Source organism: Myodes glareolus, chromosome 20 (assembly GCF_982192425.1).
Source record: "Myodes glareolus chromosome 20, mMyoGla1.1, whole genome shotgun sequence".
Taxonomy (NCBI): Eukaryota; Metazoa; Chordata; class Mammalia; order Rodentia; family Cricetidae; genus Myodes; species Myodes glareolus.
Genome location: NC_142045.1, coordinates 63,058,547 through 63,322,167, shown reverse-complemented (window position 1 = coordinate 63,322,167; position 263,621 = coordinate 63,058,547). Strand labels below are relative to the sequence as shown.

Sequence of the window (263,621 nt, the reverse complement as noted above, 5' to 3'; positions counted from 1 at the left end):
TTCTGATTTTGTGAATTTGGATATTCTCTCTCTGCCTTTTAGATAGTTTAAATAAAGAATTGTCTATTTTGTTGATTTTCTCAAAGAACCAACTCTTTGTCTCATTGATTCTTTGCATTGTTTTCTTTGTTTCTATTTTGTTGATTTCAGCTCTCAATTTGATTATTTCCTGCTGTCTGTTACTCTTGGACAAGTTTGCTTCTTTTTGTTCTAAAGTTTTCAATTATTCTGTTAATTCACTAGTGTGAGATTTTTCCAGCTTCTTTATGTAGGCGTTTAGTGCTATCAACTTTTCCCTTAACACTGTTTTCATTGTATCCCATAAATTTGGGACTGTTGTGTGGTCATTTTCATTGAATTTTAGGAAGTCTTTAATTTCTCCCTTTATTTCTTCCTCGACCCATTGATGTTTCAGGTGAGCACTGCTCAGTTTTCATGTGTTTGTGGGTTTTCTGGAATTAGATTAGTATTACTGTAGAATTATAGTCTTAAGCCATGGCGATCTGATAAGACACATAGGGTTATTCCAATTTTTTTGTATCTGTTGAGGTTTGTTTTGTTACTGAGTACATGGTCAATTTTTGAGAAGGTTCTATGAGATGCTGAGAGGAAAGTATATTCTTTTCTGTTTGGATGGAATATTCTATAGATGTCTATTAAGTCCGTTTAAGTCATAACATCCATTAGTTCCCTTATTTCTGTTAATATTTTGTCTGACTGACGTGTCCAGCAGTGAGAGTGGATTGTTGAAATCTCCCACTATTAGTGTGTGGGGTTTAATGTATGATATAAGCTTTAGAAGTCTATCTTTTACATATGATGGTGCCCTTGTATTTGGGGCATAGATGTTCAGTATTGAGATTTCCTCTTGATGGATTTTTTCCAGTGACTAATATGAAACTTTTTTTGTCTCTTTTGATTTATTTTAGTTTGAAGTCTATTTTGTTAGCTATTATGATAGCTCCACCAGCTTGTTTCTTATGTGCATTTGATTGGAAATATTTTTTCCCAACCCTTTACTCTGAGGCAATGTCTGTCTTTGAGGTTGAGGTGTCTTTCTTGTATGCAGAAGAAGGATGGTTTCTCTTTTCATATCCAACCTATTAGCCTGTGTTTTTTTACAGGTGAGTTGAATTATTAATATAAAAATATATTAATGACCAGTGATTGCTATCTTCTGTTAATTTACGTCTCATTGTTGGTGATGTTCATTTGTGTGTTTTTCCTTTCTTTTGTATTTGCTCCTGTGAGATCATCCATTGTTTGTGGGTTTTTTATTTGTTTGTTTGTTTGTTTTGTTTTGATACAAACAAAACTCCTTGGGTTGGAGTTTTGCTTCTAGTACTTCATGTGGGGCTGTGTTTGTGGCTAGGTATTGGTTAAATCTGTTTTTTTTCCCCCATGGATTATCATATTTTGTCCTTCTATGGTGATTGAAAGTTTTGCTGGGTATAGTAGTCTGGGCTGGCATTCATGGTTTTTTAATGTCTTCATAAAACTTGAACATGACCTTCTGGCTTTCATTGCCTCCCATGAGACGTCAGGTGTAATTCTGATAGGTCTGCCTTTATATGTTACGTGGACTTTTTTCTTTTGCAATTGTTAATATTTTTTCTTTATTCTGTGTGTTTAGTGTTTTGAATATTATGTTGTGAGGAGACTTTTTTTGATCCAGTATTTTTGTTGTTGTTCTTTATGCTTTTTGAATCTTCATAGGCATATCTTTCCTTAGGTAGGGAAAGGTTTCTTCTATGATCTTGTTAAATATATTTTCTGTGCTTTTGAGTTGAAAATTTTCTCCTTCTTCTATACCTATTATTCTTATGTTTAGTCTTTTCATGGTGTCCCATATTTCCTGGATATTTTGTGTTGAACTTTTGTTAGATTTAATGTTTTATTTGTCTGATGAGTCTATTTCTTCTATTGTATCTTCAGTGCTTGAGATTCTCTCTTCAATCTTTTGTATTCTGCTACTTATGTTTGCATTTGTGGTTCCTTATTGCTTTTTCATGATTTCTGTTTCTATAATTCCCCTGGCTTGTGTTTTCTTTATTGTCTCTATTTCAGTTTTCAAGTCTTGTATAGTTTCTTTCAAAAGTTTCATTGCTTTTTCTTGGTTTTTTTTAAAGGGATTTGTTGTTGTCTTCCAATTTTTTTCTTGTCTTTTCCTCCATTTCTTTGAGGAAATTTCTCATTTCCTCTCTAAGAGTCTTAAACATTCTCCTGAAGTTATTTTTTAGGTCATTTTCTTCTGCTTCATCTATATTTGGTTGTTCAAGTCTTGCTGTTGTAGGGTCTCTAGATTTTACTGGTGTCATGTTGCTCTTTGTGGTGTTGTATGTGTTCTTTGTCTAGTCATTTTTTCCTCTAATTGGTGTGGTTGGGGCTGCCTGTGACTCTAGTGATTAATCTTCTAGGTGCTCAGATAGTTTTTCCTTGTAGTACCGTCAGTGCCATGGTTCTAGTTACCCGATTGGTCATCCTGTGTTCTTTGAGGTCATTCAACACTCCCAGGCTTTGCTCCACTCCCTTGGAGTTTGCTGTCTCAGGCCTGCTTTAGCCTAGGTTGCTGGCTCAGACCTGTTTCTGTAAATGTCCCTGGTCTGAATCTTCTCTTTCACACAGAGGAAGTGAAGCATTTCTTTAATACATTTTTGAGATATCTGTTTTAATAACTGTGCTTCCAGTAACTTGTGAAGGGTAAAATTTTTATTTTCCCCTTCTTTCATTCACCCAAGAAAAAGTCTTTCCATTATTAATTTCAAGGAATCCTGGTGTATTATTTATTATTCATGGCCAAGCATATGTGAATCTGAAACATTATTGTAATGAGCATAGTAAATAAAAAGAATGTCTTTTACACATGCAAAATGACTTAGTCAGGAACTTCACTACATCCACAACTGCACCTAATAACTAGAATTCAGTGACAGCAATCACTCAAGATAACCAGACAGTCCTAAAACCCCATGATGCCCAATGGACAGTGTAAAAGCAGAGACCAAGAGTAATGCTCAACTCTGTGCATTTGAAGATATGTGACCTTGATCTGCATTGTGTTCAGAGTGTCTCCACAGGATCCTGACCCTCCAGAGAATTCTCTTCTAGATTGGACCTGACGTCAGCTAAAATACATTGTACAGATGATTTGCTTTAGGGAAACAGGCTTAGGACTACAGTTAGGTACAAACCTTGTGCAATGACCAACAGGATAATAAAGTGTAACATTGGTTATACTAGCAATGCATAACTACCTTGTCTCTCACAATTTTTTTCTTTACCACCACTTCATCTCTAGCACTTGTTGCCAGTTGTTTAGTGGGTCTTTGCCATTCTATCTGCAATTACTATAGTCCTTACTAAGCGACCCAAACCCTTTCCTTAGAAACATGAAAATTTTATAATATAAAATATATAACATAACTTCCATAATTGTAATGATAGACAATACAATTAGTTTTTTAAATACAAAATAGCATATACCTCAGAACAACAGTTAAAAGTGTGTCTTCCTCATAACATTTCCAGTTTTACTGAGGAGATCACCTATGAGGTTTTGCCAGACTGCCCAAGGAAAATTCAACACTTTAGCAACTTCTTAAATTTTTGAATGTGAACCTAGTCTTTAATGGCTCAGCAATCTTTTATGCCTGACTCCAGCAATTCCTAATGGCTCACAAGGCAGTAGTGGTCCTATGGAATGCTTTGTAAAGCAGCTGGGAACCAGAAAGAATTTAGAAGGTAGTTGGGCTCAAAGAAGGATCTAGAAAGTGACTTACAGATTAAGGAATAAGAAGGCAATCTAATGGTGACAAGTTCCTTTAAAAAGGCAGGTATCCACCTTCCTCACTTTCCCTGCATCAGAGGTCACCTCTAACTCTATGGCCAGTTGTTCCTGGGTCCTTCCAGGCATCTCCCAACTCCTGACAGCTACAGCAGCAGGAGTATGACTTCCACCTATGGGTTTCATCATCAGACTTGGTTGATTCCTTGCTCAGGAAGACTCACTGCCAGGGACCTCCAGGGACTAGTTCCATGAATGTAAGTATGAGAGAGGAGTATGCTCTGAAAAATGTCCTTCCGCTCCACTGGTATTCACAGACAGACAAGATAAGAGCTGAGTTGGTGAGCAGGACCTGTGATCTTGTGCAACCATGCCTTCCTGCGTTGCTCAGTAAAGCCTGTCAATTTCTTATTAGGCACACCTTCTCCCTGGGGAAATACAAGCAAAAATTCCTCCACTCATCTCCTCAAGCACAGCAAACTTCAGCTTCACCCCAGGCAAGTCCCTCATGAATATAACCACACAACATGCTCACAGACACAATCCCTCCTCCCAGGAAATGCCCTTCTAGACATTATTTTAGCCTGATTCAGAGACCCTGATAATCCTATGGTGACCTCAGCCTTGAGGAAATAGAAATAATGGGGAGTGGTTTTCAGCTAAACTGGAGAGCTGTTCTATAATCAAGATTATTGGAGACAGTAGGATAGTCATCAACTGTAACCACAAAGTCCTGGAAGAGGAGACCTGGCCCTCAAAGGAAATTATCATACAAGAGCTGGGAACCCAAATTAACAGCTGACAGGGTAGAGAGACCCTGAGCCCTGCAAGTTGTGTCAGTTTTCAAGTGAAGGAGAAAACATGGCCAGCACACACACTAACGTAAGTTAGGGGAGGGGTCTAATGAGAATCTATCCCTAGACAAAGTACTACATGAAACTATTAACTGTTGAGCGAGGGAGTGTTATTCCTTCCCAGGTGTGGGCCTCCTAATTGGATATCCAAAATGAAGTGGTCTGCCCTGGAATAATATTTATATATTAAATACCATATCAACTCAGCAGATTATATTTAAATATTTATGGGCATATATAAATATATATGTATATATGCAATAATGTTAACAAAAAATAAAGATAACCAATTTAAGACAGAGTAAGTAAGTGGAAATGAAGTGATAGGAAAGAGAAAGAAGAGCATTGTTATGTGTTTATATTTTAAATATCAATCATGGGACACAGAACTAAGTAGTTAATTATCAAAAAATAAAATAAAAATGGTTGGCACACATACTTAACTATTGAAGAAATGCAAATTACAACTTCTGTCTAATTTCATCTCACCGCAGTTAAACTGCTAAGGATTAGAAAACAAAACACAACAAAAAATGACACATGTTTTCATTGATATTCAGAAAAGGGAACTTCATTTTAATATTTGAGGAAATGAAAATGGGTACAACCATTTTGTAAACCAGTTCAGAGGTTACTCAAAAGGTAACTCTGGATATATCGAATGACCCAGCAGTACCACTTCTATATATGGATGGGAGTTCATATCTCCATAGCCTTGTCTAGAGACATCTGCTAACCCATGTTTATTGTGATCATATTTACAATAGCCAGAATTTGAAGCACCCTAGATTTGCATCAACTGATTAATGAATAATAAAAATTGTTATACTTATGCAGGGTAATGCTATTAAGATACTGAGGAAAAGAATAAAACTATGTAAATTTCAACTAAGCCGATGGGGTTGGAAATAGTTCTTTTTTACAAATTTAACCCAGAAGAAGGAAGATAAACATCACACATTTTCTGTCCCTGTAATTGTTGGTGTTAAATCTTCATACATGTGCTTCAATTGTGAGACTCATAATGTTTATGAAATTAATACAGTGCCATGGGAATGGCTATGAATAGAGCAGAGACAGAATGCACAGCTAGCAAAGGAAAACTGGACCAAGTGGGTTTAAACTGGGATGAAGCAGTGGAGGTAGGCTATCAGAGGGAGAAGTGAAAGAAAGAAATAAAAAGTAAAAGATCTTCTAAAAAAGACATGTAAATTTACTTTCATATCAGTAACATACACGCATACACAGAGAGATACAAACACATACATGGAAATAAAACTAGAGAGTATGGAAAGAGAGAAGCAGAATTAAAAAGGAGTTATTTTTAAACAGAGGAACAATGGCCCTAATAGACACCAAAGGTAACAAATAAAAACTCTGTGGCATGTGTAAGTTAACTTCTTTTGGAGTTCTTGCCAATTAAGTCCAACATAACACTAAAGCATTATATGGTACTGCTGCTGCTCTTGGCTATTCTCAAGAATTTGACAATGAAACCCTACTGCTAAAGATACCATATGCTTGAGTCATTTAGCATTGAAAAAATCAAAGTGATAAAGAAGCAGAAGTTTTATCCGTACTGACTTGCTTTCATAGTACTGAAAGGTGCTATGCAACCTTCTTGAAGAAACAAGCAATCATCAGCCATACTCAGCTACAAACCTTTCTGCCTACAGTAATGACAGACCTAGTGCAGTAGTAGCACAAATATTATGGGAGTAAGCAAACACTACCTGACTGTGTCTAAGTCCCTCTCCACAGGATGAAACACATGCTTGACACAATTATTAGATTAATAACCTAAGGATAGGTCATGAGCCATAGGGAAGAATGTATTGCTATTAGGTTGCAATGGACAGTGAATTAATATGACATAAAAAAAAATTTACCGTCAGATACAAAGATCAATGGATCTTTCATATCTCCACTTTGATGCCTCCAATTGAAGCCAATTGTGGTTAACATGGTTGTACATAACTGGGCAAGATGCATTGACTGGGGAATGTTCAGTAAACAACATATACGGCTCAATCGCCTCCTAAGTCTCAGGGACCAATGTGATAGATATAGCAGAAAGAGCATGAATGTTAGAGGTAGACTCTGTTTCCCTAGACCCAATCCTCTGAGGTCTGTCCCTAGTGTTGTATCAGATAACAAGCTGAAGCCCTCCTTCCCCCTGCCCACATCTTCTGTGGATCCCACAAACTGTTCTCTCTAAATCTCCTTCCTCAGACTTGTTAACATACCAGTTACACACAGAGAAACATAAACATGCACATATAAAGTGAAATAGGAAGGGACGAGAGATAGAATTAAAATGGATTTACTCTGAAACAGAGCAATAATGCACCTACTGAATAACAGAATGTAGCTCATAAAGGCTCTGTATGAGTTTCTTCTGTTGTAGTTCTTACTAATTAGGTCTCAAAGATCCCTCAAACATTGCATTGTATTGGGTACCTTCAAGAACTTGATAGTAAGACCCTAATTGTTGAATCATGGCAAAACCCAAGTGGTAAAATATGACAGATTTATTTCTACTTTCTTGCTCTCATAGTGCTGGACGGGGATACGAAATCTGCTGGAGGAGAAAAGTCATCATCCGTCTTCCTCAACTACAAACACCTCAGGCTACAATAAAGACTGATCTGACAAGATCTTCCTGCTTGTGCAACAGAACCACAAATATTGTCGGATTAAGCAACTTTTTCCTTACTGTATCTAAATCATTCTCCAGAGGATGAACCACACGCCTGGTACCATTATTAGACTAAGAACCTAAGGATAGACTAATCAGGGACATTAGGATAGAATGTATTGCTATAATGCTGCTAAGAGGACAATGATATAAATGGTCTTAATTTATCATTGTACCTACATATCATTATACCTTCCATCCCTCAACTTGAAGGCTTCTAATTAAAGGAGGTTGTGAATTACAGGGTGTTTTCCTATCTGGCTCTGGTGTGGGTGCATACATATTATTGATGAATACTCAGCCGTAAGGCAACATGTATAGGTCAATCCACTCCTAAACCTCAGAGTTCCATGTGAAAGATGTGACAGCAAAAATATAAAGCCTCCCATTTCTCTGTCCACATCTCCTGTATATCCTCTAAACTTCTCTCCCCCACACTCTTTTCTGCATCCCAGTTACCAAAACCAGCAGGCATTTCCTGTGAACACAGCAGCAGACCAGACTGTTTTAAGAGTCTGCTTGTTTTTTCCTAGCTGATCAGCCCCACAATAACCACACAGAAACTGTATTAATTAAATCACTGCTTGGCCTATTAGTTCTAGCTTCTTATTGGTCAGCTCTTACATTGTAATTTAATCCATTGCTATTATTCTGTGTATTGCCATATGGCTATGGCTTACTGGCAAAGTTCCTTTTGGCAAAGGTCTCTCTGGTGAGGCGACAAGGCCTCTCTAACTCCACCTTCTTTCTCCCAGCATTTAGTTTAGTGTTATCACCCTCCCCCCCGCCGCAGCCTAGCTCTTTTCTGCCCTATCACAGGCCCCAAACAGCTACTTTATTAACCAATGGTATTCTCCGCATACAAAGGGGAACCCCACATCACCAGACCACTAAATCAGGTAACACACAACCATCACATTTTAGAAAAACTCTGAGAGAAAACAAAGAAAACAAAGAACATAACATTCACCCAATTAAAATGAACCAAGAAATCAACACAAAGACCTATTATCATTCCAAATCCAGATGCCTAGAAGCAAGTGTAAGAACATAATAACAATCATCTCAATATGTTTCCACTAGAACACAGCTATACTAGCAAAGCAAGTCTTAAATATTCCAACATAGATGAAGCACAAGAAAAAGAGATTAAAACCACCTCTGTGACGATGACAGAGTACCTTATTGAAGAAATGAATAAATCCCTTATGGAATGGCAAAAAAACATAAATAATTGGAGGAATTGAATAAAGTCTTTACATAAAGCCAACAAAAAGGAAACACATTTGAAGAAAATGGATAAAACTGTTTAAGACCTGAAAAAGGAAATAAAAGCAACAACAAAAATAAAATCTGAAGGAATTCTGGAAAATAAAAGATTAGGAATGCAAACATATTACAGACAAGTTTCAGCAGCATAGAACAAGAGAGGGAAGTAAAAAATCTCAGGAACTGATGATAAGATGAAGAAATTGAAACTGGCAAATAAGTTTTTAATCTAAAGGAAATTCCTGACACAAAGCATCCAAGAAATCTGGGATATTACAGAAGACTAAATATAAAAATAATAAATACAGAGTAAAAAGTTGGGAAAAGGTTTTCCAATCAAATGGACCATAGAAACAAGCGGATGTGGCTATACTAATATCTAACAAAATTGATTTCAAACTAAAAGCAATCAGAAGAGATGGAGATGGACACTTTATACTCATAACAGGAACAATTTATCAGGAGGAAGTCTCAATCCTGAATATCTAGGGCCCTAATATAAAAGCACCCACATATGTAAAAAAAAAAAACATTACTAGAACTCAAAGCATATATCAAATGCCACATGATAATAGCGGGTGAATTCAACACTCCTCTCTCACCAATGGACAGGTCAACCAGACAGAAACTTAACAGAGAAATAGGAGAACTAACAGATGTAATGAACCAAATGGACTTTTAACAGACATCTATTGAACATTCCACCCAAACAGAAAAGAATATACCTTCTTCTCAGCATCTCATGGAACCTTCTCAAAAATTGATCACATAATTGGTAATAAAGCAACCATCCATCGATATAAAGAAATTGTAGTAATCACCTGTGTACTATCGAATCACCATGGAATAAAGTTAAAATTCAACAACAATTTCAACCCCAGAAAGCCTAAAAACTCATGGAAGCTGAACAGTCAACTACTGAACCACCCCTGGGTGAAGGAAGAAATAAAGAAAGGAATTAAAGTCTTCCTTGAATTCAGTGAAAATAAAGACACATCATACCCAAACCTATGGGGCACTATGAAAACAGGGCTAAGAGGGAAGTTCATAACACTAAGTCTCCACATTAAAAAAAAATGAGATAACACACATTAGAGACTTAACAGCACACTTGAAAGCTATAGAAAAAAAAGAAGAAGATTCACCCAGGGGGAGTACAAGACTGGAAATAATCATACTGAGGGCTAAAATCAACAAAATAGAAACACAGAAAACAATCCAGAGAATCGATGAAACAAAAAGCTGGTTCCTGGACAAAAACAACAAGATTGACAAACCCCTATCCAAACTAATCAAACATTAGAGAGAGAACACGCAATTAACAAGATCAGAAATGAAAAGGGGGACATAACCACAGACACAGAGGAAATTCAGAGAATCATTAGATCTTACTACAAAAGCCTGTATGCCACAAAATAGGAAAATGTGAAAGGAATGGACACATTTTCAGATAAGTACCATATACCAAAATTAAACCAAGACCAGGTGAGCAGCTTAAACAGACCTGTAAGTTGCAAGGAATTAGAAGCTGTCATCAAAAAGCTCCCTCCCAAAAAAAGCTCAGGACCAGATGATTTCAAGACTGAATTCTACCAGAACTTCCTTAATGTGTTTCACAAAATAGAAACAGAAGAGTCATTGCCAAACTCCTTTTATGAACCTACAGTCACCCTGATAACAAAACCACACAAAGACTTAACCAAGAAAGAGAATTACAGACCAATCTCACTCATAAACATTGATGCACAAATTCTCAATAAAATACTGGCAAACTGAATCCAAAAACGCATCCAAAAAATTAAACATTATGATCAAGTAGGCTTAGTCCCAGAGAGGCAGAGCTGGTTCAACATATGAAAACCTGTTATTCCTTTTCTATGGTCCCTTTAAGGGCTAACCACGCCCACTTCCAGCCACTTCTGACCTCGTCTCCATCTTGGCTTTCCCCTTTTTCTGTCCGTCTCTTGCCGTGTGCACACGTGTTTTCTGTCTTTCTCTATGTTTGTCTCCATGTCTTTATGTCTCCCTTTCTTTAAGTAATAAATGTTTACCTTTATGTATAGCCTTATGTCCATTAACTCTGCCGTCCACCTCATCAAGCCGCCTGACTCTGCCGCTTGCCCGGGGAACCTGCACTGCTCTGGTGGCAGCCTCTGCCTGGCTCCTAGGCCGCTCGGGGCATCCCAACATCATATTATTTTTAAAGAACAATAAAACCTATCAATGTAATCCATCATATAAATAAACTGAAGGAAAAAAAACATATGATCATTTAATTAGATGCTGAAAAAGCATTTGATAAAATTCAACACTCCTTTATGATAAAGGTCTTGAAGAGATTAGGGATACAAGGTTTATTCCTAAATATAATAAAAGAGATATATAGCAAGCCGACAGCTAACATTAAATTAAATAGAGAGAAACTCAAAGCCTTCCTACTAAAATCAGAAACAAGACAAGGCTGTCCACTCTCTCCATACTTCTTCAGTATAGTGCTTTAAGTTCTAGCAATAGCAATAAGATAATATAAGGAGATTAAAGGGATTCTAATTGGAAAGGAAAAAGTCAAACTTTTGTTATTTGAAGATGATATGATAGTGTACATAAGCAACCCCAAAAGCTCTACCAAAGATCTCCTACAGCTGATAAACACCTTTAGTAATGTGGCAGGATCAACTCCAAAAAATCAGTTGCCCTCTTATACACAAAGAACAAAGAAACAGAGAGGGAAATCAGAGAAACATCACCCTTCACGATAGCCACAGATAGCATAAAGTATCTTGGGGTAACTCTAACAAAGGAAGTGAAAGATCTATTTGACAAGAACTTTAAGTCTTTGAAGAAAGAAATTAAAATGGAAGGATCTCCCAAGCTCTTGGATTGGGAGGATCAACAAGTAAAAATGGCAATTCTACCAAAAGCAATCTATAGATTCAATGCAATCCCCGTCAAAATTCCAACAAAATTCTTCACAGACCTTGAGAGACCAATAATCAAGTTTATATGGCAAAAAAAAAACCCAGGATAGCCAAAACAATCCTATACAATTAAAGTACTTCTGAAAGCATTACCATCCCTGACTTTAAACTCTATTACAGAGTTACAGTAATGAAAATGGCTTAGTATTGGCAGAAAAACAGAGATGTTGACCAAGGGAATTGAATCAAAGATCCAGATACTAATCCACAAACCTATGAACACCTGATTTTCAACAAAGGAGCTAAAATTATACAATAGAAGAAAGAAAGAATCTTTAACAAATGGTGCTGGCATGACTGGATGTCAACCTGTAGAAGAATGAAAGTAGATCCATATTTATCACCATGCACAAAACTCAAGTCCAAATGGATTAAAGACCTTAATATTAATCTGACAACACTGAACCTGATAGAAGAGAAAGCGGGAAGTAGTCTACAACACATGGGCACAGGAGACCACTTCCTACGTAGAACCACAGTAGCACAGACAATAAGAGCAACAATGAATAAATGGGACCTCCTGAAACTGAGAAACTTCTGTAAAGCAAAGGACACTGTTAGTAAGACAATAAGGCAACCTACTGATTGGGAGAAGATCTTTACCAACCCCGCATCAGACAAAAATCTGATCTCCAAAATATATAAAGAACTCAAGAAACTAGACATTAAAACTCTTATTAACCCAATTAAAAAATGGGGTACTGAACTGAACAGAGAATTCTCAACAGAAGAAGTTCAAATTGCCAAAAGACACTTAAGGTCATACTCAACCTCCTTTGCGATCAGGGAAATGCAAACCAAAACAACTTTGAGATACCAGTTTACACCTGCCAGAATAGCTAAAATCAAAAACACCAATGATAGCCTATGCTGGAGAGGATGTGGAGTAAGAGGAACACTAATCCATTGTTGGTGGGAATGCAAACTTGTGCAACCACTTTGATAATCAGTTTGGTAGTTTCTCAGGAAAATAGGAGTCAACCTACCTCAGGACCCAGCAATTCCACTCTTGGGAATATACCCAAGAAAGGCCCAATCATATTATAAAAGCATTTGTTCAACTATGTTCATAGCAGTGTTATTTGTAATAGCCAGGTGCCCCTCAATAGAAGAATGGTTAAGGAAGGTGTGGAACATATACACTTTAGAGTTTTATTCAGCAGTAAAAAACAATGACATTTTGAATTTTGCAAGCAAATGGATGGAAATGGAAAACACTTTACTGAGTGAGGTAACCCAGACCCAGAAAGATTAATATGGTATGTACTCACTCATAAGTGGATACTAGCCATAAATAAAGGACATTGAGCCTATAATTCGTGATTCTAGAGAAGCTAACTAAGAAAGTGAACCCAAAGAAAAACACATAGTTATCCTCCTGGATATTAGAAGTAGACAAGATTACCAGGCAAAAGCTGGGAGCACAGGGATACAGGTGTTGTGGGGATAAGGGGAGATCGGGAGAGAAAAGGGGGAAAGGGAGGATTGGGGAGAGCTTGGAAACATGGGATGGTTGGGATGGAGGATGGGTGGATATGGGAGCAGGGAAGTAAATATCTTAATTAAGGGAGCCATTTTAAGGTTGACAAGAGACTTGACTCTAGAGAGGTTCCCAGGTGCCCAAGTAGATGTCCCTAGCTTGTTCTTTGGGCAGCAGAGGAGAGGGTGCCTGAACTGTCCTCTCCCATAGTCACACTGATCTTGCATATCACCATAGAACCTTCATCTGGTGATGGATGGATATAGAGACAGAGATCCACATTGGAGCACTGGACTGAGCTTCCAATGTCCAAATGAGGATCAGAAGGAGGGAGAGCATGAGCAAGGAAGTCAGGACCGCGAGGGGTGCGTCCACTCACTGAGACAGTGAGACTGGTCTTATGGGAGCTCACCAAGGCCAGATAGACTGGGACTGATGGAGCATGTGATCAAACCAGACTCTCTGAATGTGGCTGACAATGAGGGCTAACTGAGAAGCCAAGTTTTGATTCTACTGCATGAACTGGCTTTGTGGGGGCCTTGTCTGGATGCTCACATTCCTAGGCCTGGATGGAGGGGGGAGGACCTTGGACTTCCCAAGGGGCAGGGAAAGCTGATTGCTATTAGGACTGGAGTGGGAAGGGGAGTGGGGTGAGGGGAGTAGAAGGGAAATGGTAGGAGGGGAGGGCATGGAAATTTTTAATAAATAAATAAATTTTTAAAAAAGAATAAAAAATGAATCAATAAAACTAATACGTAATAAAACAAAGAGAAATTCAGGTTAAAGACCCAGAGAATGTTTTAAAAAGTTATAGAAGAAAATGCCCTAACCCAAAAAGAGAGGCTTATCAAAGTAAAAGAAGCATATAAAGTACAAAATCGATTGGACAAGAAAAGAACTACCCTCAGCACATGATAACTGAAACGTCAAACTCACAGAACAGAAACAGAAGATAAAAACTTCAAAGGAAAAACATCAAGAAACACATAAAGGCAGACCTATTAGAATTGCAGTTTATTTCTTAATGGAGACTTTAAAAACCAGAAGGGCCTAGACACATGTGCTGAAGAATCTAAGAGACCACAGATGCCAATTCAGACTGCAATACCCAACAAAACTTTCAATTACCACAGATGGAGAAAATAAGTTATTTCATGATAAGTCATGAAATAATATTAAAATATTAAAATATTAAAACAATATCTGTCTACACATTCATCCCTAAAGAAGGTGCTTCTTAGAAGGAAAATTCCAATCCACAGAGAGTAACTACACTAATGAAAACACAGGAAATAAATAGGCTCACACCAGCAAAGCATAGGCTTTCTCTCTCTCTCTCTCTCTCTCTCTCTCTCTCTCTCTCTCTCTCTCTCTCTCTCTCATGAAACCCACTCTGAATTTGAACCCAGAGTCAGTGAAAGGAAACATACTCAGGTTCTGAAACCAGAGCCAACTCTGACCCTGAGCAACTGAAACACAAAGCCAACAATCTCTGAACAGAAAATCTAATCAGTTCTTGAACAGAAAAATTTCTCCCTGGGAAAACTGCACCCCTAAGAAGCACTATAAAAGCCATAGTGCCTGGTCAGTTGTGTACTGTCCTTCACTAACCTGGCAGAGGCAGCCACACTCCTGGACTCTTCCTTCCCAAATAAATCTTTCTTAAGAGTCTTCATTAGTCAGTGCAGAATAGAACAGTCTTTCTGTGACATCTCATAGAGTACTGAGCAAAAAATTTACTGAGAAATTTCATTAGGAAGGCTGATCAGAACAGAAGAAGAGAAGAACCTGGCTGGGACTTTCCCTTAGTGGGGCTGAACAAGGCTGAGCTTAAAACTAACAACTTTTACGGAAGGCGCAAGAGGTTACTATACTTCTCTAGGGGCTTCTCCTTTAGCAGAGTGTTAGCAGAGTGTTAATCTACACATTAGAGTATACTCAGCAATAAAAAATAATGACATCTTGAATTTTGCATGCAAATGGATAGAATTAGAAACACTATCCTGAGTGAGGTAACCCAGATCCAAAAAAATATGGTCTGTTCTCACTGATAAGTGGATATTAGCCATAAACAAAGAACATTGAGTCTATAGTTCATGATCCTAGAGAAGATAAGTAATAAGGTGAACCCAAAGAAAAGCATATATAGACCCACCAGGAAATTGGAAACAGACAAAAATTTGGAAGCATGGGGCCAGGGGGTAGAAGGAAAGAAAGAAGGGGGGAGTTAGGAAAACTTGAGGGGATGGAATAGTCGAAATGGAGGAAGGATGGATATGAGATCAAGGAAAAAGGTATCTTGATTGAGGGAGCCATTATGGGGTTAGCAAGAAACCTAGCTCTAGAAAAATGCCCAGGAATCCACAAGGATGACCCCAGCTAAGATCCTAAGCAACAGAGGAGAGGGTGTATGAACTATCCTTACCCTATAGTCAGACTGATGATTATCTTAAATATCATCATAGAACCCTCATCTAACAACATATGGAAACAGAGGCAATCACCCACATCGGAGCACAGGACTGGGGTCCCAAGGTCCAGTTGAAGAGTGGAAGGAATGAGAGTAAGAGCAAGGAAATCAAGACCATGAAGGGTTCATCCACTGAGACAGTTTGCTTGAGCTAATGGTAGTTCACCAACTCCAACTGGACTGGGAGGGAACAAGCATGAAAACAAACAAGTCCCTGTGAAGGCGGTTGACCTTTGGGGCAGACTGAGGGTCCACTGATAGTGACCCTGGGATTTGTCTCTACTGCATGTATTGGCTTCTTGGGATCCTATTCTCTTTGGATGTGTACCTTGCTTAATCTAGATGTAGTAGGGAGGGCTTTCCACAGGGCGGATGCATTGCCCTCTCTTAGGATTGGAGGGGGAGAGTGTGTGGAGGGAGTGGGAGGACGGAAGGGAGTGGGAATTTGGATTGATTTTTTTTAAGTAATATAATAAAAAAGGAGGTTTTTTGTTTTGTTTTGTTTTGTTTTAAAAAGACCTAGGCCTGCATAAGAAATGGACAGCTCTGCTAGGATGTTCCCTTAAGGGAACAGTGAAGAACTCAGCTGGAGCAGCTGTCCTAGAGAAGACAGGAATTGCTATATTCTTCAGGGAGACCATCCCCCACTACTCTCCAGCTTCAGACAGTCTGACTTTCTGACAAGTCAGGACTTGTCTCTCCAGGACTGAGCTGTGCTATTGCACATAAAGCCTCTTCCAGAGCTGTCCTACTGCAGTTCTAAAGAGCATTTCTTCCTGACAAGTTAGGACACATTTCCCAAAAGGACTGAGCTCTGCTATTTGGATTTCAGCTTTCAGAGCTCTGATACAGCAGCTCGGCACTCCACTGTTGTCCTATTGTTCTGAGTATAGCTTAGCTTCCTGATAGGTCAGGATATCCTTACACTCACACTCACTTACGTTCTGGTTCCCAAACCTAGAATAGATTCCCTTCATTCCTTTGCTCTCCCCTTCTGGTCTGAGCTGCACTGGGACCCTATCCCTTATCTCCAGACTATTTGCAATAGACTCATATTCTGGCTCACTGATTCAGCAGTTTATCTCCAACAACAGCAATTAGGTGAGTTCTCGCTTTGGATTGTGTAAACATATCCCTGGGTGTGAAGAAGTGACCAGTGAGTATCCAGCAACCCTGTAGTACTCTTGGAAGCATAGATACTCCCAGACACAGTTTTTAAGGATATGGATGTCCATTTTCATCACTTTCACACTCCCTCACACTTGGAGCTGTGATCAGGCAGGCAGTTTCCTTAGGTCCAATCTAGTTATAGCATTCCTTCCTGTCATCCACAGAAAATGGAGCCATAAAAGCCTCTTTTATCCAACCCTTTCCTGTGAATGAGAACCTTCCCCTAGAATTCAGTTTTCCCTCACCTTCTTGCTTCATGATACCAGGCACCCGAGGTTCTCACTGGTTTAGCCAAGCTGAGCTTTCGACATTTGACAACTGTCGCATTGGGTGACAACCCTCTGAACAACTTGGTCCTCTTTCAGTCCTCTCTGATTCCAGAGAATGCTCATGACTACAAGCTGTAATGATCTTTATCCTATCCTCTATTGTCCATGGGAAATCAGCTTCCCATTTCCTTTCATTCCCTCTTGTGATGCCTCCTAGAAAATCTCAAGTCTTTACACCTGGTACCCAATTTGAAAAGCCCTAAAATTCTTCACCTTTGCAATAAAGTTTGACCTCAGTATCCCTTAGATAGTCGATATAATTGGCTGCTAACTGACACACTAGGTCCCAGTATTATTTGGTACATTTACAACTACTGTGAGTGATCCAGTAAATGGGAAGTGACCCTTCATGCTAATGATTTCTCTTACCTGCACTATAAGCCTTCTTTCTGTGCTGCCTGCTTCCCCACACAGTTCCTGCTAGCTATAAAGTCAGAAAAGGATGAATCTATTAACTATGATCCAGCTAATAAGCCTAACCTTATAGACAATGCTTATAGCTCTTGCTTTTCTGATGCCTGAAGCTTCTCTTCCTTACTCCTCAGGGACAGGACAAATTTCTCTGGCACCCACTCTCAGTCCACCAACAGCCCCTAGTCCTCCACTTACTCATTTCTGATCCACAATGGGACCTCCTGTACAATCAAGATCTAAACCAACCTGATTCCTAACTGGTGTCTTCTGGGCTGGCCTTAAGTCAGTGAATGATAAAAATGCTCATAAGATCATCCAGGAAAGACATGAAGACCTATCTTAGTTACTCAACTGCCTTATAAATGTCCTCTTACAATATACAAGCCTGGATCCTGAGACCCCAGATAGAAAGCAACTCATTATGAATTACTTCTTCAAAAATTTCCCAGATATTAAGACTAAACTTTAGAGAAAGAACCTCTGACTCCACAGGCAGAAGGCTTAGCTACGGCCTTTAAGATAGATCATGGAAAAGATGAAAAGGCTTGTAAACAAAAATATCTGATGGTAACTAAGACCTCTCAGCTGACCCAAACAGAAGCCCAGATTCCTTGGTTTCCAAAAGCCTGAAAACTTTCATGTCCTTGCTAAAAATTCAGCCGGAGGATCTGACCTATCCAAATCCTTGTAAACCACCAAAACAATGTCCAAGTTTCTGTTAAGAAGGACATCGGGGGATCGACTGTTCCTATAACATAAGGGACAGGGGGACATTAAGTCCAGATACCCTTCAGCCAACTTCCTTGGTTTGTCCCTGGACAATCACTGGTGCCCTGGGTCCCTTTGGCCATCTACTGCCATTTCTAACAGGGAGTCTCAGGCAGCCATCACAGCATCAGGGAGATCCATCTCCTTCCTTCTAGAGAGTGGGGCCACTTTTTTCAGTCCTGACAAAATTCAGGGGACCCACCTTGCCCTCTTATTCCTCTAGTGTCAGAATAGGTGGACAACCTTTTCAAGTTCACCAAACCCGCTCCATTAGGCTGTATCTTCAGGGATGTTCTCTTCCCCCATTCGTTCCCATTGGTACCAACCTATCCAGTCCCTTGTGGAGAAGGAATATTCTAATCAAAATGGGAGTCTCTATTTCATTTTCTCCCTCCATCTCCATAAACCTAGCTCACCAGCAGTTCGCCTCCTCCTCCCAACCTCACATTTTGATACTTCTTTTCCTTTATTATTATCTCAAGTAGATCATCAGTCATGTGATACCCAAAATCCTTCTTTAGCCAAACACCCCCCTGTTATCATCCAACTATATAGCATGACCAAATATATAACTACTGTCCAATACCCAGTCTGTCTCCAAAGGCCTCAGGGCACTTACACCTATCCTAGATAGAAGACACTTTATCCGGTCACTCGCAGTTCCCAGCACAAAGGCTGAAATTCTATCTTTCCTAGTAATATCTAGCTTCTTTTAATCTTCAATTCCTTTTTCCTCTCTTCTTGCCCACCCACTATACAAAGCAGCCCTTTGTCCCTCATGCAAAACTCTTCTGACTCCTGCTAGAAAGAGCTTTCATAAGATGGCTTCATCAAATCATCTTAGAAACCCTGCATCTTCCAGATTTCAATCGCCCTTTCTCTATATATGTTACTAAAAAAGTAATAGAACTCTTTCAGGCCACTTTTATAAAGTACACAGATGACAACTCCTTCCAATATGAAGGAGTACATAGAGCAGGATATGATATGGCTTCAGACACCATAGTGGTTGAAGCTCAGGCCTTTCCAGTCCAAACCACAAACCAGTAGACTGAATTAATCACTCTTACCTATGCCTGTCAACTAGCAAAGGAATGATTCCTAAAACTATATAAAGATTACCCATCTACCTCTGATCTCAGAATGAGACCTCACACACCTATAAATACTCAAGCTTCATCCTATTGGTTCATGCACTACCTCTTTTCCTCATACTTCTTCCCTTCACCCCTATTACTAGCAAACTCTATATATTGAGAGTTGAGGTTCAGGAAACATATGCCCAGCAGTTCAACCAGACCAGTTAAGTGGTAGGGTCTAGAGACTGCTGGAAGCTTAATGGATATTCAGGAAGACACTCTGCCTTTAATGAAGAATGGGGAATTCTTTTACATTCTAATTAAGGGCCCCACCCCAGATGGAAAATGATATTCATTAGTTAGCTTTACTATGGCACCAATCACAGCCACCCACCAGACATGGTCAAAATAGTTAGAGTGCACATCCCTCTCCCTCCAAGCCTGGGTATTGACACAGTGGAAGGGGTCCAAAGCTCCTCAATGGTTCTTACATCCTTAATGTCATCTTTTTTCTTAATATTGACCCACTTCCTTGTCAAGCCTTCTCTTTTTTTCAGACCCTAAATACCTCTTATTAACTATTCAATAACACTCGGCATGATCCTCTTTGGAGTATGATGGTTTTGTGTTTTTCCAGGACCAAATTCTCACTAACCCTTTGTGGTTTCACCTATTGTCCTATTAGACTTTCTCATCTTACCACTTGTTAATTGCTCCAAGCCAAATGTCACTACTACCCATTATCTCTCATTCTACACTACAAAGTTCTTTAACTCCTCAGGAACACACTTTGTGGGTGCCATGCATTCTGAAGACTGCAATAATACCATTGCCCTTCATTCAGCCATCTAGCATCTAAGTGCAAGCATTCAAAATACCTCTATTCTCTGTGGTCTTCAACTTTATCACTGCCTATCTGCTAGATGGTCTGGTACTTGTGCCTAGTATTCCTCTTTCCTAAATTAGAGGTGGTACCTGGTGTTGAACCCTTGCCAATTCCCATCTTCAAGTTCATAGCTGCATGGCATGACAAACAAGCAATACAAGTAATACTCTTTCTAGCAGTCCTGAGCAACTCTACAGGGGTAACCACTGGAACAGCAAGACTGACTACTTCTCTATTTTTTTTTACTGTTAGCTTTCCTCGATATTCATCCAGAGTTCCCTGGAGGTAGCTCAGGCTATCCTTAACCGCGAGGGACAAATAGACTCATTGGCCACTGTAGCACTAAAAAGTTAGAGATGATTGGAATTATTCACAACAGAGAACTGTGGGGGAAAAAGATTTTTCTCTGTCAACTGATCAGGTATAGTGAAAGATATGATCCAACAACTCCAAAAAGATCTTCAAAGCCAGAAACAGCTTGATACCTTTAGCCAGTGGACCACTAATACTCAGATATGGAACTGAATGCTACCTTTTTAACCCCTCTACTCTTATTTTTCTTAGTCCTACTAATTGCACTCTGACTCATAAACCTCTTGTATAGATTTCTTCAAAAACAGGTTCTAAAGATTTCTAACCATACTTTTAACCAGTTACTATTAAAGGATTACCAGCCCTTAGATACAGAATCAGAGACTTGCAGTACCTGGGTATATCCTGAGAATGAAGATCAAGATTGTCCTAGGAACCTTTGTGACCGAGTTCAGCAGGAAGTAGTCTAATAAAACGCCTTCTTCCCAAGCACCCAGTTGTTTATTAACAAGCAAGAAGGGGGAGTGTATGGTAAAATGGGCAGCTAAAGACACCCACTCTGGCTTTGAACCCAGAGTTAGTGAAAGAAACATTCTCAGAATCTGAAACCAGGGTCAACTCTGACCCTGACCAACTGAAACATGAAACCAACCAATCCCTGTTGAATGGAGAGAATTATTTGTTACTTCTGGCTGCCCAGAACTGAAATAATTACACAGAAACTATATTAATTAAAACAGTGTTTGGCCCATTAGCTCTAACTTCATATTGGCTAACTCTTATATCTTAGTTTAACCTATTTTTATTAATCTGTGTATCATCATGTGGCAGTGGCTTACTGGCAATGCACATCTATCTCCAACGGCAGATTCATGGAATCTCTCTCCTACTCCACCCTTTCTTCTCCCAGCATTTAGTTCTGTCTTTGCTACCTACCTAAGTTCTCTCCTATCAACAGGCCAAGGCAGTTTCTTTATACATTAACCAAGACATAAGGACCTCCCACATCAATTCCTGAGTAGGAAAATCAACTAATCTCTGAGTACCCTGACTCTGAACCCAGAGCCAGTGAAAGAAACATTCTCTGAATATGAGACCTGAGCCAGTGAAAGAAACATTCTCTGAATCTGAGACCTAAGCCAGTGAAAGAAACACTTTGTTCCTGAACCCAGAACCAAAGAATCACACCTTAACTCTGAAACCAGTGCCAAAGAAACATTCTTTGTCCCTGTTATCAAAACCAGTGAAAGAAATATGCCCTGGCTCTATGACTAAAGCCAAAAGGCTTAAAAGGACCAGTGAAAGAAACTTAGTTTAGCTCTAAAGTCAGAACCATCTCTGCCCTTGACCAACTGAGACATGACGAAAACCAATTCCTGACCAGAAATACTAATCAATTCCTGAGCAGATAAACTTTTACCTGTGAAAACTCCACCACTAAAAAGCCCTATATATAAACCACTCTGCCTGGTCAGTTGTGGGCTGTCCTTCACTATCCTGAGAGAGACAACCACTCTACTGGACACTTTCTTCCCAAATAAATCTCTTTCTCAAAAGAGTCTTGAATGAAGACCTTCATTAGTTGGTGCAGAATAGACGAACCTTGCTGTGAATTCCCTTAGGGGACTGAGCAGAAAACAAACAAACAAACAAAAAACTTTGATGAGATATTTCTTGGGGCGGGCTGAAAAAAAATCTTGGCAGATAATATAACACATTTGCAGGACCAGAGGTGATTGCTCTATTTCTGCAGATGCTTCCTTTTTAGTAGAGTGTTAGCAGAAGAAGTAAGATCTTGGGCTGAAGAAGTGGATAGCTCTGCTAGGATTTTCCCTTAAGGGAATGGTGCAGAGCTCAACTGTAGCAGCTCTCCAGGAGAAGAGTGGGATTGCTGTATTCTGTGAGGAGACCATCCCCCACCACTTCCCAGATTCAGGTAGCCTGGCTTCCTGATAGGTTAGGACACTTCTTTCTCAAGGGCCGAGCTGCCCTATTGCAGCGAAACCCTCTGTCTCATTGTGGCTCCACAATCCCAGCTCTTGGAAGGCAGCAGATTATCACAAGTATGAGGCCAGTGTGGTCCACATAGATGAATCACAGGAAAGCTATCCAGCAAAACTAGCTCCAAGAAATCAATAAATTCATTAATTAAAAAATTAAAAGCAAGGTAAATGCAATTTAGCTAAGGCATTTTTAAGACTTTGTGACAACAGGAAAGCCACTTCATTACACGCAGTCTCAATACCATCCACTAGAAAAGCTTGAGTTTTTATTCAAAGATGGGATTCATGAAATAAAACAATGCTGTAAAAACTTATTTATCTTACTACACAATTATCCTACAATGAGAAAACATAAAGAAGTAAAACTAATACAAAATATTTTTAAAGAAAAGGGCTTGGTCTATTTACTAAAATCATACCAAAGAAAAAAGTGCTTTCAAACAACAAAAAAGTATTTCTAAGGAAGGGAGCAGTTCAGTAGTACAGCAACTGCCTAGCATGACTCCTGTCTGGGTTTCACTCTCAACATGAAAATTATCTAGAATTATGGAGAATCTTAGATATACAAAAACATCATAATTCCAGAAGCAAATAAACATTAAAAGGAAAGCTAAGAAATAGTGATGATTTAGAACTAATTCTTGTAGATATAAGCTAAAAGGACAAAAAGCTAAGAGAAATCATACAGATATGAATGAAAAACAAGATTATTCTTCAACTCTGAGTCAAAAACCTATGCAGTATGAACAAAGGAACATAGATTTTACATTTTTACACGTGTAAATCATAAACTGGTCTGTGGCCTGTGTGTAGGTAAGAGCATCAGACTGTGACTTGTTTATTGAAAACAATCAGAAATTTTATATCTTTATCAAAAATCAAAGATAATGGTTATTTCTAGGATCAATACAGTTACAGAGTTGCCAGGATACAAGGAAATTTGTAACTTGTACAGACTACACAAGATTAATGTCTAAGGTCAATTGTCCTATTCAGGTTCAATACTTCCTTGAAAACTAAAGGACCATACAGAGAAACAAAAAGCAGCCTGAATACTTCACTGTATGAGGGGTTACATCAGTCTCTCAGGAACTGGAAGGCACATTGTGCCCAGTAGCCATCGATTCTAACCTGAAAAATCTTTGACACATCTCTCAAGACAGGTAGGACCGGCCACCTTCATGGTTCCCTGCTTAACCCATTTCCCACTAAAATTCTATGACACCGACCTCCACTGTTGCAGGGGGGAGGGCCTGCTTGTTTGTCCTGGCCACTCGACTAGCTTAGCCCTGAAATAATCACACAGAAATTGTATTCATTAAAACACTGCTTGGCCCATTAGCTCTAGTTTCTTATTGGTTAATTCTTACATCTTACTTTAACCCATTTCTATTAATCTGTGTATCGTCATGTGGCAGTGGCTTACCAGGTAAAATTCTAACCAGTGTCTGTCTTAGGCAGAGGATCCATGGCTTCTCTCTGACTCTGCATCCTTTCTTTCAGTCTTCAGTTCTGTTTTCCATGCCTACATAAGTTCTGCCCTATCAACTAGGCCAAGGCAGTTTCTTTATTTATTAACCAATGAAATTAACACACAAACAGTAGGACCTCCTACACCACTCCACTGTCTGCCATTACTCTCAATATTCCCACCATCCAGACCCTACAATAACAGCTGATTAAGCTCAGTATCCAACTTTCTATGGCTTTTGCCACCTAAAGTTCTAATATCTTCAACATTCTTCCAAAAGTGAACATTCCTAGGTCCTTTGGATAACAAAATCATTTTTTCAGATTTTTTATTGTCTGTTTCTTTGATTATATTCTCTAACCAAAAGCAACAACCAGATTATAATTATTGTAGACCTCTGTGTGTTTCTTTAGGGTTGAACAGCTGTGGGACTGGGCAGAAGAGAAATCTCGGTCAACAAATGGTACCCAATGTGGGGTATGGACCCATGACCCTGAGATTAAGAGTCTCATGCTCTACCAAACAGGTTTATTTGGTTGATAACCCAAGGTCACAGTTCATCATTGTGGAAGCTTTTGATAAAAAATCAAGCTATTAGCCAAAGTCAAAAAGTGTGAAATCATAATTTCCTGGTTTTTGCTCTTGCTTTGTCACTGTATTGAACTCAGTTAGTTCTCTTATCCAACCCAGGCCCACTTGCACAGAGATATTGCCCTTTCAGTTGAATGGTCTTTCCATATTAGTCATTAAAATAATATGATCTCTCTCAGACATAGCAATCAGATATTCTGATTTAGGCATATCCTCAATTGATGCTCCCTCAAGTGACTCTAGGCTATGTCATGTTGACAGATGAGAATAACTAGGAAAAAGAGATAGATATATAAGGTTTAAAAGATCCAAGCTAATGTATTAACCATATCAATCACTTAAGCAAACATAAAGATAGCAATGTAGATATGACAAGAAATGAGAAGAAGCATGCCTACAAAATCAAAAGGGAAAACTAAAACTGTCTCTCCACTGGAGGATTCAAGAACCTGGAAACAACCTAGGTGCCCCTCAATAGAAGAATGGTTAAAGAAGGTGTGGAGCATATACACTTTAGAGTTTTACTCAACGGTAAAAAACAATGACATTTTGAATTTTGCATGCAAATAGATGAAAATAGAAAACGCTTTACTGAGTGAGGTAACCCAGACCCCAAAAGAGGAATATGGTATGTACTCACTCATAAGCGGATTCTAGCCATAATTAAAGGTCTTTGAGCCTATAATTCGTGAACCTAGAGAAGCTAAATAAGAAGGTGAACCTAAAGAAATATCCTCGTGGATATTGGAAGTAGACAAGATTGCCAGGCAAACTTGGGTGCACGGGGGGTGGGGGGTGGGGGTGGATATAAGGGGAGATGGGTAGAGAGAAGGGAGAAGGGGAGGATTCGGGATAGCTTGGGGGAATGGGATGGGTGGGATGGACCAAGGATAGATATGGGAGCAGGGAAGTAAATATCTCAACTAAGGGAGCCATTTTAGGGTTTGCAAGAGACTTGATTCTAGAGGGGTTCCCAGGTCCAAGAAGAGGTCCCCAGATTGTTCCCTGGGCAGCAGAGGAGAGGGTAGCTGAACTGGCCTTGTCCCATAGACACACTGATGAATATTTTGCATATCACCATATAACCTTCATCTGGCGATGGATGGAGATAGAGACAGAGACCCAAATCGGAGCAATGGACTTAGTTCCCTAGGTCCAAATGAGGAGCAGAAGGAGGGAGAACATGAACAAGGAAGTCAGGATCACGAGGGGTGCGTCCACCCACTGAGACGGTGGGACTGATCTAATGGGAGCTCACCAAGGCCAGCTGGACTAGGAGTGATGGAGCATGTGATCAAAATGGACACTCTGAACGTGGCTGCCAATGAAGGCTGACTGAGAAGTCAAGGACAATGGTACTGGGTTTTGATTCTACTGCATGGACTGACTTTGTGGGAGCCTGGTTTGTTTGGATGCTCACCTTTATAGACCTGTATGGAGCGGGAAGGACCTTGGACTTCCCACGGGGCAGGGAACTCTGACTGCTCTTAAGACTAGAGAGAAAAGGGGAGGTGGGTAGGAGTAAGTGAGGAGGCGGAGGTGAGGAGGGGGAGGGAAAAGGGAGGCAGGGAAGAGGTGGAAATTTTTAATAAATAAATAAATTATAAAAAAGGATTCCAAACCAAATACACCTCAAGGAACTTAAAACATAATATAGCAAATTTTCTGAATACAGAAATTGGTGTAGGCCCATCACTTTCCAGAGAAATAATATAATTAGATGATAATTAACAAAATCAACAACATAAATAGCACCATTGACAAAGAAGTCACAGTCACAAAGACAGACTTAAAAATGTATAATCTTGGTCTCTTAACAAGAACTGCAAGATTCTAATCAAAATCATACTTCAAGTAATTAGTGGATAGCACTCAATCTGTACACTCCAATTTTCTTCTCTGACAATAATAGAAAAAGGGTTTAGTGAGGAAGGCTGTTACACCAAAATTGAAGTATTTTGATGTTTTAACTTTGCAGAAAATGGTTTTGATAGTCAAAAGTATCTCATGCTTTTATGATGAAGAAAAGGATGTGTTAGAATGACTTAGACAACATTTTGTTTCTTATGATAGATAATTGCCTGAAATCCTGCATTAGAATGAGGAAATGAAAACTTTTCATACCAAATGCAAGATAAAATATTTTAAAAGAAACAGTGTATGATATAAATTATACAGATAAAGCAATTTGTTTTGCTATAATTGCAATTTAAGTCACAAGAACTTTTGAAAAGTTTATTCCCATTTTCTTTCTGTTTGTTGTGAGATAGAATGTTTCACATGTGTGTACCAGTGACACACCAGAGAAAAAAGTGTCAGATCCTCAGGATCTAGAGCAGTAGGTAGTTATGAGCACTCCAACTTAGGTGTTGGAGTCTGAATTCAGATCATCCCCAAGAAGAGTATTGTTGAACCACCTGCAAAGCCCCATAATATTTTTGTCCAATAAACTAAAACTCTTTCACAATTAACAACAATAAGAACAATAAAACAAAATAAATAAAGAAGTAAATAAAATGATCCTTGGGAACATAGGCAGTATATAGTCAATTTGAAGTATGAATTAAATACAATCCAAAGACAACACCCAACAAGAAAGGTAATTCCAAAGCTACATGAAAGTTGAAATAATCCATGGACTTAGCACAAAAGCTACAATAATCAAGAATTGTACAATATTTGTTAAAGAATAAAGGGAATGGGGCTGGAGAGATGGCTCAGCGGTTAAGAGCACTGATTGCTCTTCCCGAGGACCCAGGTTCAATTTCCAGTACCCACATGGCAACTCACAACTGTCTGAAAATTCAGTTCCAGGGGATCTGACACCTTCACATCAATGCACATAAAAATAAAGTTAAATAAAACCATAAAAAATTTAAAAAAAAGAATAAGGGAAATGGAGAGAAAAAGCCAAGAACAAAAACAGAAAAATATAGTCAACTTTTAATGAAAAGAAAACAAAGGAAACTCTGCTAGGATAAATGTGATCTTGACCAATGTTACCCAACTACCTATGATTCTGTGTGTATCGAAATTAAATAAATACAGATCTTACGACTCCCAAAAAATTAACTCAAAGGACCCTTAAATTGTTATGTTTCTGAATCTCCAGCTACTGATATTTCTTCCAAATAGCAAATTTCCATCCTCTAGAACCCGCTCTCCAAATGGAGGCAATCTCTTGCTATGGCTCGGAAAATTCTCATGTCACCTTTTGGTTTCAACCAAACCCAGACTTCTGATGCCCACACACAAAACATTGTAGAAGAATAATATAATGTCTGCCTAATGAATTTTGGAATAAATTGTAGAATTTGTCTCATCTACCTGCATAACATCATTCATATCTAAGAATCTTCTGCAACTCAGAAACTCCTTTTGACCACTGGAAGTGAGCTTCACTGAATCAGGTCATGGTGGCTGGTGATAGCAGAAAGTTAAAACATTGTAATCATGTATTTCTAAAGGATGTTCCTATCACCTCCTTCTACCACTCTCTAAACTATTTGTAACATTTATAAGACAAATCTAAAAGTAGAATTTAATCTTCAGAACTTCTAGAAACCAGACCTTCAGTTTTCCAGTCTGTCTTCCCATCATACACCGAAAGCAATTTCTGGGTATGCACACTGGGTAGTGATATTACAACTAACAACAGTTTTCCACAGCCAGGGTGTAGATCTCCCCACCTCTCCAGGGAATCCATACCCAGTGAGGCTCAGGGGACAAAGACCACTTTCCAGGTCACTACCTGTTCCAACAGTACCACAGTCTGGCTCATGATCCATCCCACTTCTAGCAGTTCTGCCAGCTCAATAGGCTTGTTCTCCCTGCTGTCCAGTCAGTGACCTCACAAACTGCACGACATGGTTTGTGATCATCTTCATAGCTCCCTAGAGCTGCAGTAGAGGAAATCCTTTAAAAGAACCTACAAGCTACCTTTCACCAGTAGTCCTGATTTCCAAGACTTTCCAAGGTCTCACATTAGCTCTGTCCACCCAGCTGGGCCTCAGAACAATAGAAGCTCCCCTACTATGTAAGCAGAGATAAAATGAATCAGACAGGAAGGGCCTTTCCAGCTCTGCTATTCCAACCCAAGAGACAGTCTAGACAGTTTGTATTTTAGTAGAAATCTTTCCAGTCTCCCAGAGAACTTCTTGTTCCTCGTACATGGCACAAGGTTCATTCTGTGCACATTTTATTACATGCTCAATGTCTGGTGCTGCCAAAGCTTTGTTTCATAGCTGGGAAGTCCTACAGTCAAACATAGGTCACATTCAAACAGAAACTGTTGCTACTGTGTAACTTTTGTTACTGTGTGACAGTTGATAAAGGAAAACAGGCCATGATTTAGAAAACAATGAGGTGTCATGGTAGTGCTTGGAGGCAGGAAAGAGACTGTGTGTATGATGTAGTTACAATTTCAAAGAATTATTTTGAAAGGTTGAAAGAGGCTTTATGACCTGTGCTCCAAAGTATAGGGATTTGCCTGAGAGCACACCAGGATTACTCACACCTTTTCTCTCTGGCTGATTATCTTATACCAGAAAAATAACAGTTAGGTAAGGCCACAACATTTTACTGAGATCTTCTATTTTGGTTGAATTAGTATAGCTACAGTAATTAGTTATCTGATGTGAACGGGTCCATATCAGCTTTCAGCAAATCCAGGGTTTGCAGTCATTTGGAGCAGATTGTAGCCAGCAACTGATGCTTAGGTTTGTCTGCCAACCAAGTGGAAGCCTGTTGAGACAAGTTCAAACTAGGAACAAAAGTTAAAATTTATTTACTTAAAGGAAAGTAATATGTTTGAAACTTTTAGGTCCATATTGATATCCCATAGCATACAAAAAGCAGGTTACAGATATCTGTAAAAGAGCAGAAATAGAATCATACTTTGAGTCCTAGAAAAACCATAGGTTTAGATTAAATGCATGTAAGCCTATATTCAGAAAATAACCAAAAGAAATTTAAAATCTTGAGCTTGTGACCCAAATAGTAAGCAGTTGTTGTTCTATCAGTTTATCACAACTATAACATAGAAAGGAAAAGAAATCTACAATATTTTATGTATTAATTATTTATTTATACTTTTATAACCTACATTTATATTTTAAATCTTTGTTGAGACTATTAAAGCTTATGAGCTTTTATATCCTTAGACCTTTATAAATCTTAGAATATTTTTCTGATGCTGCCAGGTTATTAAAGCTCTAGCTAGCCTAGTCATCAGTACTATCAAAGATCTCAGAATGATAAATAAATTATTCTTAAGTACATATCAAACAGCTTCTGAATTTATTAAAAAGGTGACATTCCCGTTCCATATATCTTAACCAATAATAATTTGTACCCAATTTCCTAAAAAGATGATATGTATTTGTAATTCATTGTATCTAAATAACTAAAGCCCATTTAATTTACCCTATGGAAACAAAAGCATAACTTTCCCCAAACATAATGCATCTTTTAATTTTACTTTAAAATCAATGCTTGCAGATTGGTATAACTGAGCCTTTCTTACAAGTAGTATCAGGACAGAAAGGGGTTAAGATGGGAAACTGCTGGCCAGCAGAAGAGACCTTGAGTGTTATCGCAGGGAAGAAGAACTTGGCTTAGGAAAGAAAAAGGGGTATCAGCACTGGTGAAGCTTGCCCTTGGCTGCCAGTATTCCTGAAAAAAAAAAAGTTTGTTAACTTTTCTCTGGCCACAATCTCAGATTCTGATTTACATTCATCCAGTTTTTTAATTGCAAGCAGTCAATTCCCTGCTGCCCATATGCAGTTGTGCAGGTCCCCCCCCCCTGCATGATGCAATGAAGACCCTCAAGATACGAAATCTGGGACTGCAGGGCGAGAGGGGAAGGTCTCCTGCTGCTGCCTCGTTCCTGCTGCCACCTTCCAGCTTGCAGCACCAACCTCTTCAGCTCCTCGGCCTCCACAGACTCTTCCACCGCCTGCCTTCTGAAGAGTCATCCTGCTGTCTCTCCCTTTTCTCCACATTTAAGCTCTTCCCTTCTAAGAAATAATCTGTTACATAGCACAAACATCACAAAAAACCAAGGACACAGAGCAGAGTTTTCCCCAACAAGATGACAGAAAAAGTTCTAAAAACAACAAGATTGGAATTCTCAGGTGCAGCCACCCTTCTGGCTCAACCATCCCCCAAACAATCCGCACTCAAGGCTCTACTTCCTCAATCAAGCAAACCGAAGAGGATTCCACATCCCCATCCAAAAGGATTTGGATTCCACTACTCTGATGGGGTTAAGAGCATCCTCTGGAGCCCCGTGACCCAGCCTACCAGCACATCTGTCAGCTGTCCCCAGACTGATGAGTCACTTCACAGATTCAGATTCAGTGTGGCACAGAATAAAATCAAAGCAGACAGACAGAATGAAAAATACAGCTGGCAAAACCCTCCAGATTCTGGTGGCCCATGGAATCTTGGGGACAGGCCCCCAAATGTTAATGTCCAAGTTTCTGTTCCCCCAAATGAATTAATGGAACTGGATTTCCAATGAAAATTACATGAGGGTTTCTAATATTCAAACTCAAGTTTGGACCAACACCTTTACAGCATGCCAGCATGGTGGGTCCAGAAAGTGTGGCAGGGACTCTGAGTGTAGAACTTTTAAAAAGGAAACACAGTAATCAAATAAATTCATGTCCTATTGTCTTGGGATTGGGTAAAGAAGGCATAGGATAAGGTAGTTCCTGAAACCACTGGTCAATTTTTGGGTGCAAAAACCTAAAAAGAGCCATTAATAGTTGCCAAGATATTTTCAAGGACAGGATGTCTCCTAAGAACATCTGGACCTCTCTAAATTTTATGGCCCTGCTCTCTATCTGCTTAATTGGCTATTTTTAGGGTATGTTTTTAATTCTGCTATTGTAGTACATTTTTGAAGCTGACATCGGCTCCCTGCTCATTATATGGCTTAAGATGAAGTCCCTTCATTAAAATAGAGTTTGTAAAGTCAGATCCTCATAGACTCACACCATGCCTAGCTCTCTCAAGTATATTCCTGGTTTTATAGAAGGAGCTCTGTTTTATTCTTAATATGTAGGGCTCCTAGGTATAACTTTCAAACACTAGGGCCCGGGCTGTAACTGTCTGTACTGAGAATGCTTTCCCTCTTTGCCTGATGGCCTAAATGAAAGTGTTGACTGATCAGGCCAATCCTTGAAACAAATGTGCTATCATTTTCAAACATTTGTCACCTGGTATCATTTTGCCTGTCTCTCAGGACTATGTTTTTCTCAAGAAGAAAACTGGAACTTTACATCACATCAGACCGTAATAATGGTTGTGAGCCTTAATACCTCCTTAAGTAACTTGTTACTTAATACCTCCTTAAGTAACTTGTTAGGGGCCTATTCTTTGATATAGGAATGGGCTTAGTGACTGTTTCTACATCAGAGGTGTCTCCTTTATAATGGTTTTGAGCCAAATGTTTTGACAATCCTGGTTTAAAACAATATATAGCATAACATTCGAATCTCTAACAGGCCTGGTTAGCATACTACTTATCTTTGGGATATTCTAGAGGCATCCCCTGTCAGTTAAATTCTACTTTGTGTGACTTACTATCTCCTAAGCATTGGTAAATCCTTTATATCACCAAGTCTACTCTTCTACATCATTGTTTAGTGTGAAGTGCTACTCCAACACATGAAATGCCTTTTATAACCTCTACAAAATTAATTCCAAATATATCTTACACATAAATGTCAAATGTGAAGTGCTGAACTTCTAGAAGATATTAGAGAACTTTGGCCTTTCTGCGTTTGGCAACCTGCTTTTCATGGATGCACCAAAAGCTTGCTGATGTTGACTACATTTAGTTTCTACACGTAGCTCCTGTACCCAATCTCTGCACAAATTCAGACCACAGAGTGAGGTTATTCAGAAACAGATTCCTGGGTCCAGGCAGTTTCAAAGACTACATGGTATTCCACAGGACATGAAACATGACCTCAGCATCCTGTGCAGGCACAGGAAGGATGCACAACACTGCATCTTCACCCACTGTTCCTTCTTGTCTGGGGGCTACAGCCCTACACTCTCCATGTTGTGAATTTCCAGCTTGCCCATGGCCCCCTCACAGCTTTCCTACACTAGTACTCATAGTACAGCACACAAAAATGTTGGTGCCAGCTCCTCAGCAAAGCCTTATCAGAAGCTTCCTGCCTGGAAGGATCCTGCACCACTTCTACCTGGTAGACAGACTTGTAGGCTAATTAGGCCTAAGTGACAGGAACACCTTCCTTAGGATTACAGAACACTTAAAGGTGCACCACAATGGTTCCTGGCCCTGTCTTCCACCCCAGATCAGAACATTTTCTGGTCTGCAGAGATTTATATTTTAATAGCACTTGCCCCTGTCTCCAATAGCTGATCCTGCTATCTTCTTACACTCCATAGGCATTTCTTTTTCCTCCTGGATATACAAAATAACTAGCTTTCACAGTCCATTACACAATGTGGAATGGAGGGATTCCCCTGTCCCACAGATGGAAAGGTACCCACAATATTAACAATTAAAGAGAGATTTTAGGACACAAAGTGAAATGTTTATTCTGTGGCTTCATGATGAGGTCAGGTGAACTGAAGGTATTTTTAACCTGGTTGAAATAGGAATTTCACACAACCAGGAGAGAAAAACAGGAACCCAGATCACAAACAAGATGAGAGGTCTTTCTCCCATGTAAAGGATGGATGATGGCTCTGAAAAGTTTCAAGCCCCTGGTAGAGAGTAATGCCAGTGATATAATAAGTCATATCAAGCTAAATTAATAAGTTCAGGTTTAATCTGAGCAGAGTTAAGAAGTTCCTGGGTAACTCTTGGAAAGGTAGGGAGAAATATGGGAGGTCTGGTGACCAGGTCTTAAGTAGCTTGTTGGCATGGTCTTGAGCATCTATGGTGAAAGATCTGACCCTTGGCTAGTTTTCTGAGGGGACTGCTGCTTGATGGGCTTTTTTTGAGGGGCTTGGTCTGGAACAAGAGGAGTGGGAAAAGAGTAGGGAATGGGGCCCCAAGCTGAAGCTACTCAACATCCCAAATTTTGGGGTATATATGAATGTGATAGAGACAAAACTTGTTTTCTCGCTTATAGATTATGTATGAAATATATTTGATAAGTACTTTAATAAATTAGATTAGGATCTCATAACTCTTAAGAGTGTGAGATACATAGATGAAATTTCCATAAAATATTCTAAGAAAAGGATGAATCCATTCCTCTGGGATATGATGATACTACATGAATACCACTCTCTTAGGAAGAAGTGAACAATTATGTTCAGCACTACAATTGTTTTACATAGAAGATCAAAGTGAATTTAGTCAATAATGTGGAAACAAAATGAGTTTTTTAAAATAGTAATTTATAAATGTTATATTATTTTTCTTGAATATTGCAGTGTTCATTCTCATCAGTCTTTACAAATTTGCATTTTGAGGTGGACTGTATTGCTTATTCTTAAGAATAATAATCTTTCATTCATCATTTGTGATTATGACATTTAAGTGATTTACTACTTCAGATTGCATAAGGGAAAATATGATGCTTAGATACTTTAATAAGAACAGTTTGTTTTATTATTTTATATTTTGTATATGGATTTGTAACAACTATTTCTTGATTTGATCTTTTGTAGGATTAATTATGCCAGTTTTTAAAGGGTCCTCTGTTTCCATAAATCACCCCAGGCCTGGAATTCTTCAGAATTTAATTTTTATTTATATGAAACAGGAGTGTATAACACCAACTTTGAATAAGCACTTACATTGTTAGTCTTGGTGACATATTTGAAACAATTGAACTATTCCTTCAAACTTGTGTCTTGTTCAATTCTTAAAGTCTATGTTTTCAATGCATTCAAGGAGTGTCTAAAGCTGAAGTAAATTTTGTTAATGATGTTTTGTTGGATTTTATTTAGCAGTGTCACACATAACTAATAAGGGACTTCCATAAATGAAGGTATTTATTATTATTATTATTATTATTATTATTGTTATTATTATTAGTGGTGGTGGTGGTAGTAGTGGTGGTTTTTAATACAGGGCTTATCTATTTAGCCTTGGTTGTTCTTTAACTTACTTTAGACCAGGTTGGCCTTGAACTCTTGGAGCTCCACCTGGTTCTCCCTCTCAAGTGCTGAGATTAAAGGTATGTACTACTGCTGCCTGGCCCATAAAGGTCTTTTTTTCTTATCTCTTGGAGTTGAACAAATTTCACAGATACCTCCCAAATTAACTTTAGATTGAATCTTGACATAATGATCTTTGGAAAATGCGGAAAAGTTAAACACTATTAATATAAAAACATAAAGTTTAACTTTTAAGATAGATATTTATTCACAAAAGGTATGAAAGAATAAAATAAGTATAGGGAGAAATAGAATTTAGGGGATATAACAAAGCTTTGACAACAAAGTTCCTAGATTTTTTTGTTTTCTTCTGTCCCACATCAGGTGACTCTTCTGATAGGAGAAAGAAACTCTGAATTTTTCTTTAAATAACATGCTTAGATTTAGAGGAGAGAGCCATACTCTAACTCCAGAGCCAGCCTTGATTTCTAATTGTTTAGGAGCACAACTACTCAGAGAAGTAAAGAGATATAGATGTTTGGGTAGTGAGATTTTACCCCGAACAGAATATTGACACTATACATCATATTTTTCCTTGCTTGGTAATTTTTTCTGGATCACTTTCCATTCTTCTTTACATGTCTAGATGGCCAAGGTCTTTTGATTGCTTTATGATGGGCATTTCTATTTTCCTGTGAAGACAAAAACAGAATCCTGCCCAGATCCTTATGAGTTTCTCTTACAAGTGGTAGCATTGTTGCATTGGTGGGTGAGCTATCATTTCTCCTTATCAAGGTTTCTCCTGTTAAAATCAAGTTTTAATTAATTTTTTTGTATCTATAGCTTTTCTTCTACTGTGGAAACAAAAGAGAAACCCTTTCCCCAATGTGTCACATATTCTAATTTTCTTTCTGAAGTCAATGTATCTTTGATATACAAAGACTGATTTAACTCAGAAGTTTTTTTTTTCTCCCTATGGTCCAATGCCTCAACACAGCTGTTGTTCCTTTCTAATTAGCATTAAGAAAATTCAAAATTAATAAAGCAGTACACAATCTATCCCTGTGGTGTTTTGTTTCCCCTACCTGTTTATTAAGCATTTTTTAAGAGGGCAATTATATCTTTCAACAACTGCTTGTCCAGTAGGGTTGTGTGGCATACCTGGTATGTGCTTTATGCTATAATGTGTAAAAAATTATTTTATTTTTTTTACTACTAATATAGGTGGAAGCATTGTTAATCTTAATTTGTGCAGGCATCTACATGATGACCATGACTTCTAATAGGTGTGCAATTACAGAATCAGCCTTTTCAGAACTCAAAGCAGTTGCCCATTGAAAATTGTGAAAATGTGTCTATTATATATATGGTGTACATATTTTAATTTTTATAAATTCTGCAAAATGAAATGTATCCATTTTCAAAATATCATTTGTTTGCATTCCTAGTGGTAAAAATTTTGGTTATAAAAGCAGTAAGTAGAACATATTTTTTTTTGCAGTTTCATTGGCTTGTTGCCAAGTGACAAAAAATCCTCTTTTAAACCTTTGCTATTAGCATGATGTTTTTCTTAAATTATGAGGGTTCCAGTGCATGTCCTATAATAGCCAATCAATTTCATTATTATCTTGTGATAGAGGACCTGGCAGCCCTGTATGGGATCTGATGTGTATTATATATGTGGGATTATTTCTATTCCTGATAATTTCATGTAATTGTATAAATAACAATGGCAACTGCTTTAATACTAATTAATTCTGCAGTTTAAATAATAAAACAATTCTTTCTGCATATTCAGAATCAGTAAATTACTGAGAGGTTTTGTAAAGTTCATTAGCACCATGAGAACTGCATAGAATTCTGACGTTTGCACAGAAATACAAGGGATTTGTACCAATTTACTTAAATTTCCTGATTTTTATTTATTTATTTGCACCAGTATAGAAAATAGGAACTCTGGAGATTGGTGTACTCTTCACAATATGTGGAAGGACCCAAATGATTCCTTTTAATACTTTAATTCTCTCACCTTTGGAATAATAGTTGATAATCTTTCCCAAAAAGTTGCTTCAAGCTATTTGTCAATATTTATTATCTTTCCATACAGGGAAAATATTCTCATTAGTTAAAGGTAATATAATTACTGCTGAGTCTATTCCTGTAAGTTGATGAAGTTTTAATTTTCTTTTAAAATCAAATCAGAAGGCTACACCATCCCAGCTTTCTACCTCGAACCCCTACCCTCCCCCTCTCCCTTTTTCGGGGCTTAAATTCCTCCATCTCAGCCGGGGTGGGCGCCACGGGTCGGGACAGGCGGTGAGTGCAAAGGAAAGGAAGTCCCTTTGTTCTAATAGCCGGCCTGCAGCAAGCTAAGAATGCAGGCAGGGAGACTTCTGACCAGCAAGGGGCTCTGATCCTGTACCAGAAGATACAATGGAGGGATAAGTGTGCTGTTCCTGACCGAAACACAAGTTCGGTTAGGGAACACACAATATTCCCGCCATCCTTATCTCCCTGGCTACTCCAAAGGGGCAGCTTCCCCCAGCTAAACCCTCTCTCCTGCTACGCCATCCCAGCTTTCTGCCTGGAACCTCTCCCCTCCCCTCTCCCTTTTTCGGGGCTTAAATTCCTCCATCTCAGCCGGGGTGGGCACCAGGGGCCGGACAGGTGGTGAGTGCAAAGGGAAGGAAGTCCCTTTGTTCTAATAGCCTGCCTGCAGCAAGCTAAGGCTGCAGGCAAAGTGATTCCTGGATAGCAAGGGGCACTAATCCAGTAGAAGAAGACCCAGCGGAGGGAAGAGCCATTGGAGAGCATCTGAAGGAAGAGATGGGCAGGCGCCAAGGTAAGAATTCCTCCAATAATCTGAAAAACAACAGGAAAACACCAGATCCCAGCGATCTTACGACAGAAGGACTTGAGCACCATATTCTGGAAGAGGTGGAAAACAGTGTCATTATGAAAGCAATAGAGTCTCTTAAACAGGGTATGAATAACTCACTTAAAGAAATAGAAGAGAAATATAACAAAAAGATGGAAGAAATGAGTAAAGAAATGGAAGACAAATATAACAAAAAGTTTGAAGAAATGAGTAATTCGTAAATGATACCCTGGGAAACCAAGAAAAAACAATCAAACAGGTAATGGAATCAGTTCAAGAATTGAAAACTGAAATGGAGGCAGTGAAGAAAACACAAACCGAGGGCCGGCTGGATATGGAAAATCTAGGTAAACAAACAGAGACTTCAGGAACAAGCATAACAATAGAATACAAGAGATAGAAGAACGAATCTCAGATTATGAAGACACCATAGAGAAAATAAACGCCCTGAACAAAGAAAACAGCAAATCCAACAAATTCTCATCACAAAACATTCAGGAAATATGGGACATAATAAAAAAACCAAATCTAAGAATAATAGGAGTAGAAGAAGGAGAAGAATTGCAGATCAAAGGTCCAGAAGATATATTCAACAAAATTATAGAAGAAAACTTTCCCAATCTAAAGAATGATATTCCTATGAAGGTGCAAGAAGCATACAAAACACCGAATAGACTGGATCAGAAAAAAACATCCCCTCGTCATATAATAATCAAAACACAAAGCAGTCAGATTAAAGAAAGGATATTAAGAGCTGCAAAGGAAAAAGGTCAAGTAACCTATAAAGGTAAACCTATCAGACTTACACCAGACTTCTCTATAGAAACCATGAAAGCCAGAAGGTCCTGGATAGAGGAACTGCAGAAATTAAGGGACCATGGATGCAATCCCAGACTACTTTACCCAGCCAAGCTTTCGTTCACTATCAACGGAGAAAACAAAATATTCCAGGATAAAAACAAATTTAAACAATACGTAACTAGTAATCCAGCCTTACAGAGAATACTAGAAGGAAAATTACATCCCAAAGAATCCAACATTGCCAACACTGACTACAATAATTTGGACATCTAGCAACCCTTCACTAGCACAATTCAAAGAAGGAAAACACATACACTCTATGACCCCCCCAAAAAAATGACTGGAGTCAAAAACCAATGGTCATTAATATCTCTTAATATCAATGGACTCAATTCACCTATAAAGAGGCACAGACTTAGAGATTGGATACGAAAACAGGATCCAACATTCTGCTGTTTACAAGAAACACACCTCAACCACAAAGACAGACACCTACTCAGAGTAAAGGGTTGGGAAAAGGTTTTCCAAGCAAATGGACCTAAGAAACAAGCGGGTGTGGCCATTCTAATATCTAACAAAATCGACTTCAAACTAAAATCAATCAGAAGAGATGGAGATGGACATTTCATACTCATAACAGGAACATCTCATCAGGAAGAAGTCTCAATCCTGAATATCTATGCCCCTAATGTAAAGGCACCCACATATGTAAAAGAAACACTTCTAGAACTCAAGGCAGTCATCAAACAACACACGCTAATAGTAGGAGACTTCAACCCTCCTCTCTCACCAATGGACAGGTCAATCAGACAGAAACCAAACAGAGAATTAAGAGATTTATTGGAGGTATTGAATCAAATGGACTTAACAGACATCTATAGAACACTCCACCCAAATAGGAAAGAATATACCTTCTTCTCTGCAGTTCATGGAACCTTCTCGAAGACTGACCACATACTCGGTAACAAAGCAAACTTCCACAGATACAAAAAAATATTAGCTACCACCTGTGTCTTGTCAGATCACCATGGATTAAAATTAGAATTCAACAACAATGCTACCCCCAGGAAGTCAACAAACTCATGGAAGCTGAACAGTCAACTACTAAATCACCCCTGGGTCAAGGAAGAAATTAAGAAAGAAATTAAAGTCTTCCTTGTCTTTAATGAAAACAAAGACACAACATACTCAAACCTATGGGACACTATGAAAGCAGTGCTAAGAGGAAAGTTCATAGCACTAAGTGCCCAAATAAAGAAAACAGAGAAAGCACACATGGGAGACTTAACAGCACACTTGAAAGCTCTCGAAAAAAAAGAAGCTGATTCACCCAGGAGGAGTAGAAGACTGGAAATAATCAAACTGAGGGCTGAAATCAACAAAATAGAAATAGAGAAAACAATCCAAAGAATCAATGAATCAAAAAGCTGGTTCTTGGAGAAAATCAACAAGATTGACGAACCCCTATCCAAACTAATCAAACGGCAGAGAGAGAACATGCAAATTAATAAGATCAGAAATGAAAAGGGGGACATAACCACAGACACAGAGGAAATTCAGAGAATCATTAGATCTTACTATGAAAATTTATATGCCACAAAGTTGGAAAATGTAAAAGAAATGGACATTTTTTAGATAAGTACCATATACCAAAGTTGAACCAAGAACAGGTGAACAATCTAAATAGACCTGTTAGTCGTGAAGAATTAGAAGCTGTTATCAGAAATCTCCCTGCCAAAAACAGCCCAGGACCAGATGGTTTCAATGCAGAATTCTACCATAACTTCCAGGAAGAGCTAAAACCTATACTCCTTAATGTATTCCACAATATAGAAACAGAAGAGTCATTGCCAAACTCCTTTTATGAAGCTACAGTTACCCTGATACCAAAACCACACAAAGACACAACCAAGAAAGAGAATTACAGACCAATCTCACTCATGAACATCGACGCAAAAATCCTCAATAAAATCCTGGAAAACCAAATCCAAGAACACATTAGAAAAATTATCCATTATGATCAAGTAGGCTTCATCCCAGAGATGCAGGGCTGGTTCAACATACGCAAATCTATCAATGTAATCCATCATATAAATAAACTGAAAGAAAAAAACCATATGATCATTTCATTGGATGCTGAAAAAGCATTTGACAAAATTCAACACCCATTTATGATAAAGGTGTTGGAGAGACTAGGGATACAAGGATCATACCTAAATATAATAAAAGCAATATACAGCAAGCCGACAGCTAACATCAAATTGAATGGAGAGAAACTCAAAGCCTTTCCACTAAAATCAGGAACACGACAAGGCTGTCCACTCTCACCATTCCTCTTCAATATAGTGCTTGAAGTTCTAGCAATAGCAATAAGACAACATAAGGGGATCAAGGGGATTTGAATTGGAAAAGATGAAGTTAAACTTTCGTTATTTGCAGACGATATGATAGTGTACATCAGCGACCCCAAAAACTCTACCAAAGAACTCCTACAGCTGATAAACACCTTTAGTAACATGACAGAATACAAGATCAACTCCAAAAAATCAGTGGCCCTCCTATACATAAAGGATAAAGAAGCAGAGAGGGAAATCAAAGAAACATTCACCTTTCTCGAATAGCATAAAATATTTTGGGGTTACTCTAACCAAGGAAGTGAAAGACCTATTTGACAAGAACTTTAAGTCTTTGAAGAATGAAACTGAGAAGGATAACAGAAAATGGAAAGACCTCCCCTGCTCTTGGATTGGGAGAATCAACATAGTAAAAATGGCAATTCTACCAAAAGCAATCTATACATTCAATGCAATCCCCATCAAAATCCCATCAAACTTCTTCACAGACCTTGAGAAAACAATAATCAAGTTTATATGGAAAAACAAAAAACCCAGGATAGCCAAAACAATCTTATACAATAAAGGAACTTCAGGAGGCATTACCATCCCTGACTTCAAACTCTATTACAGAGCTACAGTATTGAAAACAGCTTGGTATTGGCATAAGAACAGAGAAATCAACCATTTGGAATCGAATAGAAGACCCGGATATTAACCCACAAACCTATGAGCACCTAATTTTTGACAAGCGAGCTAAAGGTATACATTGGAAGAAGGAAAGCATCTTTAACAAATGGTGCTAGCATAACTGGATGTCAACCTGTAGAAGGATGAAAGTAGATCCATATCTATCACCATGCACAAAACTCAGGTTCAAATGGATTAAAGACATCAACATTAATCCATCCACTTTGAATCTGATAGAAGAGAAAGTGGGAAGTAATCTACAAGATATAGGCACAGGAGGCCTCTTCCTAAGTAGGACCCCAGGAGCACAGACAATAAGAGAAACAATGAATAAATGCGATCTACTGAAACTGAGAAGCTTCTGTAAAGCAAAGGACACTGTCAGTAAGACAAAAAGGCTAACTTCTGACTGGGAGAAGATCTTTACCAACCCCTCATCAGACAAAGGTCTGATCTCCAAAATATACAAAGAACTCAAGAAACTAGACACTAAAACTCTAATTAACCCAATTAAAAAATGGGGTACTGAACTTAACAGAGAATTCACAACAGATGAACTTCGAATGGCCAGAAGACACTTAAGGTCATGCTCAACCTCCTTAGCGATCAGGGAAATGCAAATCAAAACCACTTTGAGATACCATCTTTCACCTGTCAGAATAGCTAAAGTCAAAAACACCAATGATAGCCTATGCTGGAGAGGATGTGGAGAGAGGGGAACTCTCATCCATTGTTGGTGGGAATGCAAACTTGTGCAGCCACTGTGGAAATCAGTGTGGCGGTTTCTCAGGAAACTGGGAGTCAACCTCCCTCAGGACCCAGCAATTCCACTCTTGGGAATATACCCTAGAGATTCCCTAACATACTACAAAAGCATTTGTTCAACTATGTTCATAGCAGCACTATTTGTAATAGCCAGAACCTGGAAACAGCCTAGGTGCCCCTCAATAGAAGAATGGTTAAAAAAGGTGTGGAACATATACACATTAGAGTTTTACTCAGCGGTAAAAAAGCAATGACATCTTGAATTTTGCATGCAAATGGATGGAAATAGAAAATGCTTTACTGAGTGAGGTAAGCCAGACCCAAAAAGAGGAACACGGTATGTATTCACTCATAAGTGGATTCTAACCATAATTAAAGGTCTTTGAGCCTATTATTCGTGATCCTAGAGAAGCTAAATAAGAAGATGAACCTGATGAAGATTATTTAGCTATCCGCCAGGAGGTAGGAAATAGACAAGAGTCCCAGGTAACCTCGGATGCGTGGAAGGGTGGGAGGGTTGTTGGAAGGGGAGAAGGTTAGAGAGAAGGGAGTAGGGGAGGAATGGGGAAAGCTCGGGGGACCGGGATGGGAGGAGGGAGGAAGGATGAATATGGGATCAGGGAAGAATATATTTCAACTAAGGGAGTCATTTTAGGGTTTACAGGAGACTTGATTATATATGGGATCCCAGGTCCAAGGTGAGATCCCCAGATTGTTCTCTGGACAGAGGAGAGGGTGCCTGAACCGGCCTTGGCCCATAACCATACTGATGAATATTTTGCTTATCACCATAGATCCTTCATTTGGCGATGGATGGCAATACAGACGGAGACCCACATTGGAGCACCGGACTCAGCCAACCAAGGTCCAAATGAGGAGCAGAAGGACGAAGAAAATGAAAATGAAAAAGGAAATAAGGACTGCGAGGGATGCTATCACCCACTGATACAAGATCAGTGAGATCTTGAGATCTAAAGAGATCTAATGAGAGTTTACCAAGGCCAGTTGGACTGCGACTGAATGAGGAAGTGATCCAACCAGATTCTCTGAATGTGGCCGGATTCCCTGAATGTGGCTGGCCCGGAGTCTTTCTGAAAAGCCATTGACAATGACACTGGGACTTCTTTCCTCTGCATATACTGGATTTTGGGGATCCAGTCTGTTTGGATACTCACCTTCCTGGACCTGGAGGGAGGGGGGAGGAACTTGATCTTCCCACAGGGCAGGAAACCCTGACTGCCCTTAAGGACAAAGAGGGAGGAGGAGAGGGAGTGGGGGAGTGGGAGGGTGTTGGGAAGAGGGGCGTAAATGGAAACTTTTATAATTTAATAAAATTACTATAAAAAAATCAAATCAGAAATCTTTTTCAAAGAAGTCTTCAATTTTTTATTTTCGTTCTATGGTAGAAATATCCATTCCAATATATTTTCCACCTGCATCAATATCCATGAAGGGGTTTTCCTAGAGGGTAGTATAACCAGAATGCAGTTAAGCTTTGGATCAACACAATCCACATGTGCATTTTGTTTTCTCTCAGCTTCAGCTATTAATTCTCTTTAACTATTTAAGTCAATGTCCCTTTTAAGGTAATGAACAAATTATTCAGTTCATCAGATTGTACAACAATAATAATCCATAAATTGGAAATGTCTCCTAGCAATCTTTGAAAATCATTTAATGAATTTCCATTCAATTTCTTCTGATCTGTACCTTTCATGGTCTAATTTTTTATATCTCTTTTATATCCTAAGAAATTAATAGAATCTCATCTCTTTATTATTTTTTCAGGAGCAATGTGTAATTCCCAGTGAGGCAAAACTTTTTTTACTTCTTCAAACATTTTTTCATTAAGTGTCTTTTTTGAATCAGTTAGTAAGATATCGTCCATATAATGGTAAATTAGATTGTGGAAACTGTATGCAAATTATCTCCAACCATCTTTGCCCAAAATATTGGCAAAATATGAGGCTATTTAACATTCCCCTGCAAGGATCTTCCATTAGCTGGCTAAGAATTATTAGAAGTAGGTACTATGAAGGTAAATCTTCACTATATTTCCCTTGCAATGGTACAGGGAAGAAACAGTCTTTTAAGTCATTGACTTTAATAGGCCATTTTTTTTAGGTAGCAGAGAAGGCAAACACATTCCAGACTGCAAAGCCATACTTTATTTTTGGTTCTCAGGTATTTCAGCATTCTCCATTTTCAGATTTATTTTTTAATAGCAAATACACGAGAGTTCCAATAACTGGTAGAGTCATCTCTATGTCCAGCACTGAGCTGCTCCTGAGCTAGTTGCTCTAAAGCCTCTAATTTCTCTGATATCATAGGAAATTTTCCAACCCAGACAAGTTTGTCAGTTAACCATTTAATGGGTAGGGATATTGTTACCACTGAGAGTTTTGCAACTGTTTTTGCACAACCTGAATGGTTGGTGAGTGTTTTTATAGTGCCTTAATATTCTTCCCAGAGACAGGAGTTGGTTAATGGTCAACTCCTGATACTGGAGTAGTGCTAATCTAAGTATTTCATTGCTATAACAGATCACAACTCCATAGATGCACTGCTACATTAGCCACATATGGTCTCAGGCTTTACCTCTGTCCTTTTGGCCCTATGATTTGAGCCCATCTCTTGCTTTGTTTTTTTCTGAAATAGAGTTCCAGTACCTCTGGGATTCCATAGTGACTCCATCTTGTAGGTTGATTCTATCATTACTTAGAGTTAGAGAGTTCAAGCTTGTTTTTTCTCCTTCAAGGTCAAACAACAGGATGTTTAGCCTAAGGTTTAGCTACTGAATGATTTGTTCCCCAATGTTTTGAACTCGTTTTTGCTACTTCTATTGTGATAAAATGGTCTTTTGTTCTCCCCTTTGGCATGGGGTGAAAAAGAGCTATGGAAAATAAATGCATGGCTGCAATATTTACTGACAGTTCTCCCCAATCTATTCTATGTCTATTTCTTTTGTGCCTCTGTTATTTCTACTTGTAATTTCTAAATCTACATGACTCCCACCCAGTATAGATGAATTAGTCAGGCAGTAACTGACAAATCCTTATGAACTGAATATCTACCTCCTGAAGAGGCCAATTATGATGCCATTATTATTGAGTAATAATAGTCACATCTGCACCTGCATCTAATAATCCCTCCTTTACAATATTATTTATATGTACCCTTAGCTTTGGTCTTTAATCATTTATAGAAGCCTGCCAAAATATACATCATTTATTGCAGCATAGTTATTTACAATAAGAACTGGATGCTCTAATTATTCTGGGGTAGGAATTTCCTCTACAATGATGGGGAAAGACTGGACCATGTGTAATGTGGGGGCCTGGGTTAGACCCCTAAGTTGTTTTGTAATGGTAAAGGGTTGCCTTGTTTGTCTCTTGTTTATCTCCATGCATTAGTCAAATGTCAGCCTTTACTGCATCTTCTGCATAATTTAGTAGCTTGGGGTAGTCTATTTGGGTCATTTCTGGATGGAATACTATTTCTAGGAATGCTCTACATATAATTTTTTCAGATGACCTATTATACCACAATTAAAACATTTTCCATTTTGATTTCTCTTCAGGCCTTTGGAAATCACCTCTCCAACTGAAGTTTCATCTTTATAGTTAAGAAACTCAACATTGGGCCTCTCTTCCCCCCCCTCCCCTCTGGAGACAGAAGATCTCCCCAGAGCTGCTCCCTTGCACGCTGGGCCTGGACTGTGGGCTCAGTCCAGCAGGGGCAGCTGCGGTGCTTTGAGAGCCTGCCTGAGGACAGGCAAGCCCTGTCTCAGCTCAATCACATTCCTGGCCAGCAAGAGAGAGTGAACTTCTAGCAGACTTCCATTGGAGGAGGGGTGAGTTTTCTCCTGGCCGGAGGGCTTCTGCTAGGAGGAATTCAGCCTTTCCCCGCCCCCCTCGACAATCTGGTCACCAGGCAGAGGCAACTCCTCCCTGCAGAGCTCTCCTGAATCCCGTCCCAGCCTTTATCCAGGTACACCTTCCTCTCTTCCCCCCTTCCCACTGGGACCACAAGATCTCCCCAGAGCAACTCCCTTGCTTGCTGGGCCTGGGTTGTGAGTGCAACCCAGTAGCAGGGAGTGCCTGTGTTTCAATAGACTGCCTGAGGAAAGGTGGGCCTTCTGTCAGTGAATTCCCTGCCCAACAAGGGAAACTGACCTGGTACTAGAAGATCCAGTAGAGAGCATTTGAAGGAAGAGATGGGCAGACGCCAAGGCAAGAACTCCTCCAACAATCTAAAAAACAACATGAAAACACCAGAACCCAATGACCCTACAATAGAAGGACTTGAACCTCTTAATTCAGAAGAAGCGGGAAAAAATGCCATTATAAAAGCAATAGAGTCCCTTAAACAGGATAGGAATAACTCCCTTAAAGAACTGGATGAGAAGTATAACAAAAAGATTGAAGAAATGAGTAAAGAAATGGATGAAAAATATAAAAAAAAATATCGAAGAAATGAGTAAATCCATAAATGATTTACTGGGAAACCAAGAAAAAACAATCAAACAGGTAATGGAAACAGTTCAAGAATTGAAAACTGAAATGGAGGCAATGAAGAAAACACAAAACGAGGGCCGGCTAGATATGGAAAATCTAGGTAAACGAACAGAGACTACAGAATCAAGCACAACCAGTAGGATACAAGAGATGGAAGAACGAATCTCAGAGTCTGAAGATACCATAGAGAAAATAAATGCTCTGATCAAAGAAAACAGCAAATCCAACAAATTCTCATCACAAAACATTCAAGAAATCTGGGACACAATAAAAAAACCAAATCTAAGAATAATAGGGATTGAAGAAGGAGAAGAACTGCAGATCAAAGGCCCAGAAAATATATTCAACAAAATTATAGAAGAAAACTTTCCCAATCTAAAGAATGATATTCCTATGAAGGTTCAAGAAGCATACAGAACACCGAATAGGCTTGATCAAAAAAAAACATCCCCTCGCCATATAATAATCAAAACACAAAACATACAGATTAAAGAAAGAATATTAAGAGCTGCAAAGGAAAAAGGGCAAGTAACTTAAAAAGGTAAACCTATCAGACTTACACCGGACTTCTCTATGGAAACCACGAAAGCCAGAAGGTCCTGGATAGAGGTACTGCAGAAACTAAGAGACCATGGATGCAAGCCCAGACTAATATACCCAGCCAAGCTATCATTCACTATCAATGGAGAAAACAAAATATTCCAGGATAAGAACAAATTTAAACAATTCGCAGCCACAAACCCAGCCTTACAGAAAGTAATAGAAGGAAAATCACAACCCAAGGAGTCCAACATGGCCAGCACTGCTTACAATAACTCAGACATCTAGCGACCCTTCACGAGCTTAACTCAAAGAAGGGACACATACAAACTCTATTAAACAAACAAACAAAAAATAATAATAACCGGAGTCAACAACCACTGGTCATTAATATCACTTAATATTAATGGACTCAATTCACCTATAAAAAGGCACAGACTAAGAGACTGGATATGAAAACAGGATCCAACATTCTGCTGTTTACAAGAAACACACCTCAACCACAAAGACAGACATTTACTCAGAGTAAAGGGTTGGGAAAAGGTTTTTCAAGCAAACGGACCTAAGAAACAAGCAGGTGTGGCCATTCTTATCTCCAACAAAATTGACTTCAAACTAAAATCAATCAGAAGAGATGGAGATGGACATTTTATACTCATAACAGGAACAATTCATCAGGAGGAAGTCTCAATCCTGAATATCTACGCCCCTAATATAAAGCCTCCTACTTATGTAAAAGAAACACTTCTAGAACTCAAGGCAGTCATCAAACCACAAACACTAATAGTAGGAGATTTCAACACTCCTCTCTCACCAATGGACAGGTCAATCAGACAGAAACCTAACAGAGAATTAAGAGAATTATTGGAGGTATTGAATCAAATAGACTTAACAGACATCTATAGAACATTCCACCCAAATAGGAAAGAATATACCTTCTTCCTGCAGCTCATGGAACCTTCTCGAAAATTGACCACATACTGGGTAACAAAGCAAACTTCCACAGATACAAAAAAATATTAGTAACCACCTGTGTCTTGTCAGACCACCATGGATTAAAGTTAGAATTCAAGAACAGTGCTACCCCAGGAAGCCAACAAATTCATGGAAGTTGAACAGTCAACTACTGAATCACCCCTGGGTCAAGGAAGAAATTAAGAAAGAAATTAAAGCCTTCCTTGAATTTAATGAAAATAAAGACACAACATACTCAAACCTATGGGACACTATGAAAGCAGTGCTAAGAGGAAAGTTCATAGCACTAAGTGCCCAATTAAAGAAAATGGAGAAAGCACACATTGGAGACTTAACAGCACACTTGAAAGATCTCGAAAAAAAGAAGCTGATTCACCCAGGAGGAGTAGAAGACTGGAAATAATCAGACTGAGGGCTGAAATCAACAAAATAGAAACACAGAAAACAATCCAAAGAATCAATGAATCAAAAAGCTGGTTCTTGGAGAAAATCAACAAGATTGACAAACCCCTATCCAAATTAATCAAACGGCAGAGAGAGAACATGCAAATTAATAAGATCAGAAATGAAAAGGGGGACATAACCACAGACACAGAGGAAATTCAGAGAATCATTAGATCTTACTACGAAAATTTATATGCCACAAAGTTGGAAAATGTAAAAGAAATGGACATTTTTTTTAGATAAGTACCATATACCAAAGTTGAACCAAGAACAGGTGAACAATCTAAATAGACCTGTCAGTCGTGAAGAATTAGAAGCTGTTATTAAAAATCTCCCTACCAAAAAAAGCCCAGGACCAGATGGTTTCAATGCAGAATTCTACCAGAACTTCCAGGAAGAGCTAATACCTATACTCCTTAATGTATTCCACAATATAGAAACAGAAGAATTACTGCCAAACTCTTTTTATGAAGCTACAGTTACCCTGATACCAAAACCACACAAAGACACAACCAGGAAAGAGAATTACAGACCAATATCACTCATGAACATTGACGCAAAAATACTCAATAAAATACTGGCAAACCGAATCAAAGAATACATTAGAAAAATTATCCATTATGATCAAGTGGGCTTTATCCCAGAGATGCAGGGTTGGTTCAACATACGCAAATCTATCAATGTAATCCATCATATAAATAAACTGAAAGAAAAAAACCATATGATCATTTCATTGGATGCTGAAAAAGCATTTGACAAAATTCAACACCCATTTATGATAAAGGTGTTGGAGAGACTAGGGATACAAGGATCATACCTAAATATAATAAAAGCAATATACAGCAAGCCGACAGCTAACATCAAATTGAATGGAGAGAAACTCAAAGCCTTTCCACTAAAATCAGGAACACGACAAGGCTGTCCACTCTCACCATTCCTCTTCAATATAGTGCTTGAAGTTCTAGCAATAGCAATAAGACAACATAAGGGGATCAAGGGGATTTGAATTGGAAAAGATGAAGTTAAACTTTCGTTATTTGCAGACGATATGATAGTGTACATCAGCGACCCCAAAAACTCTACCAAAGAACTCCTACAGTTGATAAACACCTTTAGTAATGTGGCAGGATACAAGATCAACTCCAAAAAATCGGTAGCCCTCCTATACACAAAGGACAAAGAAGCAGAGAGGGAAATCAGAGAAACATCACCTTTCATGATAGCCACAAATAGCATAAAATATCTTGGGGTAACTCTAACCAAGGAAGTGAAAGACCTATTTGACAAGAACTTTAAGTCTTTGAAGAAAGAAATTGAAGAGGATACCAGAAAATGGAAAGACCTTCCCTGCTCTTGGATTGGGAGAATCAACATAGTAAAAATGGCAATTCTACCAAAAGCAATCTATAGATTCAATGCAATTCCCATCAAAATCCCATCAAACTTCTTCACAGACCTTGAGAGAACAATAATCAAGTTTATATGGCAAAACAAAAAACCCAGGATAGCCAAAACAATCTTATACAATAAAGGAACCTCTGGAGGCATTACCATCCCTGACTTCAAACTCTACTACAGAGCAACAGTATTGAAAACAGCTTGGTATTGGCATAACAACAGAGAAGTCGACCTATGGAATCAAATAGAAGACCCGGATATTAACCCACAAACTTATGAACACCTGATTTTTGACAAGGTAGCTAAAGCTATACAATGGAAGAAGGATAGCATCTTTAACAAATGGTGCTGGCATAACTGGATGTCAACCTGTAGAAGAATGAAAATAGATCCATATCTATCACCATGCACAAAACTCAGGTCCAAATGGATAAAAGACATCAACATTAATCCGACCACTTTGAACCTGATAGAAGAGAAAGTGGGAAGTAGTCTACAAGATATAGGCACAGGAGACCACTTCCTAAGCAGAAACCCAGGAGCGCAGACAATAAGAAAAACAATAAATAAATGGGACCTACTGAAACTGAGAAGCTTCTGTAAAGCAAAGGACACTGTCAGTAAGACAAAAAGGCTACCTTCTGACTGGGAAAAGATCTTCACAAACCCTTCAACAGATAAAGGTCTGATCTCCAAAATATACAAAGAACTCAAGAAACTAGACACTAAAACTCTAATTAACCCAATTAAAAAATGGGGTACTGAACTGAACACAGAATTCAAAACAGATGAACTTCGAATGGCTAAAAAGCACTTAAGGTCCTGCTCAACCTCCTTAGCGATCAGGGAAATGCAAATCAAAACAACTTTGAGATATCATCTTACACCTGTCAGAAGAGCCAAACTCACAAACACCAATGATAGCCTATGCTGGAGAGGATGTGGAATGAGGGGAACACTCATCCATTGTTGGTGGGAATGCAAACTTGTGCAGCCACTGTGGAAATCAGTGTGGCGGTTTCTCAGGAAACTGGGAGTCAACCTCCCTCAGGACCCAGCAATTCCACTCTTGGGAATATACCCTAGAGATTCCCTAACATACTACAAAAGCATTTGTTCTACTATGTTCATAGCAGCACTATTTGTAATAGCCAGAACCTGGAAACAGCCTAGGTGCCCCTCAATAGAAGAATGGTTAAAAAAGGTGTGGAACATATACACATTAGAGTTTACTCAGCGGTAAAAAACAATGACATCTTGAATTTTGCATGCAAATGGATGGAAATAGAAAACGCTTTACTGAGTGAGGTAAGCCAGACCCAAAAAGAGGAACATGGTATGTATTAACTCATAAGTGGATTCTAACCATAATTAAAGGTCTTTGAGCCTATTATTCGTGGTCCTAGAGAAGCTAAATAAGAAAATGAACCTGATGAAGATTATTTAACTATCCGCCAGGAGGTAGGAAATAGACAAGAGTCCCAGGTAACCTCGGGTGCATGGGGGGGTGGGAGGGTTGTCGGAAAGGGAGAGGGTTAGAGAGAAGGGAGTAGGGGAGGATTGGGGAAAGATCGGGGAACTGGGATAGGGGGGAGGGAAGATGGATGGATATGGGGTCAGGCAAGTATATACCTCAACTAAGGGAATCATTTTAGGGTTTACAAGAGACTTGATTATAAAGGGGATCCCCGGTCCAATGAGAGATCCCCAGATGGTTCTCTGGACAGAGGAGAGGGTGCCTGAACCGGCCGTGGCCCACAACCATACTGATGAATATTTTGCATGTCCCCATAGAACCCTCATCTGGTGATGGATGGAGATGGAGGCGGAGAACCACGTTGGAACACTGGACCTAGCTCCCTAGGTCCAAATGAGAAGTAGAAGGAAAGAGAACGTGAGCAAAGAAGGCAAGGGCAGAGGAAACCTTCATCCGACGTTGGATGGCGATACAGATGGAGACCCATATTGGAACACCGAACTGAGCACTCCACGGTCCAAATGAGGAGCAGAAGGATGAAGAAAATACAAAAAGTAATCAGGACTGCGAGGGATGCGAGCACCCACTGATACAAGGGGACTGATAAAATGAGAGTTCACCAAGGCCTGTTGGACTGGGACTGAACGAGGACGTGATCCAACCAGATTCTCTGAATGTGGCTGGCCCGGAGCCTTTTTGAAAAGCCATTGACAATGACACTGGGACTTGCTTCCTCTGCATATACTGGATTTTGGCGCTCCAGTCTGTTTGGACTCTCACCCTCCCTGGACCTGGAGGGAGGGGGGAGGAACTTGAACTTCCCACAGGGCAGGAAACCCTGACTGCTCTAGGGGATGGAGAGGGAGGAGGAGAGGGAGTTGGGGGAGTGGGAGGGTGTTGGGAGGAGGGGCTGAAATGGAAACTTTTATAATTTAATAAAAAAAAAATACCAAAAAAAAAAGAAACTCAACATTGACTATGTGTAAGATCCATTTATTTTTGGGTATTGATGTGACTTTTAAAGTCCCAATTTTCTTCTTGTATTCTAAATTAGCATTTTCAAAAGTCAAAAATTCAATGAGTTCTCATCTAGCTTCTTGATCTGACACCTCCATATGTACAACTTAGTCAATATTTGTAAAAAGTCACTGAAGTGTTCTCTTGGACCTTGTTTAACTTAATATGTGACTTAATTCTAGCTCTTGAGTCCTGTCCCAAGCATTCAACACTGTTATACAGCATAGGAACAATATATATTCATCACATATAACCTGGCTATAACATAATGACCCTCACCAAAAATTTGATTTTTGACAACCAGATATTCTCTAATTGTACCTTGGTGTTCAAGAGCCATATGTACAGCTTTAGTCAATACTTGCAAAAAGTCACTATAGGGTTCTCTTGGGCCTTGTGTAACTTTAGTATATGACTCAATTCTTTTTTTGTAGTTCTTGAATCCTGTCCCAAGCATTCAAGACTGACTATAACATAATGGTCTTCACCAAGAATTTGATCTTGGAAAATCATGTATCCTCTATTGTATCTTGATGTTCCAGGGCCTTAGCTTCCACTCTCTAATAGCTGTTGGCTTGCTGTATATTTCCCTTTTATGCTTAGGTATGTTCCTTGTATCTTTGCTCTCTCCAAGACTTTATCATGAAGGAGTATTGAATTTTGTCAAAAGCTTTTTTGGCATTTAATAAGATGATCATGTGTGTTTTTTCCAGTTTGTTTATAAGGTGGATTATATTGACAGATTTTTATGTGTTGGACCACCCCTGCATCTCTGGGTAGAAGCCTACTGGGTCATGGTGGATGATATTTCTGATGTGTTCTTGGATTTGTTTTGCCATTATTTTATTGAGTGGTTTTGCATCAATGTTTATGCAAACATTATAGAGAATGCTCTATAACTCTCTTTCTTAGTAATGTCTTCCAACCAAACATTCCAGACTCCTTAGATAAAGTGTTCACTGGTTCAAGTCGGGTTATTTTCTGTGGGCATGAGGTAATGTGGGAGAGGAAAGTGCTGGGACTTGGTGGACTCATGGTCAGCAAGAGGTGTGGCTGGAAAAGTATGTTACCTTGGAGTCCTTAGGCAACTGTTTCTTGAGGGAGATGAAAAGGCAGGTGGCTAGTAGAAAAATATATGAATGAAGCAAGCCATGGGAAGGGTCATTAACTGCCAGAAAGAATGGCACAGAGAAGTGCCCTGGTAATATAGGAGAGGTATGGGTAAATAAGTAAAACATGAGAGCAAATATGACCTTTTAGGACCAGATTTTAGTTGGTAGGTGCCCTTTTGAGCCAGGAGAATTAGTACCAATGGTAAAGTCCCAGGAACTGGTGCAGGTGTTAGCATTATTTGTTGGGCCCTTTGTAATTTGGTCTTGGCCCAGACAAGAAGATTGACCTGTAATATATGCTTGAAAATTGGTGTAATTAAAATAGGCTTTGGAAACTGTTAGTTTTATTACCAGACCTAATTTTTTATATAGCAAGAGAACTTTTATTCAGAAACTTGCAGGTATCTGTAAGACAACTGGAACAGGAACATTTTAGAAGACATTTAAAGAGAATTGGAAACTTTGGATCTTGGAAGATACATTTCAAACCTGTTAATCCTGGACTATGAAGTCTGTGAAAAAGACACACCTGTTTGTATTTTTGGTAGGGAACTTAACAAATGAAGTAATGAGCTACCAGCACCTTAATCATCAAATGCCATTAGAGAGACTGGAAGTGATAAATGAGCAGAAATAAGACAGCATTTTTAGCTATGCAGGCATTCCCAAGTCTCTCTGTAGTCTTTAGAAACACCAGCATTAGAAGCAGTGCTTTCCATTAGCTGCTGAGTCCAAGAGGCCCAAAGATTTTCCTGTGAGGGGAAGATTTAAACTACTTGTCTTGGCAGGATGAGATGATTGAGTTCCTGGTGTAGAACCCAGGAAGCTGATGAGATGGTTGGCAGCATTGTGCTGTGTTGGTGGCTTTGACAAACCCAAAAGCAAGCTTCCAGGTTGAAGACCTTCTGTAACCATACATATTCTTGGAGGAGCTCTAGGATTTTGCAGGAGCTGTCATGTCTCTGTGTTAGAAGCTCTTTTGTTAAATGCCATACTTTCAGATTTGTAAAAGCACTTGAGCATTGGTTACCATTACCTGTTAGTTATATTTAAATTAGACATATAAGCTAAATTTAGGCATGTATTTTACACAATTAGTTACAGCATACCAGTGCTATTAAATAAATGAAGATTAAAAGAAATATTTTAGCAAGTTAAAGAATTTTTGAGGCAGAATGTCTCCTTGGTAGTTTCAGTATACATGGGTACTTTTACCTAAGATGGAGCTGAGGTCAAAATAGTAGACACAAATGTATTTGTATCTTTATAGACCTGTTGTAATCTGGAGTTACAAGGCTTTTATTTATTTATTTATTAAAAATTTTCACCTCCCCCCCATTTCCCTCCCACTCTCCTTTCCCTCTCCCCCTCCCTCTAAAGTCCTAAGAGAAGGCAGGGTGCTCTGCCCTGTGGAAAGTCGAAAGCCCTCACCCCTCCATCCAGGTCTAGGAAGCTGTGCATCCAAACATACTAGTCTCCCAAAAAGCCAGTACATGCAGTAGAATCAAAACCCAGTGCCATTTTCACTGGATTCTCAGTCGACCCTCAGTGTCAGCCACACTCAGGGAGTCTGGTTTGATCACATGCTCATTCAGTCCCAGTCCATCTGGCCTTGGTGAGCTCCCATTAGATGAGTCCCACCATCTCCGTGGGTGGATGCACCTTTCGCGGTCCTGACTTCTTTGCTCATGTTCTCCTCACTTCTGTTCTTCATCTGGACCTTGGGAGCTCAGTCCAGTGCTCCAATGTGGGTCTCTGTCTTTATCTCCATTCATCGCCAGATGAAGGTTCTATTGTGATATGGAAGATATTCATCAGTATGGCTATGGAACAAGGCCAATTCAGGCACCTTCTCCTCTGTTGCCCAAGGACCTATGATGTAGGTGGGTCTTCTGGCTATGTGTTACTTTCATTGGTCAAATAAAGAGACTGCCTTGACCTTTGATAGGACAGCAGCTTAGATAAGTAGAGTAGACAGAACAGAATACCGGGAGAAAGAAGCAGAGTCTTGCAGATGCCATGAAGCTCAGAAACGAGATAGACATAGGTTAGAATATTCCTGGTAAGCAACAACCCCTAGGTGATACACAGATTACTAGATATGGGTTAAAGCAAGATGTGAGAGTAAGCCAAGAAGAGGCTAGATATAATGGGCCAGGCAGTGTGTAAAAAGAATACAGTTTCTGTGTAATTATTTTGGGCATAACCTGACCAGGCAGCCGGGATCCGGGCGGGAACACAGCCCACTGCTCCTTCTACAAGTGGCGTTCCAATGCGGTTAACTGATGCCACATAAAACCTGAGAGGGCATACAGTTTCCATGTAATTATTTAGGGAATAACTAGCCAGGCAGCCGGAATCCAGGTGGGAACACAGCCTGCAGCTCCTTATACAGACCTAGCTGAGGACATCTCCTTGGACACCTGGGAATCCCTCTAGGGCCAAGTCTCTTGCCAACCCTAAAATAGCTCCCTTAATTAAGGTATCTTCTTCCCTGCTCCCATATCCACCTTTCCTCTATCTCAACCATCCCATTCCCCCAAGCTCTACCCAATACTCCCCTTCCCCTTCTCCCTTCTCTCTTCCCATCTCCCCTTTCCCCCCACCACATCCCAATCCTGTGCTCCCAACTTTTGCCTGGCCGATCTTGTCTACTTCCAATATCCAGGAAGATTAAATATATGTTTTCTTTGGGTTCATCTTCTTATTTAGCTTCTCTAGGATCACGAATTATAGACTCAATGTTCCTTGTTTATGGCTAGAAAACACTTATTAATGAGTACATAAGATATTCATATTTTGGGAATGGGTTATCTCACTCAGTAAAGTGTTTTCTATTTGCATGCAAAATTCAAGATGTCATTGTTCTTTATTGCTGAGTAAAACTCTAAAGTGTATATGTACCTTTATCCTTTATCTTTATCCTTTAAAGATACCTTCTTTATCCTTTCTTCTATTGAGGGGCACCTAAGTTGTTTTCAGGTTCTGGTTATTACAAATAACACTGCTATGAATATAGTTGGACAAATGCTTTTTGTAGAATGATTGGACATCTCTTGGGTATATTCCCAAGAGTGGAATTGCTGGGTCCTGAGGTAGGTTGACCCCCATTTTCCTGAGAAAAGGTGGATGATTTCCATGTAGTACAAAGATTAAAGAATGGAATAGATCCCTTTCCTATAACTAAAAAAATAAGAGGAAAATAGCTACCCATGTATTACCAAAAAGAGGGAACTGGCTCCGCCTGCTGTACCTGAAATATCCAAGAAAGGGGAATAGATCTGCTTAATGTACAGAGAAAATCCAGAACAATGATAAACCCCCTGGTAGTCTTGCCATTCTCAAAGCCTCCAGAAGAGGTGGATAGTCTTCCTTACATTTATCAAAACACTCAGTATAACTTGATAGATTTTCTCATATTTCCCAAAGCACCCAAAAGAAGAATGATTGTCTATGAAACGCATAAAAATAATCAGAAAAGTTTAACAAAATTATAGTACAAGACCCAAAGAAGCAGAAAGAGGGAGACAGATCCTCATGTAATATGGAAAGATACAATGAAAGACTATATCTTCCTATGAAATATTGTCAATGACCAAATGAGTATGATAGAACCATATGTATTTATTACCCAGAGTACACACAAAGGATGATATCATCCATGCAGTTTCACCATCAGCCAAATAATAGGGATAGATCCCCATAAATACTTTTAGCAACTAGGAGTGACGGCTAGTACTCCATTCAGTAACCAAGGTATTTATAAGGGTCAGTATATCCCCTTGCAATACTCAAATCACTTAGAAGACAGCAATAGTTTTCCATGTACAACCAGCAATGGATAACAGAGGACAATTGCTTCCAGGCAGTATCCAAAGCACCCAGAAGAGGACAGTATAATCCCCATGCAGTACACAAAGTATCCAGAAGAATGTGATAGATCCTCAGGCAGTAATCAAATGTCTTAATCATTTTTCTATTACTGTGAAGATATTACTGGACAACAGCAATTCTTATAAAGATTAATTTAATTGAAGCTTGCATACAGTTTCACAGGTTTAGCTAGTCTGTTTTATAATGTTTAAGAAGTATGGTGGGAGGTCAGTACACCAGGTTCTGGAGAATGAGCTGAGAATTTTACATCTGAATCCAGAGGCAACAGGAAAAGGGAAAAACACTGCACTTTGATTAAGCATTTTATAAACTCAGAGCCTACCCCCAATAAAACCCTTCCTCCAATAAGATCACATCTCCTTATTTTTTCACATATTGTCATTTTCTGGTGACTAACTTTCAAATCTATGAATTATAGAAGACATTCTTCCACATCCCACATCCAAAAGCCCCCATAATAAGGCAAGAGATCCATATTCAGTACCCATAACATCCAGAAGAATGTGATAGCTTCAATTACAGTACCTTCAGTGACAGGATGAGGGAGATAAATTTGCAGAAAATACTCAAAGCACACAGAGGAGGACAATAAATTCATATGCAATAGTAACTTCAGTGACCAGTGGAGGGTAATAGACCACGAACAGTACCCAAAGAATCCTATTAGAGGGTATTAAATTCATTTTCTGTAAACCATAATGAAGAGGGTGATAAATTTCCCTGCAGAATTAACATGCAGTAACCAAAGCATCAGAAGAGGGAAATGGCTTCTATGTGGTACATATAGACACCAGAAGAAAGCAATTGATTCCTGCTTAGCACCAAAAGAATAAAAGTGGGCTCCACATCTAGAAGAAGGTGACAGAAGACAAATGAATCCAATGTACCTATCATTACACTACTCAAAGCACCCACAGAAGTGGATATATCACCATGAGGTAACCACAGAATTTAGATGAGGTGGATAGAACCCCTTGAAGTGCTAAACATACCCAGGAAAAGTTGTTGGAGCTTAGTGCCTATCCCAATGAAATACTCAAAGAATCCACAAAAGGCTGTAGATCCTATCTAAACCAAATAGAATTTAACCAAATTCTATTGGTTAGTATCTAAACCAAATAGAAGAGGGAAATATATCCCAACAAAACAAAAAAGACATTCAGAAGAGGTTGATAAATGTCTTTACAGTACTAAAGCAACCAGAATAGGATGATAGATACCCTTGCAAAGTCTAAAGCATCCAGAAAAGGTGATGAATTCCAATGAAATCCCCAAGTCATCCATAAAAGAGTGATAAAGCTCTTGAATTTACCTAAATCAACAAAGATAGCTCCATATATTGTCCTGCAGTTCTCAATGCACAAATAAGACAACAATGAATTACTCATGCACCAATGGAAATATCCACAGGTGTAAGATAGACATGTTTTACAATACCCAAAGTAGCCAAGAAAAGATTCATAGAATCCTGTGCAGTAAACAAACCACTACGAATATGGCAAAAGAGAGCAATACAGTACCCAAAGCATCTAGAATAGGGTGATAGATCAACATGCAGGACCCAGCGCTTTCAGAATAGGGTGAGAGATCCATAGGCAGATTCCCATACAGTACCCTAATCATTCAGAAAAGGAAAATAGAATCCTATGCTGTATCCAAGTATCAAGAAGAGGGTGATAGTTCTCCTTTTAGTAGACAAAGCTCGAAAAGAATGATAGTCCCCATTCAGATCTGCATGAAATACGCAAGGAATCCAGGTGATATGTAACCATGCTGTACTCAAATTGATCCAGAAGACGGCAATATATCCCCTTATGTAAGGGCCCATACTTACTGAACCCAGATTATCTGATATGTCTAGGAGGAGTTAAAGAAGGCCATTCAGAGGGGCCACAGCACAGTTAAGGCTATGAAAATCTTATTGAAGTGCAATAATAACTTTTAGACATTTGTCAGAAACAGAATATAAAGGCAATTGCCAGAATCAATAGAGATGTAGTTGCCAGAATACAAATAAGTTTGCAAGCTACAGAGAGTCTTATCCAACTATCATGTCAAGGTTCCATGTTTCCCTAACTACTAAGGGAACATAGAGAAAAACACAAGCCTCAATTAAATGCTGTCTTTATAAAAATTGGCTTAGTTCTGGTGCATCTTCACAGTAATAGAAAAATGACTAAGGCATTTGGGATGCCTTACTGCATGGGGATATGCCAATCTCTTCTGAATGTCTTGAGAGGCATGCATCATAGGCTTTCAACTTAGAGTCCATGGCTCCTGGGGCACAATGTGCCTTCCAGTTCCTCAGAGAGCAATGCATTTCCTCAGGCATTGAAGCATTCGGGCACTGTCATAGATTGCCATGTAGCACTCAGCGTATGCAGAACAGTGCAAATAAATCTCTCTGAAGTTACCAAATCACTTAATATAGATATGCTTTCCACAACATCCAGAAGAGGACAAAGTATTTCACGTTCAGTACGCAAAACATCCCATAGGAAGTGATGGATTAATTTTTCAGATTGTGAAAGCAACAAGACAGTGATAGCTTTCCATGTAGTACTGTCAATGATCAAAAAAATACCTTAGAACCATATCCAGTACCAAAGAAACCAAAAGAGGAACATAGAGCATCATGCAGTACTGAAAGTATCCAGAAGAGACTGATAAAGTCGCTTTCAAATCCCATGTACTATGCAAAGCACCAAAAGCGTAAGAGGGCCACACAAAATATCACAAGCTCCAATTAAAGCAGACAGCTGAGAACTCACATCTTCCACCTGCAACATGAAGGTAAAAGTGGGAACCTGAAATGGTGTGTGGATATAAACTCTCATGTTTGTACCCAGGGGCATTTTTTTTAAGCATGGCAAGCATTGCCTAAATCTTCCCAAATGATGATACCAACTGTGAAAGATTGATTTCTCTGACTTCAACGTTCTTTTCTGTTACATGAATCAGTTCATGATTAAGAAAAAATTCTGTAAGTAAACCTTTAGTGGCTTTAAATTCTGGGTTATAGGAATAAATGCTTACAAAAGAAAAATATTCTCGAGCGCAAATAGAATTGTTTAATGATTTAATTTTAGTTATGTGATGTCAGTGTGTCTTTGTGCGGGTATGTACACGTGCATGATAGTTTCCAAGAAGTTTCCAAGAACACCTGGATTTTCTTTTAGCAGAAACTATTGAAAGTTGTCAAAAACCTGACCTTCATCCTGAGAATGAACTTCTCTTAACTGCTGGCCCATGTCTCTAGCCCTGTAAATATTTTAAAGCCTTCATATATCAACTTGATGCCAGGAAATCAGAAATAATTTATACAAGAGAAAATCCCTATTCATGTGAATGATTTGATAAAGACTTTAAATTTCACAGTTTTCTTCATTTTCAAGAAAAAAATTTGTTTCATTTTTTTATTCATCATAGCTTAAAGGCAGTAAGCTATTTACATGCTTACTCAAGATGGATGGTAGAGACTACTGCATTGTGGTTTCTATTTTGGAATATTTGAAGTAGATACTAAAGTATGCTATATGTGTGTCAAATCTGTTTAGTAAAATTTATTTTGTGGTTCATATATTCTTCCTTTTGTTTTATTTTGTTTTGTTTTGGGGTTTTTGTTTTTTGTTTTTTATTTTTATTTTTTTTTGTTGTGCTGTTTCTTTTTTATTATTTATTTATTAAAAGTTTCCACCTCCTCCCCGCTTCCCTTTTCCATCTCCCTCCCTACTTCCCCCTCCCTCTTTAGTTCTAAGAGAAGTCAGGGTTCCCTGCCCCGTGGGAAGTCCAAGGTCCTCCCCACTCCATACAGGTCTATAGAGGTGAGCATCCAAACAAACCAGGCTCCCACAAAGTCAGTCCATGCAGCAGAATCAAAACCCAGTGACATTGTCCTTGGCTTTTCAGTCAGCCTTCATTGGCAGCCCAATTCAGAGTGTCCAGTTTGATCACATGGTCCATCACTCCCAGTCCAGCTGGCCTTAATTAACACCCATTAGATCAGTCCCATAGTCTCAGTGGGTGGACGCACCCCTCGTGATCCTGACTTCCTTGCTTATGTTCTCCCTCCTGTTTCTCATTTGGACCTTGGGAGTTAAGTTCGGTGCTCCAGTGTGGGTCTCTGTCTCTATCTCCATTCATCGCCAGATGAAGGTTCTATGATATTCATCAGTGTGGCTGTGGGGCAAGGCCAGTTCAGGCACCCTCTCCTCTGCTGCCCAAGGAACAATCTGGGGACCTCTCCCTGGACCTGGGAACCCCTCTAGAGTCAAGTCTCTTGCAATTTCTACTTCCTCCCTTCCTCCCATTTTCCTCCCCTCCCCTCTTCCCACTCCCACTCCCCCTCCTTCTCCAGGCCAAAGAGCAGTCAGGGTTCCCTACCCTATGGGAAATCTGAGGTCCTCCCCCAATCCCCCCATGTCCAGGAAGGTGAGCATCCAAACAGACAAGGCTCCCACAAAGCCCGTCCGTACAGTAGAATGGTGATAGAAATGGATCTACTTTCATTATTCTACAGATTGATATCCAGTTATGCCAGAACCATTTGTTAAAGATGCTTTCTTTCTTCCACTGTATAATTTTAGCTCCTTTGTTAAAAATCACGTGTTCATAGGTTTGTGCATTAATATCCAGGTCTTCTATTCAATTCTATTGGTCAATATCCCTGTTTTTGTGCCAATACCAAGCTGTTTTCACTACTGTAGCTCTGTAATATAGTTTGAAGTCTGGAATAGTAATGTCTCCAGAAGGACTTTTATTGTATAGAATTGTTTTGGCTATCCTGGGTTTTTTGTTTTGCCATACAAACTTGGTTATTGTTCTGTCAAGGTCTGTGAAGAATTTTGTTGGGATTTTGATGGGGATTTCATTGATTCTATAGATTGCGTTGGTAGAATTGCCATTTTTAATATATTGATCCTCTCAATCCAAGAGCAAGGGAGATCCTTCCATTTTCTGGTATCCTCTTCAATTTCTCTCTTCAAAGACTTAAAGTTCTTGTCAAATAGATGTTTCGCTTCCTTGGTTAGAGTTACCCCAAGATACTTTATACTATTTGTGACTATCATGAAAGGTGATGTTTCTCTGATTTCCCTCTCTGCTTCTTTGTTCTTTGTGTATTGGATGGCAACTGATTTTTTGGAGTTGATTTTGTATCCTGCCTCATTGCTACAACTGATAAGTTGTAGGAGTTCTTTGGTAGAGTTTTTGGGGTCACTTATGTATACTATCATGTCATCTGCAAATAACGAAAGTTTAACTTCTTCCTTTCCAATTCGAATCCTCTTAATCTCCTTATGCTGTCTTATTGCTATTGCTAGAACTTAAAGCACTATATTGAAGAGGTATGGAGAGAGTGGACAACCTTGTCTTGTTCCTGATTTTAGTTGGATGGCTTTGAGTTTCTCTCCATTTAATTTGATGTTAGCTGAGGGCTTGCTGTAAATATCTTTTATTATATTTAGGAGTGAACTTTGTGTCCCTAATCTCTCCAAGACCTTCTTTACAAAGGGGTGTTGAATTTTGTCAAATGCTTTTTCAGCATCTAATGCAATGATCATATGGTGTTTTTCCTTCATTTTCTTCATATGATGGATTACATTGATTGATGTTTGCTGCCCTGGCCACCCACTCCCTGACCAGGACTGTCACTCATTCTGTTCCACTGCCGCGTCCCTCCTCTCAGCCTGCCCACCGTATGCACTACTATCACGTTAGAGTCAGGCGAGACCATCTGAAAATGCTGTCTCATTTCCCAAAGCCGCTAAAGAGGTGAGGGAGGGCACAGATATCACCCACACTTTAGAAATGAAGATAGTGAAGCTCAAAACAGTGAGTACTGAAAGTCATGTAACCAGAAAGGTGGATCAAAGGGCACAAGACCGTCCCTGGATGGTTTAATGTATGAAAATCTGTCAGTGTATTCCAACATATAAACAAAGTAAAAAAGAAAAAACATAGATCCTCTCAGTAAAAGCTGAAAAAGCCTTTGAAAAAATGCAACATGTCCTTCAACATGTCTTGGAGGGAGCAGGAATACAAGAAACATACGTAAATATAATAAGCCAGCCAACAACCAACATCAAACTAAATGGAGATAAACTCAAAGCAATCCCACTAAAATCAGAAACAAGGTAATTTTGTCCACTCTCTCCATATCTATTCAATAAAGTACTTGAGGTTCTAGCTAGAGCAATAATACAACAAAAGCAGATCAAGGGGATACAAATTGAAAAAGAAAAAAATTAAACTCTCACTATTTGCTGATAATATAATAGTTTATATAAGTGATCCCGAAAATTCTACCAAGAAACTTCAACAACTCATAAACACCTTCAGTAATGTAAGAGAATACAAAGTTACTCAAAAAAATCAGCAATCCACCTTTATACAGATGATAGACAGACTGACAAAAAAAGAGAGAAACATCGTCATTCACAATAGCTAAAAATAACATAAAATATCTTGGAATAACTCTAAACAAGCAAGTAGAAGACCCGTGTGAAAACTTGAAATCTTTGAATCAAGAAATTAAGCAGTACAGTAAAAAATGGGAAAATATCCCATGCTCATGGGTAGGTATAATTAACATAATAAAAATGGCAATCTTACCAAAAACAATCTACAGATTATTCAATACAATACCCATCAAACTCCCAGCAAAATTCTTCACAGACCTTGAAAGCACAATTCTCAATTTCATATAGAAAAACAAAAAACCCAGGCAAGTCAAAACAATCTGTACAATAAAAGAACTTCTGGAGACATCACAATCCCTGACTTCAAACAGAGCTACAGTACCGAAAATAGTCTGCTATTGACATAAAAACAGACATGAGGATCAAGGGAACCGAATTGAAGACCTGGATATTAATCCATGCACCTACAAACAACCAATTTTTGACAAAGTAGCAAAAAATATAAAATAGAAAAAAGAGCACAAATAGTGCTGGCATAACTGGATATCAGCATGTAGAAGAATGAAAATAGACCCATATCAATCACGATGCACAGAACTCAAGTCCAAATGGATCAAAGACCTCAACATAAAGCCAGTCACACTCAACCTCATAGAAAAGAAAGTGGGAAGTACACTTAAACGCCTTGGCACAGGAGACCACTTCCTAAATATAATCCCAGCAGCACAGACTCTGAGAGAAACAATTAATAAATGGGACCTCCTGAAACTGAAAACCTTCTGTAAAGCAAAGGACATGGTCAACAAGACAAAATGACAGCCTACAGAATGGAAAAAGATCTTCACCAACCCCACTTTGTACAGAGGGCTGCTCTCCAAAATATACAAAGAACTCAAGAAATTGGTCATCAAAAACAAATAATCCAATAAAAATATAGTACAGACCTAGACTCTCAAAAGAGAAATCTAAAATGGCTGAAAGGCAGTTAAGGAAATGCTCAACATCCTTTGTCATCAGAAAAATACAAATCAAAACAACTCTGAGATTCCATCTTATACCTGTTAGAATGACCAAGATCAAAAACATTGATGACAATTTATGCTGGAGAGATTGAGGGGAAAAGGGAACACTTCTTCATTGCTGGTGGGAATGAAAGCTGGTACTGCTCCTTTGGATGTCAGTGTGGTGATTTCTCAGAAAATTAGGAAACAACCTTCCTCAAGACCCAATAATACTACTTTTGGGTATATATTCAAAGGATGCTTAATTGTGCCACAAGAACATGTGCTCAACTACGTTCATAGCAGCTTTGTTTGTCATAGCCAGACCTAAATGCCCCTTGGCTGAAGAATGAATAAGGAAAATGTGGTACATTTACACATCAGAAAAAAATAATGACATCTTGAATTTTTTAGGAAAATGGATGGAGTTAGAAAACTGGGTGAGGTAACCCAGACACAAAAAAACAATTATCACATGTCACATGTACTCACTCATCGATGGTTTTTAACCATAAAGCAAAGAAAACCAGCCTACAAACCACAATCCCAGAGAATTTGTATAACAATGAGGACACTAGGAGAGACTTACATAGATCTAACCTTCATGGGAAGTAGAAAAAGACAAGATAGCCTGAGTAAACTGAGAGAATGGGAACCTTGTGGGAGGGTTGTAGTAGGAGGGGAGGAAGAGAGAGGAGCAGAGAAAAATGTAGAGTTCAACAAAAATCAATTTAAAAAAAACCCTTTATTATGTTGAGATATGTATCCATAATCTCTTCAGGACTTTTATCATGAACAGATGTTGATTTGTCAAAGGTGTTTTCTGCATCTAATAAGATGGTCATATGGTTTTTTTTGTCTTTTGATAAATTTGGATTAAATTTATTGATGTATTATTTCTTTAAATATGCCTTCCCTGCATCTCTTAGATAAAATAATAATAGTGGATGATGAGTTTTGTGTGCTCTTGGATTAAGTTTGCAAGTATTTTATTTGGTACACCTGTGTTCATACTGAAAATTAGTCCATAGTTCTATTTCTTCTTTTAGTCTTTACATGGTTTTGGACATCAGGGTAACTATTGCTTTGTAAAGGAGTTGGGCAGTGTTCCTCCTGCTTTTATTTTGTGGAATAACTTGAGAGGTGAGAATCATTGGCATTAGCTGTTTTTTGAAAGTATGGTAGAACTCTGCACTTAAACAATCTGTCCTTGGCTTTTTCTTAGTTGGAAGATCTCAATGACTGTTTTTCTTTCACTATGGGATCTAGATCTGTTTAAATTGTATATCTTATCTTAATTTTAATTTTCACAAATGGTATCTAGTGAGAAAATGATCCATTTCTTTTTAGTTTTCTAATTTGTTGGAAATGAAATATGTCTTGGACTCTCTGGATTTCCTCAGAGTTTTTATGTCCCACTTTGAATTTCTGATTTTGTCCATTTGGATATTATCTCTGCTTTTTACTTAGTTTGGATAAGGGTTTGTCTCATAGATTTTCTTAAAGAACCAACTCATTTTTTTCATTGATTCTTTGTATTGTTCCCTTTGTTTCTATTTTATTGATTTCATCCATGATTTTGATTTTTTTTGCTGTGTAGTCTTCATGAGTGTCATTTCTTCTTCTTTCTAGAACTTTATGTGTGCTGTTTAATTGCTAGTATGGAATCTCCTCAGTTTTATTATGTAAGCATTTAGCACTATGAATTTGCCTCTTAGAACCATTTTCATTGTGCCCAAAATGTTTCAGTAAGTTATGTACAATTTATTTTTAGTCAGTTCTATAAAGTCTTTAATTTCTTTCTTAATTTCTGTGTTGAGTTATTTTTCATTCAGTATAGAGTTGTTCAGTTTCCATGAGTTTGTAAGCTTTCTGTTGTTTCTGTTGTCGTTGATATCTAGATTCAGTCTCTGCTAGTCTGATAGGATGCAGGAAGTTAGTTCAATTTTCTTATGTCTGTTGAGGTTTGCTTTGTATCTGAGAATGTGGTCAGTTTTGGGGCAAGTTCTATGAGGTGCAGAAAAGAAGTTATATTCTTGTTGGGTGTTGGTGGCTTTAATCCCAGCACGTGGGTTTTTCCAGAACTCTGTGAGTTTGAGGCCAGCCTGGTCTACAAGAACTAGTTACAGGAGAGGCTCCAAAACTTCAGAGAAACCCTATCTCAAAAAAAAGAACACAAATAAAAAACAAAAAAGAGAAAAGATGTATTCTTTTGCATTTGGGTAAAATGCTCTGTAGATATGTTAGGTCCATTTTGGTTTATAATATCCATTAGCTCTAGTGTTTCTCTGATTAGATTTTTTTTTTCTGGATGACTTGTCCTTTGGTGAGTGTGGAGTATTGAAATCTCCCACTATTAGCACGAGAGGGCCAATATGTGATTTAAGCTGTAGTTTCATTCACAAACTTGAGTGCTCTTGTGTTTGTGACATAGATGTTAAGAATACAATGCCTAAGCTTGTTGGAACACTGGGAAGATAGAAGGCCTGGACTGACCAACTCAGCAGCTAACCAGTCCCAGATCCAGCAGTTTGAGAAAGTCCACCCCAATATCTACTTCAAGTGTGAGCTGCTGGAATGCGTAATGGGAGCTGGTCCTTCAGAACCAGATGTCATTGTGAATAGGGTACTGCTGGTCTCTGAATGGAGTTGCTGTGGCCGGTACCCCCTTTACTTGCCCTTCTAGGAGAAGGAGAGAATGCAGTAGTGGTGATGCCACTAGTCTGCAAGCACAAAGACCGAACTTGGAAAGCCTCTGAGTATCTGACATTGAATGTAAAAAAATATAAAACAGCCTAGAGTTTGTAACTGGACACCCTGCCTAGCCAAAAAATAATCCTGAATCTGGACCACACCAGGATATCACAGAAGAGGTCCAGTATTTATGGTGCATCAGAATCCAGAAACCTTGAAGCAGACTAGTCGGAACAAACATCTTCATTTAAAGCTATTTAAGCAAATACATATACTGTGTGACACACTGTAGTCACTAATATCACTTCAGTCAATGAATATGTGAGGGAGAGGTAGAAAAAAATGTAAGAATGGAGTAGTGCATGAGAAGTGGAAAGAGGTGGACCTAGAGATCCAACTGCAGTGACAGGTGTAAGAGAAGGCTCATTTGTCAATGGAACATGTTGCTGCCAAGTCAGGTAGGCAGGGTGGTGTGCAGAAACCTGTAGCTTGTTTAGACTCAGTCCCCAAACATGCTGCCCAGCTGTTTTGCCCAGCTGTAAAATTGCTCTGACTGTCAGCAACAATGGGGTATTTTATATGGAGAATGGTCCATTTTCTGGACAGGATGTCCTTGAAAGACCTCCATGGTCCATGATGTCCCTAGAGTCCATGTTGCTATCCATGGTACCTGATATAGCCCCAGACCTTGTTGAAACCCATCATTATGTGGATGTCTGTTGTTTAGGCTGTTGCTAGAGGCCGTGTTTTCCAAGGCCAATGCTACCACTGAAGGCAAAATGGACATCTGTGCTTTGTGCTACTTCAGAAAGCTATGGTCTGAAAGAAAGTTCATGGTCTGGGTTGCCAGCAGAGGCCATGTTGATGTACATTGCCTATACTTCTGTTAGAAGCCAGGCTGAAGCCTGTGGTCTGTGTTGCCACCTAGAGCAATGTTGTTTTCTGTGGTCCTGTAGCAGCTGGCAGCTGTGTCCATTTCCATGACCTGCGTTACTACCCAAGGTCATGTAAAGATCCATGAAATTTGTCACCAACTGTGCTCTATTGTCCTACTGGAGTCAGGAGTGGTGTCATTGCCCATAACCTGTTTTAACACTAAAGGCAGTGTATATGTCCATGATCTGTACTCCCACAAAAGTTATATTGATATTCATCATCTGTGTTACCACAGAAAGCCATGTGTATGTTCATGGTCTTTGCTTCCCCCTGATGTCATGTTTGATATCCATGGGCTACATTACTGCGAGGGAACAGAGTGGTGTCCATGGATCATGCTCCAGAGGCCATGTTGATGCCTTTGCCTGTGTTATAGCAGAGGACCAGGATGCTGTTCACAACCTGTGCTGCAATAGAGGGCTCTTTTGATGCTCATAGACTGCTCTGCCACCAGAGAACACACTGATGTCCATGACACATCCTAATGGGCCATGTGGATGTCCATGGTCTGTACCATAGCCAGAAACCCTGTGGATGTCCGTGACCCATGATCCCATCTAATGAAATGATCATATGGTTTTTTCTTTCAGTTTATTTATATGATGGATTACATTGATAGATTTTTGCATGTTGAACCAGCCCTGCATCTCGAGGATGAACTTACTTGATAATAATAGATAATTTTTTGAATGTGTTCTTGGATTCATTTTGCCAGTATTTTCTTGAGAATTTTTGTGTCAATGTTCATGCGTGAGATTGGTCTATAAGTCTCTTTCTTGGTTGAATCTTTGTGTGGTTTTGGTATCAGAGTAACTGTAGTTTCATAAAAAGAAGTTTGGCAATGATTCTTCTGTTTCTATATTGTGAAACACATTAAGGAGTATAGGTATTAGCTCTTCTTGGAAGTTCTGGTAGAATTCTACATTGAAACCATCTGGTCCTGGGATTTTTTTGTAGGAAGGTTTTTGATGACAGCTTCTAAATTCTCGTGACTTACAGGTCTATTTAAATTGTTCACCTGGTCTTGATTTAATTTTGGTATATGGTAATTATCTAAAAACAATTCCATTTCTTATACATTTTCCAATTTGTGGCACACAAGCTTTTGTAGTAAGATCTAATGGTTCTCTGAATTTCCTGTGTCTGTGGTTATGTCCCCCTTTTCATTTCTGATCTTTTTAATTTGCGTGTTCTCTCTCTGCCATTTGATTAGTTTGGCTAGGGGTTTGTCAATTTTGTTGATTTTTTCCAAGAACCAGTTTTTGGTTTCATTGATTCTTTGGATTGTTTTTTTGTGTTTCTATTTTGTTGATTTCAGTTCTCAGTTTGATTATTTCCAGTCTTCTACTCCTCCTGGGTGAGTCTGCTTCTTTTTTTCTAGAGCTTTCAGGTGTGCTGTTAAGTCTCTGAAGTGTGCTTTCTTTGTTTTCTTTTTGTGAGTACTTAGTGCTAAGGAACTTTCCTCTTAGCACAGCTTTCATAGTGTCCCATAGGTTTGGGTATGTTGTGTCTTTATTTTCATTGAATTCAATGAAGACTTTAATTTCTTTTTTTATTTATTCCTTGACATAGGGGTGGTTCAGTAGTTAACTGTTCAGTTTCCATGAGTTTGTTGGCTTTCTTGGGGGTAAAATTGCTGTTGAATTCTAACTTTACTCCATAGTGATCCAATAGGACACAGGTGGTTACTACAATTTCTTTGTATCTGTGGATGTCTGCTTTGCTACCAATTTATGTGATCAATTTTTGAGAAGTCTCCATTAGATGCTGAGAAGAAGGTATATTCTTTTCTGTTTGGGTGGAATGTTCTACAGATGTCTGCAAAGTCCTTTTGGTTCATTACATCTGTTAGTTCTCCTATTTCTCTGTTAATTTTCTCTCTGGTTGACCTGTCCATTGGTGAGAGAGGAGTGTTGAAATCTCCTACTATTAGAGTGTATGGTTTGATGTATGCTTTGAGTTCTGGTAATGTTTCTTTTACACATGTGGGTGCTTTTATATTAGGGGCATAGATATTCAGGATTGAGACTTCCTCTTGATGAATTGTTCCTGTTATGAGGATAAGGGGTCCTTCTCCATCTCTTCTGATTGATTTTAGTTTGAAATAAGTTTTGCTAGATATTAGTATAGCCACACCCACTTGTTTCTTTGGTCCATTTGATTGGATAACCTTTTCCCCACCCTTTACTCTGAGGTAGTGTCTGTCTTTGAGTTGAGGTGTGTGTCTAGTAAATAGCAGACAGAATGTTGGATCCTGTTTTTGTACCCATTATTTTAATCTGTGCCTTTTTGTAGGTGAATTGAGTCCATTGGTATTAAGTGATACTAATGACAAGTAGTTGTTAACTCTGGTTATTTTTTGGTGCTAGTGTTTGTGTGTTTCCCTTCTTTGAGTTGTGCTGGTGGAGAGTTGTCAGATAACTGTTCTATTGTGGGTCTATTGGCTTCCTTGGGTTGAGGTTTTTCTTCTAGTACTTTCTGTAAGGCTGGATTTATGAATACATATTGTTTTAATCTGGTTTTGTCATGGAATATCTTGTTTTCTCCATCGATGGTGAAAGAAAGTTTTGTTGGATATGGTAGTCTGGGCTTGCATCCATAGTCTCTTAGTTTCTGCAGCACATCTATCCAAGACCTTATGGCTTTCATGGTTTCCATAGAGAAGTCAGGCTGATAGGTTTACGTTTATATGTTACTTGACCTTTTTCCTTTGCAGCTTTTAATATTCTTTCTCTATTCTGTATGTTTTGTGTTTTAATTATTATATGGTGAGGAGATGGTTTTTTTTATCCAGTCTATTTGTTGTTCTGTAAGCTTCTTATACCTTCATAGGAATATTCTTCGTTAGGTTGGAAAAGTGTTCTCCTATAATTTTGTTGAGTATATTTTCTGGCCCTTTGAGCTGGACTTCTCCTTCTTCTACCTCTATTATTCTTAGGTGTGGTCTTTTCATGGTGTCCCAGATTTCCTGGATGTTTTGTGTTAAGAGTTTGTTGGAATTGTTTTTTTTCTTTAATCAATTAGTTTATTTTCTCTATAGTATCTTCAATGTCTGAGAGTCTTTCTTCTATCTCTTGTATTCTGTTGGTTATACTTGTCTCTGTAGTTCCTGTTCGTTTACCCAGATTGTTTACCCTTGGTTGTTTTTTTTCTTCATTACCTCCTTTTCATTTTTCAAGTCTTGAACTGTTTCCATTACGTGTTTGATTGTTTTTTCTTGGTTTTCTTGGATATCTTTGAGAGATTTATTCATTTCTCCTACCTTTTTTTGTCTTTTCTTTTTCTTTAAAGCAGTTTTTCCTCATCCTGTTTAAGGTCCTCTGTTGTTTTCATAATGTTACATTTAAAGTCAATTTCTTCTACTTCTTCTGGAATAGGGTGTTCATGTCTTCTTGTTTCATGATCCCTGGATTCTGGTGTTGTCATGTTGCCTTTTAGGTTGTTGGGGGAATTCTTGCATTGGCACCTGCCCATCTCTTCCTTCAAAAGCAGTCAGGAGAGTCTTGGTATCTTGGTCCAATCAATGCTGTGACTGACTCTCTGGGTGGATCTCCTCAGTGCAGGAGCAGAAAATGTTCCTAGGCCAAGGACCTTGCAGACAATAGGGCAGGCTTGGGGGAGGTGTGTAACAAAGAAGCCCCTGCAACAGGTGCTGGAGAGGCCCTGTGCTTTCTTCCCGGACTGTCTGCCCAGTGATGGCACACACTCACCCATCTGGATGGATCTCCTCAGCACAGGAACAGGGACTCCTGGTAGTCAAAGGACCCCACAGACTAAAGGGTGAACTTGTGGGAGAGGGCAGGATCATGTGGATGAATCCTGTTTTCACAACCATTCTGTTAGTCTATGTCTTTCTGTTGAGGAATTGAGTTCATTTGATATTGAATAATCAATGACTAATGACCGTTAATTTCTGTTATTTTGTTTTTGTTGTTGGAGGTGTTGATAGTAGTGTGTGTGTGTGTGTGTGTGTGTGTGTGTGTGTGTATGTTTTCCTTTTTTTGATTTTGCTGATGTGAGATTATTTACATTCTTTGTGTAGTGAGTCTTTTCTTTGTCCCACCAACCAGCTCCCATATCATGACATGGAGATTTACTATTAATTAAGAATGTTCAGTCAATCACTTAATTAGCTCTTACAATTTAAATTAACCAATTTTTATCAATCTACTTTTTGATTTGCCGCATTATTATCTTTTCTCTTTACTGTCCATGCTCTTTCTCTCCATCTGTCTGGTGACTGACTACTCACAATACTCACAACTCTGTCCTTCTTCCCAGCATTCTTTCTGCCCGAAAATCATGCCTATCTGTTCAAATTTTATCTAATAAATCCAAGTGACAAATCTTCACAATGTAAGAAAAGATTATTCCACAACACATGTGCTTTCATGGGTGTCATTGTCTTTCTTGAGTTAGAGTTCTTTTTCTAGTTTCTTTTATAGAGATGAATTTGTGGATATATATTGTTAAATTTGACTTTAACATGGAATATCTTGTTTTATCCAACTATGGTAAATATAGTAGTCTGGGCTTGAATCTGTGGTCTCTGTAGACCATCTGCCCTGGCCATTCTGTCTCTAAAAGTCTGTGCTGAGAAGTTAGGTTTAGTTCTGCTATGTTTGCCTTTATGTCTCACTTGTTATTTTTTCCTTGCAGATTTTAATATTTTCTTTGTTCTGTGTGTTTAGTGCTTTGATTATTTGTGGCAAGGTGATTTTCTTTTTGAGTTCAATCTAGTTCGTGTTCTATATGCTTCATAGGCATCTCTTTCGGGTTAGGAAATTTTTCTTCTATGAGTTGTTAAAAATATTTCCAGGGACTTTGAGCTGGGATTCTTCTCCTTCATTTCTTAAGTTTGGTCTTTTTATATTTGCCAAAGATTTCCTGTATGTTTTGTAACAGGAATGTTTTGAGTTAGCTTTTTCATTCACTTATGTATCTATTGTTTCTATTATATCTTTAAGCCTATATTTCTTTCTTTCATCTCTTGTATTGTTTGTGAAGACTGTGTCTGAAATTCCTTTTTGAATTCCTAAATTTTTCATTTCCAGAATTCTCTCAACATTTCCTCTGTTTGGGTTTTCTTTATTCATTCTATTTCTGTTTTCATATCTTGAGCAGTTTTTATTAATAAATACATATTTATCTTTCAGAAATTATTTATTTATTTATTTATTATAAATAAAATATACCTTAGTGTTTTGCCTGCATATATGTGTGAGTGTCAGATCCCATGGAGGTGGATTTATAAACAGTTGGAAGCTGCCATGTTGGTGCTGGGAAGTAGATCCAAGTCTTATGAAAGAATAGCCAGTGCTCATAATGGCTGAGCCATCTCTACAGTCCTCAGTCTTGAATAATTTACTTCAAATATTTGTGGGTTTATTTTGTCTTTCTTTAGGGTATTTATTTATTCCCTATGGCTATCTATTATTGTTTTCCTGGATTTATTTAGAGGGGTAGGATCTAAAGGAACATAAGGACAGGGGAACATCTACAGACAATTGAAGACAGAAATTTCTGTCCTGCCCGGTCCTAAAAACATTCAGTCTCAAAGAAACACACAGAGGTTTATATTAATTATAAACTGGTCTATTGCTCAGGCTTATTACTAACTAGGTTTTACAACTTTACTTAACCCATGATTCTTATCTATGTTAAGTCACATGGCTTAGTGTCTTTTCTTAATAAGGCATTCTCATTTTGCTTCTTCTTTGTCTTGCTGCTGATTGCATCTCTGTCTTTCCAGAATTCTCCTTGTCTGGTTGCCTCACCTATACTTCCTGCTTGGCTGCTGAAATATGAGTGACTTAATTAAATTATACCTTTATGGTGTACAAGAGCATTATCCCAAAGCCTTTTCCTTTTTTTCTTTTCCAAACAAAAACCCTGAATGTAATCTCCTTTAGTTAGCTTTTTCCTGACCATTAAACATAATAACTTGAAAAAAACCATGCTAACCAAAGGCAAATGACCATAATCCATTTGGGGGGAATGTAAGCATAGTTTTCTAAGCTACTTCCTGCTGATTGGGGGCACTGATAATCTTTTGAAGATCCAAAGAAAATTTAGGATTATGGTTAAGCCCTATTTGACCATAATCAAAAAATATGTAAGGTTACTATCTGAGATTCTTCAAGGGGCCTTCTTTATTCAAACCTTATTTTTCTTAACCCAGAATGAATCTGTAGTCTCTCATTTCCTGTAGAAACAAAGTCAAAATCTTTCTCCAAAGTAACATATATTTTAACCTAAATTTTGAAGTCCAGGCATTTTCAAAATATATAGATTAGATTAATCCAAAACATATACATTTAAATGTCTTTTAGCAGTTATTGCTCCTTCCTTAGCCAACAATTCAAAGACAACACAATATCATATAGTATTCAGATTCTCTGTATATTTTCTATCTTTTTTTTTTGCTCTATGTTTTTTCCATTTAATTTTTGGTTTTCTCTGTGCATCTTTGGTTGTCCTGGATCTCACTCTGAAGACCAGGTTGGCCTCGAATTCACATAGATCAGTCTACCTCTACCTTTAAAGTGCTGAGATTAAAGATGTGTGTCTCCACACCTGACTACTCTCTATATTTTTTCCAAGGACTTTCTCTATCCTTTTTCTTTTCTCCCCCAAGCCTATGCACATTTCTAAACATACTAAAACTGTTTAGAGGTTTTCTGCTGTCTGAATCTCTATTTACTGTATATCTCTATCCATTTCTGAATAGATGAGCCTTTAATCTGCTAAGCAATAAGTCTAAGATTAAAGTTGTGGTTTCGGTGGCTGGGCCCACACCATTTCTTAGCTTTTAGACTCATTCCTTAGAGTCTAGCTTCATGATGGAGGTATTGATGGGAGTCATATTTATTGTCACTACTCTGTGGAGTTGTTAGGTCCATGACACCACTAAAAAGACTGATATTGGCTGTTCATAAACACCATTTAAGTGTTTGTTGGCATAGAATCTTAAAAGAACTGCAAAGTTTTACCACTAATGCTCAATTAGGAAGCCTCTCTTAAAGCAGCCATGTTTCACTATCAAGTAAAGTCTGAGTTCTTAAATCCTTTTAAATGTTTAATTCTGTAAGTCTTTGAAGTTTTGAAGATTATCTATCCAACTGAAATATGTCTTTGTATATCTAGACATCCTAACAAGACCACAAGCTGGATTATTGAACTAGTTCTAGGACAGGCTCCAAAGCTACAGAGAAACCCTGTCTCGGAAAAGAAAATCTTTTAATCTGCTATTCTACATTATACATTCATTTTTAAATGAGCTGTGTAAGTATAATATCTTAAACAGGAGTAGAAATGAAAGCAAACATTTATAAGCAAATGTTTTTAGGATTTTTGGCACAGTTTTATCCAAAGTGTTTTCTGCTGTTTATTGGACAAAGCATTTCTAGCATTCACAGATACCTTTTGGGGAGTCTTGTTCCATCAAATCACATTAGCGTGGATGAAATCCACAGGTTCCCATCTTCTGTAGAAACAAGAGAACATCTTTTCCAAGGTAATATATGCTTATACTCAGATTTTGAAGTCAAGATATCTTTAAATATATATGTTGCATACTTAGCAGCCCCCAGAATAAAATGTCTCTGTGCAGTGAAAAAATTCAAAGAAAACACAATAATATACATAATCCAAATTATTTATGTATTTTCCATCTTTTCCTGGCCCATTATTATTTTTTTATTCTATTTTCCTTTAAGACCTCAAATTATTTTTTTATTTATGACTCTATCTTTTATCCTCTCTGACTTAAGCCCATGCACATTTATTATACTTACTGTGGCCCATTTAGATATGTTTTGTCTTAATCTATCTTTACAATGTGTCTGTAATCCTTGTCTGATCAGGAGCACTTTCTAAAATGCTAAGCAGGTATGACAAGGACTCATACTGTAGCTTTGCCTGTTGACTTCACCACATCCAACATGGCAGAGGAATGTTTACCACCTCTGAAAGACATGCTAACTGCTTCAGCTCCATGGATGTATGGGTCCATGTCACCATTAACCAACTCATAACATGTTGCTCACAAACCACATTTAAGTGCTCTGTAGAAGGACCTCCTGAAAAATCCAGAGCCATTCATGCTAACAGTATGAACCAGGAAGTTGTCTCTACCTTTTCTCTTCCCAAAATTTCTCTAGTCTCATTGCCCCACCTATACTTCCTGTCTGACTACCGACCATTCAGTATTTTATTAAACCAATATGAGTGACAAATGTTACAGTATACAAGAGCATTATCCCACAGTATACTGTGTTCTTGCTTTCTTGACAGGAGTGGTCTGTGAGTGAAAAGAGAGTCCAGATTTTTGTCCCTTGGGTGACTTTAGATTCCTCTGCACTGACACTCAGTATTAGTCATCACTGTACTCCTCCTAAGCTGTTTAAATACTGAGGATTGAGTCAGTCAGTAGAAAGCCTGACCTCTATAGGAATTGTGTGCACATGGTGTACAGACATATATGCAAAAAAACTACCTAAATAAAATAAAAAAATTTTAATGAAGTCTTTTTTATAAAAAGAAAAAGCCAATTGTCAGAAAAATGGAAATCCTTTGCCTTTTGGACTGGAATAACAAAATAAGAGTGCTTGGGAAAAGCCCAAAGCTTTCCCCAGTTCACCAACCCATTCCAATTCTCAGAAGTACTTTCCCTTTCTTAATAAACTGTTTGTATTTCTATTCCTAAATCATCCTATTCTTTTTCCTGGAACAAACCCTTGAAACTTCAGTTTGTGTCTTGGGACCTAGACTAAGCCTGGTATTTTTTCTTAAATTGAACATAGTTCCAGAGAAGTGACCACCAGACTACAAAAATGGCTTGGAGAAAGAGTTTGTAAATCAAATTTACTTCCAGGATGGGACACTGCATTTTGACAGATGAAGTGTAACATAAAGATACTTGAAGTTCAGCCAGTACCAAAGTGGAAGAGGAGGTGCCCTAGAAGAGAAATTATATATGCTGAGGAACTAGGCTCCAGTTTTGTTTCTGATACCTGTGATGTTTAATATTGATTGTCAATTTGAACAGATCTAGAATCACCTAGGAAATAAACTTTTAAGCATACTTGGATTTGCTTTGTTTAGTTTTGTTATGTGTTTGGCAAGAGGATAGAGGAGTCTCTGAAAACAACATGACAGGCAGAGTGCTGATTCGGAGGAAGCAAGAAATAAGTCTTATCCAACACAACTCAGTAGCCAAGATTGGTTGAAACTTTGAAAGTATGACACTGGGTAGTTTATTTTAGGCATATTTAAGCACAGGAAAATTTGGGGAAACGTTTTCTGGTGATAACTAATACAATCTTGTGTGTACAAGAAAGTTTAAACATGATCACATCAAAACTCTTGTAAAGTACAAACAACAGCTTCCATAAAAACAGATTATATAAATTAACTAAGAAAGCAGGGTCAAGGTAGCAATGTTCATGATAAGGGTCTAGCATACCTTTACTATTTCTTGAAAAATAGCCATATGGGACAAAAGCATACCACTGGTTTTGTGAGACCTTTCACCACTGTGGTATCTCTTTCTACATATTTCAGTCACTTCATAACTTCAGCCTGAAATGCTTCCCCTCACTCCACAGTTCTTTTTCATTAGCACATTTTGAGTGATTCAAAATTTAACCAAGTTATTGTGAGCATTTGAAATTTTATGCTTCTAGGGTTTCAAGTAAGTATAATTTATTTATTTATGAAGCATTTCTTTTTACCTTAATCTTTTATATAAACATTAATGTTTAATCTAGGATCAATTGTAGTCTTTTCCCTGGATGCCTTGGACATTTAATATGAGTACTTGATATTAGTACAGTTTTTCTTTTCTAAAAATGGTAAAAGTTGAAGTAAACTTTTCCTGAATTCTAGATTTGTATTGTTCATTGTATTGGTTATTATAGTAATACATTAAATGAGATAAATTAGATAAACATGAATGATTTAGTTTGTATAAAGCCTCACTGAGTATGCTGCTTTGCTTCCTATCCTTTAACAAACAGATTTCATTCCTTTTAAACTTTGTTTTCTGGCATAAAAGTTTTTCATTATGGAGAATGATATATAATAAGTAGTGATATAATAACATAGTAAACGCTCATTACACCTGACCCAGATTTACCTTTCATTACCTCCTCCACTTCCTTCTCTGCTACTCATAATGATTTGAAGCAAAAGGATAGAAATTTGGATTATTAACATGTTTATAACTTTGTTTAAAGTCATTAAAACAAAGAAAAATATGGTCAAAATCTGGTTATAGTGTATTTGGACTATCACACACTATGTATAGTTCAGTTTAGCAAATACCTCTAATATTGATAAAACAATATTAAGTGCTATATGGAACTTATAGGGAAATGGAATATAGTATTAACAGAACGAGGTACATCCCTTAGTATTTGTAAAGAAAAGCAGCAAAAGATGGACTTCCACAGTGACCCATTGACTCTCCCTCCAGACCTATATTCCAGTGCTTTCCACAGACACCAATTAAGAATAGCCTCCTGTTACCAGCTCTCATTGTAACCAGTCATAACAAACTCACTCCAAGTGATCTCATAGATCTCTCTATCTTGAGGTCTAATTTAACTGTTTCAGGGTGATGGGTTTCTGGACTTTTTTCTCAACATTTCCTGGACAGAGTGGGTCAGTGCTTTGATGCTTCTAACCTGGTTTGGTGTGATTCACAGCTTATTGCCTAAACCCACCTTCTCTCAGTGAGGTAAAGGTCTGTGTACTTACTAAACATTTGCTGGTGTCTTGAAAATTGTTGTCAAACTAAGTAATAAGAAAACAAAAGTTTTCAAAAGAAATGAAACTTAATATGGGAAAGCACAGCATTGCAAAAGAAATAATTATGACAGAAGCATATTTTAAGAGATCAAGGCAAGGGAAAGTTTTCAAAGGAAAGTGGGGATTACAAATGATCTTTTACAATACTATTGGAAAAACTATATCATCATATAGAAGAATGAAAATTGATATTTCAGAATGCTGAAGTTGATCTTCAAATATGGACCTCAAACTCTGCAATATTTTATAGGAAAAAGAGTAGAAAGTACACTTCTGGAGAAGTTTCACATAAGAACTTCCTGACTCCAGCTGTCCAGGAAATAAGACAAACAAAAAGTTGGACTTGCTGAAATCAAAAATTTTCTGTCTTTCAAGAACTTTTAATCAACTGAAGAAGCAGGCTACTAAATAGAGGCAGGAAATTATTGCTGAATTATTGCTAGTTGTATATCTGATATAGGATGAGTATCTGCAATATGCAAAGAACTACAAAATAAACACTGAAAATATACCCCCCCAAAAAACAGCTGTAGTACTGAATAAAGAGTTCTCAGAAGAAAAAAATAACAACTGGCTAAGAAATATTTTAAAAGTTCTCTATCATTCTTTGGCAAACAAATGCTGTCAAAGATATAGGGAATGGAAAACACCCAGAAACTGTTGATGGAATAGAAAATTGCCACTACAGTATGCAGTTCCTCCAAAAACTAGAAATATATCTATTATTCACTTCAACAATATCACTTTTATGTATATATGTTGGAAGCTGTGAACTCCCAGATCCTGAATTGATTGTAAACAACTTGTTTTTCTTTTCTCTGAGACATCTGGCAGCTGCTCTGAGCACGATACCCTCAGGAGTTCCTGATGGCAGGGGAGTGGTTTCTGGTGTTTGGCTGGGGCATGGCTATCAGTTAAGGATCCCTATATAAGCTGCCCCTGGACACAATAAAGGGGGCATTCTGGCATCAAGGATGACCTGTGTCTCTGTCTGTGAGTCTTTGTGAATTTCAAACTCCAGTCCCTTGCCCGGTTCATGAACGCATAGAACGCAGATGGGCGAGGTGCACTACATATATATGATATATACGATGATATGCCGTGTGTGTGTGTGTGTGTGTGTGTGTATGTGTGTGTGTGTGACACGTGACATTAATTAATCTTAAAAATAAAAACCCAGTGTCAGATATTAGGGTGAAAGTTGAAAGATTAAAGAATCAAAGGAACAGCCATAACCACCTCTTACCTCTCTGACGCCTCAGACCGAAAAGGGCTGAGATTCTGTTTAGGGCCCTCCATACCACTTTCTCTCTCTGCAAATCCATATCACTTCCTGTCTCCTGTCTATAGAGACCTCTAGACCTCTAGGTTTTTTTACTGGAGACTGCATTTTGTGTCCTGGCTGCCCAGACCCAAATAATCACACAGAAACTATATTAATTACAATAATGTTTGGCCTATTAACTCATGCCTATTTATTATTAAATAACTCTTAAATCTTAAATTAAATAATTTCTATTAATCTATGTATTGCCACAAGGCTGTGACTTATTGGTAAGATTCTGTCATCTTTCTCCTTTGCTAGCTACATGGTGTCTGCTTTACTCTACCTATTTGCTTTGATTATCTCTGTTTGGATTTCCTGCCTGGCTTTACTGTGCTAAGCCATTGACCAAACATCTTTATTCATGAACTTACATTTTCAAAGGGTTAGGGTCCATGACCACCAAGAAAGTGGCAGATTCTTATCATAGCATCCCAGAGAGTGTACAGTCTCCTTGAATCTTGTTTTTATCCCCATGAGATGTGTTCCAGACATGGAACTACAAGAAAATTTGTGTTACATTAGATACTAAGTGCATGGAAATTAGTTACAATAGCCATAAAAACAATATATTTACCTAATCAGTTGTGTAGAATATGATTCTGGAACAGAGCTTCACAAACAGTGATCATCCAAGGAATCTGAGGATTATGGCAATTTACATTGTTTTCTTTCAATATTGATTAAATTATATGTCTAACACTATTTCAAGTACTTAGGATGTAATATACAACAGGCTTGACCTAATAAAGAAGACAGCCACATAACATGTCACTTCTAATACAAAGTATATTCTGTTTTATAATTTTTTTCATATTTTATGGTGCTATAACATTTTGGGGAGGGGAGACTTTTCTGACCAGAGAAAGCTTTTCTAAAACAAGTTAACTCACAGTGGGTAGTAAAGAACTTCTCAGTGAGCAAGTTTGTCATTAACTCCCAAAAACCTGTTCTATTTGATTCTCATGCACCAAGCCACTGTTTTCTGTATCCAAACTCAGCACAGGGCCAGGGCACAAGGACACACTTCTCCTCTTAAACAAACTGGTTTTTTTTTTTCAAATTCATCAATCTGAAACTGTTTACCCTCCATTGCCAGTAAGGTCAGTGGCCTATGTTTCTCTTTACCTCTGCTCCTTTCTCCTGATCAGCGTCAGGATTTTCCCTACATGTCCCTGTATAGCATGCTGCCCTCTTGCTTCATGGGGAATAGGGAGCATCAGTAAATTTTTCAAAACTTGAGGTGCATCACTCAATTACTTTGTACAAGCTAGGTCCTAGCACAAAGCAATATTTATGAACTTTGCAGAGTCTATCACCCCACCATAGAATAGTAACAAGGAGAATTGGAGTCAGATATGTTGCGACCTTGAGTATTTCAACAGTTTCCCTTTTGAAGTTTGAAATAATCAAATCTGAAGGATACATTTCTATTATTTTAAAAAAAAGTTATATTAGTCAGTGGATAATTATTAGTGGCTCCTTCCTCTAATCCCATCAATCAGGAGACAAAGACAGAGGAAAGCAGAACTCTATGAGTTTGAGGCCAACTTAGTCTATACAGCAAGTTTCATTCACGTCATTTAAGGCTACATAGACCTGCCTAACCCCAAGAAAAAGGTCTTTAGTCAGACACAGTCACCTGCCTACAATCCCTCTCAGGAGGCTGAGACCAAAGGCTCATCAACATGAGTTCAAGGCTAGTGAGTTCCAGGCCATTCTGAATTATAGATCCAGTGTCTCAAAAGACAAGCAAATGAAGACACACAAAAAAAACCCAAATAACAAAACAAACAGAAGCAAGCAAAAACATCCAAGCTATCCCATCTCAATCTCTGAGGTTTTGTTCATTGTTGATAAATCATATGCTTTGTGTCTATATCATTCAAGGCAGTAAGCAAATGAAAATGAAAAATTAGTTGAAGCCCCTATACCATTTAAAATTTAAAAGATTCTTCTGTTTCACATTGTGCTGTCACCTTGGCAGCAACAAGGAAAGACTGATCTTTCCTTCCTTTGCCTGTGAGCCCTTTGCATGCCAGAATGGGTGAGCTGGGTCGTGACCTATGACTGGACAACCAAAGGAGCATGAAGCAACCCGAGTTTTCTGAGATCTCCATCCCTAAGTAGCCATGAAATGATCAGTAGATCAGAAAACTTGGCAGCACTCACATTGTGTGGGGCGAAGTCAGTGGACTCATAATGAAAGTCCTGCAGATGTCCACACCAGTGATAAAATTCCAGAGTTGCACAACTTCCTCTGTTAAAGCAAGCAGGATGGTGGTCTGACTGCTCTAAGGAGAATGCCCTGCTGTTTTGTACTAACACTCCTGCTGTCAGAGTAAAGGGCAACCCTTGGTGGTGCCTCGTCTTTTTGTAATCCCGTTAGCACACAGATTAAAAGTTTCACTAGACCCAAAAGAAATATGAATAGGAATATTTATTAGAGGTTCAGAGATATTTCATCCTTGCTGACAGAAATAAACCAAAGTGGGATTAGTAGAAGAGCCTGTCCCTTGATTTCAGCTGTCATCAACTTCAGAATTTTGATGCTAAATGTAGAAGAGACTCCCTCATTTCACACTGAAATGTGGAAGACACTGAAAAAGGAATCACAAAAATGATTGAAACATGTGCTATACAAATGCACTGATATCACCAAGCAATTAACTTAGACATATGATTCTTGTTTATAACAGCAAAACCATACCTTGGGACTGAAGTACAGACCTTCTGATAGACATGCTGCTTGAGGATTGGAAAGCATTTTTGTTTTGTTTTGCTCTATGTTTTCTGAGTTTCTTATATTCCTGCTCACATTTCTTGTCAATGTGAGACAAGAAATTTGTATTGTATTGTATTGCACTTTTTGAGTCTGGGGATTCCTCAACTACACAATTATCCAAAGTTTCCTTGTGCATATTAACTCTGGGAAGAGATGTGTACTGTTTAATGCTTCTGCAAACAGCTGGTTTTCTGTTTATGTAAGTGGTTCTAAAACTCAGAGGTTCTGCCCAATTTCTTGCCACACAGCAGCTATATGTCTTCCCATGGATAAAATAGCCTGCATAGGCAATGATTCCTCTTATATTATATATATATATATATATAAAGAACTCACTGACACCAGGTGGGGTCAGTGTTAACCATTTAATTCAATCATCACTGTGAAGGGTACTATAGTATACATCTGGTGTCCTTAACAATTATTTGATCATGTTTATTTGTTGGTTGGTAGAATTTTTCTTTCCTCTAGAGAATGAACTACAAGAAGATGTATGGCCCATTTCAGGGGGAGGGGAAGTCTCTTTGAGAAGAAGTGAATTCTGCATGATTTCAGACCTACTCCTATCTGCTCTATAGATGTGAGAGGAGACTTATTCAAAGATTTCCTTGAAAGCGTCCAGAAGGAGATTGGGGCACCATATGTTCTAGAACACAGTTTTCTGTAAAAAGTTATGTAGCCAAGATTATTACTAGCTAGAATTAGGTTCAATGCTAGAGTATTTACCTGATATGCATAAAGATGCCTAAAGTTCTGTGCTCAATTCCATTAATACACACACACACACACACACACACACACACACCATTATTACTATCTTATTACAGCATCATTTCAATTAATCTGGAGAATCGCCCTTTGTGGTGGAAATGGGAGCTGAGGGTAAGAATCTTGACAGCATCAGATTTTAACTTTATCCCAACATTTCCTGGTATTCATTATTCTCCCACCCTGATTCATTTCTCCCCATACTCCTTCTGACTGACATTATGTTTTTCATTTTTATGTGCTTATTGTTAGTTCCTCTTAGATGGAATGTGAGCTCCATGAAGAGAGGGCGGGAGGGAGAGAGAAAGAGAGAGAGAGAAAGAGAGAGAGAGAGAGAGAGAGAGAGAGAGAGAGAGAGAGAGAGAGAGAGACACGGGGGAAACCACTCCACACTTCAGACTGGTCTTAAACTCCTGAGTTCAACAGATTGCCATGTGTCAGCTTCGCCAGTAACTGGGACCACAAGCACATACCATCATACCTGGGTTATTTGGTTTATGACTGACATATTTGATATTCAAACAAAATTATCAATTTTTGTTATGTTGTTATTAATTTCTACACAGACATTTTGGTGAAGTTTCAATGTAGAAATGTCCAGATTTCACAGAGTAAATAAAATTTTAAAATAAAATTTCTCCCTGACTGCTCTTGGGAATGGTGAGGGAGGAGGAGAGGGAGTTGGGGGAGCGGGAGGGTATTGGGAGGAGGGGAGGAAGTGGAAAGAGTGTTTTCGGATACTTGAATAAACAAGTCTAACGGAAAAAAAAAAGAAAAGAAAGTGTTCTACAGGCTCACGTACAGCCCAGTCTTACAGAGACATTTTCTCAATTGGGGTTCCCTTTTTCAGATACGAGCTTGTGCCAACTTAACACAAAATTAGCTATAAAAATCTCCATATGAACATCAAGAACTCTAGATGCAGTTTAATGTGTTTGAGAAAGTTATCAACAGCTCTAGATGCAGTTTAATGTGTTTGAGAAAGTTAACGACATAAATGGTTGTTATTGGTGTGAAATTAAGTCCTCCCACTCAAGTATTAGGTCTTAAATTCTCACAAACAGTAATTTTCTTTTAGCGATTAAAATTAAGAGGAAGTAATAGTTGGAGTATGAGACTCACTCTTGTAATCTTGGCACTTTGGAAATTGGGCAGGTCCAGAACAGGAAGGACTCATGAAGAGACACAGTCTCAATCAATCAATAAATAAACAAACATTTAACTAGCAAAAAAAAATTCTATTGGCTGCTTTTATGACATGCTAAATATCATCTTTCGTATATTTAAGATTACAAGTAAGCTGTGTTGGTCTTCTAGAGTAGTAAACAGCTGCACGTTTTGCTTCCTTTTATCTTGGCTTGTTAAGAACTGGCTTTGGGTAAAATGCTGCAGTACCAAGGATTTCTAGAAGAACAAAGAGAGCACTTAGAGATGTTCTTTGCCTTCCTGGAATTCATATAATGAATTGAAGAAAATTCAGAGTTATGAACACTGGTAAATCCAACACTAACTGATGACATTTCATTTGTATTTAGAGAAGACTGACAACTGGGAATTGTTTTTTGTTTTCCTCCCTGGTTTGCCAAAAGCAAACTGAGTTGGAAAATGTTATTTGCTCTAATGAAATATTTGCTCTTATGCAACACTAAGCTGTGTCAATCAAGCAAATAAAGAGAGAAAGCCTTATTTATAAAATTGCATGCTTCTTATTTCACTTTATTGCATCTCAGTCTCCAAGACAGGAGAAAAATGAACTTTTTGCTGCTTGGCACTTTTCTATTTTTGAATACTCCCCTAGCCTGGACAAGGGATAAGCACTATTACATCGGAATTATTGAAGCAGTTTGGAACTACGCCCCTGAAAATGGAGAAAAGAAACTTGTTTCAGTTGACATGTAAGTCACTATTCTTTATTATTTATGATCCAAATTTATAAGTTATCAACTTAAAAAATGAAACCAGCAAGGAAAGTATTTGTTTAATTTGTTAAACATTGAAACTGCAAAATGCTGACTTGAAAACCAATACTTGTACTGGTTTTCTTTATATTCCCTAGATTTGTTAGTGTGAAGCCATCCTGCTCTTTTCCTATTGCTCCAAGGGAACTGCACTAATTTCTCACTCCTTCCTGTGGCTAGTCATTCCCTTATCTATATTCTAAATGTATTCTGACTCTAGATGCAGAAGTTTTTTACTTTAAAAAAATCACTATATAAAATTTTCCTAATGGTAAAAGTAGAGTAATACATCAAACATAGAAATGAGATACAGCTTCAAGAAATATGATTCCATCTAATACTTGTTGGGTGATTCAGGACAGTGAATGACTGATTCTAATCTCTCTCACAGTTTCTGAGTCCTTATCTATGAAGTGAGACAGCAGTACACCTCACAGGACTATTTTAAAAGTGCCTGCAAAATTCTTAGCACAGCTCCACACAAAACATATCCTAGAAATGATATGTTCTTATTATTATGTCCTCATAGAATACCACGTAACTTAAATGTCTTTGTGTTTTAGTTGCTTTACATCAAGCAATATTCTCTATACAGAAGAATAGTAGAGTCTCTCTGAAGTTTATCTAAACTGAGACCACCACTTTTAATATTATCTAAACATTTATCAACAAATAGGAACTTGGAATTCAAACAAATATTTACTAGACTAGAAAATGTATTAGGATGGCAAGAGAGCTCAAGTGAGCCAAATGACCAGCAGTGACTGAGATTGTCTCTTTAAGAACAGCTCTATTATTGAGCCAAATTATGTAAGTACTGAATTTTGTTTAATTTTATATTCGATTGAATTTTTCATGGTAAGAAAAAAATGCATTACTAATGATAATATCAAATTGTCATTTTACTAACCTAGTATTGTTCTGTATGGAAAGGTTCTGAGCCAATACCTGGCCTCAGAGACACAAATAGAACTTACAATTTTTTTAAAGCCTGGTTTTGAAATGATGTTCTCTTCCCAAAAATTGGACATATTTTTACAACTTCACTAGAAGCCTAGTTTTGTGTAATTCATTGTTTTCATTATTAAGTATGATGTAAATTATCTACTTTTTTATTTCCAAAGAAAGGAGTCAGACACGCTACAGAAGAAAAGAATTGGACTGTGGATATACCTCAGTATATGCAAATATGGGTTCAAAGCCATGGGTTCAGTTATCAGCAACACACACACACACACACACACACACACACACACACACACACCTAAATTAATTAAACAAGGAAAAGTACTGTTCTACCCACCCTTGCCATTGTTTGTAATAAAAAGTCAAGTCAATCTATTGTGTAAAATCTATAAAGCACTGACCGTGTTCCAGTGTGGCAAACTCTAAGTATAAGGAAGTAGAAGGGTAAAGAGAGTTGCTAAGAACTTCACAGGGTGATTTCTTGACTTCAAATATTCTAATGGTATGTCTGTTCCAGCTAGAAAATTAAAGGAAGATAAACTTGCTTACCCCATTATTATCTAATAGGGACACTGAAGGGTGTTCAGAAGGAAAACTGGACACTTTTAGTTCAGCTTTCTTTATGATTTTACCATCATATTATAATCCATAAGTTTTCTCCCTAATCTATATGAACATTTATTGGTGCTTCAGTAACTTTGCCCATGTTGTGCTAAACTTTACCAGATGTGTGTGGTAGCAATTTTTTTGTGCCCTCCTTGGTCATAAATCAGCAGTGTGTGAATTAGTCCATGAAGCATGGTGAAGTGTCACCAAACATGGGTGGCTCTTCTCCTTGGTTATGGACAAAGCAAAGCAGAAATAAACAAGATGAAGAAAAAGCTGTGAAAGAGTCTGAAATGAGTGTCAGGTGGAGCACTAGGCTGAAGCTGAAGGTTGATCTGACATTTGAGAGGCAAGAACTCTCTGTGCTATGATGGCTGCCTGGCCACAAATGTCTGTGAGACAGAAGACACTGAACAAATATTTGTGGATATACGAAAATAAAAGAAAGCTTAGTAAAAGTCAGAAAAATTTACAGGGCATATTATAAAAACTTTTCTAGTTCCTGAGTGGATATATTCACATGGTAGAATGAATCAGGCAACAGAATAAAATAAGAAAATGGTGGACTACTAGAGTCAGTGAAATTGAAAACAAGAGCAATGTCAAAGGAGAAAACTTAATAAATTGTTTTTATTCTGTTTTGTTGGTTAGGAAACTAGACTTGCCCTTTTGGAACCAGGTCCAATGTTATTTATTACCAATAAAGTGAAGCAGAAGATCACATCCTTATACTATAGTCAGTGCTGCCACTTCCAACAACATAGAAGGATTCTAAATCCAACAGTTCTTGAAATGAGTAATTTATATTTAAATAACAAAAATGTATAAACATAAAAATATCTAGAATATTGTGTCCAGGTTCCATGATTAATATTAAATTTGCATTGAATAATTGAATCATTGTTGTATTAAATAGTAATAGTAATAATTACATTTTTTTCATTACTTTTGTTTTCTAGTGACTTTTAAGAAGCTATGTGTTCTTTAAGACCAAGAACAACTTATCATAAACCCCTTTATAATTATTTTAACAGACTTTTGATCAGGAATTGTGACTTTTCTAAAATGCTACAAACACTGATATTTAGTTTTATAGCCTGTTGTAGGCTTGATGGTTAGATATAGAATAATGATATCCTTATGAGCAAGCCTAATGACTAAGAACAAACAAAAAATCAAATTCTGACCAAAGAAACGGGCAACAAACTAAGATAATATTGTCCAATGGTACAATCAGAATTATGCTAATCTGGGTATGCCGACTACACAATATAAAAATGTTCATCTTTGCTATTATTATTATTATTACCAGGATAAAAGGTGACTTCCCAAATAATCTCTCCTGTAAAAAAACAGAGATAATGTTTTTATACAGAAAAATAACTTGCAACAAAGGAAACATTTTACATTAAAACACAAACACATTTGGTCAGTCATGGTAGCACATGCCTTTAATCCCAGCACTCTGGACACAGAGGCAGGAGGATCTGTGTGAGTTCCAGGATAGCCTGGTTCGCATAGCAAGCTCCCAGATACCTAGGATTACACAAAGATATCTTTTTAAAAAAAGAGAAAAAGAGAGAGAAAGAAAAGGAAAAAAAGAAAAAACTACACACACACACACACACACACACATTTACATTTTAACAAATTTACCTGACCATTCTGCCAGTCATGGATTGAGCTACCTCACACCTAATCAGGTCACCGGGTTGCAAATGAATATTATGTTTCCAGAAGCAACAATAAAACAATATGTTTGATTAATTAAAGTGGAAATTTTCTGGTTAGACGTTAGTTAGCAGTTTCTGCTTGGTTGATCCAGGCTTCACTTGACCATTTACTATCAGAAATGTTCAACTTGTGCTCCACAGGCCACACACACCTTTAGAGAACAGTTATGAAAGTGGCCCAACACATTTGTAGATGGCAATGTCATTGTAATGTTGAGAATTTGGACACTTCTTTTAAGTTAAATTATGTTTTGGTTTGCTTATATAGGCACCCAAGTTGCTCTGCCTGACTCAACTGAACGGTTTCCCAAATAATTATTTTAACACTCCCTCAAAAATACTTTAAAAATATTAAAGGACTACATGGTTAGTGTCAGGTTCCAAAGAAACCCAGGACAACTAACTCTGTTGACTATTGACATACCAAAACACAGAGCTGGCCTCCAGGCTCTCTCAGTAGCTATGGCCCATCTCTGTTCTTCTCATCTCTCCTCCTACCCTAAACCTCTCCAGCCTAGAGACTTCCCTTCTCTTCCCCCAACTTCTCTCTTCTATATAACTCTGCCATTTCTGCCTCTCTCTGTCTCTCTGTCTCTCTCTCTCTCTGTCTCTGTCTCTCTCTCTCCCTCTCTCTCTCTCTCTCGGCTTACCCTTGAACTCTTTGCCCTCTTAGTTCTCTTCTCTTCCTACCTCGCTCTCCCCTATATCTTTCTCCTCTCATGGCCTGGTTCAGTCTGGACTTTTCCAGATACCTTGGGTTGTACTCTCCCTCATATCTACACTAAGATTCTTCTACTCACACATCCCTAGGAGTATTCATATCATCGAGTTCATTCAGTGAGTTTAAGTCTTACCCGAGGGACATGAGACTTTGCCTCAAATTTCTCTTTTTAAATCTTCCGAAGAAGTACAAAATTTGACTAACAGTTATTGGAAAAATTTATTTACAGTGCCCCACTTTCTAGTTTTGCTAAATAAAAATAAAGAGCAGTGTAAGATACAAGCACGTCATACAGGATAGCCTCTCTGGGTACACTAATTAAACAACCTTACTTGCTATAACCATCTCCATTTCTCCTAAGAAGGTTAGTTAACAGTGGGTTCCTGTTGTGCTTGTAGAACTTAGCTATTTTTGAAATATAATTTTACTGAGGTTTGTGCTATACGCCCCTGGGGGGAGTGAGATGTCTGTGACTAGACCATTTTTCTGTGATTTCTGTTTGTTAAAGGCAATATTTCTGAAATATCCTGCTAAAAATTTCCTGTCCTCCTAATGCCTACAATCTGTGGAATTTAAAGTACTGTTTGCTTGTGGCTAATGACTGTGGGCCTCTCCCAGACTACAGACACTGAATTGTGCCTACAACCTGGCTGACTGAGTAAGCAGAATTTTCCACAAGTCTTCAGGGGAATGTTCAGTCTGGTATCCCCTTGATTTCAATGTTGTGATGCCCAAAGCAGGCAATAGACACATAAACTGTCAGACTAATTACTCATCTGAGAGTTATAAGCAGATATTACTTCATGTTGTTATGGGATGATTTGTTATGCAGTAATAAAAATCTAATGAAGCATTTCAACAAGTGAAGTCAAAACTCTTCTTTAATTTTGAGACTTTAGTAACCAAGCTAAAAATAGACCAAAATTACTTCGGTGAATTCTGAACTTACCAGTGGAGCAGTATTACTAACTAATTATAGTAGCATTAATGATAAATTATCTGCCATTAAAAATTCTGGGAATATCGCTCTTCCAGAGGACCCAGGCTTGGCAGTTTACAGCTGTTTCTAACTCCAATTCCAGGGGATCTGGTACCTTCATACCAAGGCACATAAAATAAAGATAAGTGAAGTATTTAAAAAGGAAAAAAATTGTCAGTTCTGATTCTGACTTTACCAGAAATAACAGGAGTAGGCTTTTTTCTTTAAAAAAGAAAAAGGGAGCTAAAATGGGAAGTGTGATTTCTGAGAGAGAAATCCATTTTCTTTAACGGGTAGAAAGGATTATAGTTGCCAGCAGGAAGGACTGAAAATAAATGCGAAGAATTTCTTTGGTTCAAAGACCAAGTATAATAGATTATTGTGGCTGAACATTTGACTGGCAAAGTTTCCACAAGTTTCTAGTAGGTGTTTGACCCTTTGTTCCCGCATGAATGGTCCCCTGATGTTTCTTTAAAGGACAGTATTGTAAGCAAACAGACATCCCCGAAGTTAGATATTTTTCAATTAGGTAAGGGAAATTTCTCACAATGGAAGAACCAAATGGAAGAACCAGTTTGACATGTATGTAAAGTCTTTGAGTATATTTTAGCTTCAGATCAATTTTTATTTTAAAGGTCATTTTCATGAATACTCCATTCCTTCAAAAACTTTATCTAGAAAAAAATGGGTCACAAAGCCAAGGCAGAGCACATCCTATTTTAAGAAATGAGTACTGTAAGAGAGACATACATAGATCTAATCTACATGGGAAGTAGAAATAAACAAAATCTGAGTAAATTGGGAGCATGGGGACCTTGGGGGAGGATTGGAAAGGAGAGGAGAGGCAGGGAGGGGAGCAGAGAAAAATGTAAAGCTCAATAAAAAAAATAAATAAATAAAAGCAAAAAAATCAAGAAAAAGAAATTAATACTAAAACACCAATGCAGTGGATGAATTTTGACAAGTGGACACCTGTTACAGTGTATGGGAATGGGATGGATTCCTGGGTGCTATAGAATCATACTAGGGAAGACATGCATATGGTGTTTCAATAAAGCCTTAAGGACTAGAGGGCTCCTGTAAATCTGGGACCTCCAGAAGATACTCATAAACAAGGCATGGTGGATTAGTATCTCTGCTAAATATTATCAGACAGGTCTCCTAAAAATACTGTCAAACCCTGAAGACAATTTTTTTCTGGGGTTTAGATAAATGTGCTCGAGACTAGTTCAGGGTTCTTTTGGCTGGATTGGAAAGGTGTCATTAGCTGCAGCTGGCTTTGACTGATCTTGCTCCCTGTGGGTCTTTCTTAATAGAACTGACGTTTGACCTCATGGGTCTTCAGTGCTGTGCAGCTGCACAGCCTAGCTATTGTATAAGCATGTATTTATTAAGATTCCTCATGTTCACACTAATTATGTGGGTTTGGGGCAGAGTTCACCCCAGTATTCTGATCCTTATTTGTGAATTTCTTGAAATCTCCAAGCCATCTCCATTTTCTTCTTCTGCTTTGCTTTAACACAGTGGAAAGCACATAACAATTATAAGGGAGCACAAGCAGGACACATCATAGCTAGTATTTTTAGTAGGATTTTACTGATCTACAGTTGGTGTGTTTTTAACTACTTTACTTTTACTTCCAGTGTAACCATCACACCAAGATGGGTTTGGAAGAACAAGAAATACCATCTCCATCATTTTTCAGTGCACAATTCCTTTGAGAGTCCTGGTGTTTATACAGTCAGTTGTCCGTATATGGTTCTCTAAGATTGTCAGCCTAGAAGTGCTTAGACAATCCAGAGAAATGTGACTCTTTTATGACATATTTCTTGCTCACTCTGCCAAAATCCAGCCCCAGGATGACTGCCAAGTGGTGGTTCCACATGCAGAGATCTGGTACCACGATAGTATCAGCTGACACCAGAACTTTTCATATTTCTGTCTCATAATGCCAAGGAACCCCACTGCCTCTGCACTTGCTGCTCTCATCACCTTCAACTTTACAGGTTCCCACAAGGCCAGAGTGGCTGCCTACACCAGAGTACACTAGCCTGCTGGTTTAAAAAAAAAATGAAGGGGTCTGTGTTCAACTCCTCTCCAGCTACTGTCAGAAACATCAAACTGAAGTCAGGAATTTATTTATACATCACATAATGCATTAGTAGATAGTTATTCAGGTTAACATTTAGAAAACACGAGGTTAGAGTCCTAGACTTTTGAAAATAGCATTTTCAACTTCTGTAGCAATTACAAAGCTCCTAACCAGATCCATCTTTGTCTTGAAACATGGAAAGAAATAAATCTAAACCTTGCCTATGCGCTCTCATCCCAGAGAATGTGATGAAGTTTACTTTTCAGGCAGGTTTTCCTGTTCTGTGATGGTTAAGTGGAGCATGGCAAATAAGAACTGATGGACTATAACAGGGAGCACTTGTTTGTGGAGAAACTAACCAAAGCCAGGATTTAGATGAGTTCTTCTAAATGGTTGCATGGCACTGTTCCCAAACAATGCCACTAAAAACTTACTTTGTTCAGTATGTAAGAACCAAGTAGTTGTAAATATTAAATATACCCCCTACATGCACACTTTTCTTTTTTTCTTTTCTTCCTTCCTAGTTCTATTTATTATGTCAATATACTTAGAAGAATTTTTGAATTATTAACTAGCATTAATCAGAATATGAGCATTCAATATGAAGAATCTATGGTAATGCAGAATTCAAAAATACATATGGTAGTTTAAATGGAAAGGTAATTTTCAAATCCGTATGGATTACATATCAATTCTAGGACTCATGAAAGAAATTAAAACAATAGATTGGGCTGTGGGGCAAGTTCAGTGGGTAAAGTACTTGCTGTAAAAGACTTCTGATCCCCATCACCCAGATAAAGGAGGCACAGCTGGGTAAAATGTGTTGCATTGCCAGAGACAGTCAGTTTCTGGACGTGGATGTTGGGAAGCTCACTGGCCATCTGAAAGGGGGAGCTCCATTTCATAGGGACCTTGTCTCAACAACTAAAGTGGAAAGTGGTTGAGGAAGGTTCTGAAATAGATCTCTGGCCTTCACATCCACACCACAGGTGAGTGTGCACTCATGCACACACCCAAATGCATGCATACATAAACACAAGTCAATAATTTAAATGATAAAATTAATTTAGATCCATTCAGTTTTATTTCATTTTATTTTTTGGCACCATGGTGTTGTGAGGTCCTCACAGGTGGTTCTCTACCATGTGTCTAATATGAAAAATCTCATATATTAAAATAACAGAGTTAATCAACAGCTCTCCTCCTCATCTTTGAAGGTGTTTATACAACAGGCAAGAACTGAATATTGATGTGATCATTGATTCTCTTAAATTCTAACATTATTTTCAGAAATGAAAGTTTCTGATGAAAGTGTCTTTTCTTTTGCAGGGAAAAATCCAATCTATATCTTCAAAATGGCCCAGATCGTATTGGAAAAGCATACAAGAAGGCCCTTTATGTTCAGTACACAGATGGCACCTTTAGGAAAACTATAGACAAACCAGTCTGGCTAGGGTTTTTAGGCCCTATCATCAAAGCTGAAGTTGGAGATAAAGTTTATGTTCACTTAAAGAATTTTGCCTCTAGGCCCTATACTTTTCATTCACATGGGATAACTTACTACAAAGAACATGAGGGTAAGCTCAGTGTGTGCTGTGGTTGGGGTTTCCCCTTCAGTAGGAAATCCTTTTAACTTCTAAAACTGATACCTTTAGATAGAACTTGTAGCCACACCCTTTAACACCTATCTATTTTATAATGGGATTTGAACTCATCACAATAAGTGCTTTGTTTTTTCTAGTTATATGACTTCCTGTAGTGGGAATGAGTATGTGCCTAAATGAACTAGGTACTGATAGTGAGAGCCACATGCTCAGGTATTTAGAAACTAAATATGTCTAGAATTTGCTTTAAAATAATTTTATATGACTGACGATAAAGTTGAGTGGAGTTATGAAAAAACAAGAATGTCTTTCAGTCTGTCATTATTAAAGCTGGGTTTATAGGTACACTGAAAATCCACTAACACTTAGAGGAAGATAAACTTGTACATGTTGGAAAATTTCTAAAATTAAGTGTAAAATTTTTGTGTTCTATAAATACTACACATATACCCACAAATCACATTTTATATAAGAAGTTTCAGTTATATGAGAAGGTGGTTATTTTGCTTATTCTTTATACCATGACTGTAAATAGAAAATCTGGTTTGGTTTCCCAGCCACTAAGACCCAAATAATTATACAGAAACTATAATTGCAACACTGTTTGGCTGATAACTCAAGTGTTTTTCTAATTAGCTCTTACGTCTTAAATTAGCCAATTTCTATTAACCTGTGTATTGCACCAAGGTTGTGGCTTACTGGTAAGGTTCCGGGTTCTGGTGTCTTTTTCCTTCTGCAGCTAAATGACATCTGCCTAACTCTGCCTTCTTTCTCCTTGCATTCAGTTGTTTTCCTTCCTAGCTATATTCTGCCCTGCCATAGGCCAAAGTAGCTTCTTTAATAACAAATGGTAATAAAAGATATTCATAGCTTACAGATGAGTATTCCACATCATCACCATTTGTAAGCAGAAACTGTGCTTTGTTACCTGTACACCCAGACTCGAATATTCACAAAAAACTGTGTTAACTACAACATTGTTTGGACAATGGCTCATGCATATATCTAGCTAACCTTTATATCTTAAATTAACCCATTTCTATTGTTTTATATTTTACCACACATGGTCTGTTACCTCTTGCTTCTTGGGTGACTACATGGCATCTGCCTGACTTCTTTGCTCCTCTATCTCTGCTTGGATTTCCCACCTTGTTATATTCTGCACTGTCATAGACCAAAACAACTTATTTATTAAGCAATGGTAATAAAATTTATTCAAAACATAGAAAGGGGTAATCCCACATCACATGATTCCCAGGTAAAAAACTTTTCATTAAATTATAAAAGTTGCAATTAGCCAGGTGGTAGTGTCACACGCCTTTAATCCCAGCACTCGGGAAACAGAGGCAGGCAGATGTTTGTAACAGGCCAGCCTGGTCTAGGAAGTAAATTCCAGGACAGTCAGAGCTGTTATACTGAGAAACCCTGTCTCAAAAAATCAAGATAAATTGATGATGATGATGATGATGATGAAGATAGATAGATAGATAGATAGATGAATGATAGATCGATAGATAGATGATAGATAGATGAATGATAGATAGATGATAGATAGATAGATAGATAGATAGATAGATAGATAGATAGATAGATAGATAGATAGATAGATGTTAGAATCATCCTGAAATATCTACAATGTAGGACTTAATCAATTACCAAATTAGTAATAATTATTTCTGTGAGGTTTATGGAATCCTTAGACACTATTCTCTGGTTTCTTTTTCTATGTGTTCAAATAGGGCATTATTGAATGTCCAAAGGGCACCCTCTAGTTGAGGACATACTATTCCTTCAACTGTATTCTTATGAACCCACTTTCTAACTCCATTACACTGCTTTCCAGGTGCCATCTACCCTGACAACACCACTAATTTTCAAAAAGCAGATGACAAAGTGTTTCCTGGAGAACAATATTTGTATGTGCTGCATGCCAGTGAGCAAAGTCCTGTTGATGGAGACAGCAATTGTGTGACGAGGATTTACCACTCCCATGTTGATGCTCCGAAAGATATTGCATCAGGACTCATAGGACCTTTGATACTCTGTAAAAAAGGTATATTTTCTCACTGCTCACAGTGTGGGAGATAGCTACAAAGAAGTTTGTTTTTTCAATTAGTTTTACAAGTTATTCTGTATTGCAGTTGAATAAATAAATGATGAGAGTTAAAAAGAAGGAAGTAAAGTAAAGGAAAAGCCTTGATGACATGAAAAAGTGGAACAAACCTTAGGAAAAATGCCAATGAAGCTAAGATGCTTGATATCAGTTTTCTGTGGGATAGGTTTACTGGGCATAACTTCCAATGATGGTGTTATATGGAGACACATGACTTTAATATGTCTGACTACCTCAGTGCCACTCCCTAGCAATGGCTATAGTTACCAGTATTATATTGGTAAATATGATAATATTACATTTATTCCTCACCTTGTAAAGACAGCATAACTCAAGAGATTGAAATGTAATGTGTTTTGGTCAAATAGTTACCTTCAAAGTCTTCTTGTGGTGGCTTGTGGCTATATGTGTGTTCTAGAAGATATAGGCACATCTGAATTATAACCTTCTCAGTTTCCAGAAAAACATTTAATGGTTTAGTCAGTACATATATACAAAAATACAAATGTAGTGTATGGGGTGGGGGTGGGAGGGAACTTCCCTGAGTATTTCCTCAAAGTGGAGTAGCTGGGCCAGATCTGTAGTTTGTTAAGAAAGTGAACACTAAATTTTAAAAATAAGCTCTAATCACCTAAAAAAAAAAGTGTTGAATCACACGCTAAAATTTCAGATCTACTAAACAACAAATTTCTACTTCAGATTCTCTAGATAAGGAAAAAGAAAAAGATATTGACCAAGAATTTGTAGTAATGTTCTCTGTGGTGGATGAAAATCTCAGCTGGTATCTAGAAGGTAACATCAAAGCCTTCTGCTCTGAACCAGAGAAAGTTGACAAAGACAATGAAGACTTCCAGGAAAGCAACAGGATGTACAGTAAGATTACAAAACATATAGCAGATTTGTTTTAATAATTCTACCAAGATTATTCTCTGACATGAATAATCCTAACCTGAGGCCCTATTTGAAATAGGATTATTGAAGTAAATGTTTAAAATTAGACTTAAATTATAAATAATCCACCTATGTTTAATAAAATAACTTAGATCACTAATTCTAAAAAGCACCCCCTTTACAAACTATGTTGCCCTCATCAGGACCCCTGTTCTATATCATTTAAATATTTAGTTCACTTTGTGTCTCCTAGAAATGCCTTCTTCACAGCCCACGTTTTTTCTTAATTCTCAGGAACATAAAGAATGAAATTAGGTTATTTATCCCTGAGAATTATCTGGTAAATTAAGAATCTTAACATTAGTTACACCAAAAAGCATAGATTTTTTAATTTAGCTTTTTAAAAAATAATCTCTTCCAAATTAGAAAAATGAAGTTATTTCCAACTTTCTATATGAAAGGTTTTGTTTTGTTTTCATCTGACATGAGTGTCTCCTTCCTACACATTTCATCTTCTCTCTGTTATCCTTCTAACAAAAGCAGATATTAGAAAAATATCCTCAAATTTCTAGTCTGGATGAACATGGTTTGGTACCACCGTCACATTTGGTCCTTAACATTAATGTTTCTACCCGTGAATTTCCTAGGATTTCCAAATTTGAAAAGTGACTCTCAGTTTCTTCCAAGGGTCTCAAGCCATACTGCTTTTGAACTTTCAGGTCTTCCTGGCTTTGGTCCCTGCTGCCCTTTCAGGAATTTCTTCTTCTCTCAAATTTCTTTAAATTGTGTCTTTCAATATTAGAAATATTTCTACTTGGTGTTCTTATTGCAAAAGAAATTTATTAACTCCAAAATGTCCTAAGCAAAAAGAAGAAATTTAAATCATCTTCCTTGTACCTTCATGCACAGTTAGTAACTGATTATTAAATAACTTTCAATATTTTATCTTTAACTGTGTATTCTCTATGTATGTTTATATTTATATTTATACACACACATGTGAAATCAATGTAAATACTTTATAAACATCAGAGATCAAGTAAATTTTATTTCTAATATTTCATTAATCTTCAGTATTGTATTGGCAATGAGCCTTAGCATAAAATAAGTTCCCATAATGAAAGAGTATGTGATTGATTAACGATGTCTGGCATGGATATGGGATAATTGCAAGTGTGGCAGACATTTTCTATACCAAATTGATTCTCTTTCTGCATCACTATCCCAAGCGCCAATGTCTATTAGGCAAAAATTCTAATATTGACTTGCAGCTATGAATGGATATACATTTGGAAGCCTTCCAGGACTCTCTATGTGTGCAGAAGACAGAGTGAAATGGTATCTTTTTGGTATGGGTAACGAAATTGACGTGCATGCAGCTTTCTTTCATGGTCAAGCACTGACCAGCAAGAACTACCGTACTGATGCAATCAACCTATTCCCTGCCACCCTATTTGAAGCTTATATGGTGGCCCAGAATCCTGGAGTCTGGATGATCAGTTGCCAGAACCTAAACCACTTGAAAGGTAAATATATTCACCTCTACTTAGCTGTCACTTGTAAAAACAGTTGTATATTAGTAACTGTACTAGTAGAAGATGGTTGAGGAAAAGCAGAATCAAACAGCTGATTAGGTAATCTGAACACGGAACTATACTTGTTTTATTTTTGTAATGTTTACATCATAATGTAATAAAATCAGGTAAGCCTGGGATTTTTATTGATTTTATTGAGGTATACATTTTTTTCTCTGCTCCCTTTCCCTGTCACTCCTCTCCCCTTCAGACTCTCCCATGGTCCCCATGCTCCCAATTTACTCAGGAGATTTTTGTCTTTTTCTACTTGTCATGTAGATTAGATCCATGTATGTCTCTCTTAGGCTCTCATTGATGAATAAATTCTCAGAAATTTTGATTTGTGGGCTGGTTTTCTTTGCCTTATGTTTAAAAACCACTTATAAGTGAGTACATATGATAATTATCTTTCTGGAGCTGTGTTATCTCACTCAGAATGATGTTTTCTAGCTCCATTCACTTGACTGCAAATTTAAAAATGTCATTATTTTTTTCTGCTGTATAGTACTCCATTGTGTAAATGTACCACATTTGCCTTATCCATTGTTTGGTCAAGAAGCATTTAGGTTGTTTCCAGGTTGTGGCTATGACAAACAATGCTACTATAAACATAGTTGAGCACATGTCCTTTATGGTACATTTGAGCAGGTTTTTTTTGTGGAGGATATATACCCAAAAGTGGTATGACTGGATCTTGAGGAAGGTGGTTTCCTAATTTTCTAAGAAATCGCCATACAGATATCCAAAAAGGGTGTACCAGTTTGCACTCCACCAGCAATTCAGGAGTATTCCCTTTACCCCACAATATCTCCAGCATAAGTTGTCATCAGTGTTCTTGAGCTTAAGCCTGGGATATTTATAAAGTAATAAGATCTGAAGAAAATATTAATTTCTGGAATATAGCAATGACTCCTGCCATGAAAATATAGTATCACTTGTAGTTTCTCAATGTAAAAATAGAGTTCTGTAAAAGCAGGTTTACACATTATACTGTAAAGTAGCTTGTACCTTTTTTTTTTACTTGTGTCAGGTAAAACTAACTGTGTTATTTGTGATGTATCTGTTCTTTGTCCTAGTTTGTGAAAATAATTTCTGTGTCTGTAGCACAAAGTATAAGAACATTCTTAGTTCTGTTTTATTTTACATTCTTAGTTCTTAAAACCTATTTGTGAAATTTTCTCCCAAGGACATTAAACTTTGAAAAACTTACTTCTTGAAAGGCAATTCCCCCAAAAGACTATTATTTTAAAACATCCAGCCCCTCAAAATAAAAGGCTGGTTCTATTAAAGTTCTAGTGGTCATGTGACATTGAATCACTGGACTCTCAAGAGGAATCCCATGACAACTGGTTTCTTACTCTGAAAACTTACATTTTAATGTCCCTTTTTATTCATAAACACATTAAAAGATTTGTCTGTTTCAAAATAAATTTTTCATCGGTAGTCTGTTCATCGGTGTTTGTCATGTTTCATTGCATCATCTCTCTTAATGAATTTGATTTCTACCTGTCATCTCATCAGCAATTGCCACAACTCACAAGAGCCTTCTCTATGGTGTTTCAGCTGGTTTGCAGGCCTTTTTCCAAGTTCACAACTGTAACAAGCCCTCACCAGAGGCTGACACTGGGGAGAAACATGTGAGACACTATTACATTGCTGCTGAAGAAATCATCTGGGACTATGCGCCTTCTGGGACAGACACCTTCACGGGAGACAACTTAACAGCCCCAGAAAGGTAGTGGCCCTCCAAAGGTCATTTCCTTTATGAGTAATGATATTAAGTGCCTATGTAGGGCTAACTGGCTATATATATATCCATTCATCTTCAGAGAAATGTCCATATTTGTTCTTTGCCCAGTTTTGAATGGAATAATTTGTTTCTGTTGGTATTTATTTTTTAGGAGTGCTATATAGCCAGAATATTAGTCCTTCATCAGATATTCAACAAATGTTTTTCTCCTATTGTGTAGTCTTTCACCCTCTGAATGTGTTGTCGGGGTCTCTGTCCTGCCAGTTTCCTGCAGTCATTAAGTCCCAAAGAAATCACACAGAGTTCTATATTAGTTATAAACTGATTGACCCATTAGCTCAAGCTTCTTATTAACTATTATAACTTATATTAGCCCATTATTTTTCTCTGTTAGCCATGTGGCTCTGTACCTTATTCAGCTAGGCAGTCTCATTTTGCTTCTTCTGTGGCTGGGTCAGGACTGCAGACTAGGACTTTGTTCTACCCAGAATTCTCCTGTTCTCCTTAACCCACCTCAACTTCCTGTCTGGTTGCCCCACCTATACTTCCTGCCTGAATACTGACCAATCAGTGTTTATTTAAAATATAATTGACAGAATAAAGACCATTGTCCCACACCATGAATTGTGTCATCTGCCACACACAGGTTACACTTTCTATGTGCCTGCATTTTATTACCTGATACATTCTTCCTTTCTTAGTCTTCCTTTTCTATCTGCAACATTCCACAAAGCAGAAAAGATGATATATCAAAAGTTAGCAGGCACCATTGAGATGACTCAGTGGGTCATTAGCAAGCCTGATAACTGAGGACCTACAAGGGTGGAAGAAGCCAGCTGATTCTTGAAAGTTGTCCTCTGATCTTTACCACTTTTACAACACAGCACACATGGGCACATGTACACAAAATAAATAAAAGTGATTATTTTTAAATGTCTTCAAGATTATGCCATTAATCCATGCCTATATATGTAACAGTACTGTTTCACAGAAATTTTGTTTGTGACCAATCTTTTCAAAAAAAATCCCCTTTTAAAAAGTTTAAGAAGTTTATTTTGTGTTACTGCATGTTGGATAGTTGACTCTGGCTGTGGACAGGTCTGTGACTCTCCTAAAACACAGAATTAAGTACCAGACAATACTGACATTCGCATGACAATTCCCAAAACAGTATCTCCGACCTAAAAAAGTCTTACAAATTTCAGATTTGTATTTCCATTCTCTTTTTTAATTTTTTATTACTTTAAAAATAACACCAATCAAAACTCCCACTTCCTCCCCTCATCCCACTTTCTCCCACTCTGCCCTTCCCCTCCCCCCACTCCCTCCAGTTCTAAGAAAGGGCAAGGCACCCTGCCCTGTGGAAAGTCCAAGGCCCTCCCCACTACATCCATGCTGAGCATGGTATGCATCCAAAGAGAGTAGGATCCCAAAAATTCAGTACATGCAGTAGAAACAAATCCCAGTGCCATTGGCCGCTCAGTCTGCCCCAACTTTCAAACACATTCAGAGGGACCAGTTTGATCCCATGCTCATTTATTCCCAGTCCAGCTGGATTTGGTTAGCTACCATTAGCTCAGGCACACTCTCTCAGCGGGTGAGCCCCTCACGGTCCTGACTTCCTTGCTCATATTCTACCTCCTTCTGATCTTCAAATGGACCTTGCAAGCTCAGTTCAGTGCTCCAATGTGGGTCTCTGTCTCTGTCTCTGTCTCCATCTGTCACCAGACGAAGGTTCTACGGTGATATTCAAGACAGTCATCAGTCTGACTACGGGACAAGGCCAGTTCAAGAACCCTCTCCTCCACTGCTCAGGGTCCTAGCTGAGGTTATCCCCGTGGACTCCTGGGAACCCCTCCAGAGTCAAGCCTATTATCAACCCCAAAATGGCTCCCTCAATTAAGATATCTCCTTCCATGCTCTCATATCTGTTCTTTATCCATCTCCACCATTCCACTCCCCCAAGCTCCCAACCCCCCTTCTCCCCTCTCCCTCACCCTCTTCTCTTCCCTCTACTCTCCTCCTCCCTAACTCCATGCTCCCAACTTTTGCCAGGCAATCTTGTCTGCTTCCAATTTCTAGGTGGATCTATACACGTTTATTTTGGGGGGTTCATCTTATTACTTAGCTTCTCTAGTATCATGAACTATAGGCTCAATGTCCTATATTTATGGTTAGAATCCACTAATGAGAGAGGACATACCATATTCATATTTTGGGGTTTGGGTTATCTCACTCAGGATAGTGTTTCTACTTCCATCCTTTTGCATGCGAAATTCACGATGTCATTTTTTTAACCACTGAGTATTACTCTAATGTGTAGATGTGCCACACTTTCTTTATCCATTCTTCTTTTGAGGGGCATCTAGGTTGTACCAAGGTTCTGACTATTTCAAACAATGCTGCTATGAACATAGTTGAACAAATGATCTTGTAGTATGATTGGGCATCTCTTGGGTATATTCCCAAGAGTGGTATTGCTAGATCCTGAGGTAGGTTGACTCCAAATTTTTTGAGAAACTGCCACACTGATTTCCAAAGTGGTTGCACAAGTTTGCATTCCCACCAGCAATGGATGAGTGTTCCCCTTATTCCACATCCTCTCCAGCATAAGCTATCATTGGTGATTTTGATTTTAGCCATTCTGACAGGTGTAAGATGGTATCTCAAATTTGTTTTTATTTGCATTTTCTTGATAGTTAAGGAAGTTGAACATATCCTAAGTATCTTTTGGTCATTTGGATCTGAGAGGTAAGTCAATACCCACAAGCCCAAATAGCCAGATGCCCCACTCTCCATGACCTTATCAGTGGGCCAGAACCTTGGAGCCCCTCCATAACTCCCTAGCTTTTCTTGCCAGCCAGCTGGGAGTGTCCCTGCTGCTAGACTTTCCCCCAGTCTATCCTGCCCCTAAGCCTGCCTTTTCACCTGTGAGGTCCTTGGAATCCTGCAACACACCTGCTCCAGTGCTGAGGGGATCTAAGAGAGGACGGACCAAGAAAAACTCCCAAGTACTCAGTCAGTCACAGCAAAGATTGGACCAAGACACCAAGACTCTGTTGGCCTCATTTGAAGGAAGAGATGGGCAGGCACCAATGCAAGAATTCCTCCAACATCCTGAAAAGCAACGTGGTAACACCAGAATCCAGTGAACATGCAGCAGGAAGACTTGAACACTCTAACCCAGAAGAAGTAGAAGAAAACTATTTTAAACGTAACCTTATGAAAATGATGGAGACCTTTAAACAGAAAGTGAAAAACTCCCTTAAAGAAATGGAAGAGAAGACAAACAAAAAGTTAGAAGAAATTAATAAATCCCTAAAAGATAACCAAGAAAACCAAGAAAAAGCAATCAAACAGGTAAAGGAAACAGTTCAAGACTTGAAGACTGAAAAGGAGGTAATAAAGAAAACACAAACCAAGAGAAGGCTGGATATGGAAAATCTGGGTAAACTAACAGAAACTACAGAGACAAGTTAAAACAACAGAATACAAGAGATAGATGAAAGAACCTCAGGCGCTGAATATACTATAGAGGAAATAGACTCATTGATCAAAGAAAACATTACATCTAACAAATTCTTAACACAAAACATCCAGGAAATCTGGGACACCATGAAAAGACCAAATCTAAGAAAAATGGGGGTAGAAGAAGGAGAAGAACTCCAGTTCAAAGGCCCAGAAAATATATTCAACAAAATTATAGAAAAAAAACTTTCCCAACCTAAAGAAGGATATCCTTATAAAAGTACAAGAAGCTTACAGAACACCAAATAGACTGGATCAAAAAAAATCCCCCTTGCCATATAATAATCAAAACACAAAACATACAGAATAAAGAAAGAATATTAAGAGCTGCAAAGGAAAAAGGTCAAGTAACATTTAAAAGTAAACCTATCAGAATTACTCCTGACTTCTCAATGGAAACCATGAAAGTCAGAAGGTCTTGGATAGATGTGATGCAGACACTAAGAGACCATGGATGCAAGTGCAGACTACTATATCCAGCAAAGCTTGCATTCACCATCGATGGAGAAAACAAGATATTCCATGAGAAAATCAGATTTAAATAATATGTCTTCATAAACCCAGCCTTACAGAAAGTACTGGAAGGAAAACCTGAACCCAAGAAAGCTAACAACACTCACAATAACGAAGACATCTGATAACTCTCCACCAACAAACTCAAAGAAGGGAAACAAACTAACACTACCACCAAAAAATAACTGGAGCTAACAACCACTGGTCATTAATATTACTTAATATCAATGTACTCAATTCACCTATAAAAAAAAGGCACAGGTTAAGAGAATGGATACAAAAACAGGATCCAGCATTCTGCTGTTTACAAGAAACACACCTCAATCTCAAAGACAGACACTACCTCAGAGTAAAGGGTTGGGAAAAGGTTTTCCAATAAAATGGACCTAAGAAACAAGTGGGTGTGGCTATACTAATATCTAACAAAATTGATTTTAAAGTAAAATCAATCAGAAGAGATGGAGAAAGACACTTTATACCCATAACAGGAACTTCATCAAGTTGAAGTCTCAATCCTGAATATCTATGCCCCTAATATAAAAGCACACACATATGTAAAAGAAACATTACTAAAACTCAAACCACACATCACACCCCACACACTAATAGTAGGAGATTTCAACATTCCTCTTTCGCCAATGAACAGATCAATCAGACAGAAACTTAACAGAGAAATAAGAGAACTAACAGACGTAATGAATCAAATGGACTTAGTAGACATCTATAGGACATTCTACCCAAACAGGAAATAATATACCTTCTTCTCAGAACCTATGTAATCTTCTCAAAAATACATTTCCACTTTCTTAACGACACCTCAACTTAGATGAGGCATGACCAAACTGAATTCACTGTCTCCAGTTTCCTCTTCACTCAATGAACAACTTCTCCATCTGACCCCATCATACCTACCTGAAAACTATCCTAACTCCCTTTCCTTCACCAATGCTTCTTCCTCTGTCCATCAGGTACAGTTCTCTGAAAGCTACTTTCATCAATACTATGAAACTCCTCACCATCTTTCACTGTGATTTCCGGACCCAGAACTTCAACTATGGGTGCTGTCCCATAAGAAACTGTACAAATAAATGTGAGGATCACAAACATCTTGTCAACATTAAAAGTTTTTTGAATGTACAACAATCAAAAATTAATTAAAAACCTATTCTACTATGAGTGCAAGGTGTTTAAGGCAGTGTTTTCCTGTGACCTACCACATGATTTCTCTGCAGCCTTGGACCTGAATGCACAACAAAAACCCTTTGCACCCCATGTGCCACTGTGCCTCACAGAGTCATCTCAGCTGCCTGAAACAACTCATATCAGATTCAAGGCTACTTACTGTATGTTATAAAGTACCGTGTTGTAATTGTATATACAAAGATATCTGCTCTTATACAAGCATGATATACTTACAGCAAACTAAACCTCACTATTTTCCTGTTACTAGAAAGCAAGTACAAACTGGCATTTCTTTGGATTGTATTTGATGCAATGTTTGATTTTGAAAAGTTTTATTTGAGTTGGGCAGTGATGGCACAGCCTTTAAATGCAGCACTTGAGAGGCAGAGGCAGGCAGATCTCTGTGAGTTCGAGTTCAAAACCATACTGCTTTACAAAGCGAGTTCCAGAGAAACCCTCTCTTGGAAAACAAAACTAAACTAAACAAAAATGTTGCTATTTGAGTTGGTGATTTGATTTTTACATATACACACACAAAATTGTCAAATGAATTTTTGCTTGAGATTAAAACAGAATGACCAACAATTTCTGAAATGACCTTCAACATACTTGTACCATTTTGTACTATATATTTTCATACTAATAATTATAAAACCAAAATATTAATCTGCACCCAAAATGTTGAAGATGTTCTACAGTATTAGATATTCAACCAGAACTGCATTCTTTTTTTAAGGAAAAACAAGCATTTATGCATCTCATAAGTATACAAATTTGCTTTCATTTTAAATAAATGACAAAATTATATATATTTCAAAATTGTCTCAAAATAAATTTATGGTTTTTTATCTACAATATTCAATTTGCAAACCTATTTTAGATATCTTTGTACCCAGGGTCTTGTAAAAATTTCTCAGACTAAAGGTAGCTTAGAGTAGGAAGGCTCGAGGAGCCATGCTGTGGAACATGACACTCTCACGGTGTATTTTGTCTTGCTCCTTTGTATCTCCCTTGGGCTGTTGCTTGCTTGGAATCTTCCTATTCTTTCTCCCGACCGTCCACACAACACCTTTAGAACATCATTTCTAATAGCTTTGCAGTGGGACCTAAACTGCTTTTCTCAGGAGAAATGTTCCACAGCACTCTACTTCGCGAACTATATGCAAACAGTTTGTATAATCAGAGCTTGGTCTGCTCTGAGAGACCCAGGTGTGTTCCATGTGGATGTGAAATTCTGCTTGTCTTTCACTGTCTCACTAACATAGGACAGGGGGGTCCTGTCTAAAACCTGGTGCTCACCTATTTGTTCAAAAGAAGAGACAAATGGGTGGCTTTGTGAAAATCATATCATTTTCTGAAATGGAATTTCTGTGTTGGTAAATTGGAGAAAGCTAGGAAGCACACTGCGTTATCATGTGACTCCTAGCAAGTGAAAACAAGGACTCAGCTGTTGCTAGTACCCAGCAAAGGGCAGCTGCTACGCAACAGCATGGAAAGATTTGACTGCAGAACAGGAGTGGCACAGCCATATTGAAATTTCACTTCTCTTTAAAATGCAACTTTTTGGTTTTCTACTCATTTAACAAACCTCAAGAGTGGCCTAGTTCTGACTGTGTGCCTCTGCAGCAAAATTCATGTGAATTGTGTAATACAGCACTAAGCACTAGACGGACTTTTTATTCCCTTAAAATGCTATGTAAAACTTAAACGTATTGGCACAGGAGACCACTTCCTAGATATAACCCCAGCAGAACAGACACTGAGAGAAGCAATTAATAAATGGGACCTCATGAAAATGAAAACCTTCTGTAAAACAAAGGTCAACATGCTCAACAAGTCAAAATGACAGCCTACAGAATGGGAAAAGATCTTCACTAACCCCACATCAGACAGAGGTCTGATCTCCAAAATATACAAAGAACTCAAGAAATTGGTCATCAAAAGAACAAATAATCCAATAAAAAATGGAGTACAGACATAAACTGAGAGCTCTCAACAGAGGAATCTAAAATGACTGAGAGATACTTAAGGAAATGATCAACATCCTTAGTCATTGGAGAAATACAAATCAAAGTAACTCTGAGATTACATCTTACACCTGTAAGAATGGCCACGATCAAAAACACTGATGACAACTTATGCTGGAGAGGTTGTGGGGAAAAGAGAACACTTCTGCCTTGTTGGTGGGAATGCAAGCTGGTACAACCCCTTTGAATGTCAGTGTGGCGATTTCTTAAAAAATTAGGAAACAACCTTTCTCAAGACCCAGTAATACGACTTTTGGGTATATACCCAAAGGATGCTCAGTCATGCCACAAGGAACTGTGCTCAACTATGTTCATAGCAGCTTTGCTTGTCATAGCCATAACCTGGAAACAACCTAAATGCCTCTAGACCAAAGAATGGATAAGGAAAATGTAGTACATTTACACAATGGAGTACTACACAGCAGAAAAATAAATGACATCTTGAATTTTTCAGGCAAATGGATGGAGCTACAAAACATTATTTTGAGGGAGGTAACCCAGACACAGAAAGACAATTATCACATGTACTCACTCATAAGTGGTTTTTAAATATAAAGCAAAGAAAACTAGCTCACAAATCACAATTCCAGAGAATTTAGGCAACAATGAGAATCTTAAGAGAGAGACATACATACATAGATCTAATCTACATGGGAAGTAAAGAAAGACAAGATAGCCTGAGTAAAATGGGAGCATGGAGACCTTGCGAGAAGGTTGAAGGGGAGGGGGAGGCAGGGATGGGAGCAGAGAAAAATGTAGAGGTCAATAAAAATCAATAAAAAAAGACCCTATGTAAAGAGCCACCTTATTCTACCCTCACAGCATAAGCGACCCTTTTTTTTTTCTTTTGGCAGTCACTCGAGGGTATTTTTTGAAGAAAGTGCTACAAGAATTGGTGGCTCTTATAAAAAAATGGTTTATCGTGAGTACACAGACGGCTCCTTCACAAGCCAGAAACAGAGAGGCCCTGATGAGGAACATCTTGGAATTCTGGGTAAATCCAAGTAGAGTACTGAGGGCTAAAATACTTTCTTCTTGATGTTCCCAATCTCAGCAAGAAAAGATTCAGAACCTGCAGCATGATTTCTAGAAAGAAGTCAGGCACACAGACAATCAGGTACCACTTGATATACAGCAGCTCGTTACTTTGCCAAAACCAAATTATCAGCCATAAATCTTCACTGCATCATGAAGAGATGAGGGATACTATGTGATGATTTAAGTAACCGACTTAACCAAAAGAGTACTCTCTCAGAAACCAAATGTGGTCTTAATGATGACCCCGGCTGCACCTGTCCTAAAGGTTGTTCCCAGTGAGCTCTGACATCTCTCATAAATAAAAAACAGTCTAGACTCAAGAGACAGTCTTCCTCTTTATCTACAAGCTGGGTGGGTTTTGAAAGTGACTTCATTTTCTATGTTTGTTTTTTTTCTTTAAAGTAGAAATAGAAGTGGTTTTTACTACATAAAACTTTATTAAGAATTAGATGAGGTATTAGATATAGTAAGAATAAGATGACCTCAATAAATGTCATTATGGATATTACATAAAACATTTGTATACTAAATAGCTGTATCTTTACTCTATAATTGATAACAATAGTAATTTTAGACTTTTCCATTCTAAAACAATATTGTCCTGTGCACCCAAGACAATGCATCCTAAACTTACCCTGACTGGGCACAAAGGCCATGCAGTCCAGACTAGGGTGAAAAATGTGTAGATGCTCCAGGTGCTTTTTTTGAGGTATGTAGACATTATGGATTAGTTTTTGTGATAGCAAGCTTTACTGACTTGAAGAAAGATAAGAAACAAATTTAATTTCCCTCAACTTGCATTTAAAAAGTTCTTGCAGTTCTCAAATTTTCCACATTGTAGCAATAATGAACATTTTAAACACCAAACTTTCCAACTTGCCACACACATGCACCTTGATCCTGGAATACTTGTCAGGGGACACAGCTAAGGCCAGTAACTGTTTTGCATATTTTGTATGTCACACAACAAATAAAGATAACAAATGTTCTCTTTGTCTCTAGGTCCTGTCATTTGGGCAGAAGTAGGAGACATCATTAAAGTCACATTTCATAACAAAGGAAAATATCCTCTCAGCATTCAGCCAACAGGAGTGAGATTCACTGTAGAAAATGAGGGGACATTCTATGCCCCACCTTCCCACTCTCTGAAGAGAGGTGAGTAGGAAATCCAGTTCTGAGAATGATGAATGACAAATACTGCCCATTACTTTCCAGAATTATGCAAACAGTAAATAAACCTTTTTCTTATCCTTTCCAATTAGTTTACAGAATATTCTCTCGTAATTGGATAACTACTGACAATCCAATAAGAATTTAGTTGGGCTGTATCAATTATACATTTCTGAGATACTACTGGATGGATCTTTTTTAAAGTTCTTTCAGTGTTAAACTTAGAGACTCGTTTTTTGATATTTAAAAAGTACAGAAAGCTGTAACCAAAAATATTAGTAATCTATAATTTCATAGATAATCACACACATATATACACACATGTATTTGTAATCCTCCTGCTTTCATCTGTATATATGTAACATACTTTAAATATGATTGAGTTCACAATATAAAATATACTGGAATTATAATTTTGTGATGTTTGTACTCTTAACATTATAAGGATTTAATAGTATGATTTTAATGATATAAAATATTCAATAATGTAGATATACTCTAATACTTTGTTATTGAGATTTTCTAATGAAGTTTCATGATTTTGCCATCAATTGCAATGTGACTATAAGCAGCTTATTGAGGCTTTCTGGATTCAGTTTCAAGTGAAAATTTAGGTAATTTGCAAGGGATCACAGAATAAGTTTCTCTTAATTCTCAAATCACTTTCTGGTCAGTTTGGTCAGCAGAAAATGAACTGATTACCTCCTACTGTCAGGCAGTGTTCTAGCTCATAGGACAGAGGTGATGATACTTGCCATCAATATTAGTTCTTCTTGGAGAAAAATGAACATATTCCCTCTTTGTGCACAGAAAGGGGCGTTAATCCTTTGAAAGAGGTTTGGGGCAGGGTTGGGGCCTTCCTGAGTTTATCATCCCAGTTTGTCAGTTGTGACAGGACAACACAAGGGGGATGATATTCATATTGGGATCAAGGGACTTAGAAGTGGATTACTAAATTTAGCCTACTCCGTGGCTCAAAAGTCACATTAGAAAACACAAATGTAACCTCACTGATCTGACCTTTCTTGTAGGTATGCCTCATCCTCAAGCATCTTCTCATGTGGCACCCAAAGAAACTTTTATGTATGAATGGACTGTCCCCAAAGAAATGGGACCCACTTATGCAGATCCTGTGTGTTTATCTAGAATGTATTATTCCGGTGTAGACCCCACCAAAGATTTATTCACTGGGCTTATTGGACCAATGAAAATATGCAAGAAAGGCAGCCTACTTGCAAATGGGAGACAGGTAAGCTCAGGCTGGGGAGAGTGAAAATGACTCCCAATCTGCTCTAAATTATCACTAAAAGCAGAATTCTGGTCTTTAGGGCATTGAAGATTTTACATATGTATTATTTTAAATTTTCCTCAGATTTATAAGCTCTTTATTATGGTTGATTACAGTGTTTTACACTTGTAATCTCAATACTAGGTTAAGATGAGGCAGGAGGATCAAAAGTGTGAAACTATTCTAGGTTTCACAGTAAGATCATGCATTAAAGTTGTATTATGTATATTTTTCTGTTAGAAATACCTCAAGGTTATCAGAAATTGCATTATAAATGGAAGGCATAGTTTTTTTTCAGGTATTATTGTTATTATTAAAATTTTTCACCTTCTCCCCTCCTCCCATTTCCCTCTCCCTCCCTCTATTTTCTCTCCCCCTCCCTCTACTTCCCCTCCCCCTCCCTCTCCAGTCCAAAGAGCAGTCAGGGTTCCCTACCCTGTGGAAAGTCCAAGGTCCTCCCTCCCCATCCAGTTCTAGGAAGGTGAACAACCAAACAGACTAGGTTCTCTCAAAGCCAGTACATGCAGTAGAATCAAAACTCAGTGCCATTGTCCTTGGCTTCTCAGTCAGCCCTCCTTGTCAGCCATGTTCAGAGAGTCTGGTTTGATCACATGGTCCATCAGTCCCTGTCCAGCTGGCCTTGGTGAGTTCCCATTAGATCAGCCCCACCATCACAGTGGGTAGGCACACTACTCATGGTCCTGACTTCCTTGCTCATGTTCTCTCTCCTTCTGCTTCTCATAAGGACTTTGGGAGCTCAGTCCAGTGCTCCAATGTGGGTCTCTGTCCCTATCTCCATCCATCGCCAGATGAGGGTTCTATGGTGATATGCGAGATGTTGATCAGTATGGCTATAGGATAGGGCCAGTTCAGGTGCCCTCTCCTGAGCTGCCCAAAGAACAAGCTGGGGACATCTCCTTGGACACCTGGGAACCCCTCTAGAGTCCTGTCTCTTGCCAATCCTAAAACAACTCCCTTAATTAAGATCTATACTTCCCTGCTCTCATATCCAATTTTCATCCATCCCAACAATCCCATTCCCCCAAGCTGTCCCCATCCTCCTCTTCTCACTTCTCTCTACTAATCTCCCCTTATCTCCACCCCATTCCCACCCCCAAGGTTCTAGATTTTTGACTAGCAATCTTGTTTACTTCCAATATCCAGGGGAATAACTACATGTTTTTCTTTGGATTCACCTTCCTATTTAGCTTCTCTAAGATCAAGAATTATAGGCTCAATGTCCTTTATTAATGTCTAGAATCCACTAATGAGTGAGTATATACCATATTCATTTTTTTGGGTCTGGGTTACCTCACACAGGATAGTGTTTTCTATTTCCATCCATTTGCATGCAAAATTCAAGATGTCATTGTTTTTTACCACTGAGTAGTACTCTAATGCATATATATTCCACACTTTCTTTATCCATTCTTCCACTGAGAGGTATCTAGGTTGTTTCCAGGCTATGGCTATTACAAATAATGCTGCTATGAACATAGTTGGACAAATGCTTTTGTAGTATGATTGGGCATCTCTTGGGTATATTACCAAGAGTGGTATTGCTGGACCTGGGGTAGGTTGATCCCAAATTTCCCGAGAAACTGCCACACTGATTTTCAAAGTGGTTGCACAAGTTTGCATTCCCACCAACAATGGATGAGTGTTCCCCTTACTCCACATCCTCTCCAGCATAGGCTATCATTGGTGTTTTTGATTTTAGCCATTCTGACAGGTTTAAGATGATATCTCAAAGCTGTTTTGATTTGCATTTCCCTGATCACTAAAGAGGTTGAGCATGACCTTAAGTGTCTTTTGGCCATCTGAACTTCTTCTCTTGAGAATTCTCTGTTCAGTTCAGTACCTCATTTTTTAATTGGGTTAATTAGCATTTTAAAGTCTAGTTTATTGAGTTCTTTATATATTTTGGAGATCAGACCTTTGTCTATTGCAGGGTTGGTAAAGATCTTCTCCCAGTCAGTAGGTTGGCTTTTTGTCTTAATGACAGTGTTCTTTGCTTTACAGAAGCTTCTCAGTTTTAGAAGGTCCCATTTATTCAATGTTGCCCTTATTGTCTGTGCTGCTGGGGTTATACATAGGAAGTGGTCTCCTGTGCCCATGTGTTGTAGTCTACTTCCCACTTTCTCTTCTATCAGGTTCAAAGTGGTCAGAATAATGTTAAGGTCTTTAATCCATTTGAACTTGAGTTTTGTGCATGGTGATAGATATGGATCTATTTTCATTCTTCTACAGGTTGACATCCAGTTCTGCGAACACCATTTGTTGTAGATTTCTTTCTTCGATTGTATAGTTTTAGCTCCTTTGTCAAAAATCAGGTGTTCATAGGTTTGTGGGTTAATATCTGGGTCTTCTATTCGATTCCATTGGTCTACTTCTCTGTTTTTATGCCAGTACTAGGCTGTTTTCATTACTGTAGCTCTGTAATAGAGTTTGAAGTCAGGGATGGTAATGCCTCCTAAAGTTCCTTTATTGTATAAAATTGTTTTGGTGATCCTGGGTTTTTTGTTTTTCCATATGAAGTTGATTATTGTTCTCTCAAGGCCTGTGAAGAATTTTGTTGGGATTTTAATGGGAATTGTGTTGAATTTATAGACTACCTTTGGTAGAATTGCCATTTTTACCATGTAGATCCTACCCATCCAAGAGCGAGGGAGGTCTTTCCATTTTCTGGTGTCCTCTTCAATTTCTTTCTTCAATGTCTTAAAGTTCTTGTTAAATAGATATTTCACTTCCTTGGTTAGAGTTACCCCAAGATATTTATGCTATTTGTGGCTATCGTAAAAGGTTTAGTTTCACTGATTTCCCTCTCTGCTTCTCTATCCTTTGTGTATAGGAGGGCTACTGATTTTTTTTTGAGTTAATCTTGTAACCTGCCATATCAGTGAGGTTATTTGTCAGCTGTAGGAGTTCATTGGTAGAGGTTTGGGGGGTCACTAATGTACACTATCATATCATCTGAAAATAATGAAAGTTTGACTTCTTCCTTTCCGATTCGAAACCCGTTGATCTCCTTATGTTGTCTTATTGCAAATGCTAGAACTTCAAGAACTATGTTGAAGAGATTTGGTGAAAGTGGACAGCCTTGTCTTGTTACTGATTTTAGTGGAGTGGCTTTGAGTTTCTCTCCATTTAATTTGATATTAGATGTTGGCTTGCTATATATTGGTTTTATTATATTTAGGTATGATCCTTGTATCCCCAATCTCTCCAACACCTTTATCATAAAGGGGTGTTGAATTTTGTCAAATGCTTTTTCTGCATCTAATGAAATGATTATATATTTTTTCAGTTTATTTTTATGATGGATTACATTGATAGATTTTTGTATGTTGAACCAGCCCTTCATCTCATGAATGAAGCCTACTTGATCATAATGAATAATTTTTTAATGTGTTCTTGGATTATGTTTGCCAGTATTTTATTGAGAATTCTTGAATCGATGTTTATAAGTGAGATTGGTCTTTGTGTGATTTTGGAATCAGGGTGACTGTAGCTTCATAAAAAGAATTTGGCAATGACTCTTCTGATTCTATTAAGTGAAACACATTAAGGAATATAGGTATCAGCTCTTCTTGGAAGTTCTGATAAAATTCTGCATTAAAACCATAAGGTCCTGGGATTTTTTTTTGGTTTGGAGGTTTTTTATGACAGCTTCTATTTCCTCATGACTTATAGGTCTATTTAGATTGTTCACCTGGTCTTGATTTAATTTTGGTAAATGGTAATTATCTAAAATCAGTCCATTTATTTTACATTTTCCAGTTTGTGGCATATAAGCTTTTGTGGCATATAAGTTTTTTTGTGGAATATAAGTTAATGTTTCTCTGAATTTCCTCCGTGTCTGTTGTTATGTCCCCCTTTTCATTTCTGATCTCTCTCTGCCTTTTGATTAGTTTGGACAAAGGTTTGTCAATCTTGTTGATTTTCTCAAAGAACCAGCTCTTTGTTTCATTGATTCTCTGGATTGTTTTCTGTGTTTCTATTTTGTTGATTTCAGACCTCAGTTTGATTATTTCCAGTCTTCTACTCCTCCTGGGTAAATCTGCTTCTTTTTTTTCTAGAGCTTTCAGCTGTGTTGTTAAGTCACTAATGTGAGCTTTTCCATTTTTTTTAATGTGTGCACTTAGACCTATGAACTTTCTTCTTAGCACTGCTTTCATAGTGTCCCATAGGTTTGGGTATGCTGTTTTTTTATTTTCATTGAATTCAAGAAAGACTTTAGTTTCTTTTTTTATTTCTTCCCTGACCCAGGGGTGGTTTAGTAGTTGACTGTTCAACTTCCGTGAGTTTTTAGGCTTTCTGGGGATAGGATTATTCTAAAATTATAACTTTATTCCATGGTGATCTGATAAGACACAGGAGGTTATTAATATTTTTTTTGTATCTGTGGAAGTTTGTTTTGTTACCGAGTGTGTGGTCAATTTTTGAGAAGGTTCCATGAGATGCTGAGAAGAAGGTATATTTTTTCTTTGGGTGGAATGTTCTATAGATGTCTGTTAAGTCCATTTGGTTCATTACTTCAATTAATTCTCTTATTTCTCTGTTAGGTTTCTCTCTGATTGACCTGTCCATTGGTGAGAGAGGAATGTTTAAATCTCCTACTATTAGTGTGTGTGGTTTAATGTGTGCCTTGAGTTCTAATAATGTTTCTTTTACATACGTGGGTGCTTTTATATTAGGAGTATAGATATTCAGGATTGAGACTTCCTCCTGATGAATTGTTCCTGTTATGAGTATAAAATGTCCATCTCCATCTCTTCTGATTGATTTTAGTTTAAAGTCAATTTTGTTAGAAATTATTATGCCACACCCACTTGTTTCTTAGGTCCACTGGCTTGAAAAACCATTTCCCAACCCTTTACTCTGAATAGATGTCTGTCTTTTTAGGTGAGGTGTGTTTCTTGTAAACAGCAGATCCTGTGTTCGTATCCAATTTCTTCGCCTGTGCCTTTTTATATGTGAAATGAGTCCATTGATATTAAGTGATATTAACTACTAGTGGTTGTTAACTCCAGTTATTTTTTTTTGTTAGTACAGTTTGTGTGATTCCCTTCTTTGAGTTGTGCTGGTGAAAAGTCACTAGATGTCTGAGTTATTGTAGGCAGTGTTGGCAATGTTGGATTCCTTGGGTTGTGATTCTATTTCTCTCTGTAAGGCTGGATTTGTGGCTATGTATTGTTTAAATTTGTTTTTATCCTGGAATATTTTGTTTTCTCCATTGATAGTGAATGATAGCTTGGCTGGGTATAGTAGTCTGGGATTCCATAGTCTCTTAGTTTCTGCAGTACCTCTATCCAGGACCTTCTGGCTTTCATGGTTTCCATAGAGAAGTCCGGTGTAAGTCTGATAGGTTTACCTTTATAAGTTACTTGACCTTTTTCCTTTGCAGCTCTTAATATTCTTTCTTTATTCTGTATGTTTTGATTATTATATGGTGAGGGGATTTTTTTTGATCCAGTCTATTTGGTGTTCTGTATGCTTCTTGGACCTTCATAGGAATATCTTTCTTTAGGTTGGGAAAATTTTCTTCTATCATTTTGTTGAATATATTTTCTGCATCTTTGAGCTGTAATTCTTCTCCCTGTTCTACCCCTATTATTCTTAGGTTTGGTCTTTTTATTGTGTTCCAGATTTCCTGAATGTTTTGTGATGAGAATTTGTTGGATTTGGTGTTTTCCTTGATCAGTGCATTTATTTTCTCTATGGTGTCTGAGATTCTGAAAGAAAGCATCTGAGATTCTTTCTTCTATCTCTTGTATTCTGTTGTTTATGCTTGTCTCTGTTGTCTCTGATCATTTACATATATTTTTCACATCCAGTCGGCCCTCGGTTTGTGTTTTCTTCCTTTCCTCCATTTCAGTTTTCAAGTCTTGAACTGTTTCCATTATCTGCTTGATTGTTTTTTCTTGGTTTCCTAAGGTATCTTTTAGGGATTTACTCATTTCTTCAAACTTTTTGTTATTCTTCTCATACATTTCTTTAAGGGAGTTTTTCATCTCCTGTTTAAGGGACTCTATCACTTTCATAATATCAATTTTTTTCTACTTCTTCTGGATTAGGGTTTTCAAGTCTTCCTGTTGTAGGCTCGTTGGGTCCAGGTGTTTTCATGTTGCTTTTCAGATTGTTGGAGGAATTCTTGCATTGGCGCCTGCCCATCTCTTCCTTCAAATGCTCTCTGGTGAATCTTCTGGTACAGGATCAGGTCCCCTTGTTGGCCAGGGACCTCTCAGACAAAAGGCCTACCTTGCTGTAGGCAGGCTATTGAAACAAAGGAACTCCCGGCCGGTTGCACTCACCACCCAGTCCTGGCTTCCCAACAGGCTGAGCTGGGGGATCTTATGGCCCTGAAGAAGGAAGGAAGAAGGGGGGAGCCTGGGCACAAGCTGGTATGGGTTAGAAATAGAGTAGCAGTAGCAGGGGAGAGAAGCCCCTGCAGACTGACCCGGAGGTTTAGGGGGTTGATGAATGTCTGTGCTCCGATTCCTGGGCTTCTGCCGCAGGTCAGGAACACTCTCACCCCTCTGATGGAACTTCTGGTACAGGCTCAAATCCCCTTGCTGGTCAGGGACATTGCAGATTGAATGCATAGGTTTTTGTGATAAAATTAGCAATAAGAAAATAACCGCTTGATACATCATTATAATCCCATAATTGTTTTTTCAATCTGCAAAATATTTTATGTTGTACCTCTGAAGATAAGGGATCCTGTCAGGTGATCCAACACAGCTGTAGTTCCAGTCTTTGGGAAGTAGTGGCATAAAAATAAAGAGGTCTAGACTATTCTCAGCTACTTAGAGTGTGAGGCAGTTCAGGCTACAGGAGACCCTGTTTCAAACAAACAAAATAAAAAAGATAGGGTCTCCTAAATTGGGCATGGAGACACATGACTGTAGTCCCAGTTTTTGAGAGAGAAAAGGACCACATTTAGCCAGGTATCATGACACATGCCTTTAATGCCAGCACTTTTGAGGCAGAGACAGGTGAATCTATGCAAGTGTCAGGCTAGCCTGATCCACAGGAATGACTTTCAGGACAACCAGGATGATATAGAAAGCCTATCTCAATAAAACAAACAAACAAGAATCATATGTGAGACTAGTCTGGGTTATTGTAGACTTTTACACAGAGATGAGAAAAATATTTGCTGTTTTCAGATAGACCACTGATGGACCAAATAAGTGATCCTACCCATGTCTAGCTTGGTGAACCAGTAGCTTTACCTTTACTGGAGTTACTTCAGAAGCTCGAGTAACAAAAATGTAGCTCATGTAACATTATGTAGTAACATAAATGTAAACCACCCAGAAATTCACCCTAACCTTCAAGTTGACACCTTAGCTGGCCTATTGCATGTTAATAATCATATTGTTCACTTGAATAAATCATGAGAAAAAAGACAAACAGGACTTCGGTATTCTCTTTCCTGCGAGTTCATTTGCTTTGATTCCATGGACTGATTGTCTTCAGAATGACTGGACCATCCACCAAACTAGATAGTTTTTCTACTTCGTTGTTCATTTTGTTTTAATTTGCCTGAATGTTGTGTGAATCCTTCTTCCAGCTCATTGTCATGCCATTTCCTCATTGAAGATGATCTGTGTGGGTTATAGGTATCCTTACTGGTTTTGAGAATGCAGAAGTCTTTTTTCCTGATTCCATCACACAGATATTCTTATATTAGATTTTATCAGAACAACAAAATACCCAAGACAAATAACTTATGAGGGGTCTCTTTGTTTTAGAGGGGTCAGTCACAGTTAGCTAGTTCCATTCCATTTTGAGCTATAGAGAAACAGACATGCATATGGTCGAAGAAACTCGTTCATCCTCATGAATAGGTGTGTATGAGACATGGGAAGAAAATGGGGAAAGGAGAAAGGAAGTGGGAGAGGGAGGAAAAGAGAGGGAGAGATGTGCTACAAAATTCAATGATACAATCTGAGTGACATTGTCCTTTCAACTGGGCCCAAATTAAATTCTCCATTACAATCCAATAATGCCATCAGCTTGGAATTAACCAGTTACCACATAGCTTTGGGGACATTTCAAATCTAAATCACACCTCTATTTGAGTAAATTATTTTTTTAATGGTTTCAATTTGTATAAACAATGTGGGCATGAAGGAAGATGGAAATTTGAAATTCTAAATGTAAGATGCTCATGTTACCCTACTAAAGCATGAGTCCTCAATAGACACCAGTGAAAACTTTGGTGATCAAGTGAAATCTGTCATGAACTAAATATTAAAGGGGAACAGAAACTTCTGCTGAAATTCCTTAAAGTGGTTTGTACCAGATAATTATGTATGTAGAAATCTTTTGCTTTACTCACTTTATCTTCACCTGATTGTTATTTTGATTTGCAGAAAGATGTAGACAAGGAGTTCTACTTGTTTCCCACAGTGTTCGATGAGAATGAGAGTTTACTCTTGGATGATAATATCAGAATGTTCACAACTGCACCTGATCATGTGGATAAGGAAGATGAAGACTTCCAGGAGTCTAATAAGATGCATTGTAAGTACTACATCTCTTCCACCTGTCAGGTTACTTCAGCAGCACATAGGTAATAGTACCAATTAAATCCAAAGTGAGATTTTTTTAAAATTACTATTCAATAAACAACTTAACGGTGCTCTGAAAGCAATGTCTTAAATTTTGAAACAAACAAACAAAAACCCTCAGAATAACCAGATGTAGCAGACATGTTAATGAGATGAATGTACCCTTTCTTAAGAAAAAAAACCCACTTATTTATTTAGAGAGGCGAGGCGAAGGGAAGGACTGAGGGAAGGAGAATAAAACAAGCCATATTGTCTGTGGAGGTCATAGGAGAACATGCACAAATCAGTTTTCTCTACCCAGAATTTGGGTTTTGTTGGGCCGCACAGCAAATTCCTTTATCAGCTGAGCCATCTGGCTGGCCCTGCAATGTGTTTTAGGGATCCCTATGTCGACAGTCTCAGCTTTGCCCCAGAGCTTGTTAGAACTACAAATTCATGGACCCACTTTGAGTTACTGAATTATAAACACTGCAGTAAGTTCTGGGAATCTGTATTTAGCAAATACTTTAATTGATTCTAATGGCATGCTCAATTTGAGAATAATGGGTTAAATGCTATTCTCATTTGTAGCCCAGTAATGAAAGGCTCCTTTTATTATTTTCAGTTATCCAAAAATATAAACTCTTTCATTGTGATTCAATGAAACTCTGACATCATGATTTTCACACTTGATTGCTCATCAGAATCAACTGACAACTTTTAAAACTCCTAACACCCAAGGAAACCTGCATCACTTTTATTTGAGCATCAAATTTTCTTTTATGTTTTAGCTAATTTCTATATGATTAGTTTTCAGAGATGGTGGGCTAATTGTTCCAAAGACTCACACCATTTGGAAAGAACAGTAAACATTTTCTGTAGCTGTCAGAAATAAAAATTGTAAAGTTTCAGTACCAATTCATAGTTTTTGTTATTTGGATGTTGCTTTTTTGTTTTTGTCTTAAGCTAGAATGATTCTACTCACACTACCCAAAATTCTTAAAATATTACTTTAAATTCTACATTTTGCATTTTGGACATGACAAGATTATTTTCTTTTGGAAACAGTAGTGAGAAAAGTTTTCCTATACAAGACTGTCCCTGTTTTCCAAGATGAATCAGGAAATTTTTCATGTAAAACAACAAATACATTCCAGTGTCCTGACACCCAGGGAAAGCTGTTATTGCTTACAGATGTAGTTGCTCACAAACACAACCTTTGAAAGAAGTGAGAAAAATTGCATGGAATCTCATTCCAACTGAAAACACTGAAATCTCTAGTGTTGTAGGACACAGCACTTCATGCTCTGTGCACTGAGACCTGCTCCGGCAGTCAGGGACTGCTACAGCAAAGGCATTTCTGACACATAAACAATGGGCAGGCTTGACTGTGTCCTTACACTAGGAAGTAACATTAGGAATTCATTTTCATTTAATAGGATATGTTATCTTCAACACTTTTTCTCCTCCAACTTTTTCAGCTATGAATGGATTCATGTATGGCAATCAGCCTGGCCTCAGCATGTGTTTAGGAGATTCTGTTGTGTGGTATTTGTTCAGTGCTGGAAATGAAGCTGATATACATGGGATATACTTTTCAGGAAACACTTATCTGTCCAAAGGAGAAAGAAGAGACACTGCAAACCTCTTCCCTCATACAAGTCTGACCCTTCTTATGAGACCTGATACAGAAGGTACATTTTTCTTATTGGCTAATGTCTTTGGGTTATGATTTCTGTGATGAACCACCATGAACAAAGCAACTTGGGAAGGAAGGGTTTATTTGGCTTACACTTCTTTATTACTTTTCATCACTGAAGAAAAATGGAACAGGAACTCAAATAGTGCAGGAGCTGATGTAGATGATGTGGAGGACTGTTGGTTACTGGCTTGCTAAGTCTGCTTTCTAATAGAACCTAATAGCACCAGCCCATGGATGGCACCACCTACAGTGGGCTGGAACCTTCCACATCAATCACAAATTAATAACTTACATAAAATACAAAGTATCTTATGGAGGCATTTTTTCAATTAGGTGTCTTCCTATCAGATAACTCTAACTTGTGTCAAACTAACATAAAACTAGCCATGACAGTAGATTTATTGGTTTTCCTTGAAAATACTATTGAAAAACATACAGAACAATGAATTCTTTCAATGCCTCCCAAAGAGACCTTTTCTTAGGAGATTAACCAGGTCACTATTTTTGAAGCACACATCAGGTGGAGCAGGAGGAGAATGTGTGTAAGAACGTGTGTTTATATTTGTGTGTATGTGTGTTTTCCTTGTTTCAAACAGCAGAGTCTCTGACAAGGTTCCTTCTCAGTCCTTTTAACTGTGATAAAGGCTAGAAGAAATGACTTCTGCATGTAAGCTGTCATCATGTCTCTACAACTTTGATGTGGAATTTGCATACTGACTACTTGCAATTGGGTATTCAATACAATTACTGTTGCCGTGAACATTTAGACACATCTGTGGACCTTGTTAAGGAAAAGCAATTTATTCATATCATGAAAATATGCCAACTTGTTTGTGGCCTCTCCTGATTCACTGTGTGAAATTTAAGATCAGTTAACTGTATGCTCATGAAAAAAGCAAGAGAGAAAGATGATGGTGAATAATGAGATATATTCTCTCTTGAGATGTAAGTTTTGAGCACAACTATGAGGTTCCAGGCAGGTGGAGTAGCAGATGCCCAGAGACAGAAACATCTCACATTGGATTTTAGAATAGTGAGAGACTCTGTCACTGGAGAAGAAGGAACCGTGGGTGGGGTGAGGATTAGAGCTGTGCTCCAGAAGTTTGGGAGATAAAAGCACTGATCAAAAAAAAAAAAAAAAAAAAGACAGCTGGGCGGTGGTGATGTGCACCTTTAATCCCAGCACTCAAGAGGCAGAAGCAGGTGGATCTCTGTGAGTTTGAGGCCAGAAAGATCTACAAGAGCTAATTCCAGGACAGGCTTCAAAGTCACAAAAACCCCTGTCTTGAAAAGACAAAAATAATAACCATAAAATAAACTACCACCATCAACAAAAAAATATTGACAAGTTTTTTATTTTGCCACTACAGGGACTTTTGATGTAGAGTGTCTTACAACAGATCACTATACAGGCGGTATGAAGCAAAAATATAATGTGAAGCAGTGCAAGCAGCGTTCTGAGGATCCCATTGTCTATTTGGGAGAAAGGACCTACTATGTTGCAGCAGTGGAGGTGGAATGGGACTATTCACCAAGCAGGGACTGGGAAAAGGAGCTGCATCATTTGCAAGAGCAAAAGTAAATGTCCAGTCTCAGATTCCCAAATGCTCAACTGTAATTTTAGTTTTCCATTTCTTTAAAGAGTTACACTAACCCTTAGAAAAAGCAGCAAATGCATTAAGCAATAGCAATGACCACTTCCTGGGAATCTGTGTTCATTCATTTCTACTCCTCTTGGCATCCTCACAGGATACCTTCCTTTGATCTTTTCTGATGGACTGTCACTCATCTTCAGACTCAACCGAAGGGAGAGCAGTAACAGTCAGTGTTGCTTATTTTCCCTTCCTGACTTTACTTCTAGTATAATAATCAGTCATTCCATATTCCTAGTTCTGCTGTATGATTTTTAAATGTTTAGCAGTTCTTTCTTCTAAGAACTTAAAGGAAAATATATTTAAGGCCCTTAGGACACAAACACTGTGAAAAGTTAAAAAAAAATCAGTAAGGATAAATCCAAATAAAAATTGCCCTCAGAAACATCAAAAACACGTTTCAGCATCATGTGACATCACCTGATACTTCTAGGTGTCTTTATGTTTTCTAATTTTCTCAGGCAACTCTGCTGTATCATGCAATTTCATCGTGTGGTCTCATGTGACCATGATCTAGGAACTAGGGTTAGCTGTGGTACAGATAGGCCCAGTATGTTCAGGAAAATTAATGATGTGTCTATCAGTAAATACCTGGATAGTTTAGCCTCAGTGATGAGTGTGGTCTGAGATAGAGAGGACTAAACGCTATTTTTGTGATTTGGATAGAGTGATTTAAAGAAATCATTAGTTAACTAAAACTATAGAAAAAGAAAATGACTAGCAATATGACTAGAAATGCTGTATTAATTCCTAAAACTATAGAAAAAGAAAACGACTAGAAAATGACTAGAAATACTGTATTAATTCCTAATTGATTGAATCTAAAGTTCATAACATGTTAGAGTGGAGAATGAGATGTGATGATTTGATCAGTGTCTCTTTTAAGGGACTTAGGAACTATGGCTTCTCCAGACAGCATGGATCAAGAGGTCAGCTTAGCTAGGCAAAAAGTCAGGGCGATGACTGAAGCAGCTCACTAGACAGGTCTCTGTATGATACCTCGCTATTTCTAAAGTCTATTTTTTTCTTGCTTGGGATGGAAAATAACTATAAATGAGTATAACTATTAACAAGAAATTTTAATCAAAAATTAAAACAAGCAGTAACCTGCATTGATTTTTCTTTTCTAGTATTTCAAATGTGTTTTTGGATAAGAAAGAGTTTTATATAGGCTCAAAGTACATGAAAGTTGTGTATCGGCAATTTACTGACAGCACATTCAGAGAACAGGTGCAGAGAAAAGCTGAAGATGAGCACTTGGGCATCCTAGGTAAGGTAAACACCCCATCTTGCCAGTCCTGGGTTAAACAAGTGATGCCTTCAGCAACAGACATCCATGTATATAGAATGCATGTTTCTAGCTCATGTATTAAAGTTGTTTTTTTAAAAATCGTCCAATAAAAAGAGAAGTTTTGTTTGCTGAAGAATACAGATATCACTTATCTCTTTCAAGAATAACATCAATCCATACACTGTTTAAATTACTTATACTTATCCAGGCAGTGGTGGTGTGAGCCTTTAATCCCAGCACTTGGGAGATTGAAGAACGCAGATCTCTAAATCTGAGGTCTGCCTGGTCTACAGAGTGAGTTCCAGGACAGCCAAAGCTACACAGAGAAACCTTGCCTCAATAATAATAATAATAATAATAATAATAATAATAATAATAATAATAATAATAATAATAATAATAATAATAATTTTATTACTTGATGCCTATAGCATTGGTGAAGTTCCTAGAAATTACCTTCTAACAAAAACCTTAACCAAATTTTCCTTGTTATCATACACCCCCTTAGTAAAGAAGCTCAACTATTTATTTGAAAAATTAAGATGTAATTAATCACAAGAAAAGATATATATGGGGTTGAAAAACGTTTTTCCTTACAGAAAATCAGGAAAGCTGCCTTCAGGTTTTCAGGATTCACAGTAAGGCAGAAAGAGTGACCTGCAACCCATGAGGTGCTGAACTCCTTAGCTTTTCAGTACTTTCACAGTATCAGAATTTCCCTAGTGAGACACTTTAGGGCCGTGGTTCTCAACCTTCCTAATGCTGGGAACCTTTCCTACAGTTCCTCATGTTATGGTGACCCCAACCATAAAATTATTTTGTTGCTACTTCATTGATATTTTGCTACAGTTATGAATCATAATCTGTGTTTCCTGATAGTGAAAGAGTCATTCAACCCTTAAAGCGGTCCATACCCACAGTGAGATCGACTGCTCTAGAGATAATGGTATTGAGGGGGATAACAAATGCATGTAAGCAGGAAACAGCCGTAGCTGGCTGCAGAGCAGAAGCTGGACCACAGGCTTCATCCTTCCCAGCACAACCCTTTGCTAAGAGCCTGGAAGTCTACACTAAACCTTGACAGGAAGCGGTGTGCAGCGTCTCCCGGCCGGCCACCAGCTCTCCCTGTTAAATCTCTGACCCGCAGGGAGTTTTCAGGCTGCCGTGTCTCCTGGAACTCGGATTAAGAGATGCACTAAGGCCTCCATATTTAGGGAAGCTCTGTCTAGTGTTTTTATGTACATCCTCTGAACCAGAAATAAATCATGGATTGTAACAGCTCAAAGCCCTGGGAGGAAAAGAAGACTCCATCCTTCACAGGAAAAAAGTTACCTGATTTTGCTTTCATCATTAACACAGAAATTCCAAAACAATAAACTGATTTTCCTTTCACTCCATTCAGGTCCCCAAATTCACGCAGATGTTGGAGATAAAGTAAAAATTGTCTTTAAAAACATGGCAACCAGGCCGTACTCAATACATGCCCATGGGGTGAAAACAGAGAGTTCTACAGTTGTTCCAACATTTCCAGGTACTGAGAGCAGAGGAATGCATCATCCAGATTTTATAGCCACTCCACAAGTGCCAACTACAAATGAATGTTGTAAAAGATTGCAAAGGTGGAGAGAGAGGATTCAGGGACCAGCCCTGTGTGTGTGTGACTGTGTACAAGCTGGTTTGAACCAAAACAATTTGCAGAAGGGTTGTAAAAACAAACATGAAAGTCATAGACATTCACAAACACAGAAGAGTGAATTAGAGAGATCTTCCCTCCACTCAACTAGAATTGAAGTGGCATCTGCTACACTATGGGGTAGAATGTTCATGCACCAGTCTCTCAAACCATATCTGTAATTTGTAATTTAAAACTTGGTTATTTGCTTCAGTACCTGGCATGTCCCAAGAGCTCAACAGATGTTTAATTAAGATAAAAATTGAGATAGACTACGTATACTTAAATAGAAATTAAAATTATTTTACAGGAAAAGGATTTGTTTTACAAATTTATCAGTTCCCAAACATATCGAACACAAAAAAGAGAGTATTATGTAGAATTACTTTTATAAATTTAAGGAAAGATAGAGCAAAACTTCTCTCTTGACCTTTTAAGAGACAAAAACAGATAATATTGAATTATAAAGAAGGCTATGAAAAGATTCATTAGATAAGAGAGTAGCTGGTGTTATTTTAGGTAGGACAGTCAGTGGGGCTGGATATTGGTGAAGACTTAAATGATAAGGGGGTGCAGCTCAGGTAATTGTGGGGTAACATCTAGGCCATCAAGTGGGAGTATACTTCATGTCTCTTAGAAATGGTAAGAAGCACACAGAGTGACAGAATCAGATCACAACAGAAGCAGACATAATTGGTCAACATCAAGTGGTCTCATGGCTCCACAAAGAATCATCACTTCACTGAGGATGATAGTGAGACAGAAGCGGAAAGAAAGAGAAGGTGAAGCTTGTTCCACAGGGCAGCATCATTACAAAAACACCTTGAGCAAGGTGCTGAGCCAGGGAGTAACCAACACGAGAAATCTGCAGACAAAAAGATATTAATAAAACCTTCTTCAGAGTAAGAAAAGATGGATCAGTTTCTTCAAACTATGACATTAGAATGACAATCACTCTGGCTTTGTTATGGCAAGTGAATGAGATCTGCTTAATTCCTAGTAAATATATGATGACATAAGTAGACCTTCGTGCAGCAGGGTGCTGGTGGTGCACACCATTAATCCCAGCACTTGGGAGGCAGAAGCTGGCAGATCTCTGTGAGTTTGAGGTCAGTCTCATCTACAATGAAAATTCCAGGACAGTTAGGACTGTCACACAGAGAAGCCTTGTGTTAAAAAAACCTAAAACAAAAACAAAAAACAAACAAACAAAAACCCTTACTGTATCTTAGAATTAAACTCCAGGGCCATCAAGGTTGTTCAGTGGGTAAAGGTGCTTAGTCTGATAACTCAAGTTCCATCACCAGAACCCACATGGTTGAAAGAGAGAACTGTTACAAACTATGCCAACTTGCATGTGTGTTGTGGTACACACACATACAAATACACTCACTATAAGATTAAGAAACTAAATTCCTGGAAGAACTTTGGAGTACTATTATTTTTTAACATCTTGACATTTTTACTTTTTGGACCACTAGTTATCAAAGTTTAATAAATGCATATATATTGTGTGTGTATATAAAATATATATGCATATGATACACGTGTGTCAGATATAAGTTGAATAAAATCAGACATGTAACTCTTGGTTAATTTAGGTGAAATTCGCACTTATATATGGAAAATCCCAGAGAGATCAGGTGCTGGAGCAGAGGATGCAGCTTGTATCCCATGGGCTTACTACTCAACTGTGGATAGAGTTAAGGTAAACTTTAATCATTTGTTTCATGAGGGTTCTTCAGATAAAGAGACAATTGAAAGAAGATAAAGTTAGAGTTTGCCTGTACTCCAATCTATGTCAAAATCCCAGGAAAATAAGTTGTTCTGTAACCTATTCAAGTTCATATTTTTAGTTTGTTTGCTTTTAAACATAAAGTTATAATTATCTCATTCCTGTTGATTATTAATAACACTTAATAAAATTACAAACCAGAGCATTTCATTTTTTGATATGAAAATATACTAAATATAAAAACTAAGATGTATGGCTTTAGAGCTCTTTATTGTAATAAAAGCAATCCCGATAGACAATCAGAACTGTAGACATTGTTCAATAAAATCACAAAGCCAAAAATCCCCCAACAACCCTCTCAAGTGAGACAGTACTCTGTTCTGTGCAACATAATCTTGATCAGGATCCCTCTGAGTAACTGACATGCCAATGCAGGTGCATGCTGGGCATCTCCACCAGAAATTTTCAGATGTAAAACCTAGCACCTTCTGAAAGGGACACTTCCAAAGACGTCTTCCACCCCTGCTTCATTTCCTGTTGTAAAAAAAAAGTAGCATAAGTGCTGCTCTATCCTTTCACTCAGGCCAGAACTTTGAACCGCTCATCTTACCAAGATAATTTGCTCCTACAATTGCTCAGCTCACTCCTCTCCATTTTCACACTTCAGTACTTGTATTTGTCTCAGCTGCTGCCTCCCAGGCTTCAGACTTTTCCAAGACTTTCAATCAAGCAATATTACTGGACTAAGATGTAGATTTGCTATTTTTCTCTGTCCAGGGTTACTTATGACACTCCCTGAATTTCACTAATATGATTCAGCCCAAAGATGATAAGAGACACAATCTGCCATCACTGACACCTGGCCCCACCAACCTCCTCAGATGTTAAAAGAGTTAATTGTGGCTTTTCACATGGGTATTCATTATCATTCTGTTTCTCCATGACAATGGACAGTTTCCTTGACTTCTACTCATATCTTCTATTCCTATATGAGTTCCTACAGCATAAGGTTTTGTTTCATTCAGCCACAGATGTATAGTGACTGGCATAATAATTGGCTCATCCAGATAAGCCCACAAGCTTATGAACTAAACAACCACCACTGTTCATTCAGGTTAGTTAAGCCGGTTTTTTTTGTTGTTATCTCTATGATCCACATCACCCATATAATCTACTTACTATTCATCATTTCAACTTAACGATGTCAAATATGAAGATACTAAAGTTGTGGTTCTCCTTTGACTTAGGTACCCCACTAAAATTAGTCCCTCCAAAAATGCTGGAATTGTGAATAAGGTCCCAGCTTTCTGAAATCCTGACCAACACTTCCAAGATAACTGCAGTTTCTGCTTGTTTTCAGGATCTCTATAGTGGACTAATAGGCCCACTGATAGTTTGTCGGAAATCTTACATGAAAGTATTCAACCCTAAAAAGAAAATGGAGTTTTTCCTTTTGTTTCTAATATTTGATGAGAATGAATCTTGGTACTTAGATGACAACATCAAAATATACTCTGATCATCCTGAGAAAGTAAACAAAGATGATGAGGAATTCATAGAAAGCAATAAGATGCATGGTATGAGAAACTATTCTAAGTCACATTCCTTTTCTATCCCCTTTCAAAGAAAATCATGTTGTAAGACTGTTTTATTTAGAAATATTTTAATGTAAAATTCTGCTTAAAACCAGAATAGGGTTATGTTTAAAATCTTTACTAATTCCTCTCTCAATTCCAAACTCTCATTCCCTTTTAAATAAATTTACAAATAGGATTAATGCTCTTCATATAAGGTGAATAATATCACTGAAAAATAGCAGTGATATTGGTGAACTTGGAAGATCTTGTATCACCCTAACTATAGTGAAGTAATTTCTGTTATATGGACCTAGTAATAATTCCTATGAAGCCATTAATAAGTTTAAATTATTCTGAAATGTTTCAAATTTTCCTCAGCTATTAATGGAAAAATGTTTGGAAACCTACAAGGCCTCACAATGCACGTAGGAGATGAAGTCAATTGGTATATGATGGGAATGGGCAATGAAGTAGACTTGCATACCGTACACTTTCATGGTCACAGCTTCCGATACAAGGTAAGAGTCACCCATGGCAGTCATTCCTGCTTTGCTTAATATGTTTTAATTTAAGCCAATACATTTCATCCATGAAAAGGGGGACATTCAAACAGCATTGCAGTCTCACTGATACAACAGCCTCCTCACATCTTGGGCTCATCCTTACACTGGCAGTTTTTTTCTGTTTTCATAGTTCTGTTCACACAATTCTAAGGCATCTAAAATGGAATGGCAGACAGAGCAGGCAGGAGTGTTTGCATAAGGGTGGGGCAGGCAACAGAGAAAAGAACAAGACTTCACTATAATCTTGCTCATTCCAAGTTCTCTCTTAAATTGTGAATTGTGTGACATGAATTAACACGTAGCTGTCAAGCAACTGACATCCTCAGAACTACCCCTTTATTTAGTGAAAGCAATGTTTCTCTTGAACATGCTTTTTTCCCCCCCCGTTTTTAAACTAATGTAGAAAATGTGCAGGCTACCAAAAAAGAACACATTGCAGAATGTCCATTTTATAATCTGTATTGTTTTCGTACATATATCATTTTTTGTTTGTTTTGTTTATTATTATTATTATTATTAATTTAAAAAATTGCACTTCCTCCCCTCCTCCCAATACCCTCCCACTCCCCTCACTCCCTCTCCTCCTCCCTCTCCAGTCCTAAGAGCAGTCAGGGTTTCTTGCCCTGTGGGAAGTTCAAGTTCCCCCCTCCTCCCTCCAGGTCTAGGAAGGTGGGCATCCAAACAGACTAGGATCCCAAAAAGCCAGTACATGCAGATGAAACCAGTCCCAGTGTCATTATCAATGGCTTCTCAGACAGCCCTCATGTCAGCCACATTCAGAGAATCCGGTTTGATCACATGCTCCTTCAGTTTCAGCTGGCCTTGGTGAGCTCTGATTAGATCAGTCCCCTTGTATTAGTGGGTGAACGCACCCCTCGCGGTCCTGACTGCCTTGTTCATGTTCTCCCTCCTTCTGCTCCACACTTGGACCTTGAGGACTCAGTACAGTACTCAAATGTGGGTCTCTGTCTCAATCTCCATCTATCGTCAGATGAAGGTTCCCTCTGATCCTGCCTTCCTTGCTCACATTCTCCCTCCTTCTGCTTCTCCTTTGGACCTAGGGAGTTAAGTCCTGTGTTCCAATATGTGTCTCTGTCTCTATCTCCATCCATGGACAGATGAAGGTTCTATGGTGATAAGCAAAATATTCATCAGTATGGTTATGGGCCAAGGCCAGTTCAAGCACCCACTACCCTGCTGCCCAGGGAACAATCTGGGGACCTCTCCTTGGACCTGGGAACCCCTCTAAAATCAAGTCTCTTGCAAACCCTAAAATGGCTCCCTTAGTTGAGATATATAATTCCCTGCTCCCATAGCCATCCTTCCTCCCTTCCCCCCATCCCATTCCCCGAAGCTATCCACCATCCTCCCCTTCTCACTTCTCTCTAACCATCTCCCCTTACTTCCACACCCATCCCCCCCTTGCACCCAAGTTTGCCTGGCAATCTTGTCTACTTCCAATATCCAGGAAGATAACTATATGATTTTCGTCAGGTTCACCTTCTTATTTAGCTTCTCTAGGATCACGAATTATAGGCTCAAAGACCTTTAACTATGGATAAAATCCACTTATGAGTGAGTACATACCATATTCCCCTTTCTGGGTCTGAGTTACCTCACTCAAAAGCATTTTCTATTTGCATGCAAAATTCAAGATGTCATTGTTTTTGACCGCTGAGTAAAACTCTAATGTGTATATGTTCCACACCTTTTTTAACCATTCTTCTATTGAGGGGCACCTAGGTTGTTTCCACAGTGGCTGCACAAGTTTGCATTTCCACCAGCAATGGATGAGTGTTCCCCTCACTCCACATCCTCTCCAGCATAGGCTATCTTGGTGTTTTTGATTTTAGCTATTCTGACAGGTGTAAGATGGTATCTCAAAGTTGTTTTGATTTGCATTTCCCTGATCGCTAAGGAGGTTGAGCATGACCTTAAGTGTCTTTGGCCATTCGAAGTTCTTCTGTTGAGAATTCTCTGTTCAGTTCAGTACCCCATTTTTTAATTGGGTTAATTAGAGTTTTAGTGTCTAGTTTCTTGAGTTCTTTGTATATTTTGGAGATCAGACCTTTGTCAGATGAGGGGTTGGTGAAGATCTTCTTCCAGTCGGAAGGTAGCCTTTTTTGTCTTACTGACAGTGTCCTTTGCTTTACAGAAGCTTCTCAGTTTCAGGAGGTCCCATTTATTCATTGATTCTCTTATTGTCTCTGCTACTGGGATTCTACCTAGTAAGTGGCCTTCTGTGCCTATGTCTTGTAGACTACTTCCCACTTTCTCTTCTATCAGGTTCAAAATGGTCGGATTAATGTTGATGTCTTTAATCCATTTGTTCTTGAGTTTTGTGCATGGTGATAGATATGGATCTACTTTCATTCTTCTACAGGTTGACATCCAGTTATGCCAGCACCATTTGTTAAAGACGCTTTCCTTCTTCCATTGTATACCTTTAGCTCCCTTGTCAAAAATCAGGTGTTCATAGGTTTGTGGGTTAATATCCGGGTCTTCTATTCGATTCCATAGGTCGACTTCTCTGTTCTTATGCCAATACCAGGCTGTTTTCAATACTGTAGCTCTGTAATAAAGTTTGAAGTCAGGGATGGTAATGCCTCCAGAAGTTCCTTTATTGTATAAGATTGTTTTGGCTATCCTGGGTTTTTTGTTTTAACATATAAAGTTGATTATTGTTCTCTCAAGGTCTGTGAAGAAGTTTGATGGGATTTGATGGGGATTGCATTGAATCTAAAGATTGCTTTTGGTAGAATTGCCATTTTTACTTTGTTGATTCTCCCAACCAAGAGCGAGGGAGGTCTTTCCATTTCCTGGTATCCTCCTCAATTTCGTTCTTCAAAGACTTAAAGTTCTTGTCAAATAGGTCTTTCACTGCCTGGGTTAGAGTTACCCCAAGATATTTTATGCTATTTGTGGCTATCGTGAAAGGTGAAGGTTCTCTGATTTCCCTCCCTGCTTCTTTATCCTTTGTGTTTAGGAGGGCAACTGATTTTTTGGAGTTGATCTTGTACCCTGCCACATTACTAAATGTGTTTATCAGCTGTAGGAATTCTTTGGTAGAGTTTTTGGGGTCATTTATGTACACTATCATATCATCTGCAAATAACGAGAGTTTACCTTCTTCCTTTCCAATTCGAATTCCCTTGATCTTCTTATGTTGTCTTATGGCTATTGCTAGAACTTCAAGCACTATATTGAAGAGGTATAGTGAGAGTGGACAGCCTTGTCGTGTTCCTGATTGTAGTGTAATGGCTTTGAGTTTCTCTCCATTCAATTTGATGTTAGCTGTCGGCTTGCTGTAAATAGCTTTTATTATATTTAGGTATGATCCTTGTATCCCCAGTCTCTCCAACACCTTTATCATAAAGGGGTGTTGAATTTTGTCAAACATTTTTTCAGCATCTAATGAAATGATCATATGGTTCTTTTCTTTCAGTTTATTTATATGATGGATTACATTGATAGATTTGTGTTTATTGAACCAGCCCTGCATCTCTGGGATGAAGCCTACTTGATCATAATGGATAATTTTTCCAATGTGTTCTTGGATTTGGTTTGCCAGTATTTTGTTGTGGATTTTTGCGTCGATGTTCATGAGTGAGATTGGCCTGTATTTCTCTTTCTTGGTTGTGTCTTTGTGTGGGTTTGTATCAGGGTAACTGTAGCTTTATAAAAAGAATTTGGCAATGACTCTCCTGTTTCTACATTGTGAAATACATTGAGAAGGATAGGTATTAGCTCTTCTTGGAAGTTCTGGTAGAATTCTGCATTGAAACCATCTGGTCCTGGGTTTTTTTTAGGTGGGGAGGATTTTGATAACAGCTTCTATTTCTTTGCCACTAACAGGTCTATTTAGATTGTTCACCTGGTCTTGATTTAACTTTGGTAAATGGTATTTATCTAAAAACAAGTCCATTTCTTGGACATTTTGCAATTTTGTAGCATATAGGCTTTTGTAGTAAGATTTAATGACTCTCTAAATTTCCTCTGTGTCTGTGGTATGTCCACCTTTTCATTTCTGATCTTATTAATTTGTGTGTTCTCTCTCTGCCATTTGATTAGTTTGGCGAGGGGTTTGTCAATCTTGTTAATTTTCTCCAAGAATCAGCTTTTTGTTTCATTTATTCTTTGGATTGTTTTCTGTGTTTTTATTTTGTTGATTTCAGGCCTCAGTTTGATTATTTCCAGTCTTCTACTCCTCCTGGGTGAGTCTGCTTCTTTATATTTCCAGAGCTTTCAGGTGTGCTGTAAGTCTCCAATGTGTGCTTTCTCCATTTTCTTTAATTGGGCACTTAGTACTATGAACTTTCCTCTTAGCACTGCTTTCATTGTGTCCCATAGGTTTGAATATGTTGTGTCTTTATTTTCATTAAATTCAAGGAAGATTTTAATTTATTTCTTTATTTCTTCCTTGACCCTGGGGTGATTCAGTAGTTGACTGTTCAGCTTCCATGAGTTTGTAGGCTTTTGGGGGTTAGAATTGTTGAATTCTAACTTTATTCCATGGTGATCTGACAAGACACAGGTGGTTACTAATATTTTTTTGTATCTGTGGAAGTTTGCTTTGTTACCCAGTATGTGGTCAATTTTCGAGAATGTTCCATGAGCTGCAGAGAAGAAGGTATATTCTTTCCTAATTGGGTGGTTTGTTCTATAGATGTCTGCTAAATCCAGGTAATTGATTCATTACCTCTATTAATTTTCTTATTTCTCTGTTAGGTTTTTGTCTGATTGTCCTGTCTATTGGTGAGAGAGGTGTGTTGAAGTCTCCTACTATTAGTGTGTGTGGTTTGATGACTGCCTTGAGTTCTAGAAGTTTATCTTTTATATAAGTGGGTGCTTTTATATTAGTGGCATATATATTCAGGATTGAGACTTCTTCCTGATGGATTGTTTCTGTTATGAATATGAAATGTCCATCTCCATCTCTTCTGACTGATTTTTGTTTGAAGTCAATTTTGTTGGAAATTATAATGGCCACACCCGCTTGTGTCTTAGGACCGTTTGCTTGAAAAACCTTTTCCCAACCCTTTACTCTGAGTAGATGTCTGTCTTTGTGGTTGAGGTGTGTTTCTTCTAAACAGCAGAATGTTGCATCCTGTTTTCGTATCTAATCTCTTAGTCTGTGCCTTTTTATAGGTGAGTTGAGTCCGTTGATATTAAGTGATATTAATGACCAGTGGTTGTTAACTTCAGTTATTTTTTTTATATTTTTTTGTATTGAAGAGTTTGTGTGTTTCCCTTCTTTGAGTTGTGCTTGTGAAGGGTCGCTAGATGTCTGAGTTATTGTAGGCAGTGTTGGCAATGTTAGATTCCTTGGGTTGCGATTTTCTTTTCTTTTTTTTTTTTTGAAAGTAATTTTATTAAATTATAAAGAGTTTCCATTTACGCCCCTCCTCCCAACGCCCTCCCACTCCCCCCCTCCCTCTTCTCCTCCCTCTTTGTCCCCAAGGGCAGTCAGGGTCTCCTGCCCTGTGGGAAGTCCAAGTTCCTCCCCCCTCCCTCCAGGTCCAGGAAGGTGAGCATCCAAACAGATTGGATCCCAAAAATCCAGTATATGCAGAGGAAACCAGTCCCAGTGTCATTGTCAATGGCTTCTCAGTAAGACTGCAGGCCGGCCACATTCAGAAAATCCGGCCACATTCAGAGAATCTGGTTGGATCACATGCTCGTTCAGTCACGGTCCATCTGGCCTTGGTAAACTCTCATTAGATCCGACCCCTTGTATCAGTGGGTGATAGTATCCCTCGCAGTCCTTCGTCATTTTCTTCCTTCCATTTGGATCTTGGGGGGCTCAGTTCCGTGCTCCAACGCGGGCCTCCATCTGTATCGTCATCCAACGCCAGATGAGGGATCTATGGTGATAAGCAAAATATTCATCAGTATGGTCACGGGCCAAGGCCGGTTCAGGCACCCCCTCCTCTGTCCAGAGAACAATCTGGGGATCTCTCCTTGGACCTGGGATCCCATATATAATCAAGTTTCCTGTAAACTCTAATATGACTCCCTTAGTTGAAATATATTCTTCCCTGATCCCACATTCATCCTTCCTCCCTTCCCCCATCCCGGTCAACAGAGCTTTCTCCATTCCTCCCCTACTCCCTTCTCTCTAACCCTCTCCCCTTCCCACAACCCTCCCACCCCCCCCCATGCACCCAAGGTTACCTGGGACTCTTGACTATTTCCTACCTCCTGGCGGATAGCTAAAAAACCTTCATCAGGTTCATCTTCTTATTTAGCTTCTCTAGGATCACGAATAATAGGCTCAAAGACCTTTAACTATGGTTAGAATCCACTTATGAGTGAATACATACCATATTCCTCTTTTTGGGTCTGGCTTACCTCACTCAGTAAAGCGTTTTCTATGTCCATCCATTTGCATGCAAAATTCAAGATGTCATTATTTTTTACCGCTGAGTAAAACTCTAATGTGTATATGTTCCACACCTTCTTTAACCATTCTTCTATTGAGGGGCACCTAGGCTGTTTCCAGGTTCTGGCTATTACAAATAGTGCTGCTATGAACATAGTTGAACAAATGCTTTTGTAGTATGTTTGGGCATCTCTAGGGTATATTCCCAAGAGAGGAATTGCTGGGTCCTGAGGGAGGTTGACTCCCAGTTTCCTGAGAAACCGCCACACTGATTTCCAAAGTGGCTGCACAAGTTTGCATTCCCACCAACAATGGATGAGTGTTCCCCTCATTCCACATCCTCTCCAGCATAGGCTATCATTGGTGTTTTTAACTTTAGCTATTCTGACAGGTGTAAGATGGTATCTCAAAGTGGTTTTGATTTGCATTTCCCTGATCGCTAAGGAGGTTGAGCATGACCGTAAGTGTCTTCTGGCCATTCGAAGTTCATCTGTTGTGAATTCTCTGTTCAGATCAGTACCCCATTTTTTAATTGGGTTAATTAGAGTTTTAGTGTCTAGTTTCTTGAGTTCTTTGTATATTCTGGAGATCAGACCTTTGTCTGATGAGGGGTTGGTGAAGATCTTCTCCCAGTCAGAAGGCAGCCTTTTTGTTTTACTGACAGTGTCCTTTGCTTTACAGAAGCTTCTCAGTTTCAGCAGGTCCCATTTATTCATTGTTTCTCTTATTGTCTGTGCTACTGGGGTCCTACTTAGGAAGTGGACTCCTGTGCCTATATCTTGTAGACTACTTCCCACTTTCTCTTCTATCAGGTTCAAAGTGGACAGATTGATGTTGATGTCTTTAATCCATTTGGACTTGAGTTTTGTGCATGGTGATAGATATGGATCTATTTTCATTCTTCTACAGGTTGACATCCAGTTATGCCAGCACCATTTGTTAAAGACGCTTTCCTTCTTCCATTGTATACCTTTAGCTCCCTTGTCAAAAATTAGGTGTTCATAGGTTTGAGGGTTAGTATCTGGGTCTTCTATTCGATTCCATAGGTCGACTTCTCTGTTCTTATGCCAATACCAAGCTGTTTTCAATACTGTAGCTCTGTAATAGAGTTTGAAGTCAGGGATAGTAATGCCTCCAGAAGTTCCTTTATTGTATAAGATTGTTTTGGCTATCCTGGGTTTTTTGTTTTTCCATATAAACTTGATTATTGCTCTCTCAAGGTCTGTGAAGAAGTTTGATGGGATTTTGATGGGGATTGCATTGAATCTATAGATTGCTTTAGGTAGAATTGCCATTTTTACTATGTTGATTCTCCCAATCCAAGAGCAGGGGAGGTCTTTCCATTTTCTGGTATCCTCCTCAATTTCTCTTTTCAAAGGCTTAAAGTTCTTGTCAAATAGGTCTTTCACTTCCTTGGTTAGAGTAACCCCAAGATATTTTATGGTGTTTGTGGCTATCGTGAAAGGTGATGTTTCTCTGATTTCCCTCTCCATTTCTTTATCCTTTGTGTATAGGAGTGCCACTGATTTTTTGGAGTTGATCTTGTATCCTGCCACGTTACTAAAGGTGTTTATCAGCTGTAGGAGTTCTTTGGTAGAGTTTTTGGGGTCGCTTATGTACACTATCATATCGTCAGCAAATAACGAAAGTTTAACTTCATCCTTTCCAATTCGAATCCCCTTGATCCCCTTATGTTGTCTTATTGCTATTGCTAGAACTTCAAGCACTATATTGAAGAGTTATGGAGAGAGTGGACAGCCTTGCCGTGTTCCTGATTTTAGTGGAAAGGCTTTGAGTTTCTCTCCATTCAATTTGATGTTAGCTGTCGGCTTGCTGTATATTTCTTTTATTATATTTAGGTATGATCCTTGTATCCCCAGTCTCTCCAACACCTTTATCATAAATGGGTGTTGAATTTTGTCAAACGCTTTTTCAGCATCCAATGAAATGATCATATGATTTTTTTCTTTCAGTTTATTTATATGATGGATTACATTGATAGATTTACGTATGTTGAACCAGCCCTGCATCTCTGGGATGAAGCCTACTTGATCATAATGGATGATTTTTCTAATGTGTTCTTGGATTCGGTTTGCCAGTATTTTATTGAGAATTTTCGCATCGATGTTCATGAGTGAGATTGGCCTGTAATTCTCTTTCTTGGTTGTGTCTTTGTGTGGTTTTGGTATTAGGGTAACTGTAGCTTCATAAAAGGAGTTTGGCAGTGACTTTTCTTTTTCTATATTGTGGAATACATTAAGGAGTATAGGTATTAGCTCTTCCTGGAAGTTCTGGTAGAATTCTGCATTGAAACCATCTGGTCCTGGGCTTTTTTTGGTAGGAAGATTTTTGATAACAGCTTCTAGTTCTTCACGACTAACAGGTCTATTTAGATTGTTCACCTGGTCTTGGTTCAACTTTGGTATATGGTACTTATCTAAAAAAATGTCCATTTCTTTTACATTTTCCAACTTTGTGGCATATAAACTTTCGTAGTAAGATCTAATGATTCTCTGAATTTCCTCTGTGTCTGTGGTTATGTCCCCCTTTTCATTTCTGATCCTATTAATTTGCAAGTTCTCTCTCTGCCGTTTGATTAGTTTGGATAGGGGTTTGTCAATCTTGTTAATTTTCTCCAAGAACCAGCTTTTTGCTTCATTGATTCTTTGAATTGTTTTCTGTGTTTCTATTTTGTTGATTTCAGCCCTCAGTTTGATTATTTCCAGTCTTCTACTCCTCCTGGGTAAATCAGCTTCTTTTTTTTCTAGAGCTTTCAAGTGTGTTGTTAAGTCTCCAATGTGTGCTTTCTCTGTTTTCTTTAGGTGGGCACTTAGTGCTATGAACTTTCCTCTTAGCACTGCTTTCATTGTGTCCCACATGTTTGAATACGCTGTGTCTTTGTTTTCATTATATTCAAGGAAGACTTTAATTTCTTTCTTTATTTCTTCCTTGACCCAGGGGTGATTCAGTAGTTGACTGTTCAACTTCCATGAGTTTGTTGGCTTCCTGGGGGAAGCATTGTTGTTGAATTCTAATTTTAATCCATGGTGATCTGACAAGACACAGGTGGTCACTAATATTTTTTTGTATCTGTGGAAGTTTGCTTTGTTACCAAGTATGTGGTCAATTTTCGAGAAGGTTCCATGAGCTGCAGAGAAGAAGGTATACTCTTTCCTATTTGGGTGGAGTGTTCTATAGATGTCTGTTAAGTCCATTTGATTCAGTACCTCCAGTAAATCTCTTATTTCTCTGTTAGGTTTCTGTCTGTTTGACCTGTCCATTGGTGAGAGAGGAGTGTTGAAGTCTCCTACTATTAGTGTTTGTGGTTTGATGACTGCCTTGAGTTCTAGAAGAGTTTCTTTTACATATGTGGGTGCCTTTATATTAGGGGCATAGATATTCAAGATTGAGACTTCTTCCTGATGAATTGTTCCTGTTATGAGTATGAAATGTCCATCTCCATCTCCTCTGATTGATTTTAGTTTGAAGTCGATTTTGTTCGATATTAGAATGGCCACACCCGCTTGTTTCTTAGGTCCATTTGCTTGGAAAACCTTTTCCCAACCCTTTACTCTGAGTAGGTGTCTGTCTTTGTGGTTGAGGTGTGTTTCTTGTAGACAGCAGAATGTTGGATCCTGTTTTCGTATCCAATCTCTAAGTCTGTGCCTCTTTATAGGTGAGTTGAGACCATTGATATTAAGTGATATTAATGACCAGTGATCGATGACTCCGGTCATTTTTTTGGGTAGTAGCGTGTATGTGTTTTCCTTCTTTGAGTTGTGCTTGTGAAGGGTCGCTAGATGTCTGAGTTAATGTAGCCAGTGTTGGGAATGTTGGATTCCTTGGGTTGTGATTTTCCTTCTAGTATTCTCTGTAAGGCTGGATTAGTAGCTACGTATTGTTTAAATTTGTTTTTATCCTGGAATATTTTGTTTTCTCCGTTGATAGTGAACAATAGCTTGGCTGGGTAAAGTAGTCTGGGTTTGCATCCATTGTCTCTTAGTTTCTGCAGTACCCCTATCCAGGACCTTCTGGCTTTCATGGTTTCCATCGAGAAGTCTGGTGTAAGTCTGATAGGTTTACCTTTATAAGTTACTTGATCTTTTTCCTTTGCAGCTCTCAATATCCTTTCTTTAGTCTGAATGCTTTGTGTTTTGATTATTATATGACGAGGGGATGTTTTTTTCTGATCCAGTCTATTCGGTGTTCTGTATGCTTCTTGAACCTTCATAGGAATATCGTTCTTTAGGATGGGAAAGTTTTCTTCTATAATTTTGTTGAGTATATTTTCTGGATCTTTGAAATGCAATTCTTCTCCTTCTTCTACTCCTATTATTCTTAGATTTGGTTTTTTTATTGTGTCCCACAGTTCCTGAATGTTTTGTGATGAGAATTTGTTGGATTTGCTGTTTTCTTTGTACAGAGTGTTTAATTTCTCTATGGTGTCCTCAGAGTCTGAGATTCTCTCTTCTATCTCTTGTATTCTATTGGTTAAGCTTGTTTCTGAAGTCTCTGTTCGTTTACCCAGATTTTCCATAGCCAGCCGGTCCTCGGTTTGTGATTTCTTCATTGACTCCATTTCAGTTTTCAAATCTTGAACTGTTTCTATTACCTGTTTGATTGTTTTTTCTTGGTTTCCCAGAATTTCATTTACGGATTTACTCATTTCTTCAAACTTTTTGGTATATTTCTCTTCCATTTCTTTACTCATTTCCTCAATTTTTTTGTTATACTTATCTTCCATTTCTTTACGGCAGATTTTCACCTCCTGTTTAAGTTCCTCTATTATTTTCATAAAGAAGCGCTTAGAGTCGATTTCTTCTATTTCTTCTGGAGTAGGGTGTTCAATTCTTCTAGTTTCGAGCTCCCTGGATTCTGGCGATGTCATGTTGCCTTTCAGGTTGTTGGAGGAATTCTTGCATTGGCGCCTGCCCATCTCCCCCACTCTGGATGAAACTCCTCAGCACTTTCTGGATAGAACTCCTCAGCACTCTCTGGGTAGGACTTCACAGCACTCTCTGGATAGAGCTCCTCAGCCCTCTCTGGGAAGAACTGCTCAGCAGGGCAACAGGGCTAGCTGGTCTTCCCAGGACTCAGGAGACAAAGGGCCCGCAGCAGTGGGGGGAGGGGAGGGGTCCCTTGGAACACCGAAGACCCTGCCGCAGAAGCTGAGGGGGGAAGGGCTGTGCTCCCTTCCCGGAGAGGCAGGCAGGCTGCCCAGGCTAGCACCCACTCACCTCTCTGGGAAGAACGGCTCAGCAGGGCAACAGGGCTAGCTGCTCTTCCCAGGACTCAGGAGACAAAGGGCCCGCAGCAGTGGGGGGAGGGGAGGGGTCCCTTGGAACACCGAAGACCCTGCCGCAGAAGCTGAGGGGGGCAGGTCTGTGCTCCCTTCCCGGAGAGGCAGGCAGGCTGCCCAGGCTAGCACCCACTCACCTCTCTGGGAAGAACTGCTCAGCAGGGCAACAGGGCTAGCTGGTCTTCCCAGGACTCAGGAGACAAAGGGCCCGCAGCAGTGGGGGGAGGGGAGGGGTCCCTTGGAACACTGAAGACCCTGCCGCAGAAGCTGAGGGGGGAAGGGCTGTCCTCCCTTCCCGGAGAGGCAGGCAGGCTGCCCAGGCTAGCACCCACTCACCTCTCTGGGAAGAACTGCTCAGCAGGGCAACAGGGCTAGCTGGTCTTCCCAGCTGGGTTGCGATTTTCCTTCTAATATTTTCTGTAAGGCTGGATTTGTGGCTATGTATTGTTTAAATTTGTTTTTATCCTGGAATATTTTGTTTTCTCCATTGATAGTGAATAATAGCTTGGCTGGGTATAGTACTCTGGGCTTGCATCCATGATCTCTTAGTTTCTGCAGTACCTCTATCTAGTACCTTTTGGCTTTCATGGTTTCCATAGAAAAGTCCGGTGTAAGTCTGATAGGTTTACCTTTATAAGTTACTTGACTTTTTTCCTTTGCAGCTCTTAATATTCTTTCTTTATTCTGTGTGTTTTGTGTTTTGATTATTATATGGCAAGGTGATGATTTTTTTTTGATCCAGTCTATTCGGTGGTCTATATGCTTCTTGAACCTTCATAGGAATATCGTTCTTTAGGTTGGGACAGTTTTCTTCTATGATTTTGTTGAATATATTTTCTGGGCCTTTGATCCGCAATTCTTCTTCTTCTTCTACTCCTATTAATCTTAGGTTTGGTCTTTTTATTATGACCCAGATTTCTTGAATGTTTTGTGATGAGAATTTGTCGGATTTGCTGTTTTCTTTGATCAGAGTGTTTATTTTCTCTATGGCATCTTCAGAATCTGAGATTCTTTCTTCTATCTCTTGTATTCTATTGGTTATGCTTGATTCTAGTCTCTGTTCATTTACCTAGATTTTCCATATCCAGCCGGGCCTCAGTTTGTGTTTTCTTCATTGTCTCCATTTCAGTTTTCATTTCTTGAACTGTTTCCATTACCTGTTTGTTTTTTCTTGGTTTCCCTGGGTATCATTTGCGGATTTACTCATTTCTTCAAACTTTTTGTTATACTTCTCTTCCATTTCTTTACTCATTTCTTCAAACTTTTTGTTATACTTCTCATCCATTATTTTAAGGGAGTTATTCATATCCTGTTTAAGGGACTCTATTGCTTTCATAATGGCACTTTTTTCCACTTCCTCTGGATTAGGGTGTTCAAGTCCCTTTGTTGTAGGGTTGCTGGGATCTGGTGTTTCATTTTGTTTTTCAAATTGTTGGAGGAATTCCTGCCTTGGCGTCTACCCATCTCTTCTTTCAAATGTTCTCTAATGGATCTTCTGGTACCAGGTCAGGTTCCCCTCTCTGATGAATCTTCTGCTAGAGGATCAGTGCCCCTTGCTGGCCAGGAATCTTGCTGAGCTGACACAGGGCCTACCTTTCCACCAGCAGGCTATTGAAACACAGGAACTCCCTCCTGCCGGGTTGCACTTCCAGCCTAGTCCCAGGGTGCAAGCTGGCTGAACTGGGTGATTTTATGGCCCCGAGGAGGAAGGGAGGAATAAAGGAAGGGGTTCCTGGGTGAAAGGCGGGATGAGCTAGGAGGCGAGAGGGCTTAACCCCTGCAGAGTGACCAGGGAGTCAAGGTGCATGGGGAATGTCTGAGCTCCTCCTTGCCGGGCTTTCAATATTTAATGGGTTTTCAATATTATTTCCACAGAAATATGCCAGCAACAGAGGTTGTGAATACTTGAAGTGCCGCTACTATTTAAATTCTTTATCAGTCTCCTTTTCTGCTTCTTTTATACTCTTTTTGCATTAGAGTTTCACAAATAAGATAGACTATGACGGATCCAAAAAGAAGTGACACTCTAGCTTGGCTGCTTTGTGTAGCTCAAGTCTCTGACAAAGAGGCCAGCCAGAGTCATGGTGTTAGACATCAATACCTGACTAATCAGTGCCCCACTTCACATCTTCCTTGGAAGCCCAGAGTTCTGAAGTTTTAGGTGAAAACCTCACTGCATAAAATATGGAGGGACTCATTTTTTTTTAAAGAGAGGTTTCTGTTTTTCTAATATTTGGAGCTGGCTAATATTTGGAAAGGCTGCTAAAATTAAGTTTAATATTTGTCATTTTTCTAATAAAGCACAGGGGAATTTACAGTTCTGATGTCTTTGACCTTTTCCCTGGAACATACCAAACCCTGGAAATGTTTCCACAAACACCTGGAACCTGGTTACTCCACTGCCATGTAACTGACCATGTTCATGCTGGAATGGAAACTACCTACACTGTCTTACCAAATCAAGGTGAATATCCAGGTAGTACCTCTAGGTGTTATGAGTGCAATTAAGATTCCTGATTTGTCTAAATACATCTTCTGATATGAAGTACTTGTGAACTGGCAGCCCTGGTGCCTTCTTTCTCTATCTCTAATAGAATGTTTTGATGTTGGGCCAGTGGGATATCAGTTACTTGCTAGAATGGCATTGACTGTCTAAGTGTACAAATGGACACTAACTTTGCAGTACCATCACACCAAAAGCAAGTATAAAGGAACAATCACATTAGTTTTTTAGTTTTTATACAAGAAAGCAACCGTGACTTATAAATGAAGATTTAGAACTTAATTTCTTGAAGAGAAAACATTACCATTTTTTTCTCCCACATAAGAGTAGCATGAACCAGCCCAGTATAATTTCAGTTCTTTTTGTGTTGCCAGAGTACTGTTTCTAAAGGAACTAGGAAAGGCTAAAATTTAAATTCCTTATTCACATATATAAGTACACACATACACCTAGACACACACACTCACTTGCATACACAGAGCACAGAAAAATATACAATCTTTTTGTGAATACATACCAACAATAAAAGATAAAACAGTAAAATTCTAACAATATGGTTGAAAACTCTAGGAACAGAAATGGAAATGTAATTGGAGAAAGTTACATACAGAATATAAAATAACAGAAGCAGTACTAATGTGCTTGCATGTTTATATGTGTGTACATGTTCGTATGAGTGTACATGTGCATGCACGTATGCATTTGGATGAGTGCCCATGAACGGGTATGTGTGTGTGTGTGTGTGTGTGTGTGTGTGTGTGTGTGTGTGTGTGTGTGTTGTGGTTCTCGGGCAGTGAAAAAGTTGTTACCGGTAATGTACAGCCACCTAAGACTCATAAAAGCAAATAAACTGTTGGATTTAACCCCAATAATGAGATCAAGATAAAAAGTCAATGAGGCTGGCAAAAAGAGAGAAAGTCTCTACATTGGTGGATCTCAACCCATGGGTTGTGAACCCATTAGGAGGGGTCAAACGACCCTTTCACAGGGGTCATATAAGATCATTGGAAAACACAGATATTTACATTAAGCTTCATAACAGTAACAAGGTTACAGTTATAAAGTAGCAATGAAAATAATTTTATGATGGGGTCACAACAACACAAGAAACTGTATTAAAAGTGTTGCACCATTATGAAGGTTGAGAACCACTGGTCTAAATAAACAAGCTTGCAGGGCTAGTAAGATTGCTCAGCAGTTAGCAGCACTGGCTGCTCCTCCAGGAGATCAGAGCTCAGTTCTCAGCACCCACATGCTCTTAACCCTCTGTAACTCCAGTTCTGAAACTGTAATTCCAGTTCTAGGGACTCTAATGCCCTTTTCTAATCTCTGTGGGTACAACACATGCAATGGTATATAGATATACATATCATGCAGGCAAAATGAAAGGAAGAAAAGAAGGGAGAAGGGAGAAAGGGAGGGAGTAAACCAAAAGAAGGAAGAGAGAAAACAGAAAGAAGGAAGAGAGAGAGAGAGCTTGCGTATAAACCATGTAAAAAAAATAATGGAGAAGAAGCAACACTGAAGCACTTGAAAACTTGTGTATGCAAATGTTTGGAACACTGGATGCTGCCACAGGCTGGTCCTGCAAATAAAAACACCGATGGTGGGGCTAGAGAGATGGCTCAGAGGTTAAAAGCTGTTTTTCCAGAAGTCCTGAGTTCAATTTCCAGCAAATACACATTGGTTCACAACCACCTATAGGAGGATATGATCCCCTCTTCTGGCACAAAGGTATACATGCAGATAGAGCACTCACATACATTAAGCAAACAAATTAAAAATAAAAGAAAGGGCCAAGCAGTAGTGGTGCACATCTTTAATTCCAGCACTTGGGAAGCAGTGGCAGTCAGATCTCAGTGAGTTCAAGGCCAGCTTGGTTTACAGAATGAGTTCCAAAACAGTCAGAAATGCTTCACAGAGACATTCTGTCTTAGGAAAACACACACACACACACACACACACACACACACACACACACACAAAAAAAAAAAAACACTGGAGGGACTTCTGTGTCTAACAAACCTGAGGGAAGAGAGAGTGGTAATTACTGTTTAAGAAGGAGAGAATGCATTTAAACAGCAGAGGGAATTAGACAGCAAATAACCAATATGAAAGAAGAGCATGGGAAATAATCTTAAAAATATTGACTTTTACAAAAAGAAAAGATATTATATAGGACTGAAAGAAAGAATAGCAGAAAAAGGTCTGAATTAAACACAGAAATATAGGGAGCCACGCATATCAGTCTATATTATCTTTAAATAAGTGTGATAGAGCTTTGGGGAAAGCTACTGAATTCTACAGCTCAGGAAATTATTGCCTTTCATTACACAGAAAAGAGCATATAGAAATAAATAAATCTTCTGACATCATGTATCAGGTGACAATAGTCTCTTCAAGGAAAAAAATAATTAATTAAAATAGTGACTATCTTTTATGTCAGAGCTCAGTTCTGACATAATATGTCAAATCCATATTTCTTTTTCCTATGTGAAGAAACACATAAAGACCTTCTCTGACACATGTAAAAAGCACTTTTGTTGAACCATGCCTACTCTGTCAGATAATCTTCAGGATACAGACTATAGTGGTAAAGCTGACTTAATTTTAAATTCCTCAAAGCTGGATTATTTTAGCTAAATAAGCAAATCTATTACAATATGATGATGAATATCTAAATACTTTCATTTGATAAAGTAGAATTTTTTAAACTTTCTTTGGATATAATTTAAAACATAATAAAAAAGGCTGCAAAAGAATTCCCACAGACCTTTCTTCCATACTTAAGGTTGCAGTTGCCTTCTGCTCTCTCCCCATCTCCCCGTCCTGCCCTTGAACATGTCTATGCATGTATGTACGTGTGTATACTTGTATTTCCTAATTATATTCTTTTTTCTAACTTAATACCATCATCAACTTCAAGAATGGTTTAAAAAATGATAAATCTGTAGAGCTCAATAAAAATCAATAAAAAGGGAAAAAATGATAAATAACTAGAACCCCTTTTCAGATTTTAACAGCTATCTCCTCATATTATTTACACAAAAAAACTCTCAGCTCATACAAAGATCTTGAGTGACAACTTCCCACTTTTATCTCTGACATCACTGACTTCTTTTTGTTTTAAATTTAATTCTATGTGCAAGGATGCTTTGCTTTCATGTATACCTGAGAACCTGGTGCCCACAGCATCCCAAAAAGGGGATCAGATTCCCTAGAACTTGTGTTACAGATGGTTGTAAGCCAATATTTGGGTGCTGGGAGTCAAACCCAGGTTCAAACCCCCAGTACCATTTTGTAATACAAAATGTGAGTTCACTGTTTCCTCATCAGACTACACACTGTGGCATTAGACACACTCATCCCTTCTAGCTGAAGGCTGTCTATCCTAATATGCTTATCATTGCTGACCTTTGAAATTTGGCTGAATGTGGTATCTGCCAAGATTTTCCACAATAAATTTACTTTCTTTCTCCTTTATGATTAATTAAGATCTTTTGCAAACAAAATCTCCTTAATTAAAGCAATACTAGATTGAGAGATTTTTTAAACATATAAAAATAAATGAATTAAAAATTAATCAAAGCAACTAGGCAGTGGCGGTGCATCCCTTTAATCTCAGCACTTGGGAGGCAGAGGCAGGCAGATCTCTATGAGTTTGAGCTCATCCTGGTCTACAAGAGTTAGTTCCAGGAAGGCTCCAAAGCTTCAGAAAAACCCTATCTTGGAAAAACAGAAACAAACAAAGAAACAAACAAGCAAACAAAAACAAACAAACAAACAAAAACCAAGAATTAATCAAAGCAAATACTATTTTAAAAATAGAACATATGTAAATCACTTTTAATCATATAAAACACAGCATTTTAAGTAATCATCTTAAAATTTCTTTCTTTTATAGGGACTAAGTCTGGCTGAAAGAAATGAATTGGTGATAAGTGAAAGAACAGAACAATGATTCATAACAATGTATGAGTCACTGCTGAATAAAGCATGGATGCTGGATTGGCTGCAAACAGTTAACACAAATTGAAGCCACACAACTGTTCATTTGTGAGAGAATTGGACTTTGTAAAAAAGCCCCAAATAAAAACATATGACCAGATGCTGTCCTTGGCTACCTTCCCAGGATCACTACAAAGTTCACTGAATTGTCTCCAATTCTTGCCTTCTCATCAATCACTCTAACAAGCCATGCGGCAAAGGGGTGGGACTAAGAGTACAGAAAAGAAAAAAAAATAAAGACAGCAAGCTGCATTTTATAAATATCTGAAAAAAATAGTCAAAAATGCTATGTGGAAATAGAGAAAGATAGAATCCAATAATATTAAATTTAAAAAGATAAAATTCAGATAATAAAATGATAAATTAAGAAACTGCCAGTAAGAAGACTATGTCAAGGCTCCAAGAAAATGAGAGAACAGAAGTTTTGCAGAGCCTTACGGGGCTTACAGCTCTAGCAAGGAGCAGGCCATACTACAATCTGCCACAAAAGGGTACTAAAAGGGGGCAATGGCTAAGAGCACCTCCCATACTGAGTGGCTCCAGTTCTAGAGGATCCAATGCCCTCTTCTGGCTTCTTTGGGTACCTGGATGCACACAGTGCACATACATAGACACATAAAAATACACATAAAATACATCTTTAAAACGAATCAAACATATCAAGCAGTGGTGGGGAACACTTTTAATGCCAGCAGTCAGGAGGCAGAGGCAGGTGGATCTCTGTTAGTTTGAGGCCAGCTGGGTCTACAGAACTAGTTCCAGGATAGTCAAGGCTGTTAAACAGTGAAATTCTGTCTCAAAACAAACAAACGAACAAACATGTGAGTTACTACAAAGAAAGACACGAACATCATGATAGTTTTTATTTTCTCATATACTGTGGTTGAAAGAATATATATATATATATATATATATATATATATATATATATATATATATATATATATGAAAGAAGACCTTGCTTGAAACTCAATAAGTAATAGCCAGACAAGTACATTCATCTAATTCTGAGAGAAGCACACCATGAGTTTCAAAAGTAGCTGAAAAGCCAAGTATGCAGTCTTTCACTGGAGTGAAACATTACATCATTCTCATACTTAGGGAAAAAAACAAAATAGTAGCCCAAGTAGGAAAATTCATAACAATGAAGATATTATTTGAACAGCAAGAGGGGCAATTGCACACACTCACACTTGCAATGCATTTTCTTCTAGTTATTCTGGGTTGTACAGGATTGCCATGCTCCCAGCACTGAATCCATGGTATTTCTCACAAAAGAACCCTTTGTTCAGCTTGGAAAATACCTGCATGATACTTCATACCTGGAACAATTAGGAGGTTTGCATAGATTGAGGTCACCACAAGAGTCCAAGACCCACATATGATAGAGAGTAAAAAAAATAGAAAATAAAAGGAAATACATGTAAAGAGATCTTACATCTTGAAGATTTTTTACATTCTAGACAATTAATTGGGTCAGGTTATAGATTAAATGAACAGCTACCATTATATGATAAGGTAAGCAAGCACCATAAAGCAGCTGCAATACACATTAACACAAAACTCTTTGGGCTCATTTTATCTGGGACTGAGCACTTAAAGTAGAGTCACTTATTCAGTGTAAAGAATAACTTCAAGTCAATGACTTCTTCCGGCTGCAAAAAAGGAGGTAGGGCAGGAAAAATGCTGCAGCACCATCTTCTGGGAGAACATTCAAGAAATCTTTCAGATCCAGTCCCACAGCAATAACTGACAAGGCTTCTGTTTGGGGGAAAGAAGAATATATGAGTTACAACTAGAAGTCCATTTTCTACGAATTTGCTCTTAATAATACAGAGTTTCTTCAAGTAACAAACTGCTAGAATCATAAATAAAAAAAAAACTCTTTAATCCACATATCGTGACTTCATACTTTCTAATTTCTCCCTTCTAAAGCCTTTTATTTTGTAGTTAGCTCCTGGAATGAGCTACCAATTCACTGGGAGATTGTTACATTGTTTTAATCAATTTCTACCATTTTCTAATGAGAAATAGAATCACATAGATGCTGCTTTAAAGTTGAGACTGCTGCTAGTGTATAAATATTGTTTTCTAAGAAATAAATACCATTCAGGATAAAACATTTTCCTGAATAGGGTCCTCTCAATAATGAGATTTTCATGTTATTAATAAGCATATATCTTTTATCATGACCATATACTTTCTAAATAGTAACATACTCTAGTAAACATTTTCAATATTAAGGAATTTAATAGGGTTGGGAATAGTCAGCTGTAGAGCCCTTGTGTAGTGTATACAGTTTCCTGGATTCACTCCTTGGCACCAATAAAAAAACATGTGTAGATGGACGGTGTGTGTGTGGGGAGTCAAACATTTTTAAAAACATAATTATGCAATTTTATGTTTCTATTACTTCTTAGTTGGTTCTGCTGTCCTACCTTAGAAACAATAACTTCAGAGAGCTGAGTAGATAGCTCAGCTGGTGTAGTGTTTGCCACACAAGCTTGAGGATCTAAATTCAATCCCCAGAACCCATGTAAAAGAAAGCTAGACATTGCTGCATTCCTGTAGTCCCTGACTAGGGAAGGTAAAGACAGGTAGATCTCTGCAGCTCACTGGTTAGCCAGTTCAGCCTGATTGGTTAGCTCCAGGCTCCTTGAGAAACCCTGTCTCAAAAAAAAAAAAGGCTGATGGCTCTTGAGGAACAATGACCAAGACTGACTGATCTCTGACATGTACACATAGATGCACACATTCTCTCATTCTACAAAAATGAATACATAACAAGAATGAACAGCATTTCTAGGAAAATATTTTCTTCCTCCTCTTTACCCATACTCCAGCATCATCTCCTGTGTGTTCCTTACCCATTTGCAAGGCTACTGTTTAACCCCCTCTATCATTTGTCAATTTAAATCATCCTTCATACAATGGGATGGCCAGTCCTGCCACTGAGAAATTAAAGAACTATGCAACAATGACACATGGGAATTCTTCCAGAATATCTTAATTTAGGTTGCCAGCACCCATGTCAGGTGTCACAACATCCTGTAACCCCAGTTTTAGATTTGTCACCTCAGGTCTCTGAGGTCACCTGTACTCATGTGCACACACTCACATGGAGACACACATACCCCTTCTTAGGTTACCTGCACTAATGTGCACACACTCATACACATGCATGTGCGTACACACACACACCTTCTGAGGTCGCTTGCACTCACGTGCACACACCCATCCACATATAGACACATACAACACACAGATAGACAGACAGACAGACACACACACACCTTCTGAGGTCACTTGCACTTGTGTGCATAACCCATATGCAGATAAAACTACATATTATTTAAAATAATAAAAATAAATATTACAAAAAGTTACTGAGTCTTCCAAGAGAGTGTCTTCATCTACAATGTACCATCTGCTAGTTTCCAGTGTTCTTTGAGAATAATAAATCTAACATATGAGATGATCCTAATAAACAGCAACCACTAACTAGCTTACAGAATTCATATGAAACACATAAATTACTATTAATTTCCTATCAAACATGTTTACTTACCTAAACATAGAGACTATAAGTAGTAGCCTAGATACAAGAACTTGTACTTGGGGTAAGTACAGAGCCATTACAAAGTCAGTAAAAATATCACCACTGTTCAATTCTATTCTCACACCAGTAAGGCCTTAATATAAATTATAACTCTAAGAATGAAGCCAACCCCTTAAATCTGTACAGTATTTTAACCTTTCATTTGTTTCCTTCCTGAATCCCTTAATGTTTTTATTTATTTAATCCAAAGAGAATATACTAACAGAAATGGTGTGTGGTTCTGTTGGAGAAAATGAAGATGAGAAAATAATAAAATAGGGGGCAGAAGGGTGTTGTGAGATGTCTCAGCAGGTAAAATGTATGTGACCTTTTAGTGGGAGGTCGCTTGTTGGTTTCCGGGTGTTCAGCCCCAAAATAATCACACAGAAACTGTATGAATTAAATCACTATTTGACCCATTAGCTCTTGAGTTCAATCCTCAGAACTACAAAAAGGTAGAAAAAGAGAACCAACTCCAAAGTTGTCTTCTGACCACCACATGTGCATCATAGCATATGCAACATGTATGCACATACATGAATACACACAATAAAAAAACAAACAATTAAATAAAATATAAAAATGTAGGCTGTGAATGTGGCTTAGAGGGAAAAGTACTTGACATGAGAACACAACATAAAAATCCAGATGTGCTTGGTAGCTCATCTGTAATTTCAGTGTGTGGGAATCAGGAGACAAAGAATTCCCAGAGGAAGCTTGTCAAAGTAGCAAACACAAAAAACTTCAGATGCAAAGAGAGACCGTGTCTCAATTTGTAAGGTGGAGATTAACCAAGGAAAATACTTGATGTCAACATGAGATCTTTGCAGATGCCTATATATGCTTGTCTGTTCAAACACCTGCACATATGTGCATACCACACATATACCTAAGCACACACAAAAATATTACTTGCTTTATTCTACTATTCAGCTATGAGATCATCTAAGAATGATCCAGAAAGAAGTAAATCAAGTCGGGCAGTGGTTATTTCTGCCTTTAATTCCAGCATTCGGGAGGCAAAGGTAGGCAGGCCTCTGTTAGTTCATGGCCTGCCTGATCTATAAGAGCTAGTTCCAGGACAGACTTGAAAGCTACAGAGGAACCCTGTCTTGAAAAAAATAAAAAAAAAAGTAAATCTCATACTTAAAATACCCCAGCATATCTAAAATACATTCACCAAACGTTAAAAGTTAATTTCACTGTCAAAATTTTGATTGACTTTTAAAACCTTATGTTTACAATATGTTACAATATTAGATCTTTTTAAAAATAAAAGTAGTGGGCTGGAGAAATGGTTCAGTGGTTAAGAGCACTGGTTGATCTTGTAGGGGATTTGGGTTTGGTTCCCAGTACCCACATGGCAGCTCACAGTTGTCTGTTACTACAGTTCCATGGGAGTTGATTCACTTTTATTGGTCACTGAGGGCAACAGGCATATACATGATGCATATACATAAACACAGACCAAACACTCATACACCTAAAAATATGTAAACAAAAATAAATTAAAAAATAATAGTTCATTATTTCAAAATCATTAACAATTTTTTTAAAATAATCCACCTATTCACTGTCATTTCAATAGCTCTGCATTAGTGCACTGGTTCTCAACTAGGATAATTCTGTCCTCAGGTGACACCTGGTAGGATCTGGAGATACTTGTATTTGTCATAACTGGGGTGGTGGTGATACAGGTAGAAGACAAAGATGCTGACTAGCGTTCTTAATGGGATGGGGAGGAAGCCTTCTCAACACAGATAATTTTCCAAAGCAAAATAAAAAGCTCAAAAAATAATATCACAGTAGAAATATTTTTTCCTAAATGTGTTGTGTAAGTCCCTGTCCACCATCTTCAACCTGATCTTTTTAGAAGTTTACTCAATATTTTTCTCTATAGTCAGTTAAGAACTTCTCATCAACCTAACAATATTTAAAAACTAGATTGTATACGGCAGAGCTGGAACTCAGTTCCAATTCCAAAGATTCCATTCCTGGGTTCTTCTTAGTGGTCTATAGCGGCCAACAGGAAGACCTCAAAGAAATGAAACTCCATCAACAAATAGTCACAGATCCTTCCCTACAGGAGCTCAATGCTTATAAGGAGGCTGACCCCCCCCCCAAAACGAATAAAACTCTATGCCAGCTCTTGAGATACTGCAGTCTAAAAATAGTAAATCACACAGAATACTCAGTGTTTGTTCTAGCAGTTTATGAATACAAAGCTACAGAAAACTGGAATTTACATGTTCAAGGTGTAAATCATTGAAGAATAATAAATTTTTCAATACTTACAATTTTGTTTACTAAACTTAATTTCCTACATGAAGCAAATTGAAAAGCAAAACTTCTAAACTTCTGTAATATTTTAAATATTGGAATTTCCATGAAAATAATAAAGTAAAAGTCCAGAAATGTTAACTTTTAAGAACACCAGCTCTGTGGCTATAAATGCTGAGTGAGAATCAAGTGTGAGGGGCAACATGAGAGCTGAAAACACTTCAGATGACTTCCGTGACCTTTGTACCCCACTTAATATCATGGAGACAAACAAGAACTTGTCCTACTTAAAACTGAGACTAAAATTCATAATCATCCAAAAAGAGAATTTTAATTTTACCTTTTAAAGATGATAGATAAAGTTGGTGTTTCTCTCCACCACACTTTACTTTCTGACAAAGATCAGGCAGCAGTTTTTTCCACCACAGAATCTATTTTTAGGGGGAATGAATACATTTTAGTATGTTGCATCTAATCCTTAGATTTCTGATGAGAGAAAGAAGGCCATGCAAGAGACAGCAAACAGGAAAATGTATCCTTTGACCTCCTTTGGTCATGGCTCACCTCTGTTGCAACAAGAGCTTTATCAGCAGCTAGGCTTCTGATGAAACTCAAACAAAAGGGAAAGCCTTTGACTTGAGGTACAAATGCACACATTTATTTTCAAGGAAAAACATAGATATGTCCTTTTATCTTGGTTGGCAAGAAGAAATGAAAAAGTGCTAAAGTTAAAACTCTATTAATTGCTAAATCAAAGACCAAATACAGGGAAGGTGTATCCCCCACCACATACATGTCGCCCAGTCCTTTAAGTACTCACTGATCTCATCTGGAAATAAGGGCTCTTTAAAGATGAGATGGATCATCCCCATGCATTTTAATAGCACCTAAAAGTACTGCAAGTTCTTTGGACATACAGTCCTGTAAAACTATACTAACATAAACAGTCCTCATTTTGTAGATAAGTCAACAAAATTAACCAATCTTATCATCATGGATCAAGACTAGGAACACAGTCTGAAATGCATACCCAATGTTGTTCTTTCAGTTCCTGATTAGCATATGCAATGACTGCCTCCGGGCATCTCTCTAGCAATGTGTCTATGCACAGTTCATACTCTCGTAATCTTGTATGGCATAGAACCTGAGCACTGAGGCCAGCAACAGTATCTTCTGAGAGCAGCTCCAGAAATGGAATAATGGAACTTACATCAAATGAAGGGCCACAAATGAGAGACTATGAACAGAAAAGTGAAATATTACGGAATGAAGCATCCCAAATTAAAACACAACATACAGCATCTTTCAAAATGATAAAATCCCACTTTGACACAAAAAAGAAAGAAAATCCAATTTTAGAGGACAGGAATTGGCCCTGAAATACTTGCACTGAACTGCTAAATAATCTTAAATTTAGCTCTAGTTTAAAAAAAATCTGTGTAGGTCAAAGCAATCATCTTTAATTAGGACTCTATCCTGAGGATATGACCAACACATGGTCAGGGATATATGCACCATGCTTTGCATGTGTACTTGTAACACTGAAAGACCGTGGGTTGTTGCATGTCTAACAAGAAGGAATAAGATTAATAAACTATGGCACATACTTTATGGAACATCACAGAATTGTCAAAATTATATTTCCAAAGGTCACTTAAGGAGAACAAAACAGAGCCAAAATGTCTTGAGGCAAAATTGTACACAAAGCATGACCAATGTTGTAAAATCCACAGTGTACAAAACCTTTCTAGGAAGATATCTGGCAGAATACTGCAGTTTGAAGAAGAGATTAGTTTAGCAAATGAGGAGGTGGGACAAAGCCCTGTTTTGTTTTATTTTCTTTTAACATTTCCCCGTCTTTTCCAAAATTTCAATGAGAAGCATATAAAATGAGTGTACATGTGGGTGGGTGTGTAGGTGTAACTATCTGTGTTAGCATTAACTGTCACCGTAATACATATGAATCTCAATGATTAACTGCCTTTGTTAGTTTGGTCTGCAGCATGTCTATGACATAATGTCTTCATTGCTAATTGATGAGGAAGGCTCTAGTTCACTGTGGGCAAGACGGGCAACACTGTTCCCTGGGCAACTGGTCCTGGACTGTATAAGAAAGCTGGCTGAACATGAGCATAGGACAAATTAGAGAGGAACATCCATCATGGTTTCTGTTGTGTTTCCTTGACTCTAAGTGAATTCCCTGATCGAAGGCAATGTTGCATAGAATAAATAACAGGAAGTCCTGCCTTCAGGCTCCTATTGAACTTCTTCTTTGTCTTCCATCCACTGTGATCTGGCAGTATAAATCAAATAAAGCTTTTCCTCTCCTAAGTTGATTTTGGTGTTTTCATAGCAACAGGATCAAACTAGAACAGTAACCACAAAGAAAATTAAATATATTTCTTAAAAGTGATTGTGGGATGAGTAGATGGCTCAGCGGGTAAGCAAACATGCCACCAAAGACTGATGACCTGAGTTTATTCTCTCGGACCCAGATGATAGGAGAGAACTGAGTCTCCCAAGTTCTTCTCTAAGTTAGACATATACTGTAGCATGTATCTCACTGCTCCCCCCATATAAACAGTAACTCTTTTTAATGTGACTATTTAGAACCTAGTCATTTGTACCAACAACATCTGCCACACAGAGAATGACGAGCACAAGCATTACTTCAATATTCATAGATTTACTAGTTTTTCCTTTCAAGAACTTCACTAATTTTTACTCTTAAATTCTATGGCATTTTTAAATTCTACTATCAAAATAATTTCTATTTTGTCTTTTCCTATATATGAGAGATATAGTTATGGCTTAATTTCTTTCACTCTATCTTCTTTTGCTACAGCATCTTCTCAGAGTTACAGGACAACCTGGAACATCTACTATACATTCTTAATCAGCATGATTATTTTATTCCAGATGTCTACCAAGGAGTGACCAGGAAAATAAGGTTGGTATCCTTTCTTACCAAGCTGAAATATTTCCTGGCACTAAGATAGCAAAGATGAAATAAAGTAAGGCTCTTCCACTCACAGTATCTCCCAACATACAGGGAGGCACAAGTTGCTTCTCTACTGACTCCTGATTAAATGGGATAATGGATGTGGCAGGAAGAGGAAAAGCATGGGTACCAAACCAGAGCTGAAATGAAACTAGTCAAGGAAGCACAAAATGGATTACTTGTAAAGTTTTACTTCCTTTTAGCTATATTGCTAAGAATTTAAAAGTCAATATAATAAGCAACACTAAACTATACTTAATCAGGCATGCCTCAGCACTGAGAGAAGTCTCAGCCAGGTGTGGCATCATACTCTATACACCTTTTACTGAGAGAGGCAGTCTTGAGGAGCCCAGAATTTGGTGGCACTGTGACCCACATGGTGAATTTCAGGTTAACCTGGCCACAGAATGAGACACTATCTCAAATAAATAAATACTCAACAAAACTTCTATCACTGGACTAAAAATGGCCAAAAGATTACTGTTACTCTGTAAAATCCTGTTGAGATTGGTTTCTTAGACATCTTCAATTTTTTTCCAGTACTGGATATCGACTCCACCTCCCCTTCTTAACACATATACTATTTATTCCTTTCTCCTACCAAGATCTCTCTGCCTCAACTCTGATTTGGTAGATTTCTCTGATTCTCTATTTTTACAGGCAAGTACACAGGGAGGTGGTAGAGAAGGGGTAGGAACCAGGACAACCTGGAAAGAGAGCAAGGTATTTACTAGTCAGTGTTCTCTCAAATAATAGCTTTCTAACTTATCAACAACTTTCAGATTTTATACTAATTATTGTACAAATATGTCCTATAATAACTGAGAACAACAGACAACCATACCAACCCACTGGGGGTGGGGAAAGAGCCAAAATTTGGAAATGCTGTCGGTGATTCTAAACCTCCAACCTCCTAAATGGGAGCCAAAGAAAGCTTTGGAAGCTCTGATGGTCATTTTTTAATTAATGGCTGAGATTTCCTGATCTATGGATATTTGAGAAAGAAGCATAACTAGGGAAAACGTTTAGAAAAGTTCAATCAGTATATTTTCCATCTTTAAAAACAAAAATTCCAAGCAAAGGAAAATTGTGAGAAGAGAAAATCTATGAAGCACAGGCACAGATGAGAGAAAAGAATCACATATCAATGGCGTAGAATCGATTTTTAATAGAATTATAGAAAACTCCCCAAACTAAGGGAAGACACAGCAAAACAGATATAAGAAGCACCCAGAACACCAAACAGAACCAGAGAAAAAATTCCCCATGAAGCAACAAATTAAAACACCAAATGTACAAAACAAAGAAGATATAAGAAAAAAAGCCACAAGAGTGCAGTGCACTCCACAAGACCACAGCTGTCAACCCAGACTACTGGCAAAACCCAGGAAAACTCTTTGCCATAATTAAAAGAGAAAGAAAAACTTTTCATGCTATAAATAAGTGAAAATAATTATTGTCCACCAAGCTATCCTCTTAGAGAATACTAGAAGCAATACTTTGCCCTGAAGAATATAAGTGAATTCAAGATGCCACATAAAGAAAACGAATGAAGTCATAACTACAGAAACACCAAATAGGACAAATAACGAAGAATAAAAGTAGAACAAAATGATAGCAAAGAACAAACTTTTTTCAATACTAAGTATTGGCTTTAACTTCTCAGTCAAAAGAGAAAGATTAATTGAATGGAATAAGTAACAGAAAAATCCATCTTTTGTTGCCTACAGGGATTTTAAATGATCACTGAATTATACCTTTGACTGTGATCATAAATGTGCTTTGAAGTTTGAAGTTTGAAATTTCACAGCATAGTACAATTACAATTTTAACGACATCACTGCTCTGTGTGTTCTGGGAGGACAAGGCCCAAAATTACCTACCACATTTGTACAACTCATTCTCAGACAGTAGCTATAAAATGAACAAATGAGCAGATAACATGGGAGTTTCAGTGTCACACAGAACCTAAAAATAAGAGACAGTGAAAGAATCTTCTTTGGTGATAGATTGTGTGGTTAACTAACAAATTAATGAGGCTGAACTTGTATTCATCATCCTTCTGCCTCATCCTCCTCAGTGCCAAATTACAGGAATGGGCCACCATGCCCAACTCTGGTGATTTAACAGATTTTATTTATTTATTTATTTATTTGACAGAATTTATTTCAGCCTGAAGTCTGAGCCTAATGATCTAGCTTCTTGACTTTCCTTGCCTAGCCCATCCCCAACTCACCAGTTGGCTCTAAAATTAATAATAATCACATTGACACCAATTCCCAAAGTTTATATCAGGAATTTTATACTCAAAAGCTTAAAGGTATCAAGCAGAATGAAAATGCATAAAGGTCATTTATTAGGTATAAGGAAACACATGCAAGGCCTTCAACATCTGAACGTGAAGCCACAGAGAAGAAAGCAGTGCAGACAGGACAGGCTCCATCTAAGAGATCAGGCCTCGGGAGTCATGAAGGGCACAAGTGGTCAATGCTCCTGAATTTATCAAGAGTATCTGTGAATTTAGAGAATCCCTTATATGAAATATTGATTGTTATATGTAGCCAGCTATAGTGAATAAACCAAACAAAAGAAAGGCAAAAGTTATATTCAGTCTTTGGACCAATATGCACTATTACAAGATATACACATTTAGCCCAGCCTGACCTACCACAGCACATGCAGAAACAGTTACAGTCAGAATTCCTATACCATAAATTGTGTCCTACAATTCTTTAGAAAAATTCTCTTCTGGGGTCAGATAAACTGGGTATGTGGACATATTTTTTATAAGATAGATGGTAGTGGTACCTTGGGTAAGAAGTCTAAATTGTGTTAGGCCACATTAAACAAAACAAAGCATGTCTATATTTACACACTTTTATTTCTCACAGGTGTTTTCAAGTGTAGCCTAAAAACGAGGTCAGTTGCAGTGTTGAATCTTACCCATTTACCTACAATGAGACCAGCCTCTCAGCTCAGACGCCACATCTGTCAGCAATTCTAGGCAGAACCCAGGATTCCAAAGCTCCTGAATGTGATAAACTATAGATTTTTGCCCCCAAAAGCTATATTCTAAATTACCAAGCCATTTGATATCATATTATATTTAAATTATATATTATAATATATTGCATATTTAAAAAGTAAAAGAGACATTTTTTTTTTTACCTGTAATTTCAAAAGGTCTTCTGTGTAACTTTTATCAGCTAAGGAATCAGATGATGTTAAGACATGAACCCATGGATAGACTAAGCCATAATGACTGCAGGCATTTATCTGAAACATTACAGAAATGCATCACAAGCCAAAAATAACAGAAAAATAAACAATTTCTTTATTCACTCATTAAAATCCTGTACCACATCTCAGACTCGGTTACATACTCTCCTGGGGGAAAAAAGACTTCTAGAATGTATTTCCCTGGAAAAGGTTGCTGCCTCATTGCTTCCACACCAAATAATTTGCAAAAACTATTTCCTAACATTTTGAAATTTAAAAATATTCCACAGAAGTGCTTTCTAGTAGCAAAGAATAACACTATTCTTAAGACAATTATATTCACCAGGCGTTAGTGGTACACGTCTTTAATCCCAGCACTCAGAAGGAGAGATAGGTGGATCTCTGTGAGTTTGAGCCCACAGAGTTTGAGGTCTACAGAGCTAATTCCAGGACATCTAGGGCTGTTACACAGAGAAATCCTGTCTCAAAAAACAACAACAAAAAACCATATAATTATATTTTAAAAGAATTAAAGGTAATGGTGGAAATTAGTTTTATTTAAATCATTTTGGGGATTACAAAGCATCCCTGTAAGGTCTTAATATGATCCCACTGATGCTGGTGACCTTTTCAGTCATTGCAGAGTAAGCACAGCAGTCGTGACAACTAGGCTGAAAGAGGAAAAAGGGCAGGATGGGAGGCAAGGGCTGCTACAACTGCCCAAAACACAACTAAAGCTGAGTTGCCCCTGACAGGAAACAGAAGCATGGTGCTACTGCCCCTTGCCTCAGGCCTTCCAAAATTCCTCAGAGAGGCTCCCCTTTACTCAGTCCTCCACTAACAAGTACAGGTGAGGTAGTGTTCTGGGAAACATCCTTCACGTGCTGTAGCACTGAATGGTGGGAATAGAGGAGTACAGGAGTATTCATTATTTTGAGTGTGTGAAATTTGAGTAGGGTCCCTATGTAGCCCAAACTGGCCCGGACTTTATAGATATCTGATGCGGGAGAATTGTCTGCATTCTGTCAATCATATTTTAATAAAACGCTGATTGGCCAGGCAGGCAGTATAGGCGGGAAAACCAGACAGGAAGTAGAGGTGATGCAATGAGAACAGGAGAATTCTGGGAAGCAAGGAGGTTCCTCTGCCACTCCTGCGCAGACCACCGAAGAGGCAGCATGTAACTTGCCCAGCTGAGAAAGGTACGGAGCCAATGTGGCTAATGTAGATAAAGATAATGGGGTAACATAAGTTATAAGAGTTAACAAGAAGCCTGACCTAATGGGCCAATCAGTTTATAACCTTATGGAGTCCTGTGTGTGATTTTCTTTGGGGCCTGCCTGCTGTGGGGTACTGGGCAGGACAGATACCCCAACAAGCCGGCCCTCATATTACAGATATCCACCTTCCTCTGCCTCCTGAGTGATAGGATTAAAGGTGTGTGCCATGACAACTGGCTTCCAGGGGGCAGTCTTTAAATTTTTATTTATGTGTGTGTGTGTGTGTGTGTGTATGTTTGTGTATGCTAGGAGTGTATGCTTGCGGGTGCATTGAAACACATGTAGAGATTTGAAAACAACTGTCAGGAGTCAGTTCTCTCCTTCTACTATGAATCCCAGAGATGGAGCTTAGGCCTTAGATGAAACTTGGCAGAATGGGAAAGTATGTAAACTGTGGGTAACTTCAGGAACATTCTAAGCATTAAACACAAGGTAGATGCTAGAGAGACAGCCTCAGTAGGCAATGTGTTTACATCACAAGAATGAATACCTGAATTTGAGTACCAGAAGTGACAAAAATGTCAGGTATGACTGTACACATTTGTAATCTCAGTGGTGAGGAAGCAGAAGGGAAGATTCCTGGGGCTCTCATGCTAACTAGTACAGCCTAATTGATATTCTGCAGGTCCAATAGAGACCCTGTTTCAAAAGAAATGGACACAGTTCCTGAGAATAATACCCGAGAGTGACCTTTAGGCTCGGCACGCAGCAGCATCTGCATCTCTCTCTTTCTAGCTTTCTCTCTCAAAAATAAAACAAAACTAAGAACACATTATTGCAGCATGCAGTGTATGTATTTAAGGCACTATTTCATTATCTTACCAAATCCTCTGCTGTTCTCAATGGTATGGTATCAGGGCATTGCCTCTTAGATATCCGCCAGATGTACTGAGTTGTAAGCTTGAAGAAGAGTTCCTGAAGAACCATGTTTGGGAGACAAGCTACAAGCTGAGCTTCCCAGAAGTCTACCAAAAGCTGAGGAATTGTGTCTTCATCCTTTCCACACAGCACCTTGAACACAGGGTACCCCACATAAATCCTGAGCCAGATGTGAAACACAGCTATTGCTCCACCATGTGGTCGTGTAGGTTGTGTGCATGAACTTTCTGCAGAAACATTCTTTTAATCTGTATATTTATATTATAAACTGACTATACAGAAGTCTGTCCTTTCAAAGACGAATGAAAATTCACTTCACTTCTATTCCCTACTCTCCTTTTGTTTCTATCAGGTCAGTCAGAGAAATTATATTTTTAACTGGACAAACCTTAAAAAAAGAATCTGCTTCTTCAATTCCAATTTTACCATTTTTCTGTAAGCCCAGGACTGAAGCCAGAAGCAATCCAGGCTTAGTTTCCTTCAAGTGAATTGCAAGCTCAGTAGGAACAATCTGTCCTTTCCAGTGTTGAATCAACAGCCGAGGTTCCAGAATGAAGCCGTACAACAGCTTCACCTTCAGGTTCAGAAAGAAATATTGAAATGAAGTGCACATGACACAGTTCACATGTGAATCCCAATGCACACATCCAGGGGAAAGCAGTTAACACTCTATTTCTATTCTTATCCTCTTGTCCCAAGAAGGAGATTATTAGCTGTTTTATGTAAATAATTTATAGATAACTAAACTTAGAGATAGTCTATTTTTGTAAAGAGTTTTAGATTAGGAATATATATTCTAATATATATTATTCCTAATATATATATTCTTAATAATATATATTAATATTATATATATAATAGGATATATATATTCTAATATATACTATTCCTAATATATATATATTCTAATAATATATATTAGAATATATATATATATATATATATATATCCTAAGTCTTCTCAAAATTATGTAAAGAAAACTCTGATTTTCAGAATTCTACTCATTTCCAAGCAGATGCCCTGGTGCTGACTTCTTCTCATAGCAAATTATCTCCTGGTATAATGACGTCTTTACCATTTTAGAAGACATTTTTATACTGGAAACATTTGACCAAGCAGGCAACAATAACAATAAGGCTCAGGCTCTAAAGTCCCCTTGACAGTTCAAGCTGACCAACTGTGCAATCAGAGACAAGTAATTTTAGCTCTGTGTCTCAGGGCTCTCATGTGTAAACAGTTGTGACAACACTGATCTCAGCAATAAACGAGAATGAAATAAAATAATCCATGCAAACAATTTAGAATAGGCCTAGGAAACAAGTGCAAAATTATCCTTTTGCCCCCACCTTAAGTGATTAGCATCTTTGGCCTCTGTCCTAAATGATCCCTCTTTCAAGATAGATAGATAGATAGATAGATAGATAGATAGATAGATAGATAGATAGATAGATAGATAGATAGACAGATAGCTTTTCTTCCTTTGGTGCACCATTTAAATATCCACTACTTCATGGTGTCACTTGTGGTTTTTCTCAGTGGAGAGCATTTTTGACCTATTAGACTCCTATCATTTACAGTTAATATCCTTCTTTCTATACTAAAAAAACCTCAACACCCTATTGTGCTTCCAGTGAACATACTGTCTCTTACACTTAGTTTAACTGTCAACTGTGGGTACTGCTTTTATACTCTTCTGTATCAAACATAATATTCTGAATATATGTGATACTAAGATGATGAAAGCCTCTGCTGATATTTGTCAGTCATTTTTCTTTTGTTTCATTTGCCAGTCTAAAATCCCACTTAGAGTAGTCCCCATCTAATACTGTCTTTTATCTATTATTAAGAAACCATGAGGTACGTCTGGAGGTGATGGCCCACACCTTTAATTCCAGCACTCAGGAGGCAGAGGCATGCAGCTCTCTGTGAGTTTAAGCCTAACCTTGTATACAGAGCGTGTTCCAGGACAGCCAGTACATTTATACAGAAAAACGTTAACTCGAAAAGAAAAAAAGAAAAAAGAAAAAAATGTAGTCACGAGGTACAAAGAAGACAGAAGAAAGTCAAGTGCCTTGGGCCCACCTCCAATCCTTTCTGACTGTAGCCAAGCACCAGGCCCGGTACTCTACCTCTGAATGGCTCTTCATTTCATTCACGCACAGATCAAGATCTCCCATTTTCAAGGCCACTGCTGCCTTGGTCAAGGTCACTAAGACTGGTGAAGATTCGTGTGCATCCAGCTTCTTTAAATAATGCAAGGCAGTTAAAGGATCAACATTCTTCATAGAGGGACTACAGAGGACATGAGGCAGCTGCTTCGGCTCAGCCACGTGAAATATTTGAGCCACTTTTGCTGCTAGTTCCTTTGACACGTGTGAACAAAGAATAAAAGGTTAGCCAATAGGAAGCAGTATTATCAGAAAAAAGGAATGTATATATGCAAAGTCAATAGATAAACAATGTAAGTTATGATTTAGAAACAGTGTTCAGGAGACAGTTTGGGAAACTAGAAATGAGATGACATGGTCTGTCTGCAGAGATGCAATAAAAAAAACAATCAGGGAAAAATATATACCAATTTGTGACCAACTTTTCTAACTTCAATCACATAGGAGAAAATGTTATTATATTCAAAAGTCTACAATTCAAAAACTACAACTTAGTTCAAAAAGATGCTGTAATGTAATTCAAAAGAAATTTTACTTCCCTTGAAATCTCCAAGTATATACTATTGCAATATCCAACTGTGCTTAAAATACAGAAAGGATTAAAAATAATGTATAGTAATGTTTTGGACACTTGAAAAATAAGTCAAATAGAGTTAAAAAAAAAAAAGGAAGGCAGCTACTTGATTCTATCTTTCACTTCGGAAATGGATGTCAATATGGTTGGGCAGGTCCCTCAATCAAAACAGATAACACCTCCATGCTAAATACTAAGGAAATGGGAGAAGGCGACCCCTAAACTTTTGTCCAAGTTATAATTCTAAAATCATTAAAAGATAAAAGAACACATTGATTTTTTTGTTTTAGTGGGGAAAAAGAAAAAAGTATTTGGAACTTAAGTTCTAAATACTATTTACTAAAAGAAATTATTAAAATAAAAAATTAAAAACAGAAGCTGTAACAGTATAGAAAATTATATTCACTTCATTTAATTCTTCACCCAGGTTTTCATAAAGTGAATGGTTAATATAGAATATTAATCCTCTCTCATATTTCTGTGATTCACTGTCTTCCGTCCAATCCACACGGGCCAAAACTTCAGCCAGAGACAATCCAGACATCTTATAGTACGGCAAAGCGAGGTGGGATTGCTCAGTGTCAAGTCTAAAAAGAGAAATTTAAAAAGGCTTCAAATGTGCATTTGTAAGTCAGCTACTTAACACAGTTAGTAAGAAAACAGACGATGCTTTCCAAAGAAATGAGACTCACAGTGCTTCTCTGCTGGCACTAGCAACCATATTGGATTTTATAAAGTCACTTTAATTAGCAGGTTTTTTTTTCCTGAACACAATTAAGGTGGAAAAGCAATAATTCGTCAAGTGAATTTTCATTTTCATTTTTGGTTTTTTGAGACAGGGTATCCCTGTATATGTCTGGCTCTCTTGTAATCTTGTAACTCACTCTGTAGACCAGGTTGACCTCAGTGACAGAGATCTACGTGCCGCTGCCTCCTGAGTGCTGGGATTAAAGATGTACACCACAACCCCAACCGGCATAAATTTTAATATTTAATATGCTTCTAAAATAATGGCACTTATGGTTCAGCATAGCCTATTTCAGTCATTTATAATCATTTGCCCAAGTTAAGTAGGCCTGTAAAACAATTGTTTACAAAAACTTTTATATACATGGTTCTCAGAAATAAAAATCTCTATTGACCTTGATAGCCTTTGTGATATCAAGAGAGCACGGATTACTGATATTAAGATATCAGACTGCTTCAGTGACATGCCTCTCTCAAGCTAACAGACAAGAAACAAGTACCAAAGCTATCTCATGTCTTTTTCTCTGGTCATGTGCCCCTCAAATCCTGAAAATAAATATAATATAAAATAAAGAAAATAAATAAAGTAAATAAATAAAGCCACTCTGCAAATTCAAAAGTTTGGTAGTGGGTTTACTATTTCTCTAACAAACTATGACACTTTCAAGACATTGGGCAGGTCATACTCACTTTGTATCTCTATACCACAGTACCTGACATTCAACATGCATTTAAGAAATGATTGTAAAATAAATGAAAAAAGTGAGCCAACTCCAAAAAATAAAAAACCTGGTAAGTACATGTAAAATTCTATAACAAAGCTTAAAAGGCCTCACAGACCTGCTGTAACAGTCTCCAAGGTGCCCACAGCTTTCCTTAAAAGCTTCTAAGAGCTCTGCTTTCTCTGCAGGCTCCAGTCGACTGCTCTCCAGCAGGGCAGCTCTCACTAGCAGATGAGCCTCGCTAAGCAAGTGGATACAGCTCTGGGTTTTCACAGTCTTGTAGGTGTTACTGTAGTCTACCTGAAACAAGAAGACAAATAGCTAGTGTTGCTGAAGAAAGAGCACCAATTCCTCACCCTGTCCCCACTCTTAAGAACTTCATTATATTTTGTTAATAAAATTAATATATAGGTATATAAACACAAAAAATAACTAAATATGTGGTTGCATATTATCTTTGTTTGTTTTTTATTGCTGTGTTAAAGCACCACCATCCAAGGCAAGTTGGGGAGGAAAGGGTTTATTTATTTGGTTTACCCATCACACAGTTCATCACTAATGAAGGCCAATGAAGACACTTGGAGGCAGAAACTGAAACACAGACCAGCAAGAACACTGCTTAGGCTTAGCCTGTTCTCCTGTCCTTCTCCTCTTTCTATTTTTTAGACTTACTTACTTTTTTAGACTTTTTTAAACTTACTTTTTTAGACTTACTCACTTACATACTTTTATATGTATGAATGTTTGAAAGTTTTGTGTGCATGTATGTCTATGTACTCCATGAATGCCTAGCTGTCAGAAGAGGTGCCACATCAGATCCCCTGGAGCTGGAGTTTTGGATAGTTAGAAGACATAATGCGGAGCTGAGAAGTGAACCCCTAAGTGCTTCTAACCACTGATCACCACTGCAGCCCTCAGGACCCTTCGTCTACTTTTTTACACCATCCTGGGCCACCTGCTCGGGTATGGCACTGCTCCAGGGAACATGGCCCTCCCATATAAATCACGATCAAGAGAATACCCTACAGACTTGCCTACAGACCAGTCTGGCAGAGGAATTTTCTCTAATGTGATTCCTCTTCCCAGATAACTCTAGTTTGTGTCAAGTTGGCAAAAATACCTAATCTGGTCCTTTAATAGGGCCTTAGCAGGGTATTTTCTTTCTCCACAATCTATAGGCCAGTTTAACACAAATATGATTACAAACATTACTTTGTTAGTAGCTTAAAGCACTAAGAAATTCCAAATGATATAATAATATTGATAGTGTAGTTATCAATAATTTGTTCCTAATTTGATAAGGTTTTGAACATATTTGAAATAATTAGCTTTTTCTTGAAAGGTTCGTGACTTAACTTTTTCAAACTAAGGACAAGGTTCCCCTGTTGAGTTTCACCTTGTAACTATCAATGACATCTATTTCCACATTCACAGTGGGCATACAAGAATCATCACTGGCTAACCTTCTTCATCTGCATCATCAGACTTTAGGAGTCACTTTTAGATGAGATCCAACACTTTCCAGGACAAAGCTGATATGTATCAGAAACAAGTCAGCCAATCCTTAACTATAGTACCAAAACTGGCATCACCAGTGAGGCATCAATGGTCATTACCTGCTTCCATAATTTCATATACTAGGAAAATACATTGAAAACTTACCCATCCCCTATGACCTCAGAGGCTTTCTGAAACACAGACAGAAACTGCACAGAACAGACCAAAAGGCAAGCTGCTCCACCACCCACTGAGAGGATTCTGTAATCCCACTCTGTCCCAAAGCCACCCATCCCCCGCAACCTCAATGACTCCCTGAGACACAGACAGTGACTGCACAAAGCAGACCAGAAGGTGAGTGACCAGTCTCCTAGCTGGACAGACCAATCCCTAGGCCCTAGACTCCTGGGCAAAAACCGGAGCCCCTCCCACGCCTATCTCAGCTGCACTAGCCAGTCAGCAGGAAAGCTTTCTGCAGGCAGGCTGCTCTATTATCCCACCATCACACCCTGTAATCTATAAACCCCACTCTGCTGCCAAACCCATCCATCCCCCAGGACCTCAGCTCCCTAAGACACAGACAGCTACTGCACCAATGGCTCCAAGAGAGTATCTCTGAGAAACAGACACTGACTGCAACTATAGGATCAAAATGAAAAGTTGCTGCCTGTACCAATTGAGGAAGAGACAGGTAAAGAAGGTGGGGCGCATATACACATTAGAGTTCTACTCAGTGGAAAAAACAATGACATCTTGAATTTTGCATGCAAATGGATGGAAATAGAAAACACTTTACTGAGTGAGATAATCCAGACCCAAAAAGATGAATATGGTATGTACTCACTCATAAATGGATTCTAGCCATAACAAAGAACATTGAGCCTATAGTTTGTGATCCTAGAGAACCTAAATAAGGTGAACCTAAAGAAAAACATATATGTATCCTACTGGATATTGGAATCAGACAAGATGACCGGGCAAAAGTTGGAAGCATGGGGATGGGGGTAGTGTGGGGGGAAGGGAGATGGGGAGAGAGAAGAGGAGGATTGGGGAGGGCTTGGGGGAATGGGATGATTGAGACGGAGGAAGAGTGGATATGTGGTGCGGGAGAATTGTCTGTATTCTGTCCATCATGTATTTTGATAAAACACTGATTGGCCAGGCAGGAAGTATAGGTGGGTCAACCAGACAGGAAGTAGAGGCGGGGCAACAAGAACAGGAATATTCTGGGAAGCAGGAAGATCCCTCTGCCATTCCTGCCCAGACCACAGAGAAGCAACATGTGAGCTGACAGCTGAAAAAGGTACCAAGCCATATGGCTAACATAGATAATAATAATGGATTAATATACGTTACAAGGGCTAATAAGAAGCCTGACCTAATGGGCCAATCAGTTTATAATCTAATGGAGTCCTGTGTGTGATTTTCCTTGGGGCTTGCTGGCTTGTTGGGATACCGGGCAGGACAGAAACCCCAACAAGCTGGCCATCGTGTTATAGATATGGGAGTAGGGAAGAAGATATCTTAATTAAGGGAGCCATTTTAGGGTTGGCAAAAGATTTGGCTCTAGAGGGGTTCCCAGGTGTCCAAGGGGATGTCCCCAGTTCAAGGACAGAACACCCCAAAGTTCTGGGAAGAGGATGCCTGAACTGGCCTTATCCCATAGCCACACTGGTGAATATCTTGCATATCACCATAGAACCTTCATCTGGCAATGGATGGAGAAAGAGACAAAGACCCACATTAGAGCACTGGACTGAGCTCCCAAGGTCCAGATGAAGAACAGAAGGAGGGAGAACATAAGCAAGGAAGTCAGGACCACGAGTGGTGCGTTCACCCACTGAGACGGTGGAACTGATCTAATGGGAGCTCACCAAGGCCAGCTGGACTGGGACTGAATTAGCAAGTGATCAGATCAGACTCTCTGAATGTAGCTGACAATGAGGGCTGACTGAGAAACCAATGATAATGGCACTGGGATTTGATTCTATGGGAGCCTAGTCTGTTTTGATGCACACCTTTCCTAGACCTGGATGGAGGGGAGAGGACATTGGAATTCCCACAGGGCAGAGCACCCTGACTTCTCTTAGGACTGGAGAAGAAGGGGGTATGGGGATTGGGGAGAGTGGGAGGGAAATGGGAGGAGGTGGAAATTTTTAATAAATAAATAAATAAATAAATTTAAAAACAAAAAAGGAAAACAAAAAAAAAGAGACAGGTAGACGAGACACAAGAATACATTCAACCACTAAAAGAGCAATATGGCCCTACCAGAACCTAGTGTTCCCGCAAAAGAAAAACTTGAACATCCCAATGCAGAGGAAGCAGAAGAAAACAATCTTAAAAATCATTCTATGAAGATGCTATAGACCCTTAAAGAGGAAATGAAAAATGCCCTTAAAGAAATAAAAAAAAGACATACAAAAAATGGAAGAAATCAATAAATCTCTCAAAGAAAACCAAGAAAAAGTAATCAAACAGGTTAAAGAAACAGTTCAAGGCTTGAATATTGAAATAGAGGCAATCAAGAAAACACAAACTAAGAGAATCCTGGAAATGGAAAATCTGAGTAAATGAACATGAATTACAGATGCAAGCATAACCAACAGAATGCACGAAATAGAAGCAAGATTTCAACCAATAAATATATGATAGAGAAAATAGATTCATCTGCCAAAGAAAATAATAAAGCCAACAAAGTGGTACCATATAACATCCAGAACACCATCTAGGACACCATGAAAAGACCAAACCTAAGAATAGTAGGGATAGAAGAAGAAGAAGTCCAGCTCAAAGGCACAGAAAATATATTCAACAAAGTCATAGAAAAAACAATTTCCCAACCTAAAGAAGGAAATGCCTATGAAGATACAAGAAGCTTACAGAAAACCAAATAGACTGGACCACCAAAAAGTGTCCTTACCACATAATAATCAAAACACAAAATATACAGAATAAAAAAAAAGAATATAAAGAGCTCCAAAGGAAAAAGACCATGTAACATAAAAAGGCAGACCCATTAGAATAACACCCAATTTCCCAATGGAGACTCTGAAAGTCAGGTCCAGGACAGACATTATGCAGACACTAAGAGACCATGGATGCCAAGCCAGACTACTATTCTCAACAAAACTTTCAATCATCGTAGATGGAGAAAACAAGATATTCCATGACAAAAACAAATTTAAACAATACCTATCCATAAATCCAGCCCTACAAGAAAGCACTAGAAGGAAAACGTCAACCCAAGGAAGTTAGCTGTACCACAAAACTCCAACCCAAGAAAGTTAGTTATACCCACATAAACATATAATAACAACATATATATTAATATATATTATATATAACACAATAAAACAAATATAACAAAAATAATCCCACACTAGCAAATCCTAAAGAAGAGAAACACATACATTACCACAAAAAAAACCAGGCGTTAACAATCATTGGTCATTAATATACCTTAATATGAATGGACTCAACTTATAAAAAGACACAGTCAAACAGAATGGATAGCAAAGCAGGATCCATCCTTCTGCTGCATACAAGAAACACACCTCAACTTCAAAAACAGACATTTCCTCAGAGCAAAGGGTTGGGGAAAGATTTTCCAATCAAATGGACCTAAGAAGAAAGCTGTTGTAGCTATCCTAATATTTAACAAAAAGGACTTCAAACTAAAAGTAATCAAGAGAAATAGAAAGACATTTCATATTCATCACAGGAAAATCAATGAAGATGAAGTCTCAAGTCTGAACATCTATGCCCCAAAGACAAGGGCACCTACATATGCAAGAGAAACATTACTAAAGCTTAAATCACACATTAAACTGCACACACTAATATTGGGAAACTTCAACACTCCACTCTTACAAATGAACACCTGTGTGCCAGACAGAAAATTAACAGAGAAATAAGGGAACCAACACATGTTATGACTCAAACGGGCTTAACAAACATCTACAGATCATCTCACCCAATCACAAAAGAATATACCTTCTTCTCAGCACCTCAGATCCTTCTGTAAAACTGACCACATACTAGACAACAAAGCAAACCTCAACAGAAAAACAGAAACAAACAAACAAACAAACAAATGGAATAACCCCCTGTATCTTATCAGGTCACCATGGTTTAAACTTAAAATTCATCAACAATGCAAATTACTGAAAGCTTACCAACTTATAAACACTGAATAATGCTCTACTGAATCACTCCTGGATCAAAGAAAAAATAAAGACATTAAAGACTTCTGAGATTTCATCAACAATGAAGGCACAACATACCCAAACTTATGGGACACTATGGAAGCAGTGCTAACAGGAAAGTTCAGAGCACTAAGAGCCCACATAAACAAGTTGGAGAAACCTCACCCTAGCAAATTAACAGAACACCTGAAAGTTCTAGAACAAAAAGAAGCAAACTCATCCACAAGGAGTAGACATGAGGAAATAATCAAACTGAAGGGTGAAATTAATAAAATAGAAACAATCAATGAGGCAAAGAGTTTGTTCTCTGAGAAAATCAACATGATAGACAAACTCTTATCCAAACTAACCAAAAGACAGAGAGAGAATATCCAAATTAACAAAATCAGAAACAAAAAGAGGGATATAAAAACAGGCATTGAGAAAATCCAGAGAATCATAAGAAACATCAAAAACCTGTACTCCACAAATTGGAAAATGTAAAAGAAATGTATATTTTTCTGAATAAATTTCACATACCATAATTAGATCAAGAGGAGATAAACAATTTAAGTAGACCTATAGCCCCCTAAGGAACTAGAAACAGTCATTAAAAGTCTCCTAATCAAAAAAAAAAAGCCAGAACCAGATGGCTTCAGTGAAGAATTCTACCAGAATTTCAAAGAATAGCTAATTCCAATACACCTTGAATTGTTCCACGAAACAGAAACAGAGGGAACAAAACTCCTTTTATGAGGTTACAGTTACTCTTATACTCAAACCACACAAATATGCAAAAAAGAAAGAAAACTACAGACCAATGCTTTTCATGAACATTGATGCAAAAATACTCAATAAAATACTGGCAAACTAAATCCAAGAACACATCACAAAAATCATTTGCCATGACCAATTAGGCTTTATTCCAGAGATGCAGGGTTGGTTCAACATATGGAAATCTGTCAGTTTAATCCACCATACAACCAAACCGGAAGAAAAAATATATGATCATCTCACTAGATGCTAAAAAAAAAAGCCTGCAACACAAACCAACAACCCTTAGGATAAAAGTCTTGGAGATATCAGGAATACAAGGGACATATCTAAACATAATAAAAGCAATTTACAGCAAGTCAACAGCTAATATCAAATTAAACAGAGAGAAACTCAAAGTGATTTCACTAAAATCAGGAACAAAACAAGGCTGTTTACTCTCTCCATATATATACTTGAAGTTCTAACTAGACCAGTGAGACAACAAGAGGAGACCAAGGGAATACAAATTGGAAAGAAAGAAGCCAAACTACAAACTATTGCCATTCACAGATGATACAACAGTATATATTAGTGACCCCCAAAAACTCTACTTGGGAACTCTTAAAGCTGATAAACACCTCTAGTAATATGCTGGGATACAAGATTCACTTTTTAAAAAGGTAGAATTTATCTGGGTGGTGGGGGCGCATGCCTTTAGTCCCAGCACTCAGGAGGGAGAGGCAGGCAGATCTCTGTGAGTTCCAGGTCAATGTGGTCTACAGTTCCAGGACAGGCACCAAAGCTACAGAAAAACCTTGTCTCGAAAAAAAAAATGAGTAGAACTCCTACATACAAATGACAAACAGGCGGAGACAGAAATTAGAGAAACATCACCCTTCAAAATAGCCATATATATTAAATATCCTGGTGTAACTCCAACCAAACAAGTGAAAGACCTGTATGATAAGAACTTTAAGTACCTAAAGAAAGAAATTGAAGAAGATAACAAAATATGGAAAGATCTCCCATGCTCTTAGATAGGAAGGATCAACATAATAAAAATGGCAATCTTACAAATAGCAATCTATAGATTCAATGCAATCATCATCAAAATTTCAGCACAATTCTTCACAAACCTACAAAGAACAATACTCAACTTCATATGTAAAAACAAAAAAAGCAGACGGGCAGTGGTGGCTCATGTCTTTAATCCAGCACTCACACTCGGGAGGCAGAGGCAGGCAGATCTCTGTGATTTCAAGGTCAGCCTGTACTACAAGAGTTAGTTCCAGGACAGGCTCCAAAGCTACAGAGAAACTCTGTCTTGAAAAACCAAACAACAAACAAACAAACAAAAAGCCAGAATAGCTAAAACAATCCTGCACAATAAATGAACTTCTGGGGTTATCATCATCCCTGACTTCAGGGTCTACTATAGAACTGTAGTAACAAAAACAGCTTGGTATTGCCATAAAACCAACACATCTACCAATGGAATTGAATTGAAGACCCTGAAATTAGTTCACACACCTTGAACACCTGATTTTTTATAAAGAAGCCAAATTGGTACAATGGAAAAAAGAAAGGATCTTTAACAAATGGTGCTATTATAACAGGATGTCAACATGTAGAAGATTGCAAATAGATCATATCTATCACCATACACAAAACTCGAGTCCAAGAGGACCAAGAACCCAATATAAATCCAGTTACATTGAACCTGACAGAAGAGGAAGTGGGAAGTAGCATTCAATGCATTGACACAGGAGACCACTTCCTAAATATGACACCAGTAACACAGACACTGAAAGGGACAATCAATAAATGGGACTTCCTAAAACTAAAAAGCTTCTGTAAGATAAACAACATGGAAAATAAGACAAAACAACAGCCTACAGAATGGTAAAAGATCTTCACCAATCCACATATGACAGAGGGTTGATCTCCAAAATATATAAACCAAAGCATACTATAAGGACACTTCCTCAGCAATGTTCATGGCAACATTATTTGTAATAGCTAGAAATTGGAAATAACCTAGAAGTCCTTCAACTGAAGAAAGGATAAAGAAAATGTGGTACATTTACCAAATGAAGTATTAGTTGTAAAAAACAATGACATCATATAATTTGTAGGCAAAATGATGGAACTAGAAAAAAACATCCTGAGTGAGCTAATCGAGACTCAGAAAGAAAAACACAGTATGTACTCACTCATAAGTGGATATTAGATATAAAGCAAAGAATAACCAGGCTACAATTCACAATTCCAGAGAAGCTAGGTAACAATGAGGACCCTAAGATGGATATCTCTGGGAAGGGGAATTAGATGAGATTTCCTCTATAAACTGGGGCAAAAGCTTTCAATAAAGGTGGAGGAAGCAGTACGTGAAATGAGGGGACAGGATGGTTGAGTGGATGGAGAGCAATGAAAGAGAGCTCTTGATAGAGAGAGCCACTATGGTGTTAGGGAAAAACCTGGTGCTAGGGAAATTCCCAAGAATCCACAAAGATGACATCAACTAAGACTCCTGGCAATAGTGGAGTGGGTGATAAAACTGATCTTTCCCTGTAATCATATTTGTGAATACTCCATCTATCATGATAGAGCATTCATTGGATAGCTTGATGGAACCAGATGCCGAGATCTACAACCAAGCACCAGCTCGAGCTCTGTGAATCCAGTCGAATATATGAGCAAGGGAGGTCAAGATCATAAATGATGGGGAAATCTACAGAGACAGCTGAACCAAGCTTGTGAAAACTCATGAAATCCAATCGCCAGCTGTGAAGCCTCCATAGAACGGAAGTAGGCCCTCCATATGAGGGAGACAGTGGTGGAGTTTGGACTATCTAGGGGTCCCTGGAGTAAGTAGGACCAGGATCTATCCCTGGTGCATGGCCTAGCTTGTTGAAGCCTACTGCCTATGGCTAAATGCCATGTTCAGCCTTAACTCGGGGTGGGGGGGTGGTCTTGGTCCTGCCCCAACCTAATACGTCAGACTTTGCTGACTCCCCATGGGAGTCCTTACCCTTTGGGAGTAGTGGATGGAAGGTAGTCTGTGGGAGAGGTGATGGGGGGGCAGGAGGAGGGGTAAGAGGGAGAATTGTAGTTGGAATGTAAACTGAAACTTAAAAAAATTAAAAAAAAGAAAAACAGAAAATTATCATGCAGTTTTTTAGCAGAGAATGTATAAACAGAATCTAATCATGAAAAAATGCAACAAAATTATGAACATTTTCAAAATAGATAAAAGAAAAAGTAAATATGAAATTTGTATTTCCCTAAAATGTCAAAGTTACAAAATAAAAGGAGAAATTACACAAATATTCTAGATTAATAAAAGCTAAGTAGATATGCTAATTAAGCAATGGATTGGTGGGAAAGCTATTAAGCCATTGCTGAGTCAACTGACTAAACTAGGTGGGATATGAACCATGAACTAGATAGACAATGTATAAAGATTAAATATACTGAAGCATATGACTTACTGTGCTAATACAAGAGAGAGTATCTTATTATTTAAAGTCAAAAGCTGTGATATATGCAACTACTTTTCAATGGACCAAGAAAAATAACTGTGTTGGGAAAGTACAAGAGTACACCATGAGGGCAGATCAGGAGGAGTACTGACTCCAGCGAGTGTGTGACAGCTGCAAGTTATTCTTTGTATTGTTCCCATTCTTACAATTTATCTAAGCTGGGAATTATTTAAATGAAATGTATTGCCATTCACAAAGGGAGTTGTGAATCTTGAAACAGGACAGGAGTGCTACTACAGGTCCCTCACCAGACTGCAGCTGTAGACAACCTATTACAGTTCAAAGAAAGAGTTTTATAGAAATAAGTGAGCTAAGTTTTTTTTTTTCAACTCCATTTCCTGGTTTTCTTTGTTAGGTGTTTTAGTTTGGCTTCACTTGCTATGATAAAATACTGGCCAAAAACAACTTGGAAGTAGGAAAGGGTTTATTTGGCATAAAGGTTACAGTTTACATTGAGGGAAGCAGGAAACAGGAACTAGAGCAGAAGCCATGGGGGACTGATGAGGAACTTCAGCCAATCACATTCTGCCCCTCTGGGGCCACACAAAACAAATAAAAGTCCAGATGTGCTTGGCTCTGCCCATTTTGTTCCCTGCACTTCTGGATTGCTGAAACCCAGGTTTTGAGTTCCCTTTCTTCTGTTTATTAAAGCTAAATCTTTTATATTAAGCTAGTCTGGTTAATTTTTAACTACCAATCGACCATGCCCATCAATTGGTGCTCCATCACAGGGCCCTTTGGAGCCCTTTATTGAGGGTTCTCCGCTGATTAAATACAGGGGGTCCCCACGTTTGATCTGTGTCACAGCTGTGCGTAGTTTTTCCGGCTCCCCGAAGACAAGCAGTTACTCTCTGTGCCTTGGCTGCCAAGGCACGCACGTGCACACTGCTCGATTTTCCTGGCGCTTGTGCTGCAACTTGGCTCAAGCATGACTCCGTGGCTGCCCTCCCTCAGACAGTGCACTCCCAGCCATCACCACCTCTTGCTCCCGGCCTGGTCCAACAGCCTGCACCTGCTCAGCATCTCGGCTTATCGGCATACACAGCACCACCACCCCAGCTGAGCCCGGCCTATGCCCCCACTCGCCCGCTTGGCTGTAACTCACACAGCACACAGTTTGTGAATTTAACCTCTGGATTTGAGTATATATATTTCAGAATTTTCTTCCAGTTCTGACTCGCCTGCCACGTGGATCCAGGTGCACTCCACCACCTACTGGCAGGCAACGGTCATTACAGGTAAAATTTTTTTCAGTTGAAAAAAAATAAAAAATAAATAAAATAAATACAAGTAAGACTTCTTTTGATTGAAGATGTTGGACAATATAACCGTTCAAGGCTTTCACAGCCTTTTTAATTATACTATGGATGAGATTTTACAAGATGCTTATGATATTCCTCTTGCTTGGCTATTTCTGGGGCTTATCATTTTCCTTGTTTTTGGTAGCCTCTTCAAAATGATGAAGTCTTTACATACTGAATCCAGGATTCTTAGGAAAGAGGTTGAAAACTTAAGGAAGGGCATGACCATCTTGGATGATAAGTTTCAGTCAGTTGAGGTAATTTGAAAAACAATTCAGACTGACACCAACCTTCTCAAGAAAGAGTTTGGAGTTCTCAAGGAAGAGACTAGATCTTTGTCTGATATGACTCAGTCGACTGAGCAAAATTTTGAGAAGGTGCAGTCTAATATTATTTCATTAAAAGTGAGCTTCACTGCTTTGGAGGAGGGAACAGCTGATTTGGCTCATAAAATCCAGTCCATGACTGTAAATGCTGAAACATTAGCTGAGAGGATTAAAACCATTGAATGTGTTAATCAGACTTTATCAAAGGGGTATGATAGATTAATTGACAGAATTTCCATACAAGAAGGCACAGTACATGCCATGAGGATTATGTCCAAGGATGAGATATTATCTCTAATGGACAAACTTCATACCGTAGAATCCTCAATGAAGGCTTTGAAGATTCAGGCCTTACAGAAGGCAATGGCAAACAGATTTAAAAAGATTGAGGAAATTATAGACTCTTATGAACAGGAGCAAAAGGTAGAAAGGCAAAATTTAACTCCGTCAGTAAGTAAAACTCTCGGTTTACCCAGAGTTCTACCTGCCTTTCCGGTAATAACATCAGAAAACATAACCGGCTCCAAAAACCCTAAGATCATTAAGGACCATACACGGGAGCCTGTACGTATGAGTCATCTGAAAGAATTTAAACAAGCAATTGTGAATTATGGATTCATTTGTCCTTGTTAGAGAGATGCTCAAAACCTGGGCTCTCAGTAATAAGGCCACACCTCACGATTGGGGTCAGCTGGCCTCTGCTGTCCTAGAGAGTGGGACTCTATTACATTGGAAATGACTTTTCAAACAAGAGGCCAGACTTTTGGACCAGCAGGAAAGAGCGAAAGGAACTGAGATTTCCCTAGGTCAAATTCTAGGTGATGGACTTTACTCTGATCCTCAGGAACAAGCTCTTTATGATGACCACCTCTTATCCATATGTGCCATGGCAGTTTTAAAGGCTTGGGACAGGGTTCAAGACCCAGGACAGAGAGTGGAATCATATATCAAGGTTAAACAGGGTCAGAGAGAACCCTTTAGTGACTTTTTACAAAGACTAACTAAGGCTCTACAAATAGGGATACCTGATACAGAAGCAAGATGTATAAAAATTGAATCTTTGGCTTATGAGAATGCCAACATAGAGTGCAAAAGGTTCCTGGGGCCTTTAAAGATCAGATCAGCACCCTTGGATGAATGGTTCTTGCATACAATGAATGTTGATACATTTGACTAAGGCACTGAAGCATGGGTAGAAGAAGCAATTTCCAATGGTAAAAGAAGGCATCAAGTTACTAAATGTTTTAATTGTGGTAGAATGGGACATAAGAAAAGGGGCTGCAGACAATGGATTTCCAGGAATAATGCCTCTTCTAGGAATAACAGGAATAGGAGGACTCAGCCTTCAGGTTTATGTAGGAGATGTGGCAAAGGCAGACACTGGATGAATGAGTGCAGATCAACAAGGGATAAACAAGGCAACCCGTTACCATCGGGAAACGCAATGAGGGGCCTCTTGCAGGCCCCCATGGTTAATGTGGTTCAGTCATTTCCGGTCACTGCAGAGAACGTGTCTCATCAGGAAATTAGAAAGGCCCATGAATGCTATTAAAAGCATCAACGGCCTGAAGCATGAGTTAAATGTGGAGAATGAATCAAGATATCTGGTAGGACAGTGTAAATGTATATTTTGGCAGACTTCTATAAATGAACAAAGACCAAAGCTGTGTGTAAATGGCATTTTTATTACTGGCTTACTGGACACAGGTGCGGATCTAAGTATCATTACTCCAAAATCTTGGCATCTGAATTGGCCTTTTCAGGAGGTAGATATTCAGTTCACGGGAATTGGAACCCTATCTCAAGTAAGGCAAAGCACAAGATGGATTGAATGCATAGAGTCAGAATGACAAATAGGAAAACTAGACCATATGTAGCAAATATTGCAGTCAATTTATGGGGCCATGACCTCTTGCAGCAATGGAATGCCCAAATTAACATTCCTGCTGCTTCTAGAGCCTATATTTCTGAGGAAAATAGTAAAAGATATACAGATGGCGGAAACCGGCCGTTTGGGCTGTACAAGAACACAAAGCAATTGATGGCTCTTTAGAGGTACCAACAGCCCTGCCTCTAAAATGGTTGACTGAGAAACCAATATGGACTAAACAATGGCCTTTAGCTGAGGAAAAGTTGCAGGCTTTAGAACAACTGGTACAAGAACAATTAGATGCTCAACGTATAGAAGAATCTACCAGCCCTTGGAATTCTCCTGTATTTGTTGTTAAGAAAAAAATGATAAATGGAGAATAGTGACAGATCTTAGGGCTATTAACAAGGTTATTCAACCTATTAGCCGTCTGCAATCTGGAATTCCTCTGCCTTCTCTGTTACCAAAGGGATGGCCTCTTATATTTATTGATTTGAAAGATTGTTTCTTCACTATACCTTTACAAGAAAAAGATAGAGAAAAGTTTGCCTTCACAGTGCCTACTCTCAGCCTTCTAGGAGGTACCAGTGAACTGTACTCTCATAGGGCATGTTAAACAGCCACACATCGTACCAATATTTTGTAAATAAGCCATTGGAAATAATACTCAAGCAATTTTCTAAGTCTATCATTTACCATCACATGGACGATATTTTGTTGTCTAATTCAAATAGATACCTTAGAAAGACTGTTTGAAGAAGTAAAGATAGTTTTACGTAAATGGGGATTGCAGATTGCTCCTGAAAAAATACAGAGAGGAGATTCTGTCAATTATCTAGGTTATAAAATAGGTTTACAAAAAATTAAGAAACAAAAGGCACAAATGAGGAGAGACTGGTTACAGACTCTTAATGACTTTCAAAGATTGTTAGGAGACATTTCCAGCCCACGACTGGCTGTTGGGATAACACCTGATCTAATAATTCATTTAAACAAAACTTTGGATGGTGATAAAGATTTAAACAGTCCTAGAGAATTAGCAGCTGAAGCAGAAAAGGAACTGACAATAATTGAGGCACATGTGGATAGGGTAAATCCAAACCTTAGTTGTATTCTTGTCATATTGCCTTCCAGAATTTCTCCTATATGAATCCTAATGCAGAGAGATGATGTTATCTTAGAATGAATCTTTTTACCACATAAACCAAGTAAGAAATTAAAAACTTATGTGAAAAAAGTCTCTGAATTAATTATAAAAGGTAAATTGAGACATCATCAACTAGCAGGCATAGACCCAGCAGAAATTATAGTGCATTTCACTATTGATGAGATAAAAAAAAAGTTATGGGAAGACAATGAACCATGGCAAAGAGCTTGTGCTAATTTTGGGGGAGAAATTAATTACAACTATCCCAAAAGCAATAGGCTTAACTTTATAAAGAGAATTCTTGGATTCTTCCTCGAATCATCCGTGACGTTGCAATAACCGGAGCACATACATTTTATACTGATGCTAATAAATCAGGGAAGGCAGGTTAGAAATAAGAATTGAGTAAGGTGGAACAAAGTCCTTATGATTCTGTCCACAAGGCAGAATTATATGCCATTCTTATCGTGCTAAGAGACTTTAAAGAACCTCTTAATGTAGTTACTGACTCACAATATGCAGAAAGCGTTATCTTGTGTTGTGCGAGTAACTTCCGCTGCCTCAACCAATAGTTGCTGAAATACGAGCCCACAGTGCAGCGGGGAGCAACTTCCGCTCCGTCAGCCAATAGCTGCTGAAATACCAGCCCACTGGGGCGTGGTATATTTCTCTTTTAAAAAGAGAAGCAGATCCGGATCAGGCTCTCTTGGTTCTGGCTCTTGGTTCCAGTGCTTGCTCCCGGCTCCTGCTCCAGGCTCCTGCTCCCGGCTCCTGCTCCAGCGACTAGGCTCCCTTCCTGACGGTTTATAGTGTATGTAAGTTTTACCCCCCAAAATAAATAACCCCTTAAAACATAACTGGTGTGGGATTGATTCGCCGATAATTGACGCCCAACGTTTGGTTTAAGAACCGCCCCATCCCCCCACCCCCAGCTCGGCCTCCCAGGATACACAGGTCCGGACAGTCTCTGCCGGCTTACTTTGCCCTGTTTGGCACGGATTTTTAAATTTTTCCTTGCAACGTGAGTCAAAGAGCTCACAGCGCAAGCTCCCTTTGAAGTTCCAGCAAGCTGTTTGAAACCCCTGCCACCCGCCATAACTGATTAGGAGTGCTGCAAGCAGCTTGACCCTTAATCCCAGCACAGGGACACGGGGCCCAAAGCACTAGACCTCTTTAGCAACAGCGCAGTGGCTGTGTCACGACCCTCTGCATCTGGTTGAACAGAGCAGTAGGGCCTTGTTTATTGCCTTGATTGTTGGCCACTAGAAGCTCTCTGACCTTTTGTGATCTGTGGATTTAACCTCTGGATTTGAGTGTATATATTCTATAGTTTACTTCCTGAATCAACACCACTGCCACGTGGATTCAGGTGCGCCCCACCTCCTACTGGCAGGCAACGGTCATTACAGGTAAGATTTTTCTTTTCGGTTGAAAATAAATACATACATACATACATACATACATACATACATACAAGTACAATTTCCTTTGATTGAAAATGTCAGAAAATATTACTATCCAAAAGTTCAATGGTTTTTTTAATTGCGCTATGGAGGATATTCTGAAGGATGTCTCAGATATTCCTCTTACTTTGTTATTCCTGGGATCTGTTGCTTTTCTGGTGTTTGGCTATTTTATAAGAAAGATACAGTCCTTACAGACTGAATCTACAATGCTGAGGGCAGAGATTAAAACCTTAAGAACAATTCAGACTGATACCAACCTCCTCAAAAAAGAGTTTGGAGATTTCAAGGAGGAAACTAGATCAGAGTTTGGAGATTTCAAGGAGGAAACTAGATCAGAGTTTGGAGTTTTCAAAGAGGAAACTAGTCAGAGTTTGGAGTTTTCAAGCAGGAGACTAGATCAGAGTTTGGAGTTTTCAAGCAGGAGACTAGATCAGAGTTTGGAGTTCCGAAGGAGGAGACTAGATCTTTGTTTGATATGACTCGGTCGACTGACCAAAATATCAAGAAGGTACAGTCTGATATTGCTTCTTTAGAAGGGAGCTTCACTGCTCTGGTGGAGGGGACAACCAAAATGACTCATAACCTCCAGTCCATGACTGTAAGTGCTGAAACATTAGCTGAGAGGATTATAACCATTGAATGTGAAAATCGGACTTTATCAAAAGGGTATGATAGATTAATTGACAGGATTTCCATACAAGAAGGCACAGTACATGCCATGAGGATTATGTCCAAGAAGAATATCGTATCTCTAACGGACAAGCTCCACGCCTTGGAATTATCAATGAAGGCGATTGTGTCCAAGGAGGAAATAGTGTCTCTGACGGACAAGCTCCATGCCTTAGAATCGTTAATGAAGGCTTTGGAGCATAATACTGGACAGGAGATTCAGGACTTACAGAAGGCAATGGTGAGCAGATTTAATAAGATTGAGGAAATCATAGACTCTGATGAACAGGAGCAAAAGGTAGAAAGGCAACCTTCACCTCAAAAAACTCTCAGTCTACATAGAATTATACCTGCCTTTCCAGTAATAACATCAGAAAAGATAACTGGCTCCAAAACCCCTAAGGTCATTAAAGAACATACATGGGAGCCTATACGTATGAATGATCTGAAAGAATTTAAACAAGCAATTGTGAATTATGGACTACATTCATCCTTTGTTAGGGAGATGTTAAAATCCTGGGCTCTGAGCAACAGGGCCACCCCTCAAGATTGGAACCAGCTCACATCAGCTGTCCTCGAGAACAGACCTTTATGGCATTTCAAATGCCTATTCAAACGAGAGGCAAGACTTTTACAACAACAAGAATCAGCGAAAGGAATTGAGGTTTCTCTAGATCAAATTCTAGGGGAAGGACCTTACTCTGATCCTCAGGAACAAGCTCTTTATGATGAAAACATTTTATCCATATGTGCTACAGCAGCTCTAAGGGCCTGGGACAGGGTTCAAGACTCAGGTCAGAGAGTAGAATCGTATGTCAGGGTCAAACAGGGTCAGAGAGAACCCTTTAGTGACTTTTTGCAATGACTAACTAAGGCTGTACAAATAGGGATACCTGATCCAGAAGCAAGAAATATAGTAATTGAGTCTTTGGCATATGAGAATGCCAATGTAGAATGCAAAAGGATCCTGGGGCCTTTAAAGCTCAGATCAGCGCCTTTGGACGAATGGGTTTTACATACAATGAATGTTGATACATTTGATTATGGCAATGAAACATGGGTACAAGAAGCAATTTCCAAAGGTAAAAGGAGACATCAGATTACAAAATGCTTTCATTGTGGCAAAATGGGACACATGAAAAGGGACTGCAGACAATGGAATTCCAGGAATAATGCCTCTTCTAGGAATAACAGGAATAGGAGGACTCAGCCTTCAGGTTTATGTAGGAGATGTGGAAAGGGCAGGCATTGGACGAATGAGTGTAGGTCAACAAGAGATAAACAGGGCTACCCGTTGACATCGGGAAACTCAATAGGGGGCCTCTCGAAGGCCCCCATGGCAAATGTGGTCCAGTCATTTCCGATCACTGCAGAGAACATGCCTCTTCAGGGAAATTAGAATGCCCCATGCCTGCTGTTAAAAGCAATAATGGCCTGAGGGATGAGTTAAATGTGGTGAATGAATCAAGAAATCTAAGAGGACAAAGTAAACAAATAGGTTCTGTAAGTAAAATATACTAAATCATATTTCTAAATTTATAGAGCTGGTTTTAGAGTTGGACTCTGGCTCAGTCCCTCTCTAATTCCAAGCCTGTTGTTAAAAGAAAAACCCAGAGTTTCTGGAGTTTCTGTCTCATGTCAAGAGTCATGATATGGGACAGAAAGGAATATGAGTTTAGAAAACATCTTTACTTTTCTTCATATCTATCATACCTTTCATTAAATATATCTATCATGTCTTTTATTGAATATATGTATGTCTGTATATGTCTATATGATTAATATATGATTATATATTATTATAATCATATAATATATGATATTAATATATGATTAATATATGATTAGTATATATGATTAATGTTTAAGTTTTCCACAATGAATAGTAAGTTTTTCCTACAGTGACATTTGAAGTTTCCAGGAAGAAGATGGGGCCCCATAACAACAACTCCACCTGGTTGATATGACATCATGATACTGATAGCGCTACTACAAGACCTGTTTTGAGTACCAGCTGCACAAGACGATTCCAACATGGTTAGCTGAAATGATGCACATCTTGTACAACATTCTGGCCAGTCCTCCACAAAATACTCAGAGATTATTTGCAATTTTAAAAGACATTGATCTTGAAATTTAACCATCATTTTGCTTTCACAGGATCCCCCAGAAAGAGCGTCGCCCCCATGACAGCCGGAAGTAATTCTAGAGAACGATGTCCCCTCTCCCAGTAAAGTTTGTCCTTGGGTTTAGGGACATCATTTAGGGGTTGGTTATAATTAGTATAGGGTTGAGGGTTGGGGGAGGAATTTTATAAGCGCAGGAATCCTTAAAAAAAAAAAGAGGGATAATTGGATTATGGGATAATAGCTTTGTACTTGTGAGTTATTGTTTTTAGACAAATATATTGGTATTGAGTCTTATATATTGATACAAACTTAAATTATGTTGACTATTTTATGCATGCATGCTTCTACCTCTGTTTAAAACAATTTTATGTATTGACATATATATTGTATTGATATATGTATATTTGACCATATTGCATTGTACACTTCTACCTCTGATTAAGATACTTATATATTGTTTATGTATTGATATATATATTTACCATATTGCAATGTATACTTGCACATTGTTTATATTTGGAGGTCATATTGTCCCCATTTATTGCACAGTTGTTTACTATTTCAGTCTTTAAGTTAGATAGATATTGAGAATAATATAGATCAATAGTCATCTAAGTTTGTCATTTATAATTAGACTAATCAGGTTCTTTAGATACATAGACATTATATTCAGTATAGATAGATAATCTTCAACCTCTTCAATGAGCTGTAGAAAATGGCCTTTAATCTAACTCAGAGTTCTGTGGTAGGGAGACACAATCGCTCCTGGCAATACTGATCTATTCCCGAGAGAATGTTGAGCACCAAAGACACTCCACCTGGAGCCTTTCTTCTTGGCAGAACTGGCCTTTGGGTAAAGAAATGCCCATACCTCAACTACTGACAGAGTTACAGAGTATCCGTAAATGGATAAAACAGGACAAGACAGGATAAGATAGTTTTGAAAAATTCCTTGCCTTTGAAAATGGTATGTCAGTTACGTTAGGCCTTAGCCAAAGTTGGTTGCTTCAACGCTGCAAACGTGATTTTGGGTGTTTGCCCAGGTAGCCAGTTGTCTATGTGATTTGTTACATGTTCTGGAAGTTTGATTGCACTTCCTAATTACTCAGGTAACATTATTTCCCTTCTCAGATCTTTGATGGGATTGAAGATTATATAAACGTAGTTACTTTCCTTTCATGATGTGGCCAAGTTATTTCTTATACAAGACTTAAGCTAGTTAGAATAGGATATTTGTATTTATTGTATATAATTGTGTAGGTTTGTACTTACTGTATATAATTTCGTAGTAGGCTTAGAACTCTCTTACTTAAACAAAAGGGGGAGGTGTTGTGGGAGTAGCTTCCGCTGCCTCAACCAATAGTTGCTGAAATACGAGCCCACAGTGCAGCGGGGAATGACTTCTGCTCCGTCAGCCAATAGCTGCTGAAATACCAGCCCACTGGGGCGTGGTATATTTCTCTTTTAAAAAGAGAAGCAGATCCGGATCAGGCTCTCTTGGTTCCGGCTCTTGGTTCCAGTGATTGCTCCCGGCTCCTGATCCAGGCTCCTGCTCCCGGCTCCTGCTACAGCAACTAGGCTCCCTTCCTGACGGTTTATGGTGTATGTAAGTTTTACCCCCCAAAATAAATAACCCCTTAAAACATAACTGGTGTGGGATTGATTCGCCAATAATCTTGCATATTGAAACTGTTGAATTTATACCAGATGATACAGAACTGACTTCATTGTTTATCCTGGTACAAGAAATGATCAGGGAGGCTGGGACTGGGCTGGAAGTGCAACCCGGCTGGAGGGAGTGCCTGTGTTTCAATAGCCTGCCTGCCAGTGGTGGAAAGGTAGGCTCTGCATCAGCTCAGCAAGAATCCTGGCCACCAAGGGGCACTGATCCTCTTGCAGAAGATTCATCATTGGTGTCAGTTTGCTCTGACATGCAGCAGGAGTCCGACAAGGAGGAGCTCAGACATCCCCCATCCCCCTTGACTCCCTGGCCACTCTGCAGGGGCTAAGACCTCCTAACCCATCCCACCTTTCAACCAGGAACGCCTTCCTTTATCCCTCCCTTCCTCCTTAGGGCCATAAAATCACACAGTTCAGCTGGCTTGCTGGCTGGGACTGGGCTGGGAGTGCAACCCGGCAGGAGGGAGTGCTCATGTTTCAATAGCCTGCCTGCCGGTGGTGGAAAGGAAGGACCTGCATCAGCTCAGCAAGAATCCTGGCCAGCAAGGGGCGCTGATCCTCTAGCAGAAGATTCATCAGAGGGGGGAACCTGACCCAGTACCAGAAGATCCATTAGAGAACATTTGAAGGAAGCGATGGGCAGACACCAAGGCAAGAATTCCTCCAACAATCTGAAAAACAACTTGAAAACACCAGATCCCAGGAATCTTTCTACAGAAGAACTTGAACACCCTGTTCCAGAAGAAGTGGAAAACAGTGTAATTATCAAAGCAATAGAGTCTCTTAAACAGGGTATGAATAACTCACTTAAAGAAGTGGAAGAGAAGAATAATAAAAAGATTGAAGAAATGGAAGAGAAATATAACAAAAGGATTGAAGACATGAGTAAAGCTGTAAACGACACCCTGAGAAACCAAGAAAAAAAAATCAAACAGGTAATGGAAACAGTTCAAGAATTGAAAGCTGAAATGGAAGCAATGAAGAAAACATAAACCGAGGGTCGGCTGGATATGGAAAATCGAGGTAAACAAACAGAGACTTCAGAAACAAGCATAACCAACCAATAGAATACAAGAGATAGAAGAAAGGATCTCGGATTATGAAGACACGATAGAGAAAATAAATGCTCTGACCAAAGAAAACAGCAAATCCAACAAATTCTGATCACAAAACATTCAGGAAATCTGGAACATGATAAAAAAAAAAACCAAATCTAAGTATAATAGGGGTAGAAGAAGAAGAATCGCAGATCAAAGGTCCAGAAAATATATTCAAAAAATTATAGAAGAAAACTTTCCCAATCTAAAGAACGATATTCCTATGAAGGTTCAAGAAGCACACACAAAACCGAATAGACTGGATCAAAAATAAAATCCCCTCGCCATGTAATAATCAAAACACAAAGCATTCAGATTAAAGAAAGTGTATTAAGAACTGCAAAGGAAAAAGGTCAAGTAACTTATAAAGGTAAACCTATCAGACTTACACCGGACTTCTCTATGGAAACCATGAAAGCCAGAAGGTCCTGGATAGAGGTACTGCAGAAACTAAGAGACCATGGATGCAAGCCCAGACTATTATACCCATGGTGTGGGAGAATTGTCTGTATACTGTCAATCATATTTTAATAAAATGCTGATTAGCCAGGCAGGCAGTATAGGCGGGAAAGTCAGACAGGAAGTAGGGGTGGAGAAAAGAGACTGGGAGTATTCTGGAAGCAGAAGCTCCCTCAGCACTCCTGCGCAGACCACCGAAGAGGCAGCATGTAACTTGCCCAGCTGAGAAAGGTACGGAGCCATGTGGCTAATGTACATAAGGATAATGGGGTAACATAAGTTATAAGAGCTAATAAGTAACCAGAGCTAAGGGCCAATCAGTTTATAACCCTATGGAGTCCTGTGTGTGATTTCTCTTTGGGATTTGTCAGCTGTGGGGTACCGGGCGGGACGGAAACCCCAACAAGCCGGCCGTCATGTTACATAACCAGCCAAGCTATTGTTCATTATCAACGGAGAAAACAAAATATTCCAGGATAAAAACAAATTTAAACAATACATAGCTACAAATACAGTCTTACAGAAAGTATTAGAAGGAAAATCACAACCCAAGAAATCCAACATTCCCAACACTGCCTTCAATAACTCAGACAGCTAGCGACACTTCACAACTCAAAGAAGGGAAACACATACACTCTACTACCCAAAAAAAACAAAAACAAAAAACAAAACGGAGTCAAAACCACTGGTCATTAATATCACTTAATATCAGTGGACTCAATTCACCTATAAAAAGGTACAGACTTAGAGATTGGATATGAAAACAGGATCCAACATTCTGCTGTTTACAAGAAACACTACTCAACCACAAAGACAGACACCTACTCAGGGTAAAGAGTTGGGAAAAGGTTTTCCAAGCAAATGGACCTAGGAAACAAGCGGGTGTGGCCATTCTAATATCTAATAAATTCGACTTCAAACTAAAATCAATCAGAAGAGATGGAGACAGACATTTTATACTCATAATAGGAACAATTCATCAGGACGAAGTCTCAATCCTGAATATCTATGCCACTAATATAAAAGCACCCACTTATGTAAAAGAAAAACTTCTAGAACTCAAGGCAGTCATCAAACCACACACACACTAATAGTAGGAGACTTCAACACTCCTCTCTCACCAATGGACAGGTCAATCAGACAGAAACCTAACAGAGAAATAAGAGAATTATTGGAGGTATTGAATCAAATGGACTTAACAGACATCTATAGAACATTCCACCCAAATAGGAAAGAATATACCTTCTCTGCAGCTCATGGAACCTTCTCGAAAATTGACCACATACTCGGTAACAAAGCAAACTTCCACAGATACAAAAAAACATTTGTAACCACCTGTGTCTTGACAGACACCATGGATTAAAGTTAGAATTCAACATCAATGCTACCCCCAGGAAGTCAACAAACTCATGGAAGTTGAACAGTCAACTACTAAATCACCTCTGGGTCAAGGAAGAAATAAAGAAAGAAATTAAAGTCTTATTTGAATTTAATGAAAATAAAGACACAACATACTAAAACCTATGGGACACTATGAAAGCAGTGCTAAGAGGAAAGTTCATAGCACTAAGTGCCCAATTAAAGAAAACGGAGAAAGCACACATTGGAGACTTAACAGTACACTTGAAAGCTATAGAAAAAAAAAAGAAGCTGATTCACCCAGTGTAACATGAGGACCGGCTTGTTGGGGTTTCTGTCCTGCCCAGTACCCCACAGCCGGCAAGCCCAAAGAAAATCACACACAGGACTCCCTAAGGTTATAAACTGATTGGCCCATCAGGTCAGGCTCCTTATTAGTCCTTGGTTACATTAATCCATTATTTCTATCTATGTTATCACATGGCTTCTCCGTACCTTTCTCAGCTGGGCAAGTTACATGTTGCCTCTTCGGTGATCTGCACAGGAGTGCCAGAGGAACCTTCCTGCTTCCCAGAATTCTCCAGTCCTCATTACATCACCTCTACTTCCTGTCTGGTTTTCCCGCCTATACTTCCTGCCTGACCAATCAGCGTTTTATTAAAATACATGATTGACTGGATACAGATAAGTCTCCTGCACCAACCCAGGAGGAGTAGAAGACTGGAAATAATCAAACTGAGGGCAGAAATCAACAAAATAGAAACACAGAAAACAATCTAAAGAATAAATGAAACAAAAAGCTGGTTCTTGGAGAAAATCAACAAAATTGACAAACCCCTCTCCAAACTAATCAAAAGGCAGAGAGAGAACATGCAAATTAATAAGATCAGAAATGAAAAGGGGGACATAACCACAGACACAGAGGAAATTCAGAGAATCATTAGATCTTACAACAAAAGCCTGTATGCCACAAAATTGGAAAATGTAATAGAAATGGACATTTTTTTAGATAAGTACCATATACCAAAGTTGAACCAAGACCAGGTGAACAATCTAAATAGACCTGTCAGTCGTGAAGAATTAGAAGCTGTTATCAAAAATCTCGCTACCAAAAAAAGCCCAGGACCAGATGGTTTCAATGCAGAATTCTACCAGAACTTCCAGGAAGAGCTAATACCTACACTCCTGAATGTATTTCACAATACAGAAACAGAAGAGTCACTGCCAAACTCTTTTTATGAAGCTACAGTTACCTTGATACCAAAACCACACAAAGACACAACCAAGAAAGAGAATTACAGGCCAATCTCACTCATGAACATCGACGCAAAAATTCTCAATAAAATACTGACAAACCGAATCCAAGAACACATTAGAAACATTATCCATTATGATCAAGTGGGCTTCACCCCAGAGATGCAGGGATGGTTCAACATACGCAAATCTATCAATGTAATCCATCATATAAATAAACTGAAAGAAAAAAACCATATGATCATTTCATTGGATGCTGAAAAAGCATTTGACACAATTCAACACCCCTTTATGATAAAGGTGTTGGAGATATTGGGGATACAAGGATCATACCTAAATATAATAAAAGCAATTTATAGCAAGCCGACAGCTAACATCAAATTGAATGGAGAGAAACTCAAAGCCATTCCACTAAAATCAGGAACAAGACAAGGCTGTCCACTCTCTCCATACCTCTTCAATATAGTTCTTAAATTTCTAGCAATAGCAATAAGACAACATAAGGTGTTCAAGGGGATTCGAATTGGAAAGGAAGAAGTCAAATTTTCGTTATTTTCTGACGATATGATAGTGTACATAAGTGACCCCAAAAACTCTACCAAAGAACTCCTACAGCTGATAAACACCTTTAGTAATGTGGCAGGATACAAAATCAACTCCAAAAAATCGGTTGTCCTCCTATACACAAAGGATAAAGAAGCAGAGAGGGAAATCAGAGAAAAATCACCTTTCACGATAGCCACAAATAGCATAAAATATATTATGGTAACTCTAACCAAGGAAGTGAAAGACCTATTTGACAAGAACTTTAAGTCTTTGAAGAAAGAAATTGAGGAGGATACCAGAAAATGGAAAGACCTCCCCTGTACTTGGATTGGGAGAATCAACATAGTAAAAATGGCAATTCTACCAAAAGCAATCTATAGATTTAATGCAATTCCCATCAAAATCCCATCAAACTTCTTCACAGACCTTGAGAGAACAATAATCAAGTTTATATGGCAAAACAAAAAACCCAGGATAGCCAAAACAATCTTAAACAATAAAGGAACTTCTGGAGGCATTACCATCCCTGACTTCAAACTCTATTACAGAGCTACAGTATTGAAAACAGCTTGGTATTGGCATAACAACAGAGAAGTCGACCTATAGAATCAAATAAAAGACCCGGATATTAACCCACAAACCTATGAACACTTGATTTTCAACAAGGGAGCTAAAGGTATACAATGGAAAAAGGATAGCATCTTTAACAAATGGTGCTGGCATAACTGGATGTCAACCTGTAGAAGAATGAAAGTAGAGCCATATCTATCACCATGCACAAAACTCAAGTCTAAATGGATTAAAGACATCAACATTAATCTGACCACTTTGAACCTGATAGAAGAGAAAGTGGGAAGTAGTCTACAAGATATAGGCACAGGAGACCATTTCCTAAGTAGAACCCCAGTAGCACAGACAATAAGAGAATCAATGAATAAATGGAACCTCCTGAAAATGAGAGGCTTCTGTAAAGCAAAGGACACTGTCAGTAAGACAAAAAGGCTACCTTCTGACTGGGAGAAGATCTTCACCAACCCCTCATCAGACAAAGGTCTGATCTCCAAAATATATAAAGAACTCAAGAAACTAGGCACTAAAACTCTAATGAACCCAATTAAAAAATGGGGTATTGAACTGAACAGAGAATTCACAACAGATGAACTTCGAATGGCCAAAAGGCACTTAAGGTCATGCTCAACCTCCTTAGTGACAGGGAAATGCAAATCAAAACAACTTTGAGATACCATCTTACACCTGTCAGAATAGCAAAACTCAAAAACACCAATGATAGTCTATGCTGAAGAGGATGTGGAATGAGGGGAACACTCATCCATTGTTGGTGGGAATGCAAACTTGTGCAGCCACTGTGGAAATCAGTGTGGCGGTTTCTCAGGAAACTGGGAGTCAGCCTCCCTCAGGACCCAGCAATTCCACTCTTGGGAATATACCCAAGAGATGCCCTATCATACTACAAAAGCATTTGTTCAACTATGTTCATAGCAGCACTATTTGTAATAGCCATAACATGGAAACAACCCAGGTGACCCTCAATAGAAGAATGGTTAAAAAATGTGTGGAACATATACACATTAGAGTTTTACTCAGCGGTCTAAAACAATGACATCTTGTATTTTGCATGCAAATGGATGGAAATAGAAAATGCTTTACTGAGTGAGGTAACCCAGACCCAAAAAGAGGAATATGGTATGTACTCACTCATAAGTGGATTTTAGCCATAGTCAAAGGTCTTTGAGCCTATAATTCATGATCCTAGAGAAGCTAAATAAGAAGGTGAACCTGAAGAAAATCATATAGTTATCCTCTTGGATATTGGAAGTGGACAAGATTGCCAGGCAAACTTGGGTGCACGTGGGGTGGGGGGTGGAAGTAAGGGGAGATGGTTAGAGAGAAAGGAGAGGGAAAGAATGGGGGATGGCTTGGGAGAATGGAATGGGGGGGAGGGAGAAAGGATGGATATGGGAGCAGGGAAGTATATATCTCAACTAAGGGAGCCATTTTAGGCTTTGCAAGAGACTTGATTCTGGAGGGGTTCCCAGGCCCAAGGAGAGGTCCCCAGATTGTTCCCTGAGCAGTAGAGACGAGGGTGCCTGAACTAGCCTGGGCCCATAACCATACTGATGAATATTTTGCATATCACCATAGAACCTTCATCTGGTGATGGATGGAGACAGAGACAGAGACACATATTGGAACACAGGACTTAACTCCCTAGGTCCAAATGAGAAACAGAAGGAGGGAGAATGTGAGCAAGAAAGGCAGGACCAGAGGGAACCTTCATCTGACAATAGATGGAGATAGAGATGGAGACCCACATTGGAGCACTGGACTGAGCCCCCAAGGTCCAAATGAGGAGCAGAAGGATGGAGAACATGAAAAGGGAAATCAGGACCGCGAGGGGTGCGTTCACCCTCTGATACAAGGGGACTGATCGAATGAGAGCTCACCAAGGCCAGCTGGACTGGGACTGAATGAGCATGTGATCAAACTGGGTTCTCTGAATGTGGCTGACATGGGGGCTGACTGAGAAGCCATTGACAATGGCACTGGGTCTTGTTTTGTCTGCATGTACTCGCTTTTTGGAATCCTAGTCTGTTTGGATGCTTACCTTCCTAGACCTGGAGGGAGATGGGAGGAACTTGAACTTCCCACAGGGCAGGAAACCCTGACTGCTCTTAGGACTGGAGAGGGAGGAGGAGAGAAAGTGGGGGGAGGAGGAGAGGGAGTGGGGGAAATGGGAGGGTATGGGGAGGAGGGGAGGAAGTGGAAATTTTTATAAACAAATAAATAAATAAATTTAAAATAAAAAACAAAAAAATGAAAACAAAGCATATAAAAAAAGAAATGATCAGGAATAGGCTCTACGCTATGTACATAACACACATCCGATCCCATATGGGTCTGCCAGATCCTCTAGCACAAGGTAATGCAGACATTGATCAATTGACTGGTAGTGTAATACAGGCCTCTGAATTTCATAGAAAACATCATTTCAATAGCAAAGGCTTGAAGAAAGAGTTCTCTATTACATGGCAGCAAGCTAAGGAGATTCTAAAGAAATGCCCTACTTGCTCTTTCTAAAACCAAACACCACTGCCTGCAGGGACTAATCCTTCAGGGTACTCAAAGGAATTAAATCTGGCAGATGAATGTGTTCTACTTTGCAGAATTTGGCAAATTAAAATATGTACACCACACCATTGACATGTATTCAGGTTTTCAATGGGCAACTGCTTTAAGCTCAGAAAAAGCTAATTCAGTAATCACTCATTTATTAGAAGTTATGACCATCATGGGTATACCTGCACACATAAAGATGGATAATGGTCCAGCTTATGTCTCTAGGAAAATGAAACGGTTTTTTGCTTATTACAATATTAAGCATGTTACAGGTATACCACACAATCCTACAGGTCAAGCAGTCATAGAAAGATCAAATCGAACTATAAAGGATATGTTAAACAAACAAAAAGAGGTGGAAAATACCCCCAGAAATAGGTTACATAATGCTTCATTAACCCTGAATTTTCTCAACGCTAATAAGAAGGGAACAACGGCTGCAGAAAGACATTGGATAATGAAAAAGTCTGCTGAATTAAGTAAGCCAATTTATTTCAAGGATGTGCTGACCTCACAGTGGAAGCCAGGAGATACGCTGCATTGGGGAAGGGGTTTTGCTCTTGTCTCCACAGGAGAGGAAAAATTGTGGATACCATCAAAATTAAGAAAGGTTCGGTTTGAAGAGGAGAAGCCTCTTGGAAATGACAAATAACAACTCATTCACAAGGATAATAATCACACCAATGGTTAGAAAAACATACAGGTTGGGGGCAGGGTTCTCTTCTTATCTCCACAGGAAAACACTCACCTTCCAAGAATTTAAGGGACCCTGGATATTTGAATATTGATGGATGGAAACTAGTTACAACCCAATATGGATCAGCAATAAAACAGAATAGGTTCAGTAGGTATAAACATTTTTAATATGTATTTATAGACATTTATTTATAAATATACAGAGCTAGTTTTAGAGTTGGACTCTGGCTCAGTCTGTCTCCAATTCCAAGCCTGTTGATAAGAGATATCTCAGAGTTTCTGTCTCATGTCAGGAGCCATGATATGGGACAGAATAATAATAATAATAATAAATAAACTTTCTTTGTCTTTCCTCATATCTGTTTCTGTCTTTATTACACCTTTCATTGAATATATATGTCTGTAAATGTCTTTGTAGATAATGTTTAACTTTCCCGTAACAAACAATAAATATTCTTGCAGTAATCTTTGAAGTTTCCAGAATGAAGATGGGGCCCCACAACATCAATTTCACGTAGTTATTATGACGTCATAATGTTGATAGCGCTACATTAGACCTGCTTTTTTTTTGGTACCAGCTGCACAAGACAGTTTCAAATGGTGCACATTTTTGACAACAATCTGGCCAGACCTCCTCAGCACACTCAAAGACTATTTGCAATTTTCTCAGACCAAATATTGATCTTGGAATTTTACCATCATTTCTTTTCACAGGACCCCCCTAAGAAGAACATCACCCCCATGACAGCTGGAAGCAATCTTAGAGGATGATGGCCCCTCTCCCAACAGAGTTTGCCCTCAGGTTTAGGGATATCATTTAGGGGTTTGTTATAATTGGTATAGAGTTGAGAGGATGGGGGAGGTATTTTATAGATTCAGCGATGTTTTTTTGAAAAAAAATGGATTAATTGGTGATGGGATAATAATATATTGGTATTTGTGAGTTATTGTTTTTAGAAATTTATATTGGCATTGATTCTTGTATATTGATATATTGAATATTATATGTGAGTATGCTTCTACCTCTATTTAAAACATTTGTTATTGTATTGATATATATTTACCATATTGTAGTGTACATTTCTACCTCTGATTAAGATACCTATATATTATTTATGATTTATGTAATGATATATATTGTTTACATTTAAAGGTCATTGTCCTCATTTATTGACAGTTGTTTATTCTCTTAGTCTTCAAGTTAGATAGGTATCGAGAATTATAAATCAATAGTCATATATGTTTGTCATATTTTATATTTAGGCTAATCAGGTTCTTTAGATACATAGAGATTATATTTAGTAAGGATAGTATAATCTTCAACCTCTTCGAAGAGCTGTGGAAAATGTCCTTTAATCTAACCTAGCATTCCATGCTAGTGAGACACAATCACTCCTGGCAACACCACTCTACTCCTAAGAGAACACTGAGTACCAAAAACACTCGACTTAGAACTTGTCTTCTTCTTGGCAGAACTGGCCTTCAGGCAAAGAAAAGCCCATACCTCAACCACTGACAGAGTTACAGAGCATCTGTAAATGTATAAAAACAGGATTATCTTATCCTGTCAAGACAGGGTAAGATAGTTCTAAAAAGTTCCTTGCCTTTGAAAATGGCAAGTCAGTTATGTTAGGCCTTAGCCAAAGTTGGTTGCCTCAACACTGCAAATGATATTTTGGGTGATTGCCCAGGTAGTCAGTTGTCTCTGTCATTTGTTGCACATTTTGGAAGTTTCTCATTTGTACTTCCTGGTTGCTTAAGTAATATTATTTCCCTTCTCAGATCTTTGATGGAGTTGAAGATTAGATAATTGCAGTTACCCTCCTCATGATTCAGTTAAACTCATTTCCAATACATTATTTAGACTCCTTGAAATAGAATGTTTAGTAAAACTTCTGTTATATGTTTCTTGCTTAATATTGTTTGTTGTTTGTAATTTTATATTTGGTATCTATTCCTACTGTATATAGTTATATTGGGTTAAGTTCGATCTTGTTTAGACAAAGGGGGAGATGATGGGGAACTTCAGCCAATCACATTCTGCTTCAGGTGTGTCCCCCTGGGGCCACACAAAACAAATAAAAGTCCAGGTGTGCTTGGCTCTGCCCTTTTTGTTCCCTGCGCTCCTGGATCGCTGGAACCCAGGTTTTATAAGTTCCCTTTGTTCTGTTTATTAAAGCTAAATCTTTTATATTAAGCTAGTCTGGCTAATTTTTAACTACCGATTGACCACGCCTATCAGTGGACCACCAGTTCTGGGTTTGCTCTTATGGACTGCTCAGTCTGCTTGTTTTTATCACTCAGGACTACCTGAGAAGGAAATGGCATTAACAGTGGGCTAGGTCCTCTTAACTCAATGATTAATTAAGACAGTACCCCCACAGACCTGCCTACACAGAAATCTGATGGAGGAATCAATGAAGATTTACCCTTTCCAGATTATGTATACATTTGTGGCAAAATAACCAGCACACTAGGACTCAAAGTCAATGGCTTACATTAGTTCAGTAGACCTCTCTAAGGGTGAGTATAAGTAACGGGCCTTGGAAATGCCAGAAGCTGTGAAAACATGCTTGACTGTCCTGATGGAGCCTAAAAGCTGTCTTGATGCAGCAAAGTGAATGTATAATTAACTAGATCCATTTTGTTTTCCTCTCTTGAGATTTCCTTAGTAAAATACAAGGGGCAGAGGTTGGGCAGTAACAAGAGCCATATCTGTTTAGAACCAATCTCTTACATTCAATTTTACTCTAAATTTCTATGAAAAAGAATCAGATGTCTGAAAAAGTACCATTTCTTTGTATAGCTGAAGTGGTGCAATGGTATTCACAATATACAGGTTCCATCCGGTCTCAGCTATGGGGGAGATTCTTCTCCTAACACTGGAATCTTTTCTAGAACAGAAAAGGATCAGACTTAGGAGACAAGTTATTAATAAACTACAGTTTTCTCCTGTAAATATTTGATACTAAAAAATAATACAAATATGACATCACTTTCATTTAATTTTCCTTGGTATTTAGCTACATACATAGTCAGTTTTCATAGTTCACATCACTTCACATTTACATATTACACAGTAGTAGCATTTACTACTGTCATATACAGGTGAGCCAACTTGTTTCCAATTCCCCAAGACTAAGCTCCCCTATTTGAGGGCATGCAGACCTAACAGTTTTGACAATCCTCATGTCTGATCCCTCTTCATTGTGGTTTCCATGAGTCTAGCATGTCAGGAACCACAAAATATTAACAGAAACAACATGTAAAGCATTCACATCACTGGGTAATGTTGAAACACCTAAGTCTGAGTTGGCTTAAAGTGTCATCTCTTACTTTTTCTGTGTTTTTTATTTAATATAAAATGGATTATTCATTAATAAAAATATAATAAACTCTTTTCTAACATAAAAATGACCTTTGAATAAAAATTTAAATACTGAAATGCCAAAGAAGAAAAACAGGGAAAATTTTTGTGGCCAGGATTAACATTAGGCGTTCTATCTATCCCCGTAATTCCACAAAGAAGACTCTCTTTTATATTCTTATCCACAGTACAGGTGACAGTATTTTATATTTTACATAAAATACTGAAACCATTTTATAATTCATTTTTTATAAACAGTTCCAAGTTATATTTTAGAGATATTTTAGAGACCATTGTACCTTTATTTTCTCTGGAAAAGCCACCAATCTGATCATTCTGAGTTTCAATTTAAAAAAATAAAGCTAAGACACATACGCAGTTACACTTCATTCCAGAAACTGGCAGAAATGTGTGGGGCTAGCAAAATACTTACAGAAGTCTCTTGGGTGATTCTCTTTTCTCTGAAATGGCTTCAGGGTCTGCCTTGGTCAGAAGTATGATGTGGTTTTTAAAATGGCAGATGGCTTTCAGTCCTATGAAAAGTTGTATCCTTAGGGCACACACATCCATGCTGACAGGTGGGCAAGCCTAATGAAGGGAAAACATCAAATTTAACTAAGGAATGAAGGTATGTGGAATTCATCTTCAAAAACCCAGGCTTGGGATGTAGCTCAGTTAGCAGAGTACATGAAGCCCTGGCTTCAATCACCAGCATGGTATAATACCAGGAATAGTGACTCATACCTCAGTCAAGAGGTAGACAGAGGATGATCAAAAGTTCAAGGTTATAGTCAGCTACAAAGTGAATTAAGAGGCTAACCTGAGATACATGGGACCTTGTCTTTAAAAACAAACCTACAAAGTCAGTCTGTTCATTTGATTAAAAAATTCTCCACCCAGTTCCTGCTCTTTAGAATACCAATCTATGCATATCAGCCACCACCTATTTTATAGATCTCTTCTGAATTGATGACTATAAATATGGAAAGAAGGTCTCACAGCTGGGGAACCTACTGGAGAATAGTCCCTGAAGACCCAGTTGGAAGAGTAGCTCTGAAATTATTACCTGTCCCTCAGTAAAATCTCTACTAAATGGCATCTCAGGGCTTAATCAGATGCTATAAAAGACCACACTGTAGCACATAAAGCATTTAAAATGTTTTCTTTGCTTGTATGTTTTGCTGTCCCTCACTGTAAACCCTTTGGTTGTAAACAAAGTCTCGGACATCTAAGAGCCTGAGGCATGTGTTAAGTAAATTGGGAGGAGCCAGGATAGTGTTCCAACTCAAGACATTAAGTGGAAGAAAACAGACAAGATATAATAGGCCATAAATAGAGTAGAAAAAGCAGAATCTCCAAGGAAAGGGAGTGAAGACTGTATATACTTTTCTTCAGTTGGGGCTTTCTCAGATTCAACAGCTCCCAAAATGTTTAGATAGCAAGTGAGTGAAATGATTGCATGCTTACTCTGCGGCATCTAGGGCTTCAGAACTGGTGAAGCCATGGGGAAAGGGAGCCAGAAAGTGTGAACATCACTCCCTTCCCTCTCGCACCTCCTTCAATGCTGTGCACATTAGAGAAAAGGCACAGAAAAATCTATGAATCTAGTTTTCCCAGCATCTGAAAACAAATTTGAAGTCAAGTCAGCAACAGAAAATTATAGCACTACAGTCAGGCAAGTGAAAAATGAACCCACTCTAGGACATTATCATTATCCAGATACCTGGTGATAGTACTGTGGTAACCATACCTCAGTCTCACTTGGCAGGATCAAACAGCAAGTTGCTATCTGATATAGCCATCATTAGCAGAAAGCACTACCCTCCCACCAACAAAAAAGGCACTAAAGGCAGACATAAAGTAACCTGTAAAAACAGGGAAAAATAATTTAGGGGCTGCTTGCAGAAAGCACAATAGGTATGAAAAAGCATTCAGTTAGTTTATACCTTAGAAGTGAAACAGCACGGGTAATGTTATGCAAATAGTGACTACATTGCTGAGAAAAAAAATTCAAGGTCACATGATCATCAAAAACTTGCCTATATTCAGTTGTAATTCAAGCTTTTCTGATGTTAAATATATCCTCACTAAAACAAAAATGAAATTATTGATCTAGCATATCAAGAAACATTTGAGTATAAAAAATTGTTAAAGGCTTAGAAAATAAAAAATATTGTATTATGGTGATAGTAAAGGAAACCACTTTCATGCATTACATTCAATTGCACAATGTTGACTGCACTGTTTTAATAGTTCTATACAACTGTTAACAAATGTGTCCATTAAAAACAAGACTATAATTTGGGTAGTGGTGGTATATGCCTTTAATCCCAACACTAGGGAGGCAGAGGCAGGTAGATTTCTGTGAGTTCGAGGCCAGCCTTGTCTACAAGAGTTAGTTCCAAGACAGGTAGGACTGTTACACAGAGAAACCCTGTCTCAAAAAAAAGCAACCAGGAATGGTAGCTCACACCTGTGATCTCATCAGTACTTGGAAGACATATACACACAGGAGGACTTATTCATGTTACAGGCCTGTCTGGAATACATAGTGAATTCCAGGTGAAATACACAATGGAAAAAAGAAAGTATCTTTAACAAATGGTGCTGGTCTAACAGGATGTTGGTATGGAGAAGAATGCAAATAGATTCATACAAAACTCAAGTCCAAGTGGATCAAAGACCTCATAACATAAATGTAGTTATCGGTGTATCTAGTTACACTGATCCTGATAGAAGAGAAAGTGGTGAATAGCCTTGAAGACATTGTCATAGGAGACAATTTCCTAAACAGAACACCAATAGTGCAGGCACTAAGATAAATAGTAAATAAATGGGACCTCATGAAACTGAAAAGATTCTGTAAGGCAAAGGACAATGTCAAAAGGACGAAAATGGCAGCCTATAGAATGGGAAATGATTTTCATTGATTCCACATCTGAAGGCTAATATCCAAAATGTGTAAGGAACTTAAAAACTAGAGATCAACCAAATGAAATAATTCAATTAAAAAATAGGGTACAAAACTAAACAAAATTCTCTACAGAAGACTGGCTGAGAAACACTTATTGAAATGTTCACCATCCTTAGCCATCAGGAAAATGCATATTAAATTATACTGAGATTCCATCTTAACACCTGTCAAATTGGCTAAGATCAAAACCACAAGTGATAGATCATAATGGCAAGGATGTGGAGAAAGGGGAACACTTCTCTATGATAGTAGGAGTGCAATCTTATACAGTCACTTTGGAAATCAATATGGCGGTTTCATAAAAAATTGGGAATTGGTCTACCTCAAGACCCAGTTATATCACTCCTGGGCATATACCAAAAAGAAAGTCCGTTCTATCATAAGGACATTTGCTCAACTATGTTTACAGCAGCTTTATTAATAATAGCCAGAAACTGGAAACAATCTCAAATGAAAAATAGATTTAAAAAACGTACATTTACATAATAAGACTATTATTTCGTTGTTAAAAGCAATTGGTGTGGGAGGTCCTTCTGTCTATGTGTTGCTCTTATTGGTTAATGAATAAAGAAAACTGCCTTGGCCTGTTGAAAGGGCAGAACGTAGGTAGACCAAGAAAACTGGACTGAATGCTGGGAGAAGGAAGGCAGAGAGGCAGACACCATGGATCTGCCACTGGAGATAGACGTGCTGAAACTTTGCTGGTAGGCCATGACCTCATGGTGATACACAGATTTATGAAGAAAGGTTAATTTAATATGTAAGAGTTAGCCAATAAGAAACTAGATGATGGGCCAAGCAGTGATTTAATTAATATAGTTTCTGTGTGATTATTTCTGGCGTAAGCTAGCAGGGCAGCCGGGATCCAAACAAGCGGGCCTCATACAACAAATAATGACGTCATGAAATTTTCAGGCAAATGATTGGAACTAGAAAGAAACATTCTGATTGAGGTAACCCAGATCCAGAAAGACAAGCATGGTATATACACACTTATAAGTGGACATTAGCTATAAAGTAAAAGATAATCATGCTACAATCCATAGATTCAGAAAGGCTAAGTAACAAGGAGGGCTCAAGGTGGGACACAAGAATAGCTCTGGGAAGGGAAAAGAGAATACATTTCATGGATGACCTGGAGAGGGAAGGTGAGAGGGAGGAACTGGAAGGAGAGGAAACTGTGGTTGAGATATATGGAAGAAGAATTAAGAAGTTTTTTTTAAAAAAGACTAAAAATAAAACAAGAAAAATAGTAATATATCATAGTTACAAACTTCCCTCTGAAACAATGATTCTTAGCTTTTTTAGTGCTATGACCCTTTAATAAAGTTTCTCATGCTGTGGTAACTCCAATCCATAAAATTATTTTTGTTGCTACTTCATAACTGTAATTTTGCTGCTGTTATGAACCATAATGTAAATATTTTTGGAGATAGAAGTCACAACCCATAGGTTATGTTGGAAAACACTGCTCTAAAGGTCCACTGTATCTATTACTTGGTCTGGGAGGTCCTTCTGTCTATGTGCTGATTTTATTGGTTAATGAATAAAGAAAATTGGCTTGGCCTATAGCATGGGAGGAGGAAGGCAGAGTTAGGAGAAGTCATGGAGTGGCCACCAGAGACAGACATATTGAAACATTGCTGGTAGGCCACAACCTTGTGGTGATGCACAGATTAATAGAGATGGGTTAAATTAAGATGTAAGGGTTAGCCAATAAGAAGCTAGAGCTAATGGGCCAAGCAGTGATTTAAATAATATGGTTTCTGTGTGATTATTTTGGGTCTAAGCTAGCTGGGCATCCAGAAATGAACAAGTGGCTCTCTCTCTCCTCCTACAATTACTTATAACACTTTAAAACACATTGAAATAATCTTAAGAACTGTCAAATCACACACAAGTAATGCTTACTAGTTTTTATTCAGAACTTCTAATTTAATAAAAGTATTAATTAGGGTTACTATTGTTATAATGAAACATCATGACCAAAAGCAAGATGGTGAGGAAAGAGTTTATTTGGGTTCCCTCCTCTCAGATGACTCTAGCCTATGTCAAGGTGACATAAAGTTAGCTAGCACAAAGAATAAGGCCTTTGTAAGCATTCATGTCAACAGAAGTCAGCTCTAACCTTCAATGTAGTATCCATGTGCAGGTCCTCCTCATGGGCCACTGCTGCGCTGCAACGCACCGTGAAACACTGAAGGCTTTGGCTATGGAAGAAGAGAGATGGAACTAAGCAAAGAGGCGACCAGGAACCAATATACCCACCATGATGAGAAGGACTTCACCAACAAACAGCAATTGCAGAGGGTAGAGATGATACTACTGTCACATGATAGTATTTTGATCTGGTTCTTAGGACAGTGTCACTGAATCTCTGAGGCATAATTGTAGACTACCTCATTCCCATGGGAAACAATCTCAAGCACTGATTGCAATGATTGCAATGTACACCCAGTCTTACTCATGTAAGAGCCAGGCTAGTCAGGTTGGAATCAAGATCCTCACTTAACAAACAGCAAAATGCCCCTAACAGCAGCTCACAGTATAAACAGGTGATTATTAGAACAAAATTTAGAATCGGCTTCCTGACTGCTGACTACTCAAACATCTCATAATAAAACTCAACCTCGTTTATGCCATGTGACCAGCTATACCCACATATCAAAGGAAAATGAAAATGAAAGACACAGGACTTTTCAGAAATACTTGTTCACTATCTTGCTTTGAAAACTAGAATGGTTCATATTAGCTGAGGCCTCTAAAGAGTATAACCAAAAAGAAAGCAGGCCCCTAACTCCTCTGTTTCCTTCTACAACCCCAGAGTCATTCTTCAGGGTAAAGACGCATAAGGACACTTTGAGAGCACATAAACACCTGGAAGTTATCTGTTGAAGTGACCTAAACCAATAGCAATATTGATTAAAAAGCTGTTTCCTCATAAATTACTAACATATCCATCTTGGAAACAAACTAGAAACTTGGAGAAACAAACATTAGTTCTTTAAAACTAGGAGAAAAGGACAAGTGTGCTACTTACCTATAAACAGTCCCTTAATACCCTTTCCTGAACCACTCCCACAACTTATTTATAGATGATGAACTCATCCTCCATAGTGGCAGCTATCAGTGTTCCAGAATCAAAAGAAAAAGTCATCTTTAGCTTGACTTTCAAAACCTGACACTAGCTCTCTGGCATGATTCCCATCATGTGTTTGTTTTTAGCTTCCTCATAGTCAAAGGCTATCAGTACACACAAATTTGAAGAGTGGGACAATTAGCTATTCTGAAACACTCCTGTCAACACTCTACAGGACCTGGAAGAATGGGACCTAAAAATGAGGTACACCAAAGTCTCATGCAATTGCCATCTTTATTTAGAGCATCAATCTTATTCTGAGGGTTATGTAAGGTCATATTAGTTCAAGCTGTAAACATTTTGAATAAGAATAGCAAGATAATGGGTAATCCGAAGTAAACCCATTCCTATTTACTACACCTGGGAGAGGCATGAAAGAACATTCCAAGAACAAACCCTTGCTTAGAAGGAACTGAGATCATAAGACTCTTGTCTTGTGTTCTTGAACTTTTCTTACAAGCACTCAGAATTGTTCATTCTTAGACCCTATTTAATACACTTTTACTGTTAGCATTTTTCATTATACCAGAAAACAGCAGGGGGAGGGAGAAGCCTGGATAAAGGTGGGCATCAGAATCCCAAGGTGGTTTAAAACATACTCTTAGTAGCCTCTGGAAATTCTGACACATCTACAAAATTAAAACAAAACAAAAATCAAGGTTGTATGCAGTTAACTATTGGACATTTCTGAAAACCTGGATATCAGCCTATATTGTCTTCCTTCTACAAATTTTAATTCCCTTGAACCACATGAGGACCTCCAACTACCAGGTTCCAACCACAGGACACTCTAAATTGGCTTCACTGTTGAACCCTGCCTCCACCCTACAGATTAAAAACCCAAGCTCTGTATTTGAAATCCAGCAATCTTTACCATAGAAAGCATCACCCTGAAAAGTTCCAATTCCTCCCCAAGAAACTCTATTATATAAGCCCTACCTTCTATTCAGTTCTCACCCAAACAGAAGCAGCCACCCTCCTGGTTGTTTCCCCTACCAATAAATCTCTTGTGTGAAGTTTGTTGTACAGTGTGACTTCATGGTATTCCTAGGCTCCTGGCTGCCAGGATGCCTTTCCATCAAAGCTGTAACCCTTACACTGAAAATGCTAACTTTTCTCTTCATCCATCAAGATTCTAACTTCTAGGCCTAGCTTCAGACTTCATCCACCTATCTGAAATGTTCCCACATAACCATAGCCAGAAGTAACATCCCTCTTTCAAAGACACTTTGTACATCATTAAGTCTTAAAATATTTCCCAAATCTTCTAGTATTTGTGCTTTTTAAATGTTTATCTGGTCTTCTCTTATACTGTTGTTTTAGGAAATTCACAATGTATGCATGGTTGCTGGGCAGAAAATTCAGGGCAATCCCTCAAATATAACCTAGATACAAAAAACAAGAAACAGAATATAAACCAGAAGATCCATCCGGAGGGGTGAGTGTGTGCCCCACCGGCCAACCGGAATCCGGGAAGGGAGCACAGGTACCTTTCAATCCCCTAAACTTTCTGGCCATTTAGCAGGGGCTTCTGCCCAGCTACCGCCTTTCTCTTCTTATCCCTTCCCATCTTGCCCTTAGGCACCCCTTTCCATCTGCAGGATCATAGGATCCTCCAACTCAGACTGCATCAGGGCTGAGGGTCTAGGGACAAAGTAGTGAGTGTAACTGCTGCATGAGTTTCTTTGTTACACTGAGCCTGCACCTAGCAAGCCCGCACTTTTGTCTGCGAGATCCTGGGCCAGCAAGTAGCCCTGATCCTGTACCAGAAGATCCTTCCAGAGGGGTGAATGTGTGCCTGACCAGCCGACTGGACGCCCGAGGAAGGGAGCACAGGCACCCTTCAATCTGCTAAATTTTCTGGCCATTCAGTGGGGGCTTCACTCAGGCCTTTCTCTTCTTATACCATCCCAGCTTGTCCCCAAGTACACCTTTCCATCTGCGGGGTCCTTAGATCCACCACCATAGCCTACTTTAGTGTGGAGAAGATCTGAGAGACAACTTCAGTGCTGAGGGGGACCTAAGAAAGAACAGACAAAGAAAAATCCCCAAGTACACAGGTAGCCACAGCAAAGATCAGACCAAGCCAACTAGACTATCTTAATAGCATTTGAAGAAAGAAATGGGCAGGCGACTATGAAAGACTTCCTCCAACAATCTGAAAAGCATCATGATAACACCAGAATCCAGCAGCATACAACAGGAAGACTTGAACACCCTAATCAAAAAGAAGTAGAAGAAATAGACTTTAAACATAAAATTATGAAAGTGTTTGAGACCATTAAACAGGACGTGAAAAATTCCCTTAAGGAAATGGAAGAGAAGACTAAAAAAAGGTTAGAAGAAATGAATAAATTCCTCAAAGATACCCAAGAAAATCAAGAAAAAAACAATCAAACAGGTAAGGGAAACAGTTAAAGACTTGAAAACTGAAATAGAGGCAATTAAGAAAACACAACCCGAGAGATGGCAGGATATGGAAAATCTGGGTAAACAAACAGAAACTACAGAGACAAGTAAAACCAACATAATTCAAGAGATAGAAGAAAGAATCTCAGACAGTGAATATACTATAGAGGGAATAAATGCACAGATCAAAGAAACAGCAAATCCAACAAAATCTTTATATAAAACATCCAGAAAATCTGAGACACCATCAAAACACCAAACCTAAGAATAAAAGGGGTAGAAGAAGAAGGAGAAGAATTACAGCTCAAAGGCCCAGAAAATATATTCAACAAAATTATAGAAGAAAACTTTCCAAACCTAAAAAAGGGTATTCCTATGAAGGTGCAAGAAGCATAGAGAACAACAACTAGACTGGATCAAAAAACAAATCCCCTCGCCACATAATAATCAAAACACAAAACATAAAGAATAAAGAAAGAATATTAAGAGCTGCAAAGGGTCCCATCCAGCAGGGGCCCTGACTTCTAGCAGAGGACCATCGGTGGGGTGAGTTTCCTTCGGGCCGTGGCAGGGTCCCGGTGAGGAGGAGCTTGGGTGTTCCCCGACCCCATAGATGCCCAGGTCGCCCTGCAGTGCTGGCTACCCCTCCTGCCTGCCATCCTAGCTCCCATCCAGGTACGAATTCCTACATTTCTCCCTTCCCCCTGGGGCCATAAAATTTCCCCAGCTCAGCTGCCTTGCAAGCTGGGCCTTGGCTGTAGGCGCAGCTCGGCTCCAGGCAATTCCTGGGTCCTAAAGGCCTCCCTGGGGACAGGTGGTCCAGGTGCCAGCTCAGCCACATTCCTGAGCAGCAGGGGCCCTGACTTCTAGCAGAGGGCCTTCTGTGGGGTGAGCTGGCTTCGGGCCGTGGCAGGGTCCCAGCGAGGAGGAGCTTGGGCGTTCCCCGACCCCATAGACGCCCAGGTCGCCCTGCAGTGCTGGCTACCCCCTCCCGCCTGCCATCCCGGCTCCCATCCAGCAGGGGCCTTGACTTCTAGCAGAGGACCATCGGTGGGGTGAGTTTCCTTCGGGCCGTGGCAGGGTCCCGGTGAGGAGGAGCTTGGGTGTTTCCCGACCCCATAGATGCCCAGGTCGCCCTGCAGTGCTGACTACCCCCTCCCGCCTGCCATCCCAGCTCCCATCCAGGTACGAATTCCTATATTTCTCCCTTCCCCCTGGGGCCATAAAATTTCCCCAGCTCAGCTGCCTTGCGAGCTGGGCCTGGGCTGTAGGTGCAGCCCAGCTCGAGGCAGTTCCTGGGTCTTAAAGGCCTCCCTGAGGACAGGTGGACCAGGTGCCAGCTCAGCCACATTCCTGACCAGCAGGGGCCCTGACTTCTAGCTGAGGGCCTTCGGAGGGGTGAGTTTGCTTCGGGCCTTGACAGGGTCCTGGTGAGGAAGAGCTTTGGCGTTCCCCAAACCCACAGTCGCCCAGGTCGCCCTGCAGTGCTGGCTACCCCCTCCCACCTGCCATCCCAGCTCCCATCCAGGTACGAATTCCTATATTTCTCCCTTCCCCCTGGGGACATAAAATTTTCCCCAGCTCAGCAGCCTTGCAAGCTAAGCCTGCATTGTAAGCGCATCCAGGAAAGAGGGAGTGCCTGTGCTTCAATAGCCTGCCTGAGGAAAGGTGGGCATTCTGTCAGTGAAGTCCCTGCCCAAGAAGGGAACCTGACCCGGTAACAGAAGTTCCAATAGAGAACATTTGAAGTAAGAGATAGGCAGACGCCAAGGCAAGACCTCATCCAACAATCTGAAAAACAACATGAAAACACCAGATCCCAACGATCCTACAACAGAAGGATTTGAACACTCTAACCCAGATGAAGTGGAAAAAAGTGCCATTATGAAAGCAATAGAGTCCCTTAAACAGTATATGAATAACTCCCTTAAGGAACTGGTCGAGAAGTATAACAAAAAGTTTGAAGAAATGAGTATAGAAATGGATGAGAAATATAACAAAAAGTTTGAAGAAATAAGTAAATCCGTGAGTGATACCCTGAGAAACCAAGAAAAAACAATCAAACAAGTAAAGGAAACAGTCCAAGAATTGAAAACTGAAATGGAGGCAATGAAGAAAACACAAAACGAGAACCGGCTGGATATGGAAAACCTAGGTAAACGAGCGGAGACTACAGAATCAAGCATAACCAATAGAATACAAGAGATAGAAGAACGAATCTCAGATTCTGAAGATACCATAGAGAAAATAAATGCTCTGGTCAGAGAAAACGGCAAATCCAACAAATTCTCTTCACAAAACATTCAGGAAATCTGGGACACAATAAAAAAACCAAATCTAAGAATAATAGGGATTGAAGAAGGAGAAGAACTGCAGATCAAAGGCCCAGAAAATATATTCAACAAAATTATAGAAGAAAACTTTCCCAACCTAAAGAACGATATTCCTATGAAGGTTCAAGAAGCATATAGAACACCGAATAGACTGGATCAGAAAAAAACATCCCCTCGCCATATAATAATCAAAACACAAAACATACATATTAAAGAAAAAATTTTAAGAGTTGCAAAGGAAAAAGGTCAAGTAACTTATAAAGGTAAACCTATCAGGCTTACACCGGATTTTTCTATGGAAACCATAGATCCTGAATAGAGGTACTGCAGAAACTAAGAGACCATGGATGCAAACCCAGGCTACTATACCCAGCCAAGCTATTGTTCACTATCAACAGAGAAAACAAAATATTCCAGGATAAAAACAAATTTAAACAATACGTAGCTACTAATCCAGCCTTACAGAGAATATTAGAAGGAAAATCACTACCGAAGGAATCCAACATTCCCAACACGGCCTACAATAACTCGAACATCTAGCAACCATTCACAAGCACAAATCAAAGAAGAAAAACACATACACTCTACTACCTAAAAAAAAAAAAATGACCGGAGTCAACAACCACTGGTCATTAATATCACTTAATATCAATGGACTCAATTCACCTATAAAGAGGCACAGACTTAGAGATTGGATACGAAAACAGGATCCAACATTCTGCTGTTTACAAGAAACACACCTCAACCACAAAGACAGACACCTACTCAGAGTAAAGGGTTGGGAAAAGGTTTTCCAAGCAAATGGACCTAAGAAACAAGCGGGCGTGGCCATTCTAATATCTAACAAAATCGACTTCAAACTAAAATCAATCAGAAGAAATGGAGATGGACATTTCATACTCGTAACTGGAACAATTCATCAGGAGGAAGTCTCAATCCTGAATATCTATGCTCCTAATATAAAGGCACCCACATATGTAAAAGAAACTCTTCTAGAACTTAAGGCGGTCATCAAACCACACACACGAATAGTAGGAGACTTCAACACTCCTCTCTCACCAATGGACAGGTCAATCAGACAGAAACCAAACAGAGAATTGAGAGATCTATTGGAGGTATTGAATCAAATGGACTTAACAGACATCTATAGAACACTCCACCCAAATAGGAAAGAATATACCTTTTTCTCTGCAGCTCATGGAACCTTCTCGAAAATTGACCACATACTTGGTAACAAAGCAAACTTCCACAGATACAAAAAAATATTAGTAACTACCTGTGTCTTGTCAGATCACCAAGGACTAAAATTAGAATTCAACAACAATGCTCCCACCAGGAAGCCAACAAACTCATGGAAACTGAACAGTCAACTACTAAATCACCCCTGGGTCATGGAAGAAATAAAGAAAGAAATTAAACTCTTCCTTGAATTTAATGAAAACAAAGACACAACATACTCAAACCTATGGGACACTATGAAAGCAGTGCTAAGAGGAAAGTTCATAGCACTAAGTGCCCAAATAAAGAAAGCGGAGAAAGCACACATTGGAGACTTAACAGCACACTTGAAAGATCTAGAAAAAAAAGAAGCTGATTCACCCAGGAGGTCTAGAAGACTGGAAATAATCAAACTGAGGGCTGAAATCAACAAAATAGAAACAGAGAAAACATTTCAAAGAATAAATGAATCAAAAAGCTGGTTCTTGGAGAAAATCAACAAGATTGACAAACCCCTATCCAAATTAATCAAACGGCAGAGAGAGAACATACAAATAAATAAGATCAGAAATGAAAAGGGGGACATAACCACAGACACAGAGGAAATTCAGAGAATAATTAGATCTTACTATGAAAGTTTATATGCCACAAAGGTGGAAAATGTAAAAGAAATGGACATTTTTTTAGATAAGTACCATATACCAAAGTTTAACCAAGAACAGGTGAACAATCTAAATAGACCTGTTAGTCGCGAAGAATTAGAAGCTGTTATCAAAAATTTCCCTACAAAAAAAAGCCCAGGACCAGATGGTTTCAATGCAGAATTCTACCAGAACTTCCAGGAAGAGCTAATACCTATACTCCTTAACGTATTCCACAATATAGAAACAGAAGAGTCATTGCCTAACTCCTTTTATGAAGCTACAGTTACCCTAATACCAAAACCACACAAAGACACAACCAAGAAAGAGAATTACAGGCCAATCTCACTCATGAACATCGACGCAAAAATTCTCAATAAAATACTGGCAAACCGAATCCAAGAGCACATTAGAAATATTATCCATTATGATCAAGTAGGCTTCATTCCAGAGATGCAGGGCTGGTTTAACATACGCAAATCTATCAATGTAATCCATCATATAAATAAACTGAAAGAAAAAAACCATATGATCATCTCACTAGATGCTGAAAAAGCGTTTGACAAAATTCAACACCCATTTATGATAAAGGTGTTGGAGAGACTGGGCATACAAGGATCATACCTAAATATAATAAAAGCAATATACAGCAAGCCGACAGCTAACATCAAACTGAATGGAGAGAAACTCAAAGCCTTTCCTCTAAAATCAGGAACGCGACAAGACTGTCCACTCTCTCCATACCTCTTCAATATAGTGCTTGAAGTTCTAGCAATAGCAATAAGACAACATAAGGAGATCAAGGGGATTCGTATTGGAAAGGATGAAGTTAAACTTTCATTATTTGCTGACGATATGATAGTTTACATAAGTGACCCCAAAAACTCTACCAAAGAACTCCTACAGCTGATAAACACCTTTAGTAACGTGGCAGGATACAAGATCAACTGCAAAAAATCAGTGGCCCTCCTATACACAAAGGATAAAGAAGCAGAGAGGGAAATCAGAGAAGCATCACCTTTCATGATAGCCACAAATAGCATAAAATATCTTGGGGTTACTCTAACCAAGGAAGTGAAAGACCTATTTGACAAGAACTTTAAGTCTTTGAAGAAAGAAATTGAAGAGGATACCAGAAAATGGAAAGACCTCCCCTGCTCTTGGATTGGGAGAATCAACATAGTAAAAATGGAAATTCTACCAAAAGCATTCTATAGATTCAATGCAATCCCCATCAAAATCCCATCAAACTTCTTCACAGACCTTGAGAGAACAATAATCAAGTTTATATGGCAAAACAAAAAACCCAGGATAGCCAAAACAATCTTATACAATAAAAGAACTTCTGGAGGCATTACCATCCCTGACTTCAAACTCTATTATAGAGCTACAGTATTGAAAACAGCTTGGTATTGGCATAAGAACAGAGAAGTCGACCTATGAAATCGAATAGAAGACCCAGATATTAACCCACAAACTTATGAACACCTAATTTTCGACAAGGGAGCTAAAGGTATACAATGGAAGAAGGAAAGCATCTTTAACAAATGGTGCTGGCATAACTGGATGTCAACCTGTAAAAAAATGAAAGTAGATCCATATCTATCACCATGCACAAAAATCAAGTCCAAATGGATTAAAGACATCAACATTAATCCGTCCACTTTGAACCTGATAGAAGAGAAAGTGGGAAGTAGTCTACAAGATATAGGCACAGGAGGCCTCTTCCTAAGTAGGACCCCAGTAGCACAGACAATAAGAGAAACAAGGAATAAATGGGATCTACTGAAACTGAGAAGCTTCTGTAAAGCAAAGGACACTGTCAGTAGGACAAAAAGGCTGCCTTCTGACTGGGAGAAGATCTTCACCAACCCCTCATCAGGCAAAGGTCTGATCTCCAAAATATACAAAGAACTCAAGAAACTAGGCACTAAAACTCTAATTAACCCAATTAAAAAATGGGGTACTGAACTTAAGAGAGAATTCACAACAGATGAACTTCGAATGGCCAGAAGACACTTAAGGTCATGCTCAACCTCCTTAGCGATCAGGGAAATGCAAATCAAAACCACTTTGAGATACCATCTTACACCTGTCAGAATAGCTAAAGTCAAAAACACCAATGATAGCCTATGCTGGAGAGGATGTGGGGTGAGGGGAACACTCATCCATTGTTGGTGGGAATGCAAACTCGTGCAGCCACTGTGGAAATCAGTGTGGCGGTTTCTCAGGAAACTGGGAGTCAACCTCCCTCAGGACCCAGCAATTCCACTCTTGGGAATATACCCTAAAGATTCCCTAACATACTACAAAAGCATTTGTTCTACTATGTTCATAGCTGCACTATTTGTAATAGCCAGAACCTGGAAACAGCCTAGGTGCCCCTCAATAGAAGAATGGTTAAAAAAGGTGTGGAACATATACACATTAGAGTTTTACTCAGCGGTCTAAAACAATGACATCTTGTATTTTGCATGCAAATGGATGGAAATAGAAAACGCTTTACTGAGTGAGGTAAGCCAGACCCAAAAAGAGGAACACGGTATGTATTCACTCATAGGTGGATTCTAACCATAATTAAAGGTCTTTGAGCCTATTATTCGTGATCCTAGAGAAGCTAAATAAGAAGATGAACCTGATGAAGATTATTTAGCTATCCACCAGGAGGTAGGAAATAGACAAGAGTCCCAGGTAACCTCGGATGCATGGGGGGGTGGGAGGGTTGATGGAAGGGGAGAGGGTTAGAGAGAAGGGAGTAGGGGAGGAACGGGGAAAGCTCGGTGGCCTGGGATGGGGGGGGGGGAGGGAGGAAGGATGAATATGGGATCAGGGAAGAATATATTTCAACTAAGGGAGTCATTTTAGGGTTTACAGGAGACTTGATTATATATGGGATCCCAGGTCCAAGGAGAGATCCCCCAGATTGTTCTCTGGCCAGAGGAGAGGGTGCCTGAATCGGCCGTGGCCCATAACCATACTGATGTATATTTTGCTTATCACTATAGATCCTTCATCTGGCGAAGGACGGCGATACAGTCGGAGACCCACATTGGAGCATCGGACTGAGCCCCCCGAGGTCCAAATGAGGAGCAGAATGAGGAAGAACATGAAAAACGAAATCAGGACTGCGAGGGATGCTATCACCCACTGATACAAGGGAACGGATCTAATGAGAGTTTACCAAGGCCAGTTGGACTGGGACTGAACAAGGAGGTGATCTAACCAGATTCTAGGAATTTGGCCGGATTCTCTGACTGTGGCTGGCCCGAAGTCTTTCTGAAAAGTCATTGACTATGACACTGGGACCTGTTTCCTCTGCATATACTGGATTTTGGGGATCCAGTCTGTTTGGACACTCACCTTCCTGGACCTGGAGGGAGGGGGAGGGAACTGGAACTTCCCACAGGGCAGGAAACCCTGACTGCCCTAAGGGACGAAGAGGGAGGAGGAGAGGGAGTGGGGGGAGTGGGAGGGTGTTGGGAAGAGGAGCGGAAATGGAAACTTTTATAATTTAATAAAATTTACTTAAAAAAAAAGAATAAACAGAAAAAAAAAGAGCTGCAAAGGAAAAAGGTCCAGTAACATATAAAGGTAAACCTATCAGAATTACACCTGACTTCTCCATGGAAACCATGAAAGACAAGAGGTCTTGGAAAAATGTACTGCAGAAACTAAGAGACGCCGGATGCAAGCCCAGACTACTATACCCAGGCAAGCTTTCTTTCACCATCAAAGGAAAAAAACAAGATATTTCAGGTTAAAGACAAATTTAAACAGTACATAGCCACAAATCCAGCCTTACAGAAAGTAATAGAAGGAAAATTACAACCCAAGGAACCCAACAAAACTCACCATAACTCAGAAATCTAACAACCCTCCACCAGCCAAACTCTAGAAGGGAAACACACAAACTCTACCACCAAAAAACAAAAAAAAATTACCGGAGTTAACAACCACTGGTCATTAATATAACTTTATCAATGGACTCGATTCACCTATAAAAAGGCACAGGTTGAGAGAATGGATGATAAGGCAGGATCCAGCATTCTGCTGCTTACAAGAAACACACCTCAACCACAAAGACAGACATCTACTCAGAGAATAGGGTTGGGAAAAGGTTTTTCAATCAAACGAACCTAAGAAACAGGTGGGTGTGGCTATACTAATATCTAACAAATTGATTTCAAACTAAAATCAATCAGAAGAGAGAGAGAGAGATGGACACTTTGTACTCATAACAGGAATAATTCGTCGTGACGAAGTCTCAATCCTGAATATCTATGCCACTAATATAAAAACACCCACATATGTAAAAGAAACATTACTAGACATCAAGGCACACATCAAACCCCACACACTAATAGTAGGTGATTTCACCACTCCTCTCTCACCAATGGACAGGTCAACCAGACAGAAACCTAACAGAGAAATAAAAGAACTAACAGAGGTAATGAATCAAATGGACTTAACTGACATCTATAAAACATTCCACACAAATAGGAAAGAATATACCTTCTTCTCAGCAATCTCATGGAACCTTCTCGAAAATTAATCACATACGTGGTAACAAAGCAAACTTCCACAGATACAAAAAAATTTTAGTAACCACCTGTGTCATATTGGATCACCATGGAATAAAGTTAGAATTTAACAATAATTCTGCCCCTAGAAAACCTACAAACCCATAGAAACTGAACAGTCAACTACTGAACCACCGCTGGGTCAAGGAAGAAATAAAGAAAGAAATTAAAGTCTTCCTTGAATTCAATAAAAATAAAGACACAACATACCCAAACCTACGAGACATGAGGAAAGCAGTGCTAAGAGGAATATTCATAGCACTAAGTGCCCACATTAAAAACAACAAAACAAAACAAACAAATAAAAACAGAGAGAGCTCACATTAGAGACTTAACAGCACACCTGAAAGCTCAAGAAAAAAAGCAGACTCATCTAGGAGGAGTAGAAGACTGGAAATAATCAAACTGAGAGCTAAAATCAACAAAATAGAAACAGAAAACAATCCAAAGAATAAATGAAACAAAGAGCTGGTTCTTTGAGAATGCCAACAAGATTGACAAACCCCTATCCAAACTAATCAAAAGGCAGAGAGAGAACACACAAATTATCAAGATCAGAAATGAAAAGGGGGACATAACAACAGACACTGAGGAAATTCAGAGAATTATTAGGTCTTACTACAAAATCCTACATGCCACAAAGTTGGAAAATGTTAAAGAAATGGACTTTTTAAAAATAAATACCACATACCAAAATTAAAACAAGACCAGGTGAACAATTTATATAGACCTATAAGTCGTAACGAAACAGAAACTGTCATAAGAAACCTCCCAACCAAAAAAAGCCCAGGACCAGATAGTTTTAATGCAGAATTTTACCAGAACTTCCAAGAAGAGCTAATACCTATACTCCTTAATGTGTTTCACATAATAGAAACAAAAGAGTCATTAGCAAACTCTTTTTATGAAGCTACAGTTACCCTGATTCCAAAACCACACAAAGACTCAAACAAGAAAGAGAATTACTGACCAATCTCTCTCATGAACATCGATACAAAAATTCTCAATAAAATACTGGCAAACCGAATCCAAGAACACATCAAAAAAATTATACATTAGGATCAAGTAGGCTTCATCCCAGAGATTCATGGCTGGTTCAATATATGAAAATCTGTCAATGTAATCCATCATATAAATAAACAGAAAGAAAAAACCCATATGATAATTTCATTTGATGCTGAAAAAGCATTTGACAAAATTCAACATCCCTTTATGTAAAGGTCTTGGGGAGGTTAGGGATACAAGGATCATATCTAAGTATAATATACAGCAATATACAGCAAGCCAACAGCAAATATCAAATTAAATGGAGATAAACTCAAAGCCATTCCACTAAAATCAGGAACAAGACAAGGCTGTCCACTCTCACCATATCTCTTCAACATAGTGCTTGAATTTATAGCAATAACAATAAGACAACATAAGGAGATCAAGGGGATTCCAATCGGAAAGGAAGAAGTCAAACTTTCGTTATTTTCAGATGGTATGATAGTGTATATCAGTGACTCCAAAAACTCTACCAAAGAACTCCTACAGCTGATAAATACCTTCAGTGATGTGGCAGGACACAAGATAAATGCAAAAAGATTATTAGCCCTCCTATACACAAAGGTTAGAGAAGCAGAGAGGGAAATCAGAGAAACTTCACCTTTCTTGATAGCCACAAATACCATAAAGTATCTTGGGGTAACTCTAACCAAGGGAGTGAAAGACCTATTTGACAAGCACGTGAAGGCTTTGAAAAAAGAAACTGAAGAGAACACCAGAAAATGGAAGATTCTCCCATGCTGTTAGATGGGTAGGATCAACATATTAAAAATGGCAATTCTACCAAAGGCAATCTATAAATTCAATGCAATCCCCACCAAAATCCCAACAAGATTCTTCACAGACCTTGAGAGAAAAATAATCAACTTTATGTGGAAAAACAAAAAACCCAGGATAGCCAAAACAATCCTATACAATAAAAGTACTTCTGGAGGCATTACCATCCCTGACTTCAAACTCTATTACAAAGCTACAATAGTGAAAATAGCTTGGTATAGGCATAAAAACAGAGATGTTGACCTATGGAATCGAATAGAAGACCCGGATATTAACCCACAAACCTATGGACTCGTGATTTTCAACAAAGCAGCTAAAATAAAAAATGGAAGAAAGAAAGCATCTTTAACAAATGGTGCTGGCATAACTGGATGTCAACCTGTAGAAGAATAAAAATAGATCCATATCTATCACCATGCACAAAACTCAAGTCCAAATGGATTAAAGACCTCAATATCAATCCGAACACATAGAACCTGATAGAAGAGAAAATGGGAAGTAGACTGCAACACATGGGCACAGGAGACCACTTCCTACATATAACCCCAGTAGCACAGACAATAAGAGCAACAATGAATAAATGGGACCTCCTGAAACTGAGAAGCTTCTGTAAAGCAAAGGACACTGTCATTAAAACAAAAAGGCAACCTACTGAATGGGAGAAGATCTTCACCAACTCCACATCAGACAAAGGTCTGATCTCCAAAATATATAAAGAACTCAAGAAACTAGATACTAAAACTCTAATTAACCCAATTAAAAAAATGGGGTACTGAACTGAACAGAGAATTCACAGCAGATGAACTTCGAATGGCCAAAAGACACAAAGGTCATGTTCAACTTCCTTAGCGATCAGGGAAATGCAAATCAAAACAACTTTGTGATACAATCTTACACCTGTCAGAATGGCTAAAATCAAAAACACCAATCATAGCCTATGCTGGAGAGGATGTGAAATAAGAGGAAGACTCATCCATTGTTGGTGGGAATGCAAACTTATGCAACCACTTTGAAAATCAGTGTGGAGTTTTATCAGGAAAATGGGAATCAACCTACCTCAGGATCCAGCATACCTCTCTTGGGAATATACCCAAGAGATGCCCAATCATACTACAAAAGCATTTGTTCAACAATGTTCATAGCAGCATTATTTGCAATAGCCAGAACCTGGAAACAATGTAGATGCCCTTCAATGGAAGTATGGATAAAGAAAGTGTGGAATATATATGCATTAGAGTACTACTCAGTGGTAAAAAACAATGACATCTTGAATTTTGCATGCAAATAGATGGAAACAGAAAACACTACCCTGAGTGAGATAACCCAAATCCAAAAAGATGATTATGGTATGTACTCATTCATTAGTGGACTCTAGCCACAAACAAAGAACATTAAGCCTAGAGAAGCCAAGTTACAAGGTGAACCCAAAGAAAAACATACATAGATCCTCCTGGAAATTGGAAGCAAACAAGATCGTCGGCAATAGTTGGGAACATGAGGGTGGAGGTAGAGGTGGGTGTGGGGATAGCGGAAAGGGAGAGGGGGAGAGAGAAGGGAGAAGGGAAAAACTGGGGAGAGCTTGGGGGAGTGGGAGGGTGGAGATGGAGGAAGGGCAGATATAGGAGCAGGGAAGAAGATATCTACATTAAGGGAGCCATTTTAGCATTGGCAAGAGACTTGGCTCTAGAGGGGTTCCCAGGTGTTCAAGGGGATGTCCCCAGCTAGGTCCTTGGGCAGCTAAGAAGAGGGTGTGTGAACTGTCTTTGCCCCACAATCACACTGATGATTATCTCAAATATCACCATAGAATCTTCATCCAGCGAAGGATGGAGATAGAGACAGAGACCCTCAGCAGAGCAATAGACTGAGCTCCCAAGGTCCAATTGAATAGTAGAAGGAGGGAGAAGACGAGCAAGGAAGACAAGAGGGCGAGGGGTTGGAACACCAACTGAGGCAGTGTGCCTGTTCTAATGGGAGCTCACCAAATCCAGCTGGATCGGGACTGAACCAGCATGTGATCAAACCAGACTCTCTGAATGTGGCTGACAATGGGGGCTGACTGAGAAGCCATTGATAAAGGCACTGGGACTAGTTTCTACTGCATGTCCTGGCATTTTGTGACCCTAGTCTATTTGGATGCACAGCTTCCTAGGCCTGGATGTAGGGGGGAGGGTCTTGGACTTTCCACAGGGCAGGATTCCCTGCCCTCTCTTAAGGAGGGAGAGGGTGGAAGGTAAGTGGGGGAGCGGGAGGGGAATGGGAGGTGGGGAGGAAGTGTAAATTTTTGAATGAAAAAAAAAGAAGAAACAGAATATAAAACCGACACTACCATGAAGATAAAAATTAAATAGTATCAAACTCCAGTTTAAGAATTTAGATATATCGCAGAGTGGCAATGGTGCATGCCTTTAATCTCAGCACAAGGGATGTAGAGACAGGAAGAACTCTGTTAGTTCCAGGCCAGTCTGGTATACAAGAGATAGTTCCAGGATAGCCAGAGCCGTTACACAGAGAAACCTTGTCTCAAAAAGAAAAGAAAAAGAAAAGAAGAGAAAAGGGAAGAAAAGAAAAGAAAAGAAAAGAAAAGAAAAGAAAAGAAAGAAAAAATAAAGAGAAAGAAAAAAAATCAGTTTATCAACTGCCAGGAGTCATGGTAACATCCAGGTCCAGGCTGTGCGCATGGCCATACAGCAGTCAGGGCCTGAGTTGATGTTCATTGCTCCTTTGACCACCAAGGGCTGAGAAGATGTCTGGGGTCTGACCAACCATCTGAATTGGTGGTGTCTGAGGATCAATAATGCTGCCAGGTCCAAAACGATATGGATAGCCCATCCTGCCACCTGTGCCTTGGCGACATCTAGACAACAGTTGCTGTTGAGTTCCATGTATGCTGCAGCTGGGGTCTGTCTTGATGTCCATGGCCCATGTTACCCCAGAGGTTCATAAGGACTGTGAGTATTGAAATTTGAGGGCTGTGTTCAGCCAGCCTTCACTGGCCCTGGGATAGCTGGCCCTGCTCCTTGAGAGGAGCACTAAGTAGAAGAGTCCCCTCCTCCCATCCCCCCCCTCAGAAGAGATGGCCCTAGCCCTCATCATGGGGGCGGGAGAGCTGGCCCCAATGACATGAGCCTACGAGAGCTGGTCAACATCTTGTTGGAGTGGAACAGTCCCAGAAGCCCAGCAAGACTAGCTCAGCCACCAATCAGACCCACATCCTAGGTCTTCAGTTGGCCCACCCTAGCATCTATACCATCTATAATTTGCTGGTACATGAAGAGTTGATCCTGCAGAACAATAGGTTCAGGATCTTTGTGACTTGGGGAAACAGTAGGATACCAAAAAGGGAGGAGTTTTGGTGAGGGTTCAGTGATGATGATGGGCCAGAGTCTTTGAATCAAATAAATGACTTATCACAATGAGCATTTGTGGGCGGGACTGACTAGACAAAAAGGGTATAATGTGTCATACACCACATCTCCCAATGTTACTATGATGAATGAAAAGGTGTTGGAGAGATGGGGAAAAAAAGAGGAGCAAGGTGGGTTTTGTTTCTTTTCTTTTTTTAAAATTAACTTTGGGAGGATTTTCTCTTAGGGGAGGGATGCTGCGGTGATGAGGGGCAGATATAGAGGATGAGGAGGTGAGCGGGACTGGGGTGCATGATGGGAAAATCCCTAAGAATCAATAAAGAATTATGTTGTTTTTTAAAAAAGAAAGAAATCAATTTATTTTTCAGCATGCCAGCCCAAGACTACCCTGAAAATAACTGATACCCACTAGTCACATAATGGCGAATCATGACCTCACTATGACTGATCACATAATATATGATAATTAATATATGATAATATAATATAACTGAGGAATAGAATCAGATCATTTCTGACTGTTCTGAGTTCTAAACCACTATGAAATAACTCAGTTCACACTGAGAGGAGATGGTGGCCCTGAGATAAGGTTCAGAAAGGGACTCTAAACATATGTTCAACTGCACCCAACTCTTCATAATTCCCTGAAAGCCTTCATTAATTAAGAACTTTAGATTTTACAAGGTCTCCCATTCAGTCTTAGGCAGCACCGCAATGGCAAAGCTAAACTTTAACATTGATAAAACCAGTATAACAGGCATAAAGTTCTCAAAGAGTTCAGCACCAGTTTGAAAACTTAGAGAAAAGCAAGCGAGTCAAAGGCTAACAAGCAACACCAGAGCCATACCTTGTGATGACGTGCAAAAACTGTGGTGTGAGAACTGCTTGCTGAGACTTCTCAGGATACCAATAGACTGACAATAACTCAACAGATTTCACAACCATGTATAGATAGCCCACATGAGGTAATGAGAAGAAACAGAAGAGACTCAGCAGCTCTTTTTCCTGAGACAAACCTTTTCCATCAGGAGGAAAACCTGCATTGAAAAAATGAAAGAGAGACATGCAATGAAGCCAGAAAATGAAAGAAGAGAATCAATACTGTCATTTTCCTATGCAAACTACAGTTTTGATAAGACTAGACTCTATCAGAGACTATAAGGTGCTAAGGGGAAGTGGACAGTAAGAAATGTAAAAAGGAGGAGGTAATTAGGAAAACACCATTTTGCAACAAGTGAACTAAATTACACTCATTGATGGCTTTAATACTGTAGTGCCCACCAGGAAACATGATGGGGGAAGCTTTGCTAACCAATGACCTCTAAGAAGAGGAACATAGTTAAGGCGTGGCTACCTGGAGTCCAGGAATAAAAACTGGGATGGACTAGGTGCTCGCTCTCTCTGGGTGATTGCTGCAGGACACAGCAGAGCTTGAACTTCCTATTCTTGCAGTGTGAGTTTCCGCTTATAATAAGTGAAAATATAATTGTTTGTCTTCAAGCTGTCCTGGCTATTTCACGAATCCAGTTAACATTTACAAAAGCAAGGGCTTTCCAAGAGACAGCAAAACTACTTGCACAATAACAATAATAATAATACCCTAATCAAGCCTAAATCTCCATCAACATGGTCAGTAAAACACAATTATTTGACATTTGTAACTTAAAGTTTTCTAGCATTTCCAAAAAGTAAAAAGAAACAGGAATACTATCTATTAATTTAGCATATCTAAAACACTGCCATTTCAACAAACAATAAACAAAAAAGATTTTTTTTTATTTTGGTACTAAACATTCAAAATCTAGTCTGTGTTTTATATTTATAATATATCTCAGTTTCTATTAGCTATATTTCAAATGCTTAAGGGCAACTTATAGCTAATAATGTACTGAAAAGCATGAATTGAGATCCAATAACTAACTCACTAAAGAAAGTGGGTACAACAGGAACCTGATAAATGATACTGTGAAGAGTCAATCAGCAAAATTCAGATTAGAAAAGCTTTACAGTAAATGTCCAATTTCATGCTACAGAAATTACAAAAAAAAGATAAGGCTGATCCTATATAAGACATAGAAATCAATCAAGATGTATAAATATAACTTGTTTATGTACTTCATTCAAACAAATGAACTGTAGGGGGAAAAAATCTTTAGAGGATGAGAAAAATGTGTGTCCTGAAAAGAGACTCAATGACACTGTAAAATTTTTACATAAGAAATATTTTAAATTTGTTAAAATAAAACATACTCAGATCCTGCTTAGAGAAATATTAATAGAGAAAAGGTATAGAAGTTAAAATAATCATCAAAATAAACAAGAATGGATCGGGATATTGCCATGTGTAAGTTGTAGGGGTTTATTGTACCATTTTCTCACTATCAAAATAAGTTTCATATTTTTATAATCAAAGTTTTTTTCTAAAGTCTTCTTCCTCCTTCTATGATACCCATTGATACTGAAAATCCAATTCTGCTCTGTCTACACCTAGTCCAAGTCATCTCCATTTCTTCTTTCTGGTGCACATATGAGCATTAGTTGAACAGAACTGATCTCTACATACATGACAATGTTACAATTACATATGTTGCTTCCTCTTATAAAATACCTTAGCAAATTCTTCAGCTTCTAATACACCTACTCACTTGAGACCCAGAGGGGGCATTACAGGCCTGGGGAAATCAGTGTGCAGAGATGGCACATCCAGCTTTTAAAAGCTGCCTAGCACAGGCATTTGCAGATGATAGGGTTCATGCATATGTGCAAGGGCTTATCTGAGTCATACCTGGATGATGTAACCATGCATACACACAAGGGCTTAGCTGAGTCATAAATGGATTATGTAATCCACAGCATGTGGGTCATGTGGGGCCCTTTAACATCCCTGGGGGCCATTAGGCACGTCTGTCTGAGGGCTTGTCTGCACCTGTATGACCTCTAGAACCTGGAAGTATCAGCATTATGTGGTTGAAATCATTATATTCTACTTTTTTGTTTATTTTAAAATTTGGGGAGTTTAATGGGTGGGAATGGGGTGTTGTCTCCCGTGACTGCTTCCTGCTGATTTTGTGAGCATAGGAGAGTTGAGATGTTTGACCATGTCCTGGGGTGGCTGATTACTTTTGTGTTTTTCCCAGCTCTGCAGAACTGGCTGGCTGGCAGCCTGGACCTTGCAAGATGCTGAAAAGGCAGAAAATTATGTCTGGAAAAAATTTTAGATCCCGGTGATTAAGGGAGGAGAGTACCAAGAAGGAAAATAAAGGGTTGGGGGGGTGGAGGAGGAAATTTTTCAGGGGTTCATGAGACCAGGAATGATAAGGGAAGGATTAAATGATACTTATTCTGGGCAAGTCTGATACATTTAGATAGGTCCAATTGGTTCCCTGTAGCTGATTAAAAAAAATGTTTGAAAAGAAATAAATTTTAGACATATTAAAAGCTTATGATTATGATGATATAATGTTGCAATGGAAGATGATGGGGTGGGGGGAGGAAAAGAAGGGGGAAATTATTGGAAAGGGGAATTATTAGACCCCTTAATGTTTTACCTGAAGCAAATCTTAAGGCACTTGGTCGCTTTAGCATCATGGTATTACCTTAACATCCAGGAGACACTGCTGCAGTCAGTGATAAACCTGTTATGTTAAAGTATGTTTTGTGAGTTTTTGGAGTTTAAGGGCTGTGAATGTCCCCAAACTTGTTATTGTTTCTCACCACCTGGGCTCTTGACAGTCCTCAGGGTGAATTGGAGGTGAGCCTTGACAAAATGAAGCAGAGCTTTGCTATTAGGATGAAAGAGCTGATATAGGTAGGACAGAATTTGCTGGATGTCAGGGGGTTTCTGTGAGAATGCAGGCTGTACTCTATGAACCCCTGAGGTGACTGAGGTAAGTTTGGGCTCTGGAATGCTGCTGTTCTAGCTGCTTTGTCAGCCCAGTTATTTCCTTTGGAAATAATGGAACTGTCAGTCTGATGAGACCGACAGTGAATAATTCCTATAGCTTTGGGGGGTGGGAGGCCTTCAACAGGTCCATAATGTAACTTGAGTTAGTTATGGATCCTTCTTTTGTCATAAGAAGCCCACACTCCTTCCAGATAGCTGTGTGGGACAGGAGAATACAAAAGGCACATTTGAAATCTGTGTAAGCATTTAAAGATTGTCCCTTTGCTAACTGGAAGGCATGGGTAAAGGCTATTAACTCAGCCTGCTCTTAGTGGTATGGGCAGGGAGTGCCTGTGCCTCCACTACCCCAGTATCTGACACTATGGCATAGCCTGCTCTATGGGTCCCTTCACATAAAAAGGAGCTGCCATCTGTGTACCAGGTGGCACACAAGTGCACACATAAGTGACCTGGAAGAGTTTGCCCTCCTGTATATGTGAGAGGTGGGGCAGTAGATCCTCTAAGGATTCTATGCGGGAATGAGATGGGGAGTAATTAATGTTAGGTTGAGGTAGGAGATTTGAGATATAAAGGGGTGGGCAGCATTGGAAAGTGAGTGTGGCATCTTCTACTAGTGCCACCTGGAAGGAAAAAACTCAGGAAGCGGGTAAGTTTTGTAAGCCTTTGTAAGTTAAGAGATGGGACAGATTGTGGTGGGAGAATATAGTAGTGGGTGACCCACAGGAGTTTCTTTGACTCTCTAATCTGAAGCTCAGCATCTGCTAAAACATGTATGAAGGGTTCCCAGCCCTGAGTGGTGAGATCCAGTTTTTTTGACAGGTACACTACAGGTGCAAAGGAAGGTCCCAGCTGATGTCCTAGGACCCCAAGGGGAAGGACCCCTCCTTCTCTGTTACATAGAGGGAAAAAGAACGAGTTAAATCTGGGAGATGAAGAGCTGGGGCCTGGATAAGAGCTTGCTGGAGTCTCTGGAAGATTTAGTAATGGGATGGAGAAGGAGCTCATGCAGAGAGCCGAGAGTGGCCTTGTATAAGCAGCAGACAAGGAGAGAAAAAGAGGGGATTCAGGAATGCAGGAAGCCTAGGAACAATAAAACCTCTTCTTTTGTAGAAGGAACTGCAAGGGACTGAATTAGTTTTTTTCTGTGTAGGGTAATAGCTTTTTGGGTTGGGGTAATAGTCAACCCCAAGTAAATGATCTGAGAGGTCCTTAGAAGGTTAGATTCTATAGCCCTTTTTGGACAGGTAATTTAAAAAAGCAGAGGTGTCAGTTTTGCTGATCTCCAAGGATGGACTGCAAAGTGAAATATCATCTACATACTGTATGAGTTTAGACTTAGAGAGAGTGCAAGTGGATCAGAGGCTAAAGCCTGACCAAATAGGTGTGGGTTGTCCCAGAATCTCTGGGGAAGGACAGTCCAGGTGATCTGTGTGGAGAGGTGAGTGTCAGGGTCAGTACAGGTGAAGGCAAAGATATTGAGATTGAGAGCTGTGAGAAAGAGAAAAAAAAAAAGCATCCTTGAGACCTAGAACTGAGAAGTAGGAGGTTCCTGGGGGAATAGGGGAAAGAAGTGTGTAATAGTTAGGCACTACAGGATGAAGAGGGACCACCGTGGAGTTAATGAGCCAGAGATCTTGAACAAGGTGATAGGTTCCAATAGGTTTTATAACAGCAAGTATAGGAGTGTTAAAGGGAGAAGAGGTTGGGCAAAGTAGCTTTATTCTTAGAAGGTCAGAGATAATAGGCTTAAGTCCCCTAAGGCTCTGGAGAAAGAGGGATACTGAGCTTGGATAATGTACTTAGTAGGATCTTGTAATTGGATAACAATGGGGGAATGGTGTTTAGCAACAGAAGTGTTTGGGGTGTCCCATACTTGGGGGTTTATCTGAGAGGCTGGTAGAGGAAAAGACACATTGGGACTGGGAGTTTGGGAGGGAATAAGGAGGAGGAGAGGAGCTACTGGTGAGTCTGAAGTAAGGTGAATAGAAGGAGCAAATGAAATGGAAGCTCCTACTTTTGCTAAAAGATCTCTTCCTATAAAAGGTACTGGGCAGGTTGACATGACTAAAAATGAATGAGTGAGATAAATACCCCTAAAACACAGTTAAGTGGTAGAGTCTTCTGAGGTAGATAAGGCTGTCCCCATACCCAACAATAGGGAAACTAGAAGGAGAGGTAGGCCCCCAGAATTCCCTCAGTACCGAGTATGTAGCTCTAGTGTCCAAGAGAAAGAAGATTGACCATCCTGATACCCGTGGTTCCCTGTTACAGATAACGGTTGTGGTTGGGACAAAGGAGCCTGTGCAGGCTCACTCGTCTATGGCCAGATTTAGAAGGACAACTTGTGAATTTTCTGGGTTTGCTGTCTCCATGCCACTATGTGCATGAGGACAATTGACTGCCCAATATCCTTCCCTATGGCATCTTCGACAAGGTCTTGTGGGACCAAGATGAGGGTTAGGGCATGCTCAGGCCCAGTGACCAGTTCGACCACATTTGAAAAATGGGCCTGGCAGTTCTTGAGCCCCAGGGGGCAAGGGAGCAGCACAGACAGCATCGATCAGCAATCTACCACCTCAGCTGGTGGGAGGGCCATGGCTAGCTTGTGACAGTGATTGCTCACATGATACACCTTAAAAGCCAACTCTCAGATTTCTGCCTGCAGGATCAAGGAGCCTAAGTTTAGCCTTAATGTCAGGGTAGCACTGAGGAAAAAAAAAGAGTTGTGAGTAACTGTCTACCTTCAGTTCTTTCTGGATCTAAGTTGTATTGTAACAGAGCTTTAGTGAGGTGTTCCAAAAATGCAGAAGAATTTTCTTAAATATCTTTAATGACCTCTGAGAGCTTATTATAGTTTACTGACTTGAGGAAAGCCTTGCAGAGACCTGCCAGGAGGCAAGTCAAAAACTGGTCCCTAGCTAAAATTCCTAAGGTTCCTGTTGCATGTGTTTGGTGAATCTCCTCTGCATGTAGTCTGGCCTGCTCCCAAACTTGCCTGTGCTCTTCAGGAAGTAGCTTATTAGATAGGATCATATAGCTATCCTGAAAGGTGAGATTATGAGACTGGGTAATATACTGGAATTGCTTTATGAAAGTGGTAGAATTAGACCATAGTTTTTGTTATATATGGGAGAATTCTGAGAGAGAGATAGGAATGTGTACCCTAATCAATCCATCTACATTGGCCACTTCTCACAATGGAAGAACTGCAGCCAGCTTGGCTTGGTCAGGGTTGGGTTCCATAGCAGCATGTGAGCATGTGAGAGGAGGAGTAAGGGTAGTGCCAGAGCTGGGAGGGTGCTGCCCCCAGACACAGGAAAGGAAGAATGATCCAGCGGGGCTGATGGAGTATTTATTGAAGGGGGAGAGAGAACTGAAGAGCGAGTGAAGGGAGGTGGCAAAGCAGCAGAAAGTAAAGGAGTGGAAGTATCTGTCTATTGAGGTCGGGAAGGTGTGGATCTCTTAGGGGGGTTCGGAGCAGTAGCTGAAGGAATGGGGTAGGAGCTAAAGGAATGGGAGTAGCTGCCCACTGAGGTAAAAAAGACAAGAGTTTGTTAGCTGGGTCCAGAGCAGAAGTGAAAGTTTCTTCCGGTGCTGATAGCATAGCCAGGAACATGTGAGCAGGCAAACAACTTGCAAGGAAAAAGGGCTTAGGCTTGGAGCTTAGATAGTAAAAGGCTTGGAAATAAGGAAACTCCTTCCATTTGCCTGTGTGCTGACAGTAGTTAGAAAGCCCCCATAAGATATCAAGATCAAAGGTGCCCTTAGGTGGCCACTTCACATTGTTATCTAAATTGTAAGGAGGCCATTTTTTTAGAAGAAAGATGGACAAGTGTGGGAATCTGTAAGTAGGGCATTAAGGCCTGAGGTTTAAAGGCCTCTAAAAGGCATCCCAGGGAGGAGGGTGGATTGATGGGCTTAGATGGCTTGCTACCCACAGCTGAAACCATGAAAACCCACAAAACAGCGACACCACAAGGCTTATATAGGACGTCTCCCCCCTATAGGCGCGGCAAAATCGGTGGCAAAAACCACAGGTGAGGTGCTATAACCTGATTGGATTTGGTCGGGCCACTCACAAACCAGAGAGGCCAGAGGCTGCTCTTAGCAGCCTTTCATGGTGTGGGGGCAAGAAAAGATAAGAAAAAGAAATAAAGAAAGAATCTAGGAACCCTGGGTGGTCTAAACATGATTTTAGCTAAGGGATGCAATCCAGAGATGAATGTCAGTGAAGGGCTCAACCGTGGCCTAAAAGACCATGGTTGGGGGCTGTCCCCCCATTTCTAGGAACACCAGAACATTTCCGGGAGCTCAATGGTCAATTCCTCAGGCTCAAAGAAACAGTTAAGCTGACCAGAATGGGGAAAACTCACCACTTGAAGCCGGTTGTGTGCATAGAAATTACACTCAAGCAAATGGAACACATGGCCACTGTGGAAAAAATACTTGGTTCCAGATCTTGACCACGAGAGAGGGGCTTGGGGAGGAGAGTCTCCTGAGTCTCACAGCACCAAAGAAATTACCTGGCATGAGTGAGAAGGAAACAAGGAACATGCAACAAACCCACTTAGGAGTTTACTAGAGGGGCATTACAGGCCTGGAGAAATCAGTGAGGAAGATGGCGAGTCCAGCTTTTAAAAGCTGCCTAATGCATGCGCACATGGCGGTTGACATGGCTACGTCATACGCAGATGATAGAGTTCACGCATGAGTGCAAGGGCTTAATTGAGTCATACATGGATGATGTAACCATGCATGCACACAAGGGCTTAGCTGAATCATAAGTGAATGATGTAATCCACAGCACGTGGGTCCTGTGGGGCACTTTAACACCCCTGGGGGCCATTAGGCACTTCTGTGTGAGGGCTTGTCTGTACCTACATGACCTCTAGAACCCAGAAGTATCAGCCTCATGTGGCTGAAATTATTATAACAGAGAACAAACAAATAAACTAAAGTGAAGAGAGGTTTTTTTGAATGGAGAAAGCCAAGGGTCTGAGTGATAGCTCAGCAGTAAAGAGCTCTTGATGCTCTTACAGATGGTCTGAGTTCAGCTCCAAGCAACAAAGTGGGGTGGCTTTTAACCACCTATGACATCTTCAATGGCCTCTGCCAGTACTACACTCACATGCGCAAACCCACATTCAGACACACACATACACACATAATTAAAAATAACAGTAACTCAAACTGAGAAAACCGGGGAAGTCGTCTGTGGTAAGGTGACATTTGAGCTGTGCAATAAATGCTGAAAATACATCACTCACATAGGATCAGAAGAAAGCATATTCTAGGTCTAGGTAGAAGAAATAACAGATTTTACAGAAAAGGATGTTTGGCATATCTGAGGAAGGCCAAAAAGCTACTGTTAATGGAGAACAGAAAGCAGGTCAGGCTGAGACAAAATGAATCCAGAGGTAGGTAACACTGGCCATGGAATAATTGAAATTTTTGTTCCAACTGTTATGGGAAGTTCACTAAATGAAAGAGTTGACCCTCTGCCTGGCTACTGGTCCTGGCTGATCTCCAGCCTTGTATCACATCCCCCTTTCCTTTACTCTGCTCTGTTCTTGGGTCTTTTAGTTCCTCAAATTGACTCTCTGTTATGATTCTGTAAGGACAAATAAGTCCAGGAGTGTTAGGAGACAATATTAAAGGAAATGATATGAGTTTATAAAAATAAGCCCAGAAATGTTAAGGCGCAATATTAGGTGTCACATACAAAATGAAACTAAAAAGCATGAAGCAATGTGTGCAGTGGTGATAAGAGTTTGAGCTGGTGAACAAGTGTGACGTAACTATATGATAAGCAGACATGTGTGTTAATCCAAAAAGAAAAAAAAACAACATAGCCACAGACAGTATAAAAACTTGAGGCTCACGACCAGGTGACATTCTCAAAATGACTTGCTAGACATGCTGTCAGAGCGGTCATAGAGAATCCAACGAACCAGCAACCTCACAGCTGAGACCGTCCAAGAGCCAGAGAACTAGCTCTTGCCTGCGGATCAAGACTTGCTGATCCAGAGGCCTAGGTCGAGAGCCACGGACCATTATCAGGTCGTATACACCAATGCCTCAGTAAGATAGGATAGAAGACTTTGCCTAGGACACATAGGAACCTTTGCTGAATGTGTGATGTGACTGAAAGTGTGATGTGATTGATTGACTAGGATTGTTATTGAAGGTGTGATGTGATTGATTGACTAGGATTGTTATAGGTTTGATGTTTACTTATATTTGATATAAGAATAATTAGGGATTTAAATGATTGTTATAGTTTGATGTTTGCCCATACCTGCTAACAATTGGAGATTTGACTATTGGCATAATAAACTTGTTCCTAGAACAAGTCATCCTGAGTCATCCTGAGTATTTACTTGCAGACCTCTAAGTAAGGGCAGAATGCCCGCTCAGGAATAAGGCTCGCGACACTCTCTGCCAAGCTTTGGGGCTTCCTCTACTGAGAATACTCTCTTTTCCTCCCTTTGCTGAACCAAGACTCAGGAAGCACTTAGACACCAGAGAAAGTCAGGGTCTTTTACTACAGGCTTTGGCTACCAGGTTCCCGTCCCGCAGTGTCTAACAATTTTAGTGTCTAATTTTACCAGAGACCTGCTTGGGAATGGGAGGGCTCAGGTCCAAGAAGGCTGAATGGAATTGGCAGAGGAAAGGAGAAGGGAGACACGATCTGAGGGTAATTTGGGATGGCTGCCAGCAGTGTTTATTGAAAAAATTATACACCTTTTGTACCTAATAGTTTAGCCACGGGAAAGACTGAAGGCAGACTCAATGATTCAGGGACAGAAAGCCACCATTAACTTCATTAGAGCATTCTTCCTGGGACAAAAGCTAGTATCGAAACGTCTATTGTTCTTCAAGGTTCAGTAACTCTACCAGGAACTCTCATCAAGGAAGGGCAACAAATTTGTCCCCCCAAGATAAGGAGAATGACTGCCTTAACCAAGTAGAAACAGTCCTCAAGGCCCAGAGGAAGTGGAGACCCTTATCCAAAAGCCTGACCTTGGGAAAAGGACTTCCTCTGGGAACCAGACAATCCACTATAATTTAAGAGTATTTTCATTCCTTAAGGGGATAAGTACTAAGCTTTTCCCCAATTGTGTCCCTTTGTGTCTTAGTCTTACTGTGTGAGCCTGTTCCCCACGTGTAGTCCAAAAGTAGAAAGTCCTTATAGCTTGCTCTTTTCCCATTACACCTCATGACCGAACTCTTACCCTTAATGACCTCAGGCTCTGGATCTGGATTTTAGGAGTGTCTAGTAGATCTCTAATTTTTCTGTTCTTGGTGTAATTAGAAGGGCACAATGGGATTCGTAGTTCCTTAGTGACAGGGACTTTTTTTCTCAAAGATTTATTTTGTTTAAAGAGGCTGCTGTTTTATACATTTTTGTCCTTCAAAGCTCATATAAAATTTCCCAAAGGAAAAGACATAAGAAAACTCTTAGAATACTGAGAACCATTGAAAATGAAAGTAAAAAGGTGCTGGAGAAGTGTGGTCTGCAATGTCAAAATGCTGGAACTTTGTCAAGCAGCAGTGGTAGCCATGCGGTCCACACCACAATGTTGTCAGTATTTGCTGAGTATCTGATTTTACCACTAGATAACTAATCTCATAGGTGCAAGCATGTTGCCTACTTTTGTCTAGACTCAGGTCAATAACAGTAGCTACTCAATGCTTACTTTAAAAGAAAGATATAAAGACATTGGATTACAGCAACATTTATCTTTTCAGAAACCATCTGAAGATGAACAGTCCATGAGCAAGTGCAGAGCCTCTGGTATCAATCTTGGTGCTCACTAGATTTCTGGTGAGCACTTAAAAAGCTGTGGGTGCCAGAGTCCAAAACAGTCCAATTAAGTCAGAGTGATAATCACCAGCATTATTTTAACAGAGGGTCTTATGTAGCCAAAAGCTAGCCTAGAACACAGTAGCCAGATGATGACCTTGAACTTCTGACCTTCCCTGCCTCTACCTCCCAAGTGCTGATATTAGGTATGTATACAACCACACCCTGTTTATTCAGTGCTAGGAATCAAACCCAGATTTTATTCATGCTAGAAAAGCACTTGGTCAACTGAGCTATGTTCCCATACCAGTATTTTAAGTATAAGTAAATACAATGTACAGCAGTGTCGAAAATTAGTACTCTGAATGAGTTTCCACTCAGACCAGGTTTTCCCACTTTGCTTACAACACCACAGCCGTCCTACAAAACTCTGTGCCATACTCAGCTGGGACCTAGATAGACCTATCCTCCAACAGTGCTCACAAATTTCTTTAACTGGGTCCACAGACTATTTCAAAGCCAAAACAAACAAACAAACAAAAGAACGAAGTTTTATCTGGTCACACCCTCCTAGTGGTTTCACTTCTCTTCACCAATATAACTTTGCTTTCCCTAGGAAGTCTCAGCAGAAGAAGCAAATCTAATGTCTTCACACTGAACTTCCTTCACGTCCAGGCCCGTGTCAAACCTCTCCGCACTCAGCCACACTCACCTGTTTGGTGAATAGGTAGCAGCTGAAGGGAATGTAACTTGATGTTATCAGACAAGACATAGAATGAAATATCAGGAGCAAAACGTCTGTGGGTTTAAGAAGAAAAGAGGAGAGATCTAATTTCTATACACTTTAAGCAGGTACGTAAATATTAAATGTTGTTGAATAAAAGTTGCTCTCATACCTATATAGCAGATGCTGAACATTTAAATATTTTGCTTTTTCATCTGCTAATCCTGTGGACTCCAGTTTAACAGATATTCCAGACTGTTCACACTTTTCACCAAGAAGCTCCATGGGTTTTAGGCAGATAACAAAATCTTCTGATTCAAGCTGTGAAGTTTCATTACTGACATCTTAAAAAATAACATTTTAGAGTTTAACAACTAGAAGTACTACCTGAATGAATTTTAGACAAGGCATGTGCCTTATGTTTCTACTGCTGTGATAAAACATTACAACCAAGTCACTTGGACAGGAAAGGGTTATTGTAGTTTATACTCAGACCACACTCCACCCCTGCTGGAGTCAGGGCAGGAACTCGGGGTAGCAGCTGATTCAGATACTATGGAGGAGTGATGTAGGTGGGCCTTCTGTCTATGTGTTATTTTCATTGGTTAATAAAGAGACTGCCTTGGCCCTTTGATAGGACAGAAAATTAGATAGGCGGAGTAAGCAGAACAGAATGCTGGGAGGAGGGCAATGAGGCAGAAGCCATGGAGCCAGCCACCAGGTCAGACATGCTGAATCTTTCCCGGTAAGCCACACCTCATGGTGCTACATAGATTATTAGAAATGGGTTAATCAAGATGTGAGAGTTAGCCAGTAACTAACTCTCTAGAAATAATGGGCCAGGCAGTGTTTAAATGAATACAATTTGTGTGTTGTTATTTCCGGGGCTAAGCTAGCCGTGTGGGAGCCAGGTGGGATGAAAAGCAGGCCTGACCACAGCTCCCCACTACAGAGGAGGGATGTTTACTGGCCTGCTCCCCATGGCTTTCTCAGTCTGCTTTCTTATACACCCCAGGACTATCTGCTCATAGGTGGCACCACCCACAATGGCTAGACCCTCTCACACCAATAGTTTATCAATAATGCCCCCCTGACAGGTGTGCCTACAAGTCAGTCTTGTGGAGACATCATTTCACTAAAGTTCACTCCTTAAAAATTCTAAAAAAAACAAAACAAAACAAAAAAAAATAAAAATTCTAGCATGAGTCAAGTTGGGGAACAAAAAAAATGGCAATGAAGGCAAATATATCTAATGTCATTTAATATTGAATACAACAACAAAGATTAGAAACTTATGTAGGCCAGGTATAGGGACTCAAAACAATAATGCCTATACTCAGGAGCCTGAGAAAGGAGGATTCCTGGTTTGAGGCAAGCCTGAACCAAGTGAGTTCCAGGTCAGTTAGAAACATATGGAGATGCTGTCTCAAAAAAGAACACCAACGGTTTTCTCCTTAGAAACCCTTATCTAATACAGTTGCTCCATTACAGACATATAACAAATACATGTAGAAACAAAATAAGCTATGAATAGTCACAAACCCAAAGCAATGTGATAAGAACACCCAAACCTGTTAGAAAAGTGTCTAACCATAGACACTGGGGTTCTTTAGAAAGTCAAATTCATCACTTACCTTCTGTCTGTTGCAATTGGTTGTTGGTTTTTTGTGGGTGGTGTTTAACTTTCTCTCCATTTGTAGGGTCTGACTCCAGTTTTAGGATTAAGACTTCTAAGTCAGACATGACAGCGACATATCCAACACAAGTAGAAATTTCAACAGGAGTGATATTATCTATGTGTATAATTAATGAACGGTCAAAGTCCGACATTGAGAAATCCTCATTAATGATCCAATACTTCAAAGTAAATAAGACTAACTTATTTGTGCAGCCAACAAGAAGATCTCCCTTCATAGGACAACATGAAATGCATAAAGGATCCTCAGACAGCGGAATTTCAATTATCGACATCTGGTCTCTGAAGCTTTCACAGAAGGGTGTCTCCACATTATGCCCGACCATTCGAATGCAGACACGGGAGTTTTCAGTCCTCTTACTCCTCCAATTCATGTAAGCACGCAGGAATGTAGCTTTGTTTTTCTCTTCAATTGCTACCAGATAGTCTCCTAAAAAGGAATCAAGATTGCATGTAAAATTTAGAATTAGAAATTCAACTGCTTAATTGGCTGCCTGAAAATGGAATGCATAACATAACACAACACATGGATCACTGACTCACAGGACAAGAACTGCCCTCTGAGGGACAGAGGTATGTGTTAAGTTACCTCAGTCACGCAAGTTCATCCTCTTACCGCAGTTGGAAGCTTCTGTCACAGCTGCAACAATATGCATGTAACTTAGAAAATTCAGGTTTTAAAGAATTAAGGGAGGGACTCTTGAGTTTAACAGAATTTACATTTGGCATTTCCTTCCCTTCCTAAAGAAGTCACAACTCAGAAAAGTAAGAAAACTAGAGATACCAAATAAAATATAAAACCAAGTCAATATTCTTTTAACTATTGATTATATGGGATTGTTTTAACTGTAAAAGTAACATTTGTTGTAGAAACCAAACTGGCTAAGTACAAAATGAATGCATATTAACCTCCCCCGTTAGTCTCATCCTTAAGGACTAACGTTCACAGTCTGGTGTGTGACCTTCCAAATACTTTCTTTCTTATAAACATGGGTTACATCAAGGCTTTTTGTCTTTTTTATACATCACACCAATCTATTTAACAATGTGCCATTTTTAAATTCATGTTTAACTTAATAATCACATTTTGTTGTAACAATACCTGCTTTATGAATTAACAACCTCAAGCATATAGATTAGTAAGTTTCTTTGGGGAAAAAGGTTCAAGTAACTACACAGCATAAACACAAAATAGAAATAACCTCCAATTATTTAAACAACAAATGTATCTTTTCCCCCATGGTGATACATAGCTATCCACCACCCACCATCCCAACGTAACATACAGACATGTGGATACCTATAAAATATCTTATAAACACATGTGCCGTAAATATTTAATAGTTCACCTATTAATGTGATTACTACTATACTTTATTTGGTAACAAATAAGCCTATATGTATATAATTTGTTTTTTGTTGGAAATTTATGTTCGGCTACAGACCAAGAGTATTTTAAACTTTATTAGAAACTGTCAAGTTACCTACATAATTAGGTAACGGAAGTTCACACTACCAGCAAAGCTAGTTATACATGCCTGTTTCCTACCATCTCAGGGTATATAGGATATATCCAGTCTCACCTTGGACTCACTATATAGACCAGGCTGTCCTCAGACTTGCCATGATTCTCCTGCCCTGGCCTTCTGAGTGCTTATGCCATCATACCCACCTACTTTGTGGTAATTTTAAAGTAAGGAACTATACTATGGTATTTGAGTATATCACTGTAACTTTAATTTGCATTTCTCTGATGTTTAGTGATGTAGAGTCCCTTTTATGTGCTTTTGGACATTTGCATGTTTTCTTCAGAGAACTGTATATTCAAGTCCTTTGCTGTATATGCACTGCTAGGGATCAAACCCAGCACCTCATGTGTGCTAGACAAATGCTCTTTCAGTTGGCCATATATTCCACTTCTATTTGCTCATTACAAAAATAAATTGATCTGTTTTTCTCTCACCAAGTTAGTTTATTATATATTTTAGACCCATCTTTTATCAAATATATGATTTACAAATATTTTTTAAATCCTTAGGATATCTCTTTCCATATATTGGTAGAATAGATATACAAAAATCTTTAATTTTGATGATGTCCAATTCATCTACAGTTCTTTGGTTGCCTATAATTTTTTATATCACATTTAAGTTAGAAAATGACATTTAAAAATAAGCCCTTCAGGATAAATATCTTTTTTCCAGTTTTATAATTCATCACTCTGATGCTCAGAGTATTACTAACAACAACATGCCTAAGGCAACAGTCAAAAAATGATGGACCAACATTTAGTCCAAAGACTTATGCTCATTCTGGTAATGGTTGGAAAGAAAATTCTACAAGGGTTCATATAATCTTTAAAGGGAGGGCACAACCTAAAAACAAATTATGTTCCTGGTACATCATTCAATAAAGGCATAGGGTGAGATGGGGGGGTCACTGGTTCAGTATACTTGTGCTAAAATGTTAAATAATCACTTGTGCTGGTTCAATATACACAGGGAGAGTTGTGTGGTCTTCACTTTTTGCACCACCACCCACAAACACCTTATAAACACATGTCCTGCAGCAGGGCCTTCAACACTGCACTGTCCACTGGGTCTTTTTCTGTCTGTTGGTTATCCTTCCTCTTCACATCATAAATGCAGCCTAAATTCAATTTCCATTATCCCTGATGATGCTAAAAGTTCAAAACTTACCTTCTAAATTGTTACATACTTTCTCCCTAATTGATGTGGGATTCCCCTCTGTATGCTGTGAATACCACTGGTTAACAAAGAAACTTCTTTGAGCCTATAGCAGAGCAGGCAGAACAGAGCAAGGTGGGGGTGGGGTTAGGGGAGGGGACTAAACTGAATCTGGGAGAAAGAAGGCGGAGTCAGTGAGAAGCCATACAGAACTTTAGCTGTTAAGCCACAGCCACCTGGCAATACACAGATTACTAGAAATGGGTTAAATTAAGATGTAAGAGTTAGCCAATAAGAAGCTAGAGCTAATAGCCAAGCAGTGATTTAATTAATACAGTTTCTGTGTGGTTGTTTTGGGAGTCTAGGTGACCAGAAAACAAACAAGTGGCCAAGCATCCTCATGTAATACGCAGTGTTCTTGTAATGATTCATCATTTCAACTTGATTGAACTTAGAAAGACCTTAGAACATACCTCTAGTTGTTTCTTATGAAGACATTTCCAAAAGTAACTAGATCATAAGCACTGCCCTAATGAATGAATGCATTAATCCACTGGTAAATTTAAAATCTGAAGATCTTAGTGTGGTGAGGATAGAAATGTAGAAAGGAGTCTGGCTAGATAAAGGGAACATCTGGAAGGAAGATCACTGCTGAAGAGGAAGCTTCCAGAAATTCTGCCTTGCCCTAGTTCTTTCCTGTTATTGCTTCACTTTAATCTCTGGTCACCATGATGTGAGTTCTCCAAAACATAGTAGACTCACACCTCTCAAATTACGAGCAACATAAATCTATATTCTTTCAAATTGTTTATGTCAATTATCTCAAACTCCAGGAACCCCAGGAGTGACTTACATAGTGTTCACATTTTACAGAAGGAGAATGGCATTTAACTGATTAGGAAGTGTATCTGATGGTTTTGACATCAAATGTATGTTGGCGGGGTAGGGAATGAAGTAAAACTGTCAAAAAGACATGACCTGATCACTCAATGGTATGGTGAAGGGGAAAGTTTTATTGACAATGAGAGAGAGAAAAGCTAGAAAATCTGGAAGAGTCAAGAGCAGAGAGAGAAAGAAGCAGACTAAACATACCCAGATGACTGGACATGGCTAGGGCTATCTGCAAGAGAGAGAACAGCAGGGGATAGGAAAATAGAGAGAGCAGTGAGAATAACCAGGTTCTAAGTAGGTGAGGGAAGTCTGAGCTGAAAAAAGCTTAGGTTAGAGAAGGTAAGAGACTAGCATGGACTCTGAAATATGGAACGGATACTTGTGAGTAGGGACTGAGGGAGCCAAGAGACTAGCCTGGACCTTGATGTGCTGACAGGTACCACAGGTTAACTGGAAAACCATAGATCCCTTTTGCTGGAGGTAAGGGAAATGACTCCTTTTGAACCAGCTTCACAAGTTCGTGAGGAATGCTAGCTTTTATCTCACTGCCAGAAATACTCCTATACTCCTCATTTCTGGATATTCGGACTGCTTTTTGAAGTTTTGGAATTGGGGTTTCCTTTGGCCCTGACAGTAAGAAAAAGAAAATGCTTTGTGCTTGGGTAGAAGATCTATAAAACATTATAGTAAATAGAAATACAGAAATTTTTGACAAGGGTAGATTTGCTACAGCAGAGGACACTGAGCACTAAGAATACAAATCCCCGGGTCCACATACTGAGAATATGAACACAAAGCCAAAGGACAAGTCAAAGATCGGGTTTTCTGGACATAGGCACAGTCGGGAGTCAGTCTATTAATGTTTGGTCATGCATGGATTAAAAGAAGTTACACTCAAAGGTTCAACTGTGAACTGAAAGCTACCTTTGAGTTATATGGCCCATGATGCTAAGACCATCCCACATGACTCCTAAAGTTCTTTTCGGCAGCCAACATAATTATAAAAGCATTTTTGTTCTTCAAGGTTTCATTAATGAGGTTATCACAGCTTAGTGCTAGCCTCCTGCAGTTGGTGTGGCTCAAGTCCTTAGTACACAAGCCGGCCAAGCATTTGATATTCTCCAGAGAAACTTCACTGTGTTTCTGAAGGTGTGGTTCAGGAATGAGAACCTTCTTCTTCTTCTTTTTTTTTTTTTATGCTTTCTAAATGATTCTTGGCAGAGCTACTGCAATGAAAGGAACCCAGGAATTAACAGTAATGACAGGCAAGAAAACCACCCATCACCCATTGCTTCAAATTTTAGAATAAAACTCTCATTAAAAGAGAAAGGCAAATTGTGTAAATATACAGCCCATGTCTTTGTTTTACACGCGCACACACACGTATTTAAGAATTTGCAGAAGTCAAACTACCAATAAGTAATAGTGACTCACAGATATAAAAGGGCTCGCTGTGATCTGGAATATTTTTTGAAGGAGAGCATACCGTGAACTCCAGGGTATCATTTTCCCTCTTCTTTCTTTTATGTGAGGTTGGAGAATTTTTACATTCATATATTTTTTTTAAGGGTCTGTCATAAGTGGTACCTTACTTCAAGACTTGGATCAGTCAGCATTTCCTTGCCGCTGCAGGCGGATGCCTATGTTGAGTGTGTTATGTTTTGCTTTGAGACAAGATTATCTGTAGCCCAGGCTAGTCTGGAACTCACTAAACAACAAAGGACTTCCTTAAACTTCTGATCCCCTCCCGCCTCCACCTCCCAGATGCTGAGATTACTAGTTGAACAACCTCAGAGAGGAAGCTTAGACCCAAGGCTTCAGGCAAACTAGGCAAGCACTCCACCAAGGCGCTTCTGCTGATCTGTAGGTGCTATGACAACTGCACAAAGCGCCTTCAGCACTTAACTGCTGGACCCCGCCGCAGCCAGTACAGAGAATCTCTAGCCCCGCCCCAAAGCCGCTCCTCACCGACTTCACTGTAGGCCATGCGCAACACCCTGCCCAGCGTGGAGAAGGCGCAGCGCATCTGGCACGACTCTGCTCCCTGCACCGCGAATGCCTCCACCTTGCAGCCCGAAGCCACGAACAGCGCGTCCCGCCCGCCGCAGCAGATCTGCTCCGGCTCCCGCTGGCAGGGGACTACCTGCTGCGACCCAAACGGGTGCAGATTGTACAACTGCACCATCTTGGCCACTGAACAGCAGAGCGGCTTCCGCAAGCAAGCAAGCTGCTCCGGATCACGTGAGCGCTCTGCCCCCGCCCAGAGTTCGGCTTCTTAAAGAGGCTGTGCGGGTAGAGTTACGTGCACAGCATTGGGTGCAGATAGATACCTCAGATTCTTCTCTTGAATTTTCACTTTACTGCTTCTGGCCGGACGGGAAGCTTGAATGTGTTTTATTGGATCATGTGCTGGTTTGTGCCTGGATCAACTTCATGGTGTCACTCTTGTTTTCCCGTAGCGTAGCATTTGAGTTTCTGAAGGATGGAGCTGCAAAACCTAAAGTAGGTATATGCCTCCAAACATAGATTAAACACGCCCGAGTTTCTCTGAAATACTGTATGTAGATTTTACAATGGTTTTGTTTGAAAGGGCAAATCCTTGCAGATGCTTAACAAAAAAGATATGTATTGAATGAATCTGTGAACACTTTGCAAGCATTTGGCAAAAGATTCCTCTAAATCGCACATAATAGAAGGGGAAGAGGAAAATGTCCCTGATGATCAGTCTAGTGTTTCTAAATATACTCTGTATAGGAGAAACTTGCAGTCTGAATTCCTTTATTTTAAGAGATTTAATAAACCAGATAGTATAATAATTATAACAGTTCTAGAAAATGTGTATGTATGCATGCATGTATGCACGTATGTGTGTATGTATGTATTGATTGACTGAGGGCTGCTCTGTTGACATTGGGACAAAATTGAAAAGCGCAAACTTCGCTTCCATCCATGTTGAACACCTTCATGATTATTTCAGGGCTAAGCAGCCGGGAACAAACAAGCAGCCTCCTCCTACAACACTGTATTTGCTGGAGAAACTTGGGTGAATTATACAAGTAAAAATAGTACACCAAGCTGACCATTGATGTTGTTAACCCTTCTGGAGATTGCTACAAATCTGGATCTATTTCCTTGGCAGCCTAGGGAGGGTAGGCTCTGTAAATGGGACAGGCTATGCAGAAAAGGCAGGCTCTGTTGAGAGAGCAGGCTTTCTAGTGGGCTCTATGGGAAGTGCAGGCCCTGGATCTTGGAGCTTCTGTTCTCAATTCTCTGTGTGAGCCAAACTCCAGGATATTTAAGCTGCATAATATATTGAGAATGAATGGCACAAAATGACATGTATGTCTATTTTTTTTTTAGTACTACATATCCCAAAAGAACTTTCTGGAAATATAGGAAAGGTGGGTGTGGTGGTACAGTCCATCAGTACAATCTCAGCATTCAGGAGGGTTAATCTAATGGCTCACCAGCACAATGCCAGCCTGGGCTACTAAGCAAGACCCTAGAAACAAAAATGAAACATTAACTTCATTGTATAAGCACCTTCCTGAAAACTTTCTCAAAGTGATGGGTAGTTTCCACAATGCTGAGCAGTATCAATAGGTCCATGAGAAGGGACCAAGGTGCCTGCAAAAATTCAAGCCCCAGAACTGAGGTTTCCAGTCTCCTGTATGTTTCCAGATATGGAAACTGATGGTGTGTGAAGTAACTACAACTTCAAAGGAAATAGCTCCTCTATTTCCCTTCCTATACTCTCTTTACCCACTTAGTTTTTACTTTGCTAATTGGTGCAGGAAAGCCAGTCTTCTAATTTTATTGTCCTGATGGATTTAGAGGTGGTTACATCCAAAACCAAAAACAAAGAAACAAAAATTTGGAACAAATGGCCAGTTCTGGTACCTATTAGCATACCAAAGGACATGCTGACCTCCGGGCTCCCTCAGTGTTGCAAACACTGCTACAAAGTGTTCAGGCTGGCATCCTGTCTGGGCCCACATCTTCCACTAAACTTCTCCAGCTCATTGGCTTCCCTTCCCCCAGTTTCTGATTCCAGTATAATCCTAACACTCTGCTATGCACTTGTTGCTCTCTCTCTTTTGTCTTCCTTCTCTCCACCCCCTTGGCCAAGTCTATTCTGCTGGTTGTGTTCAGTGTATGACTTTCTCTCCTTTCCCCTGACTTTTATATACAATTGGAACCTTTCTTTAAACCATACCTCAGAGCAGCCCTGTTTTCACTTTATGTATCTGGTACTGAAACCTGGGATGGGGCATAAGTGGACCTCTTTCTAAGGGACCCAGTCTCCTAACTGAACCTAGTTGCTGACTTGACTCTCCTATGATATATATCTTATAATATCTTTTATGATATATAATGTTACAACACACACATATATCTATCTTAGAAACACACACACACATATATATAACACACACACACATATATATATCATACACACACAAATATATATCTTAGAAACACACACACACATATGTATATATATTGTAAGCCATGACTTCCCTTCACCTGCTATGCTTCTCCACCATTATTCTGGGAATCTGAATTAGCTTAGGAGTTTGCTAAGTCATCTTGGGTGCCTGTTTCATGAAAAGACTATCTCTCCCTGTACTTGCTCTCTCTTCTTCTACTGGGTGTGAGCCCAAAGCTGCCTGTTTTGTCTATTACTATAAAAGCCACACCCACCAGTGTGTTAGGATACTCCTTTTGCTCTCCTGGCCCCATCATATGGAAAAGGGATGTCTCTCCTCTGTGATTTGGGACATTTCTCTCTGACAGGTCTCTCAGTCTGCTTGGAGATGTTCTGGATTTGGAAAATCTTGTCATGAGGACCTTACCCTTCTCTCTCTTACTCTTTTCCTCCTTTTTCTTCTCCTCACATGTTTTCAACCCATTTCTAGATCTTCTTTATCTCCCCATAAGAGCTGCCTACTTGGTCTCTTTCTGACACTCTCCTGGGACTCTAAGTCCTACCAGCTTCCTTATGTCCTTCTGGACATATACAATATTGGAATCCTCAAGCAGAAGCTCTGTTTGGTACCCTTTTTCTTTTCCTCCTCAGTGTCAGAGATTTCATGAAAGCCTCACTATCTTACTGTTGATAGAGGTTTCTGTACTGCCTGAGTCAACAGTGATTCAGCCCTAAAGAAACGCACAGAGGTCTACATTAATTATAAACTGGATGGTCTATTAGCACAGGCTTCTTATTAACTCTTACATTCTACATTAACCCATAGTTCCTGTCTGTGTCAGCCACATGGTTTGATACCTTTTATCAGTGAAACGTTCTCATCTTGCTTCCTCTGAATCTGGGTTACATCTGCAGATTGAGTCTTTCCTCTTCCCAGACTTCTCCTGTTCTTGTCACCACACCTCTACTTCCTGCCTGGTTGCCCTACCAATACGTCCTGCCTGGCTACTGACACTTTATTGAAATAATACAAGTGACAGGATACAAGACCATTGTGCCACAGCATCTAACTACAAATGACTTGGCCTCTGTACAGCTCAGTGGCCACAGAGGTCACACCCAATTTTTAAATTCTCACAGATTATAACAACTTCTGACACCAAATAACTGGGGAGGGCATCTCCCCATTGCTCATAACACCATACGGCAGATGAGGTTCAGGGTCAAATCTCTTGAGTGCTGTGCTGCTGAGAGACAGGTGAAGTTCTCTTGCTCTCATGACCTCATGGTGAACTCTTCCACCTGCCACAAGTGGTAAGGGGCTAAGAAGGGAGAGCATTTTTCCTTTGCCCTCAACACCACGTGGCAGACAAGGGACTTAGGGCCAGCTCTCCCACAATCCTGCCCCACCAGCAGTGTCAGCACTTTTGTGCTACCCAGGTGAGGTATAAGGTCTGCTCTCCCAAGTGCTGCGGCTGGTAATGGGCAGGATCAGCTCTACCACTCTCCTGACCCAGGAGCCCACTCACCTGCCTTCAATAGGCAGCAAGGGGCGAGGTGTGGTAAGGGGTGGGGATGGAAGGATGTCTCCTCCTTGCTCATGCCACCGTATGGCAAGTGAGGCACAGGGCCAGATTCCCCAAGCTCACTATTCTCGTGGTTAGCTCACCCGAACTCCTGCCAACAGGGCCAGCTTCATTGTGTTGCCCAGGTAAGGTACAGGGCCTGTTCTCCCTAGTGCTGCAGTTGGGGAGGGGAAAAATCTTTAGACTATTGTGTAAAACCTGTTGTTTAGTTGCAGAGCCCCAAAACTGTGATGCTTTAGCATTCTCCTTGATACCCACAGTTACATCACTCAAGCAATTGATTAATACTTGGGAGATCTTGAAAGTTTTAAGACAGGTCCTCTGCGTGAACAGTTATCTGTGCTGTGGTTACATCTCATACTCCCAATGTGGTTATAAAACATTCTCTACTGGAACATTAGCTACTGCCCCAGAAGTACATAATCTTGGTAGTCTCAGGAAGACAAGAGAAACTCCTCATCTCACAGACAGTAATACTAAGTGTGGGAAGCTACTATATACAGCAAAGGCTCTGGCATACATCCAGTACAATTTCAAAACCAGCATAAACTACAGAAACACAAGCATACATGAGCTCATCTGACCCTCACTCTACCTATTGTACAACCAGAAATTTCCAAATTTCAAATATTAAAAGAGAAGTCACGTTATCATTTCATCTTCCTTGCTTTATCTTTCTTTTAGCCATACTTTTCCTTTTGACAGCATTACTATTTTATCATAAGTAATGTTTTTTTAATTATCCTTAACTCATTTATCTAATTTTGCTCATTATCAGGTAAGACTTTTTCTATTTTTTAAAATTTATTCCTATTTCTCCATTTTGTTCTATTATATATTTTGTCGTATTTTGATGTTATCTTTTAGGTTTTGTTTTTAAACTCTCCTTTCTCATTTTTGGAAAAGCTTTCTTTCCTTATTTCATGCTCTTTTTCTTTCTGTGACATCATCCTCACAACTCTTCTTCTTTTTCACTGCTCCCTCTTCTCCTCAATGTTTCCCTTTTGTCTCACTATTTACTGTTTCCATACTTAATCTAAGACATTTTGAACTTTATATTACTGTATACACTAGTCAAGATTTTTCTACTTTAAGATTCTTGGTGATACATTAGTTGTATTTGTCAACTTTAAGTGTATCTTGCGTGTTTTGATGATTTTGCTACTGCATCAGTTTTTTTTCTTCTCTCCATAGAATTGAGCATCAGGTCCTCAAGACTAAGCTATTTCAAAGAGTTTATCCAGAAAAATTCAGAAGCGATGCCTACATCAACAGTTGCACAGATCTCAACAGAAAGAAACTCAACATGATTCTTTCATAATTTTTCTTTTTTTTAGGTTTTTTTGTTTTTAATTGATTTATTTATTTATTAAAAATTTGTACCTCCTCCCCTCCTCCCACTACCCCTCCCCCTCCCTCTCCAGTCCTAAGAGCAGTCAGGGTTTCCTGCCCCTTGGAAAGTCCAAGGTCCTTTCCCCTCCATCCAGGTCTAGGAAGGTGAGCATTCAAACAAACGAGGCTCCCAAAGCCATTCCATGTAGTAAAATCAAAATACAGTGCCATTGTCCTTGGCTTCTCAGTTAGCCCTCATTGACAGCCACATTCAGAGAGTCCGGTTTGATCACATGCTCCATCAGACCCAGTCCAACTGGCCTTGGTGATCTCCCATTAGATCAGTCCCACCATCTCAGTGGGTGGACGCACCCCTCGCGGTCCTGAGTTCCTTGCTCATGTTCTCCCTCCTTCTGCTCCTCATTTGGACCTCGGGAGCTCAGTCCAGTGCTCAAATGTGAGTCTCTGTCTCTATCTCCAACTATCGTCAGATAAAGGTTCCATGGTTATATACAAGATATTCATAACTGTGGCTATGGGAAAAGGCCAGTTCAGGCACCCTCTCCTCTGCTGCCCAAGGAACAATCTGGGGATATCTTATTGGACCTGGGAACCCATCTAGAGTCAAGTCTCTAGCCAACCCTAAAATGGTTCCCTTGATTAAGATATCTACTTCCCTGCTCCCATATCTACCCCTTCTCCATCCCAACCATCCCATTCTCCCAAGCTCTCCCGAATCCTCCCCTTCTCCCTTCTCTCTCCTAATCTCCCCTTACACCCACCCCACCCCCACCTCCGTTCACCCAACTTTGGCCTGGCAAATTTTGTCTACTTCCAATAGCAAGGAGGATAACAATATGATTTTCTTTGGGTTCACCTTCTTAGTTAGCTTCTCTAGGATCACAAATTATAGGCTCAATGTCCTTTGTTTATGGCTAGAATAAGTATATGAGTAAGTACATACCATATTCATCTTTTTGTGTATGAGTTACCTCACTCAGTAAAGTGTTTTCTATTTCCATCCATTTGCATGAAAAATTCAAGATGTCATTGTTTTTTACCGCTGAGTAAAACTCTAAAGTGTGTATGTTTCGCACCTTCTTTATCCATTCTTCTATTGAAGGGCACCTAGGTTGTTTCCAGGTTCTGGCTATTACAAATAGTGCTGCTATGAACATAGTTGAAGAAATGCTTTTGTAGTATGATTGGGCATCTCTTGGGTATATTCCCAAGAGTGGAATTGCTGGGTCCTGAGGGAGGTTGACTCCCAGTTTCCTGAGAAATCACCACACTGATTTCCAAAGTAGATGCACAAGTTTGCATTCCCACCAACAATGAATGAGTGTTCCCTTTACTTCACATCCTCTCAAGCATAGTCTATCATTGGTGTTTTGGGTTTTAGATATTCTGGCAGGTGTAAGATGGTACCATAAAGTTGTTTTGATTTGCATTTCCCAGATTGCTAAAGAGGTTGAGTATGACCTTAAGTGTCTTTTGGCCACTTGAATTTCTTCTGTTGAGAATTCTCTGTTCAGTTCAGTATTCCATTTTTTTATTGGACTAATTAGAGTTTTAATGTCTAGTTTTTTTACTTCTTTGTATATTTTTAAGATTAGACCTTTATCTGATGCAGGGTTGGTGAAGATCTTCTCCCAGTCAGTAGGTTGCCTTTTTGTCTTAATGACAGTGTCCTTTGCTTTACAGAAGCTTCTCAGTTTCAGGAGGTCCCATTTATTCATTGTTGCTCTTATTGTCTGTGCTACTGGGGTTCTACATAGGAAGTGGTCTCCTGTGTCCATGTGTTGCAGTCTACTTCCCACTTTCTCTTCCATCAGGTTCAGTGTGGTCAGATTGATATTGAGGTCTTTAATCCATTTGTTCTTGAGTTTTGTGCACGGTGAAAGATATGGATCTATTTTCATTCTTCTACAGGTTGACATCCAGTTATGCCAACACCATTTGTTAAAGATGCTTTCTTTCTTCCATTTTTGATTTTAGCTCCTTTGTCGAAAATCAGGTGTTCATAGGTTTGTGGATTAATATCTGGGTTCTTTGATTCAATTCCATTGGTCAACATCTCTGTTTTTGTGCCGATACCATGCAGTTTTCATTACTGTAACTCTATAATAGAGTTTGAAGTCAGGGATGGTAATGCCTCCAGAAGTACTCTTATTGTATAGGATTGTTTTGGCTATCCTGGGTTTTTTGTTTTTCCACATAAAGTTGATTACTTTTCTCTCAAGGTCTGTGAAGAATTTTGTTGGGATTTTGGTGGGGATTGCATTGAATCTATAGATTGCTTTTGGTAGAATTGCCATTTTTATTATGTTGATCTTCCCAATCCAAGAGCATGGGAAATCATTCCATTTTCTGGTATCCTCTTCAATTTCTTTCTTCCAAGCCTTAAAGTTCTTGTCAAATAGATCTTTCACTTCCTTGCTTATAGTTACCCCAAGATACTTTATGCTATTTGTGGCTATCGTGAAAGGTGATGCTTCTCTGATTTCCCTCTCTGTATCTTTGTTCTTTGTGTATAGAAGGGCAACTGATTTTTTAGAGTTGATCTTGTATCCTGCCACATTACTAAAGGTATTTATCAGCTGTAGGAGTTCTTTGGTAGAGTTTTTGGGGTCGCTTATGTACACTATCATATCATCTGCAAATAATGAAAATTTGACTTCTTCCTTTCCAATTCGAATCCCCTTGATCTCCTTGTGCTGTCTTATTGCTAATGCTAGAACTTCAAGCACTGCTGTGGGAGTTCCTTCAGCTCCTTCAGCCAATCGCCGCTGAGTTACCAGCCCATTGGGGCGTGGTCTCTCTCCCTTTAAAAAAAGCAGCGGCTGTCCTCCACTCTGTCTTTGTCTTCCGGCTCCATTTCCGGCCCCTGGACTCCTTTCCTGTTCGCGCGGAGGGGCTGTTGTCTGGGACGGTAATCTGTAAGTTTTTTCCCCTTTGAATAAATAACCATTCTATTAATCATAATTCCAAACTGGTGTGGGATTGTCTGTGACTTACGCCTTCATCTGGCGCCCCACGTTTGGTTGTAGAACCCTCCCTTCCCCCCCACTCAACTGCTTGCTACCAGCTCGGCTAGTCACGAGACCTCCCTCAGCTGCGGCCTGTGCCCTGTATGTGGAGCCAGTAGTTCAATTAAACCCCACGCCTCCCAAGCTCCACAGGCTCGGGACAATCTCTGCAAGCCTGGTTTGCTCTTTTCTGAGTTGTTTTTAAATTTCCCTTGTAAGTGCGGTGCTTTAGTGGCGTGAATCAGAACGACTCGGTCACGTGGAGGCATACGCGGCTTCCGGGTTGCTCTTTTCTACCCCTGGATTCTGGGTTTCTGGTTCCGTGTATGGAATTGATTTAATTAAACTTTCTTTCTTGAGCAACTTATATTTCCTAGTTTTTAACAAATACTAAGGCAGACACTGAAACAGGACCTGTTTAAGTCACCTTTGCAGTGGTTCTAGTTGCAACTTGGCAACAGCGCCGCCAACTAGACAAGAGGTAATATGGCAGTTTTTGTTTCCAACGCCAATTTTACTGTTTTCTTTATTAATACAATGGATTATGTCATGCAAGGTTTATATGACCATGGGAATATATTAATTTACTTGTTACTAGGTTTCAGTTTTCTTTTCAATATTTTATCATTAAGAAAGATACGATTTTTACGGACTAATATTGAACAACTAGTTGAAAGGATTAAAATTATTGAAAATCAGGGGTTATCTGAACAAGTGGATACTATGATAGACAAAATTGACTCCATGTCCAAGGGTACTAGGAAGTTACCTGAAAGGGTACAGGCTGTTGAATTTGACGTTCAGACGTTACCACAAAGTTTTGATAAGGTAACAGATAGAATGAACCTCCAGAATGGGAACCAAAAAACTGATACCTTAGTGAAATTACTAGAAACATGGGTAGGTCAGGAGATTCAGGATTTAAGGGATACAATGATAAAAAGATTAGAAATGATTGAAGAAACTATTGGAGCTGGTGAACAGAGTAAGAAGGCACAAGGACAGGATACAATGCCACCACCAGCTGTTAGAACTGGCTTACCCAGGGTCCTAACAACATACCCTGTAATTTATTCTGACAAAGGGTTAACTTCCAAAGGCTCAAAGGGAGTTAAAGAAGCTAGATGGACACCAATAGCAATGAATGATTTAAAAGAAATTAAGCAAGCTGTCGTTAACTTTGGCTTGCACTCTGCATTTGTTAAGGAAATGATAAGGACTTGGGCTTCTAATGTCAGAGCTACCCCCCCATGATTTCTCTCAGCTAGTGTCTGCAGTTTTAGATGATGGGCCTTCCTTGATGTTTGGAATTTATTTCAGAGAAGAATCCAAACATATGGAACAGCAAGGAAGAGCAAAAGGTGTGGAGGTTTCCCAAGATCAAATTCTTGGTGTAGGAGCATATGCTGATCCACAGGTCCAAGCTCTTTATGATGAAGAAGTGCTGTCCTTATGTCACAAAGCAGCCTTGAATGCTTTGAATAGAATACAAGATCCAGCAAAAAGGGTCGAATCATATACCAGGGTTAGGCAGGGACAGAGAGAACCCTTTACTGACTTTGTGCAAAGATTAATTAAGGCTCTGGACATAGGGGTAACAGACCCAGAAGCTAGACGAATACTTCTTGAATCTCTAGCTTTTGAAAATGCAAATACTGAATGTAAAAAGATAATTGGGCCTTTAAGATCTAGATCAGCACCAATGGAAGAATGGATACAGCATACAATGAATGTTGAGATGTTTAGCTATAATGATGAATCCTGGGTAGGAGAAGCGATTTCCAAAGCTATGAGGAGACATCAAACTACCAGGTGTTTTAATTGTGGTAAATTAGGACATCTGAAAAGGGATTGCAGGCAAAGAAATCCTAGGAATAATATCTCCTCTGGGAATGACAAAAGTAGGAGATCTCAGCCTTCAGGTATATGCAGGAGATGCGGTAAAGGCCGACATTGGTCCAACGAATGCAGGTCAACAACAGACAGACAAGGCAACCCGATACCATCGGGAAACTCCTTGAGGGGCCTCTCGCAGGCCCCCAAGCCAAAAGTGGCCCAGTCATTCCCAGTTACAGTCGAAAATGTGTCTCACCAAGAAAATTAAAAACTCCAATGTCTGCCGTAAAAAGTAATATTGGTCTAAATGATGAATTACATGTGGAGAATGAGTCAAAAAATTCAGGAGGACAGAATAAACGTATATTTTGGCAAACGTATATTAACGATCAAAGACCAAAGCTAAGAGTCTGTATAAATGGCATTTTTATTGAAGGCTTATTAGACACAGGTGCGGATGTAAGTATAATTACTCCAGAATCCTGGCATCCGAATTGGCCTCTTCATGAGGTAGATGTTCAGTTCCTGGGAATTGGAACCCTATCTCGTGTAAAACAAAGCACAAGATGGGTGGAATGCATAGGGCCTGAAGGGCAAATAGGAAGATTAAGGCCATATATAGCAAATATTGCAATAAATTTATGGGGCCGGGACCTGCTACAGCAATGGAATACCCAGATTAACATTCCTGTAGTTCCAGGAACTCACAATTCTGGGAAGGATATAATGAGGTATTATGGAAAAAGGTCACCAGCCATTCAGGCTGTACAAGAACACACAGCCAATAGCAAACCTTTAGAGGTACCAACAGCCCTACCTTTAAAATGGCTAACTGAGAAGCCAATATGGATCAAGCAGTGGCCTCTAGCTGAAGATAAGTTACAGGCTTTGGAACAGCTGGTACAAGAGCAACTAGATGCTAACCATATTGAAGAATCAACCAGCCCTTGGAATTCTCCTGTGTTTGTTGTAAAAAAGAAATCTGGTAAATGGAGAATGGTGACAGATCTAAGAGCTGTCAACAAGGTAATTCAGTCTATGGGTCCGCTACAATCTGGAATTCCTTTGCCTTCTCTATTACCAAGAGGATGGCCTCTTATAGTTATTGATTTGAAAGATTGTTTTTTCACTATACCTTTGCAAAAAATGGATAGAGAAAAATTTGCCTTCACAGTGCCTACTAATAATAATTCTCAGCCTACTAGGAGATATCAATGGACTGTCCTCCCACAGGGGATGCTCAATAGTCCCACATTGTGTCAATATTTTGTTAATAAGCCACTGGAAATAATTCGTAAGCAATTTCCCAAGTCCATAATTTATCATTACATGGATGACATTTTATTATCTGATTCAAATAAAGATATTTTGGAAAGTATGTTTGAAGAAGTAAAGAAAGTCTTGCCTAGGTGGGGATTACAAATTGCCCCTGAAAAGATTCAAAGAGGAGGTTCTATTAATTACCTAGGCTACAGAATAGGGTTAGAGAAAATTCGAACACAAAAGGCAAAAATTAGGAGAGACCGGTTACGGACTCTTAATGACTTCCAAAGATTGTTAGGAGATATTTCCAGTCTACGACCAGCTGTTGGGATAACACCTGATCTAATAGTTCATTTAAACAAAACCTTAGATGGTGATAAGGATTTGAATAGTCCCAGAAAATTGACAGTTGAAGCAGAAAAGGAACTGACAATGATTGAGGAAAAATTACAGGAGGCACATGTGGATAGGGTCAACCCGAATCTTAGTTCCATCTTAGTCATACTGCCTTCCAGAATTTCTCCTACAGGGATTTTAATGCAGAGGGAAGATATTATTTTAGAGTGGATATTTATACCTCATAAACCAAGTAAAAAATTAAAAACTTATGTAGAAAAGGTTTCAGAATTAATTATAAAAGGTAAACTGAGACTTCGTCAACTAGCAGGTATAGACCCAGCAGAAATTATAGTGCCTTTTACTACTGAGGAAATAAGAAAGTTATGGGAAGATAATGAACCATGGCAAAGAGCTTGTACTAATTTTTTGGGAGAAATTAGCAGCAACTATCCCAAAAGTGATAGACTTAACCTCATAAAGAGAACTTCTTGGATTCTTCCTAGAATTGTACGTGATGCTCCAATAACTGGAGCTCGGACATTTTATACCGATGCAAATAAATCAGGGAAAGCAGGTTATAAATCGGAAGAATTGAGTAAGGTGGAACAAAGCCCTTATAATTCTGTCCAGAAGGCAGAATTATATGCCATTCTTATGGTGCTAAGGGATTTTAAAGAACCTCTTAATATAGTTACAGATTCACAATATGCAGAAAGAGTTATCTTGCATATTGAAACCGCTGAATTCATACCAGATGACACAGAGTTGACTTCATTGTTTATCGAGGTACAGGACATAATTAGGAATAGGCTTTGTCCAATGTACATAACACACATCCGGTCCCATACCGGTCTGCCTGGGCCTCTAGCACAAGGTAACGCTGAAATTGACCAATTATTGATTGGAAGCGTTCTGCAGGCCTCAGAATTTCATAAAAAACATCATGTCAATAGTAAAGGCTTAAAGAGAGAGTTTTCCATTACATGGCAACAAGCTAAGGACATTATAAAGAGATGTCCTACTTGTTCTTTCTATAATCAAACACCGTTGCCTGCAGGGAGTAACCCAAAGGGTACTCAAAGGAATGAAATCTGGCAGTTGGATGTGTTCCACTTTATGGAATTTGGTAAATTAAAATATGTACACCATACCATAGACACGTATTCAGGTTTTCAATGGGCAACTGCCCTGAGCTCAGAAAAGGCTGATTCGGTAATCACACATTTATTGGAAGTTATGGCCATCATGGGTATACCTGCACAAATAAAGACAGACAATGGTCCAGCATATGTATCTAAGAAAATGAAACGCTTCTTTGCTTATTATAAAATAAAATACGTTACAGGTATACCAAATAATCCTACAGGTCAGGCAGTTATAGAAAGATCAAATCGTACTATAAAGGATATGCTAAACAAACAGAAAGGGACGAAAGATACCCCCAGAAATAGATTGCATAATGCTTTATTAACCTTGAATTTTCTTAATGCTAATGAGAAAGGAACAACAGCAGCAGAGAGGCATTGGATAATGGAAAAAACTTCTGAACTAAACCAACCTGTTTATTTCAAAGACGTGCTGACCTCTCAATGGAAGCCAGGAGATGTGCTACGTTGGGGAAGGGGTTTTGCTCTTGTTTCCACAGGAGAAGAAAAATTGTGGATACCATCAAAATTAATAAAGGTTCGATTTGTAGAGGAGAAACCTTTTGGAAAGGAGAAATGACAGCATCTACAATGATGATAACCATACAGGTGGTAAGAAAAGCATATAGAATGGGGGCAGGGTTCTGTTCTTATCTCCACAGGAAAACACTGATCTTTGAAAAGTTCAAGGGACCCTGGATATTTGAATACTGACAGATGGAAAATAACGGCCCAATAGGGACTATCAAGAAAACTGAATAGGTTCTGTAAGTACCATATACTAAATCATATTTCTAAATTTATAGAGCTGGTTTTAGAGTTGGACTCTGGCTCAGTCCCTCTCTAATTCCAAGCCTGTTGTGTAAAGAAAAACCCAGAGTTTCTGGAGTTTCTGTCTCATGTCAAGAGCCATGATATGGGACAGAAAGAAATATGAGTTTAGAAAACATCTTTACTTTTCTTCATATCTATCATACCTTCATTAAATATATCTATCATGTCTCTCATTGAATATAGGTATTCATGTATATGTCTATATAATTAATGTTTAAGTTTTCCACAATGAACAATGAGTTTTTCCTACAGTGACATTTGAAGTTTCCAGGAAGAAGATGGGGCCCCATAACAACAACTCCACCTGGTTGATATGACGTCATGATACTGATAGCGCTACTACAAGACCTGTTTTGGGTACCAGCTGCACAAGACGGTTCCAACGTGCTGAAATGGTGCACATCTTGTACAACATTCTGGCCAGTCCTCCACAAAATACTCAGAGACTATTTGCAATTTTAAAAGACATTGATCTTGAAATTTAACCATCATTTTACTTTCACAGGATCCCCCAGAAAGAACGTCGCCCCCATGACAGCTGGAAGTAATTCTAGAGAACGACGTCCCCTCTCCCAATAAAGTTTGTCCTTGGGTTTAGGGACATCATTTAGGGGTTGGTTATAATTAGTATACGGTTGAGGGTTGGGGGAGGAATTTTATAAGCACAGGAATCTTCAAAAAAAAAAAAAGAGGGATAATTGGATTATGGGATAAATAGATTTGTACTTGTGAGTTATTGCTTTTAGACAAACATATTGGTATCGATTCTTATATATTGATACAAAGTTAAATTATGTTGACTATTTTATGCATGCATGCTTCATGCTTCTACCTCTGTTTAAAACATTTTTATGTATTTGTATATATATATTATATTGATATATGTATATTTACCATATTGCATTGTACACTTCTACCTCTGATTAAGATACTTATATATTGTTTATGTATTGATATATATATTTACCATATTGCAATGTATACTTGCACATTGTTTATATTTGGAGGTCACATTGTCCTCATTTATTGCACAGTTGTTTATTATCTCAGTCTTTAAGTTAGATAGATATTGAGAATTATATAGATCAACAGTCATCTAAGTTTGTCATTTATAATTAGACTAATCAGGTTCTTTAGATACATAGAGATTATATTCAGTATAGATAGATAATCTTCAACCTCTTCAAAGAGCTGTAGAAAATGGCCTTTAATCTAATTCAGAGTTCTATGGTAGGGAGACACAATCACTCCTGGCAACACTGATCTATGCCCGAGAGAATGTTGAGCACCAAAGACACTCCACCTGGAGCCTTTCTTCTTGGCAGAACTGGCCTTTGGGTAAAGAAATGCTCATACCTCAACTACTGACAGAGTTACAGAATATCCGTAAATGGATAAAACAAGACTGTCATATCCTGCCAAGACAAGAAGTTTCTTGCCTTTGAAAATGGTATGTCAGTTACATCAGGCCTTAGCCAAAGTTGGTTGCTTCAACGCTGCAAATGTGACTTTGGGTGTTTGTCCAGGTAGCCAGTTGTCTCTGCGATTTGTTACATGTTCTGGAAGTTGTTTGATTGCACTTCCTAATTACTCAGATAACATTATTTCCCTTCTCAGATCTTCGATGGGATTGAAGATTATATAAATGTAGTTACTTTCCTTTCATGACTTGGCCAAGTTATTTGTTATACAAGACTTAAGCTAGTTAGAATAGGATATTTGTATTTATTGTATATAATTTCGTAGGTTTGTACTTATTGTATATAATTGCGTAGTAGGCTTAGAACTCTCTTACTTAAACAAAAGGGGGAGATGCTGTGGGAGTTCCTTCAGCTCCTTCAGCCAATCGCCGCTGAGTTACCAGCCTATTGGGGCGTGGTCTCTCTCCCTTTAAAAAAAGCAGCGGCTGTCCTCCACTCTGTCTTTGTCTTCCGGCTCCGTTTCCGGCCCCTGGACTCCTTTCCTGTTCGCGCGGAGGGGCTGTTGTCTGGGACGGTAATCTGTAAGTTTTTTCCCCTTTGAATAAATAACCATTCTATTAATCATAATTCCAAACTGGTGTGGGATTGTCTGTGACTTACGCCTTCAAAGCACTATATTGAAGAGGTATGGAGAGAGTGGACAGCCTTGTCTTGTTCCTGATTTTAGTGGGATGGCTTTGAGTTTCTCATTATTTAATTTAATGTTAGCTGTCAACTTGCTGTATATTGCTTTTATAAGATTTAGGAATGGTCCTTGTATCCCTAATCTCTTCAACACCTTTATCATATAGGAGTGTTGAATTTTGTCAAATGCTCTTCAGCATCTAATGAAATGATCATATGTTTTTTCCCCTTCAGTTTATTTATATGATTAATTACATTGGTAGATTTTCATATGTTGAACCAGCCCTGCCTCTCTGGAATGAAACCTACTTGATCATATGTATAATTTTTTGGATGTATTCTTGGATTCTGTTTGCCAGTATTTTATTGAGAATTTTTGCATCAATTTACATGAGTGAGATTGGTCTGTAATTCTCTTTCCTGGTTAAGTCTTTGTGTGGTTTTGGTATCAGGGTAACTGTGGTTTAATAAAAGAAGTTAGGCAAAGTCTCTTCTGTTTCTATTTTGTGAAACACATTAAGGAGTATAGGTATTAACTGTTCTTGGAAGTTCTGGTAGAATTCTGCATTGAAACCATCTGGTCCAGGGCTTTTTTTGGTAGGGAGGTTTCTGATGACAGCTTCTATTTCCTCGCGACTTACAGGTCTATTTAAACTTCTCTCCTGGTCTTAACTTAATTTTGGCATATGGTTTTTATCTTTAAAAAAATGCCCATTTCTTCCACATTTTCCAATTTTGTGGCTTACCGGGTTTTATCGTAAGATCTAATGATTCTCTGAATTTCCTCTGTGTCTGTGGTTATGTCCCCCTTTTCATTTCTGATCTTGTTAATTTGTGTGTTCTCTCTCTGCCGTTTGATTAGTTTGGCTCTCGGTTTGCCAATCTTGTTGATTTTCTCCAGGAACCAGCTTTTTGTTTCATTGATTCTTTGGATTGTTTTCTGTGTTTCTATTTTGTTGATTTCAGCCCTCAGTTTGATAATTTCCAGTCTTCTACTCATCCTGGGAGAATCTGCTTCTTTTTTTTCTAGAGCTTTCAAGTGTGCTGTTAAGTCTCTAATGTGTGCTTTCTCCGTTTTCTTTATGTGGGCACTTAGTGCTATGAACTTTCCTCTTAGCACTGCTTTTATAGGTTTGGGTATGTTGTGTCTTTATTTTCATTGAATTCAAGGAAGACTTTAATTTCTTTATTTCTTCCTTGACACAGGGATGGTTCAGTAGTTGACTGTTCTGTTTCCAGGAGTTAGGCTTCCTGTGGTTAAAATTGTTGTTGAATTATGATTTATTCCATGGTGATCCGATAGTACACAGGTGATTACTACAATTTCTTTGTATCTATGGATGTTTACTTTCTTACCAATTGTGGGATCAATTTTTGAGTAGGTTCCATGAGATGCCAAGAAGAAGGTATATTCTTTTCTGTTAGTGTGGAATGTTCTATAGATATCTGTTAAGTCCATTTGGTTCATTACATCTGTTAGTTCTCTTATTTCTCTATTAATTCTCTGTCTGGTTGACCTGTCCATTGGTGAGAGAGGAGTGTTGATATCACCCACTCTTAGAGTGTGGGGTTTGCATGTACATTCTGAGTTTTAGTAATGTTTCTTTTCCATATGTGGGTGCTTTTATATTAGGGGCGTAGATATTCAGGATTGAGACTTTCTCATGATAAATTGTTCCTGTTATGAGTATAAAGTGTCCATCTCCATCTCTTCTGATTGATTTTAGTTTGAAATCATTTTTTCTAGATATTAGTATAGCCATACCCACTTGTTTCTTTGGTCCATTTTATTGGAAAACCTTTTCCCAACCCTTTACTCTGAGGTAGTGTCTGTCTTTGAGATTGAGGTGTGTTTCTTGTAAGCAGCAGAATATTGGATCCTGATTTCTTATGCATTCTCTTACCCTGTCCCAGGAATGGTTCACACTCACCTGTCTGAATGAAACTCCTCTGCACAGAAACAAGGATGCCTGGTAGTCCAAGGACCCTGCAGACAAAATGGCGGTCATGGAGGGGGCGATTCTTTCATAATTTTTCAGCCCCTGAATCCAAAAATACAGAAAAAATTTCAGGTTTCAAATGTTTACTGATGAAAATGACCAGTGACCTCCAAGAGGACACAAATTAGCTGATCAGTTCAATCTAAGTCTACATAGTGAGGTCCAGGTCAGCAATAATGGTAGAGTAAAACTATGTCCCAAAACATAAATAACAACAAACAACAAAGTTCACAAAAACAAAACAAAAAATAAACAACCAATAATGTTGCTCAGATCTTCAAACATTTGGGAAGTGGAGGCCAGTTTAGGAGTTTAAGGCCAGCATCATTCACATAGTAATTTAAGTCCAGGCTTGAAATCCCACAAATTCTTGAGCTTGCCCCAGTGTTAGATTACAGAATCCCACCAAAATCTAACAAAAATCCCATGAATCCTTGAGTTTGCCCCAAAATCAGGCTACAAAAATTTACCAAGTCACCCTGGAAAAGCTCCACCTGCAAGAAACCCTGTGTTAGCTCTGTATGCTGCTATATATGTTTGTTGTTGGTTCTCACCCTAGAGGCAATCAACCACCTGGATTTTTCCTTCCCAATAATTTTCTTGAGTGAGTTTTTTTTTTGTGTGTGTGGTGTGACACATTCACTGGAATGAAGCCCAGCTGTAACAACTTTTTCTGAAGCCAGAGCAGAGCAGAGCTGTGACACTTTCACTGGGGAAAATTTCCCTTAACAGAGCATAGTTGTTTCACTTCTGGGGGGATCTAGACATAGGTGGGACACTTTCCTGGATCTAAGCAGAGGTGTGACACTTCTCAGCAATTAAACATAGCAGAGCTATAATACTTTCACTGGGGAAAACTCTCCCCTAGTAGAACAGAGTTGTTTCACTTGCATTGGGATCCTTTATTATATATCCTTATAGAGATATAAGGTCCTATGTTTACAATGACTTTGTGGTATTCTTTGGCTTGCAACTGCCAGGATATCTTTCCATCCAAGCTCCAATGCTTACATATAGTGTAACTCCATTGAAAAGTATTGATTTTTTCTTCCAGCAGGTATCAATAGACAGCAGCATCTTGCTTAGGGGACTTTTTTCCCACTTCCCCTCCCCCATGCTGGGATTTTGTCCGGCTTGAATTTATTCAGGTATCTTAATTACACCATTGTGAGGAGACACCATGACCTAGGCAACTTATAAGAGAAAGAATTTAATTGGGGTTTGATTGCAAATTATAAGATTCATACATTATCTTCATGGTGGGAAGTGTGATGGCAGGCAAGTATGGTACTGCAGAAGGAGCTGAGAACTCACATCTATTCTGAAAGTTATAGTCATAGGAGAGAGAGAGAGAGAACCTGAGCCTGAAATGGGCTTTTGAAACTTTAAAGCCTACTCCTAATGACACACTTCCTCCAAAAGAGCAATACCTCTTATCCTTATCAAATAGCTTCACTAACTGGTGACTAAGCATTCAAATATATGATCACAAAGATGCCATTATCATTCAAAGAACCACAGCAGATTTTGTATGTGCTGCCATAGTTTCTGTGAATTCATATGTGCAACAGTCCTGTTGTGTCTGGAAAATTCTGCTTTCTTGGAGTCAGACACCACCTCTAGTGCTACAATCTTCCTGACTCCTAATCTGAGTAAATCCCTGAGCATTGAGGGAAGGGATTGATAAAGACATTCATTTGGGGCTGAGTACTCTAAGGCCTCTCATTCTCTGTAGATTGTCCAGTTGTGGGTCTCTGTGTAATAGTTGATTTATTGATCAATCAATACAGTGTATTGATCTACCGCTGAGTAGTACTCTAATGTGTATATGTTCCACACTTTCTTTAACCATTCTTTTATTGAGGGGCACCTAGGTTGTTTCCAGGTTGTGGCTATTACTAATAATGCTGCTATGAACATAGGTGAACAAATGCTTTTATAGTATGCTTGACCATCTCTTGGGTATATTCCCAAGAGTGATATTGCTGGATCCTGGGGTAGGTTGATCCCGAATTTTCTGAGAAACTGCCACACTGATTTCCAAAGTAGTTGCAGAAGTTTGCATTCCCATCACCAATGGATGAGAGTACCCTTTACGCTACATCCTCTCCAGCAAAAACTATCATTGGTGTTTTTGATTTTAGCCATTCTGACAGGTGTAAGATGGTATCTGAGAGTTGTTTTGATTTGCATTTCCATGATTGCTAAGGAGGTTGAGCATGACCTTAAGTGTCTTTTGGCCATTTGAACTTTTTTTGTTGAGAATTCTCTGTTCAGTTCAGTGCCCCATTTTTTAATTGGGTTAATTAGCATTTTAAAGTCTAGTTTCTTGAGTTCTTTATATATTTTGGAGATCAGACCTTTGTCTGTTGCGGAGTTGGTGAAGATCTTCTCCCAGTCAGTAGGTAGCCTTTTTGTCTTCTTGAATTTTGCATGCAAATGAATGGAAATAGAAAACATATTCTGCGTTAGGTAATCCAGACCCAAAAAGATGAATATGGTATGTACTCACTCATAAGTGGATTCTAGCCATAAATAAATGTCAGTGAGCCTATAATTCGTGGTCCTAGGGAAGGTAAATAAGAAGGTGAACCAAAGAAAAACATATAGTTATCCTCATGGATATTGGAAGTAGACTAGATTGCCAGGCAAAAATTGGAACCTTGGGGGTGGGGGTAGGGTAGGGGTAAGGGGACATGGGGAGAGAAAAGTGAAGAGGGGAGGATGGGGAGACCCTGGGGGAATGGGGTGGTTGGGATGGAGGAAGGGTGGATATGGGGGCAGGAAAGGAGATGTCTTAATTAAGGGAGCCATTTTAGGGTTGGCAAGAGACTTGACTCTGGAGGGGTTGCCCAAGGAGATGTCCCCAGCTTGTTCCTTGGGCAGCAGAGAGGGTGCCTGAACTGGCCTTATCCTATGGCCACAGTGATGAATATCTTGTATATCACCACAGAAGCTTCACCTGGCGATGGATGGAGATAGAGACAGAGACCCACATTGGAGCACTGTACTGAGCTCCCAAGGTCTAAATGAGGAGCAGAAGGAGGGAGAACATGAGCAAGGAAGTCAGGACTGCGAGGGGTGCGTCCACCCACTGAGATGGTGGGACTGATCTAATGGGAGATCACCAAGGCCAGTTGGACTGGGTCTGATGGAGCATGTGATCAAACCGGACTCTCTGAATGTGGCTGACGGTGGAGGCTGACTGAGAAGCCAAGGACAATGGCTCTGGGTTTTGATTCTACTGCATGGACGGGCTTTGTGGGAGCCTAGTCTGTTTGGATGCTCACCTTCCTGGACCTGGGGGGAGGGGAGAGGACCTTGGACTTCCCATAGGGTAGGGAACCCTGACTGCTCCTTGGACTGGAGAGGAAGGGGGAGGGGGGAGAGGAGGGGAGGGAAGTGGGAGGAGGGAAGAAGGTGGAAATTTTCAATATAAAAAATAAAGTAAATAAATAAATAAATAAGACCAAAAAAAAAAAAAACCCAAAATCTTCCATCGATTAACTGATGGAAACAGATGCCCAAAGGCAAATGCAGACTGGTTAGTTGAGGACCACTAGACAGAGTTCACGGAATCCTATTGAAGAGAAGGAGGAGCGATAAGGTGAGCAAAGGTATCCAGGCAGTGATGGGGAAACCCATAGAAAAAGTTGACCCTTACT

General features: G+C 38.9%; 2 protein-coding genes and 1 long non-coding RNA gene across 6 annotated transcripts; 2 read left to right on the top strand and 1 right to left on the bottom strand.

Annotated features, from left to right (window-relative positions):
* The first annotated feature begins 85,934 nt into the window (after positions 1–85,934).
* Cp (ceruloplasmin) lies at positions 85,935–149,009 on the top strand. 2 transcript variants are annotated; one of them, XM_048452601.3, is made up of 19 exons: positions 85,935–86,126; positions 94,616–94,863; positions 96,734–96,943; positions 97,703–97,876; positions 99,166–99,420; positions 101,032–101,203; positions 109,323–109,462; positions 110,509–110,661; positions 111,708–111,925; positions 120,349–120,499; positions 122,007–122,219; positions 123,598–123,805; positions 125,010–125,149; positions 126,573–126,701; positions 128,444–128,550; positions 129,938–130,154; positions 130,533–130,672; positions 144,700–144,874; positions 148,806–149,009. In XM_048452601.3, exons 1-19 carry the CDS (start codon positions 85,981–85,983, stop codon positions 148,820–148,822), a joined length of 3,213 nt encoding a protein of 1,070 aa, XP_048308558.2. In that variant the 5' UTR covers positions 85,935–85,980; the 3' UTR covers positions 148,823–149,009. The 2 variants fall into 2 exon arrangements, with proteins under 2 accessions (XP_048308558.2, XP_048308559.2); XM_048452602.3 differs by having other exon boundaries at positions 85,936–86,126; positions 144,700–144,862.
* Hps3 (HPS3 biogenesis of lysosomal organelles complex 2 subunit 1) lies at positions 146,706–242,283 on the bottom strand. 2 transcript variants are annotated; one of them, XM_085682279.2, is made up of 18 exons: positions 242,202–242,277; positions 239,180–239,273; positions 236,419–236,910; positions 234,957–235,128; positions 234,773–234,858; positions 223,197–223,386; positions 204,966–205,047; positions 200,297–200,451; positions 199,288–199,390; positions 167,496–167,677; positions 166,315–166,495; positions 165,296–165,529; positions 163,555–163,740; positions 163,110–163,298; positions 160,957–161,064; positions 155,818–156,024; positions 155,128–155,218; positions 146,706–150,670 (listed from the first exon to the last, which is right to left on the bottom strand). In XM_085682279.2, the coding sequence occupies exons 1-18, from the start codon at positions 242,241–242,243 to the stop codon at positions 150,543–150,545; spliced, it is 2,922 nt and encodes a 973-aa protein (XP_085538405.1). In that variant the 5' UTR covers positions 242,244–242,277; the 3' UTR covers positions 146,706–150,542. The 2 variants fall into 2 exon arrangements, with proteins under 2 accessions (XP_085538405.1, XP_048308561.2); XM_048452604.3 differs by lacking the exon at positions 239,180–239,273 and having other exon boundaries at positions 242,027–242,283.
* Positions 232,108–238,442, top strand: LOC125412076 (uncharacterized). 2 transcript variants are annotated; one of them, XR_015735801.1, is made up of 3 exons: positions 232,108–234,081; positions 234,677–234,912; positions 236,676–238,442. It is a non-coding gene; the product is annotated as an uncharacterized LOC125412076 (long non-coding RNA). The 2 variants fall into 2 exon arrangements; XR_007235476.3 differs by having other exon boundaries at positions 232,108–234,266.
* Positions 242,284–263,621: the final 21,338 nt, after the last annotated feature.

Bases quoted from the DNA above. Each gene is read 5' to 3' on its own strand.
- Cp (XM_048452601.3), top strand. From the start codon at position 85,981: ATGAACTTTTTGCTGCTTGGCACTTTTCTATTTTTGAATACTCCCCTA. The intron at 110,662-111,707 runs GTGAGTAGGAAA...CCTTTCTTGTAG, and splicing joins TTCCCACTCTCTGAAGAGAG to GTATGCCTCATCCTCAAGCA. The intron at 123,806-125,009 runs GTAAATGTCCAG...TTTCTTTTCTAG, and splicing joins CATCATTTGCAAGAGCAAAA to TATTTCAAATGTGTTTTTGG.
- Hps3 (XM_048452604.3), bottom strand. From the start codon at position 242,243: ATGGTGCAGTTGTACAATCTGCACCCGTTTGGGTCGCAGCAGGTAGTC. The intron at 223,387-234,772 runs GTGAGTGTGGCT...TTTTCAATGCAG, and splicing joins GCTACCTATTCACCAAACAG to GTTTTCCTCCTGATGGAAAA. The intron at 155,219-155,817 runs GTATGCATTTCA...CCCTAAAAATAG, and splicing joins AACTGAAAGAACAACATTGG to ATTCTGTGGTGGAAAAAACT.